The 202,283-nt window shown below is 40.4% G+C and overlaps 1 protein-coding gene across 1 annotated transcript; it reads left to right on the forward strand.

The window, feature by feature from the left end:
* The first annotated feature begins 15,920 nt into the window (after nt 1–15,920).
* Nucleotides 15,921–191,260, forward strand: GPR158 (G protein-coupled receptor 158). Its single transcript, XM_042888777.1, has 11 exons — nt 15,921–16,768; nt 29,058–29,163; nt 88,813–88,915; nt 93,670–93,887; nt 111,974–112,042; nt 139,506–139,615; nt 171,001–171,239; nt 182,097–182,235; nt 185,823–185,928; nt 188,248–188,394; nt 189,151–191,260. Exons 1-11 carry the CDS (start codon nt 15,921–15,923, stop codon nt 190,591–190,593), a joined length of 3,528 nt encoding a protein of 1,175 aa, XP_042744711.1. The 3' UTR covers nt 190,594–191,260.
* The last annotated feature ends 11,023 nt before the right edge of the window (nt 191,261–202,283 follow it).

Consider the following 202,283-nt stretch of genomic DNA (forward strand, 5'->3'; position numbering starts at 1 on the left):
CCTCTTGGCCACCTGGGCACACCGTCGGCTCATGTTCAGCCGAGCATCAACCAACACCCCCAGATCCTTCTCTTCTTCACACTCATCCAGCCACTCATCCCCAAGCCTATAACACTGCATGGGGTCGTTGTGCCCAAAGTGCAGGACTCGACACTTGGCCTTGTTAAACCTCATCCCATTCACCTCAGCCCAGCGGTTCAGCCTGTCTAAATCCCTCTGAAGGGCCGCCCTACCCTCAGGCAGATCGACACCACCTCCCAGCTTGGTGTCATCTGCAAACTTGCTGAGGGTGCACTCAATCCCCTCATCTAGGTCATCAATAAAGATATTTAACAGGATGGGCCCCAGTACCGACCCCTGGGGGACACCACTTGAAACGGGTCGCCAGCTGGACTTCACTCCATTCACTACGACCCGCTGGGCATGGCCCTTTAGCCAGTTCCTTACCCAAAGAAGTGTATATCTGTTCAGACCACGGGCAGCCAGTTTCCCCAGAAGAAGCCTGTGAGGGACCGTGTCAAAGACTTTGCTGAAGTCTAGGAAGACTACATCAACAGCCCTTCCCTCATCTACCAGACTAGTCACCCAGTCATAGAAGGAGATGAGGTTGGTCCAGCATGGCCTGCCTTTCACAAACCTATGCTGGCTGGAGACTTCTCTGTCTCTTCCAGCCTCCCTGCACCCATCTTTGCCACGCCACTTCCCTGTTTCAGATATGACTACAGACTGGGGGAGGAACTCACTGAAAGCAGCCCTGCAGAGAAGAACCTGGGGGTCCTGGTGGATGAAGAGCTGGTCAGGAGTCAACAGTGTGTGCTTGTGGCCTGAAAGGCTAATGGAGTACTGGACTGCATCAAGAGAAGGGTGGCTAGCAGGGCGCGGGAAGTGATTGCACTAAGAAGGGCAACTTGTTTTCCTTCCAGTACTTGAAGGGGGGAGACTGACTTTTTGCACAGTCTGATAATGATAGGATAAGGGGGAATGGTTTTAAGCTAAAAGAGGAGAGATTTAGGTTGGGAGAAATTCTTCACTCAGAGAGCGGTGAGGCATTGGCGCTGCTGCTCAGAGAGCTGTGGGTGCCCCAACCCTGGAGGAGCTCTAGGCTGGGTTGGATGGGGCCCTTGGCAGCCTCAGCTTTTGAATTAGAAATCTCATTTTACTTTTCCTCCATTTATTCTTTAATGACTATTTATGAACACTTTTTGCACATTAGAGCACACATGAAAATAATAAGTTCTCTGGGATAATTACTGCAGGAAACCTTTTTGGTCATGCACCCTCCAAACTGCAGGCAACTTTCTGGAACATTTTATTAGACAACCTGGAAGCAGGAAGGTGTCATGGCTACCAATTATTGATCTCATTAGCAAATCAGTCCGAGGGATGTAAACTCTGCAGTTAAAACTGTGACATTTCTGATTTTTTGTCAGAAATGCTAAAATCCTTGTTGATAACTGGTTACTGTCTCTGAGTGGGATTCACTATCTGCCATTCGTTGTGGTGAGGCAATACCCGTACCCATGCGGATCCTATGACATGCAAAACCCGTTATCCCGGCACAGCAGCCTGATATCTATTAGGAAAAACGCCGATTTCTCCTAGAACTGGAGCCAGTGGCACAAACGCTCCTTCTTGAAGAACTGGACGAGGTGGCGGAGCTCCCCCTAACGTTGTTTCCATTCCCTACAGCCCAGCCCAGGTGGGTGTCAGGGTGGGCGCTGCCCCGGGGCCCGGCATGCCCGCACCTCTGGGCACGGTGCTCGGGGTGATGCACCCACATCAGGAGCCCCTATTGACTCACCCGAAGGTTTCAGCTTGGCCCACTCCCTATGCTGGGCCGTGTTTGAATTTAATGATCACTCCGTTGCTAAGAGCCCTAGGGAAAGGTCTCCATAGCCATCAAGGTTACTAACTCTAAATAAGGAGCAAACTAAAAGCCATATTTTTTAGCCTACCTGTAAGGATTAAGTGCGACTTCCATTTGCTGACATGCCAGAGGCCTCGTACCATCAAAGGCCTCAGGGTATTGGCTGAAGTGAAAAGAATCTTGGGGTTTTTTTTTGCCCTATTTTCATTTAAAACCTGCTTCCACAAGAAGATATAAAGAGGATTCTGCTTAGGAGGAGTAAAATCCCATGCACACACTCAAGCATCTTATCTCTTAAAGCTCAATGGACAGCTCTAAAGTGCACAAACTTTTAACAGATAAAGGTTATTTTATGAAATATTCCTGTTTCCAGGCCCCAAAGCCTGTAAAAGCCAATGTCAGACATGGAACAGAGGCATTTTAGAGGTCACTGTGGCCTGGATGTAGGGGGGTGATGTTCTGCATGAGTTTTGAGGCTGGGTGGGGTAACTGATATGAGTTCTGTTGCCTGCTGGCAGAGCTTAATCTGAAATATTGATACAAGGTGAGAAATATTGCAGACTTCTTCAAAGAAAAGCCCCAAAGAATCACAGAGTCATAGAATGGCTATAGAAGGGTCCATAGAAGGAACCTCAAGGATCATTGAGCTTCTACCCCCCTGCTACAGACAGGGCCACCAACCTGCACATTTAATACTAGACCAGGCTGCCAGGGCCCCATCCAATCTGGCCTTGAACACCTTCAGGGACGGAGCGTCCACAACCTCTCTGGGCAGCCTGTGCCAGCACCTCACCACTCTCTTGGTAATGAAAAGGAAAAATGGCTCAGAGTGGCAGCAGGGATGCCATGGGGCTCAGTTATTGCGACACTCCCATCAAGACTAAGTGTTCTCAGCTGAAAAAAGAACACAACAAATTCTGGGTGCTGATCTCAGCATTGATGGTTTGTATAAATATAACAATTGGAACTGCCAAAAGAAGGGGACCAGATACATTTTGGAAACATTTATTTAAGTTTGAGTGACTTCAGAGCAGGACCTGGACTGAAGCTGGTGTCGAAGGAACCTTGGGTGAAAGAACAGCCGTTGCTTCCTTCCTTGGATTTCTCTCTCACCATACAAATGGTATTTAAGCATTTATAGTTCCTCCAGATTAATGTCTAAACTAGTTTTATTAAGAAAAGACCCTTTGATGAAATTTATGATAAACATTAGAGCAAAGGTTCACACTGTGAGTTTAACACCCTCTGTTTGTGTCTGAGCATCTGTCTGTGGATGAATACCTACCCTGACAGGCCCTACCCATCCCTCACAGCCAGATCGCACAAGGGACGATTCAGCAGGCTGTGTTGGCCTTTGGAGCATCCTCATCTCCTGCAGTTCTGTCAAGATCCTTGAAGCTGTAAGGAAACTGCAGGCTTAACATGAGCTGTAACCTTTGTCACAGGACTCTCAGCAAAGGCTAGCACAGGCAGTCAACATCGGGTTAGAGACAAAATCTGCCCAAATGGCATTTTTTTTTAATCAAGAATTTTGAAGACTTCAGCCTGAGGACAGATGAAAAGGGTGTGAACAAATCAAAGGGTAAAATAACTGCTACAAAATCTTGTCTTGCAAACATTACACCTGAGTTCCCAGATATTATTTTTTCCTAACACAATTTTCCTCTGTCAGTTCTTTTGGCGTGATCTAATGCTGCAGACCCTAAAAGGTCAATGGCTGTAGGTGGATTTATACAGTTCTGTTATTTCAAATAGAAATACACCCCTGAACTTTGTATGTTTGCTCCCTTAATGTCTTTGAGATATTCCAGAAATGAGATACTAATAACTCTGCATAAACTCTGTAAGTAACCCCTGCTATTGCAGGGAGAAAGAAAACAGCCAGTGAAAATGAAATGAGCTTCTCAGAAGTAAAATCCAGTTAAGCAGAGGAACTGACAGTGAACCAATGTAACCTCAGCTCAAACATACAATGAAGAAAATGAAGGGAAGAATTATTGAGAACTGATATAAAAGCAACAGACCTCCTGGTACAAGGATGACAGAGGAATAAAGCAAGATTGTCGTACATGATATCAGAATTATTTCAAATGCTTCTAGAATTGCTTCAAATGCTTCTATATGAGTCTATCTGAATTAAGAAGCATTTGCACATGTGTTTAGACGGCATATGAAGCACAGAGCCGAGCACCGGGACTTCCTCTCTAATACAGAAGAATCTACGTATCAACCTCAGTGGGGATTGAGGTGACAAGTGGAGAACCAAACATTTCTGTGCATGGAAGGAGGGTTAGCATTTTAGTGTGAGTAATCTGGTGGGGAGAGAGACCCTGAGAGACCTGGGAAGGGAACATATGAGCCATCAGATATCTAGAAAATCGGACTCAAAAAAAAAAGAGAATTTGTGGTAGCCCAAACCAGAGAAGGGAAGGCTGTAAGTGGATAAGTGCAAAATCTAAATGGTATCCACAAATGGAACTGTTCTTCATATCTGCAAGAAAAACAGGCAGACACTGCAAGGGACAAAGTACAGGGTCATGGGTCAGGAATTGGGTTGCTTGGGAAGCTCTGTCACTAAGGAATGGTGAGAAATTATTTAACCCAGGAATATCAGGTATACTTTCAATGTGCATTTGAGTGGCAAAAGTGAGAGCAGCAGGGCAAGGATTTAGAGAAATAATGATTTTCAAAACAGACATACAGGTACAGACATGGAAAAATTGCTGAACTGAGCACTGTAGCCTCAGGGCTAGACAAAATTGATTGGCACTAAACCCAAGGATGAATAAAAATTCTGGGACATAAACCTGTTTCAGTGCTTTAGCTCACCAGGATCTAGAGAATGGTGCACTCATTTTAACAGTGTTTGCAGTCTGAAATCCTTTGATGTTGAAAGAATATTTCCTATGAGGCAGCAAGCTAACAGGGCCCTTTTGCCTCTGGGATAAAAAGGAAGGGAGAAGCAATACAGAGAAGATTAAAAATGATGTGAGGAGAGCTCTGAAAGGAACCAGGAAGCCCAGCTGAAGTGTAGACTATTCAAATGCAGACCAGATGTTACAGGAGAAGCTGTGGCACAGAAGATGACAGGTGCTGCACAGAGATGAATAGTTCCTGGGAAGATGAAGAGTGACCGCTGCTTATGAAAAAGAAAAAAAGCATATAAATCTCCAGAGAGAAAGGCTGGGTGCTGGTGAATTCTGAAGATGTGTAATATGAAATGACAGGGAAAGGAAGTCTGTGGAAAAGATAGCAAAGAGGAAAATGAGCAAGCAAGAAGGAAGAATGATGGGATTTAAAACCTTCACTACCAGAAATTATCACTTCACAATGGAAAATGCTATTACCAGGCTGCTCCCACCAGAACCAAGAGGAGAAAGGAGAAGGGAGATAGCAAAGGTGGAAGAGCGCTAAGTCGCAGGGAGGATGGCCATCTGCTGCAGCTTTCACCCACAGTGCTTAATGCTTTCAGACCAGCCAACAGGGTGGCCGTGCCCACAGGCCACCGGTTAGCATTAGCACTCCAGAAGCACCATGGATAGGCTGGCTGAGAGGTACAGGGCCCACACGAGGAGCTGGGGCTGGGTGCTGGTGCCCAGGGCCTGCTGTTGCCCTCCCAGATATCCAGGGAATGGGGATGCTCTACCATCACTATTGATAGGACTGTGCCACTTTACTCATACTTGCTGAAAATAAAGCATCTCAATGCAGAATATGGCCTGTTTAGCTGCTGAGTGGGGTCATGAGTTAAAACTTTATTCAGGTAAATACAGCATCATCATGCCACTGCCAAAGCCAAAGGTAATCATTTCAGCTAACAAGAGGATGCAGAGTTGAGTCCAACTGGCATAAATGTAAAATATATGCATAATGCATATTCCTGGGTAGCAGAAATGAAAATAGACTTGGTATGATTCCAGTTTGCCAAACGTGGAGTCTACCTTCTGTTTGCAATAGGAATCTATCACAGCTGATAGCTTAGAGCAAAGTGACAGGTGAACATCTGCAGCTCAGAGAACAGTGGTGGAGCACAGCAGAGCTGGCCAGCAGCTACACACCTTATGGAGAGGATGGGAAAATAGAAGCATCAATGAGGTCGAGTCATAATATGCACCATTGCCTCCCAGCACCAAAACCTTTGTTATATCCTGCAGGCTATATCCAAGAGCTACTGTGAGACCGGCAGAGATGGGCAATGGGGTCTTTCTGGATTAAAACTGTGGATGTGATAGTGGGGTGGAGTACAAGAGGAAAACGAGTGGGTCAGCATCATAGGGCACAGAGCCTGGGCCTGAGTGTGTGTACATCCAGGAAAACACAGGGGTGCAATGGTAGAGGGAAAAGTGGAGGGATAGGTATAAAGCAGGGGATGGAAAATTTTACCCAAAGGTTCGTCAACACAAAATACGATCTTTTTCATTCAGACAGAGGTAGGGAAAGGAAACTCTTCCTGCCTTCAATCACAGAGGTGGTGGGACACCAGCCAGCTACAGGCAGATGACTTCTTATTTTGGTGAGTTACTGCTGTTTGCATAACCTATACCACTCAGGCTCTGAAGACACACTCTCTACCTCTCCCCATTTATAGTGTAATGCAGCCCTGAACCCAGCTTGCCTTCATTCTTCAGTCATTGTATGTTGTGATTGTTTCTGTACAGCCTTTGTGGAAATTAAAATGCCTAAGTTACAGAATGTGTTTTTCAGAGTTAGGGAGAAAGCTAGGAAAGCTGATTTTAGCTTTAGGGAAAGAATGAGCTTACCAAGGATTGCAGCTGATTTTTACAGAGCAACATTTCTTCACAAACTAATTGAGCATATTTAATTAAAGAAAAAAAAACAAAACATCAAACTCCTTTAAGTGCAATATTTCTGCCTTAAATGAAATCACAGAACGTCAGACGGAACGGCTGGAAGGGGAAATAATGATCGGGTCTCATGTTTGATTTCCCACACTGCTTCTTGTTGGCTCACTGAGCACATCCACTTTTTCATCAGAACGGCCACCAGGATTCTGATCTGTCACTGAGCATCCCAGACGCTGCAGATCTCAGGAAGAATCTCTCCTCCCTCCTCCTCCCAATGTGTTAAACTGCCATCTTGTAAAATGAACTAACCTTGCCATTTGGAATTAAAATAAACCACTCCGAGTCATTTGTACAGCGGGAGCACAATGTAAGCAGTGAATGCTGATACACCCACACAAATAGACACGCATGCACGCACTCCCACACACAGCCATCTAAAGTGCAGGCTGCATCCCAGCTTCTGTGTGTTCGACCTGTGCTGTGCTCATTTGGGATGTTGAAGTCTGTAGGTTTTGTGGAAGACACCTCAGAACAGTGCACAGGGCAGCAGTAACACATTCACAGGAGGGCAGTATAAATAGCAAAACCGACAGGGTGAGGTGGCTGGGAAGTTTTGGGTTATCCACCTCCTGCTTTTCAACGGATGCTCTGAATCTTTTAATGCAACTCTGGGAGATTTGTCAGGAAAAAAAATATATAGTCAAATGCTGTGAATTGCTCGGGACCAAGGAGCCTGAGTTTCACATTCCAAAATTATTTATAACTGAAGTGAATCAGTGATGCGTTATTTGCTTACACTTGCTGAAAATATTGGCCTCAAATAATGGATGCTGAGAGCAAAGCTGAAGGTTATGTATCTTCTAGGCACAGAAGAGTAAAATTAGAAGGCATTGTCTCGCAAGTAATCAAAAAAGACACTGACCTGAATTGTCCCCGACGTAGTTAGATGTGAAGGTGCCTATTTCTACAAGCCCTGTTCAGCAGTGTGAGGTGGGTGCATCTGAGCTGCTTTTACAGCATTGCCCCACTGCTGCTTCACTCCATGCAGCATGCACCAAGCAAGGACAGGGTGTGGGATTTGGGACTTCTGGTGTTGAGAGTTACATTATCCATCATTTCCACACTCTCATCACATATTTGCAAGGGACACCACCAGTCCAGTCCAGTGCAGAACTTGATAGTGAGTCTTTTTGCCAGTGTGCTAGAATACCAACCCTGCCAAAATCTGTGGGTGTTTTACTATGGGTTGCAGCACAGATAGATTTCACCCCATGTGTCTACTTGAAAAGGATGATGGCATTTAGATACAAGTGTTTTGCAATTCCTCTTGCAAACCCCTTTACCTGCTCTGCTGCAGTCACTGTGCCCCATTACTTACAGCCTTGGAAGTGAATGCGCTGACACGGCGTTCTCGCATTTAGGCATCCTGTGCAGCTGAGTCAGGAGAGAGGTGATTGTAACCGGTTTAGGAGGGTTTATAATTCTCTTTTTGGAGCAGAGTGGGGACCAAAAAGCATATTGATTCCTATGGAGTTATCTCACCTTCCTGGCTACCTGATACCACTGCTGGGAGCCCCTCCTGCTCGGTGGCTCAGCACGCACACTTGTGTCTGTGGGAGAACACGCCATGCTCAGCACCTGGATGCGTGGGATTTTATCCATACCCCAAATATGATTTGTATTAGGCAGATAACAACATCAGCTGAAAACTGTATATCAGCAAAATGCCTTTGAAGCTAATATATAACTCACAAACTTTTGCTTTTTCCTTTAGTATTTGAATTATCTTAGAAAAGGAGCTGAGATAATCAGTGCAAAAATGAACCACTGACTACAGTATTTCCTAGGGAGACAAGCTGCAGAATGAGGTTACTTAAGCAAAAACCAGTTATCCTTCCTTCATATTTCTGTGAAGTAGTTCTTTTATTTCTCAAGGGAAATCATTGCTCGTTCTGGAGAAGCTAAATTGAAACGTTTTTCTGAAATATTTCAAGGTTTCCTCTTGAAAATAATGGTTAAATCCTTCCTCTACCCCATCAGCCTTAGATTCCAACCTTTCTGGATGCCAGCAATCTGTGGAATTGGTGGGGAACAAGCACTTCCTCCTGAGTGCCCTCCTTACTCAGCTCAACTGTAGACTCCAATGCCTCCAGTTTTATAGAAATTTACAGGAATTTTCTTCTGCTCTTCAGCTGACATTCATTTTGATGAGGATTCCAGGGGAATACTGGATTGGCTGAAGAAATTTTCACTGTGCTGCCTTCCAGCACATTATTTTTCTCCTCCAGGCTGTTGTTCAGCTGACATACAGCCAACCAGAGCCAGGGAGTTTTTACAAACCATTATAAAAAAAATCTCAAAGTTATGTTAAAATACAGAACAACTGGGTTTCCTTGGCTCCTCTTTCTCCTTATTTATTGCTAACACCAATATTTCTCCCTCACTTACTGCTAACAGGAGTCTGAGTTTCAAACACACCTCACCTCTAGTTTTAGTTCACTGTTGAAACACAAGAGAAATCTGTCTGTCAAAGAGAAAAAAGAAAAAAACCCCCAACAAATAACAGTACCTTAAAGTTTATTTTGAATACTTTATTAGCGTGGAAATGAGGGCTGCCTTAGATCTCAAGGTTTATGAGCAGCAGTTTCTGCAATTTGTTGCTTATTCAAGAAGAAAGCCACGGAAAGATGTGTCCAATAGCTGCTAAAAGGCTGATCCCACCTCACAGCACAGAGTAAAGCAACCATTTCCTAACAGAACTTAGCTGAAGTGATGATTTAGCTCCCAATTAATTCAGATGATTCTTCTCTTTGAAGTTTATTTTCATTAGCTGACATTAGCTGACATCTTCATATTCCTAGCACAAAATGTAACAAGACGTAGGTTTTTGAAACATTTTAATAGGAATTCTAGATTTTGCCTTCTGTATGGCAGGCGAGTGGGCAAATACTTATCTATATAAATCCATATAATTTCACTGGCTTCAGTAGAGATATTCAAATCTGCATCAGATGACAATTTGTTCTGTCTTATGTAGCTGAAAGCAAATGTGAGATGATTTTAGTTTCAAAATGTATTTGAAAAAAAGTTTTTGGCTGATTAGCTGGTAGGAAAGATACTGAATCCAGACATACGGCTAAATCCCAAGCAGCACTGTGCCAGCATGCTGTGAGTCACACCTGGGAAAGTTTGGAAAAGTTTGCAGTGCTGTAAACCCTAAGCAGAGAGAAAAGAAGGAATAAAATAAGAATTTTATCAGCATTTATCCAGCACCCTGGGTTAGGATAGAAGGGCAAGACTTGGGCAGGATAGCCTGCTTTCATCACTCCTTGCTACATAAAAGAATTTGTTTTGCTGAGGTATTACTGGAAATACTATGGATGTTATGCTTGTCATAAAAGAACATAGAAAGGCACTGTGTCTGTGCTATTATCCAGTAGATTATTCTTCCTAGTTAGTTCTGAAGGATGTATATGAAGCTATTAAACACCACCATACTGATTAGGGTGTTTGCTGCGTTCCTCTGATTCATTACTAAAGGTAAGGTGCTCATGGGAAGCTGAGTTACTCAATATAACATGTTCTACCAAGATTTTATTTTCCCAATACTTTTAATTATTTTAAGCTTTGCCTTTCAGTTGATTTCTCCTTTATCCCATCTCAGTTCAATTAGCCTTTATTAATTTCTTGCGTGCTCTGTCCTGGCTCTGAGCAGCAGCCTGTCTGTTGCTGAGCTGCCTTCCCACGGTGCACTGTTGGAGCCTTGTTGAGGGCAGCCACCATCTCTCTCCTGTCCTTGTGTGCTGCTCACTGGCTGCTGTTACCAACACCTCCAGCTATACCTTACGAGTAAGCGGACGTCCATTAATCTGAATGGGAGGCTGTAGTAAAGTGCCCTGTTCTTCCTGCAGCCAAGCCAGATGCACCAGAGAGCAAGCACTTCTGCCCCACGCTGTTCCTGCTCTCCTGGGGACAGCAGAGGATTTGAACTCAGCTCTGCGTTCTGCTGACAGACTGTGGATGGGAAGTGGCTTTCATGCTTTTGGTGCTGTGACTGAAAGACCAACATCTCCTGAACGTGGTGCTGAGCCTTCCATCATTATTACTGGGGCTGTTGAACATTCATTGTCCTTACATAGCACAACATTTAGACTGGAAATGGTGTTTGGAGATGTGGGATTTCTTCTGTGAAAGCAGTCCAGGTGCTTCAGTAGTCATTTACTCCATGCTCTGCACTGGGCCTTTATTGGCAAAGACATTTCTGATTTTTCTTTATTCTAATTTAAAACAAAGAACTTCATGCAGACTGGTTCACGGACCTGACTGCTCTGGGTGTGTGTTCTGTGCTGTTTTTTTCCTCTCAGTAGTGTAAGAGCATTACACTCTGCATCCTTGCCAAACACTGTGGAGGTACCAACAGCCCTGGGCATTATGTGAACAGTGTTTCCCAACATTAAAATAATCTCTTTAAAGTGCAAGCAGAATAGTTTGTGTTTGCAACCTGAACTTCGGCACCCCCGTACCTTTTCCTGAATGCAAACAAGCTTAGGAAGTTTTGGAGTAGTGTTTATTTAAAATGCAGTCTGTGTCTGCCTATTAGATACATCTGCATATCAGACGCAAGTTCTCCACAAACAATTAGGAGCCAAAGCCATGAATTTGTTGTCTGACAGACAGTTTTCTTCTACTCTAGAATAACACTATCTGTTGGAGATGGGACCCTTCAAGCATACACTATCACTTTGCATTTCAAGGGCATGGGAAGAGGATTCCAAAGTTGGGAAAAACACTGTATTGCATATTTTAAGAGAAAGAAAAGAGAGGAATGACACAGAGTGGAGCTCAAAGATTTTCAAAAGGGTTCAGGAAAAAAATATTGAGCTACTATATAGTCACGGACTAAAACTAATTAATTGATTGATATTAGCTAATGAGGGATTATCAAGAAAAATCCATACAGTGCAAACCAAATTTTCTTCTTGGACTCATAACTGGCCTCATGGCTAGTAAATCTATCTCAGCAACTTGGCATGTGGCTCTCATAAGTAAGCTAAGGAAATATTGTGCGAGTGAGTCATGAAGTGAAGAAGCAGTTGCCTGTAAAGTCATTCAAAATGTAAGCAATCAGTTGTGTACTATCAAAATGGGAGGATGTTTCAAGCAGGTTCCTGAAGGGATCTGACCTTGGCTAAAATCTATTAAACATATCATGAACATGTTCATGAACAAAGTGGATAATAGTAGAACCAGGAATTATTAAGCCTGGAAAAGACCTCTAAGATCATCAAGACCAACTGCAAAAGAACAATAACTGTGAAATACAGGCTCATGAAATGAGCAAACAAAACAAAACAAAAAACCTACAAGAAACAATAAGATAGTTAAAAGCATTCTGAAGAAAAAGTTTGGAATTGAAGATAATCTTGAAAAATCAGTAAGATAAAATTCAACAAAGATAAGTGCCAAGTACTACCCAGGGGAAGGAGAGATCAAATCCTCAAATGAGAACAGACAATTTATAGAAAGGAAGCAAAATGTTTTGAAAGGTTATGAGGATTACACTGGATTACAAATTCATATACTGGTCAGTACTGCAGTGAGGGTGAAAGAGCAGGCACACCTCAACGTACTAACAGAGAATTTGTTAGTATATTTAGTATATTCTAAATATAGAATTTGCAGGAGATGCACAAGGGGCCTTCTCTGGGACACCTAGAGAAACAGGCTAACAGAATGGAGACAAGAAGAGAACAGCAGGACCAATGAGAGTTTTAAAAGTCATAGTATTAGGAAAATTGAATTATTTAGTCTATCAGAAAGAAAAAAAGAGTAAGTCAAGGTGGTCTTCTGCAGACAGACACCATCTAATGGTGAGAAGAAGAAAGGGAAGAACCAAAGAAAGATTTAGTCTACATAGTTGGTGCTAATGTGATGAAGACTGAGGCAAAGTAGTTAGGGTCCCTGTCTGTGGAGGCTACCTGGCTGCAAGTGTTTTTGAGACAAGGTAGGTCAGCTGCTGGCAGAGATGGTCTTGCAGCACTGTCCAGCCCCAGCATGGGAGGGCTGCACTGGGAAACCTCTTTGGACTTCTTCTAATCCAGTATTTCTAAGGAAACACCACTGGGTTTGAACTTCTCACTACAGGTGAACCTTAACTGACAGCTAAACGCTTGCTGCTTATTTCATCAGTTTCTAAATAACAGCTCTTACATTCTGAATTTTGGCTTCTTTTTTTTCTTTTTTTTCTTTTTTCCTTTTTTTTTTTTTTTTCCCTCTGAAATATTTCTGCAGTGGTTTTAATTCATTTGTGGTTGAAAACAAGAGAGCTAATATTTACTGGCCAATATAAGTGGCCAGACGAAAGGCCAAAGAGAACATGCAGCTGTGGAACTTACTCTGCAGCCTTTCGCTCAGTGAGAAAACATGGGTTTCCTTCTTTGATTCAGTTTACATTTCAAATTTTTGAGTACTGTAATTAATTATATTAATAAATATTTTGTTTCTGTCTGAGAGAGATACAACAAATTACTCTCAAAGTTTCAGCACTTAATTAGTGCTTTTAGTCTGTATATCACCTGATTAGCTTAGGACAGAAATTAATAAATGAGTCTGTAAATAAATTTCACAGATACAAGAGAATTCCATTATTCCAAAAATGGAATAATTCTGGCACGAGCACTTCTAATAGTTCACATAAACCAAGATCTTGCATGTAGGCTGTATTTGAAGAAAGTAGGTTACATTTACTCTAATCTGTTAAAAACTGCTAACATTTTGCACTGCTATTTTTTTCTGCACTGTAATTAGACTGAGGTTGAGCTCATGCAATATCTACATGGAGATTCTGGCTCAATAGGTAATGCAGTCAGTCCCTTCCAACCCAGGTGATTCTGTGATTCTGTGATTCTGTGAGATCCTTCATGTACTAGCTTTGTGCTTGGAACAACCACGATGGTTCAAGCAACTCAGATGTGCAGAACAGCAATCAGATCCTGCTCTATCCCTGCTGGCGGATGGGCTGAAGCAGTTCCACTGCAGTCCCCTGGATGTGGTTGGTGAGTGGCAGGCTTTGGGTACCACAGCACAGGTTTTACAGAGCTGTAAGTAGATGCATGTTTGCAATTATGGGAAATCTGTATCTTGTTGTGGGTTCGGCTGGATATCGTAGCTGTTTGTGACTGCAGGAAGAAGCCTTGGGGACAAAAACAACTCTTCTGACCTTGATGCAGAAACAGCACCAGTTGCCCTGGCACTCTCAGCAAGGAAGATCTTCAGTAAATCTCCCATCTCTCCTCATATCTTGATAGCAGAGAGCGCAAACACAGCACACACCAGTGGAACAGGAAAGCCAGAGCCTTTTGACTCCAGATGCCCCAGAATAGAGAGAAGCTTGCAGCAGCTGGAGTTGTGCCATGGCCCACTCGGCTGCAGGCTCCTGGCAAAGGTTTGTGCTGGGAACAAGAGCTTCTTGGGGGCTGTCAGCGAAGGAAAAGGGGGTGCGGGAGAGGTGAGTACTTCTGGAGAAGGGTATTTGAGAGGACTCCAATGAGATGAGGAAATAAAGGAATTTACTCTGTGAGTACTTTAGAAGAATGCTTGATTTTTGAGAGAGTACAGGAAGATGGCCATTCCACAGGCATGGTGCCATTCAGGCAGGTGTTAGTGGTTGGGATCCGGGAGGGAAGTGCACCCAGCCAGCAGCTGACCCTCTGGACTGTCTGTAGCAGTAAGGGAACCTGCACAGGCCCACTGTGAAAAAAGTGCTTGTTCATTTGTACTGTCACTGATACCTTACCAAGTAACTGATTCCACGCTAGCTTAGCTCAGCCCTGACAGCTATTCCTTCCAAAAGCCCCATTTCTCACTTAGCCCAGCAAACAATGCATCCTCAGGTATTTGTTCAGTGCAGACTTTGAGGCACAGATTCCCTGCGCTGTGCTAAACTGTAAATAGCAGCATCTGAGCTGCTCAGTGTATTGGTTTCTAAATAACCTCATAGGCTGTTCACTGAGGGGATGTTCATTACATGTAAATTAATGTTTAACAGAGAATATCTACTGTGTGCAAGAAAAATTTGGACTGCAAAGTTATTCAACCCTTAGCTGTTAGGCTATTCCTTTAAGAATAGTTTCAAATAATTCTAAAATAAGAGCATGTTTTAAAGCAGCAAATGTATCTTGTCAGGAGTTTAAAATTAGATCACATTCTGCAGCGCTGAGATCTGCTCTTTATAGGATGTGCATGCACATGTGTGTGTGGGAGAGGGGGAAGGATCTCTTTACTACTCCTCTGTTCCTCACTCTGCAATTCCAAAAGGGAGTTTTAGATCTAGCCAGAATGGAGTTAATTGCACACCATCTAAAATCCACCCTTTGCTGACGGCCTCCTCACGGACATCCGATCCAAAAGTACCAGGCGGGGCAATAACTTCGCATTAGAACAAATGCAAACTTAAACACGGGTTTAAACACAGGCTTCTCCCGTACCTCCGCAGTGCCGACGCTTCGACCGCCCCGTGCCCGCCTCAGCCTAACGGCCGCTGCCCGCCACCACACGGCTGCTCCGCGTCCGGCCGGCAGGTGTCGCTACCACACTCCCCGCGCGGCCCCGCAGCGCGGCTCCGGCCCTCGACCCTCGTCCCTCGGGCGGGCGGCTCCCTATGGAGCCCCGCCCCGCCCCGCCCCGCGCCGTGCTGCGCCGCGCTCCGCCGGCAGCAGGTGAGGCGAGGTTCCTCGACGCCTCTTGGCGGTGGCGCCGCCTCCCTCAGCTCCGTCCTCCTGCCCCGTGAATGGCTGCCGGCTGACTGACAGCCCAGGCGGCCACACAGGGCGGCAACTACTCGCCGTACACCTATAAGGGTCGGCGGTGAGGCGCCGGCTGTGGCGGTGAGCGGCTTTCCGTAAGCGGCGGCGGCGGGGAGAGCCGTGCGCTCCTTGCGGCGAGGGGGCAGTCCGGCCGCGGCGCCCGAAGGATGCGGAGCGGTGGGGCTCGGGCGGCGGCGGGGCGGCGCAGGGGGACCCGCCGCTGCGCCGGGCGCGGGCGCCGCCGCCCCTGCGCGCTCCTCTGGGCAGCACCTCAGTGAGCGCGGGGCCGCGGCGGGAGCGGGCGGGGTTGCTGCCGCCGCTCCCGGTGCCGCCACAGGTGACTCGGGGCCGGGGGCCGCTCGGTCGCCGCCGCGCCGCGGCTGCCTGCGCGAAGCCCGGCTTGAGCGATTCCGCCGTGCCTGCGCGACCGGGAACGCTGGGGACATGGCATCGCTCCGGCTCCTTCTCCTCCTGCTCCTGGCCCAACGCGGGCTCGGAGCCGCGGCCGGCCGAGGGCGGGCGCCGGGAGTCAGGCAGCCCATCTACAACCACATCAAGAGCCGCGATCCGCCCCCGGCCCCGCGGAGCCGCTCTCCGGAGAGCACCATCTTGGCGCAGCGGCTCGCCGAGGAGGTGCCCCAGGACGTGGCCTCGTTCCTCTACACCGGCGATTCTCGGGAGCTGCGGAGGGCCAACTGCTCCGGGCGCTACGAGCTGGCCAGTCTGGCCGGCAAGTCGCGCTTCGTCTCGCACCCGTCCCTGCACGGTGCCCTGGACACCCTCACGCACGCCACCAACTTCCTCAACATGATCCTGCAGAGCAATAAGTCGCGGGAACAGAACTTGCAGGAGGACCTGGAGTGGTACCGGGCGCTGATCAGGAGCCTCCTGGAAGGGGATCCCAACATCTCCAGGGCAGCCATCACCTTCAGCACGGAGCCCTTCTCTGCCCCCCAGGTGTTCCTCCAGGCCAGCAGGCACGAGAACCAGATCCACCTGCAGGACCTGTCCTCCTCCGCTCACCGCCTGGCAAACGGATCCCTGGAGACAGAGTGGTTCCAGGGCCTGAAGCGCAAGTGGAGGCCGCATCAGCACAGGAAGGTCTTGAACACGGGCTCCAAAACTTTGGAGAACAGCTGGAAGAGGCGAGAGGGCTTCACAGCTGATAAGAACCACATCAGATGGTCCTCTCCTTACCTGGAGTGTGAGAACGGGAATTACAAACCCGGCTGGCTGGTGACTCTCTCAGCAGCTTTCTATGGACTGCAACCAAACCTCATCCCCGAATTCAGGTATGAGGAGGGCTCCTCTGGTGTTCTGCATAGGAGGGGGCATGGTGGGTACTCAGTGTTGCCCTTACTTGGGATGGTTGTGATGTGCCTTTGGGGTGAACTTGTAACCCTTTCCACATGCTCTGTCACACCGCAGTGCAAGCCCAGGCCTTCCTGTTGAGCGTCACCTTCATGTGCCTTAGGGAGCTGTTGCTCGGTAGTATTTTATCTCAGTCTGTAAAACAGCATTTTCTTCAGCGATTCTCACTAAAACAAGTGTGTATGTGGGTTATGTTAGTGATGCTTCTGGAGTGGACAGAATGGCAGGCATTGTGGGTTGCAGGTTATTTCTCTATGAGAGAAATATGTTTACTGAGCTGTTATTTCTTACTCTGCTGCATAATGAAAACTAGCTCAATGCCAGCTGTGATTTTAACCAGTTGAGACACTGCATTTTCTCGTCTTCAGAGCGCATCCACTGTGGGGTGCTCAAGCCTGGTCAGCGGTCAATATGCTTGTAGGTAAATAAGCGTTTGGAACTGCGGTTTTCCCAGTGCATATGATTACAGCCTAAACTGGCAGTTAAGAAGCTTTTGGGGGCGTTGTTTTTAGAACTCCCACCTCATTACAAAGCTGTATAGATGATGCCTGGCATATGTGGAGACTTATGTATTTTCTATTGCTGTTACCTCTAGCAGCTTGCCACTGGGCTGTGACTAGCAGAGAGGAGGACATAGGGAGGCTTGTGTTTCTGCCTTGTTGTAAGAGCAAAAAGATGTGGCTGAAGAGTGAGAGCAACCTGTGGGTTATGGGATACCGGGTTATAGTACTACCATGCATGTAATGGATTTTATATGTAATTCTGTTGGAACACCCATTGCCCTGAAGCAGCTTTCTTTCCTTAGGGAGTAAGGAGAGCACAGATTTTTGCTTTGTGCAGTGGTTCAGTAGCCAATGAAGATTTCCACTGTGCTGTTGGCTGTGGAAGAGGTTTTTCCCACACTTGGATTGCTATACAGCTGTGTATGTGAACACTTGTTTTTTTTTTCTTGTCAATCGAAATTCACTGGGGTCAAATACGTGTGAATGCAGTCATGTGTTCTTAGACATGAAAGTTATCTGTTGAATAAAGGATGGGTGGTTATTTCTCTGTGGCTTACCTGTTGCTCTGGAATTTTCACACTTCTGGGGCTCCTTGTCTGTAGTGTATTTGCTGAATTCCTTGCAAGATCAAAGAAGAGTTGTATTGCAGAGCTCTGCTGGACCTCAGCAGTGCTCCAGATGAGTTCAGGGTACTTCTTGTAGTCTGAGATCCTTAAACAATTTTAAGGGTGCTGGTGAAAGCTAGTGTTGGCAGATATTCTCTTATTGGGGGATAGTTGATGTAACAGTGAATGTTTAGACTGGAGATGGGGTTGCAGCTGCTGGTTGTTATCCTCAGTTATCTGAGGAATTAGATCTTGACATAAAGCTGAACAAAGCTGTGCTGTCAACTTTAGAAAGGTTTGTTAATCAGCAGAGCCCAGATCTCAATTTCGGCTGTGTGCCAAGCTCTTGTGCTGGGAGTCATCTTGGTGGTGTAGGTTCCTGCTGTGCTGGTAGTTCTTATGCGCAGAGCACGCAACATGCTGGGTCCACCTGAGAGCGGCTCTGGCCAACCAAGGCCACCAGTAGAGGTCCTCCTGGGTGCAGGGCACTGCCTTGCTTCCTGAGCTTTCTGGCCTCTGTTGACCACGTGGAATTGACCTCAATTAAAGAAATAATTTGTTGTAGTTCAGATGCTTTGAAAGACATTCATTAAACATGTTGAAGCTTGGAGAAGCTCTTGGTGTTTAGGAGACCTTGAAGTGGGGTATGCTACAAGGTTGAACTCCTGTGTTGTTGCTGAATAGTTAGGACTAACAATTTTTTTTTTTTCTTGTATCAAATCCAGAGGTGAGTTGATAAGCAGTTCTGAGAAAATGGCTCGGTGTGTTTTTAGGTGGCTTTGTAAGGAAGCAGGTGAAAAAGAACATGCATACTTAATCTGGCAAAGCTAAATGGTGATTCCAGTGCTTCTGGTTTGGAGTATGTTACACACTAGGTGTCTTTTTAGTAAGCTTGTGTTTTGAGATGTTGAGAAAGTAACTTTGCAACATAGGAGATAGTAAATCTGAAATATGCTTCTTCCAAGACTTGTGAAACATCTTAATATTTGTGCAAATGTTTTTGGTACTTAATAGACATACAGCTTCTGTGTGTTCCTGAGAGAATAAATGGCTTGAAGTCTAAGCATGTGAAATAAAAAGCTGAAACTTAGCTATTAGAATGCTAGTACTAATTGCTATAATGTCCCTCTTGAAATGAGCCTTATTTCCCCTCACCATCTGTCCGAGTGACACAATGGTTTAGCTTTAAATTCCTATTTAAGGCCATATGGTTAGAAGCAGCATATATTACTCTCCATCTTCTTCAAAAGCTGCATTGGTTCAGCAAAATATCTCTGAACCATCTGTTAGGAACCCTTCATGGCTCAGTTTACATGCTCCTTCCATTTAACAGTCTGGTGTGAGATCGTCCATGGTAGTTTAGTGCATGCCCCTTTGAAACTAACAGTTTATGTACTCCCTTCTTGGCTGGCATTTGGTTTATGGCATAGTACATCAGCGTAAGAAATTCATGCGTACAATTTTCTCTGTAGAAAAGTCTTCTCAGACTATAGAAGGAAAAGCCACTGCCCCTGCTTCTATTGCTGTAGCAGATGGATGCATTGTATGGTGTTACAGTGGCAAGTGTAATAAAGGCAAGACTAATAATTATCTCTGGTTTTGTTCCTTAAATGCTACTTCTGCAGTAGTGTTGTTAATGACTTCTGGAAAGTACAGTCACAGTCAAGCATCACTATTGAAGTGTCAGGTAGTGCTTTCTGTCAGAGGATGTGGCTGTCACAGGCAAGGCTCTTGTAAACACTTGCTATTAATCTTTCACACATGGTGGAAGCCAAACAATGTGAAATGAAGGCCAAGAAGGAGGGAATGTGATCTCTTAATTTGCCTTGCAAAAGTTTGATCTGTAGGCCCACATTAAGATGAAGCAGAGAAAGCAAAGGCTCGTTAATTTTGCCAGTGTCTGAGGCTTGTGGGACCGCATCAGCCCAGCACTAAGCTGACAGTGGTGACTCTGTCCTGCTGCTTAGCAGGACTTGCTGTTGTCCACGCTCACTGATCAGAGATCTGCCTAAAAGCGGGGAGACAACATTCCCATCAGCTTATACTACAGATTCAATCCTGGGAATCTTCTTGCTGCTACATGAAAGTAATCTGGTGTTAGCTTTTTCCTTCTCCTTTCCTCAAAACTCTAAGCTGATCTAATTTGCAGTTAGACTTTGCTATCTAATGTATTTAATTGCCCTACAGCTCTGGTACTGCAGAGGATGGAACATGCTAGTATTTGTCATCCATCAGTGACCCTTCTCTGCTGCTTCATACTGTACAATGACATGGAACCACATTGCAGCTTGCAGTGATCCAGCTGGTCTCTCTGCAGTCCTGCAGAAGTGGAGAGGTGTGAAAAGCTTCATGTTGTGAATAAATTCCACTAGCTAAAAGTCCTTACTTGTCCCCTGTGGGGGAAATGGGAGGTCTTCATTGCTGCAGCAGTCTGGTAGGGCTGTGGAGAGGATTACTTCTTGATCTGGAAAGGAAGTGTACAAGTAGTCCACTACTAGGAGCACGAGCTTTTTTCCTTTAAAACCTTCCTGGATCACAGGGTCCAATCTTCTGCCTCACAAGCCCACTTAATGTAATCAGGTGACTCAGCTTCATCTTAAGTAGGTAGTTTTCCCTCTTAGCTCTCCACTTCACTGGCCTGAATGGTTGGATAGCTTCTTCTGATTTCTGATCTAAATTCATTCAGTCAGCCTTCGTCCATTTGTTTCTGTTCCAAAACAGCCTTCTGTCTGAAATAGCTCTCGGCTGATGTTTTCTGCCTGACCTATTTATAGGCAGCAGGTCCTTCTTCACCTTTGTTTACCAGGCTAAACAAACCTGCCTTCTCTGGTCTCCTGTCACAGAGCTCTCTGTTGCCATGGTCCCTACTCTCAAGAATAGTTCCAATATTTCTTGAGTATGGTTAGTCACATTTCTGTGCAGTGTTTCAGCATTGTGCAGTGACATCAGTTTTCCCAATCTCTGATGAATGACCTATTGCTTCTGCAGTTCAGATTGTTCTCTTGTGTGCTACTCTCATTTTCTTTAATGTTGTGATGTAGTATGCCATCAGTTTGGGAAGTGGTCACTGCTTACTTTCATGCAGGAGGTCAGAATATCTCTAGAATACAGGGATGCTTTTCCTTCTCCATGTTCTAGCAAGGCCGTGTTGCCATGTTTCACCAAATCCAGGTCAGTATTTGCAGTCAGTCTCTGAAGGACTGCTGGGAGGATGCTGTGGAATGATGGGTGCTTTGGCAGAAAGGAGTATAGTTGGCAAGTTGAAGTCTGTCATGTTCTTTGAAGAGTTTTGCTCTGGAATATCTCTGGATACCTTCATTCTGAAGTTTCACTCAATCAACTGCTGTAGCTGAGTACATCCTCTTTCTGACAGTTCTTTTTCTTTAGATTAATTAGAAGGCAAGCCTTGGTGCAAATATTGGTATTTTGTGTGCAGTTTTATTAGTTATTTCTTCCCTAAACGCAGCACAATACAGCGTCTTCCACTGTACTATTAGAAGTAACTCAGACCATTCTTGTGTTATCCCATAATGGGGTGCTTAGTTATTGAAGGCACGTTCTACCAGGGAGGTAGAAGCATTATGACAAATAAGTAATTTCTTAGTGAATATACTGTGTATTTCATAGGTGTTAAATTGATTGGTAAAATAACCATAACAGTGGGTTTAAAGAGTGCCAGAACATGTAGTTTTGTTTTTAAATAAGATTAAGTTGTGACTTTAAACTTCTTAAATCATCCCCTTAATCTTTCCAGTCTAGTCTCTGTATTGAACTGGGAAAACAATTTGTTGTAACTGTTTAAGGAGGCTCACTAAATCTTTGTGACAGCGTACATTATTATACAATCTTGAAAATATTTTAAAGTGGTGAAGCTGATGTTTTGTTCCGCAATGTCCCCTGGCCCATATAACATGATTGAAGATGTGGGTGGATTTAGAACAGGTTTTAAACATGAAAAGGAATAATTTATTTCCTTGAACTGAACATTTTGGATTTCTATTCTTGAAAAGAGGTGAGAGCCAAGAAATGCCTACTCAATGATTTATTTCTTTTAATAGAACCTCCCAGTATTTAAGTGTTCTCAAAGCAGTCTGTGATGCTTGTGTCTTTCATATCAGGTCATGGGTGAGAACAAAATCTAGACAATGAAAGAAAAGGAACAAGGAATAGAGTAGTCTTATTAGAAACATGATTCAGCCTTTTTTTACTTCAGCAGTGGGCCTTGAAAAGAAAGAAGCTAAATCTGACTGGGAGAGGATTGGAATACATGCTGTGTGCTATGTAACTGTTGTCAGTAGTGCAGTAAGTTGGAATAAGAGCAGCTAGCTTTTTAGGTCAAACTGCTATTTCCTATCTTTTGTTCTTGACCTCCTCTATCCTCCTGGAGTATGGCTTCCAGCACAGCAGGCTCTCGGAGTTCTTTTGAAGGGAATAGGCATGTTGCAGTTCCTGCATCTGAGATGCAACTCTGGGGTTGTCGCCTCTTATTCTGTCCATGAATCTGAACTGAGATTGAGAAGTGTTCCCAAAGATAAGAACGAGGATATGGGTGTGTTGGGTTAGTCCTTCTGGCAGGCACTTAGGAGGCAGTAAGAAAATGGTGGAAATGCTGAGTTCTCATATCTTGGTTATATCCCATTTACTAATAAGCAGTACAATCTTTTCAATCTGTGTATCTGAACAAGTATTAATAAGTGTGGATTAATCTGATCTCCATGATTTTAGTTTTTAATTTTGTCTTCTATGGTATAATGTGACTTTGGTTTCCATTAAATAGTTTTGAGAACATGAAGAGAAATGATTCTTTTCTGTTTTTGTTACGTGACATTTACTTGGAGATCCATGATTCTTGTGTGTTTCAAAGACACTTTGGAAACCCTCTGTGTTCAGTTTCTCACTGTTGGTCAGGTATAGTTCTGTGCACACTGTTTTCTTTATTGCTTGCTAAGCTTGTTTGGATTCACCTACTTTTGTTTGGAACCTGTTGAACAAAGCAGGAAGAACATCCCCAGCCCTCTGCCGTATCAGTGCTCTCCAGAGCGAAGAAGTAGGAGCTTTGTTGGCTCTAAAGTGTGCAGGGATTTAAAAAAAAAAATAATAAATAAAATTGCTTTCTGCAAATGCTGTCTTAACTCTGAGCTCTTCCTACATCCTGGTGCTCACTAGCCTCACAGATTTCACATCAGGATGCCTTCTGAGATACTAGAAGATCCTAAAATGCTTCTTGGTTTCCATCACATCTTCTGCTCAAGTTTTTGCTCGGTGTTCCTTTTCTGATAACTGGCTTTGGCTTTTTAGTTTTAAAATTCTTGTACTGACTTTAAATCTGCAGAGTCAGAAGAGTGCTTGTGCTAAGGCCATCTTTCCTCTACAGGATCCTTAGAATTCAAAGCTATTCTTGTGTCTAAGCTCTTTCTTATATCATTTGTGGTACTTTTCCTTCAGGCTTTTTCTCTCTACCTCTTGTTGACCCCATGGGCAGAAGTAGGAATGTTTCAGAAATGTCAGTTTCTTACTGAACAGCCTGAACTTAGTTCCAAGACCTGTTTCATATGAAGAATCCAGTGTAAGTGATATCCTACCATTGCTGACACTTCCTCATTCCTGTATGAAGTTGTGCTTAGTCACAGAACTTATCTTCTAGCAAAATTCTCAGCACCCCTCCAAGTATCTGGGAAGTTCTTCAACTAAAACGCAGGGAAGTCCAAGTGCTCAGGCAGCACTGCATGCCATAAATCTGGAGGCTTGATTTTTGAATCCTGTATAATTCTGCTGGCAACAAAGGATTCAGCTTTAAGTATTCAACCCTTGTTAGTACTGTAACAAATGGCCTATGGGGATTTTCTTTGCAGGTGGATCCTAATTCATGTGTCCTCACTGCTGTATCTTACTTTTCAGTTTATTTTTAGTGAAAGCTGATTCTTTGGTGAAAGTGGGATGAGAAGCAGTAGTTGTGCTATGGCTAAGGAATTGGGTGAGTCTGTCTGTCCTATTAAGAAATCAGTAATAAGTGCCAGATCAGAATTAAGTTATATGTGTATCCTAGCAGTCTGAATCTGGTTGTCACATTGTGAAGGTAATGAGTTTTAGGGGCACCTTAGTGATATATAATCTTAAATCTTAACTTTCAAAAGTAACTTTGAACATGCAGAAAGCTGTTGATCACCACTGAAACTTGCAGCCAAATGTCAGCTGTTGTGAATTGGACAGCAAGATTTTTTTGGATGGACAGCTGAAGACATTTTGGAGTAGACTCAAGTGTCAAGTAGTGTGAGCTATTTGAACATCTGCAGGTTTAGGACGTCTGCAGAGAATCCCAGAATGGCTGGGATTCAAGAGGACCACAGTGACCATCTACCTGCAGTCCCTCTGCTATGTGCAGGGCTGCCAACCAGCTGCCCAGGCTGCCCAGAGCCACATCCAGCCTGGCCTCGAATGCCTTCAGGGATGGGGCATCCACAACCTCCATGGGCAACCTGTTCCAGTGCGTCACCACCTGCTGTGTGAAGATTCACCTGTCTCATCTCCCGGTTCTGTGCTGAGGAAGATTTATGAACGATGACGTGTGGAGATGAATGGATATGATAGAAAGAATTTAGAAGAACGTTTAAATATGAGTCGTCTGCTTCAACACGTGATGATGCACCAGGTACCTGGATTGTGCCGATGTGGCATTTGATGTGGCCCTGGGGCATTTGTTTGGCTGCATAAGCCCTCAGTGGTGATATATATATGTGTGTGTATATATGTGTGTGTGTGTGTGTGTGTATATATATATATATATATATATATATATATATAATATTTAAATATTTCCCCTAGTTAAATGCAACAAATGGTGAAGAGATTTTAATTCTACTGAGGCATGCAGGATTCATGCTTATAAAGGTTTTAGTGTTATCTCATTTGACTGATGACAAATTACATATGCTTTTCTGGTGCTTTTGAAAGGCTTCATTTTGACTTGGAGTGATTTTTCTCCCCAGTATATAGCATTAAATGAACTGCTTTATATATTCTCCTTTATTTCTGTATTTCAGAAGGTTTCTACAATTAGTAGAGTTAGTGTCCTTTGTACATAGAGCATATTAGCAGAACTGGTTACAATGTTACACAGATCTTGGTCATAGAGTTGTCTTGTTTGCTTATAGTTCTTACAGTTACAGCAATAAGGGAGCAAGTCTAGGAGACAAAGTTTGAATGCCTGCGTAGCTGAGCTGTAGTGGCCTCTGTGCCAAAATCTGAAGATCTAGAGGACAAAGATACTGTTGATCACTGTTTAAATGTTGGCAGGCTGTTTTGTGCAGTCCTGGCTTAAGCTGGATTGGGAGAGCAGGAAGATGTTCCTTCTGGTCGTCTGTGATGTGACAGTATGGGTGAAATTTCCTCTGTGTGTCCGCATTTTACAACATGTTACATTGAAATATTATAACTGCATAAACTATCAAGATAGCTGCTAGGTTGGGGAAATAAGCTTAAATCAATTTTTGGTATGGATTTTGAGGCAAACAGAATGCTGACAAACAGTGGTACTGGAAATTAAGACAGACACAAAAGCCTCTTAAATCAGACCTCTGATCCGACAAAATCCTTGATGACATCATCCTTCAATGATTATCTGTTATGTACAATTCAACTAATTCTTTCCTATCTGTAGTTGTCCAAAATGTTAAACATGAACTTGTAATCTTTGTCTTTGTGTAAGGACTGTAAAATTGTGGCAGAAAACAAATATTTAGAGTTATAAGGAGATTAACCAAATATACTTACTTGGCAGATGGTCCACAATTACCAGTAATATTGTTGTGAACTTAGTACTGTGGCTTGGGTTCAGCCAGCAGCATTGTCAGTATGGGTGAATGTGTTAGGCTGGCAAGATGAGTCTACTGCTGTACTGTTGACATTTGTCTGGATTGCTTCTATTGAAGTAGCAGAGCTACAATTATTTCCATTTAGTTCAATAAATGTAGCAGTTAGAGGTAGTTCTTAGATCTGTATACATACTGGGAGGATGTGTTCCTTCCATATGTTCAGTTTTCCAAATGCTGAATCAAAAAATAACTGGAAATGTGGGTGGCTAACCAGGTTGTTCCAGCTCCTGTATTAATCACAGATGAATTTCAGAAATGTATCATCATGTACATACTGATGTACTCTGGGTAATAATGGTGGGTATGAGTCTGAGATGTTTTAAAATGGCAAAGCATCCCCAATGAAAGCAGTATGTCTGTGCTATCATGGTGCCTTCTGTAAATGCCACACAAACTTTAAACCTTTTGCTTTTGAAAGCATTATGCATCAAGTTGTTGTAATACCCTGCTGCTATCTCAGCAGAACTGTGATGTCACTGTGAAACAAACATTGCAGAAGTACTGTGAGAAAGGACTGATGTGTTGTGTTAAGAAAATGGGAAGCCTAATGGCTTTCATGAGAGTTTTTTATAGTCCTACTTCTGGACTGCCCTTCTTTCCTGTAGATTTTCGTGACAGATTCTTAAAACTCAAAAATAATTGCAGATCTGTATCAGAAGTTCAGGTTGTGCCACAAGAACAGAAGATGAGAAGAATAGGTAGGAAGACAAATGTTTGCATTGAGGTCATGAACATGAGCTTGTTGAAAGGCAAGTGTTCTTGTAAGCAGGCTTTGCACAGAAATTCAAATGAAAAATATATTCGTTCAAGTTAGAATACTTTGTCCTCCTGGAAGAAGGATGTTGGTAACTTTCTAGCCTGCATGGACAAAACTGAAACGTAAAATGGAAGTGCACAAGTGTTGAAAGCATGGTCAGGTAACCCTAATAATACAAGGACAAGGATGGGCTTGGGGAAACCTAAGCCCTGCTGGAGTTTAATCTGGCAAGAGACAAAAAATCTTGGCTGCTTCTCATATAAGTGCATTAGCAACAAAACTGGGTTCAGAGGAAAGGTGGGCCTGCTGCTCAACCCCTTGGTTAGAGGGCATGGAAAAGGCCAGGGTTACCAGGTAGCAAACTCTTGCTGGGTGGAGAGAGTGCTTTGTAACTACTTCTGTTCTAGCAGTGATCAGTTTACTCATAGCTTTCATTTTTGTATCTCCTCTTGTGTTTGTAGAGGGAAAGTTTCTTCTATCATTTAAAAACAAAATGTACATGAGTACATTTCCTGTAAAGGAAACAGATCTTCTGTATGGTATTCAGGGAGTCTCAGATGAGGCTGTTGTGAATCTTCACTTTTTTCCTTTCCGCATGAACTGTCAGCTGGCTTCTTTAGAGCAGTCAGAATGCTTGAGACACTTGTCAAAGTGTCTTTCCATAATGTGAACTTAAGAACGCAAGGAGCTGCTTTAACCCCAGTCCTTCTGACTGCAGTCAAGATCTCACTATGGAGCCACAAAGAATTCATTAACTTGTGGAGCAGGTCCTGTTCCCAGCCCACACATTAGTGTTTGTACTCAAGAAGGTCCAGAATAAATCAGAAACCTACATGGTGGGATCTGCGTGTGACCTGCTGAGAAACAAGTTGCACCTGTTCATTTATGCCCTGTGGGGCAGATACCCTGTCACTGTGTTAAATAAGGTGGTAATGCACTGACAGAAATATAGTGCAGAGCACTAAGGTGTACGGTGTGGCTGCTTTTCCCTTGAGGTCATTGGTCACCTGCAGCATGGGAGGAGTGACTGACTGTGGGGAAAGACTAATTCCAGCAGTTCCTGGACAGACTCATGTCCAAAACAAGCATAAGAAATGCACAAAGCTGTAAATTTCCAGAAATATGGCATGTACCATTTCAAGCTGAGTTTGTCAGAACCAATGCTTTCGTTTGGTGATACTGGATACTCTCAGAAATTATTTGTTCTCAGAAGGAGGCAGAGAGAAGGGGGATAAAGAGCATCTGTGCTAGCTTCCTTTAGGTATGTATTTTCCTGAGTCTTAATCAGGTCACGTAATGATCCTCTGTGTCTCCGTTGGCTGTACAGCATGTCTGAAGATGAATGTCCAGATACACTATTATGGACACTTTGCACTTGGCAGTGCTGCTGCCAGATATGAGGGAGCAGTGTTGTCCTGGTTTTATTTTATGCTTGTAATGATTTTGTTCCAAAGTGACTCCTCAAATAAATGGCTCTGTAACATTGTTATTACATTTCTTACATATGCACTGCTTTGGCAAAAGGAAGCGAAGTGCTTTGAGGTGAACGAGGTGACTGAAATAGTTCAGACCGTTGTAGGATGCATGTCTCTGGGCTGCAGGGGCACCAGCAAAGCAGCCTTTTCCAGGATTGTGATGGGGCTGCAGAGGTGCATGGGCCCTTCTCTGAGGTGGGGACCACTTGGGATGTGCAAACATGAGGAGATTGCCACATGCAGCCCCCAAGGCAAGGGGAAATGGGCAAAGTCATATGCATTGTCTGTCCCATCAGAAGTGGGATATATTGGAGCAAAAGTAATCTGCGGATGGCTGTAGCTTTCTGGAATTGGGAAGGGTGGAAATATAAGGCTTTTCTGTGGGGGAGAAGGTGGTACTAGTGTATGCAGTCATGGTGGTGGTTAAGCAAGGAGAATGTGAGTGGCCCTGATTTAATTCTTGTTTCTTGCATATGAAGTCACTGGAGAGTTGGTGTACAACTGGGTAGAGTACAGAAAAGACTTCTTGCACAATTATTTTGGCAAATAGCATTCCCTGGAGCAAAATTGGCATGGCAATCTTGCCCGGTGCTGGGTACTACCTGGTCCTGATGCTCAGTGTGCTTCTGGGGTAGGCTGGCGGTGTCTGAGACAGAAGTGTAGGTCATCCACTGTATTTATTTTAGTTCTTTGCTGCATTGTAAAATGTGAAGGGCATTAAATTATTGGAGTGGATAACTTACTCATACCTGTCACCTTGCATCTATTGTGTGCATGAGATTTAGAGTTCTTGTAATGCATCTCAGTAAGGTCTAACATAAGAATCTGTCTGCAGGCTTGGCTTTGGGAACGTGGAACTCCTCATTTCTCTTTTTAGACACTTCATCAAATTCTGTATTTAGAAGAAAAATGCAGTTCTGCTTTGCAGGTTATAGCATTGTAAAGAAGTTTAACATACTGATGTAGTCACTGTGTTCAAGGCTGTTTTCTCTTTTCCAGAGGTGTTGTTAAAGTCGACATAAATCTGCAGAAGGTGGATATCGACCAGTGCTCGAGTGAGGGGTGGTTCTCAGGAACACACAGGTGTCATCTCAACAACTCTGAGGTATGTTTGTAGGGAACTGAGCTACCCTTCAGTTAAGTCTTTCCACTGTGAATTGTTTTTGTAGTAAAAATGCTATGATTTTAAAGACTTTGTGTTTTATAAGCTGCAGAGATCTTTTCGTTCAAGATGCTGTCATGGAGTTTTAAGAGTTTTAAAAATGCTTGCATTTCAGGAATATTGATACTAAATAAAACAAGGTAAGTTATTGTACAGAAACATCTGCTTATAGGGACAGTGAAATGATTTATGAAATTCTTCATCTGACTCAAACTATTTTACATTTATACATTAAAAGCCTATTTTCATTTTTACTTTTGAGTGGTCAACCTTGTGAAGTGCAGTAAAAGTAACTGAGATGCTGGTGGTGTTTATTCAAAGTGGCTTGGTCTTTGGAAGAATGGAACAAGAATAACAGAATCGGATGTCATAATTGTTCTTTAATAGAAATGTCAGTATTTTTACAGAGCTAATTAAATGTTTATGTTCAATTCCTTCCTGCTTCCCCTTTCTCCTCAGCCTGTGTCTGGCCAATCATATGATACATTGACAGAGGGAGCCAGACTGAATGATCTATGTATTTAATGGAACTTCAAAACAAAATACATGCAGTGACTTTATTTGATTATTACATGTAACGTTGTTTTCGAAGGTGCAAGTTTGCTATCTATGAGATACATGTGCCTCATGTATTTCTGCATTTTCAGGAAGCTTAATTAAAAAGCTGGAAGTCTTTTAGCAGAAGCTAGGAGTTGCCTGGTCATAAAATGCTCATTTATCAAAACCAAATCTGAATTTAGGAAAAGACTTCTATCTGAGGAATTCATCTGTTAACCTTATCTGAGCATGAAAATCTCAGAATTATTGTAAATATCCTTCTTATCTTTCACTGGAATTCTTTTTTTCTTAAACTATATATGCAGTAAGAACCAATAAGAACTAAGACTCAACTAAGTCTTAGTTTAAAGACTAAATTCAAATGGGATTTTTTTTTTTGCTTTGTCAAATTTTGCCTTCTGAATTCAAGGTAACACTTGTTCAATATCTCATATTTCTTCTTAGAAGATGTATCTTCCTGTGATATCTTAGTAAACTTTGCTTTTTAATATGCTACTTTCTGAAATGTACCTAGGTATTTTGACAAGTGCTCCTCCATTTCCTAATTTCTTATGAATAGAAACCTCTGAGATGGTAAATTGTATTTCTTCCTGCAACTAAGAAGAAAATCTGGGATGGGGAGCATGTATGTGGCAGTTAAGGTTAAAGAAGAACATCTAAGGAAAATGGAGATAACGGAGAAGGATCAGAAGCCAGTTCTAATGCCCCTTTGAAATGGTTCAGAGCCTGTTGTTTGCTGTAATGGGTTCTGAATCATGTTGTGTGTTCTTAAGCAAAACAGAATCTGAATATAAGCGTACCGGAGGTAATTTCAACATTACATTTCTCTTTGAAATCTAAATCTTTAAGTCTGTATCCTGAGAAGAATACAGAATCTGTTCCCTCTGAAATAATTAGTTGGAGAAGGAGGGGAAATGCATCTTCCTCTCTTTGCACGTGAGAAATGGAGTGTGATGTAGGAAACTGAGTGCAAAGGAAATTGTTCTAAAGATGACCTTCAGGATTATGGAAGGTTAGAGTCCAGGCTGCTTCTGTGATTTGAGCTTACTGTGCATTAGAAACTGATGTGGGTGGCATGGTCCGCTGAAAGAGGGAAGGTCCTAAAGCTTTAATCCAGAGCTTCGTCTGAATTCTGAGCTTCACTCTCCTGCTGAGAGCATGGTGGATGTTTCCTAGCTGCCTTGTGAAACACTTTTTAAACATAAAATGCAAAGTGTGCATTACAGGTCAGTTCTTCATACTTGGTTTTTGGGCTGGTGTTACAAAGAATGTTTTGTTTTTCATACTGGAAAGATGCATGTTTTGTTTTAGTAACTTACTGCAGTGCTGTAGTCCAAAAATGAGTTCCTGTGATGCAAAAAGGAAATAAAATATGTTCTCAGGCGAAAGTTCTATTTCTGCTCCTTCTATGCAAGAGGTATGCATGTCTTTAGCTGCTCCAACAGGCTTCACCGATTTTACTAGCTAGATTTTGTTATAGTAACACAGCTTAGACATCTAACAACTCCTAGATGTAGATACTTAAATGCAGATTCAGTCTCAAATCCCATTGTCTGTCTACCAAAGTAGAGATATGCAGTGTTGCTCTTGAGAACAGGAATTCTTTAATGAGGGATGCTGTATAAATGGGATGAGCTAATGCTCACAGCTCAAGGTGTTAATGACATACATGGATGGAGAAGAGTGCTACTGCGTAAATGGCTTTTCAGCTTATCTGTAGAACAGAAACCTCTTATCTGTTCTTGACTTTTTTGAGTACTAAATCAGCAAAGGTCTCATGATGTACAGAAGGTGATACTAACATCCCCCAAAATGTAGCTTGCCAGCTGGGAGTGCTTCTCCTTATTGTGTCTGAAGAGAAGGCATCAATGACCCTGGAGATAGGCAGTTGCTAGAAACAGCCTAAGAATCTTCTTTTCCTCTGTGGTCACCACTTCAGGAAGGGGCTTCTTTATTTACAAATCTACACTGTGGAATAAGGGTATATCATGTAATAGTGCAGTAATGCTTTCCACCTAGCTTGACTTACTAATAAAATGTTGTTCCCCATCTTTCATTTTCTCTTTTGAGGAAAATACAGAAATACTTGCTGGTGTCAGAATGATTTGTCCCCAGTTACAAAGTCATTCTCAAGCAGAGTAAGGAAGGGAAAAGTGATTTAAGTTGTTAGACCTTGCTGCTGCTTTTCAGTTTTGTTAATGACTTGAGCATTCAGAGCTACATTGTCTTTCCACAGACTCTTTGGTAAGCCTTTGCCTTAGTGAAATTGCCATTTGTTGCTGAAAGTGTTTACTGCCAAGGTACCTGTTCCATTTAATGACAATGTCGTTAAATCTGAGGCAGAGAGCTCAGTTTTTTAGGGATACAAATCTGCTCTTCCCTGTCTAAAACTATAAGCATACGGAGAAACCATACATGGGGAAAAAATACACAGGTAATTTGGGCTCTGTGGGGCTGCAGTGAACGAGGTGGGTATTATTTATAGGACTGGAAATAATTGAAATGTGTTGGGCAGAATACAGAATGTTACAGGTAATTTTGAAATTAACAAGAAGGGAAAAGACAGCTTCCTGATAACAAATACAAAGTGATTTCATTGTACAGGCAAGGCTGGCTGGAGCAGTAAGAAAGAATGCATTTTTAGTGTTTAAAACATTTAATATTTTTCCTTTTAATAGATTAGGTTATTTCACCATAAATGCTGGCAGCAACTACTGGTGCTTTAAGTAATGATATTAGAGTCCTTGTTGAGACACTGACAATAAAATCAAGGCAGGGAAATGTCTGAAGAAATGAGCTAGCATTGTGCATTGAGCTGGCCTGAACACTCCCAGCCAGCAGCATCGGTCTGAAAACTGCAGTGGCTTCCACACTGTTCACTGTCCTTAATGAGACTGCCAACAGCTTGCACTGTGAGGCAGGCTCAGCTGACATCCCTTTGGGTTTAACAGTATTCCACAAATGACAGTGTGCAAAAATATCTAGAGGAAATGAGAGAGGCAGAGTAAACAAAAAGGCTGTGTTGCTGTCTGTGTAGGAAGGCACATGGACCTTCGCTGAGTATTTATTTGATGCACAACCAATTGAGAAAGGAAACGTATGACGAGTTTGGTTCATTATTTCATCTTTAGGTAGTGTCAACACTGGGGCCCACTGCACCTTATTACAGTGAACACAGTATTACAGTCAACCAACTGAGGAAGATGGGGAGGGTTAGGAATTTGGGAGAGGAAAAACAGCAGTGCTTTCTCTGTTTTTCTAAACATGCTTTCTGGTGTCCTTGTCAAACAGATAAAGGCTACTTAGTGCACCTGCATCGTGTGATGGGAGGTTAGCATCCAGTCATAGCCTGGTGGGTCATGTGAAGTGTCACTGTTTTTTCTTCATATTTGCGTGTCTTTTGTCCTGTTTATTGGAGGGAAAAAATGCAGTCAGAAGGAGAAGAACATGAAAATAATGTTGTGTGTTGGTAATACAATCTTACAATGAGCAGAATTTACAAAATACAGTTAATTTTTAGTATGTAGGTAATCATCCTTGGAACTGCAGATTGCATTCAAGTTATGGCAAGAGATGTACCCAAATCAGGGCAGAGGACATAAGGGTATATTTCCCCTTGGAAGAAAACAGGATCTTTAGTGATAGATTATAATTACTAAATCAAATCCTAGGCTGAAAGAGAAAGAAATAAGATAGGAAGGTGAACAGTTCTATTTAACATGCAAATAAAGGAGGGGAAAAAAGAGAAACACAAAAAACCTGAGCAATTCTGGATCCAAAAGCAGGAAGGTTTTGTCTGACTGGCTGCTCACACAACTCAGTGTATTTGAAGAGCATGCCATACACGAGCATTTCAGATGCTATTTTAAAAATAACTTTGCATTAGGTGTGTTCATGGGAAAGATCCATTCACAACAGTATAGCAGACCTAATCTGGTATTCTTCCAGCTAGGATTGTGCTAAGTAAGGTAGGCATTTGTCAGAGCTTTCAGTGATAAACAAGGTGCTATGAAAACTAACTTCCAGTATAAAGAGCAGGCAAGTTGCTTAGCTACGGCTATCGTAGCCTTTTCAGGGAAAAAAAAATCCCTTAAATGATTCTGTTTACAGGAGTCAATCTCAATTTTCAGCATTTTTTTCTAAAGAAAACTTTTGTAACACTTGCTTTCATCTTAGTGCTAGCTTGAGCATTTAAATTCTTCCACGTTGGTTCTATTTGCTATTGTTTTGCTTTTCCCCGGAGGTAGAAAGTGGAAAAACCATAGATGGCTGGTTGAGAGATGCTGTCTGACAAAGAAAAATAGCATGGATATGTTTCCTTTTGCAGGTGATAGGTGATCACAGGTGGCATCAATTACTGGTAGTTTTTTCAGATCTATTCCAAAGTCTTTCGGAACTTTCTCTGCTGGGTGTGACATTATAATATTGGGCAGTGCTGACGAGCTGAACTGGTCATCCAGCCAATCCTTGCAGTTGTTCTTATAAGTGAAAAGAAGTTGCCCTTGCTTGATTTGCAGAACCTTGACATGCCCTCGTAGAGGTCTTGACAATGTGTTTGTCCATGTCATGTGAATATTGTATTTAAGTGACAAAAACAAAATTATGGAGGGAAAAAAAAGATTAGAGCTCCCTTCTAGGGAGGGAGCAGTAGCTAGCATTTAGGATATTTTAGCCTTTGTTTCTGTTGTTTTCACTGTGAATTTTTCATCCTTAAAGTGAAATGATTGAACTTTGAGGGTGTGGGGGATCACCACAATAAAAAAAACAAAAAAAAAACAAAAAAAAAGCCACAACAATCAAAACACCAAACCATATGGGGAAGTGCGTTTCTGTGAGATCAGATGGTTCAAGGGGCTGGGGTAGGAGTGTTCTCTGCTCCCATAACCCAAAAATAACAGACGTTAGCTCTGGTTTTACGGGCGTGCTCTTCACAGCACACTTACTCTAATGAGGAAAAGGCTGTGTAACAGCAGAAGGTGAGGAAATAAATTTTCCCTTTTTGTTTGGGAGGGAAAGAGATCTAGACAGACATCTATTTAGCTGAGGGAGTATCCACAAAACATGCCTGGCAGGAGCAAAGGGCAACTTGCAGATGGAGAGTGAGTGCAGAAAATAGCTCTTCCTTGGAGATGGACTGAAAAACTGACCTTCAGTTTCTTGTCCCAGCAAGTTCAAGTCTATCCATAACCACAATAAACCTTACAGGAGGGAGCTTGGGGACTGGCTGGGCTGTTCTCCTTTGGAAGGGTGGCTGTGAATTACCTTTCCCAGATGCAAAATTGACAGCAGCTTTGTCAAATCTAGGCATAAACAAAGCAGAACTTCATTCAGGGATTTCATTTGTTACCAGTACATTTGGAAGACTGTGCAGTATCTGAAAAATGAGTATTAAGCATAATTAAATAAATGTGATACTTTGGAATCAAAGCATCTGGTCCCTCCCATGTGAAGTTTGATATGCCTGTCTTGGTAGACATGCAAGTACTCTCATATCTTGTGAGATTACCCATTATTTTATAGCTTGGACGTGGGCAAAATGTTCTTTAACTGATGGGCATTCTGACTCAAATTGACATGTGATTTCCAGGTGTGCAAATTACTCTCCCCAGTTTAGTTTCTTCAAAAATGTTCTGAGTGAGTCGAATGAGAGTCATGTCGTTCTCCAGCCACAGTCCAGTGTGGGTCACCTTCAGAGGGGGATTTTGGGGTGCATGGCATTGCATCCACTCCACACTTCAGATGTCTCCAGGATAAGTAAACATCCTGATATTTTTCATAAACCTGTTTGAACAAGTTCACAATGTACTTAGTGATCTGTACTTCTTATACTGCTCCAGCCAACAAAGAGTAAATGACACAGCTTCTTTATTGAAATGCACTACTGCTGCACTTCTTGTTGCAAAGGATGCCAACTATGTGTGAACCATGCAAGCTCTGTTCATTACTTGTGTACTCATCTATTTTCTTAGTCCATATACTGTAGAAGGCTTTTCAGTTGTGAAAATGCAGAAGTTCAGCTTATGCAAGTATTCTACAGTGAGTTATTTCTGTTGGAAGGAAAAAATAGACTAGAGAAAGAATATGTAATGCTCTGATTAAACCGATGGAAAAGGATTGTCTGCCTTATCTTAAAGCTTTTATTAAATGTACCAACTGTTTCTCCTGCTTTTTTTATACTGCAAGTTACCTGCACAAGAGACAAGTTTAATTTAGTCTTGAGGAGAAAGTTCATTCCTTTTTTTCCTATAACAAATTAAAATTAGATTGAAAACATAAGAGATCCCAAGATGAAAAACTAAAGAGAATAGCTGCTGAATCCTCATATTCAAAGCAATGTACTGAGCCATAGCAATTTAATGGAAGCTCATCTTGTTTTATTTTTGGAACACAGTTTTATAGCTCTGGATATTGAAATACCATCACTTTTGTTTGGTGACTTCTGGTAGAAGGTAACATTTTTTTTTTCCCCTCAATGTCTTCCTGCAAATAAAGAACTGTTTTCTTTTTTTATTTGCCTATGCTTTTGTCCATGAGATTTGTCCTTGTCTGCATTTTCCAGTACTGCAAATTGATAGCTATCAGGTCATCCATTCACCGAGCAGGGGTTTTTCTCCTAGAAATTTTGCAGTCTTTACTAACCTACTTAATATTGCTTTTTCTTTTTGTTCCTTTTCATTGCTTTGCCATCCTATCTTGTTTCAGATCATGAGTATGCTAAGCACTGATCACAACAGAGCAATGCAGAGTGTTTGATTTTTTTAATCTATATTTTTAAAAATTTCTTTTTTGTTCTGACTAGTTCATTACTGTAATATCTTCAAGTTATTACTGCTCATTCTTTGGAAGAGTTTTATTTTTCTTTCTACAGTAAGTAGTGAAAGAAAAAGCTTCTCAACATCTTAAGTGTATAAAATGTTGAAGATAAAATATTTACTGTCTTTGATTCTTCCTTTACTTAGATAGTGAGGAAAAGTAGATATTTTCTGTAGAGACAAATGAGCCAATCTCTTATTTCTAATATTGCACTGTTAGAATTCCTCTGCTGTAAAACTTTGTCTCGAGATTTACCAGAACTGTTATTCACAGGGAAATCAAATTCTATTTAGTGATGTGAAATATACAGTACAGTTTGCTGGAGGGGTGTTACTCTGTCAGTGTATAGTAGCTGCCTTTTTTTCTCCATCAGTGCCATCTACTCACTCTTAAATTTTTTTGTCTCCACATGCAGTTGGTGAGGAAAGTAATATTCGAGGAGTGGTATAGCGTGTTCTAATTTGGATGAAGTTCTGTAACTTTCATCTAAAACAGTTGTGGTCTTACTCCTATACTGGAAAATAAAGCTAACTAGATTGGCCTTAGAGCTTCTGGTGGCCACCAAGATGGCCATGACCTAGCAGTGTGCACTTGTGGCAGATAGTCAACAGCTACTCATCTGTGACAGGAACAGTGCTGCCAGCAGGTGTAGGGGTTGGTCCTTCCATTCAACACTGGTGAGACTTCATCTGGAGTGCTGGGCTGTCTGGCTCTGCCCTCCCTGGTGTAAGAGTCATGGAGGTACTGGAGAGAATCTAGTGAGGGCCTTAGAGATGCTTAAGGGCTTGGAGTATGTGTTGTGTGAAGTTCAGAGGTGGTCTCATCCATGCGCACAAGTATCTGTTGTTGGAAAGGTGGATGCAGCCAGGCTCTTTGCAGTAGTATTCAATGACAGGACAAGAGGCTGCAAGCTGAAACACAAAGACTTTTACTTCTGCATTTTGAGAAGATCTTGTTGTATTCTGATGGAAACCTCTTGGTAATGACATGTTGTGTAAGTCTAGAAATCCATCAACTGGTCAAAACCACACCTAAATATATACCCTTTTTTTTTTCTCCTCTTGAAAGGTTTAAAAGCTTTTAATACCATCTGCCCAGTTCTGTCACTGGTCATATCTATCTAATCACAGAATCACCAAGGTTGGAAAAGACTGTAAGATCATCTGGTCCAGCCATCCGCTTATCGCCAGTATTTCCCACTAAACCACATCCCTCAGTACAAATCTAAACATTCAAATCTAAACATCTAAATGTTCCTTGGACACATCTAGTCACAGTGACACCACCACCTGCCTGCCAGTCCTTTCCAGTTCCTGACCACTCTCTTGGAGTAGTACTTCCTAACATCCAACCTGAATCTCCTCTAGTGAAACTTGAGGCCATTCCTCTAATCCTGTTGTGTATAGTTATGTTTTTCAGCATAGACAGAACAGCTTGTCTATGCTAATGAAAGAAAGTCAAATAAGAGGCGCTCCAGAACTTGTCTTATGATGTCCTGTGAGAGCTTACATGTTCATATTTCTTAATGTACAAAATGTAGCACAGACTGGTTTTAAATGTGATAAATTGACTTACCCCAATGTTTATCATATTTTCCAAAATCTGAACTGTATAGTGCATACTAAACTCTACAGAATTTTAGAAAAACAAAAATTCCAGCACAGCTTGGTTAATACTGTACATTGAGAAATCATGCGTTTCTGGCTGAAATGAATTGTAGTAACTGTTTAAGTTGGTATTAAACCAGTAGTGGCAGCTGTGGACCAGGACCCTATTGTGCATGCTATTACCTGAACAGCTGCCTGTAGAGCTTAAACTCCTGAATTCATGTTCCAGAGATACTCAAAGTGAGTACCATGTTATAGTGCCTGAAGAAGGCATTTCTTGGCAGTTCAGCTGCACTGAATTCTTCTGAGGATAGCTGAAAGGACACTTGCTTGAAATGAATGGCTGAATGAAATGCTGCGACTGTCTCAATATGAATCTTTCAGAGTATATAATTCAAAAACTCCAAGACTTATGTGTTTTCTTTCACTAGAATGAGCCTTAGTTCTGAAGTTCGGGTTTTCCCATAGGATAGGATTCCATAATGATGATTGCTTTCTAAGGGGCCACTATATTGCTAGAGTCTGTAATTATGGAAAGCAATGTTAATAAAGTATTACTTTTCCACTGAAAGAGGAATTATTTTTACAGGTTTAATGCATGTTTTGGAGGTGTTTCTCTTTCCAAAGGTGATTGAGGTGCCTGCAATACTATATTAGTGAATTATTCTAGCTTTCTATTGCTCAATAAAAATGATATGGTTAAGTCATTTTTGTCACCAGTGTAATTTAAAAATATTTTTTGTTGGCTACGTGATTGTGAGAAGCCCTGCTTTGCATCTTTCTATTTTGTTGCACCACATTTTAGAGCATGCCCCCTATTTTTATGTTGTTTTTTTTTTTGTTGTCATGCTGTGAGATGGTGAGACTGTTGGGACACCCGGAATAGTTCATGTGCTGACTTTGAAATCAACTCTTCACTGAATTTTCCGTAGCTCCTGAGTTAATTCCATATAAGAGTGTGTGAATATAAAACGTAGCACAATAAATGAGTTCCATAGGTGCATGAAATAAAGGGAAGTTAGGGTTTACGTGAAGCACCATGTGTGTCAGTGGGATGCTGTGGCTGCAGATGGTTCCCCTTAATCTAGACTACAAGCCTCAGCTTCCCAGTGAAAGAAGTGATGGAATAAGAGAACTTGAAAAGAATAAATATATACACAGCTGAATAGATACCATAGCAAGACTAACCAGACTCAACACTTTCTGCAGTGATGCAAACTCCCTTGACCATTGCAAATATAAGGGTAGACATATTCTCAGATGCTCTTATTCCCCTCCTTTTAGTTTCCTTAAAAGTCAGAAACTTCTACAAGAGCAGTATTTGGGATTTTTTCCTATTATTTCTGCTTTGAGTTTCAAATAATTTTGGGGTTGCATATGCATGTTTATAGAGCCGTGGAGCCTCTAAATTAATAACTATGGTTTTATAATAATAGATTTATGTTAGAAGTGCTTATTTCAGTTTGCAACGTAGAAACAGTTCTCATTAATAGGATTTTAATCCTTGTTTAATACTAAAGAACAGAGATGATAATCTGTGATTTTTGTGAGGATGGGCAAAGCAGCTGACCTGTTGCACTGAACCTCAGAACACTGTGGTGCCTTGTTCTGTGCTGGAGCTCAGGGGTTTTTTCGTTTTTTTTTTTTGGGGGGGGGGAGCATCCTTTGGTGAGGCATTTAGATCTTGGAGGAAGAATGGAAGCAAATAGGAAATTCTTTTCTCTCTTGCAGTGACAGCTACTCAACTCACCATTCAGTGGGTCAATCTCCCTTTCACCTCTTCTGATACTATTGTGTTCCATTTCACCATTAGTGCAATATGTGTTCCCTCAGTAAGCATAGCTCTGCAGATGAGATCCAAATAGTTGAGGTCAGATCAGTTTCTGGCAGATATTAAGTCTTTCTTCTGGAACCTCTGTGCAGTTCAAAATAAGTCTTTCTGGCTTCCTCTCTTTGGGAAGGATGAATCTTCTATTTTGTGGGATAAAATCATCACTTACTGGTAGTGTTTCCTCTTACTTTTGAAATTGTCTCTTAAAAGAGGCTTTGCATTGATAGCCACCACTGTAGTAAAATTTTAAGTATTTTTTCATTAGAAATTTGATTGGAGGTGAAATCATGACTGCCCAGTACACGGTACAGTGCGACCATGGGGCTGTATGGTCATCTTGGATGTCACTGATTATTTTTGCCTCTTGACCTAATTATAGCATTGCTTCAGTCAGACCCTCTACCTCATTACCTATTTACCCCTGCTTGTAAATCGCACACCAACTTCCCCTTTTGAAAAAAACAAAACAAACTCCAAACAACTGTATGAATTTGTACTCAGGCCTGCAGTCTTAATTTAAATGTGATTCACTGTTTAGCCTGGTGTTCCAGGTTGTGTTCTTGCACTTGGGAAGCACACAAGTACAGACAGATAAAGCTATCTGTGTGTAGCTCCCTTGCCTTACCTCTGGCTTTGCTTTCTACCTCTACGTGAAGGAAATACTACAGAGTTCCTCTAGCTGTACCTCTGATCTCTTTTAGGGCCCCTTCCTATTAATTTTGTTCTCTTGCTTTTTAGTACCTCTAGTGAAAAAATGGGGCAGTTGTGAAAATGGGTCAGTATTGGGGCAGCAAGGCCCAAGAGACAGACAGCTACATATTGTTTTACCCTTATGGCCATGAGTGTAGAGGCATCGTAGAGTGGTGATAATTGCACTGCCGAGCAGGAAAGCCAAATCCAAATCCCATCTGCCTGCTCTCTGGCTTACAGAGGCAGAACCTTTCTGGAAGCTCTATGCTTGTCCTTCCAGTACTCCTGGGCCCACGGCAGAGGCGTTTCATTTGAGGCATTGTGGTCTATGCTGTGTAGTTGGCCAGACTGTATTATCTAATGCTCCCCTTTGGTTTGGAAATACATCCTATAAAGTCACAAAAGTGCTGAATCATTTAATTGTGTGTACCTTTGATCCTGTTACTACTTCAATTGCTGGAGTTTTTGAAGTGCAGTAAATTGTCGTCTATTCTTTGATGTCTTTTGTAAACTAAATTAGCTGAGTCTTTCAAACCTAGACAATTACACAACAGTGCAGTGCGATTTTCTAGACTAACCCTGTTAGTAGCAAACTTTCTGCTTCAGTTTCAGTCAGTTACATTTGTGAAGTTTTTAGCAATAACAGCTTGACTGATGCACATGAAAAACAACTTTCTATGAGTGATGTGAATCTCCTGTGAGAGGTATGTATGCAGAAATAGCAGCACCTGGCTTGCCGCAGTAGCAGATTGTGTCTATTTTGAACCAGTTCTGCTCGCAACTGTGAAGACTGTTCTTAACCCAGCAGAACAAAAATAGATGTATAGTACACTTCTTTTTTTCTTCATGCATATTTATCGGACTTGTTACCTCAGTGGACAATTAACTGCCTAATTCCTATTGAACTGGACTCTGTAGTGAAGATCAGTAGAAGATTTCCAGTGGGGTCTCTGGTCAATTTAATTTTCCTTACGCCTTCTGAAATATTTCTGCTACAGCTTGATTCCAGAATCAGTCTTGTGTGTATTTGCCACATCCCATCTTGTGGGGAGAGATTAGTGAACAATTTGTAGACCTGCTGAAGTCTGCAAGCAGGGTGGGGAGAAGCGCTGTATGGGTCACATTTCTCTCTCCCTGAAAATAGTCTGTGAGAAGGAAAACAACAGTGAGATTTTGGATGCTTGCCTGAGACTGTTTGGCTTTTTCAGAGCAAAAGCTACAGACGTGAAGCAAGTGACTCTTTTAAAATAGATGCCAGAAACGTGGAGCCTTGATAACAACATCCTTAGACAATCTTTATGCAGTTGACAATGGGTTTTTAGAAAAACAGGCTAAAACAAGCAACTTGCATTTTGCAGATTTGACCCAAAACGTGGCAGGTGGAAAAAGTAAGGGTAAGGGAGAAGTTCAGGTTCAGATCAGCTGTTTCTATTTCCTTTTCCCTCTAGTTGTATGAAGTAAGTTCTACCCTAAGCCAACACTGACATAGATCTTAGGAGACTGAACGCAAGAATCTGTTACCAAAATACAAAGATGCTGGAGGGATGGTGCTTTGTCAAAACATCTGAAGCTATTTCCAGCATAGAGTCCCAAGTGAATATTTCCCAATGCTCCCTTAAAATAGAATTGTTTATATTGCCTTTTCTCACAAAAAATTGTAGTGTTTTTCCTTGTTTCTGTCAAAATGTCATTAACTGATATTTCAGATCTAGTAGTCTAAAATTTTGAGGCAGCCCACAATCTGATCTACACAGTAATGATCTCTGAAGTAGCTTCTTCAGAAGAGATGTCAAAGTGGATATGTTCTGCAGTTTGATAGCATGTATGCCAGAGTTGCTCTAGTTCTTTAGAAGGCAACTTTAAAAAAAAAAAAAAAAAAAAAAAAAAAAAAGTACTTGGAAAAATGTGTGATGGGTTGGTCCTACATAGCAGATAGTAAGAATGCAGACATGTTTTTACCATGTCCTCAAGGTAAGTCACGCTTGAAGACGTTGCAGTGAAGTGCTCAAGGGAAATATTAAGGGAAATATTAACTAAATAAATCAGATGGTGGAGAAAGACATTTTATTAAATACCAAATAAGTAAACACAGAGAAATTGAGGACTACTAATTGAATTGATTTTATTCAGGGTAAGTGAACCATTTTTAGTTAGTGGAATGCTATCTAGGAAGCAGTTGAAACATCAGTTGGAACTACTAATACTTTAGACACTAAATTTATATTTATATAAAATTTCCTTTTACAGAAAAATCCGTGGTTTTAGTGTTAGTTATAGATTATTCAGAAAGAAAGTAATGCCAAGATGTCCCCACAGCTGCTAGAAGTTAGCTAGTGATATAGACTGGTTTAGCAATAGAGATCAATACATATGAATTTAAACACCAGTGTATTACTTTAGCAAAAGGAATTGATGTGTGCTAGTTCCATGAAATTTTCCAGTTTACCTTGCTTGGAATGTGAAGGCCTAGCAGTCTTATTTCGTACAATCACATCCTTGCTTCACTGATGCCACTGCAGCCACTTCTTATCTATGTATTACATACTGGGAGCTTTGTATCCAGCAGGTGCAAGGACTTTTCCTGGGTTTGATATGAACTTTTTTGAGCTATTGTGTACCAAGATAAAAAGTTGCTCAGTATGGCATAACAAGCAATAGAAACTTGCAAAGTTGGGGAAATATGGCTGAAAATCTGGCAAGGGTCGCTGTGAAGAAGCTGAAGGTGGAATGAAGGGGATGAGGTGCAGAGTCTTAAGAGGACCAAGTCGCTCATGCTCGAAGGACAGAACATATATTAATGAGTCCTTGGAAAAAGAATGAATATATATAAAATTTCTAGAAATGTATTTAATGTGTATGTCTTAACTATATAAATGTAGCACCTGAACTCAGAGAGTGCTTGGCTGACCAAGTTGCCTTGTACATATCGTGAATTAAAAGATTGCCTGCTTTCTAACACCACATTGGAGTTAGAGAGTTTTCTTTCCAGACTTTCCAGTGACATTGTGTAGAAACCTTTGGCCTTCAGTAGGGCATTAGATGCTCAGGTCTTTTTGGAAGCAGGTGGGAAAACCATTACTTCTTACTTTTGCTCTGCCTGAGAAGGCAGATCAAATAACACTATTATGCAAACAAGTAGGGGATGCATTATTCATCTGTGTCGATCCCAGCTCATGCATTTTGTATATGATCTATTTCCTTCCATTTAATGAAGAAGGAAAAAAAAATGCTTAATCTTGCATTCAGTAGTTTCTGTTGTTGTTTTCTTTGCCTTTTTCAATAACAATGTTCTTGCCAGTGCTGGTTTGTGGGAAAGCCAGGTCAGGGTGCCCAGTTTACCCAAAATGGAAAGGCTGGACCTAGTTCTAAAATTGGAAACTCCAGAAGTGTATGTCATATTTGAGAATTATTTTTCTGTTGGTAAGTGGTTTTGCTTTTACCTAATTGTGTGCCTGGGTGGGAAGACAGATATTCTTACTTGAGAACTAGGTGTTTTAAGAGAGTCCGACTGAAATGTTGTGTGGAAGGGAGTGTATCTTTCTGCTTGTTTCATGCCTTACCCTCTAGGAGCAGTGTAAATGCTTAAGATTATTAAAGGTTACTACTGGCAAGTTAATAAAGGGTTACACTATTTTTCTTACTTAGGCATATTTTACCTCTGTTGTATAAAGCTGAAGGAACTGCTTCTGAATGCAGACTGTCAGATCATCACCGAGCCTTGCATTTTTGAGCATTTCTGACCTAAGGCATTGCTCTAGTAACTGTCACATGTAAGGTTTACTTCCCACAGAAGTCTCAAAACGACTCAGGATTTTCTCCCTTTTCTGTTTCATACTTGCAGCTACTGCCTAACTTCTGTATTTGTTATTTTTAACAGATGTTTTTACTTCTAGCTGTACAAACTCAAATTGTGATCTCAAAATTAATGTTCATGCTTCTTTTTACAAGACAAAATTGGGTCCAAAATCTGACTGTTTGTATTTCATATAGATACAAATAACTGAATTCAGAAAGAAGAATGTAAGTACTCAGTTGAAACTAAGTTACCTGGTCTTTGAGGTACTCAAGGAGGTCCTTCTTCTGAAGTTTTGTGTGTTGCTACTAAAGTTACAGGTAAAAATGCAGTGGCTAAGTAAGTGCCATCCTAAATTTGTCCAGTTAATTTGAACGCAAGAGAGCTCTCCAATTTGGGAAACAGAAAGCAAGCCGCTTTTATCTGAAGACTGATAAAGGTGCACAGGAATGCCAAGACCACTGTGTTGCCTAGTGAGTTTGGTAAGAGACCCCAGACAAAGAAAACAGCGTGCGTGTGGGGTTCATTGCATGGCAGGAAAGGATAACACAGGTTCAGGAAAATCAAACAGATGAGTTGAGCCTATGGATCTCATTTGTTATCTACTGAGTGTCTTCATTCTCTGTTCTTGTATGAAAATGGTAATTTCCCTACTAAGTAAAATTTGTTTTGTTTTTTTTTTAACCTGTCAGCAATTGCCAGCAGTAGAACTGATTATTAGTTTTAATAGACCAGACAGAAATACTAGAATTTTCTTGTTGATGAATATCATTGCATAGGTCCGTAAGAGTGGTAAGTAGAAATGGGGAAATCTTTTTTTTCCTATGAAAAAGAAAATGATGTTTTTATCAGAACTCTGTTGTTAGAGGCATGATGAATGCAAGTTTAATGAAACAGGACCATTCCCATTGCATTCTCTAAAAAAAGTTCTTGTTACCCCACTCTGCTTCTACATATAGTGAAGCAGTGCTGGGGAAAAAAGTGCTATTTGATGTAAGAGTTAAGTGCTATTTGATGTAGGAATCCTCATTTCTTTGTCACTTACTCCAAGGTGTATTTTAAAGCAAGCATATTTATTCAGTGAGAAATTATTAGGAGATATTTTCAAATTTTTTTTGTTTTTCCACCTTTAATCTCTATCTCAGTAGTCTCTAGTTTGTTTGGCAAGCTATGGGATTGGCTGGTTCCAGTAGAATCCGAGCTCAAATGGGAAGGAGGAACGTTTACTGTGTGGTTAGCATGCATAAGACCCATCACCCTCTCTGCATTCACAGCTTGTTCTGATTACAATCAGTTGGCTACCCAATGAATAAGGACACATTCTTTCATTAAGGCTTCAGAAGATTAAATGAAGTTGCATAGTTTTAAGGATGTTTTCTGGGCATTTAAAATCTTTTTTAATGAATAGTGATGCTAAATCATTTTCTGTTTCTTAAGAAAATTATTATAGGTGTTAAGTTACTCCAAAATAATCCAAGCTACAATAAATATTAAAAGCAAAGTCATGGTTTTAGCTTAAATGAACACTTAGCTTAAAAAAACATAAGGAATTCTGTCACCCCTCTTGGCACAAGGAACAGCCAAACTCTTTCAGCCCGGTGTTACTTTTATTTCAGATTTTTTCTCTTGCTTTTAGGAAAGCCTTCATGACGATGTCCACTATATTAGCATTGTAACAGACTACAATTAGTCTTTCACAATGCTTTGCCTTTGCAGAATGCCAAGACTAAGTATTTCAAGGTGGAAAAAAAACCAACCGAGAACAAAAATTAAAGGCAACAGCTGTATGACTGTATGGGAACTGCTGAGTCACGGCCTGAACCTCTGATTGATCACCTGAGGTGAGCCTTGAGTCAGCCAGAGGAGCACAGGTGAAGGCAATTCTCCTGTGCTGCCGGAAGGGTGGAGCCAGGCTGCACCCCTCCTGGACCTATTTAAGAGCTGGCTACCAGAGGGGAAGGATCTCTTCTGGAGATCCTCCTCTTTTGGTATCTTCTGGTGAGCTCAACCCAAGGGTAAGCTCTTCTGCTTATTCTCTTTTGTGATCCTTGTTTGCTTTTGCCTTACAATGACTAACTGTAGAATGAAAAATCATGCAGCAGTTGCAGACATTATGAACTCAGCAAGAGTCCTTCCAGTTTTTCCTTATTGCTTAAAGAGAGTACCCCCTAATTTGTTGTTGCTTTTATGAAACAGTTCTGTGCAGTAGTTTCCCAAGCAGAGAAATCAGAAGATGAGGCCCTTGTGCAGCACAGCTGTAGAGGAATCTATTAACTCCTACACAAATTGGTAGACCACAAGACCATGACTTAAAGAGGGAGATCCCATCTTGTTTTTATTTTTCAAATGTGATGGCCCCATGATAATTATTCTTGTGAAAATACATCTCTTATTTTTCTACCTTCAGTTTGTTTTTCATCATAAATGTCATACACTGATTCATAGATATCACGTAAATTTAATCTTTGTCATGCCATATATCTAATAATCTCCTTTGCTGTTGATTAACTTCTTCCCTGGGAGGTGTTTAGGTGGCAATCAAATAAAATTTGTATTCTTTATGAAAATGTTCTTCATTCTGAATGACTCGATTTTTTTTTTTATAATCACGAAGAAGTCTTCATTTAAAGCACGCTGGCTGGAATTTAGCTCATTTTTATGGAACTTTTTTTCTCTTGAATTTACTCTAGAGTACCAAAGTTTCTTCATAACACACATCTCAGGATGTGCTTCATCACTTGAATTCAAAGGTGATGCAATTTCTCTGCCCTAACATGTGATATTTTTTCCTTGTCTTGAACTCAAAGGTTATCTTTCCTTCTAGCCTTTCAGATGACCAGTATGTCCTAGCTTGCAGGAAGAACAAAGGTATACTTCTAAGTGGAACAAGGCTTTTGAAAAAATGGTTGATATCTTTACCAAAATGGTAAACTGAATGTAGCTCATGGTGAAATAGGAAGTATTTTTAGTAAATTTTGTATGCATTGGTATTTTTATTTAGCTTTTCTGTTGCTGTTGAGAATTTGAAATGTGAAATATTTGCAGGTGGTGTATTTCTGTCTGTCACTGAAATGAAAAACAACATGAATTGGAGGTTTGAAGTGAATTCTACTTGCAGATTTCTAATGCTTCAGTGTTTTCATGGGATGCTTTCCTAATGGAGTTTTTTGAACTAACCATGATCTTTTACACTGGTCTATCACTGATAGGTCTGCTACGTCAGAACTTAAAAACGTGCCACTGGAAATAGTAGTTGGCATAATAAACTAGTAGCTTTAGGAGAGAACACCCTTTCAAGGCAACATTCAACAACTACAGCAGGCCCTGGTGTCCGTTTTCATTATAAAGTTCCAAATACATTTACTTCAGTTTGAACTGGATGTTGTAACTTTTGGTGTGTTAATCAGAGTCGCTGTGTCAGGGCTTAATGTCAACCATATTGATGTGAGTTTTGAGGAAGCTAATTGAAAACAGCGGGATTGCCCTGATACACTGAAATCAGAAATGCTTTCAAGTAGCTTTGTCAACTGAGGCTTGGAAGAACTTTTGTCTTTTCATAATTCCAGCTGCAAGGTTTCATTTGTCTCTCCAGCATGCTTGTAGTTTCTCATTCAATTTCAGTAGTGTTTATACAGAAGCATTTGATCTGGCTGAATTTCTTAACATGATCTGGGCTGATTGCAGGCCGTTCCAAAAGTTTGATAGTTTAACTGGCAAAAATAAAAAACTGCCTTCCCTTATGAGGTTGTGTAACTCCAGCTTCTTACAATTGAAGTTAGTCAGGCCATTTTGTTGGATTAAAAGGCAACCAGTACTGGAAGTCCATCTGGTAGGGGAGTATCTGTCTGTATTTCCTGACCTTTAATTAATTCTGGTAGCTGTTTTTGACTTTTTGCATTTATTTGTCCATATCTTTTCTGAAATTTGGTCACTAAGACAGGTAACTGTGTTTCTCTTGTGGCCTCAGGAATGTCCTGTCTCATCTTTCTTGTGAAGCCAGAAAATGCCTCTGCTTTTCTTTCAAAGTGAATGCTGTTTTCCCTTAAGTTCTTATACTTTTGGTTTTTGGTGGCAGCAACAGATTTCATTGAAATAAAGCATCTTCCACATAGTATCTGAATTATCTGCCTAGGCCTGTTTTTAGCTTACATTTCAGAAGACTCAAGTAATCTTACCCAGACTTTATATTTCTTCTTAAGAGTTGATACTTTTCGTTATCAAGATCTGTGGCATTTTGTATTAACATTTTGGATAGAATTCTGTTGTTTTCATATAAGTGAGAAATTTTTGCATAAGGTCACAAGGGTGTAGCCTGTTGGACGTGCACTGTAAGCTCTTTCCTGTGTGGTGTCAGCATTGTGTTACCAGCACAAGTAGCTGGGGTGCAGATGAAGCCCCACTGTTGTAGTAGCTATGCATTGTGTCTAAACTTCTCCAGTTGAGGCAGGAGGCAGTGCTAAGAACATAACATTCTGACATCTTAATAGGAACGGTCAGTGTGTTTTTGTCCTGTTTTCTCAGGGCCTGAGATGCTCCAATGCTTCCAGCACTCACTTCAGCTGCTGCTGTAAGAATTGATTTGAGTCTTGAGTGATCACTGCATTGAGTTGTGGAGCCTGGCAGACAGCAGGTCCCTGCTGCACACTCTGGATGGCCATACAGCATGTAAATAAAAACTTTTACAAAAAATCTCAAGCAGAAAAGAAAAAAAAAGTATTTTAAAACAAAAGAAATATCTGTATATTCCTATTGAAAATTCCTAAGGTTACTCACTGTAGGCTTGAATTGTTGCTAAAGACTAGCCTTTGCTACTCAGTATACTTTTTTTTTTTTTTCGATAAAACTGATTGTCACATGTTCTGTGTTCTCTTTTTAGTTACAGAACTTAATTTTGGATTGCCTACATAGTAGTAAGGCCCAGCCAAATGAATGGCCAATTAAGGAGATGAGTATCACAGCTAGGCTGAGCTGTTTCTCCTGTCTGCTCTGCAGCCTGTCTCACAGCCCTTTGCTTCTGTTTAGTCTCACCTGCCAGGCACTGCTGGGCAGCATATCTGTTTTTATGTAGTCTGTACTTTCAAGCATGGAGATCAGAGTAACAGGTTAAAGCTCCCGTCTGTTTGAGCCATTCATGAAGTGGAACAATTCACAAGGTTAGGAGCACATATTTGAGTCAACCTTTTAAGTATCTGAACCCAATACTCTTCAAAATAGGGTAGTTGGATCTCTGTTGTGCTGAGGATGCTGACCAGTTTCTGCTGACCTCCCGCTTCTGCCTTTGAGAACTTAACTGCAAAGTAAAATGGTCCTCTCTCTTCTCTGAGATTATAATTATGTATTAGCAGAAAGCAGTTTTGGTGGCTCAAAGTAAATCCTATAGTAAACTTGAAGCAAAGACTATGTACAGTTCGGGCTGTTCTTTTTGCTGGTGTGGGGCTGTTGGTTTGGGAGAAGTCTATCTTCTTTTATTAGCATAAAAATCAGCAATTATGTGATGTTCAAAAGCGTTATCAGCTTTTTCAGACATCTTGAGAATTTACTCTGATTGTATATAATGTTGTTGTTTCAAGTTGGTGACCATTGCACATGTAGAGCAAGCATCAGCTTTTGTTGGGAGTTTGATGTGCTCCCTATGAATGGGTTTCAGTTATATTTGGAAACATACTCGGTGATATTTTTAGCTTGCTCTTGTCTTTGCACATTTCTAATTTTTGCTTTTTTTTTTTTTTTTTTTTGCTTGTGTCTGAACAGTTGTGTTATTTCTTGCTGGGTAATGGCTTCTAGTAGGAGCGTTGGAATGTCTACTGCTGTGCTAATGGATTTTGATAGACAAATTTCAAAGCTTTGGAAAAAACAATATGATCTACTTAGGCTCTCACTGACGTAATAAAAGCTAGATAATTCTGTAGAACAAATGAAAGACCTTTTGTCATGTGAAGTTTTGCTTCTGGTCTTCAAGAGAAATCTTTCTGTAATTGATGTTATCTTGAAAACAAAAGCACTGACTTACTGTGGTTACTAGCTGATTTCACCATGAGAGCCTGTGCACACAAAACTCTAAGGGGTTGATCAGAAGCAAGTGCTAACTTGATATGGGTAAATTGTCTCAACTTCTTGCTACTGCTTAGCATATGGTATAGCTTGTGATGATGTATAAGGAATAATTAAAGTGTCATATTGTATTATCTTCAAAGGATTCTTCATTTCTTTTGTTGTTATATGTAGTAGATGTGCTGCAAATTTTGTGAACTGTTTAGGAGTAATATTGATTAAGTTTAGTGAACCTACAAGACATAATACAGTAAGATGTATGTTATCTAAAAGATCTCTCTAGCACATTTTTTTCTCTGCCAGGGAGAACCAGGAGATTCCCTGGGGAGAGAGAAAAAGTGTTACTGTTTGTGGTATTCCAAGTGGGGCTATAAATCTGTGTTTCAGTGGCTTTTGGAAGTCTCAGACTCCAGTAGGAAGTCTGTTTACTTTCAAGTCCATTTAGACTGGGGTATAACATGCCATGACAAAAATTCCAGAGGTCAACTATGTTTTATGACCAAAAAAAAGTCTTTTTCAGCCTCTAACTGTGAATTGTTCCTCCCTGCTCTCCTCCATGGCCCTCATTTTATTGATTTCAATCATACCTCTCATGAGGCATCTCTTTTCCAGGCTGGAGAATCCCACTGTGTTTAGCTTCTCACGGTCATACGCTTTTCCCCTCAATTTCTCTTTCACTTGACTTGTGTTGTGTCTGATGTGAAAACACAGGTCCATAAGCACCTGCTGCTTTCTCCACCAACAGCAGAGCTACAAGGGCTAAAGGGCTTCTATTCCGTTCTCATTTGGACTTGGCTGCACACTTGCATCCCATCTGAGAAGAGGCCTTCCCATGTCTTTCTTTTCCGTGCTTTTCCTATGCTGACCAGTCGGTTTCACTGGGTTGTTTGTTTTTGGAGGCCAGGAACTGTCGAGTCCTGTAGTCCCTTCCAACTTAAGATATTCTGTGATACTATGGACAGCACTCAGCAAGTATGGTTTGAATTTTTGGTGGTCCTGTGAGGAACCAAACTTTTACTGAGTGGTGCTTGTGAGTCTCTTTCAACTTGGGATATTCTATGATTCTGGAGTTTTGGCTGCAATTAGCAGCAGTTTCCTCGATGTCTACTATTATTCAAAGTGTTGTTTGATACACTGCATCCTATTATAAGAAGTAAGGCTAAAAGGGCTAAAGCCTGCTGCCCTTGCCCTTGAAGGCATGCCTATGGTGATGTCCATAGCCTGAGCCAGTGGCTTGGGGATAGCTGTAAGCATTGAAGAAACCCACTTTGACCCTTTGAAGGTCACTTAGTAGTACACTTAGTACCATTGTAGTGCACTGGGTCAGCTTACGGCAATGAGTGGATCTTTATTGTTTAAAAGAACTTGCAATATAACGGAGAATACTTCAGCACTGTTTTTATAATAGGATTTTCAGATAATGATATTTCTAGTTTAAAAAAAGTCGGTGGAAACAGTACTTGGAACAGACATGTCTGGTATTGTAAACACCACCAGAATGCACTGGGTGATGTTTAAAAAGCAGAATGTGTAATTTGTCAGCAAGCAGTGTTCTCAAATTGAATCAGTTACTAAAAGAAGCAAACAGTGCTGAGACCAAACCTAAACAGTGGAGAAATCAGAAGGGAATGTCTGATATTTTTCTAGTTATGAATGTTTAATTACTGTTATTATTTCTTATTTGAGTGTTAAATTGCATTTCATGATTAAGTGCACTGTTATGAGTTAACCTGGCCAGCAGCTCAGCACCGTGCAGCCCCTCGCTCACTCTCTTCAGGTGGTATGGGGATGAGAATTGAGAAGGTAAAAATGCATGAACTCCTGGGATAAGGAGAGCTTGCCAGGTAAAGCAAAAGCTGCATGCATGTTAGAGCAAACCAAGGAACTATTCACTGCTCTCAGACAGTGGGCAGATGTTCAGCCACTTCCTGGAAAGTAAAGCCCATCATTCCCAATTGTTTATTGGGAAGACAAATGCTCCCAACGTTTCCTCTTCCTTCTCCTTTACCCCAATTTATTGTTCCATTTGGCATGAGACTCCCTTTGGTCAGTGTGGCTCAGCTCTCCTGGTTCTGTCCCCTCCCAGCTCTCTGTGTACTCCCAGCCCCTCACTGGCAGGGCTGCCATGAGAAGCAGAACAGTCCTGGGCTCAGTGTGAGTGCTGCTCTGCAACAACTAAAACATGGGTATGGTGTCACCACTGTTTAAATCAAAAATCCAAACCACAGCATCATATGAGCCTCTACAAAGAAAACTGACTCTCTCCCAGCCAAAACATGACATGTACCATTGATGTGCTCAATAATAATGGCCAAGTGGGATGGTGTGTGAGGGGGAAATCAGGGGTCTTGGATACTGTAGTAAATGTGTTGCTGTTTGTATTAGTGTGAACAATCTGGTGTGGTTTCTGTTTTATTTATTTATTGAATGGATGCAGCACTGAAAATCATATTGAGAATGTGGTTAATTTTGTCCGAGGTCTGGCTTTAAAATAGTGGGTGTCAAAAAGTTGTGCCTCGGTGTGCATGTGTATGTCTGTAACATAGCTGAAGTTTTGCATTTTGATTTGGAGAAGCAATTGTCCGAAGAAAGGTTAATGAAATAGGCTATTTATCCCTTCCTCAATTAATACAACAATGCAAAATCATTAAGAAGTAAAATATGTTGTGCAGCAGAATTAAAGCATTACTGTTCAAAGTGGCTGAATGTCACTTTAAAGTCAAGTGTTGCTTTTTTTCTTCTTAATTTTAAATAGCTCTGTACATTATGGACTAAGTGTGTGCTGGGGTTTTTTGTGTTAGTGTCCAAGAAGTGCAGAGCCAGACGGTGCTCCTTGTTGCAGTGCGGATGGATACCTGTGACTGCTGCCATCTTCCACTGAGTCTGAAGTGCGTTCTGTTATTGGCTGTGCTGGATGGAGATGTACCTTCCTCAGGCTCTCTGGTTCTGCTCGCTTTGTATTCTTTCAGGATGCAATGGATTATGTGTCATTATGACTGTTGATCACCTGTGGCGACAAAACATGTAATGTTTTTCTGTTGTTGTAAGCTGGCTGTTTCCCCTATTACCTTCAGCTCAGTATTAATGTAACTTCTAAGTCCGTGCTTTTTGATCGTTGTGTATTTATGTAATAACCTGCCATCTTCATAGGAGTGATGCACACACAGGAACTTTCTGAGGAAATACACTGTACGTGTTTCATTCAGGAGGATTCTTTAAACACCCAGCAGTCTTGTTCAAGGACTGGATGTAAATACATGTTGCAATGTACACATAACTCCCTTGAATATGAGGAGTTCTGCCCTATTTGGGGTTCCCTCCTATTCCTCCCAAACATGCCTGAATTGCTCCCAGAGTCTTCACCAGTTATGACACTTGTGCACTTGGGGCAGTGAGTTCCTCAGCCCTGCAATCCCTACTCTGTCAACAGTCACAGCAGCCAGCTTTAATGGCCTTCTTTAACTGGTTTTTCAGAGTGCTAGCACACCATCCCTTAGTGACCTTCTCTTCCAGCACTGATTTGTTATTGCATACAAGGAGGTCAGGGCCTGTCTCTGACTTCATTTTCATTCTTTCCCCCCAAGCTGTGACTTTGTACCTGAGGTATTTTCTTTATTCGTTCTAATGACATTATGGGAAGGAAGATACCAAATGGAATAAGCAGATGACAGCATAAGAATGGAGTCTTCCACATGTTGAATAGCTGAGCACTGACATTCCTTGATAGAGAATGTCATGGAAGCTACATATGTTCAGAAAATGCCTCTTACTGTATTTTACTGAGTCTTAAAACTATGGATTTTTTTTTTCCAAGAGATTCTCTTAAGAGCATCTTTCAGGGCAGATATACATAGCTGCATGGTGACCTTCTAGAAGCTGAAAAATTATAAAGAACTGTCTTAGAATTAGAAATCTACACAATTTACAGCTCCCAGAAGAATATGCAGAGACACAAACTGTATCCAGTTGCTGAGAGTGGTTGTTTTTCTTTTTTTTTTTTATTTTTATTTTATTTTTTTTTGCTAAGTCAACTTTATATTTGATTATCTTTTAGTTGTGGATGGCTGTTGGCTCCCTAGGTTCTGCTGCAGACAGTTGATGTTGTCTCTCAGGCACAGGAATGGTTTCTGATGCTAGCTGCTGTGCTGGCCTGCTTGGCCTGGACGTGTGCTACTGGAGACAGAGGTGCTTGTCACACAGTCCTGGTTTTCCAGGGAGAATAACTGAGGTGATGAACAGTTTCTTGTTTTCTCTGCATTTTTAGCATATTGTTTAGAAGAACTAGTTGCTTCACTCTGTGTGTCCTGAGCAGGTCAATCTGCTACCAAGTGGGGGAGGGTCATTACCTTGTGTGGAGCTGAGCAGTAATGGTGCATGGTATGGTTTTCCACTGCAAGGTGTGAGCTTGCTTTTCTCTTCCATCCTCTGCAATATCAGGATCATGGATGTGGTTCAGCAGCAGAGTTAATGCTTGCTCATGCAGTACCTCGGCCAGTGCAGTTCAGCTGTATGGCAGTGTGAGCCACAGCTTCCCCTTCTGCCCGGTGCTCATCCCAATATCATGTATTTGCTACTTTTTTCATTAAGGTTTTCACACGGCACGTGTATCTGTACACAGTGCAAAAAGGTGCAAAATTTACTCCTTTATCTCTTCCTTTATGTGTTCTGGCCAGCTAACATTCATAGTTCTTTAGCTGTTTCACATTATCATAGTTTGCAGATAATTTGCAAGCTGATTCCTTATATAGTTATTTTCATTTAAACCCACACATGTAGCAAGGTCAGTGTAATTGAAAGCACCCTACTCTTAGCTTTGTCACTTTTAACTGCTTACTCAACCTTGTCAGTACAATAGTATCATCATTTTTCATTTTTAACTCATGCACAGGTTTGTGCAATTAGCAAGTTCCCTTTCCAGGTTTTGCTTCTCACAGGTGTGCTTGCAGCCAGCCAGACACTGGGCTGTGGCATTGGCTCAGCTGCTCATGTTAGTTTAAACATAAGGTGTTACTGCAGGACTCAGATTAGTGAAAGTTGTGCCCAGAAATGAAAGACAGAGCAGAAGCTGAGTCTGAGAACAAGATGGATGAATCCATCTTGGAATTTTATCTCTCCCCCAAACACAACAGTTGCTGCTGCAGCCTTTCTGTGTAGTGGTGTGGCTCTTCATCAGTTTCTTCAGCTTGGGAACAGGGAGGGAAAAACCCCCAGCATACCAAGGAAATTCATTAGCCAGACTGATTATTACCAGCTCATGAAACCTGCCACTTGTGATAACTTATATGCTATGTTATTCTAATGTATGTTATCTCAAAGTGTGTGAGATCTTGACACGCTCTCATACAGTGCAGCGTAAAATACCACCAGTTAACGTCCATATTCTCAATCTGCAACATTGAGTCATTTTCAGTAGTTTCTTTGGAAGAAAGAGTTATGAGACCATATGATTAAGATGGTTAAGAGATTAATATAGTTAAGAGACCATAAGACTTTCTGTGGTCTTTGCAGTAATGTAAAAGTGGTGACAAATCCTTGCTCTTGTATGGAGAAAGTGGTCTGGGTTCTCCGGTAGCATTGGACTTGAAAAAAGACTTGGGCGTGGTTTCTTACAAAAGCTTGGACTGGGTTGTAGAACTGCAAAATTCCGAATGCTGTTTTAGACAGAACAGAATGAGAGTGCTAAAGTCCAGGTGTTAAAATGAAAAATTGTTGTCTTTTTGAGAAATCTTTGTGTAGGTACCAAATCACAAGAGATTTCAGACTTGGTGTGTCAGAACCACTGGTGTCACTGGAAGTTTGATAAAACTTCTCTGTCGTTTCTGTGAGAATTTTTAGAAGTTTCTGATCTTATCTCGGTTTGGAGAATCCTCTGGAGTGAGACAGAAAGCAAGCACAGCTTAATTGAATTCAACAGACTTCTTATTTGCTCTAGATCAGGCCAAAATAGAGCCTCACATTTATCCCCTCTTGCTATCACTGGAGTGTGTTGCTCACAGATGGGTTGAGTTTGGTCTTTGAAAACTTCCTCTGGTCAAATTTAGTTTCAGTGGTATTTTCTCATTATGCTGGTTACTGTGGTGTGAAAAGCAATGAGACAAGGAATACATTTCATTCTGTTGAAGGATGCTTTATGGTGGCGCTACTGAAAGAGATTAATAGTAATAGAGCTTAGCAAAAGTGTATAAATAATGATTAGAAATTCATAGATAGCCTTTTATTATTTATGCCTTTGCCAAAATATTTATTTACTGTGAATTGGGAGGTAGGACCTATTACTGTCTGCTTCTAATCTTGCCTCTCTCCTCCCCTTTCAGGTATGAGCAAAGAATTCTGTAAATAATACTTCCTGTCTTATTAAGCTGAAGGAGAGGGTTAATGCCTCATAACCTTTGAAATGGCTGCTTAGCTATTCTTGGATGGTGCAAGGATCTGGTTTCTATTTCTAGCTGCTCTTGAATTATTGGTTGCTAATATCATATTGAAATTGAAATGAGGGAAAAGGAAAGTAAGAATGTTGTAAAAGTGAAATTATGTGATTCTATTGTCTGATATTATGCTGCTTGCCAGAATTAAAATAAAATGCTCCCTGCCATTTGACAATTGAGTATTGCAATGGGGGATGTTTTTGTTGATGATGGCCTGTGAGCTGTGAACTTTTCCTGACATGAGTGATTTTTAGTGAGCAGCTGTGGAATTTTGAATTCACAGTCTTACTCTGTGTAATTTTTATTCTTTGAAGTATTCAAATGCATAAAAAGAACACAATAGTTATTTTCTTGATCTCTATTTCAAGATCACTAAATGTTAAAAGTGATAGGAATTAATGTGTTGGTGTTATTGAAAAAAATACGGGTGGATTTTGTTCTTTTTCTAGCCAGAATCTAAAATCAATTATGTGTTAGGACTGTGGCTTTGTGCATATATGGAATTCTGGACTTGGATTAAAACTGTTCCTATCAAAGAATACTAAGAGTTGAAATCAATTGGGAACTGATTACCTGATGAAATGTGCTCCCTGCCCTGTAATTCTTTCAGGCAGAGGCTGGTCTGTAAAGTCAAAAATTCATTTGAAAAGTCTTGACCACATCAAATTAGAATCTGTAGCCTCAGCCATGACTCACTGACTTCAAGGCCATGTAGAGAAGATGCAAATAACTGCTCTGATTGCCTGCATAATTCAGAGCACAAAATGTCACTCAGTAATTCCTGCTGTGGAGGAAATTCATATTTCTAGTACATAAGTAAAAGCCGTCAGATCTGATAAATTACAGCTGAACTCCTATACATCTTTGAGAGAAACCTGCAATCCAAAATTAAAGACTAATCAATGAGAAATTCCCTAGTTCCTATGGTAATCTCTTCTACCTTGTTACTCATGGCTGAGACTCGCAGTATTCCTCTGTTACACTGAGCAATGGTGTGATTGGAGTGGATTAAATGTATGCTAATGCCAGTCTTCCTCCACCTGGGCCTTGTGTGCTTTTTTCAGACTGTAATTCTCAACTTGATGAAAAATGTGTGAAGTGAAATGACTAAGTAACAGTAGGCAGAAGACTAGCAGGAAGTAAAACCACTAGTGAAGAGACAATGCAAGGAGAAAATTTCAGCTCAGAAGGCACCTTGTGCAGTGAATGTTGTAGCTGCTTTGCCAACGGGTAGAAGGGATGCAGATCAGCCAAGGTAATTAGGTTAGTAGTGCTGAAATCAGAGGTGTTGTTTAAATTTGATTGAGAACAGAATTTGGCTGCTTACGATCCATTTTTAGTGCATTACTCATGTAAGCCCACAAAGACTGGTTCAGTTTTCAGAACAGATGCCCTCAACATTTATTTAAGCAGCCCCATCCAAATGTTCTGAAACTTGTGCTTTCTGCTCAGGGTGTTTCTTGAAGCTCTATTTGCCAAACTCTTGGATAGGGAAGATGATGTTATTTCTTGCCACAAAAGTGAGAATTTAAGACTGCAAAATGAATGTATATTTTAAACTGGGAATTGTGGAACTGGTGTATGATGGGAGGGTATGTAGAATAGCTCTATTAGTGCAGGAAGGTATGGCCAACTGCTCTGTCAGAAGTAAGCTGTACAAGTGTTTTTATGGAGACAATGTGTGAAATTGCAATACTGCTGGCTTCCCTGGGTCCTTGCAGCTGAGGCGCAGCCCTGTGCCTGGGATGCTGAAAGGTAAATCCTAGTATGCAGCTCCTTTTTTTCCAAATAAGTATTCATTATATTTCAGCTGGCTGCATGCACACGAAAAAGCACCATATAACCTTCTGCATCTTTACTGTTCTAGTAAACAGCATTTTGTGAAAAGTATGCCTTTGAATCTTCTTTAGATCTGAACAGACATTTAAATTTATAGATATACTATGCATACAACTGTTGTAGTGACAACACTTCTGAGATGTATTTTTAACCATTGAAAACTGAACAGTTAGCTTTTTATTTCCAATGTGACATTATACCCCCTGGTACCTTAAGGTGAACAGTCATCCCTGGATTTGTTTTATGTGAGCATAATGGTATGCACGAAGTCAGCACGTGTGAAATTAGTGCTGAGGGCAAAATTGCTTTGGAAAAGTAAGTAGGGTTATCCTGGTTGCTGAATGCCAGGCAATCTTTAACGTCCATTTGCTCAGCAGCCAGGGATAGGCAGAAGGGACTTAGTTTTATCCTCTTATCAAGGCTATAAATAGCTTTATAATTAAAATATATAGCCTTTGTGAGTTAAGTTCTGAAGTAATTAAATGTCAAATAGTATCAAGACCTTAGATCTAGACTTAGTCTGCTCATTATGCCTTCTGATTTGGGCTGTGCCTGCAGTCTCCTTTAAGTGTCTTGGTCTTACTGTGGCTTTGAACTCTAAAGGAATTAACACTACTGTGCATTAATGTCCATTTTTGTCATTGATGTAATTCAGGATCTTAACAGCTGCTGCTTCTGAAGGTGCAGGGGACAGTAGGCATTTTCACTGTTCACTCAGCATCTCTGAGTGGTTCTCCCCAGAGGGAATGACAGGAGCTGAAGAAAGAGCAGAGGTGTGTGTGGGCAGAGGCAGACAGGCAGCAATGCCTGGGCTGCGGTACAGATGGCCCGCGCCTGCCCCGTCACCTCATTCTTGGGACCACTGAAGTAGTAACTTAGGGAGTTTGTACTGCCAAGGAACATGTTCCTAAAGTGTAAATATGCTAAGCTACAGTGACTATGTTCCCACATCCACTCTTACGCTGCAGTAGTGCCTGAACTCTTATGTAAATCATTTTGGGTAATACAAGGGCTGCTTTGAAAGTAATGCCTCCTATCCTGTTCTGTTGTTCCATGTCAGAGGTGGATGTACATCTGACATGGAAGTGCACATGAAGCTAAGGTATGGAACTGAATTCCTCCATGCAGAAAAAAATGCACCCATGACATTCATTGACTCTTGAACGTTTCAGCAGTGGTGGCAGTGGGTCTTTTGTGCTGGTGCAGTTTTATGAGCATGGCATGCAGGCTGACATACATCACTGGCAAAAATGCATAGCTCATGACTGAGCTGAGAATTTTCTCTGTCATATAGTGTTATTGTGCTCTTTGTGTCAGTTGTTATTTGCATGGAAATAAATATGAGACAGTACTTTCAAAGCAAGATACCTAATAGCAGCAGGTTGCTCTGGAAATGCATAAATATGAAGGTAAGTCCAATTTAGGAGATGCATTTTGACTTGGGAAGCTACCTTTCTGTCTTGGAGCACCTCAACGTGACTTCCAGTGCTGGTGGGGAGCAGCTGGATTGCAGTCTGCTCCTTTAACATTTTCTTGGACTTTGAGCATAAGGAATGAGGGTTAGGGTTAAAGGATTTAAGGAGTATGGAGGTGTTAACATGCAAACTTGCGTGGTGTGCAGCTGCAAATTGGAGCGGAGCTGGTATCCCCAGGCTGTGCCGTGTTCTGCAGCATAAGCATACCTCTGACAGTTGCTGCTCACCTCCTCCTGTGCCTCAGGAAGTTGGATTTTTTATTAATATAGAGTTATGTCAGGGGTATTTGTGTGTCTCATCAATTGCTTCTTTCTGAAAGCAATCCCCAAATCACTGACCGTGACAGTATACATCAATAAAGTAGCCATCCCCATATCATCACCTATGTAGGGTAGCAGATCCGATTGGCTTGGCTTGAACTTCTGTTTTATGCTTTTTCTTCTAAGCTGCCTCTACTTGCTGCTTCAAGATAAGTACTCTGCAGTATGACCTCAATCTGTTTCCGAGAGGTGAGAAAAAAATATGGGAAAGCAAAGAGAAAACTGAAGGGCAATATGTCTGTAACATCTGAAGCAGAAAACCAAGCAGGAGATGGTTCTAACATTTCTGTTAGCCAGCGGGAATTTTGCTGATTCACAGCTGCTGCAGCTCTGACCTGGCGGGGTGGAGAGGGAGAGCCAGGTCAAACACTAGAATGGGGGGGAGGGCAATGGGCAACCTGAGCCTCCTTAGTGTGACCTGATTTTTGAGGGAGCTGGCACTTAGCTCTCATTATCAGGCCTTCTCAGGTGAACCAAGCTGAGACATCCTGTAGTTGAAATATGTACAAGAACTGGTCACTGTGGGAAATGTTGCCAAGCTCTATAAATACTTTGGCAGTAATAATAGAAGTGCAGGAGGAGAGCGTTGCACTGCATGCTTCTATGGGAAGACAGTGTATCTGACTTCTAATCAAGGGAAATTCTACATTCTGGCAGATGTCTGCTGGCAGAACTTCATGCAGTAGCTTTAAGCATGGCTATCTCTGCTATCGGACACCCCTGCCGTGGGACAGAGAAAGGGTCAGGGACAGGAATGGCACCTGCAGTGCTTGTGCCTTAAGTTTTAGTGCAAAGCCAGCTGGTTGTGGAGAGCTGCCTGTGAGTGGAGTGGCCCAGATGTGGCAGAGGCAGAATGTCCCTGGAGCTGCAGTGGCCTTGGCCACAGGCTGAGTAATAGAATGATCTACAGTAGGTGAAGTTTTGGAGGGACATCTGTGGAACCTGCTTGTTCTCCCTTCTCTGATGCGTCCTCTCCTTGAGAACATACGGACGCTAAAGTCTTTTAAAGCAGCTCTTTTTGGGTAGTGGCCTGTGAATTATGGATGTGCTTTTCAGTATCAGGCAAACACCCAAGTTATGGTGGGGATAATGAGAACTTGCTCTTTATTTCAGTTGCTGTAACTGTTGATTTGGTTGAGTCATAGAGTAATTCAGACTGCAGGAGGCCTCAGGAGTTCAAGTGGACCAAACTCATTTGCATGCTTCTAGTCTGCCTGAACAAAACACATGAGCATAAACCTTTTTGCTGAGGTTTTAAGGTAAGCTGCATTACTTCTTAATTCTATGACAAAAATAGGGAGTAAAAGCATAACAAGAATTTCAGAGAAATGGAAAGCAGGTTGAAGAGAAGCTATAAATGTATCAGTTATGTAAATATGAATGATAAATACTCTGTTTAATGGAACAGTGATGCTTCGAGGTTGTGGCCAGAACAGTCACAAGCGTCATGGTTAATCTAAGGAAGGAAAATCAAACTTCTAAAGCCAAATATGGCAAGAAGGGCTGAAACCTGAAGAAAGTGATTCTAATGCTAGAAGCGCTCAAAGGCTCTTTACTCAACAGTACTGCAGATCCCATTCGCAGCAGTGAAAAAAATGAACGGGGCCATCTTTATAGTGTTTAGAAAGGGGAAGTAGGAGCTTTGAAGGTGAGATCACAGGGGAGACTACTTGGAGAGTTTTTTAAGAACATACAGAAGAAAGATAAAAAGCACGAGGGAGTGGAGTGCCTTAATCAGGCAACAAAATGAACTCTGAGCAGCTGTGAAATGTGGTTCAGTGTGCCCTCAGCTTTGGCACAGTGCCATCCTGTCCTGGTGCTGAGGTCGTGGGCATGAAGAACTGTGCTAAGCCACCTCCCTTGGTGCTGGAGGAGGCAAGGTAGCTGAAATGTGGTGGATCAGGACGGTTAACTAGATGGACTTTTCCAAATTATCCATCTCTGTGGTCAACAATTTTATCTATTAAGTGCATTTTCTCACTTCTGTAGCTGCTTTGCCTTATGGCTCATATAGCCTGTACCACATTTGATCCATAGATGCAAATATGCAGATCTTCTGCCATCACATTTGAGTGCTTACTAATCTAGATTTATGAACAATTCCTTAGCAGTTATAAAATTATAAGTTCATACTGTTTCAAATGATCTGTTGTGTTATTTCTTCTACCACCAAATGTTTACATCCAAAAACATTGCCACACATCATTCAGTGTGTCATATTTGTCCACTTCTGCTGACGGCTTTCATAAATTGTGGGTCTTTTCAGTTTTATTTTCCTTGTGGTCACTCTTGATTAGGTGGCTGAAGTCATTATTGAATGGTCAATGAAGTCAGGCAATCAAGCAATTTAGCAAAAAGCCTAGCACAATTTAATTTGCCAGAACAAGAGAAGAATGATGTTATTTATTAAATAGGATGCTTGATAATAAAAATATGGTGACTCACAGTGTGAGTGGTGGTTTTCTTTTGAGCTATTCATTTACATGTTGTCCCTTCTTTTTTTGATGATGTAATTCCTCCTCTCTTCCCCCACAAAAATCTACCCTTATGGAAAGCTACTCTGTGAGTTACGTGTTTGAGAAAGTAGGACGATTTTGATTCTTTCTCCCAGAAAGGTGCCTTCTCCTCAGGCTTCTGAGTCATCATGGCTGTGACTCACATGGCTTGCTTTCACAAAGATGAGTCACTCCAAATTTTCTGGCATTAAGACTATCCTACAATCTATCAGTGTGTTATCTTCTGTACACTGAGAAAATGTTCTGAGCCACACAGTTGTAAGTAGACATTAGAGGGAGGTTATAAAAGAGAGGGAAAATCTTTAAGCAAGTGAGGGTTAGTTTGAGTGTCTCCTTTTGGGGGACAGGGGAAGGTGGAAGATGATTGTGATAAATTATAGATTATTCAGCTGGCATTAGCAGATGCCATTCATGTGACTGCCAAGTTCCTTGGACAACAATCCAGGAGAGACTCTTTGCCAGTTAGCTGTGTCAGAAGTCTTTGAAAGGCTGATGAGCTGATGTCTGAAAATAAGAAGCCTTTTTGCCCCTCCAGGAGTGTAGGGAGGATGTTAGCAGCTGTAACAAAAGCCTGAGAAACTGGATAGTGATTGCATGGTATGTGAATTGCAAGATTAGATGCTCATATTTTAGTGAGCTGTCTTTTTCCTTCTAAAAGAGGAGGAAAGTGACAACAGCAAAAATGGTTTTGCTTTTATCAATTGACTGTAGACAGGCACTGTGGAAGGGTGCCCTGGAGGCCCAGGTGGGTGGGCTCAGAATCTTCCCCCATTTTGCTTTTACTTTGTCCTTTTCTTCAGAGGGCATGGAGAAATCAAACTGGCAGGGAAGGAATGGTATGTGTGTATGTTCTTGGATTGTTATCCAAAAAGACAACTCCAGAAGGGCCTCAGCACTAAGCAAAAGCTGGAGCATTGCAAATGGCTGAGCTCCAGCACTGAGTGCTGAAGCTAGGAAGATGCAGCAGAAAGGGTGCTGGGTTAGGAGATTGATTTAATTCAAATCTCCTCTCTGCTGCTGGCCCATTGCAGGACATATGACAAGTCTCCTAAGGTGTAAGAGAGGTTTCTTTACACACTGCTGAGTCCTGCCTTTACAGAAAAACATGTGGGCCTTTTTTTTTGTTTTCCTGTTGAACTCATCATCCCTCACTCTTTCAATTTAAAACACAGCTGGAGGAAGTGCTGCTGCAGGTAATCTTACTTTTTAATGACTTAGTAATTAAAGCTCTTGTGCAGGATGAAGGGGACCCTGTTTTCCAGTATTTCTTTTTCTGAGTAAATATAAATCTGCTGAAATAGAGGAATAACATGCCACCAGGATAGTGCTATTCTTAGCTGAGACACTAATTTCTATTCTAGTTAATGCCACTGCATAATAAGTGATTGGAGATGGAGGGGACAGGAGAAAAGGTTTGGAGTAAGCATTATCCAGTACTCACCTGGTCAGGGAGGACACTGATGAGGGGGGAGGCTTGCTTTTCTCCAACTGCTCTCAGCACTGTTACCGTATTGTGTACAGGGCTGTAATCACATTAGGTTCTTAGTCTTGTCTTGTTCTTAGTCTTCCATTCTGATGGTGCCTCAGCTACTTGGCCGAGGACTGCTCCCCACCTCCTCCCACCCTTCATTTCTGTTCACATGTGTAGAGTTGAGTGCCTTATGGATAATTCTCTTCTTTGGGATTTACGTGATGCCTGCACACTGGGCATGGGGACAGTATGGTCCAGGGTATGTGCCTTCTGCAGTTCAAAGCAGTTTGAAGAGTGCAGATGCCTCGTTAGCTCTTGCTCAGGGAGGTTGTGAATAAGTTTAGAGCATTTAGCATCGTATGACTCAAATTCTGTATTTTCTGGGATGTGTAGATGGGTTATCAATTGTAGTAATGGAAGAAGTGCTAAGGCTGAAGTCAACGTGCCATTTTTGGATGTGTTCCTGAGAGGGCTGAGGCCCTGGATCCTGTGAGGCTGAATGCTGGGGTTGCCTTCTCTGAAAGCTTTGTCACTGAAACTAGACAGTTTTCATAATTAACCACGTGCTTGAACCCTGTGGTGTTATACTGCATTAGAGCTTGTCTTTAAGAAGACAGCCACGGTGACGTGGACAAAGACGTTTAGTGATGTTTTTGCAAAAATAGAGGAACTTTTAGAGTAATTTAACAAAAATACATAATTTTGATGTTACGGAGTTACAGAGTTGAGCAGGGCAGAACAGCTCAGCTGCTTTAATTCTTTAGCGCACTCTCGTCTGGAAAGGAGCTTGATAGCTATGAAAGATAATTTGAAGGAGTTAAAATTATTCTGATTTGAAGTTTAAAGTAATTGTTGCAGCATGTATTTCTGTGGTTATTGGAGTTGGGTAATATCCCACCCCTCCAGAATCATGCTGAACTTGAGTCAGTTCTTAAGGCCTCAAACCAGCTGACAGTGGCCCTTTAAAATTGCTGTTGCACTACTTTCCTTCATTTAACTGGCACAATAGTCAGTGCCACAAAGAAGCTTGAGACATGCATATTTTATGAGTATTTCAGAGAATCGCCACGCAAAAGGAGAAGGAGGCTATATCTAAGCAATAGCACGTCACCCATTGTGACCTTCTCAAGGATGTCTTTGGATAAAAGAGAAGCTGAAGTGTATGATCACTGCAGCCAAGGGTCACAGATCACATGAATGGGAAGAAAAATGACAGCTCGGGTGTTTGAGGACACTTGCTTCTTGTCACCTCGATCTGTGTCATCTGATCATCAAACTCTATACAGAGCTTTATTCTAAGGTTGTTGGAGTCATTCAGAGCATACAAACCCCCAGCACTCACTTCTGATTTCTTGGGCTAAATTATATGAAATGTTCATCGGCTGGTTCCTATTTTTGTTAACTCTGAATGCTGTGAATTTCACAGGATTCCTAAGAAATAGCATCCTTTATTCTGTTTCTATCAACCTCTGTGACAGTAGCTTTTCCCTTGAATGAGAATGAAGGGAAATGTATGCTAAAATGAAATGCAGTTGTTGCCTGTTTAAAAATAAGACAGTAGACATGCTAGTAAAACTTACGTGGGCAACACACCTTGTTTTTTGCTAGGCCATGCAGATATACGGGGGGTATTTTTATTGCAATACAGACACATAGAAAGTAGTGCAGTGGTTACTGTCCATCAGCAAGGGCAGCAGGCAGGGACAGAGGTGACCTCCACACAGGATGTAGATGGAGCATGCAGGATGTTTCGGTTCTCAGTGGGTGTGCAGTGAAGCTTGCTCTGGCCTCTGGAACTGTAGAAAAACACACATCTTGCTTCTCTTTAGTAAATATTGCACTGCATCGACTTCAGGCACCTATGTGCTGTGGGAGTGCCAGCTTTGCTATGCAGGATGTATTAATTTGGGCTTTGTGCTAACACAGTACATGATCTCGGATTGTCTCACAGGCAGGGTGAGCTCATGTTGATTTGGAGAAAGGGCTTTGTGGGGTCACATCTACCAGATTGACTGCACATCCCTTTGCAGTCTGTGCAGGGATGGAAACAGATAACACAGTTATCTGAATCGCAAAATCCTCTTGTGTGCCCTGTAAAGCTCTACCTCATTTTCAGTGCACTGCTCAGCTGCTGCAACAAGTGAAACGAGGGTTATCCAGGCAGTGGGCTGTCAGGAAGCAGCCTGTGTCCTGCCCGAGACCCAGCCAGGGCCTTGAATGGGGAGGTGGGGCAACAGCTGTACAGCCTACAGTGATAGGCTGGGTCTCCTGTTTCTATCAGTGTTTGCTGAGCCTACCTGAGCGCCTCTCCGTACTTCTGGTGTCAGATAAAGCAATGCTGTAGAAGTCTCACATAAATGAATTTCAGGGGTGGGGGGTGGAGGTTGAAAAACTAGGGACTTTTAAAGAAAAGCAGCATTTTTTTTTCAACAGACATGACAATTTTCTTATTCTGAGAAATGGCTATACTGCTTTGGTGAAAGATCGAAAATTGTGCTTGAGATTGTGAAAACCTCACAGTCAAAGATTTAGTGTAGGGAGTGTGAAGCAAAGTTATTAGGCAGGGCCATTCATCTTATTTGTATTTTTTTTCTTCTGACAGCAATCTGTATCTAGGTAGTGATAGCAGAAAAAGGAAGTGCTGAAGTTTCTGTGAAAGCAGTGGTGCAACTACAGATATGACAGCCCCTGAGGAGAAGGAAAGAGTAAATGAGAAAAAAAAAAATATCCAGATTGCTTTGTTTTTCAATACCATTTGTGACAGACACATGAAAATTTCATTGTTTTGATAAACTTGGTTATAAAATATGTTGCAGCTATGTGAGAACATGAGCTCTCTTGAGCAAGGCATGCTGATGTGGGTGGTAAGTTTGCTGCTGATCTTCAGCTCTGTGTTACCTCATGCTCCGAACAGGGGTAGTTTGGCACATCCTTTGTTCCAGAGATTCATCCCTGTAAGTGTTTGTGAAAGCTTAGTGGAGGTAGTCGTGATACTTGCAGGTAATATGCATAGAAAACTGGCTGGGACAGTTTGTCTTCATCCCCGATGAAAGTTACAACAGCTTTGAAATCTTTCTCTGAAAGTCTTCAGCACAGCATAGCTAAGCTGAGAGTCTCCGTTTCTGCCGTCATACCTCCTGTGCAGCCCCAGCCCCACAGCTCTTCTCTTCAGGTCATCTCCATTTCTTCTGCTTGTCAGTTCTGCAGAAAGTTGTGTTACTGGTCTAATGTAGAGGAGCAGTAAATGGAAATTTCTGCAAGATATGACAACAAATGGTTACGGTTGAATGTTGAACATGTAAATGACCCCCACTTAGACAAGGCTGGGGAAAACTGGAAGATCTGGAGGTTTATGTTGATGAGATGCTGGGGGATGGAAAGGTTTAGGCCTATGTTTTTTGAATGCAGTTTCTACATGCTTAGATTTGAATTCTCATTCAGTGCTTGACATATCCATGTTGCCATGGATAGAGGAGCTAAAATGAAGGGAATAAAAAAATACAAAAATAATTTTTTTGAGGGAAAGGGGAATTCATGAAGCTTCAGAGGGTCAATGTGCTGGAGACAAGGGGTCAGGGGAGAGGCTCACGTGGGTGTTCAAGGATCTTGTCTTGTGGCTTCAAGCAGGCTCTGACTCATGGCTGCTGGCTTTCAAATGTTGGATCAGTCATCCCTGAAAGTCTTGTGCCGAGTTCAGGCATAAATGAAAAGAAGGTCACTGTTTTTGTTGGAAATGGTGCCAGCATAAAGCGGGATGCGATTTGTGAAATGGAACAATCAGTTGCATCAATTTACAGGCAAGTATATGTGTAGTATTGTATGTGGTTGGGAGCAGGCAGGCAGGCCCTAGCAGCCACTGCATGGTAATGCCTGGGATGAAACCACACTCCATATTGTTGTTCCTTCCCATTAGTCTGAAACCGCAGCAGAGATGATCTGAACTTGGAGTAAGTGTCTGCTTAGTCTTTACACTGTTTGTTGTTGTTGTGGTGGTTTGTTTTTGAAATATGGCCTAATAAGAATATATTGTATTTGGACAGGCTCTTCTCCAAGTGAAGTGTGAGCAAAGATTCAAAATATGACAAGATCTCTCTTCCTCAAGAAGTGGGGATGTAGAGACCACTGATAACTTGTCCTTCCGTAGTCTTCTCCTAATAGTATTCTAAGTGCAACTCCTAATTCTATTCCATTCTGTTCATGTCAATAGCAGTGGACAGACATGAATCTCTCTGTAGGCCATTTCCCAAAATTAATATGAATCAAGGTTATTTGTCTGTTCTCTGAAGAGAAAGTCAGGTTTCCTCACTGTGGGATCGGTTACTTACAGGGAAGCAGTCACCTGGCTTCACTGACAAATTGTGTATTTGTACCAGGGAAACTTAATAGAAACCCCTTTTGTTATTTATTACTGCTACTGGAGTTGGAAACACTGACCTCTTTTTATCCAAGGTCCTTGCCAACAAATACAAAATGGTTTATCTACCTAATGCCGTTCTTGACAGCCTAATCATGCAGTTGGTAGAATTTGGTTCATTCTGTCTGTGGGTGAGCTTTGGCTGCATGGTCTGTTAAACTGGCAGAAGAGCAGGCTCTGAGAATTTTCAAGGAGTGATATCCTTGTTATTGCTGCCACAAACTGTTTGAATTGCAGGAGCTGAACCTTGGTTTCCTTATGGTGCATGGAACAGATAATATGCTTATTTGTGTAATGAATGTCTAGTTTTTATATATTCTCATTTCTGAATTTGATTTTCATTGTTTTCACTATTATTTCTGTTAGTGAACTGTTTGGCTGATTATATATTGGACAAAATCAAGCCATAAAAGGAAAAAACAAACAAACAAACAAAAAAAACCCTGTACTAAGGATGAGAGGAGATTCATTGAAACTCTTAATCATTCCAGACTATTAAGTGAAAACTATGATGAAAAGATACCAAGATGCACAGACCGTGGTTCAAAACAATTCTTATAACTAAAGATAATACATATAAGGAATGACAGCTTAATAGCTGAAGAAAGCATGCTTTCTTGTATATGAAAGCAATACAATGATTCTAATACAAACACTTTATTTTTTTCTAGATAAGTGAGTTTTTCAAGTGAACAATTGTAAATGAAGAAGGAAAAAAGACTGAAAGCCTTCTAAATAAGGTCACTTGGAAAGAAAATCAGTGCTGCTTGCATTCAGTTCACATCCTCTGAGAAATGAAATGAAAAATCATGTAATTCCCAGACAAAAAACTCTTCCTTAATTTAAATGAAAGTGTAAATACATATCTGTTCATTAAAAATTGTATTAGAGTGTTATTAGAATTTCCCAGAGCACAAAAAGCAAATCTTAAATTCAAACAGAGGTCTAAGCATATATGCGTAGTCAATTGACAGTTCAATTCCTGCATTTTCTTGCTATTTCTGTTTTCACAGTGAAGCTCCTTTTTAGAGAACACATCTGATAATAAATCTAATAAACTCCTGAGATGTGCTAAGAGTAAAAAAATAAGTGTTTCTTGCATCCTAGACTTTCTCCCATATTGTGAAGAACTCTCCTCCAGCTACTGTTCCAATGCTTATGGGACAGCCAAGAGAAGACGGTGAAGACATGTTGCTGATATGTGGGGAAACAGTATAGGTTCCTTGCTATATGTTTGCTTTTAAACCTAACGCACTTAGAATTTAAACTACATTAAGTGCATTATTTTTTGTAAGTAGTTCTCTGTATTCCATCCTCTTATTAGTATCCATAGTGTGATTAAGATTGGGGACAGTCTGATTAATGATGTCTGTCTCAATGCAGTCCAGCAACCCCCAGCTGGGAGGAATTTTCCAGTGATTCACTAACTGGAGTGATGCAGATTCGGGTGTGCAGCTTGCTGTCAAGCTTACAAACGTGGCAGATGATGGATCAATTGCTCCTGTGCTGGTGACTTCCTTGCATCAAGCCAGATGGGCGATTCTCCCTCCTCTCAAAGGACACTGGCAGTCAGGAGGAGCCGACTTTCTTCCGTCCGCTGTTGAAGGTTTGCAGTGGCCATTAGCATGCTAATATCCCAGCACAGGTCTGTTCTACTTGGCTCAGATGTTGGTGCTGGAAGCAAAAGCCATTCTTTTGTACAGCTGTAACTAGATTAACCTATTGGCAGCTGTGTCAGTGCTTGTAGGTAGGTGGAAGCTATGGTAGAGATAAACCATTCTAAGGCAAAGAATGATTTTTTTATGGTTTCTACTTACAATCAGTGGCAAATTTGTGAGCACCCTGCGAGACCCCAGTGCTGTGATGCAGTGTGTCTGCTGGAAATGTTCTGAAGACTAGCAATGAAGGTTTAAGAGTGACAGTCTTGCAGATTGTTGGTAACAAGCACAAAAACTAGAATGAGGGAAATGCAGTTACTGTTGGATATATTTCTATTGTAATTTTAGTCTGGTTTCTTACGGAGAAGTATTCGTGACTCTGTTGTGTGACTGTCAGGTCATCTCTCATGCAGGAACTTTTGAGCTAATTGGACACTATGACAGTGGGATAGAGGTCATAAATATATTTCAGCACATTTTGTGAAAAGAGAGGAGCAGAGACAAGAGAAAGCTTTCCATGGGGTGAAAGACTGTGGAATGACTTCATCTGTTTTACACGAGGTTGGATGTTCTAAATGTTCCCAACCATACAAAATCATTTAATGAAATACAGGATATATCTGCAAAAATTACCCCCCAAAACCCAGACTTCCTTCATTGCACTGTCTACCGATTTCTTAAGTTTATATTTAGACAGTGAAAAAGGCACTCCAGAGTAGCAAGAAGAGATTTAAAAATGCTGAATGCTGTTATCAGCCACCCTTTAAGTAGTCTAGGATTAAAAACAAGGACTTTGTTTTGCCGGTATTATAAAACACCACACAGTCTGGACAGACAGTATTGAGAAGACTGATTTCCAGTGAAATTCAAGGGACAAGCCCTTGTGCCTACCCACAAACCTGCTGAATTCTTGTCTGCTGACCACCAAGAGTATACCTGTGCAGGTTGCTTTGATGTAGTTGTATTCCTCTGTGGCCTTTTAGCTATTTGCCATTCTGATGGAGCACAAATGGATAGTGGAGTGTTACACAAAGCAGTGTTTCACTTGTCAGCTGCACCCCTGCTGTCAATGCTTCTCTCTAGGGAGCCATTGAGTTAAATAGTGCAGTGTCAGCTCGCTGGGTTTTTCTTCTCTCCTGTGCAATGACTTCACCTCATTACCTCCCAGGTGAAACTGGAGTTGTCTGCATCAGCAGCCTGGTTCTGATTTCAAAGAATGAGTTAGGATTTATTACTACTGACTGTGGAAAGCCAGAAGATTGAGCATTGAAGCACTAGCCCATTTTAGATCTATCATACTCAAGTTTATTGCAGTCACTGCAGTGAGAATTAATTGTTGAGCTTCTTTTGATCAATTTTGTTCTCAAATACTGCAGAAGAAAGTTGAAAAAACACAGAAGAGCTCAATAGTACAGAAGAAAATATGTATTGTAGTCTTCCTTGTGACCCCTGAGAGATGGCATGGGAGTCCTAGATGTAATGTTACAATAGTGCTTGCACCTCTTCATTTATCAATTTGAAAGCTGTGTAACTATATATAGAAATATGCAGAATGTATAAATGTATTAGTAAAATAAAGGGGATTAATATTGGTTTGTTAGCTTCTCTGCTCTATCAATTGAGACAGTGCAGCCTGAACATTTAAAATTGCCTTTTAAATAAATTTTGGAAGATACTTTTGAAAACTCATCAAAATCTTGCCTATTATTCTAAAATAGTTATTTAAAAATGTAAATCCTTTCATTTTTATGGAGATGAGCAATGACAAATAATTACAAGTGTAAGCTAGGATCAAGTATATCTGTGCATAAAGATTATACCCTCACAGGGCGGCTGCTGCTAGAGAGTGCTTGAATCCAGTCTGTGTAGTGCAGTGCTCCTTGGCTTTCATTTCTTAATAGGCTAATCCTACACTGATAAAGCTTAGGAAGAGGAAATCTGTTTTCTTCCTTCTGTCTCAGCATTAAGCATGACTTATTTATCATGGAAGCATCAACTAAAGCAAAAATTTCTGACTCTGCTTGTTCAATTACTAAAAAATTTGATGAAGAAATCAATGAAGTTGGAGAAATTTCACATGCAATGAAACTGCAGACATAGCATGAGTGAAGTGGTAGAATTTGGGAGCATAATTTCACTAAGTCTAATTTCGTACTTTGGCACACAGTACTGTTTGCAGTGCTGCTTCTCCCAGGTACCAGGTGGGAGAAACACTTCTCAGAGCCCTGGGGAGCTGTTGATGTAATGGCGCTCTACCGGTTTGCATGCCTCAGTTCTAATCACCTTGGAGGCTACCAGCTTTCTGTAAGCATGAAAGTACTGGAAGCAGGGTAATATAAGTCATTAGAGAGGAAGTGTCTGCAAAAACTGGTGGATGTTGCACAGGATTGTAGGGAGCTGGAGCATCCTGGGGGAGGATGCCCAGCTTCTTCAGCTGATGTAAAGCTATTCCTGGGTTGCTAACCTTTTTGATTACATAGGCTTCTCATATACAGACAGCTGTATATGAGCCATCTGTGTGCATGGGGCAGCAGCTCACCCTTGCCTCTTTGAGTTGTACATTCCTGGGGCAAGGATCTCTTGTTTGGCATCCAGTGCTCCTATGAGTTTAAAACACACTTAAAACGTGAGCACTCTAATGAAATGTGAAAACATAGAGGGCACCTTCAGCAGGAGAGATCTGTGGAAAAAAAGTTGAGAGTTTGAGTGTGAGAAGACAAGAAGTAAATTTTACACCTGACTGTCCGTGACAGTGACCCCACTATTGTCAGATAATGAATCGTTTAAGTGAATTATCGCTGTGAGTCATGGAAATGTGGATGGGTCAGGAGCCTGGTAATTAGAGGGTGTAGCTTTTTCCAAGGCATGTTCGGAGAGCTGAGCTAAAAGAGATGCTTAGACATCAGCATCTCTGCTGGTGTGCTGTTACACTGTTTTGTCAGAGACTGAGAGAGACTGTGCTCTCTTGGCACAGCGTTGAGTGCTGGAGCATCTTCTGGTGATGCAGGGTGCAAGCCCAGGGCTGCCCCTTTTTTGTGGGAAGGTTCATCACAGGTTCACTTTCTTCTATGCGAGGGAAGGAAGAGAAGCTGTGATGCTCAGGTGTAGGGACTCCTGTGTTTTTGTGTCAAGTGGGAGACGTTCTGCAAGTTGTTGTTGTAAAATATGGAATTTAAGCTTTCTAAACTGGAATTTAAACTCTCCCTCTCCTCACCAGGGTCTTTCAGTAGAGTGGATTCAGGTGTTTAAGTACTTGAAATACCACCTGAACAGTTCTTATTTTGCAAATAATAGTTACAAAAGACTTGCTCAGCCCCATCCATGAAAGTGCTAGAGCTTTCCTTCAACCTTGTATGATCTCTGTATGATCTTATCTTGTATGATAAGCTAGCAAAATCCAAGTGATCTCCGTTTTACCTCTGAGGCCCTAGACCTCTGCTCTTGGTGGTGGAGTTCAGATGTTGGCAATGTATCCAACACATGGCATAACAAGAAAAGGCTGTGCAACTGCATTAGGACAACTTTGCTCTGGGGACATGTGAAGGGTGTTGTTTGCAAAAATGACCAAATAAATGTTCTGTGGTGTGTGAGTGCTTAAAGTACAGACAGAACTCTAGTGAGAATCTAGTCAGTGGGGATAGAAACGTTCCTCTCAGAGTGGAGAGGCAGGTTTTGAGATCAGCATAGCATGAGGCCTCAGGTGCACGGCATCATGGCACAAGCCGTGGCCTGCCAAGAGAATGCGTGAGGCACCGTGAGGCTGTGGGGAAGGTCCTCAGATGGACCTGCTGGTTAAAACTGAATGCTTGTGTCTCACTTCTCTTTAAATGGATAGTGCTCATGTCTCCCAGGTGGTGGAACTGGATTTTTGTCTGTTTAAAAGCAGAGAGGACACTGAGCCCTGCCACTAGGACGAGCTGAAGCTTTCAGGCTGCTTACTAACCTGTTTAAAATCCATATTAAATAGGGCAGAAAGCAGCATTGTGCTGTGCTAGGTGTTTTTTGGCAGAAAAATTGTGATTTGCTAATGGCCTTTCCCCAGTCAGATGCTGTACAACTACATTCCATTAATATTTAATCAGACGCTAATAGCACTCTGTGCAGGGTTCAGATGTGCGGGTGAGACTTCACTGTGTCCAGGAGCCCCAGTCTGCTGGTCTGCTTGCAGAACGCTGGTATGTGCTTTAAATGATGTGCTGACAGGTATCTTTGGCTATATTTTTGTGGTCAGTGCAGAGGAAATATACAGTAACTGGTGAACGTGACTGCAAATTTTTTCACTGTATGAATTTTGTCAGTGCTGATGGCAAAATAAGGCTTTCAGAGGCCATGATTCCTTCAAAAGGCTGGACGGTATATTTAAGAAAACATGATGAATGGAGTGGAACTGGCACTTACTGTTTCTGTTTTAAATTTGACCTACATTGAAGGTTCATAAAAATTACAGTGAGTTTGCTTTCTTTTCTCTTCTCTCTGACCACCAAATCTTGTAGCTGTGCAATTAGATAATGTGGTTTAATCTTGGATGTTCTTGATGATAAAATTTTTGCCTGTTCTGCAAAATAGAAAGCCTTCCTGCCAAAACACTATTAAAATCCTTAGTAAAATTAAATTTGAAAGGTATGTGTGTACAGTTAAGAATAATAATGGGGAAAATCAATCTTCCTGGCCAAGTAAATGTTGACATACTAGATGATTCCTTTTGGGTTTGAGTGAAAATGCTTGCAATGTTTTTCTTCAGTTGTCTTTCAACATAACATTAATTACATTGTAGGGTTTCCCCAGTGACATGTTTGTTGAGCCACATGTAAGTGACAGGTTGATTATGTCTAAACGATTTGTAAATGTGTTGGCTTTGAGGGCTTAATTATTTGTATAAAATCCTTCAAAAAGCTGAGGAATGCTTGAGGTTACCACAAACAGGATAACAGCTTTTATGTGCACTTCATTTGAGGGCTCTATTTTGATGGCCTTGCTCATTTTGATAGTTTCTTATTTCAGCACAACTATAAGGAATGTCAGTGGTACACATTCAGAGATCACTATAAAGACCAGCAGAATCTCATGGGCGAAGAAGTTGTTTCAGTTGTAGGACTTAAGCAGCTGTGATGCATACTTTTACGAGAGAAAATGATGAGAAAATAAATCTGATGGGAATGTCTTAATGTGGAAGTGACTCTTACCTCTATGAAAGAGGTAATTTGTTTGGAAAATAGATTTAATAGAATTCCTACAAAGTTATTTTGAAGGGCAGAATTTCACAATAAACATCCTGATTGAAATCTGCCTACACTGTAATGGGGATAATGTCCTAATGATTTTACTTGCTAAAGAGCTGCTGACAGATCAAGTTACCAACATGTACATCATGAACGCTGTGCCAGGATGGAAACATTTAGTGACTTTCCTCCAGTTCTGCTATAAATTTAGAAATATGTCTTTAGACCAGGAAGAAAACTGGAACAAAGGAATATGTGAAGCAGGGCAGAGAAGAGAGAGCTTTAATTGGCACCTTTTCAAGTCGCTCAGACAGAAAACTCCCAGGGAATCCCAGCAGGGATTGTTCCAGGGCTCTCATCGGTGTGGGTAGGTTGAGGAAGAAGCTTGGAGCTGGAAGCACAGTGAGTGATGCTGCAGTCTGCAAGCAGGAGATGGAAAGGGCAAACCCAGGCTGTGCTCTCAGAGAGATGACATCTACAATCCACCAAGCAGTTAGTGGGAAAGGTAAGGGGATTAAAAAGTGCCCTAGGCTTACACGACAATGGATAGGATCAAGTGTATAAGGAGATTTGCATGATTGTTGAGATAGTGGCATTCTCATAGCATAGATGTGGGTTCCTGCTGTGTAAAAGTTGGCAGACTTATTTACCAAAAGCTTTTTTTTAACAAAAAGAACTACGTGCTGTCAGAAGTTCTGACATGAAATTGCTTTTTTGAAATAGGATTGTTGTTGTTTTTTTTCCTTCCCCAATATAATAGCTATGTTGATTAATACTGCTACAAATTGGTTAATAATGCTACCAATACGTATTGCAAACTTCTTCAGTTTTCTTGAAAAGATCCTGTCTTTGTGAGTCCTAGCAGTGAAGTTCAGGCTGTGTGCATAGTCTCTCTGGCACCAAATATGATCAGTGTCTTTAGCAAAAGTAATTCAAGTCCACACCATCATACAACTCCTGCCTTCCCTCGGAGACCCCATAGACTTCTTACTGACTTAAGGAATAGCTCAGGGTTTTTTTCACCCTCTGACACTGAAATCCAGCAGTTTCTGACAACTGATTGGCACCTTGAGACAAGTTTACTCTAAAATGCAAGGAGAGAGGCTTTCAGAAACTGTGATTCAAAAAAAAAAACAGAGAAATTGGGGGTTAAACATAGCAAATTGTTCACTGATAAAGCTTGAATTAGAGGTGGACCTGGGGAATCGTGGCTAAGTGTTATTTGCTAATTGATGATAAGAGCAAAGGCTGTATCAGAGTAGTGTCAATACAACCCTACTTATTCTGTGTCATAGGTGGCCCTTGAGACTACGTGGATCTATGCTTTTTAGGTTTCATAACTTTTTAGTAGTCTCAGAAAATTAATTTATATTTGAGAAGATGAGTTTAAATTAAAGCATAGAAGCAGATTGAAGCAAAGTGAATTTGATTGTAGCACCATATACCAGTAATATCAAGGAGATGACTGGAAGCACAGGGTTCACTGGGACTGTGTTTATTTAAGGAGGCAAATGAGAATAGAATTGGATCCTTCTCGTTTTATCTTTCAAGTACCTGTTAAATCAGCTTCATGTGACAGTGGCCACAGATATCTTTTGTTCTGTGCAGCTCAGAGCGTGTTATTGTGATTCTGAAAATAACCACTAATCATTTCCTGAAGAATTGTCCTTTTTGATGAACCACTGTGTATTTTCAGCTGCTTTTGACACTGTGCCACTAAAAGCTGGTTTGCCTTTCAAATGTGTTTCTTCAGCTGATGTTAAAGGTTCAGCAGCACAATTGTTTGTGAGGAGAAATGGCTTTGTCTGGCAAAAATCTGGCAGATTTGGAGATTACAAGGTTGGGGAATTACAAGGAAGAAAGGTATTGGGCAGGGCCCTTGGAATATACTAAAATCCACCCCTCTTGTTAATTTGATGAGAGAAACTAAAATAAGTAGAGTTTATATACACTTTTGATGGCAAGAGGTTTTCATAAAAATATTAATTCGAGTGACCTGGGTTATTTTGAGGGAATATACCAACTTGGTGAGAAAGACCAGGGACCAACCTGGGCTGCAGCCCCAGCATGTTCCTTCTGTCGGCTCTCTTCTGGCTATAGTCTCCTTCTCACCTTCTCTCCCCCAGATTTCATTGCTGTATTGCACTGTATCTACGTTTTGGTGGATTTTGCTTCATGTAGTTTTTTACTGCACTCTTACAGCTACAATTCTCTCATTCCCAAGCCATCTTTTAATCTGAATCTTAATGTGGATAGCAACTGGAAGTGATCCATTAAAACATGAACAGAGCAAGTCAACAGATACTTTCTGGAAAAACGGTTTTAAAATTGACAGTTTGTAACCTAGAGATACTAAATCAAAATATACAGATAGAAACATCAAGATGTGATTCTGTGATGATGTGATATGTTGCAAAGTGACTGCTATCGCACATTGCAGCATAAAGATGTTACAGAATTTTATAAAACAAGCAAAAAAGCATTTTTGAGAGCATTATTAGTATCATCAGCAGATCTGATAACTTCTGTAAAGCGTGATGAACTTTGTGTTCAAGCAAAGAAGTGTATTAGCTATGGCTGATGGTGATCTTAACAAATATCCACTTTCATGGTTACATCTACTATTGTTAGTGTAGGTACAAACATGTTTCTTTAGTGATTAAGCATTGGATTTTTTTTTAATATTAACCTTATGTGATTCATTTATTATTCTGAATTAACAGTAGTATTTACTTTTTTTTTTCCTTATTAAGAGATTAGTACAAGAAGAGACAACTCTTTTTTCACTCTGTGCATTTATTTAGGAATCTGAATAGGAGATATTTATGAGGTTCAGATCTGGCTGAGGAGCCGGCAGCATACCGCTATGTTTTCAGGCTACTAACGTTTCTGTGAATACTAGGGTCAAATTTTGTATGGTGCTAAAGAGAGCAGGTGAAAGCAGTGTTTCTGTGTTAAATCATCTGTCTTACAGCTGGGAAAATGCATCGTCAGTGCAGTATACAAATGAGCGTTACCCTTCTTTCTCACATATGAAAGCTGAAGGTGAATGAATGGACACTTGAGCTGACTTAGCTGTTTGTGGAAAGATACATTCTTTAAATGGAGATATTTAATTGCCTGCTTGCTTCTTCACATTCGGTTCCTGCCCAGGGAACTTTTCTGTCACAAAATAGTAAATTGTTGTAACAAAAGCCTGTAAAGGTTCACTAGGGAAATGAAGTTATGCATTTACAGTAGATTCTGGTTTGAAAATTAGCCAAATGCTGAGCGCATCCAGATACATTTCCCAAATTTACTTGTGTTTGAATATAATTAACTTCGGTGTCTTTAATTTGCTCTGCCAGTACCAGCATCACTGCCAACACCAACAGGAAATTTTTACAGGTCACCGTCCCAGTCTCAAATGAGATAATAAGGAGAGCAAGGAGTTATAGCATAACCTTCTTGGTGGTCGCAGTGATACTTTAATAGTATATACTTTATAGTCAGCAAGATGTGTTAGAGCAAGGACCCTTCCTTTTTTCATTTATCCTGTTTTCCTTTGGGTAAGATACTGACTAAATATCTTGGTATTTACACTTGTTCACCAAGACATTTCTTATAGTACAAAGCTGTATAAAATATGTAATCTTCAGATGCTTTGAGGATCTGCAAGTGGGATCAAGATAGAAAGCTCCTTCCCCCCTCCCCCCACTTCAGAAAAGCCATAGATAAGAAAAAAAATATCATTTGCAAGACAAGTGAAAAGGAAATCTGTAGATAAGCAGTAGATAAGCAAAGGAAATATTTTCTTGGTGAGAAAATGGTAAGGAGTTATGAGTACATCGAAGCATTTATCCTGGAGTGGCCATTCAGATGCCTATGAACTGAGCATTTCAAACCAGATCACGTGCTTTCAGACTTTACCTGGAGGCTTACAGACTCCACAGAGTTCTCATGCTGGAAGGTTGATGAGAGAGGGAGTAGAGTTTCATCCTAAGCTTCTGCCATGGTCCATTTCTGTAGCTTTGTAATTCTGTAATAATGAATGTAATAACATAATATTATAACTATTTTAAAAACCACAAAACTTTTGGATATAGAACCCAGAAACTTCCTGAAAACTATGAAGTGATGACAGTATGTGAATGAATTTGCCTCAGACTCAAGAAAACTTAGAAACAATTCAATATGGTTTACCTTCAGGAGGAACTTTCTGTTTGTTTTAATGAAGTCAGTGTTTGAGATAGAATTGTAGAAGTAACAGAAATTTGGAAGACCCAATCTGTGTCCAGTTTGTGCTGTTAGAATATTAGAAAAAATACTGGTTGATGTGTGTGAACTGCAGAGATAAAGTTGGACTGCTGGATATCTGCCTCATGCTTCTTGAGTGCTGTCAATGGGAGGAAGGTGAATGGAGAGTCCTTGTTGCTGGGGCTGCTGTGAGAGATCTTCCTGTGGAGCTGAGTCACCAGTCCTACTTCCTGGCGATGCTTTTTTGTTGTGCAACAGAACAAGGATAGAGAGGACCAAGAGGGAACTGTGATAACATAAAACTTAGCAGTCATGTGCGTTATAGTCCATCATTCTTCTAGAACTGTTAGCCCAGGAAAACACACAAACGTTGTTTATTTCAAAATATGAAACTAAATCTGATTCCATTAACTTCAGGTTATCAAAATTATTAACCAAACATTTTCACTCTTAATCTGATAGTTTTCTTTTTCCATTGTCAACTTTGAAATATGTTACCAACTAGAACCTACGAATTTGGGACTGAACCTGATGCTGCCTTCATTTGTCCCAACTTAACTTCTCTCAGTGATAACTGACTAGTGCTGCTGACTCTTCAAGTGATTTCAGAGCAAGAGTTAAAAAGTGAGGTAATGCAGAGTGAGAGTGGGCTTTTGGTGTGTGTGTGTGTGTGCGTGACATTAAGGCTGGCAGGTCTTTGGAGCTGTTTCTGTAGTGGCTTCCAATAAGATACATTTGCTTTGTCAGATGAAAAGTGAACTTGACATTTTGTTGAGTCTGAGGCAAACTCTTCCAAAGAATCTTATTGTCTGCTGAGGTTTACACATCTACAGTGAACTGCTACCAGATGCTGTTTCACCATTTCTGAGGGCTCTGGGAAGAAGACATGCACATCTATAATTAATAACAGAAAGCAATTTTCTTTCTAATTTTAATGATGTCAGAAGGGATCCAGTCCATCGTGCTTTGTGAAGCAACTTCTGGCAGATGCTGAATAATAGAGAGGAAATTCCAGTTTGCATCTTCTCCAGTGCATACACCATGTTGCTTGTTATTCACCAGCTTGTTATTCACGAGTTTTCAGGCAAATTCATTAAGTAGAATACGTGAGAGATACATACCTCTTCTGCCTAGAGGCTACTTCGATTTATGTTACCTTTCTGCCACTATATACTACCAAGTTCTTGAGAAAGAATAATTACACTGCAGATAAACTTGCTGAATTTTCAGATATTTTTAATGATTCTGAGAAAATTGGCTTCCAAATTTGCACTCGTATGCTTTTCAAATAATGTTATTTATTTGATACTTTATTCTCTAGTCTGTTAAAGTGAGAATGCCTCTTGTCCAACTATATCATAGTAGTTGTTATACTGTGAGCTTCAGAGAACATCTTCATGGCTGGCTATTGTGATGTTTAACTATGGTATCAATATCTTTGTATAAAGGAGGAGTTCATCTTGGGTAGGAAATAGCAGTCTGGTGGAATGAAGGAAAAATGGCTTTTAATCACCTGGGTATAGAAATAGCCTTGTTGATTAAGTGCAAACCTTAGGGGAAAAAAAGTGATGGGCAGAGAGAGAACTATCATTAAATATCAAAAGCAGTCTTTTAGAGAGAGCCTTCCAAGGAATTTACTTCTACAGCCAAACCTTTTAACTACAGAAGACAATGGAGGAGTGAGATGAGTCATCAGGGCTGCATTAGTTTTGGATTAAAGGTAAGAATCTGAATTTGAGGTAAGGGAATCACAGCAACAGAGGAGGGACTTTGAAAGTGTCTGTGTAAAATAGAATGGCTGCGTATAGGGAGTGAGATCATCAACACACAGGTTTGCCTTCAACTAGAAATGACTTATTGGAAAATGAGTTATTGGACTGCTCAAAATTAGGACATAAATACTGTGAACAGAAAGCAAGGATTCAGAGCAAAAAGCAGGATTTCTTGGTGTATCTTTATGGATGATCTGTCTCTTGTGTCCTGGAAGAGGAGCATTAAGCAATGGGACTGGTATGCTTTTAGTAAATACATTGCTGTTTCATATTCATTTTTGTTATGGACTTTTGCTTCTATTTATTACCCAAAAGTATGACTATATGTCTTACCTAGACATGTTTAAAACCTTTGTCCCTGCCTGATGCTAAAGAAACGGCTGCCCGAGCCAGGTAAAGCTGGCAAATGCTGAGAGCTGTGTTTTCCTTGTGCTAGCAGGACAAGCACCATCTCTGTAGGACTTGTGCTCTACAGCAGCTGAGTATACTGCACTCAGCTTTGAAGGTCAAAGTGCTGAGAGTTTGAGGGAAATTTCTTCTGACAGCACTAATAAAATGCTGCTTCCGACTGTCAGATCACCCTGATGATGGTGCTTGAGCAGCAGTCTGACAGACTGCTCTCTGCATTGCTGGGCAAGAGGAGAAATGGCTTTGTCACAGAATCGTGTATGAAACTGTGAAGGAAGCCTGGTGATGGGATTGAAAGCCGTCAAAAAGAACCTGTGGTTACCAAAGGTTGTAGGTTAAACTGCCCTGAACTTCAGTTCTGAGGGACATTCCAACCTTGAGGATTTAGCACTTGGCTGTAATATGGGGAGCTATTGCTGAGCAGGCAGAAAAATTCAAATTCCAATGCTATCCTCCTGTAAGCCAGATGAACTTTTTAGAAGAGTTGATATATCGTCAAATTACAGAGGCTGCAATCCAGGATAAATGAAAATTAATAAAAAGATTTTGAGTTTTGATCAGTTACTCTGACTGGTGCATGGCTTAGCTGTCTTCTTGCATGAAAGAAATTTGCTTTAAAAATCCTGCTGCTGATGGACGGAATCTATCTGGGTGTTTTGTTTTACCGGTGACCACCAAGTAAACAGACTCATTTAATAGACAGTGACAGGTTATCTCTTCTCTACCAGCATGTTTCTCTTCTGAAGCTTGTGTGAACCAAGTAGTGCACTGCCTGGAATTGGTAGGTAAAAAGTTTTCACAAGATGGGAAAACTCGCACAAAGCATTACATTCCTTGCCAGTGTGTCCACATACATCTTGTCAGTGTGTGGAATCAGCCTAAAAATAATGTTTATTGTTAAGAAGTCATTGCTGTAATAGTTGCTGGTACTGCAGTAGAAATGATAGATGTAGCAGCTGGCTGGAAAGTGTGGATTAGTAATGTTATCTGTGTTAACTTAATTAAACATCTAAATTACCAATTGATTATAGTAGCTTTTGTTAGCTTTTGGATGAACTATGACAAATGCTTTTCCTTTCCAAATAGCTGGGCCAGCAGGCTGTCCACACTGGCAGTATTTTAACTCTTTCTAAAAAACTGTTCAGTCTACAAGATGTTTAGCCATGCCCGTCTGTCAGAGGAGCTGTGTGCAATGCCTGTGCACCTCTATTACACTTTTCTATTCTGAATGAGTTTTCTTTGCTTACGTTGCACAATTCTCTCACTGAGTTACTGACCCAGACTGACTATTCTAGTGTTCCCTATCAGTATTTAGAAGAACACTCAAATGGCTGTTTTTAAAATTGTGAAGAAATAGTTTTTAATAAGGTTTTAAATGTACCAAACGGATTTCATAATGAAGTCATTTGTATTATTGTAGTGGAAATAGAATGGCATTTATGGGCCGAGGCAGAACAACTGTAAAAATTCGATTAAAAATGGTTAACATCAATAAATAATATAAAAGCTGTTTGGAATTTTTTTTAGACATTGCAAAATCCTGCTGATTTGTTGATCACTTAATGGAATGTGACTTGGTGAGACCGAGTTCTCTGGTCCTCGTAACTCCACCCTTCACAGGGACCAGAAAGAAGTGCAGCTTTTTCTCCACCGAAGGATTTTGGAAATGCCTCTCAGTTTCGCATTATTCGCAAGCTTTCTCTTTCCTCTTTATGACTGCATGGCTCATCTCCAAGGCTAACTTTTGAAACATTTGTTGCCAAGTCACAGAAGAATGCAGAAGTTGCTGATAGAACCACAAGTTCTAAGGTAAAGGACCTGTGTGTATTTTGGTGTATTCCTTGACAGCTTCTGGACGGTCTGCAGATAAGGTTTGGCATTTCCAGTATTGCTTATGTGTAAAATACAAAATTGTCCTCACAGTAGGAGAAAAGATTCAGTGTTAAGATAATTCTTTCTAATGCAGATAAGACCGTAACTAAGTGGATAAGACTTTATTCTTAGTGCTGTTTAACCCACACTAAAAGTAAAAATGTCTTAATTTGTCATCAATGTAAGTGAAAGCTGGCCCTGACAGAATGCCTTCAAACTAGTCAGACCACATAATTTAATGGCTTTACAATAATCGGTCCCTTTGGTGGCTGTTAACATGTTCCCCTGTTAATCGCAGTGGAGTTTGCACATTCATCAGAAGCAAAGTTTAGTATGTTATAAAATGGTATTCAGGTTAATGGTAACAATTCCAATCTGTTTTATACACAGATTTCTTTCTTTCTTTAAAAGTAGCCTGATTGTAGCCTGCCTGTATGGTATTTTTCAGCTCTAACAAAAAATCTGACTTACACACCGTTATTGCTACTGAACCTTTGAGTGCCCAGGCTGTCTGGTATAATTATTGTGCTTTCATGATCTGGACTGTGAAAGCTTCATTTGTAAGCTGAGGTTGGGTTTTCCATACATATGACAATAGCTGAAGATGAGTTTTCTAATGCTGAGCTCTCACACCAAGAAACCTGCACCCAAACACTGTGACACTTGGCTTTCCTCTCTTCTAAGCAAGTTCCTTGAAGTTCCTCAGGCACACAGCTGGGTGACTGCGCTGCTACTCACTGCAGAAAGAGGGAATTAGAAACTCTGCAAGCTGGAGCGTTCAGCGTGTGGCTTCCAGTAAGAGTAGATGTTGCTCTGAGCGGTCACTGGCTTGGGTTGGCGGTTGGACTAGATGACCTTAGTGGTCTTTCCAACCTTAATGATTCTGTGATTCCTGCCAGCACTGTGCCTGATTTGACATTAATATTTCTGCTTGTGATTTATATTAGTAGCCAGAGTATCCTAATAAAATACATATTGCTAATAGCTTTTCTGTTTCAAGAATGTTTTGGCTTACAGCTAAGATTAATAATATCTTATTAATAATATCACATGTTTCTAATTACTAGTGTGAATGAGCTGTGACTCCTTGCTATCACTACTTACTGTGGTGCTATAGCTAAACAAAGTCAGATTTATGAGAAATGGTGTTAAGAAGCAGCATGGAGTTTTTAGCAAAGCTTCAAACTTACCTGTACATCAGTTACTCATCTGTGACAAATATTCTTCTGATGCCTGCCTTTGCTGCAAGCTGAATCAGATCAGCTATTGCTTTGTCTGACTCAGGGTTTAAGCAATCCACCATCATTATAGTAAGTACGTAATTGCTGGGAAACTCATTCTCAAATTTGAATTTTATTGGAAAAAAAGATCCAAGTGCAATGATGCACTTGGGAGAGAGGATAAAAGTTATGGGAGCCTACCAGGTAACCCTAAAGTGCAGGATATGGATTGACCAGCTCTATCATTTCCTTTTGAAATAAAATACATTTGAAGAGAAGAAGCTTTTGAGTAGTATTATTTGCCCAGAGGCAAGCTGCTGGCTCCCAGTGTGTACACAAGGCCAAGGATGCTGTGGACATCTGCAAAAACATTTCAAAATGAAATCTTGCTCATGGTGGGTAAATGAGGTGAGCAAATATAGTAGTTAAATCCTTTTCAGTGATAGAACCGTTACTGACTTCAGTGAATGGAATTTTACTCTATCTTCTGGTGTTTCTTTCCCCATGTGAGTGTGTGTGCCTGACAGTCCAGTAAGCAGTAAGAAAGGAGCCCCTGCACTCTCAGCGGGCACAAATCAACGCTTACTGACACAGGATCTTCCAGAAATTGCACCTGTGCTGCTGTATGCCACTGCAAGGAAATGTGGTTTGATTTGTAATGTTTCTGTTACACTTCTTCTGTTGTGTCTTTACTTTACTCTTACTCCACTCTTTGAACAAGCAGTTGACTTCAGGTGAGGCAGTCATCGTTATCATGTATGCATGCAGAAATACAGATTTTGAAAGCTGCTTTTGTGCATTGAAAAATTTGAAATATTCAAAGTTAAGGCAGCCAATGCTGGGTGCATTTTTAGTGTTTTATTTTTTTCTTCCCCTAATACCCTGCAGAACCTGAGGAGGACTAAGATCTCCATAATATTTAATAACTTGTAAATCGCTGTCAAAAAGACTGTTCCCCTTTTTGGTCATGTGATATTCCATATTCTTCCCTGCCTTGCTGCTGCAATTTCTTTAAAAAAAAAATAAAAAAAAATCAACAACAGCAAAACAAAACACAACAAATAAAATGTAAATGCTTCTATTTTCATTCAATGTTAGTAGTCTCTGAGTACAGTGTGAAACTGTTACTGCTTTCTGGAGGGATCCAGGCTTGCTTTCTTTCATCCTTTCCTTTCCACAGACTAATTTTCTGATGTCTTTTATGCCTTTCATGGGATTATTTGGACTGCAAGAAGTAGATTTTGACCAATAGTTCTTAAGTTATACTCTACAGCTGCCAAGAACTGGAAACAAGGATAATATCTTACATCAAAAAAGATAGCAGCTTTTGAAATATTTGGTTCATTTTCAAGTTCTGTACTGATTAGGAACAATAAAACATAAAAGTTATGAACTGCTGTTGGTATGAATATTGGATGTATGTTAAAGTATCATCAGTAAAAAGCGTTCATTTTAATACAGAGCAGATTCATGAGTTTGTGACACATTTTTATGTGAAGATTTTGTGCAGTGAGAATGTATTGTGGCTGTGGTCCTGGGGGTGCTGTGCTGAAGCTTGCTCTTTTCTTTGTTGGCTTCAGAAAGAAAATGCATTATCTGCAGCAACGTGTACCTCCATGTTATAAAGGAAGAAACCAGAAAGCAAGAACAGAATTTCCCCCTGAAATACATTTCCTGAAGCACAATGTCTGAAAGGTGCTAGAGATGACAGAATTCGCGCATTCTTTTTCCTTCTTTAGCTGCTTCTTTTGTGCTTGGCGAAAAGCGGCTTTGTTGTCATTGGATTTATGCATTTTGATTTCTCCAGCCCTCCCTTGTCAGCAGTCTCTTTTCTGCAGTAGATGAAGTGAGAAGAAAAATGATTTGGGCCTTCTCTTTGCTTTTTTTCCTGCTTTCATGTTTACAAAGGCTGAATGAATTTTTGGTGTTTGTGCATGCTGGTTTCCTGCTGACTTGTTTCCCAGTAGCACCCGCCGGTCTCCACTGATGTGCTGTGCTCAGCACTGTGCATCTGGAAAGAGATGGCTCTGCCCACTTGAGGGTAAGAAAAGCCAGGTGGCTTTCTCATTGTTGGGCAGGATTATATCACAAAGCTGAAATTCAAGATAAATATTTGACTTTTCTTTAAGTACTCTCTTAGTTTGCCTTTGATTTTTGAAACTCAGATCTTCTTTTACTCAGCCCTGCCTTCAGCACCTTCCTCCCAGCCACAGGCAGGCAGAGATTTAAACATACCCTGAAGTCACAGTCAGATGCAAACAAGTGAAACTGCAGGCAGAATTGAGAGGGCAGAAGGTACTTTACTTAGATCATTCAGTTTTTCCTTGAGGAAATATGATTGTGTACTTCCTATTCACAGCAGCAAATTGGTACCTGTGTGTTGGTACCTGTACTGATGGGTTGGGTATCTAGCATGATAGCTTACTTTGATCTGGTAAATGATATATGCATTACTGGGGAGAAATCATTTTACCAGCATTTCTGCTTCCATTACTGCCAAACCCTTTCCTCTGTGCGGGTCACAGCCTATTTTTTGTGTGGAAATGATCTGACAGTAGATGTTCTGTTACTGTCATAAGTTTGCTGTGTTGGTCTTCACGTTGGAATTAGCAAAAATGAATCTGAGTTAAAGTAAAACTTGTTTCATATGTTATTTCCTTGAAAAGGGGCAAGAGAGCTCAGAAGTGTGTGGCTCCCACTCTCACCTGTTTGCTGTCATTGACCTTGATCAGGTTTGGGCCACGGGCATTTTGTTTAACCAGTTGCTGTCTTTGTTACGACTTCATAAATCTCCACCAATTTATGGTTGCCAGTCAGGGGGTCTGCCCTGATCCCAGCATATCTTGCTGCCTGCAGAGGATCAATAGGTGGGCCACAGACATCCACACTCATCCTGTGTGAGGTGGCCCCAGCGCTCTGAACCCCCTCTGCTCTGCTGGAGAGGGTTTGGAGACCAGGACAGTTGCATCTTAGTGTGCTCAGAACTGTGCTCTGCAGGCACTGCTTGGGATGCATGTGTACCCTGCCTTCCAGAGGCTGGTTCAGTATATGTTTGAGGTGGAATTTGGGACTGGGACTTAATTATAGGCCTGTGCTCAACTGTACCATGGATGTAGCCTTGTAACCATGTCCTGCTTCACATGGATGGAACTTAGATTAGGCACTTATTTGAACTGTCATGGGAAACGTATTAAAACTGCTGTTTGCTAGTAATTAACTGCAAGGAAAAAAAGTGCAGTTGACATATAGCCATGGGAAAAGTCACGGAGAAAATACTGTAAGACTGGTAGGAGCATCTCTTTGAAGTCTGCTCACTGTATCTTGTAATGTTTTTCTTATGCTTGAATGTATATCTGAGTATATCACTGTATGATCATTTGCATTACTTTTTTCTTTTCTCACAGTGCTTGCCGATTAAAGGTCTTGGATTTGTGCTTGGAGCCTACAAATGTATTTGCAAGGAGGGATTCTATCACCCCAACATCTTTTCAGTGAACAGCTTTCAGAGTAAGTGCAAAAGCAGAGAGAGCATTAATAATAGAGGGCTCCTTTTTATCCTAGTCAGGGTTATACAGTGAAATCCCAGTGTTGCAACTCTTGGATTATATAATCACTTAAGGAGTTCTAGCTCTTTGATTTGTCATTGGTGATACTCTTGAGGATCCTGTAAAACATACCCACTTTAAGAATATTTGATTTGTAAATAAATTTAAAAATATGAAAAGAAGTCTTGCTATAGGGAAGTAAAGATTTCTGGCATCTGTGTTCAGGCAAAAGTACTGAGGAATTTAATCTAGCAATTTTCTCCTTTGTTAGGGTAAACTGGAATGCTCTGGTCTCTGGCTTTGTAAGTGCTTTAATTGTTTTAATTTTATTTCATGTTCAAAGGAGAATCCAAAGGAGCACATTCAAGCTCTAATTCTTACAAATAGGGAATTAGAGATGGGTCATCTCCGAGAGTCTGGCTAGTGGTTTGGTATGGAAGACATGCAGCCTATGCTTTCTGGAAAGCACAGTGTTTGATACTTAAACTGAGCTCAGGGAAGTAAGGGAACAGAACTGAGTTGATACTCAAGGAAAACATGTAAACAAGCATCACTAAAGGTGCTGTCTGTTACTTTCATCATATGAAATTACGACTACCAAGATATAATTGCTGTGCTAAAATTGTTGCAGTTACACTAGTACAGTTCATACTGCAGTCACAAGTGTAAAAGTATTGCTTGAAGGTGTAATGGGGCATCCTGCTTTGCCTCCTACTTTGCTAATGAATCCACTCCCCAGATTCTTTGTCGTGTGTTACAGTGTACCTGATAATTGGGTTAAATATATTATGTCATGTGAACTCAAGAGCTGCAAAGAATGTTTCTAAGTTCCTTCCACAAGTTTTGCTTTCTTATTTAAAAAGTGTTGGTGATTTAGGTGAAAGGCAGGTAGCTTTTTAACATAAGGAAAGCTTTCAAATTTCATGCTTATTTGCAGTCATGAGTCCCAGAAATGTATTCATTCTGTGTCAGACGATGACCCATTTTTATTGATCTAATCTGGTTTGGGTATGAATTGGCCAAGATATCTCACCCCTAACAGCCTATATTCGATCTCCTGTAAATATATGTTGCATAAATAGCACGGTGTTTATTCAGAAATTTACCTGATGAGCATTTGTTTCTCTTTTCATATTGTGGAATGTTGTAGAAAGTCACCCTTGTGATAGTGTTTTTTTCTCTTGGATCTGTATGAATCTTTTAGTAGTGAGAATGATGCTTGGTTGCTCCTGCGGTGCAGTGAGTTATGATAGAATTGGGATTTAACTCTTCAAATGAGCATATAAGAAAAATCATTCTTAGTTTTTTATCATACCAAATGCCAAAAAATGCACAAAAATAATAAGGCACTGATCATAAGGAATGGGATTTTTATCTTATATGGGCTGTATAAAGTGCAGATGCATGACATGTGTTAGTCATCTTGGTTTCCACTGTAGTCAGTAGGGAGAGCATGGCTCCCCTGGAGGGTAGTCCTGCTGCTTTGGAAGCTTGTGTTTAGATGGAGGCATTAACTCTTCAGGCAAATAACCGCTTTTGTCTGTATGTGATAGATGGAGGAGCCTACAAGGCTAACCTAGGCAAGAAATTTTGCTTTTCAATATCTTACGCTGAAATTTTCTCACAGAACTGTTTGCTGATATTTAAGGTCTGAGAGTTAGATGATCTGGGACTTCTTTGATTTGGCCATGTGTTGCTGTGAGTTAACGTGTGCAAGAGGTTAGGAAAGGTCATTAATAAAGAATTGCTTTTAATTCAACTAGATGCAGCTGTGTTTGCCAGGCTCTATAGATGATTTCAGAATGTGAGCAGTAAGACTGCTTGTGGAAGTAACTGTGGAGTAATGGCAGAAAAAACTGGTTCAAGGGAACTTAGCCCTGTCATCCAGCTGCATTCTGTGAAAAGAAAAATGGTTAAAATGGCTGAATGATATATTTGGAGATTCAAACTGATACTAATGCACGGATTCTAGACATGAATACTACCAGTAATTTTGACAGAAACTGTCTGACCTGACGGTCTTTGTGTGGAATTAGGTTGGTGAGGTCTGATAAGAGAGACGAAACTGAGTAGAAATGTTAATGGTTTAGAAAATATTCCTGGAAGATTAGAATCAAGAGGCCGGAGAGTTTTGCAGGTCACAAGATAAGATGTGAATAGGTAAATAGATAGGAAAGCTGATCACTTTTGTAATTCCATGAAGTGAAAAATTGAATTCAGTGTGTTGTATCTTGAAATGGAAGCATTCCTTAGTGATGTTGGGACTCTGCAAAAAAATATGTTTAAGTGCAGTTGTACGTTGTGCCTGAAGTGACAGAGCTTTAAGTTTTAAACAAGGTTTTCTTTAGGTCCAGATGAGTGTTTGGGCTGAGTCTGAAACAGCAGTACAAAATGGCTTTGCAGGGATGTTTGACAGGCTGTGCAGTTTGCTCAGCAGGTAGGCTTCAAAGATTACTTGTCTACCTCCTCAGCAAACTCAGCTGGATACCTGAACAGTCAGATGCGATGTTGCATAAACAGTGTCCGCAGTAGGAAAGATTCTGTTTTTCTAACTTAAAGAGTACAGTTTTGCTGCTCCCCGGGAGGTTGTGCATCTCAGGCTGCAGGTTCCAGAACTGTGTATGGAGCAGGGGTTGAAATTTGTACCATTCTTTTACCAAAGAGGAAGTCAGGTAGGAGAGCTGTTTTCCTTCCAAAGCTGAGTTTGGGCTTCAGAACTGGCAGTGCCAAAATATGTAAAACCTCTCTTTTACCACTGCATTGGTAAATGAGGACCAACAGGGCATAGAGTTATTGCTGTATTTCTGGTGTCTTTTTTGATCAGCTTTCAAGGTTGAACTTTTAAGAAATAAAGAACATAAAATTTATGACCATAACAGGTTTTCAAGCCATATTCACATAGGGTTTGTGACTCAATCTCATCGGAAACTGATTTTAGAAAAAGATGTGAAAAATTATATGAGTTGCATTAACCCATAATTGCTTGAGTACATGATTATGTACTTTCTCCTAATGGCTCACTTTGAGGAGGCAGTATTACTATAGGTAAATTAATTTGTGAATACATACCTTTTAACATTTTCATAGCAGTCACCTCCAAAGCACTTAGTTCTCTGCCTCACAGGTTAACCACTTTTGCATTGGAATATCCCTGGTAGAATTGTGGTGTTTTATTCAACGTAAAATTGCATTCTTTAACAATACTTTGGCAATGTATTGCAGAGATTCTCCTCAGCTCTTGCTGTATTGAATATGGAATCTGCTCAGAAAAAGGTGCTTGTACACCTCTTGTGTCTGAGTATGGGACTTGATGTGTCTAACAGTGCTATGTCTCCAGTCCCAGGAGAGCTTTCCAGTTCAGCCTCTCCAAAGAGAAATCCACTGTCTTCATAAAAATAAATATCAGCCTGTTCTCACTGCAGGATTTGCGAGAGAAGAATCTTCCTCTAAAAGCAAGGAGGACAGGGCTGCTGGAACAGCACACCAAACAGCCAGACTGGGGTATATGGCTGCTTTGTGCCCTTCTGAAGCTTTGCCTGGCAGCAGATGTGTGTTCCTCACACATACGTTTGGGAAAAGAAGAAGTAATTACCCTTGTAGATAACCTTCAGTTTCAAATGTTTGAAGTTAGAAGTCTGAAGAGAGTTTCTGTGTATATACCACTGTGTATATGTGAAATGTCACTGACATATTCTGTCTCTTGAATTAAGACTAGATAATTTGGGATTTACTGCTTTCACTGCTGGAGGAGGAGAGTTTTGATCAAAAATGTGGGAACAATTCTCTAGCCTTGCACAAAACATTTTATTTGCCTTCAGCCGTATTCTATGATTCTCTCAGCCACATTCTTTGAAGCTCCAAAACTTGTCTTGTTTATGTTAAGAATTTTCAGCAAATTCTGCTTGCTTTCTTATTTAACATTATTTTGTTTTTTTTTCCCCTTTCCATCACCCTTTTCTTCTATCAGTTTCCTGGGGTTTTATGGGCAAGTTTATACAGATCAGAAAGAGCAGGATTGCTCTTGCATGCTCTGTTGGTGGGTGTGCTTTGATGGGTCAGATGTCAGCTCAGGAGCAATTGATTTTCACAGACAGGATATTAAATTGCCAGTTGGATTTCGAGGTTTTCTAGTGTGTTTCTGTGAACTGTGGAAAATTATGCATTTATACATTTATATAGTGTAAATATGCTTGTTTTTATCTGGGCACAGAATATCGCAATTGTACATCAGTTTGCTGAATAAATGTTAATTAAGAGTGGTTTTGTTTGATTTGAAGCTAATATTTCACTAGAGAGTGTCTTTATGAAATTCAGAAACAATCTCAAATAGGATCAGAGCTTGTACTGTAAACATTAGGTAGTTAATGGATCTGTTTTTCATGTGCCTGTGTAAAATTGTGTCCTTGTTCCTAAATCTTTGATGTAATTTTCTCCCATTCGCAAGTATCCTTCAGAGAATGTCCTCTGCAAATTTTGCCCATCTTAGATAATATGGGAATGCATTTAATAAACCCACTCTCCCCCCTGTCTGAATTGATCTGTGTTTCCTAAATACGACAAAGGAGGTGAATGAGAAAAGCAGCCCTGGCAAACTACTTTAAAGAGGAAAACAGGGAGGCAAGAGGAGTAAGCAGGGAACTGTTTTGCTCCTGTATGAATGAGCTGCCCATGCTGTACAATTAAAGTTGCCTCCCCTTCCCTGCTTCACATTTTCAGGAAAGGATGCAGACAATCGCTTTTCTGGAGGGGACTTGTCAGAGGAAGTCTACACCTGCCTGCCCTGCAGGGAAGGATGTTCTAATTGTAAAGATGATACTCCCTGCTATGCACAGGAGGACAAGTACTTACGGCTTGCTATCATCTCATTCCAAACGCTCTGTATGCTGCTGGACTTCATAAGCATGCTGGTAGTCTACCATTTTCGCAAAGCAAAGGTAAGCAGCCTTGTTTTACTTTAATCTTCCCGATCACTGTGTGGTACAGGCTCATTTATGTTAGGTGTACAGCTTCCCATTTGGAGGACAGTCTTCTTGGGTAAGGATTACAACTGTTTCTCAGAAGATGAGATTTCCAAACAGGACTGCTTTGCTGCAAGCACAGAGGAAATTAAATGTGATTTTTGAAAAAATGCTGAGCAGTTGTCTCCCAGTGATGTCTCCATATGTTTATAGATGGTCATTAAATATCAAGGAAACCTATCATGTTTGAAGTCATTTTTGAAAGTCAGACCAATAATGCAAGTACCAAGAGGTTCATGGGATTTGTAGTCACTGCATGCTGAAAGTGTCTGCCTGCTTTACCACTGCTGGGAAGGATGTCTGGTTTCAATATATTTGTGACACTAGCTGCACAGTAATTGCACCCAAGAGAAATCTCTAAATAATTCTAGGTCCAAGGGAGTTTAAACTTGATTGTGTAGTGTTTTTTTTTCTAAAGTATGGATATATTAAGGAGAATCTGTAAACTGTTGATATTACACTTCTGTAGTATCTACTAGCCTAATGAACTTTCTGCTTTTATCTCACTCAAAATATATTTATATGTAATATCTCATGCTATCTCACTGTTGCCTCAGTAAATGCAGTATATTCTATGAAACTTTCAATTTACGAAGAAGAAGTGAATGGAAGCTGGCACATGTTCACTACCTACATTTGGAAGACGTAGGCGTGCACACAATATGCTGTATTGTTGAAATTAATAGCATCCATTTTCCATAACTAGATAAGCATTTCCATTTTGGTTTTTGGAACACTTGATCCCACAGTCTTCCTAATCCTGCACTGTCTGTGTTACAAATGTGTGGTTCATTTTGAAAGACTTTAATATCCTGGCAGGAAATCACAGAATGAACAGTGACATTCTTTTTTTTTTCTGTTCTTTTCTCTGATTCTGACAGTCTTTGCATTTAATGAATGAATCAATGAATCAAATGATTCAAATTACTGACTTAACTGTATTTATAAAGCTTTTCATTATGAAAAGTGTTTGTAGGCAGTTATTTAGTTGCCTAATGTTAACTTAGCAGTAGAATCTATCTCCAATTCTAAGACATTTTAGTCCTCATGGTAATGTTACTTGCTTTTATTGGCTGTGTAAAACAAACATCATGAAGAAGGAAGTGTTCCTTGTGAGTAAGACTTTTCTCTCTAGTTCTGCAACATGAAAACAGTAGATTACTTCATCTTCAGCTCCTGTAAGTTTGCCTTGATTTCTTTTCTCAATGATGTATCGATTGTTTTATAAGAAATTTATGAATGAAATTAGATATGTTCTTGCTCTTTCAGATGAGTATTTAGATGTGGTTTCCTGCACATGTTCACTACTTTTAAAAAATATTTAGTAAGCACACACAGAAATCTTTTTCACAAAATCTACTGATTAAGAAAGGTACTTTTTTAGTTCTGTGGCAATCAGCCATTCCTCCAAAGTAATATATGAGTAAAGAACCAGACAGGATCTCTGAACATTTAGTACCAACATAAACCAAGAAGCATATGCACACCTTTCCTTGTTTCTAAAGAACTTTTCAGTAGTTACAAAAAAAATAAGCCTACTTTTTTTTTTAAAAAAGAATACTTGTTACCTTGAAAGATTTATCATGACATTTGAACAGGTGAATCAGGCATAAAACAGAATATTTACTACTGTTTTTCCCCAGAAAGAAGGGGAAATCATCATCTTTGTTTCATCAAGAACATATATGCTAGGTCTAAAACAGTTACTAAAGGATCAGCTGTTGGTAAAACATCTGTTGTTCCATTCCCAAAGATCACAGCACTGAGAATAGTGCTTGATGATTTCAACAATTACTTCCAAAGCATTATTGACAGAATATGACGATACAGTTTTCATTCTGACATGATCTTTATTAGTGACCGAGGGTGTAAAAATTATGATCTACAATCAAAATGATTCTGTGACTGGAGGATCTTGACAAAATGAATGGTACAAATCAGCATGATGGTGACCAGCTTCTAGAAGTCAGCCAGTGCTGGAAGAGCTTCAGAGTCTTCTTAAAGATCTTCTGAATTGTCACAGAATCACAGAACTGCAGGGATTGGAAGGGACCTCGAGAGACCATCAAGTCCAACCTGCCTGCTAAAGCTAATACTCTACTACAGGTCACACAGGTAGTTTTCCTTAGACTTCCAAAAAAACTCCTCTACAAAACTACTGAAATATTTACTGTGGAATAAGCCACTGCATACAGTAATAGTAGCAGAGGAGGAATGCAAGATAGGAAATGTGACATCTGCTCTTAAAGAGACTGCCAGTAATGATAGTGAGAGCTACAGACCAGTAGGTCCAACTTGCACACTGAGAAATTAATAGAAATGTTGATAAAGAATGGAGCTATTAGATTCATGAGTAAGTGTGGGATGTAGACTTCTGTGAGAATGTGATTTCCTTTTGAATGTATTTATAACTCTGTGAAGGTGGATTGTTATTAAAGATGAGAGCACTTTTTCCCAGGTCCACTGACAAAAGCTCTTAAAAATGATGATCTCAAGGGGCTTGGTGAGCTGCACTTGTAGCTATGAGAGAGGACAGAGGAAAAAACAGTGCAGCAGATGTGGTTTAGAATCATTTAAGGTGGGGCGATGGTGATGTGTAAGCATATAGTCACTGTTCTGTCTAAGATATAACTACAGGGAGTTCAACAGATCTTTCAAGAGGTTAAAAAAAAGTAAAGTGGACCTTTTACACAACTTACAATTGCTTTATGTCTCCCATTGGCACAGAGCATAATGGACTCCAAAGTAGAAATCAGTCCAGAAAGAGTTTAGCAGGAATCGTGTTGGTTATTTAGTAACAGTGGGTTTGGTGAAACATCTGGTTCTGGAAATCTGTACTGCTTAAATGGGAGGACAGAGCAGGAAGGACCTTCTGCTGTTCTCTATATTTAGTAATGCAGTACAAACCATGCCCCGAGATGGGACACTGTACTCTGAGTTAGAAAGCCTTTTATTTTGTCAAAAAAAGAGTTGTCAAATTAGACTTCATTTCTAATCTTGAAATCGTTGTAGTTACACGAATAAATTTGCACGGTTGTGTTTGGTAGATGGCAAAACGAAGTAGACAAAGGACAAATTAAGATTTAAGGCACTTGTCCAAGGCATAGGTATGGCAAGCTATCACTGGCAGCGCTGACCAAAATCTTGTATTGCCAACCTATAAGTGAAATTAGCGACTTGAAGTGTTAGCCAGAACTGGCAAACAGTACAAAATGGAACTACAGTAAAATACTGGGAGAAAACTCAGATTGGTGCTGAAGAATTCATTTGAGGCTTTGTCAGACACGGGTGAAAGTGACTCAGCAGCACTGAGATTAGCCCAGCAGCAATGTTACTAAACTGCAAGACTCATAAATGGAAAAAAGAACAAGTAGAAAATGTGTCCCTTCGCAGAGAGAAAAGCCAAGAGGGAGAACTCCAAAGTGGTTGAAAATAAAGAAAAAAAAAAAAAGAAAAAATGAATGAAGGCACAAAGGGAATAGCAGGAACTAAACCACTAATGAAAAGCATATTGTTGTGAAAGACAGAGAAACATGAAAAATATAAGAGATAAAGCAGATGCTGCTGCTATAGTGGGAAAAGACAAAGCATTTCAGCAGGGGAGTAAATGGAAGAAATGTGCCAAGCAAAGCCAAAAATGAGGATAACATTCACAGCTAATACAGAAAGGAGAGCAAATATGCAGATCACTTCAGAGAAATCTTTAACTATTCTAGACAACCACAATGGCAAACAGTAGTGAAAGCTGAAAAGCCTGGTTATGACATTAACACAAGTTGTAAGAAGCTGAAAAACTCCCAGGAGATGAAGACTGATCAAATCCCATCAGAAATGCTGGTGGCACCTGACAACAGCAGCTTAATGACACTGAGGGATTTGTGCAATGGAGCATGGGAGAAAGAGATTTTTCCTCAACAGTGGGAACACTGAACTGTTATCTGAGTGCCCCAACAGGATGATCTTGCTGAATGCCACAGCTGGGGAGACATTGAGGAGTCTGCAAGATGATACGAAGGGACGTAAAGTGACAGTGGATGCAGAACAAGGATCAGGCTCAACTGAGGCTTTCAGTACTTTGGATAGATTAGAAGAGTGTGCTAGCAATTGGAGAGGAGTGTATAAGCTAATAGGCTCCCCTTATTTCTTTGATTTTCAAAAGGCTTTGATAGACTGTCTGAGGGCATCTTGCAGAACATTTCAGCTCTGTGGACTCAGATCTACGTGGCTGTGTGCAGAGGTATAAAACGTTCTCCAAGTTTTAACAACTAATAAAAAAAAATCAACTCAAGATGAGCAGTAGCAAATGTTGTTGTGTGCTACGCTGTTGTTATTGACTGGATAATGCAAAGATTGCTACTAAAATTAGGTCTAAAATGTATAAGGCTAACCTAACAAAAATAGCTGGATAAGCAAGGACAGAAATTGCTGATGTTAAAACAAAAATTCTCAAATCTGAGAAGCTGAACAGTGATTTTAAAAGAAAAATTATCAACAAAATAGGAAAATTCATCAATGTGAATAGAGTTACGTGAACTAGAGGGGAGCTCAAAAAGGGAGTAACCATCTGCAGTACTGATAAAACACAATGTGAGGGCAGCAGAGCTAGACAGCACAAGGAAGAAACAAAATGGTTAAGAAATTCTTCTATTTCAAGGTTAGAGTAGTTTTTCAAGGGCTAAAGATCTACTAAAGCCTTGGAGAGGAAGCCAGCTTCCTCATGATAATGTTCTTCCAAAAGTACTGGACTAGAGAAAGAAGAAAAAAGTGTTCATCAGCTGTCAAACTGTCTTCGAAAGTATCTGAAAGAAGTATCTGAAAGAAAATAACTGACCTTTGCATAGTGGCATGCCCATTCAAACACGGAGCTATGAGGTAAATACAGCTGCTGTGAGGAATCATCGTTGCCTTTAAAACTGGTAAGAACCTCTACTGGAAAAGAAAACAGAGGCTGACCTCAGTCCTGGAGTGGCAGAGAGTAACTGCTGCTTCAGCCCTGGGCTTGAAGGAGAGTGTTATACTCACTGGCCTTGGCTCACACTGGGTCTTTGCTGCCAGCTCTCATTCAGAAATGCCTCGGAGAAGACGCACTGAAGACAAGCTGCCATAATCTGTCCTTGCCATTCACTGCTGCGCTGCTGGTTTCTGTGTGGATAGGGGAACCGTGGGCATTCGGGAGGAGACCTTTTCTAGTTTTGTTCTTTCTACATTCCTAACATGTAAGTGGGCCTGTTAAAATTGCTGCAGCCAGCGCATTTGGAAAGACTAGTTTTGGATCTTACAAGTAATATGAAATTGTTCAGAAGAGATTATTCAAAACAGCAGTTTGGAATGATATTTTTATGTGGCATTAATGATACAGGACAGCTGTAGGTCACATTGAAATGAAGGACTCTGCCCCATTCAAAACCATGACCGCTCCCAAATAATAGAAATTTATAATTAAAACACTTTTTATTGAATTGTTTTTTATTTCCCATTTATGTGGACTGAAAGAATAAATTTTAAAAAAGCACTTTTAATGGGAGGAGAAAAAAATGTGCAGCATAGATGGAATGCTGATCAAATGAAAACTTGCAGTTAACAAGACCACACTGCTAATAATCAACAAGCTTCGATAATTTTATCTCTCTTGGGGGAGCTGTGGCAAATGACAGCAACTGAATGTCCATTATGTCATTTTTACGCTTTGTTTTTATTCCAATTTCCAGTGATTGGAGTTCAGGAGGACTAGATTTCATATTACTGCTTTCCCATTCCTATTTTTCCTCCAGTGTAAATCCATTTAAATGTTCTGCTAAATATGATTTAAAAACCATGAAGATAGGCCTTAAACAACGCCCTTTTAAACACTGCATGAAATGCCACATAGATGGAAAGAGAACATATAAATGAATGCCGTAATTCCCCTTCCTGAGAAATCAAGAATTTCTTTTCCCCCTTACTGCAATTATGATAGGATGCAGTAATTCAGAGTGAGATAATCACAAGCTATTGATGTGTGATACATCTTTAAATATTAAAGCATGCTGGCTTTGCAAACATACCTTTTTCTCTAATGTAAATCAACCAGTCTTTCCTCTTTTTTAACTCTGCAGTGGCATCTTGAAGTGCTTTTGCCTCTATGCCTTTCATCTTTGGTGAACATTCTGCTTTTTTCTCCCTAGACACCAATTTCTGACATTCCCGCTCAAGTGGAAACTTGATAGAGGGAAAAGATGTTCTGCAGTTGGAGCAGCTGCCTTTGCATACTGTGCTGGTGGGCATACCTGACAGTTCTCAGCACATACAGGCTCTGTGCATTTTTTCTTTATCACTCTTCAAGTGAATACGTACTTTCTTGTGATTTCTCAGGGAAGTTCATTGTAGTCTTGAGGTATTCAGCTTTAAAGGCGTTGATGGTGTTATTTTCAAAATAGCTATGGCTTTTAGTGGAATTCTCATATCCTTTATTCATAAAACAGAAATCATAAAATGTCCTTTCCTATTTTTCTGCATAGTTAAGATATGCCTGTAGGGATGCTGTACCTTTTTTAACTCTCACATAAATTATTGCAGAATGCCATATTGAAAAGATAAGTGTGCAGGCTGCTAGCCTGTGTTAGCCTGTGTTAGTTGAAAATCAGAAATGATGTACTGCCTGCTGGAGCTCCCACAGACAGTGAATGTTGGGAGGCATGGCTGCGGCAGTTGTTATTGCCCTGTGTTGTGTCATTCACTTCAAAAGGACAAAGGTTTCAAATCTGCATCTATTTGCGTTCTAATACATGGTTTAGGGGAATTAAGTGTTTGTGAATAGAAAAATGCACCTATTTCCACTTCATGCACAGAAGGCTCCAGGTCACACTGACATGTGAAGAAAAAGAAGATCTTTATATAAAAAGTATTGATTGTTTCCAGTCCTTTCTTCTAAGGAAAAGATAATGAGAAAGAGCAAGGCTCACCACAAAATTAGAATTGCAGGCGTTGGATGGGACCTCTGGGGATTATGAAGTTCAGCCCCTCTGCTAAAGCAGGTTCCTTACAGTAGGAGCATGTCCAGGCAGTTCAGAAATGCATCCAGGTAGGTTTTGAGTATCTCCAGAGAAGGAGACTCCACAAGCTCTCTGGGCAGCATATTCTGGTGCTTTGTCATCTTCACCGTAAAGAACTTTTTTCTCATGTTTGTACAGAGCTTCCTGTGTTGCAGTTTTTGCCTGTTGCCCCTTGTCCTGTCACTGCAGGCAGGGTCAACTCTAATGGACAAGGCAGATCTTGAAAAATACTTTTTTTATTTAAAAAAAAAAAGCTCTAATGATCCAAAACCCACAATCTTCTCTTTATATCTTCATATTAAGCCAGTTTTTGTCTCGACAAGGTGAATAGTACATCTCAGGGGCCATCCAGAATGCATGGAAAGATTATAGGGCAGTATGCTGCCTTTGAAATGGCAGGAATTGGCAGTAGAGTATGACACATTTGCTCCACTTCGGTTTTCTGAGTGATCCCTGACCTATAGCTTCTTAGACTTAATGTCTTACTGTTCAGAACCTTGCAGTCTGAGAATCCTTGTTGCTTTCTGTTCCACTAATGTTCCACAAAGCTCTGCAGCATTGATATCATTGATATCCACTGTTAAAGTGAATGGAGCTGTTAAGAGCACTTCCATAGCAGCGTGCTGGCTGGGAAGATGGGGAGGGAGACAAGGCTGTGGTAGCCTTGAATGCTAATCTAAGTTTAATTGTATTATGTAACAATTTCACTTTTAAAGTAAATGTAAAATAACTATAATTGAATCCTTGAATTTCAGAATGTATTTCCCAGCAACAACAAAAATTATATCATAAGATTATGTCACCAAAGCAGTTTTGGAGCTAGAAATTAAACTAGACGGAGGAAATTGCTAGGTCTTTTGTTCATCTGTCTTTGGTTCTTGATGACTCTTGCATATGTGTCCCTCTCAGGGAAGCTGAGTAAACTGGATGGACTGTCACACAAGGATAAGCTTTCGCCACTGATTCTTTGATGGAATAATCTCAGGGTAGTTGCATTTACCTGAAATTTCATTTGGACTTGTGAACAGACATTTATGGATTTGCTGGGAGTAGACTTCCTGTTGTGTCAGCAGAGTGACTGTGACATTATTTATTTATCCTGCTATTTGTCTTGGAGTTATATGCTGCTGTGAACGTTTCTTGTTCAATCAGTAGCAATAGCAAAGTCCCTAGTGACATGTACAAAGACTCTGGCATGCCTCCTTTCCAAGAGCAGACTTTTGTCTGAGCTAGGACTTCTTTTTGTTAGAACCACCATAGTGTAGGCTCAGAAGAACTATTCCAAGTATGAGCCCATCTTGTAGTGGAGGGACTTTTCAACTTGCTAGTCTTTCTAGTTTAGCAGTGGCAATTACAGACTTCATGAGGTTTTTGTCTCTGGAAGAAGATTCTGTAAGGGATTCCCTGAGCATCCGTGCCTTTGGCTGATAGAGAGGGCAGAGGTTTGGAGACTATATTTAACTGCAGTCACCACAGATCATTCAGACTAAAACATATGCCTGTTCTTTATTCTGTTCATCATTACTTTATGTAAAAGCAAAATGTTCAGAGATCTCAAGCAGTGACTTTTCTTTAGGACTTTGTGTTGTGAACACAGTCAGATTACTTTCTGCTTCTCCTATTCCTTCCCTCTATCTGGAATAAAATTTTTATGTTTTCCTCTGACAACTTCTCATCAGTATCAGGATAATTGAAAAGAAACCTTGATTTCCTCCCAGTTCCCTCAAAGATGTCCCAGGTACTGCTTCCTTAGTTGCTGTAGCAACCCCCTTGTTATCCAGCATCTTGCTGGACTCACTTTGTCTCCAGCTATGTCTAGGTCTTAACTGAGGTCCTTCTGAGTTCCCGTGTATGCATGTGTCTTTTGTCAGCCCACAGAGTTCAGATCCTTGCCTCAGCTTGCTGTCTTGTGTCTTAGCTACTGCAGTGTCCTTTCAATTGGTCTTGGCAAACGCAGTCATGGCCTGCTTATATCTGTTCATTATGATGCTACAAGCAAGTTTCTGTCCTGCTGCTTTGCATTTTCCTCATTGTATAACTCTGTGGGCAGCGTACATGAGCTTTCTGCTTTCAAGATCCCCCATGAGTTTTTCCCTCTCTACTCATGCCCTTTATTTGATGCGGAAATGCCGAAACCATCCTCCATCATCATCTTGCCACATTTTTCAAACACTTCTCCTTTATCCCTCATACTTTACCCATGCCTGGCAGGGGCTTCATGAGAGCATCCGCTGCTCTCCACGTCATGTGTTCAGGTTCAGGGCCTTACAAAGTATGGTACTATGATTGGAGCACTGATAGGCAAGGAATACTGGCTGCTTATTACAATAAGTACTGTTGCCTTGTCGCTCCGTTGTTCTTCCCATCTGTCCTTTCCCATCTGTTGTCCATTAGCTAAACTCTAATGTTGTGGAGGAAAGACAGTCTTTCTTACCTTCTCGTGCAGAGCCTACAGTAACTTAAGGCTGACTTGAGGCTGAGTCTTTCTGCCACACAGTGGCAGGAAGAATAATGAAACTATATAGAATTATAGAATGATAGAATTGCTTGGGTTGGAAGGGACCCCTAACCCACCTGTATACATGCAGCAGTTTTTCCTTTAAGGGTAAGTGTGCTTTTATTTTCATGAAAATATATAACCCCTAATCTCAGCTTTTTAGTAAGAGGTCTTTTACTATAATAAATTTTGAAGAGATGAAAAATGTCACCATTTGGGAGGTCTGCATTTCTCAAATCCAGTCATACGCTGTAAGTTTGGAGCGGTTTGGTCATTTGGTTCTCATAAAGGGAAAGTAAGTAAAATAAACTGGCATTGGATTTAAAGCCTTCAGAATTGTGAGGTTTTTTTTTTTTTAATTTAATTTAATTTGAAATTAGTATAATGATCTTCATCTACAGTCCATTTGCCTTCTCAGTCATGTGAATAATGAGCTTTTTTTCTCTTTATTCAATTTATTTTAACTTTTATTACATCATTCTCAGTTTGTTTCCTCAAAGATATTAAGAGCTTTGAGCCTTGCAAACGGTGTTTTTTCTCCTGTCATTTGCCATAAACTATTTCTTCCTGTGATTGAGCTACAATTTATACTGACTTCTTAGTGAGCTGTGGTAGTGTCGCCTGTAATATGCAATGCCATGTTGAGTAAAAAAGCTGAAACACAATTTATGTGTTCCAACACTACTTCTAAACTGAATTAGGTGAACATGCACACTGAGCCTTACCTCCTGCTAGTGTAATACAGAGTTTTAATCCATCAGATTTTTATACATTCCATTGGTCTCTTGCTGTAGCAATGCTGTATCAATGTGTCACATTTGTATCAATAATAATGTGAATCATATTCTTGAAGAGCATGATGTCATTTTGTCTTCCTTTATCTTCATTTTTGAATTAATTTAATGCAGGCTGTTTAGTGATCCAGGAATTTGATGATCATTATCTTACATTTTCAACTTTTAAATTACTAAGGATGTGAATAAACTGAAACAGAACATGAACATTATTTACCTCTTCACTGATTTTTCTTTTTCTGCAGATGCATTATACTTTGATAAGACCAAGGTATGCTGATTTTAGCTGAAGGAATTCCTGGTCTTATAACAAAGATGCCTGAGGGACATTAATTATTTTCACTTTAAAAGTTATTTTCCAATGATAATACTTTTTCAAGTTATCTGTACTGTAGATGGTGTACTGCCACTTACATGCAGCAGATTTTATGCTTCAAAATCAGAACAATTTCTCTCCATCATGATATATCATAGCAGATTTCATTACTCATATAACAGAAAGGAACAAGGACCACATGAATTGGAAAATAAAGTATTTGGGGATTTCTTGGTTGCCTGACATCTTGTGCACTTTTAATGAAATTGGTTTCTGATTGATGGCTGCTTGACCTTTTGCTTTTCTTGTTTTTTTTTTTTCTTCTAAGTAAAAAGTAAATTTAATAATTATATTCTATTTGGGTTCAGCTGTAACTAGCAATAGGAAAAAAAAATGACCTCTGCATAAGTATTTTTTAAAGCGTAGTGAAAAAAACATGAGGATTGTATTTATTTAATTTAGGAATATTGTACAAAACTGCAAATGCCAGAAGATTCTGACAACTTGCCAATACAGCTTAAGTGGAAAAATGTAACTGTGGGCCTATCTTTGGAAATTTGGCCTTTGCTGTGATATTTACTGTATTTGCAATCCATATTCAATTAGGAGATTATTTCTCAAAGAGAACAATTGTCATTAAAAGTGTCTGTCAGTTTGTAAAGAGGCTGAGGGCATGGAATTTCACACTGAATATTTTGCAAAGAAATCTCCAAAAGAGATGCAACCATTTCTACCTTGAAGTGAAAAGCATTTTCTGCAGCTACTTGTGAATGAGTTGCTTGAATTTTGTAAGACAGTCAGCGATAATGAAGTTAGACTTATTAAGGCAATTGAAAATTCCCTTTTACTGAGTAGCAGTTCTAATCATTCCTTGAATTTATCACAAAGGAAATAAAAAACAATGGTTTACTTTCCTGCTTACTTTGACTGACTTTGTACCCTGACATTTAGAAATTCAGTGCTAATTGTGGCTGCTGCATTTTCTGCATTACTTACTCTGCCAAGAATTGTAATGCAGTGTATTTTATTCCTTTTTATCCATCATTTTAGCTTTTTGCTTTGTTACACTTGATGCAACTTGGCCAGTTACGCTTTTTTGTTTGGTTGGTTTTTTATTTCCTTGTGCCAATAATTGTTAAGCATTTGTTTATGACCCTCTAGCAATACCCAAGAGGCACAAAGGACTTTACTAATGTGAATTGCTGTAGAAATTGTGTTACTTTCTGAGATCTGGAGATAGGGAATTATTATTTATCTCAAACATTACTGACATTCTCTACATAGACTGAAGACTGAGCAAATTCAAAGGCATAGAGCAGCCCTTGACTAAAAAAATAATGGTTTTTGCAGCTTTGTTCAGGAAAACGTACTCTGCTAAAGCATATTGGTAGGGGAGAAACAGAAGAGAGTTCTGGGAATGCGTGGTCTGTGCTGACTAGGAGGTACCCACCGGCTCATTAGTTTCACCATCTGCAGTAAATTTCTAAGTTAAGAGGTAGACTTGCAATAGTGTACATGGAATTGAGGAATAGTTACTTCCTACATTAGAGAAAGATTTGGGAGCAAACCAAAAAGTGCAGTAGCATTGAAACACTGCATTCGAATTGTTGTGATCTAAATGTGATCTGCCTTTCATGCTACTCTCTAATGATGTCTCCAGTGAGTTAGAATATGTACTTGCTCCCCAGCCTTTGTAGTTATCACTTCAGTTTTCCTCCCTCTGTTTTGGTCAGTTTCTTTATCAGGCAGATGCAGATCCTACTTGGAACAGAGAGCAAAACTCCATTTTTACTGTTTCAAACAATACAGTTACGGCTCCTTTAGATCCGAGATTGGAAGCAGCAATCAGCTAGAAAACATTGTTAGTTTGTTACTCCTCTCTGTTCTGTGGGACTGCTCCTAGAATACTGAGTCCAGTTCTGAACTTTGGGGAAACACCCTATAGCCTATAAAGCTACAGGTGTCGCACTCATAACGGAATCAGAATGATCTACATGCTAATCATCTGCGTGCCACTGAAGTAGTTGAACCTCAGTCATGTTATTTTTTTGTGCACTGAGTGGTCATGGTCTGCTGTATATTTCCATAAGGTGTTGGGATTTTACCCGTTATCTTACTAAAAGTGTATGAAAAGAATCTAATATATTCCACTTGAGCGTGCTCTTTCTCTTTCATGCTTTCTTTTCCTGTGCAAGTCTTCAGTTCTCAAAGCATGTTGTAGCCCTGGTCCTGCTGGCTTCGATTAGTTCTGTGAGTTACTCTGTACTAAAGGGTACTGTTGGGATCCTTCTGTCTCAGCTGGACTGCATTCCTGATTGCTTCACAGAACGCCACAAAACTCTGATGAATGGTTTGTTTTCTGTAACAACATTTTTGGTTTGTTTTTATTAATGAGAAAAAGATACATGAGAAAGCTTACAAGTATCTATGTTTTTGTAATAAACAGTGAGTAAAGCTTTCTGTAAAAGAACTGCTCCAGAAAGACAGCTATGTTTGCTTCACAGGAGAACAGGAGTAGTGTGCCAGCCTTTAATCCTGGTCTTTCCAATTCAGAATGGTGAAATGTCTCTGACTATCCTTGTGTTTGGACTCCCCCCCAACCCAGGAGGGCCCCCTTCTCACTGGCTTAGACCTCAGCAACATGACTTTGCTATTCCTGCCCTTGACCTAGGCTCTGTCTCCGCTCTATTGCAGCATCTTGATAGACCAGCTGAAAGTATCTGCCATGGAGTGACCTTGACTCATTGTCTACAAAGACAGTTTCATTGCAGCTACTCTTGAACTTGTTTATACAAGAAACATGCTACGTCGTGTGGTGTGGCATCACTTGGCATGACTGAGCAGCCTGGGTTGCAGAGTTGTAGTCAAATCCTGAATCTCACATAGGGGTGATAACTAACCTCTGAGCTGTTCATGACCTGGAATGTATCTTGCTTTTGTGAATATTTTTAACTTTTTAACTACTTTAAATCATCAGTCATGTAATTCTGAGTAGACACTGAGGGGCAAATGGTCAGTAGCATTTCAGCTGTTCATAGCTACCTCCCTGAGCTCAAGAACTGGCAACACTTCTTGTCTTGTCCTCTTGGAGCTGGAGAGCCAATCCGTCCTGCAGGGGTTGTGTAATGTGAGGGTATGTCGTCAGTTCTGAGCCTGTGCTACTGCCCAAGTCACACTTACAGTCAGATTTTCTGCAGACGCCTCTTGGAGCATTTAACCTGCAGATGCAAAACATATTACTGTGCGTAGTGTTTTTCTGTGTAGATCTAACATGGCATAGTGATTCAGAAGTTAAGAAGCCGACCAACCAGGGGCCTGTATGTCCTCACACTACTTTGTTACTGGCTAGAATTTACTAACATGTACTTAACTCAGTCTTGCATTTTTCCAGCTGGTTCTTTTGATAGCTTCACATGAAACAACTGATGCCAGTTTGCTTACACTTCTCACATGGTTGAGAACTTGCATTAGATTTGCTGGAATTATGTCATTGTTCATTGCAGAAATTGAGGATGGTAGCTGCTCTCCAAGAAACTCCATCTCACGATGAAAAAGAAGCCAATACTTACCTAGTTTTCACCTTTATCATAATGCATGCCATACTATTTTAATTGCATCCTTCTTGTTTTCACTGTTGCTGGATGAAGGCCGGATTGCAGATAATTCCTAGTTCAGTCATCCTCATTCTTAAAATAAGACTTAAAATAACATCTTTTTTTTTTATTTAGTTAAATATTAGTTATTTTATTTAATTAAAATTTATTTAATTAAAATTTCTATGATGTTAGAAGTAAAATATATTTCAGTGTAACTTATGTGTCAGCAATATGCAACCTTTGAGATGGGGAAAAAACAGAAAGGACAAATTTTCTGATGCAAATAAGTAAACACAGGAAATGAGCAAACAAGGTAAACAGCAAATAAACAAACTGTACAGAAGGTGGACAGCCAGAGAAATAAATAAAAATACAATAACAAACAGCAAAATAAATGCCAACAAGGCAAATGCAAAACAAACAAACAAGCAACTGATAAGGAAGAGAAAAAGAAATGAAGCTGATGTTATATGCCAGTGGAAGAAAATTCCACTGGACTTTGTCCTAAAGTGCCCTGAAGTCTGGGAGGTTTTTAATTGTGCAGATGGCATAGGTGGAGAGCGAATGGTGGAGGCTATGGAATGCCATTTAGTTCCATTCTTTAATTTGCTTCCTTTGAAGTTTTTTTCCATGACTTGTGTGACCATACTTGCTGCTATGTATGTTTTAGAGTCCTATAGAAACAAGTATTTGTGGTGCTGCCTATAGCCGTGCCTTTGGTGCCAGTGTTTGCAAAGTTACTGGGGGCAAATTTTAATCTTTTCTAAACTTTCTAATCTTTTTTTCTTGTGTGCTGCACAGAAGTTTTATGTCTTGCTCATGCTGAAGTTGCACATTAATTAGAAATGCCAGCTAACCATACTATCATTTATAGTTTATAAAAATATATGCAATTTCTGTTCTACGTGCTATAGCAGTGTGCATGATTCATTCGCCACAAACATTCAAGCTGTAAAATGAGTCATTCTTAATTAAATAACCTGAAAATATTTTATTTATGGCTTCATAACTGACACCTGAACATTCACTTCCAGCTTTTTGCTGTTGTATCAGAAGTGTCTGCAGAAAGCAATCTTGAAAAGTCTTATAGATGTATTGATTTTTATTTTGCCATCTGAATAAGTTGAGTGCATCTGAATACATAAACGAGAATACATATTATGGAATACATAAGCAATTTTACTACATCAGCCATAAAAGACAGTATATTCCCTTCAGCTCTTTGTTTACTGTTTTGAGATGCTTATAACATCTTAATGTCTTGCGAATCAGTGTGTTTTGTTTGGGGCATTTTTTGTCTGATGATATATGTGCTTTGTGTATGTCTGTGGAACATCCCAGTAGATGAAATAAGGCAGGACAGTGCTTCCATGTAGAGAAATGCAGTATGGGAGTGCTGGACCATTTTCCCATTAGGAGACTTGTGGCTGAGGCTCCCCATGTATCCAAATTCCATGGAGTTCTAACTGGTATTAATTTGGTATGTCATTGAACAGTTGAAATATGTGAGCCTAAAAAACCTGACATTGGTGTTTCAGTTTCCCACTGTCTAGCTCTTTGCATTTGGGATTTTGCTTACAGATTATCCAATATCATAATATATTCATTGAGAAGGGAAAAGAAAACAGACTTCAGTTTTGGTTTTTGTAGCAAATGCCTTGAATTACAGGAGCCCAGTGATGAAAGTGCACGCATGAACTCTGCTTGTGGATTGGTTTTCACATTTCAGTAATTGCTATGGCAGGCATTGCACCTTGTTGGGAGATATAATTATAGTAGTTCAGCTATTTGGTAGTGCTTCTCTTTGTTTTGCTTTGCTTTCTAAAGAAACATTTCATGGAAGCACGTACCTTCAAATAAAATTTTGCTAGAAGTATTGAGGTCTCAGGTGCAGGGTGTAATTTTAGAGTGAGGTAACAGAATAGTTTTGTAATCCTTACTGTGAAACTCACAATGTGAAAGTTCAAGGTAAAGACCTACACAGAAAAATCAAAGAATTGGAAAAATCCAGAAAAGAGAATCCATAATACATCTCAAATGCATGAATAATGCCTGTGAAAAATAAGGAAATAGCTTGTATGCCCATGGCTGACAGAACTAGAAATAGTGAATTAAAGATGCACTACAGGAAGTATAAGAGACATTAGGCAGAACTTTCTAATAGTGGGGAATAAAGAGCGGGAAATGAGGTTGACTGAACTAGGAATTATTCCCCTCTGATGCAGAGGGGAATCATTTGCATCAGAAATTAGGAAAACAGAACAAGGCACTGTTACTCAGAGGGGATACAAAAATCTCTGTGGTCTCTTTTCTTTTTTATCCTGAGCACTGAATATATGTGCAAGTCTTACATTACACTGTCGCAGAAGGAAAAAGTCAAAAGAACTTTAAATCTTTAGTCTGTGTTGTGTTTCTAAGTCTTCTGAAAATAAACATTTCAGTGTGCTTTTCATAAGCTGTTTCCTAGTGCAGTGTGCAAACACAATTCAGTGCTAACTTCATACAGAGCACAAACATCAGCACCCTAGATCACGGGCATGGATGATATGACAGAGTACCTTCAGAAAAAGAACCTATTCCATGGGAGGATTACAGCTGAGCTGTATTCTGAAAGGAACTGGCTTAAAATGTTCCTCACTTTCTGGTACTTGACCCAAATTTAACTCTCAGCAAGGTGGGAGATCAGACCACTGGTGTCTGTGCCAACGTGCCGGTGTTAGACGACCTTCCCTGCTAAATATCACTGTTGCTGGTATAACTGTCTAATATTAGTAAGGGTCTCTGAGAATTTTCTCCTGATCTTTCGTCATACATTTGATATGTCAGACCTGTAAAAGTCAAAAGACACTGACCAGTCAAAAAAGTTAATGCTGAAATATGAAATCAGGTTACACTGAAAAGATCCATCTATAAAATTCCACCATTTTTGCAAGTAGAAACTGTACCCTGTGGGACCAAAAATGCATCTGTAAATCCATTCAGACAGAGATCGTTTTTTTAATGATTGCCTTACTAATGAAAGATAAACTTCTCTCATCCAAACTCATTAGAGTGATTACCACAGACCATTGATTCCAGTCCATGAGAGGATTTCATGATGTGAAATAAGGGGATTTTTCAAAAGATTTTTGGCAAAGCCTCTTTTGCTGTCCTATCTGACTGCATTGCTTGCAGTTAGGAGAGCAATGCCTTAGTCCAAAATAATGGATGAAACACTGTCTCAGAGGAAGGAAAGAAATGGAAAGCGGTGTCGATGTTTTGTCTTTTAGATAAGGTACAGATGCACCATACATAAATCATCAATGGAGCAAACTTTATATTAAGGAAAAGAATTGATTTTTTAATTTTAAAATGGAACAAAACTATGATGGAGACTGCATTAGAATCAGTGAGGAAATGGCACTGTATTTTATAATCCTGACAAGTTAATGACTGAATATATACATCTTCGTATAAAATTCCAGGAAAGATGAAGGTGCTTTCAATCTAAGAGCACAATCTGTATTCAATAAAATTGTAGATTATTCATACATACTGTGAAAGCTGAATCATTAATATTAAATAGGTAGGTCAGAGCGTTCAGAGGACTTCTTAACATTTAAATAGTACAGAAAAAAATGTGCCGTTTAATTCATATCTGTTATTCCCATGATTTGTAGTTTCTCACATCTGAGAGCCATTTTAGAAGTTTCAAAATGTATCCATGTAATGTGTTGAATAGGAATTTTCTAATATTCTGTATTTTTGTTTGTTTGTTTTGTTTTCTAGAGTATAAGAGCTTCAGGTCTGGTGCTGTTGGAAACCATTCTTTTTGGATCACTTCTTCTATACTTTCCGGTAAGCCAAATTGCATCTTTTTTGAAAAGTTATGTATTTGTATTTGTCAGCAATTGAAGAAAATGCTTGAATCGTGTTGGTGACAAAAGTGATTATCAAAACTGTTGCTGTAATGACTAGCCTAATATGATTAATAAAATTTGCCATGTTCTGTAAATATTCTTAAGAATGCTTGAATGTTTTATTGTGTTTATAGGAATTCTCCATCTCCAGCTTAAGAAATATTTCAGTATGTTTACTTGGAAATTTTGCAGTGTTTTTTGCAGAAAGAAGATACCTCTCTATGCTCTGCTTAGAGAAAGTTGTGCAGGGTATGTAAAGTGTGCACAGAAATTCATACCACAGAGCAAAAAGTGAGGAATTTCCTTTTCATGGCAGCCCCAGCTTGCTTTTCTAGAGAATCAGGAGCCACATAGTGTCTTCTCAAGGCAGAGGCTTTATCATAACCAGCCAGCATTTGTACGATGTTGGCTTCAGTTCAAGAGCCTTGCCATGTCTCGTATTGTGCTATGTCTACAGTATGCTCACCAGTGACTGATTCTTCAGCATCTTTCCCAGTTCTTGTTTTGAACTCTAACTTTTGTATTCCAGAAAGAGCAAATGTCCTTTGGTGACTGACCATCTTTCGGAGCTCAGTGTCAGGGATGCTTAGGTACTGGTAGTAAAGAAAGAGTTCTCTACCAGCAGCCGACTTGAAGAGAAAGGATACTGTTAGGGGCAAGAGACAGCTGTCCATGACCTTTAAATGCAGAGGGAAGACAACGGAGCTGGGCGGGGGAATTAGCAGATTGAAGCGTCCCGCAGCTTTTCACTAATGTTTAAACATTTCCTCCTTTTTTCACTTACATGGACAATGTAAGATGTACAGCAAGTACAAAATGATGATTGGACACTTTATGAGGAAAACCATTCTCTTGAAAAATCCTGATAATCCTGCCTCCCAGTTGGGATATAGATACCTGGTGGGACCTTGTCCCTCTCTACATCTCATACGATATAAAAATGTTATCCGAGGACACATTCTGTTAGATGCTGAAAAGCAAAGGATACACCTGACTTCCCCATAACAGCAGTTTTGTGTTCCCACACTATTTGGTGGGGTTCTTTTTCATACGTGGGTAATTACTTATCGGGTGATTATTCCTAAATTTTTTCATTTTAATTTAAAGGTTTAAGTGGAGGGACTTAGTGTGGTAATGAAGCTCATATAAATAATCTGGTGGAAATTAATCTATTTCACCATCTTCAAGAATATATTCAGTAAAAACAAAGAAAATTGGAGCTAATGTAGAAACACCGGGGTTGCAATATCACAGGTCCTCAATTCACTGTGGGAGTTTCCATGACTTTATGATCCAGGGCAAGACAGTGTAACAGTAGGTGTGTACGGTGTGAGAACATATATATAACATAGCCATAGAGGTCCGTTATATCATCTTTAAGGAATAAAAAACTGCATTACCACAAGCTGTGAATTATGGGGTGTGGGTCCTTGAAATGAGAACTCTTGACATTTTGCTGTATGCGTATACTAAATGTTCTCACCTACTTCTTGTTTGGAAAAGGAGCACAGAACAGAGCAAGATAGAATGGGAAAGAAAACTTGAGCTCTAAACTGAGTTTTGTTTGTGCTTGTTTGGGAGTATTCTGTTTCTCTGTGGTGTTGTTCAAAAACATAATTGTGTGCACACAGAGTTTTTTAGCTATGTGAATTGATCTTATGATAGAGGAAAACATGCTTTGAGACAATCTGATTTAGCGTGGGCCAGCAGTGTGCCCTGGCAGACAAGGAACAAACTGCATGTTGGGGTGCAATGTTCAGAGCATGACCAGCTGGTCAAAATAGGTGATTATCTTGCTATTATTTAGCATCAGTGTGGCCTTGAGTATTGTGTGCAGTTCTGGACTCTATGATATTACAACCACATTAAAATGCTTGAAAGCATTGAGAAGAGGGCACCAAAGCTGGTAACAGGGCTGGAAGGCATGTCTTGTGGGAAGGGGATGAGGCTACTTCTTTCAATGGAAAAAGAGGAGGTCAGGAGGCAACCTTCCTGCTCTCTGCAGCAGTCTGAGGAAGGGAAGCAGAAAGAAGTGCCAGCTTCTACTCCTGATGACCAGTGGCATGGTGGGAATGGCACAAAATTGCACCATGGAGGGTTAGATTGGACACTGGGAGAATTCCTTTATCCTGATGATGGTCAAACTCTGCAACAGGCTTTCCAGAGGTGGTTGATGTCCCTTGCCTGTCATTGCTCAAGAGACATCTGGATAATGCCTTCAATAATATGCTTCAGCTTTTGGTCAGCCCTGAAGTTGGACTCAGTGATCTTTGGAGGTTCTTTCCAATTCAACTATTCTGTTCTAATGTAACAACTTAATTAGGCAGATTCAGATAAATATTCTGCAGCTATGATGAAATGCAATTTAAAATAGGAAGTGAAGTTCATCATTTTGGGCCAGACAGCACTGCAGTATGGTGATCTTCTTTAAAATATTTTTTCCCATTTGTATCATCTCTTCTTCTACTGTATTTTGGAAGGCAAAACTGAAAAAGTTAACTTTCACGCTCAACTAAGTGCAGATTACAAAGCTTGCCTCAGTGCATCTATGGTGTTATAAGAATAAAATGACAGAAATTCATCTCTAAAAGTTGAAAAATAGATCTATATAATCTATTTAAGGATTCAGTGCAATATTACATTCTGATTTAAAAATTAAAAATTCTCCTTAGACTTTCTCAACACTGCTCAAGTCTTTTGCATCTTTACTTTCCACTCCCTGTGCTTTCCCAGCTCTGGCTTTTATTGTATTTATTCACCCAGTCTGCCTTGGATTGTTCTGAGAGCCTTCAGCATACCAATTCTGCTGTGTCCAGAAAAGCTTTATTGCATCGATGACTTTCCCTACCCTCCAATTAAATGGAAACCAAAACCTACTTTGTTGCATTGCTTAATTTCTTCAACTGATTGTCATTGTTTTCATGTCTACATGCTGTAATCTATTCATAGTGTAGTGCCATTAATTGAAAAATAATATCACCAGCCAGCTGCCTTTCGGGAGAAAAACAGCTGTTATAATACCCTTCTAACAAACAGAAAATGCTAATGATGATCTCCACCAAAATTTATTTTTCAAATTCTGCTATATTGATAACAACACACAGATTTCTCCTGAATTATAACAAGGCAGAGGAGCTTTGTCTATTAAAAATGCATAGTTTTTACACAGCAATTGCTGGGCAGCTGTCATTTCTGAGCCTCTCATTTCATGTGTTTTCTCCTGTTTTCTCCTGTTTTTAAATAAGTTTTGTTATTTATATACATTAACTATAGTATATATTTTAGGAAGGCTGCTTTGAAAGTAATGCCTCCTCTTTTATTATGTTGGCCTACATTGTCAGAAGCAGATGTTAGTGGTATGGTAGTAGAGGTGGAACCTTCCAACACATATGCTGTTAAACTTGTTGCTGTATGACAGATAGCAGCAGAGAGGCAGTCTGACAGAACGATATCTGACACAGAAGTGCAGATGAAGCAAAGATAAAGAATTTAATTCCTCCATGCAGAAAAAATGGCACCCATAGACATTCCTTGACACTTGCTGAACACTGATGGAGACCAACGAGTGTATGTGAGCACAGTGAGGTGGTGTGTTCCAGCAGTGGCAACAGTGACCATGGGTTACCTCTGCTGGTGCAGGTTTTGACAAGCATGGCTTGCAGGCTCTTGTTTATCACTGGCCAAAACCCGTAGCTAATGGTGGTGTGTATGCTGAAAAATAGTGTTTTATAGCTGATAACTTGCTCTGTCAGAGTTACTGTGCTTTTCATATCTGTTATAGCTTCTATGAAAATAAATAGGAGGCGTTACTTTTGATGCAACCTATGTATATGCAGCCCAAGAGTGCAGTCACAGAATCACAGAATCACAGTCAGTGCAGCCCAGGCAAGCCAAAAGGTTGGACATGCTTTAGACCTTTACTAACTTCCTTTCTTGCTTGTACTGTAACACATCTTGCATTGATGCAGGATTGAAAACTTTTCATGCTGCGAAGACCTTCATCAAACACATAATAGAGTACAAACATTGTAATAGAGTAGCTGATTAATTCCATTGGGGTTGAGATCTCAGCTGATTTTAGAAAATATTTGGAAAACAGGAAATTCTGTTTAGATACCATGAAAGATTTTATTTATCAGAGCAGGTTGCTGACATCAGCTTTGGAGTCTCCTACCTTGGAATAGTCACAGACGTGGGCAACCTTACCTCATTAGACCTGCTTGGAGTAGGGGTTTAGACTAGGTGACTTCTGGAAGTCCCTTGCAACCTAAATTATGCTATGATTCTTTGTTTCTTATGTGTGTATCCAAACCTGAAGAAGTCATCAATGTTTACCAAATAATTATTGATGAGATATTGGGCATTTTACAACCCATTTTAGATTTCAACCTGAACACGAGGTGATTCACGCTCTGGGCTCTGTTGATGGTAAATGTATCCTGGGGTACTGGGTGAGTGGGGTACTGGGTGGGTTATCTGATATATTAAACATTTTCCGTACTACTAGTGTACTTTAACTGAAACTCCAGGATGCACTCTAAAATTCATGCAGTATTATGATAATTGCTAGAGCCAGTGATAAATATTAGTGAGTACCGTGATGCGAAAGGGGCAGAGAATAATTTCTTCTCCATGCTCTTGATATAGCAGGGAAGAGGGTTAAAATAAAGTGAAAATTATGTTACACAGCAAGGCAGTTTTATAATAGTAGAATTAGTTACACTGTAAAATGGATTAGTGGAGAGGCTGTGGAGCATCTTTTTAAAAGCTGTTGGGATTTTTCCCTTCAATCTTCTCATCTTTTGGCTCAAAACATCTAAATTCTTTCTATTTCCAGCTGCCATCGGTTTTCCAAACTTCTAATTATAGCAAAGCAATATTATTCTCAGTTTATAGAAGTAGCTGCAGTGCATTGAGTTGCTAACATTCATTAAGCAGTTCAGTAGTGTAACCTGGAATAATCTCACTGTGCTCAGACATCTTGTTGCATTCAGTAGGTGTTAAGATCTGTTTCAGGGACTGTTTTATTCTTTGTTTCACACTCAAGATAGAGAGACCTAGCTTTTAGGCCTATGAGACCAAATGAAAAGTAGGGTGTAGCAGAACATAGATATGGTCTGGGCTTTTTTCCCTTCAGTCTTCCATATATATGTTAGAACAGGAGAGGTGAGCCTTGAACGTTGTGGTAGCTCCATTAGTCATAGCCCTGAGTAGAGCAACAAGGTCACAAGAGAACTTAGATTTTGGCATTAATGAATGTGAAAATGGAATAATGTGTGATGCTTTTATGCATTTGTCCCTCAAGTATGCCTAGAAGTGGCGCATTGCAAGAGCTCATTGACTGTTTATATGTTGATTTTCACTGAGGCCAACTGAAAGACATGGCTTTTTCCAACACATTTAGCAGTGCATGTACTGATGTGCTGGAGTGAATCTCAGACTTTGTGCCCCCTGTCACGCACCAGGTGTTTTAGCTTGATTATTTTTCAGTATATAGCTACATGCTCTTTACTTGTAAAGTAGTTTTTAAAACTCTTAATGATGAACGCCATTTTCTTGTTGTTTCACATTAGCTGAAGAACAGGCCTGTGTAGAGGAGTATTCATGCCAGTGGAGACCAAGGACAGCTCTCACCTCTGAGATAATCATCACAGATTTCCACAGTATTCTAGAAAAAGTTCTTCCTGTTCTTCCTTCTGTTTAGATTATAGCAGGTTATATGTCCAGCCAGAAGAAAAGGTAGATTTTAAAGGTCAGATTGCCAGGATTTTATATATAAATTGTCTTGTTTGGGCAGAGAAGTTGGGGAACCAACCAGAGACTTATGCAACATTGTCTTTTTCAGTCAGTGTCATTGTTAGACAAATACACTTGAGGTTGACATGTGGTAGCTTTTTTGGGAGCTAGCTGACTTTGAGTGCAGCAGCCCAGACTGAGCTGGTACAGTCTCCATGTTACAAGCTTTTGCTTCAGATTACAGAAAACCCATGCGCACCAAGAACACTTGTATTCTTGCCCTGCATCTCACTAAGGAAATGCTTATGACTCTTTACTTTTTAACATTTAACGTTTTTTGATTTTTGAATAAATGTATTTTGAGTAGCGCAAAAACAGTAATAGTTCTTTGTGATTCTGTTGTTACAAGTCGATATAGCTATCCTAAAATATCTAGTAGCTACTATCAAGGAAATAACTAGAAATGGTTGAATATATGATTATTCACATTTAAAACTGAGATTAGTTGCAACTATATGTCTCATGACCCTGATTAGATTGGTCTTTCCTTGTAAATAACAATTGTTTCATGTATTAGAAACCCAGTAGAGCTATGACACCATGCAGCTAGGAAGCTATATAGATGGAATTTAGTGGGGAGAGTGTTGTGTATTTTTGGGTTTGTCTGCGTGCTGTGTTCACAGAATACCTCAGACTGGAGGAGACTTCAAGAGGGCTGTAGTCCAATGTCCTCCTCAAAGCAGGATCAGCAGTAAGCCCAGACAAAGTTTTAAAGGGCTTTATACAAATAGGTGTTAAAAACATCCAAGTATGGATTTCCTCACCAGGCAGCATTCTGCCTTATAGTAAATTCATGTGGTTGTAACTTTTGAATTGTGTGGTAAAATATGAGATGTCATTGGAAGATACAGTGGGCATTATAAATGACGGACTATAGTAGGTCAGTGAAGGCAGAGGTACTGGCATTACTATTCTTTCCTATTGTAAACTCTTGTGCTCATAATTGTACTGGTTGTGGTACGAAGAGGAAACATAGGCTTCAATTCCCACAGATCCAAAAGTGCGGTACAGGATTGCAGGAGGGAAGTGTTATTTTCACTACCTTGAAAGCTTTTTTGAGAACTGAGTTTGAAGGACACATTTGTCAGAGTCTAGGTTCACTGAATGGCCAAGTGTTTGTGTGCGTGCAAAGGGTTGAGATCCAGAGAGAAAAGGACAGAAGTTGGTGACCTGAACCAACTGGGTTTTCTTTAACCTTTGTATTTTAAATGACTGTCTTGCACTGCTGGATTGCAGTGATTCAATCTTGTCAGTCCTTCATTCATTGGAATAATTCTTGTGATCAGGGGAGTATGGCCTTTCTTCTTTATTCACAATGCCACAGTCATTCACATGAATATAGTAAGTTGCATATGTAAAAATTTCCTAAGTTAATGTCTTCACTTCAGAGTAGTATTACAAAGACATGACTGTGAAAAATTATGTACAATATTTACCCATGGTTTTTTTAGCTGGTATTAGCCTATATAACCATATGCACAGGTTGAAAATCTGCTGCGTTGCTCTCCAAAGTGAATGCATTAGGGAGTTTGGCTAGCACTTGGGTGGGAGACCACTGTGCCATAAGCAAGCACAAAAAATTCTGAAGAATACCTGGAAAATAAAAACCTAATTAGTGAAAGTCATCCCTTGGTTCCTTGCTTCTTTTGAATTAGAATAGCAAACAGGAAAAAATATTATTGCAGTGTTGTGCCCTTTATTTTGTTGATGGATTTTATGCCCTTTATTTTATTGATGGATCTCAGTAGAGTATAGGCTAGAAATGATAGGAACATTTATCTCAGACAAATGTATCTTGATGACCACACCACTGGGCAAGTACACCGCATCAATATGTACAATGTTTAGTTTAAGATGCTCAAATTTTACTTTAGTGACTTAAGCATATGAAAAATCAATACGCAAATAAAGGTTCTCATGTAATTAGTTCAAAATATAAACGTGGCAGAACATTTACCGAAAAGCTAATAAAAATGATATACCACATTTTTATTGAACTGTAAAACTGAAAATGAGTTTTTCATATTACAGAGGTACTGGGATTGAACTGCACCAGAAAGGAAAATACTGAAGGTTGTAGTCAACATTAGATATATTCTCAACAGGGCACAGTCCTGACGTCTATTAGTGATTTACCTTCACTAATTAGTTTAGCACCTGAGAGACTGCATGTTGGTGGGACATAAATTTCAGTCATTCTTTTTCACTTACCGGAGTGTCTTTCAGTGTCTTTTCAGTGGAAGCCTGGTACCTGTTCATACTTTTTTATATTTTTCTACAAAATGTCTTTTCTTATTGTTTATTCATGCTTTCATGCATAAGATCTGAGGAGTAACAGCTGTGGCCAAGCAAAAGTGCATTAAATTGTGCTGAACCTTCTGAATTACATGGAAGCTAGACTCTGCTCTTGCCTGTTTGTTAAGTTCAGAGGTGCTGTGATCTGCATGAACAAGAACCCAAAGGAAAATGAAAGCAGAAGCATTTCAGGTGTAAGGAGGACTTTACTTAGATAATCTAGTAGTGCCAAACTATCTTATGTGAAACGGAGTGGAGTTATAAACTCACGCCCAGTGAAGTGGGGGCATGCCTTGGATTGGAACATGAGATTGTGATATTAAAATTAAGACACAGACTAATGCAGTATGTACAACTGAGTGATAAAAGACAGCATTTTACCTATCTCACTGCATATCACTTGACAGTGTACTCTGGGTCAGCATAAGGCAAAGGAAAAGGGAAAAGCAGCATCTCCATCTTGAAAGGTGTTCACAGTATTACAGAATATTGCAGTAGCAGAAATGTGCATCTTTACTTGTTTTTCTCCTAGGTCCCTCTTCTTCGATGTATGAAGGATTATGTATCTTCTAGCCATACTCTGAGTTTGTCACCTCATATAGGACAATTAATAGTTAAGGATTAGGAGAATTGAGAAATTCAATGCATTGTGGTAAAGCAAGAGAGAAGTTGATGATTTTCTGAAGAGATTGGTAAGAAGGGAGATTCCATCCGTCAAGAACGGAGACTGCCCTTATTCAGTCATTCTTCCTGCTGAGAATCTTGAAGATACAGACAATGATGTAACAGATTTTAATATCAACTGCCAGATACTGTTAAGCAGTATCCAGTACTCAGGCAAAATAATTTGGTAACTAGTGAAATCTTTCTACAGAAAAAAATATTACAGAATTATAATGGTGGTAGTGGAAAGCTTTCACTACAGTGTAGCACTGTAATTAAACATCTCACTTATAAACTCTAGGGTAAGAGATCAGTAGAATTAAAATCAATGCACCAAAACCATTTATCACCTGATGTAAATAAGAAATTAGTTTTTAACTTGTAGAGAACTGGAAATTAATATAAATGCTTACAAGAACAGAGACAAGTTTACAATGTAAAATATAAGGTATGCTATAGAGTAATCCAACCCAATCAGAAAGTACTAGTGCAGAAAATAAGCTTTATTTCCTCTAGCTATTACTGAGAATGATATAGTAATCTTTGCCATTTAAAAAAAAAAAATGAAAGGCAGGAGTTAGGGTAAGGTTCATCATTAAACTGAACAGATCAATTTATGAGAATGGAACAGTGAAAAGCATAGCTCCTGGGCTTAAATCTATACCACACCAAGAAGGGAGAGGTTGGAATTCTGTTTTTAGAACTAACATTAGAACTGAGGGTAGAAAAAAAAATGTTCATAAAAAAAGAGAATTAGTTGTTCTAAGAAACAGCCTGATGCTACATGACACAATCCTGAATCCTTTCAAGCCACTGTATATTAGGACCCCATAGAAAAAAAAAAAATAGAATTTTCTGCAAACAAAACTATTTGATTTCTCGATCCTCTTCATATATGGGACCAAGCACGGATCTGCAAATATGTGCAAGTTTTGAGGAAGCTATCAAGGGGTTGGACTGGATGATCTCAGGAGGTCCCTTCCAACCCCAACAATTCTGTGAATGTTCTTTCCTTCAGAGCCAATATACAGCATACTAATCTCTTTGAAATCTGAATCCATTGTGGACTTCTTGTAGTGACATGATGTAGTTGCGTAAGATTTACATGTTTCGGGGGGAGAAAAGAAGCAAAGAGAGAAATATGTCAATTCAATCAAAGTTATCAGAAACAAACAGAAGAATTTCAAAGGCAAAATGTTTAAACCAATTCCAAGGTAATATATATGGAAAAAAGAACATAAAAAATAAGAGGATAAAATGAGACTAATTTATCACACACAAAATTGCAAATGGAATAAAATAACACTTTTACCCAGTTCTCTCACAGTGTATCTTTTATCAAGTTTATATTAAATTATTTCAATCATACACAAGTTTCATTATTACTTGATGTTAATTGTTAAATAAGCCAGGGTGCTAAGGCCTGAAGTGAAGCCTTACTGCATATTGTTCAATTAGTTAAAGCAATGTAATAAAGGAAAGGATGATAGTGAGAAAACAGAATAGGCAACTTTGCCTTTAAGAGTTAAAACACAATAGTCTAACACAGCAGTAGGAAAATTAATCCAGAATTGAGCAACTAAACAGTACAGAAATGAAAATAAGATAGAAGTGACACCTTGTACCTTGATGCAGTACTGACTTTTCTTTCAGCATCACAATTACATGTTGTAGAAGGTACCTGGAAAACCACAGCTTGTACATTTTGTGCTACTTCTTTGCTTGCATAAAGTTATTTCTCACTAATCCTTGCAAACTTTCTTCTCCTTTCCTGGACCTCCACTTACCTAACTGTAAAAGATAAATTTTTTATTCTTTCTTTGTTCTTCCTTTATATTGATGTGTGGTTTCTCATATTTAAATTATGAACTCTTTGGTACAGGGATTTTTGGCTTAGCTGTGCCCTGCACAGCAGGGTCCTGATCAATGAATAAGAATTGCATTACAAACGACTGTTACTAAGAATAACTATGAAAGTATTTTACAATATTTTATTAAAGATGTAGGGAAGGACAAATATTTAAAGATAAATTTCTCATCTTTTCAAGAGTACAGTAGTATGTGATTATACTGCTACAGAAGATAGGTATACTTTCAGAGAGATCTGAGAATATTTGATTTAGGCTTGAAAAGATTAAACCATAAAAATAATAACAGAGAAAAGGTAGATTCCAGCTCCATGAGGATTGTGTGTCAGAACTTCTCCACTAATTTCTATTGAGCTGCATCCAACATACACAGTGAGAAGTTGGATGGAGTAGAATGGATGAGAAGTAGTGCTGTAAGGAGTTCAGTCACATACTAGATTAGCAAGGTTTTGTGAGCAACAGCATTGTGTAAATCTTGAAATTAATGTTTTCCTTCAGATGTTTTAGCTCCCTTGGCAGATAAGACTATCAGTTTCTTGTTTTTTTTCCTCTGATGTATTGCAGACAGTAGGAAGTCCCTACTCTGTACATCCTGTGTGAGATTGGTTAATGAGTAGTAAGAAAGGCAGTAAGCAAAAAGCAAAATACAGCTAGGTAGTTATTTGGAGTACCTGTGAACAGTGTGTTCCTTGGATGTGCTGAAATCCCTGTGCGTTGTGAAAGAGTAACAAGGTAAGAAACCATAGCCTCTTCTACCACAACAGCTGAGTTCCAGTAAGGCAGCAGCATGCTTCTGATACTGTTTGAGAACGTTTTGCAACCAGTTGAGGATCTATTTTGTGGTGTGTATGAAGTTCATTGCAGAAACACTTCCAGATCTTCAGGTTTTTGTCAGCAAGAGTATTAAAAAAGTCTAAACTAGATTTTTAGCTGCTCTTTTTGTAACTTTTCTGGAACCAAAAGATGTGAAACACTACTAGGTTCACAGGAAGATACTTGATCTGGTTTGACCCCCATCTGAGCTGACTTTGTGTTACTGCTGTTGGTTGTTGGAATAACACAAAAAATACAGAATGCTTCTTTTCTCATGCACAGCTTCTCAATTTAGGATAAGTGCCATCAGTATAGCTACATCTGGAAAAGAAACCTCTACTACATTAGGTTTTTCTCACATGCCAAGTAACTGTGCAACTCGACAACATCAAAAGCCTTTTGTTATCAAATGCTGCAGTCGTGAGAGGTACTCATTTCTGTTTTGACTCTGCAGTGTATATAGCAGATATCAGAGGTGATCAAGAACTTAGAGATGAGAAGTTAATTTCATAATAGATAACTAATCAGATTTTCATACTGAAATTAACAAGTATTATTGTTTATGTGTGATTGCACTCTCTGAGACTACTCCCTGGATAAGGAATTGGCTGGATGGTGACACTCACACTCAGAGAGTTGCAGTCAATAGCTCAGTGTCCAAGTGGAGACTGGTGATGAGTGGTGTTCCTTCAGTATCAGTGCAGGGACAGGTGCTGTGGAACATCTTCGTAGGCAACACGGACAGTGGGATCGAGTGCAGATACTGATCAGATGAGACTAGCAAGCAAGTGATGGTGAATGACTTACAGAGAAGAGAGTCAATTTGGGAAAAGTCATTCCATGCTATTTTCAACAAATGAAAAAAAAATAAATTGCAACCTTGAGCTAAATTCAAGTAGGATTTCATTTCATCTGATTGAGAAATACATTAAGAAACAGGAGAAAAGAAAGCTGAAACCACTCTGTTCACTGAGTGCTCTATTAGTCAGGAGTCCATAGCAGATTTTGTGGTCACTAAGCAGATTCAAAGAAATGTTTGTTTTTTCTCCATGTGTGTCTTGTGTACAGTGTCTGAAATATTGCACTGCGATGCATTGTTGTCTGCTAGGTTCATTTCCTTAGTCTGAGGTAATGCTTTATTATCTCAGACATGTCACAAACAATCCTGTCAAAATTTGCCTGGATGAGTTTGTTTTAAATCATAAATAGTTGTGATATATATAGTGAGTGCTCTGGATCCTTGAAGAAAAAAGAGGTCATGGCCTTTGATTATTCTTGGCACTTTGTGTAATTGTGGGGCTTAAGAGTTTACTCTAGCCAGTCTCAGGTGGGGTCTCACTACCTGCATATGTTATCTTCTTGCTGTCTGTGTCTATTTTACCACTCTGATTTCTGTTTAAATGCTGTCTTTCTCTCTGACCCCCTGAAGTTATTCTATTTTGGTTTCTGTTTACTGTCTCGTTCTTAGTTCTGCTGGTTATTTTGCTCTTAAATGTTTTGTCCTTCTGCTTTTATGCTATTTTTATTGTTCAGTTGTTTTTTCAACATCCCAAGCAGCTCAGCAGGGAGGACGGAGAAAGTTTGTATAAATCAATAATCATTAAAGGCAGAGGACTGTCTAGCAACAAAACGCAGCAGAATATGTCTCCTGTGGTAGAAGGTGGGCCTCTTCTCTGATAAATCACTGAAATGTTTGGAGGACTCCCCCTGTGTTTGGAAAGGAGTAGAACGTTTGAAGAAATTCTCATTCTGCTGTTTTTGTTGATGTGCTAATGAGCTCATTTTGTGGCATGTGCAAGTGAGATGTGTCAGGACTGAAAATGAGAGAGCTTGTCCTGCACGACTACTATTGGTAATGTTTTATTTGCACAGCTGCAGCAACAGGAGGGAACCTTGCGGGTACAGGTTTCAGCTGTTTTGACCACTATCTCAGAAGGGAGAAGACCAAAGATGGCTGAACGGATCATGTTGATGGGCCACCAGCAGACAGTTTTTTCTTAACATAGCTTCATTTCTGATCAGAGGAAATTTTTTCAGGACCTGTTATTAGGCACTGCAATTCCATAATTTAAATTATGGAATAAGGCCTGGATTCTCTTGACATTAAGCAGTTGAGTGCTCAGAGCCAGAGATGCATTCTTGATGTGACACTCAGTTTCAGTTCCCCTCACTGTGTTAGGAAATACCAACATGTACCGCCTTGGAGAAAGCTTTAGCACTGTGGCGTAAAGAAGCTGAAGCGTGAGAAGTGTTTCAGACTCTTGTGCTGCCATTGCTCCATTTCACATTCCTTCATTAAGCAGTAGTAGGCACAGTATAAATATTAATCTAACTCTACAGTCTATTAGGAAGATATTTTACACATTGGTTAGGCTACTTACGTAGAGAAAAGGGAGACCTATATTCTAATACCTGCTCCATTGAACATGTAATTTCCTTTAGTTATTGACGGGGATAAGCACATATAACCCAACAAAATGTAGGAGACTTTAGGTGTATCCAGGTTTACATGGCAACCGAGGGAGTGATTATAACCTCTACATATTGGATCATTTACTGCTGGTTAGATATCTACATCCTTTTCCTATCTCACCTACTTGCGATGGTGACAAATCAGGTATAGAACTGTGGAGCATTTCTGGATTCCTAGGTCTGAGTTCACGATCCAGTGTCATCTTGGCTACAGGTGAGAGCTGGGACATAACCAGACCCTCTATTTCTCTTTCCCATTTTGAACTTTTCAGCTTCTCTGCCAGGGGCAACCAAATGGCAACACCAGGCCACGTTAGCCAGATTTCTGATTTGGGTGATCAGACAGGAGTATGTTGTGCAACACATACCTGAATGTTACTTTAAATACAAGTGCTGTTATTACCTACCTGTAAAATAGCTGTAACACTTTTCTTCCTTACGGTGGTTTTGTGACAGCAGATCAGTTACAGACTCTCAAATATTCAGGTATTGCAAATACCTGACATGAACTTAAAAGCAGATGGTCAGCAACAAGCAGATGAGAGAATGATGATTCAGAGCAATACGTGCTGTGCATGGAAATACCCAAACATTACTAACCATCTATGCACAAGGTCATTCACAAAATTATTGAAGAACTGAATAGAACGTCACAATGATTGGTACGTAACCATGGAGTACCAAACAAGGAGAGATTTCACTGGAAAAACACAGCTTGAACTTGGTTATGTTACAGATTGACAGCCCGAGCTATAAAGGACTTTCCTGAGAAACCTGTCTGTTGTTACATTCAAGACAGATATGTTTCTGTTCCTAATCCTGCTGAATTTTTAAAATAATGGAAAATTGGATCCTCTGACTTTGTTTTGCTTATACACAATTTGTTTATCTACAGTTGTTTTACATCTTTGAAATAGAATGCAATTTTAAACGCAAAATCACAAACCTGAAGTTAGACAGAAGCATATTTCAGCAAAAGCAACTGCAAGTGCTAATTCTGCTCTCAGTTTCTGAGTTCAAATCTGGAAGACCTGAAAAGGCATCATATCATATCACGAGGAGGACTAAAGCTTTTAAAGACAACTATAAAAGATGCTGTAGAACAAAGATATGCCCATAAAATGCATGCAGCCTTACTTCTCAAATATTTTTGTGGTTGAGCAGTTCTTTTTGAAAAAAAAATTGCACATGTGAGACAATTAAGAATTCATCAATATGTTTACTTGTGCATTTGCCAGTACAGTTTTACGGAAAACAGAATCCATGCAAAGGTTAGCAGATGCTGTGTTTGAAAGATGAGATGTGCCTATTATCCCTTAGGGATTTTACTGCTATTGATTTTTCAGGTGATGAGCAGCAGTACAAATCGTAGAGGTATAATGAAACTGTTTTCCAGAAGAGGAAGATTTATCACCTTTATTTTTCCCAAGCCAATGATTTCAGAGTTTGCAACTGCCCTTTTATCTGACTCCCATTGTTCCTACACCATTATATACGTAGTTCAAACTTCTCACCAGCTGGTCAGTGACCTCCAAAGACTCATTAAAGTTTTTCATGTCCACACAGTTTCCTGAATGTAAGTTCTGAGATCCATCTCTACCACTTTCCACTTTTGTGCAGCATTTCCTAGGGGAGATTTCTCTTCTGATTTGTTGCTCTCGTAGTTAGTTGCCATCTAAACATATTGAAGTTTTTGAAGACTGCTGTTTCAGAGTCGAGTGTGTTGTCTTCTTCTATTAAAGAAATATTCCTCCTGAGATCAATAAGGAAGAATTCTTCTCAGGCTTCTCTGAGTTTGTCCAGGTATATTGCTGGCACGATGCTCTGGAGAGCTTCTTGACAGGTTGGATTCAGCATGGCTAGTCTGAGATTATTTCTTTTCAGTTTTAGATTTCTGCATTTTCCTTCAGTAGTGGAACTGAAGTTTGTCCATTCGGAACGTAGTCCTCAGGAGCCCTGTATCTGTGTTAGCCTTCATTGTCATCATATTTCTGTTTCTACATTCCCTGATGATTACCTTAGAATACACAAAACATACCTTATGCTATAGGCCTGTTTATTTCCTAAGCTAGGTTCTTCCAAAGGTCTTTGCTTCTTTTGAGACCAACAGTTTGAAGTACATAATAATAAATGTTAAAGTAGAATAGCGAAAACAACAGCAGCAACAACAAAAGGCTAAAATTTGTGCATTTTTTTCCCCCAGTGTTCCTTCCGTGGATGCTAGCTAGCACCTAGGAATCACCTGAAGAGTGAACTGAAATAATGTCAGTGAAACAAAAATAGCATTTCTTTTCTGTTTCTCTTGAGTTTGCAGCTGGTTTCTTCTGAACTTTGTTAATTACACAGTATTTTTATGACATAATTTATTTAACATGGCTGGTGTGGATTTAAGGTTGGTGAGATCATAGATAGTGTCATCCAACCTGCTGCATGTCACTCATTTTCACAATTTACCCACTTCTCTATTGAAGCCAACTGCTTCAGTTCATCTAGAACAGATATCCCAGAAGGGCATCTGCTCTCAATGTGGGAACGTGAAGAGGAGTGTTCCCACCGTTTCCTCCAGTGGTTTGTCACATTGCAGCCTTCGGCCTGTCCTCACTGCTGCTGTTGCTGCAGATACATAAACTGAAAATGAAAGTCCATAGTTCTAACAGTGATGGCTGCAATAAACTAATCAGCACTGGCTGGATTCAGATGTCCGGCTGGTATTCTGTGGAGAGGTCTTTTCTAAATTACTCATTGGCAAAATAGATACTGACAAAAACCTTACTGCACAGGGTAACAGCCAGACCTACTCTTTGCTGTGGTTTAACAGGATATTTCAAAGACCTGCTATCTCCCTATTATCTTTTCCAAGTCAAGATGTTAAAAGTTTGTGTCAATAAAATTCCTCTGCTGGCTTGTGATCTTGCCATGCGATCAGTAAAGTGGCATTCCTAGGGGAAAAAAAAAATAATCCAGTAATGTTTTTTTCTCAAAATCTTAATATTAAATGCTTTGCCAACTTACTAGATTGAGATGAAATTAGAACCAGTCTTGTAGGAGATGAGGTATTCTGGAACTTTCAGTAGATGCGTGTTTGTTTTGTTTTCCCGAGATAGAAGTCACTACTTGAAAATACTGACAGCAAACCCTCATGCATGGTAGATTTGTAGGGATTTCAGCCCTATCGTAATAAAATGCAAAAGTCTGTGTAAGTCTGCTCCATGACCTGTGCCTTGCACTGAGCATACTTGGCAAGTTGCTCTGAATAATTTAGTTTGTTATATCCAGAGATAGCTGCAGTTCCTGCAAGATTTATTTGAATACAGACACTCCCATACCATTGTGGTTTTTAAAAGTTCCTTTTTCAAATCACAGTCTTAAAATTAATCAGTAGATTTTCCTTGTTTCTACTAAAATACTGTATTGCATAGTGCATGTCTTTATTCATAAAATGAAGCTAGTGTACACTTAACACTGCTGTTACAATGTGTCAGGTATTTGGGAAGGACAGTGCTGAAAAGAGGTCTGTCTTTTTCGTTTGAAACATTTCAGCTCCTGGAGATGATTCTCTTTCTGCTGCTGGGGTGAGCAGACCTTTGTTAAGATTGCAGCAGTGCAGCCAATACAAACATATTCCATTTTTTTCTCCTGTGAAGTAGGTAAACTGGGACATCGTTGACCGCTATCCCTAACCGATATAAAGAGATGAAAGAAATTGTTGGATTGCAGACATTAAATGGTGGAGGAAGCAAGCACTTTGGTTAGAAGATTGTTTTGACTTTAGGACTTCCTTTGATTTTCAACTTCTGTAATTCTGAACCAATGTGAACAAATTTTGAAATGTGCCTATGTATACATACCTTTTGCCTTGATATAGCATTCTGATGAAATTACTCTTACTTACTTTGAATTATATATTTTTTTAATGTAACACAAAAGCATAAACATAGAGGTATTGAATGCCAAAGGATTTGGGTTTCTCCTCTACACTTCGCTTGTGCTTCTTCTCTTGTCCTTAGGGTGAACGTGGCTGGAGCCACTGCTCCTACCTGCTTATCATTTCTCTTATAACAGTCCCACATGCTCATTTTTGCTTTTTGTGTTGCTGCCAACAAAGTATGTTTAATAATCTGAGCTTAAAACCTGACCCTTTGTTTGAGCAGGAAACCCACTTTTTCACATATATTTCAGTATTTGACTGGAAAGTAATCCAAGATCTGTGTATGAATCTCAGGTAGGAAAAACATTGAATAAAGGAGTGCAGAACTTGGAAGTGCTCTACACTGCTCTTAACCCATACATCTCCTTCTGAAGGCAGAAAACCAGATACTTATTTGGATTGTTTCTTTTTAGTGATATCTGAAGCTTATAAATTCCTGGCAAGTTCCTGAGTACCTGAAAAATCAGCTCAGTTACAATGCATTAAGGTACAATACATTAATTTTGTTCTGAGGGGCTGCAGCTGATAACCTACAGAAATAATGAAAAACATTTTCCCCAGTGCACGGTTAGCAAAATATGTTCTGGAGCACTTTATGTTTTCAGACAAAGTTGTTGTTTCTGTTTTTAAAAATCTCATTTGAATGGATTTTAAACCTTCACTGGTTATGTGTTGATCTCAGTGGAAATTTCTGACCTCTGGCCATGCCCCCATCTGGCCAGCTCAGCCTCTGAACTTCTGTGATCAACCAGCTGTCATGCCTTCAGGGTCTGACTTCTGAGGCTGTTCAGGTGTCTGCTGGGATGACTGTACTACTGAACATTAAGGCAAGCCAATGTAAGTGATTATGAGGGATAGCTACATACCAAATACAGATTAAAAACTGGCACACTCCACACACATGTGGCATGTGGACTCTTCATCGTTTCTGGCAAAAATGGTGGTTTTGAAAAACGGAGTTTTGCAGCTGGGAACTTGTTCATCAGATATTTTTATTGAGCATTTCATATCTATTAAAGTGTCTGTGGAAATTAATAGGAGGCATTACTTTTGGAGTAATCTGTGTGTATTTTCTTCCCTAGCTTTGTAGTGGTGCTAGAATAGAAATACATTTGAATAAGAATGAGGAAAGAGTGGTATACATTTCAGTCTTTATTTCCTCTTCTCTCTCAAACTGAGATGTGACTACAGCTATTGTATAGATTGTTTTTTCCAGTCATATTTCTGTATTTGTTATTTTATTCATTGTATTTCATCCTGTCACGGTCCCAAGGGAACTTCTGAGCTTCAGACCTTCTCCCTGTCTTGTACTGGATGGCATGTAATCCAGTAGAATCACAGAATCACAGAATCACAAGGTTGGAAACGACCTGCAAGATCATCCAGTCCAACCACCTCCCATTCCTATCAGTGCCACAAGCTACTAAACCATCTCTCGTAGCTCCTCATCCAGGCGCCTCTTGAACACCGCCAGGGATGGCGACTCCACCACCTCCCTGGGCAGCCATTCCAGTGCCTGACCACCCTCTGAGAGAAAAAGTTTCTCCTAATATCCAACCTAAACCTCCTCTGGTATAACTTCTTGCCATTTCCTCGGGTCCTACTATTTGCCTGGGAGAAGAGGCCAGACCCTTTTGCACCACAGCCTCCCTTCAGGAAGTTGTAGAGTGCAATAAGGTCTCCCCTGAGCCTCCTCTTCTCCAGACTGAACAATCCCAGCTCCTTCAGCCGCTCCTCACAGTAGCTCACACTTGCTAGGAAGGCATCTCTTCTGGGCAAATATTTGCCCCAACAAACGTGATTTGTCACTTTCAACAGCTTGGTTTGTGTAGCCCCTTAGGCTGAGAGACTGTACTTGCTGAATGAGCAAGTTCTTGGTTCTCATCAAGCCAGTGCCATTGAAGTTTCTCTGTATATTTGAGAAGTTTATTGTATTTCACTGAAAAGCTAAGCATCTTTTTCTAATCAAGAATAGATATAGAGAATTCTTGCAAGACAATCTCTCTCCTGCTTTAGCTTAGTTTCAGGATTATTTTTGTTTCTACCCATTTCCTAAAATGGATCACAACCCTGCCCACTTCAGGAGCCTAAACTTTTTGGTAGTCCTCAGTGTTAGGCTTTTCTTTCCCCAGTAACTGGGTGTGTTATCTTTCCTTGTATTGCCTTCCTACTGCTGACCAAGTATTCACCCTGGGAGAATCTTGCAGCTCTTAACATTTTTAACTGATTCAACCACCACATCACTTTATGTCTCTCATAAGCTAAGGAAGTGTTTATTAGGAAAATGAACTGTTAGAATGCCCTTCTTACTCTTTGGGCCTTGTCATGCATAATACTTCATCTTTGGTAAAGAAATCTGTTTACAGTACAAAGACATCTCTTCCAAGACATTAACTTTTTATAACTTGAGCATAAAATATTGTTCATTAGGCAAACATAAATAGAAGCAATGAAGCTAGAACATTAAGAAATCTTGATAGAGACTAGAATTTATGACAAATAAATGCATTTTGAGGCTGTGTGTTCAGATTACTTATAAATAAATATCTTCAGATCTGGTAGCATCTGTGATATATCACTTTTTCTCTTCCAATTGAAGAAAAGATATAACAGCATCTTGATGTTCACGTGACCATTAATTTTTCTCAAAATAAGCTATTCAGAGGTGTCCTGTCCAGTGTTAGCTTAGATTTGGCTTGCAAACAGGGAAAAAAAGAGGAAAACTACTTGAAGATATCTCTGTAAGAAGGCATTCTAAGTATGCAGTCTTGTGTCAAACCAGAATTAGCTTGAAGGTTTAGTTTATGTAATCACTAGATAAATCTCCCAGGAAGCTAAATGAGCTCCACTGTAAAAAATATGTTCCATAAAAAGCTTTAGAGATCTTCTGTTCCTGCCTAATGAAGATGAATTCGAAGTATAATAAAACCTAGTGATGGCGTAGCATTTTGATGAGTCAAGTTCTAGAAGTCTGTTGCATTTTACACTTGTGCTGGTGGCTATGCATTTGTACTGCATCATGGATTTCCAGAAGATTTTACAGGCAAGACATGTCTCTGCTGAAATGCAGCCAGAGGTTTAGTATACGTTTTGAGACAGAAAATGGGAAACAAAACATACCTACATTTGAAAGTATAGCAGAAGGGAAAAAGAGGATTTCAGTAGGCAGTTTCAAGCTGGACTGTCTGTAGGCAGCTAGGAAGAACATTTTTTTATGAAAACCGAAACATCTTCTACGGCCATAAGGATTTTGGCTTTGATGTGCAGCTTCTCTGAAGTGCATTAACCCAGAAGCAGAGAGTTTGCAACACTCTGTACTGAGGAACTTATTGCATTCCAATTCAGAATAAAGCCTGAGTGGTTATTGTGTTTTCTTGTTCTCAGCAACCATGTGCTTAATAGAGATATTGAGCTAATGAAGCAGAACAATTCTGCTTTAAAACTGTGAGATTTGCAAGGATGAGTGTATTATCATACTGTATGTCTGTAGACCTTTTGGAGTAAAATATGATGGCTTCAGAAGTACATGTGGTTTAAAAAATGGAATAGAGTTGGAAGGAAGTGCACTTACATAATGGGTCTAAGAATACGTACAGCTGTTATCATACTGCTAAACTGCCTTGTGTAATTGCACCAGAAGTATTTGTTGGTAGTACAGGATTGGATAGCGAGTTGTGCATTCCCCAGTACTTAAGCAGATGCTGAGCAGTGAATCATGGTTTGAACAGTGGTATGTGATGCCCATAGTGTGCACAGGCTTTTGAATGCCTTCATTCATGCCCATCTGTTAGCAATGGCAGTGTGCCCACATACAAGTGGTTTGGTCCCTTTTCTAGAAAGCATAGTACCAGACTGCTCTGAGTTTGGATGGCAAGCCTATCAAACATTGCAAACAGTGTCACTTGCAGTGAAGCCCTTCTTGGTATTAGAACTGAAGCATTAATAGGTAACTTGATATAGTAGGTTATGTGGAGGTTATTTTATATTAGAAAAAAACATTCAGATACGGCAGAAGAACACAGTGTGCCCATCTCAAAGGCACAGCAGGATCCTAAGAACAGGAGCTGTGTGTCCAAGGCTGGGAGAGGGGGTGGAAGGAGTTGGGAGAGCCGGAAAGAGCACTTGGATGGAGCATCTGCTGGCTCATTTTGGGGCAGAACTGCCTAGGGACAGCCTGAAATAGGCTACTGCAGTCAGGCTAGGGCAGATGGTGCTGGGCAGTGAAACAGATCAGATAGATCTCACAGAGTTTCTCTTAGATGCTTGTTAATTGAATTAGCCCAGAGGGTATTATCTTAAATGTCTGTGTCACATCCTGTATTGAACTGTGCTGGGTACTTACAGCAAATTCTGAAGTTAGATTTTTAACAAGTACATAGTTTTCCTGTACAGATTTTTGGCTTAGCTGTACACAACTGTACGAATGATTTGGTTATTTGAAAATGAGAAAAAAAATAATACTTTTCCAGCATTTTTCTGAAGTAGGTGACTTTCACCTTGGATCCATAACTGGGTGATGCTTTTGCACATGTTCAAAGCTCTGTATCTCATTTCTATATATCCAACATGGATAACTCATTTCCATGCATCTGATATGGTGGAGAAAAGAAGAGCTGAAGGACTAACTGTCCTCTCTGGGGTTTTTGAGCTGAGGGCTTACTCAAAATGTTTAATGTCTGGATTTAGGCTTTGTAGCACTGCCACTACCTCGTATTTTTAAATATACTTGTTCTGTTACTTCCAATCTTTAGAAGTATTGTACTGAAGAAAGAATATTGCATATTCGAGAAATTTGATGACTGGAAAGAAAAATGACTTTTGATCTGTCCACGATACTTTCTAATGCTTTCATGCCTTATGAACTGGAGTAAGAAGCAACTTCTCTTAAATAGTTTCAGTCCTCCTAACGTAGTTTACTAATTGACGTATAGTGAAGCAGCTTTTCTAAAATAAATACGTAAGTACTTTTCTAGTCTGTGGAGGTGTGTATTTGAAGCCTTTCAGCCAAGATTATGACCAGGAAACTAAGTCCTGAACTTCTCAAACTTTTATCCATGTGTTATCTGTGGTACTTGTGCATTAGTCAAGTTGATTTACTTGTCATCTACAATTTAGGCAGAAGTTATATGCCTGATTTAGGCAAACTAAATCCCAGTCAGTGCAGCTTGGGGAACTGTTAAAATATTTTCACCTGGATCTGGTGCCCTAGATGAAGGCAAAATTAATTTTCTCATAATGGGCTAAGCAAAGATCCTGTATTTCTTTCAAGAGAATAACATCAAAGCTATAAAACTCAAGCATTTCCTCCTTTTTTTCTGTAAGGACCGTGTCATGCTTTTGAACATTAAGCTGTTCCATATAGATTCTCTTAGCACTGTTATTGGCCTGTCTGTCCTGATAACAGAAATGTATTATATTGGGTGGGGTGCCTGTAAGAATTTTAGCCGTTGATTTAAGACACTGTATGTGTCTGTTCATCATGCCAGCTCAATTGCTGGGCACAGCTCAAGAGCTGTATCAGCAAGCTAAGGCTCTCTTCCGTGTCTGTAACTCTCCAGGTCTAAGGTCTAACTTGACTATTACCTGGTGACCTTACAAAATCTTTTCATCTATCAACTCCACAAGTGGTAGCATGGCTACTGAGACAGTGTTCTGGCAAGGGTAATAATGGCTCAAAAGATGTGGAGGTTTAAAGCAAACATATAAGTGCACATATAAGTGCATTTGCCCAAATTCCTCCTGGGCCACGTGGCTTTATGAAGCCTCACGTTCAGCTGCAGTAACTAGTACATTATCAAGCACTGTCTGACTACTCTTTTGGTTTCCAAATACCATTCCCCAAACCTTTGTTCCTTAATGAACAGTGACTGGTATGTACTATTTAAGTAGACTTCAGGAGCTGGTGAAACAGAGGATGTCACATTTCCTTACATGTCATAAGTAGGTTTTGTGGCAGCTATGGCAAAAATCACTGTGCTTTTTTTTTTTTTTTTTTTTTTTTTTTTTTGGTGGGATTTATGCTGCTGTCATAGTCTAATACATTATAAAGGCAAAAAAAGAAAACGATTTACTGTCAGATTTTCAGTGGGCAGAGTAGTCTGTTAGAACTGCAGAGGGATTTTCTCTGCTGTTGATAGCAGCATGCATATGTGGGTGAATCCTGTGCTCATCCTATACTTCTAGCTTGGAGCTCATCAGGCTGTTGTTGGATATTGTTGTCAGTATAGGGAAGGCTTGTCTCTGGAAAGAACATTTCAGAATGGGAGTTTTGGTTATCAGAAGGTAGGAAAGGCTGATATGAAATAAAACCAAGTCTTTTCTGTGTTACATTTATTTGTTTGCTTTAGCTAGAAGGACCAAAGCATAGAGAACAGCAGCCACACGTTTTATGAAACACATTTAAAAGAACGTGATTCCACTAAAATAAAAAATGTGAGCATGGTTTTTGGTGTACTGGGCTTCCATTTTAGCCCCTTGGCTCTGATTAAAGATTATTCAATTTACAAATTTTGCCCCTACAGTTTACTGTGACTGTAGGAGACTTAATGCTGACAGTAGTCAGTTGAACATCGAAGTGACCCCGGTTGGAAATGGGAATGACATATTCTTAGAATAGCCTTCTGGAAAGCCTAAGCAAGCAAAAACAGTAGGTGCACTAATTCTTGCTGTTTAAAGCCTTGGTCCATGACAAACCATGTGTAACATACATAAGAGTAGGCAGAAATGGATGTTGACAGCATGGAAGAGCATTGCAACTACTGTCCTCCATATAAACACGGGGAGAAATTTTCAGAAGGCTCAGGTCTTTTGTCAGGCTTGGACCAAGACTTTGACAGCTTCCTTAAGTACCTGATCACTGGGCAAAGGAGTAGCACTGAGGTGTCGACACTGAAATGAAGAAATGAGAGCATTTTTTACCAACAGTTTGCCTCTGCATCCTTTGTAGCAGGCTGCCACATGCCAGCTGCCACTGGGCTGCATTTGAAGCAGTGCTTTCTTGGTTGATAGCTAGCCAAAAGTCTCAGCTGCTCAGACAAATGGTTCGCTGCAAATCGATGAGGTTTTCTAGACGCAGGCAGTTAATATTTCAATAGGCAACTGCAGATAAAGTTGCTGTGTCAGATTTCATGGCAGAGAGCTGTTGCCCTTGTTCAGAAAATTGTGTGCCTGGAAAGTGTTCAGACCTTTCCATTTCAACCACCTGAAAATTTCTGCTTTCAAATCAACTTTGAAATGAGTATTTTGCCTGTACTTTTGGACATTATTTTTCTAGTTTTGAACATTCAAAGATGAACTGGAATGGTTTCTACCCCCTGGCAAACCTCGGAGGGGAGGTTAATGCTATGGACTTTGCTCCGTTTATATTCAAAGTCATTACTAAAATTCAGGTGTTTCTGAGCAACTTCTTGCTGGATGCTCTGTTTACACAGGCCGTCTTCATGGATGTCCAGGTGCATTTTATTTTTCCATCTGATCTACCAAGGAGAAGTGAGCCCTTTGCTGCACACAGTGTTTGTCAGATTCCCAGAAAGTATCTGCTTTGAAACATGTTCAGTAGCAGTGAAAAGCATAGATGAAATTCTGTACACTGATTTGATTCAACAAGCCATAATTTTTAAAGAAATAACTTGATTCTGCTGTAAGAAGAAACAGGCAGACAAACAAACCAACACTGCTGCAAAGCACAGCAGCGTCTTCTAAGCTCTCTCTCAACCCATGGCTGCCATTTTTGCCCCCACTTTCCTAAGCGTGTCTTTGTCACCCAAAGGACATCGTCCTGCGCTTTTGGCCAGTATTCTGGGTTTGAATTCCCACACAGAAAAGGATTTACTTAGGAAAATAATATAATGTGGCTGTCAGTAGGCGCAATACTGCCTCTAGTGCTACAATGTACTGACTCTAAATGAAGCTGTGGCAGATGGTCTAAGAAATTTCAGTGCTTTCTTCCCCTAGATCAAGATTGCTCGATTTGTACTCTGGTGCAGAGTTGTTTTACCAGGCTCTAATTGGACAGGCAGGATACACTGGTTCTAGCTTTGCTGGACCAAGCAAGGTCTGCAGGTGGGGAAGGCTGTGCACAACCTGGGTCAGCAGGCCCCTGATGAGGCTGGGGTAATGGAGAGGAACATGGGATCATCCCACGAGGTGCAACATCTGCTGGAACCAGCAGAAATGTGCTCTCATTCAGACTGTGCCTCAGCCCACCGTTTGAGCAGCCCTGTGTTAGATTTCTGTGGCATTTTACTTGATAAAATGCTCTTATGTGCACAGTGCCTGAAGAACTAGTGTTATGTTACTGACATTCTCAGGTATGGTACTAGGTAGGTAAGGAGGAAGGCCGTCTGTATCTCCAATGTCTTCTTCCAGGTCAGAAACAGCTCTAGAGCTTTTGGGTCACATCCAGACACTACAGTTGCGTTACATGAGATTTTCAGCAGTGAGGCTGAGAATTCAGCCTCAAAGTGTGACAGATCTTTTTACCCATCTCTTGAATTACTACATTGAAAGCTTCTGTAACATTGAAATGAGTTGAGGGGAGAATAGTGAACAGACAGTGTCATGTTTGCACAGACGTAAGTTCCAGGCACAGCTGAAAGATCTTTTATCTGGAAGACATCCAGAGCAGCACTGAAAGAAGAATAGAAGTGGGTTGTCCAGGAGGAGCCTCAGGAGCAGGTAGACAGCAGCCTGGCAGACAGAGAGAAGGAAAACAAAAAACAGAAGCAAAAAAACAAACAAAAATAAGAAAACAGACAAAAAAAGTGATCCAGAAATTAGTGAAATACTTCAGAAGAAAGCAGCAATAAGTTTGGAAAAAGGAATGAGTGACTGGAGCACTGAGGGAAAAGCAGGAGCATCCAGCAGGAACCAGAAGAATGTGAAACAGAAATAATTCAATCAGTTGGATCTTTCTGTGTTGCAATTGGAGAAATCTGTAAGTGAGCAAAAATTATATTTTTTTGCAGAAAATGGAGATGTATAGAGAGATTTGATGTAGCATAGTGGAAACATATAGAGAAGAATGGGAAAAAGTCAAGTATGATATTGAGATACTGGAGTTTGGGACAGAGAGCAGCAATCATTTTTTATTTGAGTGATTGAGAAAGAAAAATGAGCAGCTCACTTTTTGCTTGGTTTATTAGAAGGAGGAACTTTGAAGTGTAACCTAGTAAATAGAGTCCATCAAACCAGAATTAGCCCAGCTGCCTATTATTGGAATAGCTCAAGGAAAATGTCCTCTGTTCTCTCACCACCTCTAGTTACTTGTTTTCACTCGGTTAAGAAAAGTCAGTGGAACTGCATTTGAAAGTGTTGTCACTTCACAGTCTGTCACAGGATTTTTGCCAGCTCTCTTCAAAAGGAGCTGGTGCCTAGAACTGTGCCAGCTGGTTGGTGTGATCATCTTGTCACTTTACTAGAAAATCTAAATATACAGCAGTACAAACTGAAATATGTCTGCTGTCCTGTTTTGCAACTATTCTGCATTTTATCGAACTTTTTTTTCCTTTTTTTTCTCTTTTGCTTTAAAGTAGTATTGAAGCTCTCTCTATCTTTCTGTTCTATAGGTTGTCATTTTGTATTTTGAGCCAAGTGTATTTCGCTGTGTTCTCCTAAGATGGGTTCGTCTTCTGGGCTTTGCTACAGTTTATGGAACTGTGACGCTCAAGCTGCACAGGTATTTCACATATTATTAATTTCCATCTCTATGGGAATATGTGCAATCTGTATGGGTACTTAGATGGAAGAGATGCAGATAATATCATAAACAAGCGCCGTTTCTGATTTTTAAAACTACTGTATGTATCTCCACGTTATTTCTGCTGAAATGATAAACTACTAATTGCAGTAGAGAACTATGAATGCAGAAAGTGATGGTTGCACAGTGAGGGGGTTTCTCAGAAGTGTTGAGCTGGAGCTGCAGGATTTGATGAAGAATGTATACATCAGCTGTAAAACTGCGCAAGAACCACTTTTCAAAGGTGAATATATTCTGCTTGAGTGTAGGATGAAGTAAAGTGTCTAACTTTCCATATAAAGTGTTCACAGAGATATTTGATGTTCCTAAGTGAGCGATGCTGAGTGAAATACATTATGGTGTATGTATATACTCTGATTTCTTATGGCTTACAAGTCAAGGGCTGCTCTCTTCAGGCAATCACAGCAGACAGGCTGCATGCTCATGAGCATCAAGTGCCTGCCAGAAAAAATGCGTGGGAAATTCTGGGATACGCTGGGGGAGTTTCCACTGGGTTGGCAATGCATTCAAATGCAATTTAGAAATTAAGATTCAGAGACTTATCTTCAAATTCCATTTTTGCAGTCCCTTTAGAAAGAGAAGCTTTTCTGGACAAAATCCTAATGCTTTTCTCTCTTTCAGCTTCAGTGGAAAAAAACTACTGAAATATTCTGTAAATATTTTTGTAACTATTTTTTATAGAAGAGAAATGCAATATGCTTATGTTGATACTTAAACACCTTGGATGAAGTAAGCTTGCTTCTCTTTTTGTATTAGTTTCATTAGAGTAGGCATGTTAGATAAGGAAGGTTCAATATTACGCTTATAAAATGAATGAGAACTGAAAATATCTAGTTCACGTTGCACAATTGGTTTGTCACATTTTAGGTGGAGAAACCCACTTTCCCATTGAAGTAGAGCTTCTTACGTTTGTGTTTGGTTACAAGTATTCACTTTAGCTGTTAAACTCTGGCTATATCTATGTCTGGCCTCATTGTCTCATTGAAATTCATATGATGAACAATTTTTTATGCAAAAAGATTAACAATTAGAACACTACAGTAAAGATATGACAGAACTGGTGATTTTGTTTGGTTGACTCATTATCGGTAGTTCACATATACAGGAAACAGCATAAGACTATGAAGGATGAAGGACTCCCATTATTATCATAGTTCTGCTACCCTAACAGACTGTGTGTATGGTGTGAAGAAGCAGTGTCTTGACAGAGGAGTTGGTCTTCAGCTCGTATGAAGTGAGAATAGGTTGGAAAACTCAGCAGAAAATCTTGCACTTCTGGTTTACTCATTCAGCTTTTTGGTGTTAGGTGGCACCTGTGATAATAGGCTCAGCAAACAAGACAAAGATTGAGTAAGCCCAAGATCATCCTTGATCAGTGCAATACAATGAAGACTAACGGCTCTATGAGAGGAGCCCAGCCAGTAGGTTGAGGAAACTGATTTTCTCCTTTGCTTGGCATGCCTTAGACCATCTCCACAACACTGTTTCTAGTTTTGGACTCTTCCAAGGCATCAATGAACTCAAATGAGTTTAGTGAAGGGTGGCCAGGATGATCAGGACTTGGAGCAAGGAGAAGCTGAAGGAGAGGAGAAAACTTTGAAAGGATCTAAAAGCAGCTATTTAGCACCTACAAGTTGCTTACTGAGAAGATGGAACTGTGCTCTTTGCAATGATGTATGTTGGGATAAGAAAAGACAATTATAAATGGATTCTATGTCATGTATGAATTGTCATCATGGTCAACTTTATGTCAGGAAAGCTTTTTTCACCATCAAGGTAATTAAGCAGTGGAGCTTGTGCCAGTGAGGTTGCGAATCTTGATACTCGGAGGTTTTAGGGCCCAGCTTGATGAAGTGCTGAGTAACCAGCTTTAAATTCAGTGTCAACCCTGCTTTTATCACTGGATGACCTTCCAAGATCATTTGTCTCGGATTTATTCTATATTTCTACATTAAATGCATATAAATGAAGTGAAATAAATGAAATAAATATTTCGTTTTATTAATCTAGAATTACTTTCTCTATGAATTTATCTTTGTTTTCCACTGAGGATTCATGATCATTCTTTTCCTGCGTTCATGATACTGTCTGGTGGTTTTTTTTAGTACTAAATGTTTCAGTCAGGGAGTGTGCCTTGCAGAAGACCGAGTCATGTTAGAAAAATGTTTTATTGTATATATTTGCAAGAATTATGCTAATTAAGAGGAATATGATAGTAGTAGAAATTTAGTAGAAATTTTTGGCAGATCTAGTTTAATCCAGTCATTGCAGGGCTGGAAAATGGCTAATTACAGACACCACAGATACTCATGACAGGCCCTGATTCCCTCCTGTGTCTGTAGCCTGTGTCTTGCCTGGGGGAAGAATTGGATGCTAGTAATGAACTGATGATTTTTCTGAATTTAATGGAAATATCAATGGTGTGTAAATGCAGTTATTAGTAATAACTAGAAAGTCTAAAGCTGTATTTCTCAACAAATGAGGTGCTTTGAATAGCAATGGACCATGAAGGTTATCGAAAGCCAGGTAGGAGGCACTTGAAACTCTTGCTCTCTTTATGGCTTTCTTTTCCTTTTGCTCCCTTCTTGCTGAGGAGAGCTTTGAGGTTTTATTAGGTTCAGACATCAAGGAAAAATCAGAAAAATAACCAACAGCAGATGCTTAAGGAATAGAAAAAGAAGACAGGAGTCATGTACTGATTTATTCTTTAAACAGCCATCACAGTCAATTTCTAAAGCACCTCATCTCAAATTGCCTCCTTCTTATTCACTGTACATTTCTAAAATAATGAGCTGATGTTTATGGAGGTGGGAGGCTGGAGGTAAGGAAATGAGCTTAACTTAAGAAAGCTAACTGTAGAGCAGTGTACAGAAGTCTCAGTACTTTCCTCAACATTCTTTCAAGAAGTAATGATGTTTCAAGTTTAACCATTTGGGTTTAAAAGACCTGCTGATTTTGCATCTTTCAGTATATTTCTCTGACTGAAGACTCTCCTTGTCCCTTCTCAAGCCCTGCATTTTATAGTTCCCCTCTCTATATTTTTAATATATAAGCTTCAACCATTTTGGTTTCAGAGTTAATACAGAACCCTTAATTCTGGATTAAAGCATAAGAATGGAAGAAAACTGTAGGTAAATACATACAGACATGCATGCACATATGTAATGTTCATGTGTACACACATATGACAGCTTATGGACATTTCAGGGAAATGATTGGTTACAGACTGTACATCCTTTAGGCTATCAGTGTCAAGGCTAGGAATGGAATCTCCAGTTCAGGGCAGCCTCCATTTCGTATATATAAGAAGATGTTGACTCTGTGATACAATTCTGTAATTGATTTAAATGCTGTGCTAAGATGTCTTCCAACCCATCTGAGCGAGTGGTGACACCTCCTACAGACCTTTGAAGGCATGAATGGATGGATAGATAAGAGTGTGGGTGGTGGGCAGCACTGCATGTCAGGTGTCAATGGTTCAGTGTCTTACAGAAGGGGAAGCTCATGTTAGCAGAGAAGCCAAAAAAGCTGTCAGTTTACTTCTTCTGAAGCACTCGGGAGGAGATGTGCATTGACTGTGAGAACAGGAAAGAAAAGGAGGAAGATGACATGTTGTAGCATCCTCTTGCAGTGAGGTGAGGGAAGGAATATACAGGTCACAGAATCACAGAATTGTAGGGGTTGGAAGGGACCTCCAGAGATCATCGTGTCCAACCCCCCTGCCAAAGCAGGTTCCCTACAGCAGGTCACACAGGTAGGCATCCAGGCAGGTCTTGAACATCTCCAGAGGAGACTCCACCACCTCCCTGGGCAGCCTGTTCCAGTGCTCCGTCACCTCACTGTAAAGAAGTTCTTGCGCACATTTGTGTGGAACTTCCTATGCTGCAGTTTCCAGCCGTTTCCCCTTGTCCTGTCTCCACTCACCACTGAAAACAGTCTGGCCTCGCCATTCTGCCCCCCACACCTTAGATATTTATAGACCTGGATCAGGTCCCCTCTCAGTCTCCTTTTCTCAAGGCTGAACAGACCCAGTTCACTCAGCCTTTCTTCATAGGAGAGATGCTCCAGGCCCTTCACCATCTTCATGGCCCTCTGCTGGACTCTTTCCAAGAGATCCCTGTCTTTTTTGTACTGGGGAGCCCAGAACTGGACGCAGTACTCCAGATGAGGTCTTACCAGGGCAGAGTAGAGGGGGAGGATCACCTCCCCCTCTAAATGATACTGATCCCATCTAGGAGTGGTTGTTAGGAATATAGTACAGAAAGGTACAGAAGGTACTGTGGCAGCTGGAATGTGTAGGCTTGTTTGCAGGGGAGCAGAAGGGTGGTTTAACTGATTTGTAGAGCTAGTTGTGCTGTAGGGACCTGCTGTAACCATTCTAACATCTTGTATTTCTCTTCGCTGGAAAAGGGTATGTGAGCAACTGAGAAGCTTGGTCTTTGTTATATTTATGCACCTCTGCATTTTGTAAATCCAAATATAGTAAACAGCTATCCTCCTTTATTATATTCCCATGAAATAAATTACAGCATCACCCAAGAAATCCAAGCCACACGTCACTGTGAACTCCTCTTTAAAGACCAATCATCCTGGAACAAACTTCCTGTGATTACCATGAGCGTGTGTTACAGGATATATTCCATGGTACTTTGCTCTGAAACTTGCTATAAATCTCCGTCAGTCCCTGGAAGAAGAATTCATTTGCCTCTCTTTCTGAGTGATTTGTGGAACTGTCAGCAAATGAGTGATTTTCTGTTTCATCCTCCCAAAAATGGTCAGGCTGCAGCCTGGGTTAGATTTTACCCCACAAGACTCATAAACTTTGAAATACTCCTGTCTTGGCTGAGATGGTTTTTTATAGGAATTGAGTTTGGATTAAAACAGGCAAGTACTCTTGTTAGTTTTGCGCAGTTACATAGTAAAGATGTAATCTCAGTCTCCTTATTAACCTTAACTGCTAATAAAGCAAACAAAACTCCATGTTTCTACACCTTCCATGCATCCTCTTTGAAGGCTTGATGTGCCTGATCTCATTCACTGTCATCAGCAGCAGAAGCGAGGGGTTGTGTGGTCAGACAGGAAGCCGCCATCAGTCACTCTTGCAGGGAGACACTGAGTGCGGAGGCTGGCACACAAATTGTGCAGATCCCTGGAGGGAGGCAGATGGAGGCATTTTTCTGGAGAGGGGAGAGACACTTGGTCTGAAGCCTTGGATGAACAAAGTTGCATGAGCACTTATTGTTATCATTCCCTCTTCAGGAAAAAGGGCAACAGGACTTGAAAATAACCATTGTGCACTGCAAAGATACCTGTTTTGTACTACCAATTTCTCTTCCAAAAGAAATTAACTCAAGAAGCTTCCAAAATTTGCCACTGCTTGGCAGAAGGACTTCTAGACATAAACCTTTTGCTGTCGGCTGCTGGAGCTCTATGCTGCTTCAGCTCTATTGCAGACATAGCTCCCTCTTCTGCCTGTTTAATTTGTGTTTATGCACAGGTTATCACAAATTATGATGCTGCTTTGAATGCCACAGACAGCAGCACTGCTGAATCTATCAGGATTAAAAAAGAGCCTTCCTGCCCTACTATCACCTCATTGTTAGCTTCATTACCTTCCTCCTGATTTTAGTTAAAAAGGAGACTTGGGGAAAAAGGAGAGGCATCAGGTAGTTTTTGTATTTATCATGTATTTGGCTTAATAATAATAAAAAAAGTATATCTATGACACCAAACATTTTTGTCTTCTTCCAGTATTCTTTCTGCATACAGTTTGTTGTCATACATACCTACCCACCTGTATTTAAAAAAGAAATAAAGCAGAGCATGAAAAATATGTGTAAAGGAAGACCAACTGACATCATCTACCTGGACTTGTGCGAAGCACTTGAGACTGGCATGCATACATGACATCCTGGTCACCAAACTGGAGAAAAATGGATAAGGAATTGGCTGGATGATCACACTCAGAGAGTTGTGGTCAATGGCTCAGTGTACAAGTGGAGACCAGTAGCATTCCTCAGGGACCAGTGCTGTTTAGCATCCTTGTAGGCAACATGGACAGTGGAATTGAGTGCATCCTCAGCAAGTGTGCAGGTGACACCAGGGTGAGTGGTGCAGCTGACATGCTAGAGAGAAGGGATGCCATCCAGTAGGACCTGGACAGGCTTGAGAGATGGGCCCATGCCGCCCTCATGAAGTTCAACAAGGCCAAGTACAAGGTCCTGCACCTGGACTGGGGCAATTCCCAGCATAAATATAGGCTGGGCAGAGAATGGCTTAAGAGCAGCCTCAAAGAGAAGAATTTGGGGATGTTAGTTGATGAAAGACTCAACATGAGCCAACAGTGTGCAGTTGCAGCCCAGAAGACCAACTGTGTCCTGGTCTGCATGAAGAGAAGTGTGACCAGCAGGTCAAGGGAGGTCATTCTGCCCCTCTACTCTGCTCTCATCAGACCCCACCTTGAGTACTGCACCCATTTCTGGGGCTCCCAACACAAGGACATCGAGCCATTGGAGCAGGTCCAGAGAAGGGCCACAAAGATGATTAGGGGGCTGGAGCACTTCCCTGACAGGGACAGGCTGAGAGAGCTGGGGCTCTTCAGCCTGGAAAAGAGGTAGGTGCTGGGGAACTTTATGGTAGCCTTCCAGTACCTGAGGGGTCCTATGGGAAAGCTGAGCAGGGACTTTTTATAAGGGCATGTAGCGATAGGACAAGGGGAAATGGTTTTAAACTGGAAGAGGGTAGATTTAGGCTAGACATTAGGAAGAAATTCTTCACTGTGAGGGTGGTGAGACACTGGAACAGGTTGCCCTGTTTCAGAGAGGCTGTGGATGCCCTTTCTGTGGAAGTGTTCAGTGCCAGGCTGGATGGGGCTTTGAACAGCCTGGTCTAGTGGGAAATGTCCCTGCATATAGTAGGGGAACTGGAACTAGATGATCTTAAAAGCCTCTTCTAGCCCAAACCATTCTATAATTCTATGATTCTGTGTGTATGGACTCTTATGCCACTTGCATTATTTGTAGCTCACGTCACTGATATTTCTTTTTTATGAGAAGAGATAGTTCTAGTCCTGTGGAAGACATCTGTCTGAGAAAAAAAAAAAAAGAAAAAAAAGTGGTGTTGCTAGAATGAGTTTGTCAGTTGGTGTATATGATGCAGACAACTTCTAAGCAGCATCTCACCAACTGCTGCATCAGGTGCAAAGGGAAAAGAGATTTGCTTTATCTCTCAGTTCATTTTGAAACTGGCCAAATTCAGCCAAAGAGATCAGAGAAGCAGATTTTATATGCATGAAGTCCTACAAAGCTTCGTGAAAAATGTTGTTGGAGCAGAAAACAGAGTTGTGAACAATCCCACAGGGCAGAAAGGTGAAAGGCGCAGGATCAGCAGACACCTGTGGTGGTGTGCCCCATGCTGGCTGGCAGCTCATGTGCTCTGCCTCTTGCTTGGCTGTTAGGGAAAGCAGGAGAGAAGAGGGGCCTTTAAAGGCAGGAGGCAGAGCGAATGAAAGGCTATGAGACGCAGTCTAGGAAGAAAGAAAGGGAATTGGACGTGCTGCAAAAGATCTATATGCATGCAGTTCATAAGAAACTAAGTTTCACTAATTAGGCTGGTCAGGGAAAAATCTGTTTTCTTATTATTGTGTCTTAATCTAATTCATTCATTTCCTGAGCATAATTCATTTCTATTGCCTTCTGCAAACTTTTACTAGTTTATTATTTTATGGTATAAATAAAAACAGAGCTTAACAGTTAAGTAATTCCATGTAATTTTCTTGTATGATGCACATTCAAAATGCAATTCTCATTTTGGTAGCGCTTCTAGATTGAATAATGGTCATACTCCATTTTATTGTAGCTTTTTTTTCCCCATAAAATCTGCATTATTAAAATCCTATTTAGGTCTTTTTGTATCCTTGCCATTCTAAAGCAATAACTAGCCTTAACTAGATAGCATAATGGTTCTGTTTCATATTTCTGAATACAGTATCTACTATCATATATATAAAAGAATAAAATGTATCATAGCTGTTATGAGGATGCTCAGAGCACAATTAATCTTGATGGAGCTCAGCACAGAAGTGGGACTAACAAACATGTTGAAGCAAAACATTCAACAAGAGGCAGCACCGTCCTGCGCCAACAACTGCCATCCATAGCAACTGCTGGGTACCAGGAGCTGCGGCTTTTCCCATCACATTTAGTTATAGGACTGGATGGAATGGCTTCAGGTTGTGCCTTGGGAGGTTCAGGCTGGATATGAGGAAAAAAATTTTCACTGAAAGAGTTGTCAGGTGCTTGAATGGGCTGTCTAGGGAGGTGGTTTAGTCACCATCCCTGGAGACATTCAAGAAAGGTTGTACTTACGGTCATGATTTAGTGGAGCAATATTGGTGATAGGTGGACAGTTGGACTGGATGACCCTGGGGGTCTTTTCCAACCTTGGTGTTTCTACAATTGTGTGATCCCTCATTACTTCACTGCAGCATGAGGAGGGGGCACCTCTGTTTCTCTTCATCCCTCCTCAGCCTTCTTTGCTTAGCATTGTGCCTGCAGCCTGCCCTGAACAGTCATGTGCCTGAGCTTCTTCCCAGCCCTGAGGTCATTCCACAGTGCAAAATCATTCCTGTAGTTGGGAGTCTGAGAGGTGACACAGGAGTCCATTACTTGATGATGCTGGTCACTTCACCAGTAGGGATGCCAAAAAAGCAGAGATGTTTAATGCCTTCTTTGCCTTTGTTTTCAGCACTGATTATAGGCTCTGGGACCACCAGAACATTCAGTTTGACAGCTGTCACTGTGGTAACAATAAACTCCCAGCCAACCCAAAATTTTGTGCTCCAAATCAAAATTTGCATCTCCAGCTGGATATATATAAGTCTACGGCACCCAAAGGGATTCATCCCAGGGTGCTCAGAGAGCTGGCTGATGTTACCACTCTCTATTATTTTTCAACAGTCTTGAGAATCTGGAGAGGTCCCATTCAAGTAGAAGCTGACAAATGTCCCAAGAGAGAAGTGATTGCAGGCCTGTCAGTCTAATTTCAGTGCCAAGTGAAAGTATGGAGAAAATTATTCTGGGAGACATTGAAAAAAAATAATTGGTATTGGGATCCTGGGCAGCCTGATCTAGTGGTTGGCAGCCCTGCCCATGGCAGAAGGTTGAAGTGGATGATCTTTAAGGTCCCTTTCAACATATGCCATTCTATGATGCTGTGAAAAATAACTGAAAGGCAGTGCAGTCACAGCCAATGTGAGTTTGCAAGGGGAAAGTCTTGTTTAATTGACTTGATCTCTTTTTATGACAAAGATACCCAAGGGAAATTCAACAAGGGAAACCAATTGATGTTGAATCTTTTGGGATTTCAGAAAGATTTTGTTACTGTTTCTCACAATCTCCTTTTGGACAAAAATGTTCAGCATACAGCAGGACAAAACCAGAATTTGTTGTGTGAATGACTGGCTGACGAGTTGGTCTCAAAGAGTTTTAGTAAATAGGATTACATCAGGCTGACAGCTAGTCACTAGTGAGGTTCTGCAGGGCTCCATGTTAGTGCCAGTTCTCTTTAATGTTTTCATCAATGACTTTGATAAGGGATTTGAAGGTAAATTAAGTTAGTTCATGTGTGATGCTAAATCGGGAGCTGTAGAATCCCTTGGGAGTAGAGAGGACTTGCACAGAGATCTTTACAAATTAGTGAGCAATCACCAAGTGCATGACGGTTAAGAAGAACAAGTGCCAGATTCTGTACATGCAATGGGGCTACCCTGTCTGTATGTTCAGACTGGCGCATATTAGTCTGGGGAGCAGACCACTAAAGGGATCTTGGGGGCTCTGGCTTAGAGTAAGTTGAATGTGAGCCAGCAGTGTGCCCTGGCAGCCATAGGGCCAACCGTGCCCTGGGGGGCACCAGGCCCAGCGCTGCCAGCGGGTGAGGGAGGGGCTGTCTGCTCTGCTCTGTGCAGCCTCAGCTCCAGCACTGGGTGCAGTCTGGCCCAGCAATATAAGGACATAAAACTATCAGAGAGCATCCAAAGGAGATGGTGAAGGGTCTGGAGGACAAGATGTGTGAGGAGCAGCTGAGGTGCCTGGCTGCGCTCAGCCCAGAGCAGAGGAGCTGAGGGGAGGCCTGATGGCGGCTGCAGCTCCTCACAGGGAGCGGAGGGCAGCACTGAGCTCTGCTCCGTGTGACAGCGACAGGGCTGAGGGAACGGCATGGAGCTGTGTGAGGGGAGGGCAGCTGGGCTCAGGGAATGGTTCTGCACCAGAGGGTGTTCAGGCATGGAATGGGCTGCACAGGGCTGTGGGCACGGCCCTGAGTGCCGGAGTTCGTGTTTGTGCACCGCTATTGGACGTTGCGTTTGGATTCTGGCAGTCCTAGCTGGAGCCACGGGTTGGACTCAGTGATGCTAGTGGGTACTTTCCAACTCGGGGTCTTCTATAATTCTAAAATATATAATTTAATAGAGTACTGTAATCTTAAAAATATTTCAACATATTCTTATTAATATTTAATTTATATAAATATATTGTAAATACAGCTGTGTTGTTCCCTGGTCTGCTTTTTTAAAATTGCTTTAGTGTAGCTCACATTCTGCTTTATCTCAGTAGACTGTTTGACTAGGAAAGTTCCAAGAGAAAGTGAAGAAAGTATCCAGTTTTGTAATATTAAAATTATATTGCTGTCCTTTTTAGAAGAAAAACAGTGGGTGGTAAGGCCCTCTGCAGTGATCCACAAGTATCAGGAGACCTTTTAGATCTCATAATGGTGCATACAACAGCACCATAGTGGATAATAGGAGAAATGTCAGGTTTTGCACATCCCATGTTATCAGGAGGGCTTCAAAGATGAAGCTGAAATGCAGCTAAGTACAGAATCCCATCAGGTGGCAAAACTTTGTGCTGATGTGTAATACAGCAACCTCCTTGTTCCAGGTGGGCTTGTACATTTGTGATACGTGTGAATTAGTTCTACAGGCTGTTTTTTAATTTCTGTGAGATAGACAGAATTTGTCAGTAAAAGAAGGTAGATGCTGCCCAGCTGTCTGCTGGGTAGGATTATGGCATAAAAGAGAAGCCAGGCATCACGCTGCATGCCTGAGTTACAGGCTATTTGTGGAGGATTGTGAAGAGGGAGTTAAGTGTGTGACTCACACTCTACACATGGGCTGATCACAGCTAAGTAGAAGGAGAGATTTTCAGATAACAGACATTGATCATCAGTGAAAAATCATGACTGCATGGGAGTGCTTGTAGTGGGCTCATATCTTATCAAGAAGTAAGCCTGATACTATTCAGCATTTTCAGTAGCAATGAAGAACCAAACACAAAATGATTACTCATAAAATTTGTGGATAACACAAGGCTTGATGAAATGGTAGATTTTGTTTGAGAAGGAATAGTAATGAAAAGTTGTATGGGAACTGTTGAGTCACGGCCTGAACCACTGATTGATCACCTGAGGAATGGACTGCCATGGGAGCAAAGGTGAAGGCGATTCAGCTGTGTGACCTACACCCCATGTAAGGGGTGACTGCCACTGGGGAGGCTTCCTTGTGGAGTCTTTCTTGCAAACCTAGATCTCTGGATACAGGTGAGCACTCCTTCCCTGTTTGCTTTCACCACGGTAATCCTTCCACCTGTAACACCAACTGTAACAAAAGTAATTTTCATTGCCTTGGGCTAAGTCAAAGAGATGCATTTGAATGCACTCAAAAGAAATTATGCTTAGGGACTAATTAACATCACGAATTTTAGTTTCAAAGATTACCACTAGATAATTCATTTTACAGTAGGGAGGTATGCAGTAGATAGATATGGATTAGAAAATATTTGAGGACTTAAAATGCACTGATATTCTGAAACTCAATCTGCTTTTTAGATCAGCAAAAAGACTGCAAGATGACTTCTTGTGTATATAAGCAAACCGGGAGGAAAAAAAGTTGGGAGAATAAAAGACTCTTTTATATATTGGGCAGAGGCTTAGTAGGATCTGGTAGCTGGAAGCCAAAGCCACTGAAACTCAGAAGAGCAATCTGGCACAAATTTTTCACAGCAACGGAGCTCCACTATTGAAAAACCAAATGAGATATGAAGACTTCTTTGTGCTGCTTTCAGATCAAAACTGAATCCCTTCATGGAAGGTATACTTAAGTATGACTACAAATTATTGGACTTTGTATAGAAAAATATAAATATCTGTGCAATACAATGTATCAAGCTTTATAATTTAGCTTTAGTTCCATATTGGCCTTTTTTTTTTTTTAAACACACAATATGAATTATACCATCCATATTATTGTGGATCAGTTTCAAAATTAAGCATACTTGTAAACTGAAAGGATATATTTACAGTGGTACTGTTTAATGAGACATATCAGCTCCTTTGAAATTAGTCCTGATTAGACCTTAATGCAGATATTTAGTACTGGGAAAACTGGTGTCTGGACTAAATATCCTGAAATATGATTTGCTTTTTCTGGCTTATTATGAAGGCCAAAAATAGCTAGTAAGCTCTTGAAAAAATGAGTCTTTACTTGACCGGTGGTAAGAAACCATTGGTGACATAAAACACTATGCTACCCTTCTTGGATGTAATGACTGGATCTGTGGAGGTATGCCATGGCAGCTGACTGAGAATGACCTGATTGCCATGCCACAAGAATAGAAGTGACTTAAATTAACCTGTTTCTCTTTGCAATAGAGGATGATTAAGCAAGTAACTGAAATTAATGGCTACTCAACTACTGGATGGTAATTTAGATAGCTATCTTAACTTAAGCTCTGTGATATATGACTGTACAGGGTGAGGCTTATCAGCATTGCAGTAGTTTGCACATTGTTGAGTTACCACAGATTTATTATATATGAGTTATTTACATATATACTTCTCTGAGAGAGAGACAGGGTTGTCTAAGAACCTCAGATTCAGTGAATAAGATCCATGATCTGAACTGGGAAGATCAAGACAGCGCTGCTTTGGCAGCCCACAGAAGCTGTGAATGCCCCATCCCTGGTGTTGTTCAAAGGCAGGTTGGATAGAGCCATGAGCAGCCTGATCTGATGAAGTATTCCTGCCCATCATCTTTAAGGTTCCTTTCAACCCAAACCATTTTAGGATTCTATGATTCTGTAAGTTCAGGAATAAACAGTAGATTCTGAAGAGCTTCATTATTTATTAGTTCAGTTTCAAGCATAAGCTATTGCTTTCAGACCTAATCCATAGTATTTAAAATTAAAAGTTAACACAAAATATTTGTATTAGAAAATAATATTCTTACTATTGCAGGTTATTATGGTGCTGTGCACTATCCTGTTTTACATGTCTTAATGCCACAACATCAGTCAGCTGTGTTTTGTATTTTCTTGACTTGAGTTCTACCCCTTATGTGCACAGTGTGAGCCTGTGTATTTGCAATTACTTCTACATGGTTCAAGCTGCAGTCTATGTTTCTAGCCAAATCTAAAAGTACTAGCTGTCAATAATCAGTGCAGACTTTTGAGTGCCTAATTCTAAAGTGGGAGTGAAGTCAAGTTAGTAGTGGTGTGTTACTCAGTGGCTCTGGGTCTCTCCCTGGCCATCAGTACAGTTGTGTTCTGATAGTGGTGCAGTAGTTCTGTTGAGCCATGTTCTCATCCTCTGCAATAACAGCGTCTTATTTTTATGAGGTCTTGAGCAAAAGATCCTCTCTCCCCCTTACTGACGTTTCAGGGAGATGCCTCCTGTTCCTCCTAGAGGTGCCTCTGGGAGGTTACAGCTTCATGTGAATGCAGAGCTGCTGGTGGGGAAGCCCTGCTTTCTGCAGACTTTGCCTCCCAGCATCTTTTTGCAGAGCTGTTATTAAGTGCCAGCCAGTCATGCAACCACACATCTTTCTAGGCTTTTTGATTTTCCTTAACTATCATTTTATATATCTGCTAGGACCCTCTAGCATCAGTTTTCAATATTACAGGTGTGTTTGTTTTCAGTGTTTTATTCTGCAAAAACATTGGATGTTGGCAGTCAGGGATTCATTGGTGCTGCCCTGTTGCTTGGAGTCTTTTCTGATGTGATTTTCAGCATTACTTTAGCATCATTTTCTACTGTTCAGTTGTGAATAATGCAAATTGGCATCGTGTCTGGAATCATTCTTCAGTTCAAACTGCATAAATACACAGCTTCAAATAAGAACCAGTGTCTGAAGGCACATGGTACTTTACCAGGGCTGTTAAAAAAGCAAGTTGATATGTGTAAGTGTGGAATTACTTGCCTCACTGAAATAAGGCTGAATATCTAGCAGTTCCTTTTTTTTTTTTTTAATTTGCTGCAAACAAATGTACATCCACTTTTTTTGCAGGAGATCTGTTTTTTTTCTGCCTGACTTGTCTTTGTAGCTTTGGCCTATGTGACAAGCTGCTTTTTCTTTTTTTTTTTTTAACTTCTTTTTCATGCCACTGTTCATACTTCCTTTATGAAATTGTGTATTGAACTTTATATTTAATATTTTTTAGTAAACCACGTGTTTCCTAGCTCTCATGGTTTCTGCTACTCTCTAAATAACCACTATATATTCCTTCTGACCTATTTCTCTTGTACCTCAGAAATCACTCTCTTATTTGCAAGACTCCATGTAGTGCTGAGAGCCTCAAAACTGATAAAAGGGCTGGAGTTATACTGTCCCCGTATCTCTTAGTAACAACCTTAATTACTTTGTGCAGGATCTTTCCTCAGCAATAAGTCTGCCTTTTATCTTAGAGTGGACAGACCTTTTTCTTTTAAATCGGATTAACATAATCCAGCTCTGGACTTTGCTTCTCTGTACTTTTTCAAATGCTTCGGAGAATATGGCTACAGTGACCAAATCTCTTCCAAGCTTTTATTTGGTTTGCAAATCACGCATTTCTATTTGAGAAAAATGCTTATATATTACTCTGAGAACCTTCTAGGTGCTGTCAAGCTCTCTTTAGAAATAGCAATTCCTGGCTTCTGGTGACGATTGACTCATATCGCCCTCTGATGAATAAAATCCTATTATACCTATAAAAATGAGACATTGAGCATGTTACCGTTTGAATATATTAAAATTTAGGAGTTTGTAAGGATGTTATTTTGTAAAACTTCCTTTTATTTGCGACTCGCTCTTTTGTAAAGAAACTGCCAGTGGCCTTCCTCAGAAACACTGACCGGTGCTCCATTCAATTTACCATAGAATCATAGAATGGCTTAGGTCAGAAGGGACATTAGAGATCATCTAGTTCCAAGCCCCTGCCACAGGCAAGGTTGCCAACCTCTAGATCAGGCTGCCCAAGGCCCCATCCAACGTGGCCTTGAGCACCTCCACACCTTGGGCATCCACGGCTTTTTTTGGGCAGCCTGTGCCAGTGCCTCACCACCCTCTGAATAAAGAATTTCTGTCTAACATCTAACCTAAAAAACTGAGTTTACTGTCTTTGGAAGGATGAGCATTACCTTTTTGGAGGAGCCCTCCCAAATTCTTCTGGGACAAATCTGAGGATTTCCCCTGCTCCTTCCTAAACTGACAGTGTTCTTTGGCTCTTCTCTATTTCTCAGCAGAACATTCCCTTGCTCCATCAAATCCAGTTGCCCACTATATTCTTACCCCTCTTGGTTGGTTGCATCCCATCCAGCATCAACATGCATGGTCTAGTAGTCCTCTGGCTTTAACATAGCTGCTAGTCTCTTCATGATGCCTTGAAAGTGGGTCTCCTGCAGGCAGCAGATCTTTCTAGAGAGATTATCTGAGCAGCAAGTGTGTGCCTCAGTGTCCCTGAGCAGAGTCCCCACTTACTTAAAATGTTTCACCTTTTCTTGGTGACTCTGGTTCTGACATTTTTCATTCTAATCCCTCAGGGCCAGAAGCCCTGTGGAAAAACACAGTTTATTGCATTCTTCATTGAGATTTGCATTCACATCCATATCACTGATGTGGACAAGAGATGAGGCGCAGAATCCTTGTTCACCATTCTGTGTCAGTCTTTTCTTATCCTTTTGTCATTTGCACTGGGGGAAATGCAGTGATGGCCACCATCTGTTTATACTGTTCGTTGAACTTTGTTCTTGGGCTCGCTACTTCTTTTACCTGGCATTCTGATACTCACTTACACCTTGCCCAGAATGTCACTATCAGATCTCCCTGGAGCCTTCTCCATCATCCTTCAAACTTAAACACTAGTATTTATTCCAGATCTCAAATGCATACCCTGTGGTTGGGTCCCAGAAATGTAAAATGAGTATTGGATTGTTGTGCATAGTATAACTGGGTGACCTGAAAGGTACTGAAAATCAGAATTAGGGAGGTACAGATTTTGTACCTGCCTTCTCAGAAAGCAAGAAGCACTTGAGCTTAGCTGTTTCCTAGCTTGTTACAGGCTGGATGCAGCTTGAGCACAGTTGGATATAGGAAGAACTGGCATCATGCCCTGCCCTGGAAAGCTTCAGGTCTGTCATCATGCATCTGCATTACCATGCAAAGTCACAACCATCAATGTCATTTGCAAGACTTGTCAGACAAAATACAGAAACCAAATGATGTATCCCAAGACTATTTTTAGAAAAATGTTTTCTGTTCTCTTTTGTCTCTCTGCTCAGACTGTGCTCATTTGTGTTATCTTATTCATACAGTATGAAGAACATTTAAGCTGTTTGCTGTATTCAGAAGTCCAGATCTGTTTCTTTTGTGATTAGCTCTTTTTCCACTGTTGTGGATCCAAGTCTGACTTTGGATCAGTGTCTGACTATTAGTAAGAAAGCATCTTATCAATTCTTCTTTATTTTTCCCTGTTCATTTCTTGAGTTACTTGGCTGTGAAACAAAGACATTGCTGTGGCATTTATTAAGAGCATTTGATATTTCTATTTAAATAACTTTTCTTTAAAAAGAAAACAAAAGGCAGCATGGCTACCAATGCTCGTTTCATGTATAGGTGACCTGAATGCTGCGACTCGTCCTGCTTGCTTCATCTTCACAGGTTTTACTGAGATTAGAGCTTGTTGTATTTTTTACTTGTTTTCTTGTCAGTAAGGTCTCATTGCTGTACAATGATTACTTAGGACTGCAAGGATCATATTTTTACGTTTGATTTCATGTGAAAATCTCAGTGTGTTTTACCTATCTGGTAGGAATACAACTTGTCTGTCTTCCTGATTTTTTTCTTTTTAATGTAAATTAGCTGTCCTCTGTCTTGCACAACGCTCCTTCAGAACAGAATAATAATTTTAATTCAGTTTATCTTAAAATAACCGTGTTATTTTGGCTTTTCTGCATTAGCTTGGAACCTTTGGCTACTCGGCCTTTGACCATGATTTAAATGGCCTGTTGCAATACAGCCTCCGTGTTAGTGATTCACAGCAGATACTGTTAAATGGCTTTTCAATGGTCCATGCAAATTGGAGCGCTTTAACGTCTAATTGAAATTCGTTTCCATGCTATCTGAATATCAGAAAACTTGTTGTCTCCCTTTTGAGTGATATACCCTGAACGTTTTAATTCTTTGTTTGTTTTCAGTATTAAAAGAGTGCTAGCAAACATTCACTAAGCAGAGTGTTTTAAACTACAAATTGAAATTTGTATTTTGGTATACGTATGAAAGATCTACTAGCTAGGGACCAGTTTCATTTCTCAGTGAAAGCAACAGCAGAGAGAAGTTGTAGGAGAGAATATTTTCATCAAAAGCAAGTCAATACAAGGAAGAATGTCTCCAAGTAATTTCTAACCCAAACCTTAAGCATCACCTTTGGCTCACTTCCATAGTGCTGTGGAAGTCAATAGACAGGTTAAGGTAATGAACAGGAAAAACAGACTGCTGTGCTGCAGCACACAAGAGAATCAGCCTCCAGGCCATCTCCCTGTGCCTGTCAGGATTTAGTAGTTCATGATAATTTCTGCTTTTATCCCTTTTTTTCCATTATCTTATGGTAAATACAAAGTAACTCTTTACAGAATCCAGCTTGTCATGGTGCTAGTTCTTTCTGTGCCATCTAAGAGGAAGCATAGAAGATGAGAGTTAATTTTTCTTGCAGGTGACTTTTTAAATTCAAATTTTAACATTGTTTTAGAATGATGAATAATGAAAATATTTTTTAATTCATATTTATTGAATTTATATGTTCTATGTTTTATACATATACATTCCTTGAAGGGGAATGTGAGTATTGCATTATCCTCTTTATTAGATTGATTGACAGTGTTGTCCCAGAAACAAATTTTGAAAACAGAAGTGAAAAGTTATACTTTAACTGACCCAAGAGCAGAATTTGTGATAATGATTTGTGATTCAGTCAAAGCTCTGAAGTTCATAGAATAAGTTATACAAAAGTGCTTCTAATGTGAACACGTTAAAACATATTGAATCTTAATGTCTAAATAAAAAGCTTGTTGCAGAAATGTTACTAAGAAATATTATGGAGTACTGAGTTTCTTCAACCTATTTACACATTTCTACCCAAAAGTTACAGAATCGTAGAACAGGAGATCTTCCCAGGTTCCTCCTCGCTTTTCTTGAAGGATGGACTGACATTTACTTTTTCCTGTACTTAGGAATCTCCCCCAGTCACCACCACCTTTAAAGAGAATGGCCTTGCAATGACAGTGGTGACATCCTGTCAAATCCCTTGCATGTTCCCATGACTCTGTCATGTGTCGTGTATATCCAGATCATTTAAATGTTCCCTAACCTGATTCTTCTCTGTTGACGTTAAATCTTATTCTCTATGGGCTTTTCCACTGGTCTTTGGCACCTAGGATTCCTCAAAGCAAGTCCTGCTGCTGACACAAAGATGTTGAATATTTCATCCTTTATATATTGTTTACAGCCAGATCCCTGTCCCATTTAGCAGCAAGTCTACATCTTTTCCTGGTTCTCTTTTTGCTGCTGCTAAGTCTTCACAAGTCTTTCTTGTTGCCCATCATGTGCCTTGTCAGACTCAACTCCAGATGTATTTTGGCTTTCCCTAATCCCATTGTTCCATGATCAAACAGTATCTTTTTATTTCTCTTGGGTCGCGTGGGTGACCTTCTGCTTCCTGTACACTTTCTTTTTCCAAGCTTAGTCAGGAGCTCCTTGTTTATCTACATAGCCTTTTTGCCACCTTTGCTTGATTTTTTTCCCATACATGGATATGTCCCTGATCTTGGAGGAGCTTGACATTTCGTTCCCTTCTCACGATCCTGAACTTTGCCACTCATGATCTTTTCAGCAAAATTTGTCTTTGATCTTCATGGTCCCAGCAGTTCTTTGTACGTATGATGTCCAGCAGAGTGGCTCCCTTCCATAGCTCCTCCATCACTTGTAAGAAGTTATCATCACTGTGTTCCAGGGATATGTGGCATTAGCTGTGCCCTAACGTGTAGCGCTTCCAGCAGGTTACTGAAGATCCCGTGATGACCAGGGCACAGGCTTCCATCAGTAGTCTGACGAGGCCTCATCTACTTCCTCCTAATCATGGAAGTCTGTGTTACCCACATTGGTGGTCCTGCAGATCCTGACCCATAAGCTCTCATTAAGGTCATTGGCAGGCATTTTTAAGGACATCGTTAATGCTGTTTACTTCAGGAAACAACCAACAACCCTGGCTGCTGAGGCAATTCCTACAGGTATGGTATCATTCAGTGCAAGGGAGGCAAGAAGTGAGTTTCTTGAGTGCGGGAGGTAGCACACAGCATGTATTTCTCAAGGTATTAAAAATATTTCATTGTTTCTGTAAATGTTAAATTCAGACAGACATTCAGAAATTAGTTTCCAAGAAACTGTAGCTTCCTTAGAAGTGCTTGTGATTAACCCAATTAGCATTCTTTTTCTGATTGCTACCCATGCTTACATAGAGTTGAGAGTAAGCATAGTCCAGTGAGTATTTACCTGGGAGAAGAACATAGAAATCTATGGAGAAAAAAAAAAATTATTCAGATAATGCTGACATGACACAGTGATTCCAGAAATTCTTTGAATTTACTTTTAATTGTTGTATTTTGTATGAAACACTGGAAGAAGAACAAACGTAGCAGTCTTATCTCCTGAAAAGTGTCAGTGTAACTGGTCGCAAATCACAACAGTGGCAGACAGCATGCTGGGTTCAAACAAAAATAGCATGCAGAAAATTACTGGGATATTCTGCACTGCTTTGTACTGATGCTTGCACAAGCCAATCTGAGACTAGTCAGAGCTGAAGAATCTATCCTTCTTCAACAGTTTATCAGATACATATTTTATATAGCTGGGACTTCTTATTTGTTGGGTGTTTTTTTTAGTAATTTGTTCCTCTATTTTAGTACTACTAAAATAGAAGTGCATTCTTGTCATTCTTCTGTTTTTGACTTTGGACCTTTTTTTTTTCTTTCTGCTGAAAAGCTGCAATCATATGCTGTTGTTCATTTTCTTATGTAGTCACTGTGTTACTGTTCTTCCACCAGGAGGAGGTTTTCAAATACTGGAGTGTGAATGAGGTTAGGTCTAAACAATTCTATTTCAGTCTGTTTGTCTTTACTGTGGAATTTCCTTTTTTCTCACGTTCTTAGTGAATGCTAAGAGGGGAACAAAAATAAGTTGGTAGGTATGGCAGGGAGTATGTGTGACAAGCAGCTTGGCTACCAACTAATGTCTGTTTGCCCCCTAAATCATCTACATTTAGAAGAAAAGATAGGAGTTTTGAAATGATTAAGGCTTGGGACCGTGTTTCATTGCTGCTCTTGAGACTGGAAGACTTACAAATATAAAATAAGAAGACTGCCAGATGAAGGGAAGAGCTGCAGGTACTTCAGCCCTTAATGCCGAATATCTACACCTTTATATTGAAGCAGATCTATATCTGGTGTTTTTCCTAGATCTTAAGTGTCTCCTCTGATCCTGAGAATAGCATGTGAAGCTGCTCTGGGAGTGCTTGACATTTAACTCGCATGTTGTGCTTTTTATTGTACATAAAATCACTGCTCCTCCATGCCAACAGCTGGGCTCTTCCTCTCCTTGCCGTAGATACTTAGCATATGCAAGTAACTCCAAACCCAGCTGTACAAAGTCCTCAGTAACCTGCTATAGTTGATGCTTCTTTGGTCATGAGATTGATTTATTGGCTGGATTAGGTAATTTCTAAATCTCTCCTTTTATACCTCAGCTATTTTGGCATTCTCTGAATTGATCGACTTGAGCAGAGACCTGATGGGCTTTTGTAACATTTCCAGCATTTTCATTCCCTACAATGTAATCTTGCAGGGACTGTTTTTAGTAACAATATAATTTATAATGTGGAAATTTTATCCAAAGAAATTAGCGTTGGTTATGGTCTCAGTTTCCACTGGTGGTGACACTGCTGTATCCTGTGACAAGTTCCTGATTTAATCCGTTGTGATTGTGGTTTTGAATCTTATCTTTCACAGACAAGATGAAGAATAAACTTTCCTTTCAAATACACATGAAGGTGTTGGCCATGATACCTGCATGCATGGATCACAAGATAAAGTTAATACTTTCTCCATAAGTGGAAGGAGAACACAGTGCTGATAAACAGCTTCATTTTCAACACAGTTAATATAAAACAGCACTGCCTGTCAGTCATATTATAAAGTGGTTAACATTGATTTTACTAAAGTGAGCACAAAACTCTCAACAAATATTTTAGTTGAATATTACAGTTATGTTTCTTTTGGCAGTTTTTGACCAACACCCTCCTCAGCCATTTCTGTATCACATTGGATTAATCCCTGTCAGCAATACATCGTATAATAATCCCGCTATGTGAATTTGAGAGGGAAATTGTGTCCAGTGGATATGATTGCTCATTCTTACTTGTAAAGGAGTACAATAAAATATATTGGGACAAATTCTTTAATTTGAAACTGGCTGTCTGCTGTGGTTATGAATGCCTGTAAAATGAATGCAGAGACAACAAAGAGTGGGCCTTTTATTGTGCTGTCATTCCTCCCTCACAGTGTTCTCACTGTGGTTGAAAAGAAATGCTTTCTTGGATTGTTCTTGTTCATGATTACTTAACTGAGTGCCAACATAGAACTGCACAGAACTTATGTAGGCTAGTAGAAAAAGAGATTTTTCCATATGTTAACGGTACTAATTTGTGGGAAAAGCATGAATCTTGGAAGTTCTACTTATGTCAACCTCATTAACATTAGCTGGAAATAAGGAACTCTTCATCTTTGGAAAATATGGCTGTGTGCAATCTGCCATGGAGCAATAAGACTGGGAGCATGACATGGTAAGAAAAAAAAGTGTATAGTTTTATGGCTTTATTTGGCTGTGTAAAGGTAGATGTACTCCTGGCCATCCAATGTTGAAGTGGCTTGCTTGGCCAGTCAACAGAAGCTTCTAGCCCTAAAACATTTAAAGAAAAGGAACGTGAAAGGAAAAAACAAATTCCAAAAGATAACAGGACATGAAAATGGTGATGTGTATAAAGATGGGAGAAGTTCCTGTCCTTTCAGTTCCTGATGTTTGCTTCCTGCATCTTCAATAATGGATTGTCATCTTTAAGTGGTGCCTATTAACATCATTTCATAGCAGAAAGGGAAACAAGTGCTTTCAACTTCAGTGCCAAATTATGCTGTGCACGGTGCTTTAGTGGGCACTCCACAGATGCAGCTCTTCTCCTGGTCTCTCTCTTTTCACTGGACTTTTTTTGAAGGTAATATACTTCATGATAAAGCCAGGCAAAGCAAGCTTGATCCTGGGTTTGCTATTGCCAGCTTTTCACCTTACAGAATGAGTTTATTTTAAAAAATATTTCTCTTGAATCTCCTCCAGCAATACAGTTAGACCCACTGTCAGCTCCAGCCCTGAGCTGCATGCACCTTTTCTACAGGAATCTTTCGCAAAAAGGCAAAAGGAAAACTTTAACCAGCCAAGGTGACTGATTTTTTTTCTTTAATGGAAAAAAAAAACAACCAAGGCAACTAGTTAAATAAGACTGGAAAAAGTATATCTACTGTATTTAGCTTAAAAGGAAGGAGATATTTTGGTTTTGTGGCCACCTTCAAAATGTGGGAAAGGTACTGTGTTTTCTAAATTCAGCTTACCGTTCTCGGATCAGAAGTACAGTGCTTGCCAGTGAAATAGTAAAACAGAAAGGAAAGAAGATCTTTATGGAACAAGGTATATAACCTTCCTCAAATTAACTTTGGTCTGGATTTGGATTTTATCCATAGCAAGACTTTGCTATTCGTAGTGCGCCATTTTGAGAAGCTTTGGCATAAGGTTTTGACCAGCTATCTTACTGTTGATCACTAGAAAACGGCTCTGACATTCAGAAAGATTGCTACAATTGTCTGTGAATGTTTTCAGCAGGGGAGAATGCCTTTGTGGAGCAGCACTAACAAGGCGGAGGATTTGTCCTCCCCACTGCTTTAACTCATCAGCCCTTATTAAAGGAAACGTTGTGGGGCAGACCAGGAGGGGAGCTGGCTTTGTAAGTTTAACTCCACAGCATTCTGTGAAGCAAACTTTGTAATTAAAGTCCTGAAAATGTGTTGACCTGTTGTAGGAGAGGATTGCCTACCGGCAGTGCTTAAATCTATTTTCACACTGTAAGCTTCCTGAAAAATAGTAAGCTTGATCTTTTGTGTGGCCTATTCTGAAAGTCTTTGATAGGGGTAAGGTACTGAATGGCTTTAAGATTTACTGAAAGTTAGTAATCACCTGATGATTTTTTAAGCAGCAAATTAGCTTATCCAGAGCTTGTATAGCCTGAAGAATTTACAATCTTCAGACTGAAGTCTAGCTGCAGGAGCTTTAACAATCAATGAATTCAGATTTCTGTCCCCAAATCACCTCCAATTTGAATGAAGTGCTCAGCAAGATTGGTTTGCTTGTGGAGAAAAGCATTGGAGGAGCTGACCTCATTTTTAGCAAGAGAGGGATGTAATTATTTAGCGTAGTATTGAAATGGTTATGTTAACCATTTCATTATGGATTTAAGAAAAGGTAGCGTTATGCCTATCCTAGTGCCACGGGAATTTCAGAAATTTAGGAATCTCCCACCAGATTCTGTGTTTGTGAGCTACTGACTTTAGTGCCCAAAAGTAACAGCTGGCATAATAGCTGGCAGACGGGAGGCAGCTATGTCAGACACAGGCTTGTGTCTGCGGTCAGACTGAAGGCACTTTGCAAGGCACCAAGCCTGGTCACCATCACAATGACGTGACCATCAACAGGAGCTCTGCACAGGCCAGGCTTGGCCCATACGCCAGGTGCTTTACTGGCACTCCATAGTTCTGCTAATCTCAGCAGGATTCAAGAAGGCATTAGTGCAGTAAATTTATTAGAAGAGATAATTAGCACAAAGCAGATGAGGATTTCATAAAGAAAGAGACTTGGTCTGCATCACCAAGGCCTAGTTATGTGACATGGCAAGGCCCCAGCTGAGCCTTCTTGTTTCCCAGCTCCTCTCTAGTTGGAGCATCCATTGGCACACTGCCAGGATGGGTAAATCCAGTTGAGGAATTGTCACATCTGATGAGACCCATCTGGAGAGTATGGTGATGTGAACAAAAACCCTTCAAAAAGCAACACACACGCACGGCTCGATGACTGGCAGCCAAACAGAACGGATGCATGCAGCTAGGCAATGAGCTGTGGAGTGGACAGGCTCAGGGGAAAGGCGAGGCCAAGCTGATTTGCCAAAGGACTTTAGCTCCTGTCCTTGGGATCAGCTGCACACAGAAAGCCCTTTGATCTGTATTCCACTAGGAGATTGAGCTTTTCTCAGGTGAGAGATAAAAGAAGAAAACAAAGCACGTGTATGGCATGAAAAATGATAGAATCTAAGCTACATTTAAAGAAACAACAGATCATTCAGATTGCTCATTCCAGGCTTGCCCACAGATTGACAGAAAGAATCTACTTCAAGTCAATATATTTTTATTAAAGCAAGTTGTGTTTTTTAGAATCTTTCCATGCTATTAAAAATGCATGATACTGAGAGGCCAGTGCTACTCATGGGAATGAGTGAGTGGTTCTGATTGTAGTGAGAAACTCTTGGATTATTTTCGCCTTCTAATAACCTGAGCCTTCCCTTGAGCTATTCATGAATTCCCTCCCAAATTTCTGAACTTCCTCAGTTTGGTCAAACTGTTGGAAATTAGAACAGCCCACTTTGTTCCTTACATGTTGATGCAGAGCTAGGGCTTTCATCAAAGCACTGGAGAACTACCTTTACAACATTTCAGTGTCATATAATGCATTTTGTCCAGTCTTCCTTCATGCAGTATGAGTATTCATATTTTTAAAGGCATGGTGCAATACAGGTAAAATTTAATCTAGGAAAGTACTGAACTATCATTGTCTTGACCTGCGTGTCTTTGCTTATGAATGATAGCTTTTAACATATACCAAAATAAAATAGATTTTAACTCATCTTCACAGCCTAGATTTCTAGCCATACATCCGAGGTATTTTTATAGTACGTTATCTTCCTGTAATAGAAGAAGAAGAAAAAAAACTTCAAAACTCTGCAGAAAGTATGAATTAAACTATACCTTCAAAATGGCAATTTTGAAAGTAAATATAATTTGTTAGAATATCACTGTTTCCCAATCATTCAATACCCAAAGCTACTGCTCAGTCATTTGTTAGTGTACCATCAGGATATCCTCAAATATTTATTAACCATATAGGATGGGAACTCTGTGAAGTATTCATGCGTTCAAGGAATTACTAAACTTCGTTTCCTAATTGTTGTACCTTTTACTGGCCAGGCTGTGATGTATATGATGCAGGTCTTAACCTAGGTTTGCTGAGATTGTAAATGATCAGATTCAGTAAAGCAAAAAAATTATTCTGATTTCATTGAGTGAATTTTATTCATCTTATTCTGTGCTGGACTTCAGGCCTATTTTGTTATAAAGTTTTATGGAATCACATGGGAAGCAGTCAGTGAGTGATTTGGAGACTTTCAGCCAAGGTATGGTGTAGAAAGCTGCTCATTTCTATCAGTTGGATTTCATTCTTTAGAGCGTAGAGGCAGTAACTGGTGGTATGAATGCATCTAACTTGGGTCTTCAGTGTCAATGCTCTTTCTTTAGGCATCTTTCCTGGTGCATAGATAAAGTCTGCACTCAGTATATGTGTGTGTGCATATGTGTCAAATGTGAGATGTGAGCTCTCTTTTTGCAAGATACTGTATGTGGGCCATAGGTACCTCTTCACTGCTTTCAGTAGAATCACATTGGTATACCAGTTCTAAGTAACTAATCTCATGTTCACTGTTACTCCTGAAAAAGCAGATAAGACTTAATCCTTCCCCTATAGGAAGTCAATATAATTCATAAGAGCTCTTGACCCCTTATCTTTCTGATGTAGCTTTCATATCACAATAAAAATCATCAGTGTGGAACAGAACAGTTTGACAGGATGACTCAGTAAAGCCACAAAATGACAGATGCTAGAAATAAAAAGCAAACAACCCATGCCAGGTCATTGCTGTCAAAGCTGGATCCTTCACTTGTTGTGCCTACTGCATATGCAGCTAATAGTTTGGGAGCCATGCTTCCTGTTCCCAGGGCAGATTATTGAAATTGCTACATGAAAATTTAGTATGATCTTACTTATTTTCTAAGATTATGAGTTCCATTTAAAGATACAACTTGTACAGCAGCAGCCATGGCTTTGCTTGCAGTTCCCAGACTGATAATCCCAGCCAGCCTTGACAGCAGCAGACTCCTCACCTCCACTTCACATCAGTATTTCTTCTGTCTGCTGGGCTGCCCTGCGCTTTCAGCTCTCCAACCAAGTTTGCAACCAAGTCCTCACCTTGTCTATCTATGTGGATCTGGGGCAAAAAAAAAAAAAAAAAAAAGCAAAATACAACAGACCTTTAGGCCAAATAGCTTATTTCCTCAGACTTGGTGGTGAAGGCAGCGAAGTTGGGAGTTATCTGCTTTGTGGTCTGTGGATGTTTCACTCATGAGTCCTTTGTTTACTCTGTTAAAAGGATAGCTATTACAAACCAGCTTTAATGCTGTCTGTAGATCAGATCTTTGCTTGAAGGCAGCTTATAGTGTCTTCCAACAAAGCAGGTAGAGCACATCATGGTGTCTGATATGCCTGTAAAAAGAGCTGGAAATGTTTCACTGAAAATGGTGGTTGGATTATCCAAGAACAGTGCATAAAAGTGCACTGCATATGCTGAATGTTTTTAGCTGGGTTTCCTCTTCTGCCTTAGATCAGAGGCTGTACCTCTCAAACAGTTCTCTAAGCTTCTCACTACTTGGCATTTTGGGGGCAGACAGGACAGGAGAAGGAGTTTTTTTCAGCAGGTATTCCTTTACTTGATGTTTGTATTTAAACATTAATTTGTTCCAAAGTTTGAATCCCAGAATGCATTTATATTCATAAATTAAGTAGCATAGGAGAATGTTACCTGGGTGCTGTAACTCCATCATCTGTCCTGCTGAATTGTTCCAGCAGTACCTGGCCTGCCCATGGCCCTGCTAAACCAGCTTGGTTTTCTAGTGTGATTCAGGAGCTGGTACAGGCTGCTGCAGTGGGCAGACTGCGTGCAGTCACCCTGAGCTGAGGGGTAATGGTAAGGATGTGGGCTGTTTTCTGCCTGCATCAGTGCTAGGGACAAATCAGAGCGTAGTTAATTTTTAAAATAGTTTTTAATTTTTTAAAAAATATATATTATAAATATCTATTTATATTCTAGTACTTCTCATGTCCCTGAGCCCCCGCACCCCCAAACCTCTAGGTGGAGACTGGGGTGGTAAATCCCCCCCCACTGTGAGGACAGAGCAGGTCTGAGATCGCCTCATGAGACTGAATGTGTATAATTCTATGGGGCCGGATGGCGTGCATCCCAGGTTCTGAAGGAGCTGGCTGAGGTTGCCGAGCCGCTCTCCATCATATTTGAAATGTCATGGCTGTCAGTTGAGGTCCCGGATGACTGGAGGAAGGGTCACATCACTCCCATTTACAAGAAAGGGAGCAAGGAGGACCCCGGGAACTAGAGGCCGGTGAGTCTCACCTCTGTGCCAGGGAAGAGCGTGGAACAGATCCTCCTGGATGACATGCTTGATCACATGAGGAATGGGCGTATGATCTGAGACAGCCAGCATGACTTCACCAGGGGGAGGTCATGCTTGACCAACCTGGTGGCCTTCTATGATGGAGTGACAGCATTGGTGGACAAGGGAAAGGCGACTGATCTCATTTACCTGGATTGAGCATGGCCTTTGACATGGTCCCCCACCACATCCTCATCTCCAAATTGGAGGGATGTGGATTTGATAGGTGGACCACTCGATAGATAAGAAAATGGTTGAAGGGCTGCAGACAGAAGGTGGTCATCAATGGCTCTATGTCCAGGTGGAGGCCGTATCAAGTGGCGTCCCCCAGGGGTCTGTCTTGGGACTGGTGCTCTTTAACATCTTTATCAATGACATCGATGATGGAATTGAGTGCACCCTCTGCAAGTTTGCTGACGACACCAAGCTGAGTGGTGCGGTTGACGCAGTAGAAGGAAGGGATGCCATTCAGAGGGACCTCCGCAGGCTAGAAAGGTGGACCCAGGTGAACCTGATGGGGTTCAATATGGCAAAATGCAGAGTTTTGCACTTGGGCCGGAGGAATCCCAGGCATCCATACAGGCTGGAAGGAGCGGTCCTTGAGAGCAGCCCTGCAGAGAAGGACCTGTGGGTCCTGATGGATGAAAAACTTAACATGAGCCAACAGTGTGCCCTTGCGGCTCGGAAAGCAAATGGTATCCTGAGCTCCATCAGAAGAGGGGTGGCCAGCAGGGACAGGGAGGTGATTGTCCCCCTCTACTCAGCTCTTGTGAGGCCCCATCTGGAGCACTGCGTCCAGGTCTGGAGCCCACGTACAAGAAAGACAGGGAGCTGTTGGAGAGGGTCCAGAGGAGAAGATGATCTGGGGACTGGAGCACCTTATGAAGACAGGCTGAGGGAGCTGGGCTTGTTCAGGCTGGAGAAAAGAAGGCTGTGGTGTGCAGCCTTTCGGTACCTAAAGGGAGCCTACAAAGAGGAGGGGAATCAACTCTTTGAAAGGGTTGACAATTGCAGACCAAGGGGAAATGGTTTTAAGTTTAAGCATGGTTTAAGTTTTGTTAATGGTTTAAGTTTAATTATGGTTTAAGTTTTAAGTATTGGGAATAGGAGAACGGTTGGACTGGATGATCTTTTAGGTCTTTTCCAACCTTGGTGATTCTACGATTCTATGATTCTAATTTGAGGGAGGGAAGATTTAGGTTGGATGTCAGGGGGAAATTCTTTACGGAGAGAGTGGTGAGGTACTGGCACAGGCTGCCCAGAGAGGTTGTGGATGCTCTGTCCCTGGAAGTGTTCAAGGCCAGACTGGATGGGGCCCTGGCAGCCTGGTCTATTATTAAAGGGGGAGGTTGGTGGCCCTGCATGTGGCAGAGGGGTTGGAGATTCATGATCCTTGAGGTCCCTTCCAACCCTGGCCATTCTGTGATTCTGTAATACAAATATAGCCTATAAACTCCGTGTCTTACCTCCTTATGAGAAGTCTCTCTCATTTGCTCAATGGCTTTTTCAACCCAATTTATGGATATAGAGTAGTCCAAAAAAAAAAAAAAAAGTGGGGGGAGGGGGATTTAAGTATTGTCTATTGAGAATTCAGAGCAGACATTTGAACTAATAACTGTCCATTTTTCTGATGGAGAACATCATCAGAGAATACGTTTCCTAGGCAGTTTGGTCTCATATTGCTGCAGAGTAGTTTTTATGGTGAACTCAGATGGTGTCTGAGTCAGAGGTACAGGAAGGAAAATGATGCTCAAGCACAGCTTGCCCCTGATAGGAGCTCCTGGGGACATGTCTCTGCCCTGATACACATCGGTGATACATGGTCATTAATGCACTGAGGAGAATGAAGCTGTGCACCTGCTTGTGGTGAAAGGGGAGCAGTGTGCATTTGGGTTAAAATCACCATGGGAAGATGAGGGAATTACTGCTCTGGACCTCAGATTCTGGTGAAGCCCTTTTAGTCAAATGGCAAACTCTAGCTGTAAAAAGTTCTTGACATTTCATTTCAAAAAGAGTCTGTATTTCTCCTTCCAAGAAGCTGAGTATTGGTCAGTGTTTACAATGTGGAGGAAAGCCTTTGTTCATATTAAGCTCTGGTGCTCTAAAAAAGGAGGATTTACTGACACTGCCTGGAACAACGGTGCTGTAGCTGATGAAGGAAGTGAGAAACTGCCTTGCATCTGTGGAATTTCCTGCCTATCCTTCCTGAAGGCTTTGGGAAGCTGCTTCAGACATAAAGCACTTAGCATCTGTAAAGGGAGAGGAGAACATCTATCAAACACGGAAAGATCAAAAACTGTGACTCCCTATGGAGTGACTGTTGGGAGGGAAACAGCTGAATAATGTTGAACACATTCAGCTGTCTGACTTCACCCAACGCACAGTGTGAAGGCTGTGTTTGTAGTCAAAGGATGAATCATTTTTATGGATAGGGAAAAGATTTTGCGCTTTTGCCTTAAAAGGTTCTACACTATTATTTGTTTGAGAGGTAATGCCACTTGCTTTTGCCTCCTTTGAGACATAAATATTAGTCCAGAGTGTGATTTTTTTTTTCTTTTTTTTTCCTGGCCTGTCCATGAGATGACTTGGGAGGTGGTTTAGGTGCTTGGTACGCTGTAAATGTTGGAGATCTGGCATGGGCTTTTATAAACTCAATTATCTTAAAAAAAAATCAAGTTCCTTAAACCTCAGTGATAATTAGTCCCATATGAATATTCAGTGCCTATGCTCATGCTTCGGAATCCAGAGCTACAGTGGTTTTGAGTACAAAATAATTGAGGAAGTCCAACCCTTCATCTTGAAAGTACCTTTTATGATTACTTCTACAAGGAGCAGACTGTTGCCTCAGAATCAGCAAGCTCTATGGGAAGAATATCCAATGGGGGAACAGCCTGACTGGGGTTGAGCTGACAGACAGCATTGTAATGAAATAAAATCTTGCACACATGGTTGCTGTTTTGTGGATGTGACCTTCTCTTTTCTGAAGACACAAGTCTTCCACTGGGAGCTGAAAGGTACAAAACAGCCTGACAACACAGCATGTCAGTACGTGTCCCTACCATAAGTATAGCTTGTGTTTCCTATTAGTGCTGTGTAGCACTCTCTGGGCAGCAATCAGCTCCATTTAAATAAGATGAATATGAAAGTAATAATGTTTCAGATTTTACTCTTGTGCATGCTGTCAAGGGATGGAATGTTGATTTTTAATTTTTTTTTAAATAGCCTAACAGTGAAATAAAGTGAAAATGTAATTCCTACAACATGGTTAGTGCTCTTTTTAATTCTACCCTCTCCGAATTTTTTAGGGTTTTGAAGGTATTCCTGTCCAGAACTGCTCAGCGTATTCCATATATGACAGGTGGGCGAGTGATGAGGATGCTGGCTGTAATTCTCCTGGTAGTGTTTTGGTTTCTTGTTGGCTGGACTTCTGCAATAACCCAAAATTTGGAGAGAAACATTCCTCTAATTGGCCAAGGGCAAACATCTGACCACCTGATCTTCAATATGTGCCTCATGGACCGCTGGGATTACATGATGGCTGTTGGTATGTTCATTTTCTAGTCTTTCTTCTAATGTTTAAAATAAGGCTTAGTTGCTTTTTCTTTACATTTCTTTTCCTTTTAGAATATCTTAGAGCTTTATCAGGCTGCATAACATCATTAGAAAAGCATGTAAGAGAATGAAATGTTGGTTTATATGTTTTTAAATGGCCTGAGAAGTAAAACAACTAAAATATACTGAGAATTTTATGACTTTCAAAGGTTTGTAACTAAGATGACAGTAACAAGGTGATTGGTTCTCCAGAAATGTTTTTTTTTTTCTTATTGATGAATGTATCTAACTAGTACAGTGAGAAATTACAGTAGGAATAACTATGGTGGGCTTTGCATTTCTGCCCCACAGGACTGGATAGATCTGTTGTATGAGTAGGGAGAGAACTTGCAAGAACACTCTTTCATAGAAAACTGCACATACTTTAATATGAAAGCAATGGGAATAAGAAATGTATACCAAACTTTTCAACTTAACACATTTTCTAGATATTCTGTCAGTGCTTGGGATAGGCAGGAGCTAAAAAATGCCATGCTGCAGAGTTCAGTTCTGTCATACCAAGGAAAAAAATAACACATTTTTGTTTCCTTCATTTTATAACACACAGCGAGTTCCCTATGCCAGGGTGCAGTTATATGGTGAAAGGTTCTTCATCCCAATCACTGGACAACTTCAGTGCATCTGCACCTAGAGCCCTTGGTTCCAGTACAGCACAGGTGTGCCATCCGCACTGTCAAATACATAAACGTTTGAAATTTTAACTAAGTACTTAGCTTTCTGCCCTTTCCCTCCTTCCCCATGGACATGGTGTTGACAGAGACCTGCTCCTGAAAATAAAGGCAAGGTAATGGGCTGCACTTCACATGGGAGTGAAGGCAAGATGGATAGAAACAGCCAGTGGTATTTGGAGTATTTTCTCTGAGAGTGGTGTACAGAATGCCAATGCACTGTAACATAACATTTTAAAGGACAAACCAGTGCTTCCAGCTTCACCAAGAACTTTCCACAGCTCTAAGCTACTTGGTCCCCTCTAGTCCCTGTGCTGTGCTCTGCTCTTTCCTCCTTCGTGTAAGATCTCTCAGGTACAGTGTTCCTCATTTGTGGATATTCTCATGGGTAAACAAACAACATAGAAGTATAAACAAGTACTTCTTGAAATGTGTTGTATCTGGGTCCTTTTGGAAGGGTGTACTAAGAAAATAGAACTCTGTTTTGTCATAATACAACAGTAATATCACCAGAGATGATGTAAAATTAATAACAAATGAGAATTGAGTGTGGAATGTGATGTCATCTTCACTGATCCATTTTGGATGAAAATTTTACTGCGTTTCACAGTTGGTAATACAGGATAGGATTATTAAAACTTTGATGCCGGTAGTCATTGCATAATGGCAAACAAATGTGTTTATTCCATTCATCTTACAACTGTGGCAGTGAACTGAATAACAGCTCAGATTTTAATGGCTAAATATGACCCTTTTGATACTAAATGACGTGTTGGAAAAAGCGAAGATTGTTTTTTAAGACAAATTTACATCTAGAGGAGTTTTTAATGTTTTTTTTTTTTTCCTTTTCAAGATGCACTTAAGCATAGTAGAGACAAAGCTGACTCACAAGCCTAAATACAATTGGTTGTAATTTTGTTTGTTCTGGCCTTTTGCCTTTGCATTCAAACTACCTTGCAAACTTTTGTGCAAGTCTTCAGTAAACTATGGAGTCATGAGTGGTTTTGCACATGGGCCAGAGGAATCCCAGGCATCCATACAGGCTGGAAGTAGCGGTCCTTGAGAGCAGCCCTGCAGAGAAGGACCTGCGGGTCCTGATGGATGAAAAACTTAACATGAGCCAGCAGTGTGCCCTTGCGGCTCGGAAAGCAAATGGTATCCTGGGCTCCATCAGAAGAGGGGTGGCCAGCAGGGACAGGGAGGTGATTGTCCCCCTCTACTCTGCTCTTGTGAGGCCCCATCTGGAGCACTGCATCCAGGTCTGGAGCCCCCAGTGCAAGAAAGACAGGGAGCTGTTGGAGAGGGTCCAGAGGAGAGCCACAGAGATGATCAAAGGGCTGGAGCACCTCCCCAACGACGACAGGCTGAGGGAGTTGGGCTCGTTCAGGCTGGAGAAAAGAAGGCTGCGGGGTGACCTCATTGCAGCCTTTCAATACCTAAAGGGAGCCTAGAAACAGAAGGGGAATCAACTTTGAAAGGGTTGATAACAGCAGGACAAGGGGAAATGGTTTTTAGTTGCAGGAGGGAAGATTTAGGGGGAATGTCAGGGGGAAATTCTTTACGGAGAGAGCGGTGAGGTGCTGGAACAGGCTGCCCAGAGAGGTTGTGGATGCCCCGTCCATGGAGGTGTTCAAGGCCAGACTGGATGGGGCCCTGAGCAGCCTGGTCTATTATTAAAGGGGGAGGTTGGTGGCCCTGCATGTGGCAGGGGGTTGGAGATTCATGATCCTTGAGGTCCCTTCCAACCCTGGCCATTCTGTGATTCTGTGAGTGATACCAGGATTTGTACAGCTGTAAGCCTGTACTAACCTGTGTGTATATTTATCTATCTATGTGCACTTGAAGGTGTTTATTGTTAAGAGAGTCTGAAAAGCTTACAGCCAGGAGGACTTAGTTCCAAAACCAGATAATTGATATCAAAGAGCTGTCAGGAGAAATACGCATAATGCAGAATCCCTTTCATTCTTGCAGTTAACTTGCCTTCTGAAAGATTTTGTGCTGCAAATTATGTGATAGATTATGATATTTGATTTAACGTGGCAAAATGAAAATGCAGGATGATAATTTGTGAAAGAGTTGTTATTTCATTTGATTTAGCCAGGCACAGGACTTTATAGAAAGCTAGTGAATATTTTGTAATATATTCTGTCACCTGTAGCCAGTGCTCCAGTGCCTCACTGTTTTTCACTCTGCTGGCAATGTCTCACTGCAGTGTAGGGAGGGAATTTTCAAGGTCACAGATTAGCAAATTGAGAATTAACAAGGCTCTGTTAGAAAGTCACAATGAGATGAAGCCTTTATGCTACCAGAGATTACTGGAGTTAGGATTTATGAAGCATTTTCCATACTAATCATTCTACTTAGGCTCTATCTCCAGAGACTTTTATTGCAGTGAATGTTTTATAGTTACATTTTCATTAAGTTTGAGAGGGTGCTCTGCAAGAGAAGCAGGGACTTAGACATAAAGGTTGTCACCATTTTTAACACTGCCTTTTTACTCTGTGATATGCTGATGAGAGAAATTAGCCTTCAATAAATGCTTATCAGTGTAGTGTAATGTAAGTTAGTATGTATTTTCCTTGACGTTGGATACTTGTGGGTATTTTAATTGGTACTTTCCTAGATTCTTTAATTTCCTTTGTGTTTGTGCACCGCTGTCAGAGTTGTGGCATCTGTCTCCTAAGCAAGCCATGGCATGGATCAGAACCTGAGATTTTAGAAAAAGTTCTGAGGGCCTTGAAAGGCTCATCCTTTCTGTTATGGCTTGAATAAATCCTGTACCTCTACGTACCACAGCCTGATTTCTGATTTCAAATTAGAAAAAAATAGCTGAAAAACTTGCTCGTGGTGTCTCAAACTATTATTCTTTACATGGTCGGAAGAATCATCTAAGTGAAAGAGATGTGAGCACACTACTCAAAAAAAAACTTCCCACTGAAAGAAAAAGTAAGAAGTTTAATGTGCAGAACCCCTGGCAGGAGAGAAAGATAGGCAGAGAGGTAAACATGCATGTGCAAACACCAGTAAAAAGCAGATGTGAAATCTTGGTGCATGGAGGATCCTGTTGTTAGGGCCAGGGTTTTACCCAATGTGGATAGCATTTAAGCTCTTGTTTTTAAAAATCACCATGTGTACCCTGTGTCTGTGTTCTGGCATTTTACTTAAACTAGAAGTTAAAGGCAGGTTTTAAACAAATGCAGCTAGGTGTTTTTCCCAGCACAAGTGTGATTCCCAGCTGGCAGGAGCTGTGCTCCTCTGGCTCAGCTGCACTAATTGGGAGTTCAGGTTTGGGGTTCTGGATATCAAGGGAATTACAAACACACAACTCTGTCATAATTACTGAATGCCCTCAGCCAGGAAAAGGAACAAAGAAGAATACTGTGAAGAATATTATTAGTCTGCATTCCCAAAAGGGTTTCCTCCCAGTGTTCATTTGTTAATATTTAACCTATATAATCTTCGCATCTGAAGAGGATATGAATTGCCAGGACCGGCTCTGACAGATTGGGAATTAAGGGTTCCCTTAAAGTTCTGAGTCAGGGCATTGTGACACAGCCTCACAGAGACCCCTTATTAAGTTTTGTACAGGCCCTCAGCTGCATTCCATGAATGAGTGGTTATTATTTCTTTTTGTTACACCCATTTGATGTGTCCCTATGCCATATTTGGGGTACTTTGTTCAGAGTATTCCGTGAAAGAAGAATTGTTAATTTCCAAATGGGCATTCTTAAGCCACGTTCTCCTTAGCATGAATGTACAAAGATCAGTGCCAAAAATTGTCAACAAAAGCCATCTCTTGAGACATCTGGGAACTAATTCTTTTTGAGCAGTGTTTATAGCCTTCTCCATGTAGAAAGTCCAGCCAGAAGGTAATTGTTAGAATTCAACACCGACGAAATCTGGCTTCAGTTTTCATGTGAAAATAGTGATTGCTTGTGAAAAGCTTACTCTAAGTGATACAACCAGGACTGTCAAAAGTGTTTAGAGCAGAAATAAGAAATGGATCCGGTTTTACAAACAAGCCTTCCTCAGCTTTCACAACAAGACTGGCTTTTTTTCTGATTGTTAGTCACTGCTCTTCCTGCCATGTACACCTCTTTCACAGTCTGCATCACCAATTCTGTGTGCAATCTAAGTTCCCCATCTCTAAGACACAGTAAATCTTAAAGTGTAGGGAAGAGCAACAAAGACAAGTGATGGCTCCTCTATGAGACTAAATGAAATGGGGCAATTCATTCATCTCAGATTAACTGCTTCTGTCAGTTTAATTTAAAATAAAGCATGCTTAGGGGTGATGGAGATTTTTTTTTCCCCAAAAAGTAGTGTGTTCTGTTTTTCTTTCTTCTTTTACAATGAGCAGTCAACATTGCTCAGTTTCTCTTTCTCAAAAGTAGTTGGAAACCTTGGTTTGAGCAGTTCAAATTGTATTGCCTCTTGCAGTTGCTTCACTGTTCTTTATACCTGCCTCATCACAAGTGAAAGCCAATAACCTTTTGTACAAAGTGTTTCTCCTAAGGAAACCAGTAACAGGTTGTCTCAACCACATGTTTGTGCATCAGTAAATTTTGTATTCAGATTCTTCTGCAAGCCATCTGTGGGAGGAGGAGGTCAGGAGAGGCTGGGAGATGCTGACTTCCTCTTGTTGGCAGCAGAATCCATTTTTTGTACAGCTTCAAATCTTTCCTGTCCTTCAACTATTTTGTATACTGTTGGCATATGCTTGCATCCTCTTTAAGATGTGAGAGAAGCAGTCCCACACTCAGCTTGCTATTCCTCTTCCACTCAAAAGAGGGTGATGGGGCACAGGTCAACTGGCTTTAATAGCAAGGGAAGGAATGAGCAAGGTCAGCACATCTTCTATAGAAGAAGGAATAATATGAAGGAATGAAGAAAATAAAGATTAAGAGATGGGGAAAGTGCAGAAATGAGGGGAGATCCTGGAGGCTGTCAGTCATACATTTCATGCAGAGAGACTCTTACAGAAGGACAGGTCATGCTCAAGTCAGTGGACATGTCTCCATTGCCAGCAAAAAGCATCTCTCATTTTCCTCAAACCATGTGATTCAGAGGCTGTGGGGTCAGCATGTGCCTGGCACTTGCCCAAGTGGGCTTTCAAGGCAGTCATTTTGCAATGTGTCCATTTTGCAATGCTTTTGGCTCAGTCACAGAACTCATCATATCTACGTAGAATGTGTTATATATTGTCTCACTGGCCAGGAATACAGCCCTGTGTGCTCAGTTCTGCTGCAAACTGCAACAAAAAAAAAATCTAGATTGGTCTCCAACTAGCAAGAACATTTTCTGAGATTGTGTCTGTGAAACATGGCTCGAGTGGTGACTTTTGCATTTGTAGAGGAGATCTGAGGCACGAAGTTAGAATCCAGTTCTCTTGCACGTGCTCAAGACCATTTTTTCCTCCTGCAGTCTTTTGCCTTATTCACTAAGCATCTAAAATGTTGTTTGCAATAAATTATACAGCTTTCTTTATTAATCAACCTTGATTTATCTCTGCAATTGCTCTGTCACATGCATTAAATGAGTCTGGTCTCCCAGGAAATGGTATAGTTAAGTGAAGATTATAACACACAGGAAAGCAATTTAAAACTGGATACGTGGTGTTCTAATTTTTGTGCTGTTCAAGCTTTAGAGATGCCAAAGCTCTAAAAGTAAGGATGAAGGACTTTCCTAAGGCCTCAAAAATTGAGTTTCACATTTCTTGATTTTCCATGTTTCCTTGTATGATTTTTGCTCATTCCACCGCTCCATGCAGTCAGCTGAAGTACTGGCTTCAGTGAGCAGTGAGCAAGGACATGGATGCTGGAACTCACTCATGTTGGGGCTGGGCAGGCAGGTGTGAGTCAGCAGCAGGTCATTCTGCATCATCTAAGTGAGGCCTGAAAGTTCAAGGCTCAGAAATGTCACAGAGGCTCTGGAACAGTCTGCCCAGACACTTGTGGATGCCTGGTGTTCAAGGTCAGGTTGGATGGGGGCCTGGGCAGCATTGTGTGGTGGAAGGTGTCCCCGCCCATGCAGGAAGGTTGGAAATGGATGATCTTTAATGTCCCTTCCAGTGTTCTGTAATCCTATGATTCCATGGCTATCTCTGGACACAGATGTGCCTTGTACTGGTTTTAAATATGAAAGAATAGTTGACAGTACAGATAACTGCTCGTTTAGCAAATCCTAGCAAATATGCTATCTCAGATCTTCGGGAAGTTTGAGTCAAGAAGACCAATCTGAGTGTATCTTTCTCTACACAGCAGATATGTATCACGTACTGTGGATATATCACTGTCGCTCATTCTCAGAAGGTGCAGAGTATGACCAGCGACCCAGGTAGATCCCAAGAGGACAGGCATGGACTGCCCCTAGTTGTAATAGAGTATAGGCTAGTCCAGTGTGGTGGCTAATGAAGCTAAGTGTTCCAAAATGTTCCGTTTTCTAACACCATGGGCATTACAAACAAAAGGAATGATCATATTTTTAAACACTAAAATATATATATAACCAGGCAGGTTACATATTTAAAGATTAATTAACTTATGCACATGGCATATTGAGGCCACATTGTGTTTACATTTCACCTTCTGTGTCTCTAAAGCAGTCATTTCTTTTCTTAGTCGTTTGTCAGTCAGAGATTTGCATTCGTCTGAATGCCTGGGTTGGACAGTTATAAAATAGCTACTGCAAGTTTTTAAATATTTTTTTACTTCACATTTCCTGTCAGGCAGGTCACTCAAGTAGGAATTCCCATCATTTTCCAGAAGCGGAAAAGAAGACACTTCTTGTGCTTAATAAGTAAAAAGTAATAAGTAATTTTTAAGCCTTATGATGAATCATATTTGAAGGACTAAGATTATGTATTTTGGACTTTGAATTTGGTCTTGACAGGTTTGCATTATCATAATACAACCCTTTACTTTTCAAGTTACTCTTCCAACACCAGGCTCGGAGTGAAATATTATTGAGCAAACCAGATTTTGTTCATTATAGATATTGTGTGCAAGACAGTCACTAATGTGCAAAGAGCAAAACTAGACAAAGACCTCAGAGGTAAATTATGATTAGGAGTCTTGCTCTTACATGTTTCACTATCCATCTATCTATCCAGCTATCAACTTAAAGTTAGCTACCTTAGCTATGTCATCTATAACAAATATATAATTATATTGGCTTGTTTTATGTTGAGAGATCAGAGAGACTGTGAAGGAAAATAATAGAGCAAATTTTTGTATCTTCAGATTTTCATTACAAAATGCTCTAGCAGTATGTATCTAATTATGTGAATACAATTTTCCCCCTCAAGCTCAACTTTTACACGATACATTTAAGCTGTGTAATTAGTGGTTTTGATAATAAATTGTTTTTCAATTAATATGTTTTGCTTGTTATCACTAACAAAATTATTGTTGTGTTGATTTTGGCAACCATAGGAACTGTTGTTTTACCTTGTGTTTTTAAAGCTATTTCCCATTTGTGTTACATACCAAATGTCTCACTAATTATTTTCTACATACAGGAATGCCCACTCTGCTCTAACTGTAAAGCTTTTATAAAAGCATTATTCATTAAACAATGCAAACTGCTATTGTACTCCAGTATATTATTGCTTTGAAATACCCTCTTCTTGTCTTAGGGACTCTATGTATGATCATGAAACTGAAAACTATGAAATCTGCAGAATTAATCAGATCCAAGGATCATTCGTTCCTACTTTCTGAAGTTCATTGTAATTCTCTTTACTATTTGTATGCAACTTATTCACTTTCATTTCTGTTATCTTGAAATTCTTTTTCAGTCTGGATAAATATATATATATTCCCGTAAATCTTCAGAGTTACATCAGATCTTGTTTTAATAGTAAAAATAAGCAAAATTTGACCCAGACTTCTTACTTTGTGAATACTTTCAGCACATATAGTTTTCTACATGTATTTTCATGCCATTAAAAGCCCAACATTTTCCAACTTTCAACTTCTGTTAGCACTGGTAACGGATCATTTCTACCAGTAAGAGACCTTCTCACTTTGGTTGTAGAAGAGGGAGAAAAATGAGCCATGTTCTTTGGGAATATATGCCTGTTATTTCATAATTAGTTTTTTACATTAACTGTGCAGCTCTACTGATAATTTCATTATTCCCTTATTTATTTATACTGTGGTACACTTTGGATAAAAGGCAAAATGAGAGGAAACAGGCCATGTGGAATGTTCTGGGGAATGCCATCTGAAATAAGGGTTTCTATTGAATATAGGACAGTAAAATACAGTAATTTGGCTTTAGCATTCTGTGAATGCATTTTCTCCTTTTCAGTTTCTTCTTAAATCAATACAGAGCAATTACAGCAATACACTTCATTACTTTGAAGAGCAATACATTTCAGTGCCATGACGCTGCATAAGCAAGATAAGTGTACTTAGAGAAAACGAAACTGATAATATTTGTAAAGGAACCTGATGTCTTATTGAAGCAAAATCCATATTCAGCTTGTTCAGAGAAGATTTAAGGAGCAAGATGGCTTGATAGGGAATTCCAGTGTAGGTGTTTTTAAGAAACTAGAATAATACATGGAATTCAGTGATAGCATGGCTTCTATCTATAGAAGATATTAGAAGATTTGAAACCAAAACCAATAACGATTGGCTGATCGCTCCCATACAGGCCAGTCACCAATCACCTGTTCTGTTACAGTACAATAACATGTATTTAGAAAAAGAAGTATGATAAATGACTGATTGCCCATTACATTGCATCTTGCTATATTTTTAATTTAATTTATTTCTATATATGTAACAAGTAGTAATTTAAGGCAAGGTGACAAAGTACAGAATTTCAGAAACCAACGAAAAGCTGAACGTGGAATTTTCCTTTAGTGCAGGCAGCTGACTGGATTCAATTCGGAGATGAGAGGCTGAGGCAGGGTTCAACTCACCTACCCAGATGTCTGAGATCCAGCTATTCAGGGTAGTCATCAGAGTGCTTTCAATTCTATGGAGAAGCATGGCATCTTGCCATGTTAGGATGTGATGCCTTGCACTGCAAAGCTGGCTGGCAGCTCATAGGCAGCAAGAAGACCACTGGCTGAGCTTAGTCCTAGCCCTTGCACAGAACACAGCGGTTAGTGGATTAGTTACAAAAGTTCAACAGGCCAAGAACAGTGTGTGAGTAACAATGGGATTACACTCAATTTCTGATGCTGGCCCAGGAATTGCAGGGATCTCTTACAGAACCTCACCTTACTGCTCAGGCTAAACCACTTACAGCCACGTCAGCCCAGAGTGCAAGGCACGGCACAAAGGTGCCAGCTGTATTCCTGCTACGTGTTTTTGTCCTTCAAGGGGAGGTTTTTCAAGGTGGCTGTGACGTGATTTCAGTTGTGTCAAAAGCGAAATGATATCACAGCAGAGCGTCTACAGGAACCTGCCGCCACAGGACTGGTGGATGCAGATGACTTAGATCTAACAACATAGTCTAAGCTGATGCTGACCTTTTCTTCCTTTATTCATTTTTCTTCTAACAGAGAGAGACACGTCATTTGTTATAATTATGTGAGGCCCTCAGAAGTGACTCATAATATTATGGGCACCAGCAAAATTAACTGTCATGAACAGTGGAAATTTTTAAACCCGAAATAGATTGTTTTATCTGAGTTACAAACCTTTGAAATGAAAATGTTGACTTAAAGACTTGAAGTCTTTAGCAGCACCAGTAGCTGCCTCTCCAACAAAAACCAAAGCTACAAGTAATCATATTTGTTATTTTAAGTAATGTCAAGCTTCTGTAGTACCAATTTGAAAAATGAGCAAGCAATTATTAGACATTGTCTCAAGGAAGAAATTATTTGATATTGCCTTAATAGTTTCTATATTGAAAATCTTTGCACTACAAGTGCAAAGATTCCTGATATGGAGAAAAAGTGGTGTTTAAAATTAAAACCAGATGTACAGTAACAGTATCTGAAAGAGTTTGAACGCCTATGTGTGTAGATATATACATTTATACGTCTATACTGTCTTTGTATAGATACTCACACGTGCAGAAGATACTGTAGTACTTCAGATTTCCTTCCTTTTTCATCTATAAAACTAATTGCAAATTATTTCTTCTTGTTCTTCTCACAGCTGAATTTTTATTCCTCTTGTGGGGTGTTTATCTCTGCTATGCAGTGCGGACAGTCCCATCAGCATTTCATGAGCCGCGTTATATGGCTGTTGCAGTTCACAATGAGCTCATTATCTCTGCTATATTCCATACAATTAGGCAAGTGATATGTGGATCTAGTAATTAGCTATTTATCTTTCAGGTTTCATATGGTGCAACATAAAATGGGTAAATGGAGTAGGATACTTAAGGAAAAGTCTCATAAATATTTATTAATATATATTAATATATTAATTAATCACTAAACTTAAAACTGTTCCCATAGAATTCAAGAATGTATCTGATCAAGTTGTTAATAATATATTTAGGGGTGGTTTTTTTTTCCATATTGCTAGCTAATGTGTCCTTTGAACAAAGTTCAGTACATGTGATAAACTAGACATACGAGAAATATTGTCAGTCTTGTATCACTTACACACCACTCACTGGTTTGTATCCCTAGAAAAGCAGCAGGTAAGAATGTTGGTTTATGTGAATGTGTCCTGGTGTGTAACAGATTGGCGAAGTGCAGCTGTATGTTGAGATAATTGCACTGGTTTGTGCATGAGGCATAGTGCTTTATATGCTGACTTAAAAATTGTTATGCTGTAACAGTAATATAAGGCATGTATTTCTTTGAAAGCTTAATGAGCTCAATGTTTCATATTTTAAATCTTTTTGTATTTTAAATCATATTTTAAATATTTTAAAACAAGCAAATAAGGGTCTTTGCCAGAGTGTATGAAAATTATCTTATCTGCCTTTCCCTCAGAGCACCTCCTACTAAGGAATTTGGAATAGCAAGACAGCATGAATTTCAGCTCATGCACCAGGAGATTCTTATGACTTTCTTGTTACATTCTTGCACTTATCTTTGCATCCTGACAGACCTTATCTACTCTGATTTATTTTTTTACACCAGTCCACTGACAATCTTCAAATACGCCTCTCACTTTCTAGGTCTGTATTGGAGCTCACATTTCTCTGTGCCTTCTTTATGTTTTCTTCTGTGTTGCAGCATTTTTCTCTGAGTAAAGACCAGCAAAAGAAAGAAAAGAAATCTTTCATCTCTGTTCCTGCTGGGTGCACTCTTTGCCGTGGTTGTAAAGTTCACTGCCCTTCTCAGGCTTGCAACTTTTTCTTTCCTTAATCTTCTCCTAACCCCATATCTTGCCATCCATGGACATTCAAAATCTCCTTGTTTACTCCCTAACACAAACATATGAAAAATTGTTTTAAAAATTTGTATTTGGTTGAAATGTTTTTCTTGTCATTCCTGATAGGGTAGGCGTAAAACTCAGTTACAGTACTTTTTAATTGCTTGCTACTAATATGGTACTTTTGAATCATCTACAGCTCGTATGGTAGCCTTTCAGTCAAAATTTTCCCCCAGTAATTAATGTTGTTAAACCATACTTTGATTCATGGTAGAAGATACAGCTCAGTGCATTAGAAGTATTTTTGGGGTGCAAGTTTCTTTTAACAGTAGGATGGAAGTAATCATCCAACCCTGAGGATTTTTCTTGGGAGGCACTAGGAATATGAGAAAAAGGAGAGACTCCTCTCTCTTACATAGGCCTGGTCCTGCTGGCATTTCTAATCAGGGCAGTGGTTTGCTTGTTTTCAGTAGCAGATTTACAAACTTTTTTCATTGTTTTGAAATGTTCCTACACTGCCTGATCTTAACGAAGCAAAGAATTCTGAAGAGATTTCTTCTGTCTACGCCTTCTTTTAGAACAAACGTAATGCAGTTCAGCGAAGAAGGCGCTGAAGGACTTGATCTTCCCCATTATCTGTTCCTTCACCCTAGGGTCTGCTGATTTTGTTCTTCCTTCTTTTTTAAAAAAAATGTACATTTAGTATTGCTTTCCTTTCTGCCACATGCTGATTTGCTGAAGAAACACCATGCATTTTTTGTAGATAGGAACGAACAGAATGCACTGAAAATAGAGTCCCTCCTGAGATGATGTACATATCCATACACACAAGTCTTAACCCGGTCTCAAGTTCACTTTTCTTTACATGCACTTTTTCTTGCTTCTGTTTTCTCTGCCAAGTTCTACATGTAACTGAAGGAGCTGCAGTGTAAGATGTTTTTATATTTGATGAAATCATCATATGATTTATATGGTATATCTGAATTGTCACGAAGTCGATAGCACTGGATTCTTGAAGTACACCCGCTATTATGTTGCAGCCATCCAGCCTGAAAATTCCTGAAGCTCACAGAAGATTAACGTGAGCACCAAATACAACCTTGAATTGTTCATGGTTGTTCTTTAAAAGTGTGATTCCCATTCCAGAAACAGAGGGTTCTTCATTACCTTCTGATCAGCATAGTATTACTTTTCTGCACTTTCTCTTGTATGATTGAGAAAAATTTTGATGGAAAAATTTCATTTAAATAGAAACTCTGTCTCTGCAATGATCAGGTACAGAGCTCTGTTAGTAACAACTTGCTTACATGCCACTAGCACATCTTACTGCCTCTTCTTTCTGATTTTCTGTGACAGTTCTTAACCCATCTGCCTTAGCCCTTTTCTGTCCTTGTCTTCTCCCTCATAAATAACCCACTCTTTTGTTACTTTCTCACTACTGTTGGTCCCAATTTTGCTACATTTGTATTCAAATCTGGTATTTCTGATATCATAACCAAGGTAAGCAAAGCTTTATAGACTGTTGTCAATACGGTTACATCAGGACTGTTGGCCTTGCAAGTTCTGCTCTCTCAAGGGCCTACAGCACTCTCTTAATTACCTGTGAAGTTTGACTGTCTTTCAGATGATGCCCTGCATCCATCATGGCACTATCTGTAGCTTTTTGCTACAGCCTATGTTTCATGCCAGACTGTTTCTGTTAACAAAAGCTTCTGCAAAATGTGCATCTGTGATCTTGGGTAAGCTGCAAATCTCACTTTGATGAGAATGATTTATACAAACTTGCAGATTACAAGCCAGTGATAGATCCATTCATCCATTGTACTGCTTACCTTTTATATCTTTGGGAGTCACTAAAGCAGAAAAGCCAAGCTGCTCTAACTGCAGTGCTTGCTCTACTCTTTTAGAAAGCTCAGCAGGAACTGCTTGTTTTTAAAGTTCAGCCAGCCATTTCCTAGTGTTTGCAGGGCTCTTGGACCATAAGCGGTCCTGAAATCAACACCATTTCTTTGTTCCCCACTGAAATGCAGGTCAGTGCTGTTCTCTTTTTGTTGGCTTATCAGCCGCACCCTGTAGCTGCAATCTCTGGACATCCTCTATTTACAAAGTGCACTGCAAAGTATCATAGTACGTGTTCTTACTTAACCTAAAACCAGCAGTTCACATCCTTTATGCAAACTGCCGTAACTCAGTTCATGCCAAAGGCTATTTACACTATCTGAAAAAAACTCCAGCTATGTAGAGTGAGAACACTGGAATAAGCAATGTCCTTTAAGACCTGTTGTTACTTTTATACTTTGTTTTGGCTTGTGTTGTTGTTTTTGTGTGTTTTTTTTCCTGAATTGTTTTGAATCTGTGGTACATAGGTAAAGCATGTGAATAGAATAGTCTGTGAATAGCATGTGAATAGTTTAGTCTGTATGAAATCACTGCAAAACAAAACCAGTTGTGCTTGGTCTTTCAGTGAAAAGAAACCTAAGGAACATTCAAAATGTTTAATAGAATGCACTGGAGAAAAGACAGTGAATTGCAATGCAATTCTTTTTTCAGATTCATTCTTGCTTCAAGACTTCAGTCTGACTGGATGCTGATGCTGTTCTTTGCACACACGCACTTGACTGTGACAGTCACTGTTGGGCTACTACTGATCCCTAAGGTATTGTGTTCTTTTTTTGTCAAGACCAGGAAGATAAGTTTGTCATGCAGAAGCAATTCTGTATAAAATTAGCAAGCAACTGGTAGAAAAAAGGAAGATGTAAAATTTGTCTAATGCCTAGAAGTGTATCTGATTTTTTTCTTTTATAAACTCTTACACATTTTGAAAGATTCTTTCTTCTGATTTTTAAAATTCCATAGATTCAAAGGACTTTTATTTTCAATTTAAACAAAACACATAAATGGATTTGATTCATGCAGGAAGGAAAAGATCTTGCCTAGTGATCCCTACTTCAAGTATTTGCTCGACTGGGCCACTGGCAGTGTTACCTGAGTTTGTGTGAAGGCCTAGAAAGACTAGCATGGACCGTTAAATAAAAGTGGGATGATGAGGTTAAACAGGCTATGAGATGGAGTGACTGGGACCTAAACCCAGCAATTGTCACTGTGTGATTATTTCACCCTAATGGGCAGATGAGCTCCATCACACAGCTCTGTCACTTCCCCTCCTCAAAGGAAAAAGGGGAGAAAATAGGATGATAAAGTGCTCAAGGCTTGAGATAAGGACAGGGAAATCATTCACAAATTGTCATCATGGGTAAAATAGACAGCATAGAAAGATTAACTTGTTACTAGTGCAGAGCGATGAGAAACTGAAAGTAAACTAAATACATCTTCCCTCCATCCATCCTCTGTTTCTTCCCCAGGATCAGCACAGAGGATCAGGGAACGGGGGCTGTAATTAGTCTATAACACTTGGTCTTGCCAATCCTTCATGGTCACTCTGCCCTCACTCTGCCCCTGCCCCACATGGGGTCCCTCCCACAGGATGCCATCCTTCCTGAACTGGTCCCACATGGGCTCCCCACTGGCTTCAGCTCTCCAGGCACTGCTCCAACACAGCTCTGTACCATGGAGCCACCCTTCAGGCACTGCTCCACACGGGTCCCCACAGGCAGCAGCTCCCCCAGCCCTCCTGCCCCACTGCAGGCTCCTTCCCATGGCTGCAGCATGGGGACATGCCAGTCCTGCATACCATGAAGAAACTGTCCATGCTACAGTGCCAGCAGCAGGGTGAGAAGATGAAAATGTGTGCAGGACACAAGAAGATGCAGATGACAGGATGCAAGGAAGAGAACAGAATGAGCTTTGGGCACCACTGCACAGCTTTCAGAATGGAATGATAAAATGCCAGTCAGCTCCACCTGCTTCTTGCACGAGTCTGTAGGATTTGAATGTAGCTTTCTTCTTGTACAGTACTCCAGCAAAACAAGTGGCTTTATAATGGCTCTTGAAATGACTTGTAACATTAATCAGAAAGTCAAGAATCAAAGGTAACGGTGAAGGTGAAAGTTGCAGAAAAGGAATAATGCTAGAAAGTTCAAGTTAATGTTTCTGTCCTTTCCTGATTTGCTGACAAACTCTCAAAAATAGATATATTAAACGTGCATAACCAGAGGACGCACTGATCTGGCCTTAATACTGCACAGCCCTATTTTTTTAATGACTCTACTAGTCTGTAGTAATAGTTTTATTTTCTATTTTTTATCCATTTTATCCATCATTACATGTGTTCAGAGATGCCTTTCCAGACTAGCCTAGAAAATTTGTTAACCTTTCTGAAACTGACTCATAACTAAGGATCAGGGTTTCCATTTTTAGTTCATTATCCGTGTAACACTGTACAGGCTTTCTTTCCAGTACCCCAAAGAATTCAGGGAATGAAGAGAAGATTCACAAGGTTCTGTTCAATTCATAAAGTCCTGAGGCGAGATAACTACATGGGCAATAGAATCACAGATGAATGAATCCACATGAATAAAAAAATAGCTCACACAACCTCTCTTTCCAGTTCTTAATAACATTTTTTTTTTTTTTTGCCACTCTGTCTATTCATATTCAGGATCGGGATCCGAAATGGGAGGATTACTTTCTGCAGGATTATCTGACTGCATGGAATATGGAATGTAGTTGTATGGTTTTAGCAGCCTAGTTGGCAATACTGAAAGAATATTCCCGTAAATTTGTCATATAAGCTTAAAGTGAATGCAGTGTAAAAAGGCACAAATAAGTGGCAGAATAAGTACAAAGGACTTTTCTAATGCAGATTTCAGAACCCTTAGTGGTTAATCCACCATTAATATGAGTTCTTCCATGCAGTACTGATTTTCTCCAGGACAGTAGTTACACCAGTGATGCCTATAGGTACTGAGGTTAGAAAATCGTACTAAATCCATTGTGGTCAACTGTATAATGAAAACTATTGTAAACTTCTGTTGTGCACTAATGGCAACATCTTTGTTCTGAATGCTTACTGCAGTTTTCACATTCAAGCAATAACCCAAGAGATGATATAGCTACAGAAGCTTATGAAGATGAACTTGATATGGGCCGATCTGGATCCTATCTGAACAGCAGTATCAATTCAGCATGGAGCGAGCATAGTTTGGATCCTGAAGATATTCGGGTATATATAACTAAATATCATTTATTTTGGACTAGATGATCTTGTATGTCCTTTCCAACCTTGTGATTCTATGATTCTATGATTCTATTTTCGAAAGCATTTCTTTCACATTGGTAAATTCTGAATCAGTTTGATTTTTTTTTGCAGATACCAAAAGAAACAAGTCAGTTAAGTCTCTCAGTGACTGTGGATTCTGGTCATGTGAAATATCTTGGAAAGAATTGACCAGCGTAAGGAAAAATTAGTTGTAGTAAAAGTCATACTGGAGGCTGAGGAGGAAGAAACTTCCACAGCAAAAGCCATTAATCAGTTTACGTAGTTTCTTTGGAGCACAAGCAGCATTTGGTGTCACTGTGATTAGTTGTTTGTACACAGATATATAACATATCATTTTGATAAACATGAGAAATAGAAAGCTGTGCTATTGCCTTCTTATGTGATAAAAGGACATTTCTGCCTGGAACTTGTCTGACTTACAGTTCCAGAACACAGAATAGCAGGAAGAGTCAATAGGAAAACTAACACCACAGTATTGTATGAATGTGTATTGGTTGTGCATGGTGACTGATATGCAGCCATGCAGGGTAACTGGTTTGTGCACTAGGGCTGAACTTAGTCTTAAGGTGGAAAAAAACTGGAGAAATGGCATATTCAAGAATTAGTAAGGAAAGTGGGATAAGATTAATGTCATTTTTAGGGGTGGTTGTTTGGCTTTGTTCTGTTCATACTATTTTTGCTATTTACTTTGCTTTACAGGATGAGTTGAAGAAACTGTATGCCCAGCTTGAAATCTATAAAAGGAAAAAGATGATTGCTAATAACCCGCATCTCCAGAAAAAAAGGTGCTCTAAAAAGGGCTTGGGGCGCTCGATAATGAGGCGTATTACAGAAATCCCAGAGACAGTCACTAGGCAGTGCTCCAGGGACGAGAAGGACCTGATGGAGCACAATGCTGTGAAAAGCACGGCTACGCTGAAAAAGCCCCCACAAGATTCCACAAGTTCTGCAAAGCCAAAAGAAGAGACCTTGAAAAACAGAGTCTTCTCATTAAAGAAGTCCCACAGCACTTACGATCACATCAGGGATCAAACAGGAGAGTCTAATAGCGTAACTGCAGAAAGCACAGAAGTTACAGCTGCTGAGAATTCAATTCTGGATTCCTTCACTGGTAACAGTTTAACCAAAAAAGCTGAAAAAGGTGAAGCTGTGTCCACTGAATCGGTCCCTTTGGTGTGCAAATCACTAAGTGCGCATAACTTAAGTGCAGATAAGAAGCCTCTGCATCCAAGAACATCTGTGTTACAGAAATCCCTCAGTGTTATTGCTAGTGCCAAGGAAAAGACTCTGGGACTTACGGGTAAAACACAAAGTCTAGAAGAAAGCGCGAAATCTCAGAAATCTCAGCAGAAAGGGAAGGAAGGCAGCAAAAAGCACTCGGCCACTGATAAAGGGGAGCACAAGGATTCTCACCGGAAGAACTCTACTCAGTCTGAGGAGACAAAGAAAACCCATAAGTCTGGCATTATGAAGCAGCAAAGGGTTAGTCAAACACCTGCAAATCCAGACACAGGCCCAGGTAAGACTCTGCACAAGGACACTTTCGACATAGGAGAAGTTTGTCCTTGGGAGATATATGACCAAACTCCTGGTCCTGTGCCTTCTGACTCTAAGATTCAAAAACATGTGTCAATTGCTTCCTCAGAAGCAGAGAAAAACCACCCTTCCCAGCCAAAGGGGAAATCTCATCATAAGCAGAAGATGCCTGAGGGCTCTCAACAGTCGAATCAGCAGAGCCCGCAGAAGTTGGAGGCGGGCACTCGGGAGGTGCAAGAGCAGCACATTTTTGAAAGTGATAAAAAACAGTTGAGTTCCAAATCTCAGGGCTCCCCTGGGCTGAATCGCGAGAACGTTAACAGATATGCACCAAATGTTTGTGGGGGGGAGCACGAGGAGCTGCCCCAGAAAGCAGCAGAAAACGTCAATAAATTGGTGGAACAAAAGAAAATTGCCTCATCTGAGGGAAATGTGATTTCTGACTCCCGTAAGCCAAGTGGTTACTCGCAGCAACCTTTAGCATCTCGAGCTGAAGTCTGCCCTTGGGAGTTTGACACACCAGATTTACCAAATGCAGAAAGAAGTGTAGCTTTATCAAACACCTCTGCTATAAGTGCAAATAAAACAGCAACACCTCGAAAATAAGAGGCTTTTGGACTGAGGAAAGTAGCAACACTGAGAAGAAAGACAACAGGAAAGACAAAAGGAACTTAGGCCAAAAGGATCTGAAAATTCCTAAGGAGCATCACTTAAAAGGAATCAGCACAACAAGTAGGAATTAAGCAAAACAAATTATTATTATTATTGTTATTATTTATTTGTTGAGTGCCAACAATGTGATTAGCAGTGCCCAGAATGTGGTCCCTGCTCCAAGGATTTTACTGTGTCATTGAAAGAAACTTGCCTTTCTGAAATCACTTCTCCTTTAAAAGAAAAATAAACAAAACACCAAAAGTTGGTAACAAACGCACACTGTAAATCTTAACAGAATTAATTCTGAATGTCACAGCTGGCTTTAACTTGCCCTTGGGACTTTAAGGATCCAACAGAAGTAGGGTGTAGAAAATGTCCTGATGGCAGAAAAGAGTATCAGTGAGCAGCTCTCAAAATGACGACTTTTCACTTTGCGTATTTAATCTCAATAGCACTGCTAACTCAATGCATCCCAAAAACACATTTTATATAATGGTTGCTCTCATTTTCTTATTACTATGTGTTTAAGTACATTGTTGTGTCTCATATTAAAGCATTCCAGATTGTATAATTTTTGCAAATACCTTTGATATTATGTGACACAACACATTTATGCAATCTGCGATACTTTTTTCTTATTGCAACTTAAAATACCTGCTATAGACTTTTTGTTTATGTATAGAATTACAGTAATTGTTCACTGGCTGTGGAAGCCAGTAACTCTCATTGGGAAATTCCGTTGGGGTTTGGGAATTTTTTTTTTTTCCTGTGATTTATATAGTGAACTTTTTGTTTTACTCTCTGTTATTTAAATTTATAGTTTGATACTGTATTATTCAGGGGTTTTATACACAGCAAGTTACTTGTTATGCACTTCCCTATTAATGCTCATAGACTTTGCTAATAGTGGAAATCCAGTCGTCTTAGCTGCATATTCTGGTAAGTCTTAGGACAACTTATCCGTTGTTTGTTACAAATTGGAAAATATAGTTTAAGAAACCAGAATACCAACTCTAAACATCCGTGAGGGTGATGTTGTTCAGTATTTTTATTAATCTTTATTAATGACATCTTTATTAATGACATCGATGAGGGAATTGAGTGCACCCTCAGCAAGTTTGCTGACAACACCAAGCTGAGTGGTGCGGTTGATACGGTGGAAGGAAGGGATGCCATTCAGAGGGACCTCGACAGGCTGGAGGGCTGGGCTCGGGTGAACCTAATGAGGTTCAACACGGCAAAGTGCAAGGTTTTGCATTTGGGCTGGAGGAACCCCAGGCACCTGTACAGGCTGGGAGGAGCGGTCCTTGAGAGCAGCTCGGCAGAGAAGGACCTGGGGGTCCTGATGGACGAGAGACTGAACATGAGCCAGCAGTGCGCTCTGGCAGCTCGAAAGGCAAATGGGATCCTGGGCTCCATCAAGAGAGGGGTGGTCAGCAGGGACAGGGAGGTGATTGTCCCTCTCTACTCGGCTCTTGTGAGGCCCCATCTGGAGTACTGTGTCCAGGTGTGGAGCCCTCAGTACAAGAAAGACACTGAGATTTTGGAAAGGGTCCAGAGGAGGGCGACTAAGATGATCAGGGGGCTGGAGCACCTCCCCTATGAGGACAGGCTGAGGGAGTTGGGCTTGTTCAGCCTGGAGAAGAGAAGGCTGCAGGGTGACCTCATTGCAGCCTATCAATACCTGAAGGGAACCTACACCCAGGAGGGGAGTAAACTCTTCAAAAGGGCTGACAATAGCAGAACTAGGGGAAATGGATCCAAGTTGAAGGAGGGAAGATTTAGGTTGGATGTTAGGGGGAAGTTCTTTACAAGGAGAGTGGTTAGGCCCTGGAACGGGCTGCCCAGGGAGGTTGTGGATGCCCCGTCCTTGGACGTGTTTAAGGCCAGGTTGGACGGGGTCCTGGGCAACCTGATCTGAATGTGTATGTTTGGTGGCCCTGCCAGGCAGGGGGGTTGGAACTACATGATCCTTGAGGTCCCTTCCAACCCGGGTGATTCTGTGATTCTGTGTGATTCTGTGATATTTCATACTGGGCATATCCTACTACATGAGACAGGCAAGAATGACAGCGAATATACCCCAGAAATGATGACCTGATTTACTAAAACTGGACAACTCTGGGAAATTTATCAGCTAGCTAACAACAGTTTACTGTCTATCTCTGTTGGCAAACCTCCAGAAACTGGCCTTTGGAGATACACGTCAGGAGAGAAGTCCGAAATATTACTCTTCCCTATATTGGCAGTGGCAAGAGATAGTAGGAATGAAAATGATGAGCATCTCTCTCCCACTCTCCAAATGCTTTTGTTTTAATTTACACATACATGTATGGAAACAGTTACTGTTTTAATATAGCGCTCATTTTCAGTAATGGCTAAAGCCGTCGTCCTGCATTTGGCTTAATTCAGTTATGGCCCATTTACAACTATGAGTCTTGGTGCAAAAACACTCATGGTACACCACCAGGGCCTAAGAGGTATCACGGAGAATCTGTGTACTGCTAATAATAAAAATTAGGTTCCACCCTCACCCATCTAAATTTAGTACCAGTGAAGTGCTATTCAGTGGAATTGGCTGTACAAGGAGTACTCCAAAATAAAGACAGCTCAGTCCTAAAGAACTTGTGCAATCTGAGAGAAGTGATGGGATTCGCTGGAAGATGAATGAGGATGATTGAATAGAATGTGTTGTTTAATATATATATATAATATATATAAAATAGATATTTATATATGTTTAATATATATTTAACTTGTCATATCTAATACACACATGCACATACACGTATGTAGTATAAACTGATTTTTGTGGCATCATAGAAAAAGTGGCTTAAGATAAAATGTGATGATTGGAGGGACTTAGATGAGCTAGGCATGAAGAGGACATTTTTTGTCCTTTGAAAAAGACAGAAGAATATGGGCATGTCTACACTAACAGCTAGGACAGATCTTCCTACTGCCTCTGCTGAGCCCAAACCCGGAACATACAGATGCTGAGCCAGCTGGAGACGAGTCAGCTCAGGTCTCGGTGCTGTCTGAACACATTGGCCTCACTCATAAATTCTGTCAAGACTCAGAGCTTGTGAGCTCCAGGTTATGGTGGCCAAACTGCCACAACCAGCCTGGCAAGGTGGGATGGTGCTTTGTTCCACCATGGGGACGTGCCCCCTGGGCAGTCCTGCCTCTCCCAACCCTCTTTTCTAGGGTGCAGTTACGGCCTAGATCTGGTCTCTGCCTTCAACACACGTCTTCTTGCCAGGACTCTGATTTGGCCATCTGTGCACATGTTTTGCCCACACAGTGCCAGTGGTGTTCCATGTGCAGCCCAAATCCAGCTTGCTACTTATTTTGTAAAAGGATTGAATTCAGAATCTACATGCCCAACTTCCCCCTTCCCCATCCAGGCATTCACAGAACAACTTCAGTGGGATTTGATCAGCTGGAACAGTTCCCTGTACACTTCCCTGCGTGGGAAGAAATCCATCCTGGGAACGCTTTCAGGGAGTCCTGCAGGTGCACGCTAACGCTCCCCAGATAGATGCACATCTTCAAACTTGTTGAGCGTGGTGACAATACTTGAGAGTGGAAGAAGATCGTGCAGAATGACCAGGAGGTGATTGGGGAAGGAGAACAGTTTATGGCAAATTGTCCTTCCAAACAGAAGGCAGTGCTTTGTTGAAGCCAGGCGTTGAGATTAGAAGTGGACATCTGTAAGAGGGTCATGAAAGGAGACTTTTGTACATCCTCACTGCCTCTTCGAGACAGACGGTCAGCAGGTGCCAGTTCTGATGCCTGCAGTTGTCCTCCCTCCTTCACCTCAAGGAGGCTGCTGCTTGGAGCGTGGTGCAGCATCCGTAGGGCACCTGCCCCAGCCGTGTGGCACCGCTGTCCCTTGCAGCACTGAGCCCTTCATGTATGGCTGTGTCTGAGCCACCACTCTGTCTATGATTCCTTGTTCATTTTGTTTTTCCTTTCTTTTTGAAGACAACCTCACTGGAAGTACAGAAGCAAAGTGCACTCCTTAGTTGGGTTAACTCAGCCCAGCTGCACTGGCCACAGCAGAACAAAGGCTGGTTGACCAGGGAAAGCACTGGCTTGTGTATTCTGGTTTGGTTTGGTTTTCTTTCATCCTGACCCCTTCCTTCACTTCTTAAAAAATGGCTGTTATGGTTCTTTAGGCTTGTTGTAGTCATACATCCTGACTGGTACAACTGGAGAACTTTCCTTCAGAAAGCAACAAAGCTTTAGCAACTGATATCTGGGCTACAGATTCAATTGCTACTTTAGATTTCTTTGCACTTAAGAAAGAGGGGCCAAACTTCACTCGACTACTATATTTCACTATGATGCTGCTAGAAACATTGCTTAATGAAGACATACTAAGTTAGACATAAATAATGTTCTGTATTTCATAGATTTTTCTCCACCAGCATATATTGGCTAGATTGCTTAGTTGTCTTTTTCTGGAGTTTCATTGTCATTACTCAGCCAAGAGAAGTGTGACTCTAGAATTAAGATGTTTTCTAGCAGATCTGTTAAGAGAAAAGATAATAAACACTAAGGTCACAAACATTTGCTAGGTTGTCCTTTTAAATGCATGTGCAAGCTGCATTTCTCCTTTATTTCTAAGCCATGGTTTATAAATAAATTTATACCAACCTTATTAGACTTGTATAATTTATGCAAGATTATATGCTTCAAAATAAAAATCAGTACACGCCTATCATCAGCTTTGGTGGCATCATAGGCCTGAAACCAGACAATACTTTTATATTTGCTCTCCTTAGGCTTTTGCATGCATATGACAACAGGCAGGCCTGAGAAAACACTGCCTTTTGACTTTCAACATTTTAGCTACTCCAAGTTGTAGAGTACATAAAGCTGTAAGTCTCTTCACTTTATAACGTGATTCTTATAACAATGTTATCTGGCTACCAACAGCATCCACCATGAAATACTTGATAGATTTATGTTGTAATGTGTTGCAGCATGTAAATAATGTAACTTCTCTGCAATAAAGCACATTTATATGAAATCTGTCTACAGCCTTTTGGGTCATGAATCTTCTGAAGTCATTACTGATCCAAACTAAACTAATAAAGCACCATGAACTGGAAGTGAACTTTACAGCATCTATGGTCTGATCACAGCATTAGCATTTTCAGGAGTTTCCACACGTTTCCTTGACATCAACCTTTAGACCATGTACTGTGTTCAGGATTTCAGGCTAAGGAAATTGCATGGCCAACAGCTCTCTTTCCTCATTCACTGCAATTTAGAGGAGAACTGTAGGATCTACACTACGTTCTCTTGAAAGTAATAGCAACTAGAGCACAAAAGATTAGGAAATAGATGGTATTTCTTGATGTCATTGTAGAAGTCTGTAGGCCACCTGTACTGTATGTGTGCATGCGTGGATTCCTCATCTAATGTGTATATATGTATGTAAACAGATAGAAAGGTAAAGATGTTCAGAGACAGAGAACGGCTGCAGTGTGAACAGTGACTGCAGAACAGACCAACTGCAGCTTGTTTAATGTGGATGGGAGAGTGACTGAGGTAGTGATGAGACCTACATACAATTACAAGTGGTCTGAAGGTGATTAGGAAACTGCTATTTGCTGGTTTTCACCATCCAGGAATTACAAAACACCCGTGGTGACCTTCATGCAGCAATTTAAAACAAATGAAGTCTTTCTCCACATACACTGTAATTGTGAAGCTAATTTTAACAAGTTGCTGTGGATACCAGGAGTTCAAACAGCATTAGGCAGGCCCTGGAAGAGAAATCCATCAAGATGCTTGAAAACAGGATAAAAACTCTTAATGTGCAGGTTGTTGAAGATTGTGTAGTCACCCTGGTTTCTTTCCATGATCGTCTACTACTGGATATGAGGCTAAGTGAGCCTTTATTTTAGAACACCCTTTACACGTTCTTATTTTTGTGTAAATGTAGATAGTTAGGCTTAATTTATTTTTAGTTATCAGACCTTTTTTAATTAATGTCCCATTATTCATGTAGGAGTTCTTGTAGTTTTTGGCACTTTCTCATTGCTTCCTAGGGTTGAACCATTGCTGTTTCTGTAACTGTCCTGAGTCATGAAATCCAGGAGTGTTGGGGCCATGAGTGGGAGAGGAGAGGAAGGGAATTATGTGTGTTCAGTGAACGAGCTGTGCACAAGTCCTTTACAAGTAAGAATTCCATCTATCAGGAAAATGAAGCCTGGAAGTTTTCCTCTGAACCACTTGATGGTGCTCGTCCCAAAGCTGGGGGTCTTGCAGACACAGCATGGCATAACCAACAGAGGTCTTCTGAGCTCCACTTCTCACACTTCTCGTCTTCTAAAAGTGAGTACAAGAGAGAAATGGACTTAGTGGAGAGAGTGCAGTGTGGCCGTCAAGCTGATCTCCTGTGAGGAGAAGATGAGAGTTGGGACTGTTCAGCATGAACAGAAGGAGGCTTGAAGGGGATCTCACCAATGTGTGTAAATCCCTGAAGGGAGGTGCAAAGAGCACAGTGGTGCCCAGTGCCAGGACGAGAGGCAGTGGGCACAAACTGGAACATGGGATTCTGTCTGAACTTCAGACCTCAAACATTCTGTAATTCTGTGAAGAATGACCAAAGTGTTGTGGCTCGGGAACTCTTCAGAAATGGATTAGTGACAGATGGCCTCATAAGACCAGTACAGAGTATGCACACACACATGCACAGTGTGAGAAGGAATGAGAAAGTCCAGGTACTTGCATGTGTTCTGGTTGAAATTTGATGAAAACTGTAATTTATAGCTGTGTTTTCTATGACTTCTGTGCTTTCATTGTAAGATGGATTTGACTCTAGGTAACTAAGGCTGTCTCCACCCTTCCTGGAGCAGATGGGATTGTTTGGCGGGGATTCCCCCAGCACAATGCCAGTGCCCTGAGGAGGGTATCAAGAAGGCTGAGATGGGTTCTTCACAGGAAGGCAAGGTGGCAGTGTGTTGGAAACACTCAGTCACAGCTTGGACCAGTGACTGAGCACCTGGCAGGGAGGAAGGGCCAAGCCCAGGGAGCTGAGGTGCATGCAATGCTCCTGAATGACCAGAAGGGGTGGATCCTGGCTCCATGCCTTCCCTGACCTCCTTTAAGGGTTCGCAGTGGATGCAAGGCTATCCTGCTGGAGATCCCTGCATCCCTGAGGTCTTCTGAAAGTAAGCAGCTTCTTTCCTTAAATTCTATGCTCATGGCTGTTGCTTTTGAGCAAATCTGCAGAGCTGTAATTTCAAGCTGAACACTTCCTTTTTCTTTTTTTTAATAAGTAAAATAGTATTTTTTTATAGGTTAGAGCAATTTTTTCCAGTTCTAAAAGAGCTAATTTAACCAACTCGAAAATGAGCTTTAGCATGCTGTGAATTTAATAAAAGATACTGGGTAATAATTGGTTGTTTCCCTTGCTGAGGCCTTCATTGTGTTGTGGTATTCAATCTTCTGGTTCTTCAATACTTGAAAAATTGAACTTTACCTTTCCATCCACGCAGGTGACTTTTCTTTACTCATTTACTTATATGTTAGCTCTTTTAGTTGCTGAAAGCATGCAAACAAATCAGGCACTGAACATTTGACATCAGATTGCTGCTTTTTATGGTTCTGAATATAGGGGGTGGGCCTAGTTTTTCATTTTTCCCAAAGTATGGGAAGGAGTACATTGTACCCAAAATAGCCATATATTTTTGAAATATGCATTTATGATCTTCTGTATAATACAGATATACATATTGTATGTACAAGTGTACCAACACGAATATATGGCTCATTTAAATGCTTATAGCCGCTGTTCATAGTGCACATAAACAACCTGTTTATCTACGTGTTGATTTATGCAGAAGAAGAACTGTGGTGTGATTCATTTTTCCACTACAAACAAATCAACACAATTCTACTTGCAAAATGAAATGGACTGTAAGGTTTGCATATGAGAAATCACTCCCTAATCACTTTATAAACCTCTGAGGACACAGCCGTGAGCAAGTGGTGCTGCTGCTGCCTTTCCTGGCTGCTGCTCTCTGCAGGATGAGGACAAAGAGTCTGTCCTGACATTTGTTTGTTTGTTTATTGTTCAAAATGGCCCAAAATTTACAGACTTACAGCACAAGAGACCCACAAAGTCAGCACGAGGCCCTGCCCCTGCGCAGCCTCCTGCAGAAACAGGCTCTGCTGCTCAGCTGGGTGCACTCATGGCATGGGAAACTGTTCTGAACATCTCATGGGACCACATGTGAGCTGAATCCAGAATGAATGCATTAAGGACTACCAGGAATGAGAACTGAACAGGAGGGGAGGTTGCATGTTTGACACCATAGGTGCCTTGTCAGCAGGACTTGGATGGATATACCACAGACTCATTTAACAAGTCCATTAAATGCACTGAGCTGTGTTATGTCAGGATCTGGCTCACATTTGCATCAAGGAAACTGAAGCACAATGTCAGCAATCCTCAGGGTACAAAACTGCTCAGGAACAAAGAAATGTTCTTTCCTTGCCCTGAGAGCTGCTACTCGCCATTCACGTCTGTCTGCCCAGCAGGGGACCGGTTGGCTGCCTTCAGCTCTTTGCCACCTTGCAGGTAGTACAAAAGCTTTGACTTTTCATTAGAAATGTCACCGTGGCTTATGCTTGCTTTAGCTTTCTTTTCATCTGGAGGCCAGAAGCATTGTGCTGCAAACTAAAGCTCTTTTCAGGTTTTGCTCCTGGCTGCTCAGCTCCCTTTGATTCCTCAGAGTTATTTTCCCAAGCTGAAGTCCTGCACTGACAGCAGCACTCTTCCAACCCTCTCCAAGCACCCCATTTTATTTTCACATCACAGACCACCATGCAGCTCAGAGCCTTGTTGGCAAAATATCTCCTCACAACCCCTCAGCCAGAGACATTGAGCTCCTGGAGTAGTACTTGGTAAGCCACCCAGGGAGGGCTCCTCCTTACACAGGCACTGGCTTCCAGGCTCCCCATGCCTTAATTTTCCATTATCAGCATAGGGATGACGTGACTGCTTCTGAGAGATGATAGGGAGGAGGACAAAGCCAAAATCTTACCATCTTCAAATACTGGTGATGGCACTAGCCAACACAGGCACGGTGCTGCTCCTCACCTTTTGTGCTGCAATGAATTTATGTAGTGCCTAATGGCAATCAATATCAATATCAACCAAATGATTTACAAAAGACAAAAATGTAGGTGGTGATCAGTTTGCAGGTTATGGAAGCTTGGTGAATGTCAGCAGTTCTGTACTATGTGAAATTTCCTCTTGGCACTATCACTTTATAATCTGCAGTTCTTAGTGAAACAGAGAAAACCAAACAAATCAGAAGCTGACCTTTTCCTGCATTAAAGTTTTTGTAGTCTCTGAGCTGTTCAAACGTGGGAGATGAATACTTACTGGGCTTTATCACCAGTATTAGAAGTCCTCTGGAAGCTCCCATGCACACCTTCACAGATCGCAGGCGCCACAGCAGCATTCCCATGTACACACAAAGAGCGAATTAAAAATCCTCCTTCCTCCTCCAAGTACTATCCAAATGTCACAGGGATGTCTTGGCTGTTTGTGTCTCTGGTACATCTGGTACAGTTTGGTGTATCTGTTTAATTCCAGCATTCTGCAGAGCCAGGTACGTTCAAAGAAATAATATCAAAGTCTGTTCTTTGCGGCCTTAACTACTACAGCTGGGCTTCGTAAACAGGGCTGGGTGTGCTCAGAAGAAAGTGAATTTGTGGCAGATGTGGAGATAAAATCTGCTGTGAAGACCCTGTTAATTTATATTTAATGTCACCACCACAATGTTTGTGCAGTCAGGCAGATCCTGAAGAACTCCTTAAGTACTTCTGATCCTCCCTTTGAGCGTTCTCTGTTGATCTCCTTCCAGAGTTTCCTTCTTCCCCCTCTCTTACAAAGGGGATCAAAACTAGCTCATTTAGCCACTATCACAGCCCCAGACATCTCCCAGCACAGGTGTGCCCTGGGCTTTAGAATTACATTCATATGCTTGGTGTCCGGCTGTTGCTCTGCTAATTTGAGCTGTTCACCTCTAGTGGGATTTTTCAGCTTTATCTGTTGCTCCAGAGTAGGACATGGGAAGCAAAACTGATGTAGAAGCGCTGGGCATGTTGGTGTTTCCAAACGTGCCATTTACCCCCCGCTCCCACATACTGCCAGTGGTTTCCTTCTCTATGGCTGTTGGTTTCTCCACGCTTTGTTGTGCACATGGAAGCTTTGGGTTACAGTTTTCCTCTGCTTCCTGCACAAGTCCTGCACTTCTGTCTGTTAAACGCTGATACTTTTCCTATGGTTGCAGTTTCAAAGTCATTTCAGTTGTCCAAGACCACCTCCTCACCCCAAACATTCACTGTTCCTGACCCTGATTTCTGCTCTGAGTTCTCTCCACTGACACACATTTTGCTCCAGACTCCATGTGCAGCTTGACCAGACCTCCCCATGTGCCTCACCCCCTTTGTGGGGGTGAGCACCAGAAGGCAAGAGTGCCAATGCTATTACATTGATTGAGGTTGTGTACAAAAATGTGCGTACATAAAGAAGTGCTGGGGTTGTTTGTTTGTTTGCTTTTGGTTTTTGTTTGGTTTGGTTTTTGGTTGTTTTTTTTTGGTTGGTTGTTTGCTTTTCAGCCTTTCCAGTCTGGGATTGTGGGAACAGAAGGAGACAAAAGCAAAAGAGAAAGCATGGCGATGATCATGTGAGTATATGAACGCATCTCTGACACACAAAATCTGTATCTGTCACTTTTCTAGCTGTGTTTGCCAATGAAGATATTGTGTAAGATTTGTTAAGGCTATTTCCAGGCAGGGTTTTTTCAGCATTTTTCTATGGATTCAGGAGATAAGAGATCAAAATAATTTATAGAGATCAAAAGAATTTTATTGACTAAAGGCCGTGTATATTCTGACTATTTTATAACAACTAATAACCTCTATCATCATGTAAGAAGACTCCATGCTTGTTTACATAAAATGCAAATTCTTAAGGGATCTGGTTTTGTATCTGCCTTGCCAGTAGCATTCTACCCCCGTGTGCTGACTGCTGCTTCTTTCTGGTCCATCTCCTGAAACTTTGGCTTTCCTTAAAACCATGCTGAATCAGTCTTGGCTGTAGAGACAGCTGTTCTGGTGGGCAGCTGGCTGGAGCAGGGGCTGTGGTGCTAATAAATGCGTTATGCTAAAGGCTACTGCCTCTGCTGCCATTCTGTTGTACCTTCAGGACCTTTTATCCTTCAAGCATTTTGGGCTTTGAATTAAATGCTCCCTAATTATTACCAGCAGCAGGAGGAGTCCCTTTGCTGTGCTGCTGTTTCCCCCACCACTGTGTGACAGCCTGAGGTTGTTCACACACTTGGTTTTCTCCAGCCCTCTCTGATGACCAAGTCTTCTCCTCTATCCTGGCTCATCCCAACCAGATCAGCTTTCTGGCTGAGCTGTACCTCCCTCCCTCCCCACTGCTTTCCAGTGTATTTAACCACTCTGCTCCAGGGCCTGCAGCCACCTTGTCTGACCCCATGGATGTTTTCCTTTAGCAGGTTTTCTCTTTAATGGGACACCTCCTCCACACAGCCCCTGTCACGGATTTGACCAGATCAATCTATGTCCGTGACAGGGGCGAC

Source organism: Lagopus leucura, unplaced genomic scaffold (genome assembly GCF_019238085.1).
Source record: "Lagopus leucura isolate 7727_CA_CO unplaced genomic scaffold, USGS_WTPT01 Super-Scaffold_100157, whole genome shotgun sequence".
NCBI classification, from domain to species: domain Eukaryota; kingdom Metazoa; phylum Chordata; class Aves; order Galliformes; family Phasianidae; genus Lagopus; species Lagopus leucura.

Coding starts and splice junctions, on each gene's coding strand:
- GPR158 (XM_042888777.1), top strand. CDS start 15,921: ATGGCATCGCTCCGGCTCCTTCTCCTCCTGCTCCTGGCCCAACGCGGG. Junction 112,043..139,505: donor CACTTCTTCTATACTTTCCG/GTAAGCCAAATT, acceptor TCTGTTCTATAG/GTTGTCATTTTGTATTTTGA. Junction 139,616..171,000: donor GTGACGCTCAAGCTGCACAG/GTATTTCACATA, acceptor CGAATTTTTTAG/GGTTTTGAAGGTATTCCTGT.